The sequence below is a fragment of the Lonchura striata genome, chromosome 4 (assembly GCF_046129695.1).
Source record: "Lonchura striata isolate bLonStr1 chromosome 4, bLonStr1.mat, whole genome shotgun sequence".
NCBI classification, from domain to species: Eukaryota; Metazoa; Chordata; class Aves; order Passeriformes; family Estrildidae; genus Lonchura; species Lonchura striata.
This window is the reverse complement of record NC_134606.1, coordinates 2,188,348-2,411,451: the sequence shown is the minus strand read 5'-3', so window position 1 is coordinate 2,411,451 and position 223,104 is coordinate 2,188,348. Positions and strand designations below refer to the sequence as shown.

The window sequence follows — 223,104 nt, the reverse complement described above, 5'->3', positions numbered from 1 at the left end:
GCAGCTCCTGAGCAGGTTCCCTGCAGCGTTTCCCGGATATCCGATGGAGCAGTACCTCGCCGACCACTTCACTGTGCACTCTGTTTGTTGGCTCCAGGGGAAGGAAACAACAATGAGATCACTTGGAAAGATGTTTTTTTTTCCTTCAGATTTGGCTTGCCCAGTGGAAATCCAGGAGTGTGGTCAACAAACGGCGAGCAGAGATTCCCTTCGCCCTCTGCAGAAATTGAAATTAAACTCATTTTCACTCATCCATGAAAACAAAGGTGATGGTAATTACAACCAGCAGCACTCTATCCTCCTCTTCCATCCTGCCTCGCTCTAGAGGGAGGAAGGCTGAGCTCACAGCTTGGTGGAGGGGCTGTGGGAACCAGCAGGGACAAAACTGGGACAAAGCCAGCAGCCAGAGCACCGTGCCGGGCTCAGCTCCCAGGTTTTGTTCAGTGATGGATGGGGACGAACACATTGTGTCCCCCGGAGCCATTTAATCATGAATTTGATGCTCAGCATGGATCCTGGAGCTCTACCAGAGGCACACTGGGATGTTCTCAGCAAGGCCTCTCCGCGTGGCAGCATTCCGGGCTCGCGAGCCGCCGCATCCCTCCGCTACCAAGACAAATTAGGGGAGCACGTCTCATTTTATGGCTTGCTCTGAGCAGGTCAGCCTGGAGGCCACCACGAAAGGATCCTCTGCAAATCAAATATGCATTTGCAGAGATTTGGGAGGGAATGAACAGGGGGAAATGGTGCATTTGGTCCATTCTCTGCCTCTCGGTGTTTTCGCAGCTGCAGGCAAGGAAAACGAAGCAGCTCGTTGAACGAAGCCTTGGGAAGGAAAGCTGTGGAGAGCTTCCCCCTTCCCAGTTATCCTTGTGAAATACACAGCTTGGGAAAGCACACAGGCACAACCAGCTGTAAATCTGGGGTTAGTAATAAAATCTTCTCTCCCCATCTTGGACAGCTGGAAAGGGAAATGTTCCAACCTGTTGTTTAACATGCCGGGGAAATCGCCACTGAGAAACAGAGGATCCAAGAGAACTCCATTCCAGCGTTGGCCAGCAGCCTTTGCTGTGTTTCATGAGCTAAAAAATCTTCAGAGAACTTAAGGGAGATGTAGAAGTAAGACCCCACTGTGAAAAGCTTCCTGGGAAGTCACAGCAGGGTCATGGACAAATGCAGAGGCTCCTGTGAGCTCTTTTTTGGCTCCACATCTTAGGAAATGAGAGCCCAAAATCTGCTTTTTGTCTGCTCTCTGCTGTGGGACTGAGTGCTGAGTGTTGGAGGGATCAGCTTCGCTGGAGCTACTTCTCCATAACTCAAGAAACTTCAAATCTTGCCTCATCCCAGCCCCTTTCCGTGGCTCCTATCAGTTTTTTCCCCAAATTACTGCAGGGAGAGCCACTGGTCTGTTCTGTGGGACAAGCAGGAGGCACCTGGGAGGGGATGATTTCAGAGAATCAAATCATGGAATCACTGAAGCTGGAAAAGACCTCTAAAATCACCACCAAGTCCAAGAATTAACTCACCACCGTGTTCACCACTAAATCATATCCTCAAATGCCACATTCCTATGGCTTTTAAGTCCCTCCAAGGATGGTGATTCCACCCCCGCCCTGGGCAGCCTGTGCCAGGGATGGACAACCCTTTCCACGAGGAAATTTTCCCTAATATCCAATCTAACCCACCCTGGAGCAACCTGAGGCTGTTTCCTCTTATCCTGTCCCTTGTCACCTGAAATATTTCAGATTATTTCGCCTTTGCCCACCTCACCATGTTGGCACACTCTCTGGGCCAAATTCAAAGATCTTGGGCTCTTCACAAGGAAAAAAAAAATCCTGATTTTATAAGGACGGCATCCCTGATTTCTCATCCCTCGGGCACGGGCAGGAATTGGAGCACTCTAACCCGCAGCACAAAAGCCTTTGTGGGCTCTTTATTCTTCACACTAAACCAACACCAGTCTCTACAAGGCGGTGATTTACAACTCTCTATCTCCCCCAGGGCTATCCCAGCCGGCTCCACAGCGATTCCAGCAGGAATGGCTCTCCCAGCGGGTGTTGGCCAAGCGCTAAAGACTCAGCAGAGCAACATCTCAGCGGGGAATCCCATTGCCCTTAATTTATCGATTACCATTAGCAGTGATAATACTAATAACAGCAGCAGAGATTAAAATATTCTCTGCACAGGCACAGTGAACTTCCCAGAGTTCTGCCAGCTGGGAAAAGGCTGAGGGGACTTGCTGGGAAGTTGTTGGAACCCTTGGATGCTGAGAATTTTAGGCTTTCTGTGCTGACAGGCACTGACCCCCAGGAGAACTCTGCATTGACTTGAGGCTGTGGAGAAGCTTCCAAAATTGAATGATGGAACTGGGATTGTGGGTGTGGAGTTTGGATAGAAGCGTGTGATATCACAGGGTGGAAAACTTATTGTTTAAGGTTTTAGAATATAGTAATATATATAAAGCAAGATGGAGGTTTTAGGGCAATGGCTGGTGCTTCTTCTTCACGTTCTTCTCCATGGGTTTGGGTGGTTTTGTGTAATTGGATAAAAAAGTCCCCATTGCAGGCCACGGGTGGTTAAAAGTAAAAATAATTTAGGTGACATTTCTTAATTGGACAGTTTATCCTTAAAAGGCCTTGTAGAGAGAGATGGGGCTCCATTTTTAGTTTGTTAGAGTGAAATGCAATAGAACTCCTGGTTTGGCAAACTGCAACAGAGATAAGAAGTAACAAACATCTGAGTCCAAACAGGAAATACCATCTCACACATTTAACCCCAACCCCAGCAAAAAGAAGTTAAGACTGCACAGGAAGCGCTGATTTTTTGTGTTTCACCCCAAAGACAGCATCCACCTCCTGAAACCCCACGGAGGCTTGTGGCTGTCACCCGCTGTCACTCGCTGTGACTGTGACGGGCAGCGTGGGGATGCAGGCGGCCAATTTTCCTGTTCCCTGAGAAACTCAGTGCTTGAGCCAGCTGGGCAACCTCTTCCCAAAGGGTTTTCCCACCGCTGAGGCTCACACTTGCCAGCTTTCCTCGGGAAGGAGCCCTTTGCTGAGGTCCTGTGTGACACCGGTGGCAGCAGCTGGGTTATTTATGCGGAGCACAATGCACAAAGTGGTGCCTGGTAGCTGCTCCCAGAGGGGTGCAGGGCACACAAGCCAAACTGCAATCACGGCTTTCATTTCAGTCAAAGCTCTGCGTGCCTCTGAGTACCAGGAGGAGGGGGGAAAAAACCCTCTTTAAATAAATCACAGGCTTTTCTTCCCACCGTCTTCTGAACCTCCTTCCATGGGAGAGTGCAGGGAGTCAACTGGGGCTATTCTAATTTTTCCAAAAAATGTCCTTCCTGCAGATCTTGAAAATGAAAACACAAAATTAATGTGCCAGTCTCTTTTTGCTCACCATCCAATGCAGATGTATCTGATGTGCAAATTGCCAGCATGTGTGCACTGGCTGAAGCCTCCCAAAATAGGGAATGCAGCATTTATTAAAAGTTCTTCATTTCAACATGTTTTAGGATATGTCCAGGTGCTATAGGATCGTGGAATAACTTGGGTTGAAAAGAACTTGAAGACCATCTTGTTTGACCATATCAGATTTATCAGTGTGGCATTTGGTCTGCAAAAAATCAGGAAATTTCTGAGTGGAGGGGTGTGCTGGTGGCTCTTCCCTGACACCCTGGATGCTCTGGAAAGGTTCTTCAAAAGAAGGAACAGTTTGGGTATGGCGTGGAATCAGAGGGAAATTCAGGTTGGAGAGGACCTCAGGATGTCTCTACTCCAACCTCCTGCTCAAAGCAGGCTCACCCAGGAGGTCAGACCTCAGAGATATCCCCGGGATATCTGGGAAAGCACATTTTAGGCTTGGAGCTGCCTTTGCTTGTAGTGAACCTGGCAGGGAGATTTGTGGTGTCAGCTGGCCCAGAGAGGCTGTGGATTCCCCAGCCCTGGCAGTGTCCAAGGCCAGGTTGGACGAGGCTTGGAGCAGCCTGGGATGGTGGAAGGTGTCCCTGTCCATGGCAGGGGGGTGGAATGAGATATTCCAGTGTGCCAGGACCTCACCACCTTCACAGAGAAGAATTTCTCCCTACTATCAATCTATCCCTGCCCTCTGGCAGTGGGAGCCATTCCCTGGCTCCTGTCCCTCTGTCCCTTGTCCCCAGTCCCTCTCCAGCTCTCCTGGAGCCCCTTCAGGCCCTGCAAGGTGCTCTGAGGGTTTCCCTGGAGTTTTCCCTTCTCCAGGTGAACATTCCTAGCTCTCCCAGCCTGGCTGCAGAGCAGAGAGGCTCCATCCTTGGGAGCAGCTCTGTGGCCTCCTCTGGACTCTCTCCAGCAGCTCCAGCTCCTTCTGATGTTGGACCTGGGGCTGGAGCAGCTCTGCAGATGGGGTCTCACCTGAGCAGGACAGAGGAGCAGGATCCTCCCCTTCCCCTGCTGCCCACGCTGGGGGATCAGCTCAGCACAGGGGGATTCTGAAGCTCAGCATGGCTGGGGCATGTCCAGTCAAAAAGTCTCACATTTGGCATTCCCAAGAACCAAATCACCCACCTAGAAGCCCCAGGAGAGGCTGTGGATTCCCAACAGATGGATAAATATCTGTGTAAATCACTGTAGGTGTGATGATGCTGCTCCCTCCATCCCCAGCTACGACCACAACAAGGCTCAGCCACACTGGGAAATTTAAAGGCAAGAACTGGGGAACAGGGAGGTGATTTGGGACAAAGCTTTGCCAAATCCATGAAAAAAAAAAAAAAGTAATGAAATTGCACAAACTGATGTGCAGGTCCCTGTTTCTCATGAACCCCTGGTGAGCCAGGGGCGTGTGGCACCAGCATGGGTGGAAAGGCAACTTCCAGAATCCTTAACTGGGAAATAAATCCCTGGTGGGAGACATGGATGGAAAAGGAACCTCCAGAATCCTTAACTGGGAAATAAATCCTGGGTGGGAGACATGGATGGAAAAGGAACCTCCAGAATCCTTAACTGGGAAATAAATCCCTGGTGGGAGACATGGATGGAAAAGGAACCTCCAGAATCCTTAACTGGGAAATAAATCCCTGGTGGGAGACATGGATGGAAAAGGAACCTCCAGAATCCTTAACTGGGAAATAAATCCTGGGTGGGAGCCACAGATTGAAAAGGAACTTCCAGAATCCTTAACTGGGAAATAAATCCTGGGTGGGAGACATGGATGGAAAAGGAACTTCCAGAATCCTTAACTGGGAAATAAATCCTGAGTGGGAGACATGGATGGAAAAGGAATATCCAGTATCCTTAACTGGGAAATAAATCCCTGGTGGGTGTCTTGCCTCTGCTGCCCGGTTTTATATCTGGAACTAATTTCGTCGTCATTCTGATGAGTGAGGAGATAATTGCTGCAGCTGGGCTATTCAGCCTGCTCCAAAGAACCCCCTTTTTGCCATTAATTCAGGCAGTGATTACAGACCCCCGGCCAAATTTATTTCTGCTGCGTGTAACCCCATTAAAGGCAGCGCCTTCACCCTGGGGACGGGCTCAGCCCATCACGGCTCTCGCTGTTTAAATCGCGTGTTCACGTCTCTTTGTTCTGCGGGAGACAAAGGCAAAGCTATTATCCAAGATTACAATAAATAAATAAAGAAAGAATCAGGGAAATCTGCCGTCTCCCCTGGGCAAAAAAAAATGGACAATTAAGTCACAATCCCAGGTAATTAGAAATGATCCGGTCTTGCGCCATGTGAAAAATACATATTTTATGATCGGCTTTTCGCAAATATTAAATTGAATACTGTATGTACAATGTTATATTGATTAGAAGTGCTGTATTAGCATTTTAATAGTATGGTAAATGTAGTTTTGTAGTTAAAATAGAAACTATGTATGTGGGTTTTTTTTTTTTTTTTAAAGAATGAGATACTCGCTTTGAGATAACAGTCACAGAACACCTAAAATCTTCCAGAGAAGAGGAATTTATGGTTTGCTTATCAGAAGAAGCTAATTTCTTCAGGCCTTGCTCAGACTCGAAAACGCCGTGGGGATTAAAAGAAGGAGCTGACATATTCCAGAGAGAGTGTCTTACTTTAAACAGAATGTATGCATAACCATGAAGAATGTATGAATATGAAACAGGGTATGTTTTTTTTTTTTAAGGGTTATTCCTTTGTTCACAAAACATGCTTGTCGTGGCTTAAGCGCCCGAGAGCATCCGGATGTCTGTAATTGTTTGTTTTTTATTGTCTTGTAATTATCCAAACTCTAAATTTTTATTATTCTATTACTATTTTTATAATAATTTCATTATCATTCAACTTTTAACATTTTAAAAACCAAGCGATTGGCATTTTTTTTACAAGCCAGAGCCAAGAAAATGGCCCAATTGCTGCCAGCAAAATATCTGTGAAATATTCTCTGTTGTCTGAAAGAGGAGGAGCTGGGGACAACGATGCCAAACTCTTCTTTCCCGACCAGCTGGGAGAGGTTTGGAGTCGAGGAGGGCTTTGTGCAGAGGAGGACACTGCGAAAAAGAGCTAAAAAAGGAGGAGGGGGTGAAGCTGCCCCGGGAGAGCATCTGCAGGAACGTCCACAAAGCCCCTCGTGTTGATGCTCCCTTCATTTTTTTCCTGCTCCTCCACGTTGCGCTGGCAACACAAAATTGAACAAAGGAAGGGCTGGCGATGCGAAATGAGATTTGATGGCTGCTGCTTTTTGCTAAGTGTAAAATCATAACGTGAGGAAGAAGGGCTGAACATCGGGTTGGAACTATCTGCAAGCGGGGGGGTTTGTGTGGATGCGATTCCTATTCTTGCCAGCGCGATAATATTCCCCGTTTACCAGCTCAAATGAAGCTAAAATTAGGATATGAAATTGGGATATAAAAGAAATAAATTGCCCTATTGTCAAGAGAAGGGCGTGGGGAATCTCCCGTCTCTGCCCTTGACTTTGACCCCGTCTCTGCCTTCCTCCCTTGTGTCACCCCCAGATTTTTCATCTCGTCCTTTACCTTGCTCCATCCTTACACGGCCAACAACAGGAGCGGAGCTGGCGAGTTAAATGGCTGCTCCAAAGGGGAAGGATGCAAATCCTTGGAAAGGAAACACGGGAAATATCCTGTTTTAAATTGGTCAGAAGGGGTGTTTTCGCAATCAGAATCATGGAATCGTCGAATGGTTCGAAGAGGAGGGGACTTCAAAATAATAATAAAAAAATCCAACCTCTTCCCGTGGGTAGGGAGAACTTCCACTAGCCCAGGTTGCTCCAAACCCCATCCAACCTGGCCTTGGGCACTTCCAGGGATGTGGCAGCCACAGCTTCTTTGGGAATGCCTGTCCCAGGGTTTCACCACCCTCATCATAAAATATTTCTTCTATATATCTGTTCTTTCTAGTTCCCTGTTGGAAGATCTTGCAGGTAGGGAGCTCAGGCAAAGGAGTGAGGTGGAGAGGTTTGGGTTTCACTCCTGACATCGGATTTTGCTTATCCCATCATAAAAAGCAAGAAAGACCCACCAGCCCTGTTTGAGATGTTGATGCAGATGAGTTAAAACTGTCCAAGTTGGTAGAGTTGTAATTGCAATGTAAACCTTCCTGCAATCAGGCACAAAGAGAACACCAGGGAACTGAAAAGCAGTTAGAAAACTCTCATTGGACCTAAGCAAACAAAAAAAGAGACCCAACAAGAACAACAACAACAACAAAAAAATCAACCAGGAAAAATTATGTCCAAAAATGGACAAAAATATCAAGCAAAAACCCCACACCACTGGAGGATACACCTTTTAAATCAGGTTTAGAGCTGCTGATCAGTCATTTCTTGAGCATGGTTATGACCTGAAGAGGATTCAAAGCACAGGAAAGGGCAGATGAGAAGTCAGCAGGGAGAGAATCAAGTGCCCACTGCATGTGCAAAACCTTCACTTGTGCTGGGTCTATTTTCTCCTTAAATGATCGTGGTGGGTCCCTTCCAGCTCAGGATATTCTATGATTAAATATATCACATCATTATTGACTTAAATGACACTCAGAAATATTTACACACCTGAGAAAACTCTGCTCTACACACAAAACTCTCTGCCTCAGGAAGGTTTTTACCTCCCACTCTTGGAATTTATTAAAAACTCCTTTCTCTTCAGGTGCACCCGTCTGTGCAGAGGTAGGCAAGTTTCTAAAAGCATTGATGTCATGAATTTGCTATCAAATAACATGAAAATATTTGAGGCTTGATGCGTGTTCTGTCATGAGCTGAGGTTTCCATCCCACATGCCTTTGTTTCAGAACTGTGCTGCTCCAGCTCCTTGATCCACTGGCACCAGGAGAAATCGTGTTCTTAATTTTTCTTAAATATCATATTTTTTAAAATTCCCTAACAGGTTACCGAGTACTTGCATAGTCTCATAAGATTATTTTGCTATTTCAAATAACTTGCTTATATAAATAATCAGTTACAGCAAAATTTTAAATAAACAATGATTAGCGCATGTGAATTCTCATCCCTGAAAGCTCCATACCAAATGAAAGCAAAACGTGAGATAGATATACATCAAGTAAGTTAATATTCCTGTATTTAAAGCTTCACTGGCACCAGGAGGCATCAAAACCACAAAAAAGGTGCAAAACCAAAGGAAAAATATATTTAAAAATACATCCTGGCTGTTGCTTTGCCTCCTGTGGCTGTTGCTGAGCTGGGAAAATAATAAATATTACCAGCACGGTCCTGGTTTTAATTGCAGCAGGTTCTTCCTCTGGCTCTGCTGAGCTTTGCTGCTCTCGCTGTCCCCTTCCTCTGCATCCAGGCAAAACCTGGAATTTGCTTTCGGCTGCAGCCAGAGGCAGAAAGGAGCCCTGAGACCAGAGCAAAAGAGGCTCTGACCTGGGAGGGCTCCACAGGGATGTCCCACACCTGCAACAGGAATTCCAGGTCCAGCTGTTATCCCAGGATCTCTGGGAGTGACCACGATATTTGTGACAGGAGTCATGCCCAGCTGCTTGAAAACCGCAGGAGAAATGGAATTTCTGACCAAAATGGGGATCCACAAAGCTGGAGAAGATTTACGTGCAGTGTGTTGGTGACAAGGAGGCATTGCCAGGATCAACAGGAAGGGATGAAAACCAACGCCGATGACCCAAAACGATCAACCCAAGGGGTTATTTTACCTTCTGGAGGCTCTTGGTCAGGTTCTTTTTCTGCACAGGGATGCCCCTGGAAGCACTCAAGGCTGGGTTGGACGGGGCTTGGAGCCATCTGGGAAGGGAGGTTTGGAGAAAGGATTCCCAGAGTTGATTCCTCCTGCAGGCTCAATCAGTTTTTCTGCTGGGTTTTTGTCATCTGTCCACGCATTTCCCTCCTCCTCTGCTGCCAGGATCTGCACAGCAATTACACCCAGCCTGCTGCAGGCCACGCTCACCACGGCCACCAGCAGTGCAGGCCCCCTGCAGGAAAAAAAAACCATAAAAATTAATAACAACCTGCCAGGCACTCAGTACACAGGGAATCAGCATCGAAACTCACACCTAAAGGCTTGGAAGATGAAGAAAGGAGTTTCACAAAATTGTGTGTTCATGTCTGGATTTTAATTACATCCACGTGGAGACGGCATTTGTTATTTTATGAGCATTGCTCTTAAAGGCAGGAATTTGGGATAACTACAGAAAAAGGGAGGATTCAGCAAGTGAATCCATCCATCCATCCATCATCCATCCATCCATCCATCCATCCATCCATCCATCCATCATCCATCCATCCATCCATCATCCATCCATCATCCATCCATCCATCCATCCATCCATCCATCCATCCATCTATCCATCATCCATCCATCCATCCATCCATGATCCATCCATCCATCCATCCATCATCCATCCATCATCCATCCATCCATCCATCCATCCATCCATCCATCATCCATCATCCATCCATCATCCATCCATCCATCCATCCATCCATCATCCATCATCCATCCATCCATCCATCCATCTATCCATCCATCCATCATCCATCCATCCATCCATCCATCCATCCATCCATCCATCATCCATCCATCCATCCATCCATCATCCATCCATCCATCCATCCATCATCCATCCATCATCCATCCATCCATCCATCCATCCATCCATCCATCATCCATCCATCCATCATCCATCCACCCATCCATCCATCCATCCATCCATCCATCCATCATCCATCCATCCATCCATCTATCATCCATCCATCATCCATCCATCCATCCATCCATCCATCCATCATCCATCATCCATCCATCCATCCATCCATCCATCCATCCATCCATCCATCATCCATCCATCCATCCATCCATCATCCATCCATCATCCATCCATCATCCATCCATCCATCCATCCATCATCCATCCATCATCCATCCATCATCCATCCATCCATCCATCATCCATCCATCCATCCATCCATCATCCATCCATCATCCATCCATCATCCATCCATCCATCCATCCATCATCCATCCATCCATCCATCCATCCATCCATCATCCATCATCCATCCATCATCATGGAATATGTGAATTATTTGCACAAACACTGATCTGGCATAGGGGAGTTTCTGCTTATATTGATCCACAGGGTTGTTGCCCTGATTTTAAAAAATGTTAAGTTTTCTTTTATAGTTCTTTTGAAAGTTTTAAAGTTCTTTTAAAAGTTTTCCGTGCCTTCTTATGTTTACCTATTTCTACTGGAGTTCTCATGCACTGTTCACATAAATAATGATTATTTTGCATTCTTCTCTGAGGGAGGAGAGAATTGATGGACTGTTGGTTTGACCAGCATGGTTGGAGAGGTGGCAATTCCATCCTCCAATCCACTGCCACTTTGGGAACTCTTTATATTGTGAGGTCAGAAATAAAATTGTGTTTTTCCTCCTTTGAATTTACCAAGCTTCTGTGCACTCATTTTGTGTCCAATAGTGACACAGGGTGACCCTCACACCAGGCTCCGTGGGCTACATTGAAATCAGGAATGGGCTGCCTGCTTAATATCTTTATTTTCCTCTTTGTTTTCTTGTTCAATTCCTGCTTCCTCTAACAGGAAGAGCTGCACTTCCCAGTGTTTAAAGCAGGCCAGCTTAAATCCCGTGGTGGCATTCCATTATCTTCTCCAGGGACACGAAGCTTAGTGGGATCAGAGCTCCTCTGGGTTAGCCAGACACAAAAATGAGGGGGAAATCAAGGTTTAAATGTGAATTACCTGTGGCTGAACACAAAAGTGACACAAACTGTGGGAACCCAGGGCAGGGGGAATATCCCCCTGTCTGCCCTGGGTGCCCTGACTCCCAGAAAAACAGATTTTTACCCTCATTCATGGAGAAAACTTCCAAACCCTCAAAGTAAACTAGAGACCACAAAAGTGGGAAATAAATTGTAGAAATTGTACAGAGTAATTTAGTATGTCACATGGGTGAGAAATTTAAGTTTTAGGATTTTTAGTGTGTTGTAGATGGGTTCAAGACGGAGGATACAGGGTGTTGTCTCGAGTTCCTCTCTTCTCTCTTCTTCTTCCTCTTTCTTCATGGGTTTAGGTGGTATTAATTGGGCAGAAAAAATCCACATTGTGCATCTTTGGGGGGTTCAGTTATCAGCTTAGAAAGGAAAATAATTTAGGTGCCGCTTCTTAATTGGGTAGTTTAATTTTTGATTAGACTTAAAAGGCCTCGTAACAAGAGATTTGAGCCATTTTGGTGCTGTTTTCCAAGGTCTGGGCGCAGACAGCGTGCTGAAATTTTGATAAGCTAACAATAAACAGAAGCTGAAGATGGAAAAAGTCCTGAGTTTCTGCTTTTGCTGAGCCAGAACTGCTCCAGGAGGGTCTCCCCACCCAGGGGAGCCCCCGGGGGGTTGCCCAGCCGCGCTGTTCCATGAAATTCCCATTTCACTTCCCTTCCTTCCAGGCGGGTTCGATCCGTTCCATGAAATCGAATGGCGCTTAAAATTTTCTTTTCTTTCGCTCCGCAGAATTTCATTTCATGGAATTGCTTTTCACGCCACGAAAATAGCTTTTTCTTTCATTTACTTCCACAAAATAAAATGAATATTTCCTGTCACGAAATGAAAGTTTGAAATTCCATTTCGTTTCATTCCACGAAATTTCCTTGCCTTTCCTTTGGTTCCACGCAGTAAAATGAAATTTCCTTCCATGAAATGAAATTTCGTTTTATTTCGTTGCGTTGCACAAAGATTTTCGTACCATCCCAGGAAATTTCATTTTCATCCATTTAATTCCATTCGACAAAATTTCCTGCGACCCCCAACGCTGCTCCTTGAACAACACCCACACAAATTTCAAGGAAAAGGAAAGTTGGAGGAATTCTCCAAACTAAAGCTAAACCAGAGGTGACCCAGCAGAAATGCAAAGATTTCTCTTAAAAACAAGGGTGATTTTGGGGTGTTTTTTGGTTTTTTTTTAATATTTCGTTTTTTAAACCAAATTGCTCATGAACAAGCAGCAATTTCTGCTTCTTGGTCCTGGATTCTCAAACCAGCTCTTCATGGAGTCAGGTCTCAAGGATGCCCCATCGAGAGCATAAAGTTTAAAATCTTTATTTTAAAATCATCTTTAAAACACCTGCAAGTGCCCAGGAACCATAAATACTTCTGAATAAGACAGAGAAATACCTGGAAAATGAGGAATTTTGAGCAAAAACCCCATTGCTAACAGCATTTCAAACCTTATGAGTAATTTCAGCCCACATGCTCACAGGGATCTTGTAATTTAATTAATTCTTTTTTTGGTGGCCCCTTTAAAATAAAATATTTTCCTCAGCGCCAACCCTGCATAGGTCTTGTAGGATCTGAAAATCAAGATTTTAGATCCTTAGGGATTAGGAGCAGAAATTTGTTTTTTCCAGTGGAAAATGAGCTCAGAGTTCACCTGGAGATCCAAGACAGGGAACATCTTCCAAACCATTTTTTCACAGAACGCTTTTGGACAATTACAAATAAACAATATTTATATTTAATTTAAGAAGTTTGCTGTGGGAATTTATTCGAGGTGGAGCCCGAAGTTTCTTTTTTCTGAACTACAAAAAGAAGTTTTGGCCTTTTTTGGGTGCTTGAAGAAGTCACATGTGGGATCTGACATGCCAAGGACACGGCACAAGAGCAGAGGAGGGAGCTGGAGATGGCACAGACAGAGCAGCAGGGAAAGGAAAACGGGGGAAACCACCCCAAAAATCTTCAGGATTATAAACGGCTGTAAGATGACGAAATTGGTTATAAAAACTAAGTTCTCAAAAAATATAAATATATGCACAAAATATGTATTAGAAAAATACAATATAGAAACAGTAAACATTAAATATTAAACATCGAATATCAAACATTAAACATTAAATATTAAATATCAAATATTAAATATTAACTATGTAATAATAAATATTAAGTATTAATATTAAATATTAAATATTAAATATTAAATATTAAATATTAAATATTAAATATTAGATGTTAAATGTTACATTTTAGATTTTAAATATTAAATAGCAAATAGCAAATAGTAAAGATCAAATAGTAAATAGTAAACAGTAAATATTACTATATAATACTAACATAAAATATAGAAAGTGCAATACATTAACATACACTATACTGACATACAATATAGATAATATTACTATATAATAGTAACATGCAACATAGAAGATATATAATATATTATATATTGTATGTTATATAATATTATATTATATATTATTGTATTATTCTATAGTATACAATAGGGATTATATATTAATATAAAATGAAAAATAGTTAAAACAATATAAATATATATAATAAAAATAAAATACAATATAAAATATAAAATATAAAATATAAAATAATATAAAATAATATAAATATAAATATAAATATAAATATAAATATAAATATAAATATAAATATAAATATAAATATAAATACAAATATAAATATAAATATAAATATAAATGTAAATGTAAATGTAAATATAAATATAACTAATGATAACCTCAATTTTACCTCCAAAAATATAACCTATTAATCCCCTCAATTTCACGTCAAAATTTTCATTTTCTCCAGGGCAGATAATTCGGATTTTATTCCCGAAATGTTCATTTTTATCCCCAAAATGTTCATCTTATCCCCTAAAATCCGCAATAAACGGGACACAACGCCCGCATGCAGTACCAAATTTTCGCCACAAGGCGGAAGCACTGAGCAGAGAAAAATCCACTTCGTTTCGCTTTTGCTCCATCCTTGAATTACGGGCGGAACGGCGGTTTGGCTTTTTGGGGGGATTTCGGTGGGTTTGTGGTTTGGTTCGGTTCGGTTTTTGCTGGTTCGGGGGTTTTTTCTGTGGTTTTGGGGGTGGTTTTGTGTTGTCGCACAATTGAGTCATGGGGGGCTGCAGTTCCAAATTTTCACCACGTGGTGGCAGCAGCGACACGAGTAAAGCCGCCACCCCGGCTTGATATTTTATTAACTTTTATTATTTTAATGTATAAGTACAGAAGTTATATGTGCCCTTTCAAACCCTACAGTTCTATAGAAAGAGCTTTCTTGTATTCTAAATTCCTGTATAAAATACAGCAGACACGGCGTTTTGTCTATATTAATTTTGACAATATATAAAATATGTATTTGTCAATATATATTACCATATTATATTATATTATATTATATTATATTATATTATATTATATTATATTATATTATATTATATTATATTATATTATATTATATTATATTATATTATATTATATTATATTATATTATATTATATTATATTATATTATATTATATTATGTTATGTTATGTTATGTTATGTTATGTTATGTTATACTATGTTATATTATGTTATACTATGTTATACTATGTTATATTATGTTATATTATGTTATACTATGTATGTTATGTTATGTTATGTTATGTTATGTTATGTTATGTTATGTTTGTTATGTTATGTTATGTTATGTTATATTGTATTGAATTATATTGTAGTGTATTATATTATATTGTATTACATTGTACTATAGATATAATTATATATTCTAGATATCACATATCTAATTATATTATATATTTGTCAATATAGAAAATATATTTTTAGATGTTTCTTTTATAAATAGATATTTTTGGCCACATATAAAATACATATCAATGTATAAAGATGAGGAACTTTAAAAGCTGTAGCATTTACACACGCACGCACACTCCCTGTGGGTTTTCAGGCATTTTTGGGGCTGTAAACTTCTTTTTTTTGTGAGTAAAAATATTCCCTGGATTTCCTTTTGCATTCACTGAGCTGGCACAGCTGCCAAATGATGCCATTAAATTTTTATAAAAATACCATTCCAGGAGGGATTTTTGGGCTGTCTCACAGTGAGGAGTTTTTTAGTTCGGGTCGGGATTAAATGTGTGAGACGGCATTTCTTGTTTGGACTCAGATGTTTATTAGTTCTTATTTATATTACAGTCTCACAAACTCTGAGTTCTACTTTAACAAACTAAAAATGGAGCTGCATTTCTTTTCCTGCAAGGCTTTTTAAGGATAAACTGTTTAATTCAATTATTTTTATTTTTAACTTAATAACTAACTACTTGTGGCTCGCAATGTGGATTTTTTAATCGAATTACACAATACTACTGAAATCTATGAAGAAGGAGGTAAAGAAGGACTAGCTTCTGCCTGAAATTTTTCATTTTGTTCTATGTATATAACTATCTACTAAAATTTTAAACTTTAGGTTTTCTACTATGGGTTTTCTACTATGGGATATGACACACTTTTATTTAAACTATACGCTCATAATCTTAGTTTTATCATTTAATTTTGGAAGTTTTCTCTCTGGCTTTAAGTTAAAGGCAGAGTTCTCCTGGGGGTCAGTGTCTGCCAGCACAGAAAGTCTGAAATTCTCAATAACCAGGGTTCCAACATTTAATTATCTTTTCCTCAAACGAGAATTTTTCCAACTTTCCATCCCTTAATCCATTCTGCATCTCCTGGTCCCACCAGGCTCCTTGAAGTTCCATAAATTTCCAATCCCATATTTCCAATTTTCCAACTCGCTTCGGCTTTGAGGCTGGCCGGGGGGTTAATTTTGACAAAATCAACAATTCGGGTGATCGGGTGGTGAAAGTAAAAGCAATTAAATCGGCGCTGGATGCGCTGGGAGGGTCTCGAAATGCAGATTTTTGGGAAGGAGAAGCGATCCCGGCTCTCCCGAGCATCCCAAATTCGGGATTGCGGGGAGCGGCCGCTGCGCATGCGCGGGACCCCGCTCGCCCGGGATTAACCCGGGATTTACACGGGATTTACACGGGATTTTCACGGGATTTGGGCCAGGACCGGGAAAACCGCCCTGCCCAGGTGGGTGCGGGCCCGGGGGCGGCATTCCCGAGGGAACAGCCCCGGGATGAGGCGGGATCGGGAAGCGGCGGCGGCGGGCCCGGCCCGGCCCGGGGAAAGGAGCGGCGGGCCCGGATCCCGCTGGAAATTCCGCCACAAAACCCGCAGGGAAATTTATCCCAAAGCCCTCAGGGAAATTCCATCCCAAATCCCTCAGGGAAACTGAGCCCCAAATTCCTCAGGGAAATTGAGCCTCAAATTCCTCCGGGAAATTGAGCCTCAAATTCCTCATGGAAACTGAGCCCCAAATTCCTCATGGAAATTGAGCCTCAAATTCCTCATGGAAATTGAGCCCCAAATTCCTCCGGGAAATTGAGCCTCAAATTCCTCAGGAAAATTCCATCCCAAATTCCTCAGGGAAACTGAGCCTCAAATTCCTCAGGGAAATTCCGCCCCAAATCCCTCATGGAAATTGAGCCCCAAATCACTCGGGGAAACTCCATCACAAATCCCTCAGGGAAATTGAGCCCCAAAACCCCCGGGGAAATTCCGCCCCAGATCCCTCAGGGAAATCCATCAGGGAAATTCCAACCCAAATTCCTCAGGAAAATCCACCCCAAATCCCTCAGGAAAATTCCACTCCATATCCCCCACAATGAAACCCCATCCCAAATCCCTCAGGGAAATTTATCCCAAATCCCTCAGGGAAATTGAGCCCCAAATTCCTCAGGGAAATTTATCCCAAATCCCTCAGGGAAATTGAGCCCTAAATTCCTCCGGGAAATTTCTATCCCAAATCCCTCATGGAAATTGAGCCCCAAATTCCTCAGGGAAATTTATCCCAAATTCCTCATGGAAACTGAGACTCAAATTCCTCAGGGAAATTAATCCCAAATCCCTCAGGGAAATTGAGCCCCAAATCCCTCAGGGAAATTGAGCCCCAAATCCCTCAGGGAAACTCCATCACAAATCCCTCAGGAAAATGCCATCACAAATTCCTCAGGGAAATTGAGTGCCAAAACCCCCAGGAAAATTCCACTCCAGATCCCTTAGGGAAATCCCTCAATGAAACTCCTTCCCAAATTCCTCAGGAAAATCCACCCCAAATCCCTCAGGAAAATTCCACTCCAGATCCCTCTCAATGAAACCCCATCCCAAATCCCTCAGGGAAAATGAGCCCCGGATCCCTCAGGGAAATTGAGCCCCAAACCCCTCAGGGAAATCCGTCAGGGAAATTCCGGCCCAAATCCCTCAGGGAAATCTCTCAGGGAAATTCCATCCCAAATCCCTCATGGAAATTGAGCCCCAAATTCCTCATGGAAATTTATCCCAAATCCCTCAGGGAAATTGAGCCCCAAATCCCTCAGGGAAATCCCTCAGGGAAACTCCATCCCAAATCCCTCAGGGAAATTCCATCCCAAATCCCTCAGGGAAATTCCATCCACAAACCCATCAGGGAAATTCTATCCCAAATTCTTCAAGGAAATTGAGCCTCAAATCCCTCAGGGAACCTGAGCCCCAAATCCCTCAGGGAAATCCCTCAGGGAAACTCCATCCTTAATCCCTCAAGGAAAATGAGCCCCAAATTCCTCAGGAAAATTGAGCCCCAAATTCCTCAGGGAAAATCCATCACAAATCCCTCAGGGAAATCCCTCAGGGTAACTCAATCCCAAATCCCTCAGGGAAATTCCATCCCAAAGTCTTCAAGGAAATTGAGCCTCAAATCCCTCAGGGAACCTGAGCCCCAAATCCCTCAGGGAAATTCCTCAGCAAAATTCCATCCCAAATTCCTCAGGGAAATTCCATCCACAAACCCATCAGGGAAATTCCATCCCAAATTCTTCAAGGAAATTGAGCCCCAAATCCCTCAGGGAAATTCCTCAGGGAAACTCCATCCTAAATCCCTCAGGAAAAATGAACCCCAAATCCCTCAGGGAAATTCCATCCCAAATCCCTCAGGGAAATTCATCCCAAAATCTTCAGGGAAACTCCATCCCAAATTCCTCAGGGAAATTTCATCCCAAACCCCTCAGGGAAAGCCTTGTCCAGGGTATTTGGGAGCTTGGAGGTGGAAAACATCATCAACCTGTGCTCCCGTGGGAAGTTAATAATTAGTCCTTATTTCCTCTGCAAGTGCAATTAAGGCATCCAAGGGCAGCAGCCTCGGGCGCTGTTGGTGTGGAGCGAACTTGAAGGAAAATGTGGGAGAAAACCCAGTTCAGGGGTGGAAGGTGCACCTTGAAAAGCAGAGATCAGGCAGAGGAGATTATACCTGATTCTGGTTTAATTGTAGCACCAAAATGCCTCATCCAGATCCCAGCTGGGGGAAAAGCTGGACACGGTGCTTCCCTCCCCATCCATCCTTCCCACAGCATCCAGTGCCGGGAAAATGGATGGCAGCAAGGAGAAATGGCTGGGAAAGCAGGATGGGGTGTGAGGGAGCCCAGCAGAGCTGCTGGCTTGCCCTGACACCCCTTGGGGGCTTGGCCACCCTTCAGGCACACACAGCTCTCCTAATCCCAGTGCAGGTGTCCCAATCCCAGTACAGCCCAGTACAGGTGTCCCAATCCCAGTACAGCCCAGTACAGGTGTCCCAATCCCAGTACAGCCCAGTACAGATGTCCCAATCCCAGTACAGACCGGTACAGATGTCCCAGTCCCAGTACAGCCCAGTACAGCTGTCCCAATCCCAGTACAGCCTAGTACAGGTGTCCCAGTCCCAGTACAGCCCAGTACAGCTGTCCCAATCCCAGTACAGCCTAGTACAGGTGTCCCAATCCCAGTACAGATGTACCAATCCCAGTACAGCCCAGTACAGATGTACAGATGTACCAGTCCCAGTACAGCTGTTGTGACCCCTGTAGAGCTGTCCCAATCCCAGCATAACCCAGTACAGGTGCCCTGATCCCTGTCCAGCTGTCCCTGTCTCTGTACAACCCAGTAAAGATGTCCCTGTCCTTGTACAGCCCAGTACAGGTGTTCCTGTCCATGTCCAGCTTTCCCAGTTTCTATACAGCCCAGTACAGGTGTCCCAGTCCCAGTACAGCCCAGTACAAGTGTTTCAATCCCAGTACAATCCAGTATAATGTTACAGTACCTGTAGAGTCTGGTACAGGTGTCCCAGTCTCAGTACAGGTGTTCAGTCCCTGTAGAGCCTGGTACAGGTGTCCCAATCCCAGTACAGCCCAGTACAGGTGTCCCAGTCCCAGTACAGCCCAGTACAGCTGTCCCTGTCCCTGTCCATCTGTTCCAGTCCCAGTACAGTTTTCTCAGTCCCTGTCAAGCTTTCCCAATCCCAGTACAGCCCAGTACAGGTGTCCCAGTCCCAGTACAGCCCAGTACAGCTGTCCCTGTCCCTGTCCAGCTGTTCCAGTCCCAGTACAGTTTTCTCAGTCCCTGTCAAGCTTTCCCAATTCCAGTACAGCCCAGTACAGGTGTCCCAATCCCAGTACAGCCCTGTAGAGGTGTTCCTGTCCCTGTCCAACCCAGCAGTGTTCTCCCAGTCCCTCTCTCTTTTGAGAGACCTCAAAAGCCAGAGCCACCTCAGCACATCCTGCTGTTCCAGGTGGCACATGCCACAGGATTTCCTGTGGGACAAGTGCTGCCTTCCCTTGCTCCCAGGATCCAGCCACCAGTGAGGGAGTGTTGCTGCCTAAAGCTTTACCAAAAAAAAAAAAAAAAAAAAAACCAACCCAAAACAGTACAGGAAATATGAATATGAAAATGTCACAGTAAGATTGAAACTTCAGACTCTGAGGTCACATCCAGGGTAGAAGAGTTGAGGTTGCAGGAGCCATGGAGGACCTGGAGGACAATCCCAGCAGGTGGGTGTATCCCAGGATTTCCTGTGCAGCCTCAGTGGTGATTCCCTGCCTGCAGCACGCTCTGCCCATGAATTATGCAGGTTTTGATCAGGTTAGAGCGTGTGTGTTGACATGGTGTCATCCCGGATTCTTAATCAAGATGCCAGGGAAGATGGAGCAGCTGCCCCCTGAGGCTTCGTTAGCCGTGCCCATCATCTGATCACTGAGTTACTACAGTTCCTATAAAGCTGAATTTTGGGAATTCCAGCCTGTCACTCAAGCACCCTGATCGCCCAGCTCTCCTGGTGGGGTTTGAGTTGGCAGCACCTGGGAATGCTGCAGCAGTTTGTCCTTGCTCTGCTGCTGTCTTAAGGTTTCCTTATTTTTACTCATTTTTAGTGATTCAGGATTTAAAAGTGCCTTTTTCTATACTCACACAATATTACAGTTGCTATTCTTTTGAGAAAAAAAAAAAAAAACCAAACCAAGAACCTATAAATGTTATAACGAGTGATTTTAACATTAATATGAAGTGACAATTCTTGCTAAGGTTTGATGATTTTATGTCAATAAAAGCTCAAGCCTAAAGCCATTTATTTATGATTGATTATAGCACTGACGAATAGAGTAACACATAATATCTTCTATTATATAGGGTCTGGAATAATTTTGTTTTCAGTAGCTTGATTTTCTGCAAACTCTTTTGCTTTTATGTCTTTATTCTTCTGTTCATCCTGGCCTTTTTAAATAAATACTTTCCTTTCTAGGCTAGGTGGAAAAAACTGTTCACACCAGAGGCCATCCATACTGCACAGCCAATTTATTCTCTAGTAAGCCCACTCATTTATGCAGCTTGATTTGTTTTCCATATGAGAATATTCCTGTTTTCCCAGGGGTTTGAAGCTTACTCTGAAAATGGCACCTTTTAAAAGCAATTATCCTTAATCCTCTTTAACCAGTGGCTTTGGTGTTATGTCTTTTTAGACCTGGATATTATTTAATAATTTTTTTTTATATAGCAAGCTAAGCACAGAGGATGATGTGCAACTGCAGTCACAAATCACTCACTATAAAGAAATTTCCTTTCTGCCTCTTTCTAGTTCTGCACCATTTGTGTCTCCTTGCATTGAGCAAAATGCACATCACCAGCCCTGACACATGGAGAGTTCTGTTTTATTGAGCAATAACTTCATGTCAAATCAGCTGCCAGAGCTTGCAGTTTGCACAATTCTCATGGAATTGTGGAGGATCCCTCGGGGTGGGCTCTTGTCAGTCCACCCAATGCCTAAATGAAAATGTCATTTTACCACAGCAACCACTTCCACAGAATTCCTCCGTTCTCCAGCCTCACTAGAGCTATAAAAGAAGTCAAATACTGTCAAATATTGCACAGGGAGATGCATGTAAATGACATTAATATTAATAAGCAGAGATTAAGATACCACAATTATGAAGAAGTGAAATTCAGTTGGTAAGGAGCTGATGAGGGATCTATTGTAACAAAACCACTTTAAAATAAGCATATTCCTTAATAATCCACTACTTTAACCATGTTCCTAAGTGCCACATCCACACAGATTTTAAATACAGAGCTCTAAAAAGCTCTAAGAACAAATATTGTTCTCATTTAGGGCTTTGCACAGGAATAAATGTAGATGGAGAATGAGGAGCAGCTCTGCAGTAATAGTTTGGGAATACAAATAAGCAGTGCCAAGAATGAGAGAATTCATTCAAAATTAGGAAAACTGCTTCAGCATCAAAGCTCATTTTCCTCCCAGAAACCAATGCTAAGGCCCAACTCTTGTGGATTTCTGACAGGATGGGTTTTGTTTCTTGTTTGAGAAAGCTCTGGGGGCTTGCAGAGTTCAGTAGCACTGAAGCCTCATCAGAAAAAATTCAGACAGACAAGTCCATTCCCAGATTCAGTGATGTAATTGAGTAAAGTCTGCTGGAAATTGAAAAGCTTCAGGAGTGACACTGATTAAATGGATATATCTGGCAGCTTTTCATCTGACAATCAAATTACAGCAGAGGACTAATCAAAGCAAGATCCTTACATGATCTATATCTGTTTTTATAACATTTTCATCAGTTCTGAAGTGTTAATCCCAGTTTTGAAATTCAGGCTGTGATCACTCTTGTTTTGCCTGCACTGACGGCATCCTAAGGAATCCTAGAAATTCAGATTTTTTTTTTTTTTTCTGATGATTCTTCAGCCAGATAGAAATTCATTTCTTGCCCTTCCCAAGCCTTACAGAAATTCTTACTCCAGAGTGCTGGAGGCTGTAGGAAATGCAGTATCTTGTCTCCTTGGAGACCTTAAAAGAACTTTAAAAGAGCTGATTGTGTGAGCTGAACACAGCACACAAATGACAGGCCAGAGCCCAACTGTGCAAATCCTTCTTCAAACTTTTACTAATTCTGCTGGGAACAAAACTGCAGGAAGAAAAAAAATCATCCCAGTTCATAAAAAGATGTGTGCAGTTGTACCAACACTTTTATTTTTTGAAGGATTTCCTGTATCTTTAGAAACAGCACTGAATGTTTTACATGGATTTAGTGAAGAGAGTATTTTTAGAAAGGCTTTTTGCTCATGAAGCAGAAATACATTTTTGAACAAGAAAATGCTCTTGTGCTTTAAGGTTGAAGGGAGATAGGGGTGGAGAACAAATTTCATATTCAAGGCCTGTGGAGGAGCTCATCCCAGGTGTTTGACACGCTGGACAAAATTTGGTTCTTCACACCCACAAAGTAAAAATAAATTTAAAAAAAAAAACAAAACAAAACAAAGTAAAAAAAGTAAATATTACCCACAAAGGAAAATTCGTGGATATGCAGGATTATCTTTTGGCTTTTTCACCTGCTCCTGTGGATGAAGGCACAGGGCCTGTTTGGGTGCACCCTCCTGGCCAGTGCAGAATTAGGAGGAGGAGGAGTTCCCAGTTTTTATTTCCTGCACCAGAGGCAGGCTGGGTGATCACCTCATTCAGTTTTACAAACTGTGAGTTTTATAGTACTTTATGTTAACAAATTAAAAATGGAGCTGTATTTTTTTTTTCCTATAAGGATTTTTAAGGATAAACTGTTGAATTAAGAAATGACACTTAAATTATTTTTACTTCTAACTTAATAACTAACTACTTGTGGTTTGTAATGTGGATTTTTTTAATCTAATTACACAATATTTTTAAACTCATGAAGAAGAAGGGGAAGAAGAAGGTGAAGAAGAAGGACTAGTTTTTCTTCTAAAACTTCTATTTTGCTTTATATATATTATAAGATTTTAAACTAAGTATTTTACTATGTGAAATGGATTAAGAGGTTCACTGGAGGAACATCTACAGATTTTGTGCTCTGTGCTTTGCACTTGGGATTACTGAATCTCTGTGTCTAAGAAGGGACTTGTACATTAACTATACTTCAAAGAGACAAAACTTGGCCTTCTCCCTTGAAAGCTGAATGGGGATTTAATTTTTTTTTTAATGCATACAGTCTATCCTAAAGATATTTCTAAAGAGAGCAGCAGTGGCTGTGATTCCCACCACCCAGTTTTGGTCTGATTCTGAGAAAAGGAAACAAAAAATTCAACTTACTCTGCATAAATAAAAAAGCTTATGATGGAGGGAGAGAGAAATTGCAATCAGTTAAATATCTGAAGTGATATTATACACTTTTATTTAAACCACACACTTAAAATTTTAGTTTCATTATTTAATTTTGGAAGTTTCCTCTACAGCTTCAGGTCAGATGCAGTGTTCTTTTGGGGGTCAGTGCTTGTTAGCACAGAAAGTCAAAAATTCTCAGTAACCAGGGTTCTGACACTCATTGCTGTTCTTTATTTATTTATCCTGTTCAGATGCATCACCGTGCACGTCACACCCGCGTGCTGAAGCCATGAATTCCAGAAAATTACCCTCAGAACCACGGAGAATTTTCCCTGCTGCCAAAGCCCCCAGCCAGCAGCCATCCCACATCCTGGTGGTGGATGTCACCTCCCCTTCCTGGGCCAACACTTGCTCCGTGCTCTCCGAGGCTCTGGAGAACGTCCTGTGCCTGGCGTGTGGCCTGGCAGGGCCCTGCAGGGTGCCCCTGCTCAGCCTCTACGTGGTGCAGCTCCAGCAGGAGTGTCTGCTGCCCTTCACGGTATGCTCCAGGCTGTGCTGCTGCTCAGGGGACAAAAAAAAAAAAAAAATTAATTCTTTATATCTGAATTCATGTCTAAAAATCTGTACACAAATTTAAAAATAAGCCCGTCTCAGGAGGATCGTTTCGCGGGGAGGTGAATTTTATGAAAGGGTAAAGTTGAAAAGGAGGGGTATCCTTTTTGATCTCTGAATCTGATAAATTAGGTTTTGTGCTCTTCCTTCCTAAAACGTCTATTTTGGAGCATCTGTTGCACCTTTTGTGTGCTGCTTTGTGCTGTCCTGCTTCTCTGTCAGAATTATCACATACAGTCAAGCTGGACAAATATTACCAATGTGTGAGAGGTTCTAGGTATTGAAGGGGAAAGCTGCAGAGTTAAAATATAAAATATTAAATATCTGTGCTGAATTTGAGAAACATCCTGTGATTTCTCACATAATCATCTGGAAAAGTACTCTAAGACTAAATCAAATTCTAAACCCAGCACTGGCAAATCCACCACTTAACCATGTTCCTAAGTGCCACGTCCACACAGATTTTAAATACAGAGCTCTAAGTCAGTAAGAACAAATATTGCTCTCATTTAGGGCTCTGCACAGGAATAAATGTAGATGAAGAATGAGCAGCAGCTCTGCAATAATAGTTTGGGAACACAAATATGCATTTTAAAGTTCACAAGAATTTTTGAAGTCATCCTGTTAGAAATAATCATACAGCACCAGTGTAAACCCACAGGATTAACCCTTCCACTTTATACAGCAATGGTGGAAACATTCTGAAAAGTTTTGTCGAGTCTTCACATCTTGAGAAAAAAAAAAAACAGGTCGAGAGTAAATTAGCAGATGTGATCTGCAAGAAGACTCTGGCTAATGGTGGTGTTTGTTTTGTAGGAAAGGTTATAGATAATGTGACAAGGATAATCTTACGACTGCTGCTCCTGATCAGTTGTCTTTTTTATTTAAACAGCAATTCCTCATTTTGATAGTCACAGTTTTTAAAGGCAGAGGAGCCCTTAGATCACTGTTTTGTTCGTATCACAGGCTATTATATTTCACTAAAGTACCCCTATCTCATTAAACCTTCCTTCCAGAAAGCCATCTAGTCTTGATCTGAAGAAAAGATAGGTAATCAAGTACTTCTCTTGATAATTTCATCCAGTGGTTAATAATTGTCATTGTGAAACCTGGACCTGGTTCTTAATTTGCATGTATTTGCTTTATCCTCCTGAGACTTTTTAATATATTTACTCTTCGGGCTAGATTGAAGACCATGCTAGCATTTTTCTTTCTTCCTCTAAACAGGAGTCCCTTCTCTGTTCTGGTTGGTAAATCAAGAACAAGTTCTAAGTTTAACTGCAAAATATTTTTACAATTCTTTTAATAATTTCCAAGCCATACTTTGTATTCACTCTGCTGGCTTTTTGGGTGCTACATTCCACTAGCAGACATCAGCTGCTGTAGTGAAGCTGTTTTTCAGAGCTGTGTTAGACAAATCATGAAGTCAGGAAAGCCCCAGAGCTGAAAATAGAGATGGGGAGAGTACATGGGGAAGTGTCACACACACTTACCCTGGTTTTAACCTTTCCCCTGTGCTTGTTTATGGTCTCTGTTCCCACTGGTCTCCCCAGTAGGAGAGTCCATAAAGCCTCCCTGGAAAGGGCAAGGAGGGCAAAGAAAGAGAAGCCAGAATGAAAGCACATAACTGTGGGGAAAAGTAAATGGTGGCAAGATAAGAAATCAGCATTGAAACATCAAAAAATTTAATGTGGGACTGAGTAAGGACTGAGCAGAGCCTTTGTAGCTTCCCACTCAGTCCTGCTGAAAGCCCACCCTACAAACCAGGGCTCAGGGTTGCTTCAGTGACTCAGGCCTCCACACACCTGAAACAAGTCAAATGTTCACCTGCAGCCTCTTCAGTGGGGAAGGTGACCTCTGGCAGCAGTGTCTTGTATTGCTTTCAATAAATTTGGTAGAGTTCACTCAGTATCTTTCCTGTGGCCACAATTTACCAGTTTAGCTGCTGGGTCTGTCTCAGCTCTGAGTTCTTGGTGAGGTTCAGGTGAGCTGGCTTCTCTGTGACCACCAGCCTCCCTCCACATTATGAAGAGGTATTTCATGTTGCTTACCAGCTCTCTTGGATTGAAAAGACACGTGTCTGCTAAGAAAGGCAGGAGCCTTCCTTGAAATTGAAAATGTAAACCCCCTCCCTCTGAATTATTATAATTTTGCAATTAAGGGGCTCTCAGGTGAAGACATGGGAATAGGAATAACAGGAAAATTAAAACTATAAATTCAATAGTACAAAAAAAAAGAAAGTAAACCACTGACAGTCAGAGCAGGGCCTGGCAGGCTGTGGGTCAGGGAGGTGGCAGCAGCCCCATCCCAGGGGGCTCAGCCCTCCTGCAGTGCCAGCTGTGCTTCTGCTGGAGCAGGATCCTGCACAAGGGGGAGTTTTCCTCTGGAGCTCCAGGGCTGGAGGAGATGGGCCTGGGCTCCTCTGGGAATGCAGGGGGAAGAAAGCTGCTCCTCTGGGAATGCAGGGGAAAGAAAGCTGCTCCCCTGGGAATGCAGTGGGGAAGAAAGCTGCTCCTCTGGGAATGCAGGGGGGAAGAAAGCTGCTCCTCTGGGAATGCAGTGGGAAAAGGCTGCTGTGGTGTTCCAAAGTCAGATTGTATCCAGGTAGGAATGCTTGGTTCCTCCCCCTGGGTGGAGCCTCTCCCCATGGGATGATGGAATTTTCTCAGCCATGCAGGGACACTCAATGGCCCATTAACAGAAGATAATTAATAATTAATGGCCCATGAACAGCAGAGATCTCCTGGAGGGAGGATTGGTTGTGGAACAGATAAAGAAAGCTGCCCAATGAACAGCAAATGACTGCCCCACCTCTGACAGATGATAACAGAATGCAAACCCCCAGCTACATTTTGTAACCTAAGCCACCAGCCTTTCCTGCTCCTTGAACCCTGTTTTGCAGCAAGTGAAAGAAAACTTTGCCCGAATTCAAGCCTGCATTTCGGAGCTCCGCTCGCTCCCGGCTGAAGGCTGCTTCCCACAGGGGGGGAACGGAGTGCTGCAGGCTGTGCAGGATGGATTGCAGCAGTTCAAGCAGTACAGCAGGCACACAGCAGCAGGAGGCTCCACAAATAATTCTGTTGAGGTAAGAAAATGCTGAGGAGGGAGTGGGAGCCATCTATTCTTGCTTGAAAGCAAAAGCAGTGAGAGACTCCAAGTCAGAAATACAATTTATTCGGAAAAGGGAAAATAAACCAAACCAAAATACATGCAATAACACAAAAGAAAAAAACACAGACAGAGTCAGAATACAACCTGACACCCTTTTGGTCAGGGTGTTGGTAGCAGTCCCAATTGGAATGGCTGCAGTCCTCCTGGAGTGGCAGGTGTGGTTCTGTCAGAGCAGTGATCCTGTAGAAGGGTGTAGTCTTCCTCTGAAATCCAGTGATAAAACACAACTGTTCCTCTGGGAGCCCAGTGGAAAGGCTGAGTCTGGTGTCCCAGAAACTCAGATTATATCCAGGTAGGAATGCTTGGCTCCTCCCTCTGGGCAGAGCATCTCCCAGTGGGCTGCTGTAACTTTTATCAGTCCTGCAGTGACATTCAATATCTCATTAACAGCAGATGTTTCTCTGGGGGGACGATTGGTTTGTGCAAGAGATAAAGAAAACTGCCCAATGAACAGAAGAGACCTGCCCTACCTCCAGCAGATGGCAAATAGAAAACATTTTGCCTTGCAATCTAGGACACCATCCCACAACATTGTGCTTTATAAATGTGTATTTCATGTGCAGTGAACATGCAGAAAAATTTAGGTGTTCAGCACTCTGGATGTTTCAGAGATCCACAGAAGTCTTGAAGGAAGATATCAAGTCCCCAGATTCTTCTGGACAGATTCCTGTGGAAAATAGGACACATCTAGGGAAAGCTGCCCTGGTCCAGGATCTGATAGATTTTGGTGGACACACTTTTGGTGGATTTTCGTGGCTGTATTTTCAGCTCTAAATGTGTGTTTTTGCATAAAGGGGAGGGAAGCTGCTAATAACACATGAGAACAGATGTGTAAATGCAGAAAGCAGAGCAAGGTTCACAGGAGGAAGTATTTTTTTAATCAGTTTCAAATGACATGAAAGGACAGGGAGTTATTGAGGGGAAAGGACTCACACAGAAATGGTGTTTTCCTCTGGACAGCAGAAAATATCAGCTCCAAACAATCTTGCAGTTCAGACTTCCCTAGCTCAGGGTCCACCTGCCAGTGATAAAAAACCAAATTGAGATTCCCACAAGTGAAATTTGCCAAGGCTTTCTGCTTTGTTTAGGTCCTTAAACCCTTCCAGAGTCTCACAGAGTCACGGTGGGATCGGGCTGCATTGAGACTCACTCCCAGTGTCTGTCCAGGAAACTTTTCTACTGATTTTCTGCTTTTCTTGGGGCTTTAAGGGATTTTTCCTGACCATTTGAAAGGTGATTTGTGCTTTAAAGCTGGGGGATGGAACAACAGAGCATGCTTTGGGGACAAGACCTTTTTTGACACACAACAAAACCCAGGACTTTTTCTATACTTGCAGGAACAAGCTACATTAAAAATTAAGTTAATCCATGGATATAAGGAGTTTTCACTGCCATAAGCAGTCCTTCTAGATTAGTTCTAGATTATGCAATTATTCTAGTTCTTCTAGATTATGCAATTTTATTGTACTTCTCTTTGCAAGGGGATGTAAGACATGCTGCAGGGATAGGCTCTGGTCACTGATAGGCAGAAGGGAGTTTTACCCTTACAAAAGGCCAAAAAAAAAGTTTCAAAAAAAGGCCTCTTGTTGCTCCAGATACTTAAGTGATTGCAATTTCTCTCCCCCTTATCGCAAGCATTTTTTTTTATGCAGAGTAAGTTGAATTTTTTGTTTCCTTTTCTCAGAATCAGACCAAAACTGGGTGGTGGGAATCATAGCCACTGCTGCTCTCTTTGGAAATATCTTTAGGATAGACAGTATACATTAAAAAAAAATTAAATCCCCATTCAGTTTTCAAGGGAGAAGGCCAAGTTTAGTCTCTTTGAACTATAGTTAATGTACAAGTACCTTCTTACACACAGAGATTCAGTGATCCCAAGTGCAAAGCACAGAGCACAAAACCTGTAGATGTTCCTCCAGTGAACCTCTTAATCCATTTCATATTGCCTTAAATGTGAGCCAAAGCTCAAGAAAAAAATTTGCTTATAAATCTGCTTTTGAATAGATATTTCAGCAGGATTTTTCCCCTCTCCATAATGAGACCAATATTACTCAACATCTTCACCTCTTAAGAGAGAATTGGGGTAGAGGCAACGTCTTCATGCTCTGCTTTGTGTTTCAGATCACAATTTTGACCGGCCAGCCCAGCAGAGACATGGTGAAGCAGCTGGAAAAGAAATTACAAGACGTAGATCTGGTGAGCCTGCGAAGAATACAGGTCATTGAGGTTGTGAAGAGAGATTTCCTGGAGCCTGAGGACGTGGAGCAGTGTGTGCCAGCAGAGGAGCCCAGCAGTGGTGAGTGGAAGGCATTTTTAGGGAAGTTATGGCTTTGGGCAGCACGACAGTCCAACATCTGCCACTTCCCTTTGGGCCATTTAATGTCCCTTGGGTCAGTGGGAACTGCTGTGCCTGGAGGAAATTTGTACCACAGCATTTCTCTGGAGCTTGTAGAACTTACAGACCTCGTGTATTTTTGGAGTCCTGGATGCTGAGAATTTCAGACTTTCTGTGCTGGCAGGCACTGACCCCCAGGAGAACACTGCATTGACCTAAGGTCGTGGAGAAGATTTCCAAAATTGAATGATAGAACTGGGATTGTGGGTGTGGAGTTTGATTGGAAGTGTGTAATATCACTGGGTGGAAAACCTAGAGTTTAAGGTTTTAGAATATAGTAATATATATAAAGCAAAATGGAGGTTTTAGGACAGACACTGGTCCTTCTTCTTCACCTTCTTCTCCATGGGTTTGGGTGGTATTTTGTAATTGGACAGAAAAGTCTCCATTGTGGACTTTGAGTGATTAGTTATTGGGTTAAAAATGAAAATAATTTTGGTGTCATTTCTTAATTGGACATTTTAGCCTTAAAAGACCTTGTAGAGAGAGATATGGGGCCATTTTGTAGCTTGTTAGTGAAATGCTGCAGAACTCACTGCTTATGAGACTGTAACATAGATTAAAAAAATAAACATCTGAGTCTGAACACAAAATACCGTCTGGAGGGCTTCAATCCCGACCTTGACAGGAAAAAAAAGCCAAGAAATGGCAGTGTATTACTTCAGCTCATGGTGTTACTTAAAATTCATGTGTGACACAGCTTCACTGTGGAGGGTTAAAGAGAAAAAGGCATTGAGTTCTGGGGGTAACACACTCTGAGCATGAAAAAAGCAGCAGCAGTAAGCAGGACCTGTATCAAAGACAAAAAAAACCAGCTAATTAAGAGGCTTGGTCAGTGACAGTAACTGTTCCCAGCAATGTGCAGCCTGGCAGAGAGGATTATGTGGGGATCTTTGAAGTTTTGAATGAGTTACACACAGGATTTCTGAGCTTTTTAGATGATGTGTTGATTTTTCTTGTCTTCTACATGGGCAGGAAGGGTGAGTTAGGCCCACACCGTTACAGCATGGTTCAGAAGGCCATAAGACCTTTAGTTACAAGACTTTTTAAGGAGTTATTGACTACTAAAACACTGTTAACAAGGATATTTATGGTTTTGACCCAATCCCTAAATATTTTCTTTTATGGACCCATGCTACAGTGTAAGTTTTCCTAGCTAATCATTTTATGACACACAAACTCACGGTACTGCTTTCTAATTTCTTCATTTACCTTTGTAGCTACTTTAATTTTTTCTATATCTTAAACTCTAAAACTCTCAATTTTCTTTTACTTAGCTTATCATGTCTTTGTTTTAAACTATAAATCTACATTCTTGCTTCTAGCACTTAAGTTTGGAAGCTATTTCTAAACTCTCAGATCAAGTCTTGTGTTTAATTCTAAGCTTTGGCTTACAGGCCCAAAGTTCTGAGAATTCTTTGTATTTCAGATTTCAACAGAATTAAAAGGGGTTATTTCTGTTTTTTCCTGAGGGACAGACAGTGCTCTTTGTTTCTTGCTGTTCATTTTCTTTCGTGGTTACAGAAAATTTCTGGTCAATTGTCACAGTAGGGACTGAGAATTCTGCAGGGACTTCTTGGAAGGCTCAGCTCCACAGAGGAGGAGATGCTCTGTGCCTCTCTGTCACAGGGCTGCTTTAGGAAATGCAAAACCCCCACCCAAATTCTTTTTAAATTTGGATTTTTGTGTAGCCCTTTCACCCAGTAAATGGAATGAAAATATCAATGTGGACATAAAGGCCGTTGAAATGTCAAGGGATTAAATTCTAATTTTCTGAGTGGATGAACTATTTGGTCTTTAAGAAAAGTAATAGGGGATGAATAGGTCTGATAATTGGGAAAATGAGCCCAACTGGTTTATGATACCCATTGGAACTCCCTTCTCCTGTTTCAGAAAAAAAAAATCCATTTTACTCTAAAAAAATTACAGTAAACAGCATTGAATTTGCATGATCCAGTGTGCATGAAGTGCAAGATTGGTGTTGTGTTGAACTAGAAAATAAATATTGTGATGCAGCACTTAATCAAGAGCTTCATTTCACTGAGGCTATTTCTTCCATTAGTTGTTTTAGGGGTTATTTGAACTACTTAGATTTTTCATAGCCAGAGCAGGATCAGGATATCCCCTTCATAGGTTCATTCCCAGGTTAGTGCAGCTGCAAAAGACTTCAGTAGATTGAAAACCCCACGCTGGCAAATCTTAGAACAGCTTTGAACATGCTCAGGTCTCAGGATCTGAGCAAACTGATTTAACTGAACCCCATGGAGAGCAGGACATTTGAGGTGGGAATAATCTGGGGGAGTAACCAACAGGATGCCTGGCCTTTGGATGGACTGATCTTTAATAAATAATAATAATAATAATAATAATAATAATAATAATAATAATAATAATAATAATAATAATAATAATAATAATTTGTTATTATAATGTATGTTTTATTATATATTTATAATATATAATTTAAAATATATATTACATAATCTACTATATTATATTTATTTATTTAATATATAGTTAATATATTTCAATATATATTTATGAAATAAATATATTAAAATATAATAATATAATTTTTATATCACATATTATTATATTATATATTATATATGGCTTATAGTGTATATTTTATTATATATACATTATATATAATCTAGAATATTTATTACATAATATATATGATATATAGCGTAATATATATTATATATACTATGCATAATATATAATAGATAACATATATTTTAATTATATATAATATCTATAATATTAATGTACAATTTATTATTATTATTATTAATAATAATAATAAATAATAATAATAATAATAATAATAATAATAATAATAATAATAATAATAATAATAATTACTATTTCATTTCCCCTGCCTCATTACACTCCCTGAAAGCAGCTGAGCCCTGCCAGACCTTTTGCTAACAAAGGTTGATATTTGCATGTGCTGGGGATAACTGCTCCCAGCTGTTTCTGTTTGATAAAAACAAACAAGTCCTGCAGATGAAGCACTAATGCCTTTTTTATGACCACAGCTCATCTTCTGCAAGTCCCAGGGCTCTTTTCTCTGCCTGGGCTCTGCTCTCCAGGAAGTTTGAGACCCACTGCACAGAAGATATGGGCACCCCAACCTGTTTTTCCTAATAAATGCAGTGAATTTATTTTAAAATTGTCATGTCTTGTGCCAATTGCAGATGTGTAAGTAATTAAATATCTATTACAGAGGAAAAAAAAAATTAAAAAACTAAAAACCAGGGAAATATTTACTGAGGAAAGAACTAAAGCATTTACTAGCACCAAAAAACAAATCATTCCCCTTGTCACCTGTTTTTAGTTGTTTGTAAAATATCTGACAGTCAGAGAGGATAAGGAAAGGTTTTTAGTAGCAAGGGGCAGTGTGAAAGATCTGTTGTGAGTGGAAGTCGAGTCTGCTTTGCTGCAGACACAACATAATCTCTTCCTCAACGCTGGGAGGTAGGGACAGTCAAAAAGTGTGTCCTGCAGAGCTAGAAATTAATTAATTTCTTGGGATTTTTCTTTGGTTTGGGTTTTTTTTAATGCATACGTGTCACTTTTGCCAAATGGCATTAAAAATGCTAATGCACAAAGAAAAGATTTCTCAGTGTACATGGATGTAGGACTGTTTTTTAATCCCCCCGCTGGCCTGGTAAACACAAGGAGGGGAAAAAGGCTATTTCTGCTATTTATTCATCTTCTCAGAAAGCCTTTCCACATCCTGGCTGTATGGTAAAGCTATTAGTGCTACCACACTGTGTCTCCTGGGCTTACATGTGGTTATATTGCACATCTTATGCAATTTGAAAATAGAGTTTTTTTCCCTTCCCTTTATTTTATTTATCACATTTTTTTATTTTTCTGATGGACCTGAACCTAGCTTCTCATCTGGATGCACCTTTGAGGTATTATTTGTGGGTGGTTTTGTTTGGTTTTTTTTTCTGGATTTACATTGTTTATACCCTTCCTAACTCTGCTGTCTATCCTACATTTCATGCTTAAAAGCTGTTGCTACATCAAACCACATTTGTCTGCACCTCCAACAAAGGAGTTTAATAATTGCTGAAGGAATCTTTTCAACAGCTGAAAATTTTGGTGCTTGTTCACCTATTTTTTTTCCTTTTTCCTGCAGATGTGGCAATCCTGGGAATGGACATCGAGGTGCAAACTGTAGAGGACAATGTCATCAGCCTGGAGATGCTGTTTAAAACGTGGCTCCATGACCATGGCACAGAGAGGGAACAGCTCCATCTCCTCCTTCCCTCAGGAAGTTTTGGCCACGCTGCTGCACCCAAGAACACCATAAGTATTTCATTTTCTCTCCCCTCTGCTCCCCTTCAAGGAGCTCCTGAATCCCTCAGCCTTAAAGGTTACCCAGGATTGTCCTATGGACACCTTCCCTCCTATTTTGAGACCCAGGTGAGGTCTGTGGATAAGTTGCAAAATCATCAGTTTTACAAAGCTGCTCTTTGCTGCCACAGCTGCTGAGGCTGCAATCATTTCCATTCTGCAGCAAAAATGTGCCTGGAGGGGCATGTGAATTTACAGCCACGTGGCCAAGGTAAAAAGGAGCCTGGAGAATTGAACAGCCCTAAAAATTGTGTTCAAAACAGAGTCTGTGCCAGAGCTGCACTTAAATAAAGGCTGTCTTGCAGAGGGACTTGGGGACAGGTTGATGCCTTGTGTCAGGCTTAAGTATTTTCCTTCCTCCAATGGTTGCTAGAAAACATTAATTTTTAAGTGTTTTGAGCATGTCATGTTCTAAACATTGCCAACCCCAGCGACCTAAACCATTCTCCTTCTCCCAGTGTGCCTGAAGTGTGATTTGCAGGAGAGGCTGCTGGACCCAGCCCTGCTTTTGGGGACAGCTGATGGCCCTGGGAGAGCAGCAGATGCCAGTTCTCCCTGGCACATGGCAGCCTGGCCATCCACAGCTCTGCACAAACTCCGGGTGCTGAAGTGAGTGGTGCTCCTTGTCTTCCACTGGGTGACTGGGGGAGGGTGTAAGAAAAGCTTCATTTTCCTGTGCAACATCACCCTGGGGCCTGCTGACATCACCAGGAGGCTCTGGGGTGCTGATGAGCCAAATTCTGGTGTGAAAAAAACCCAGTTCCATCACTCTTCCTCTCATGGAACAACACAGCCCACGTGCAGACCACAGTCACTCCTGGTGTCACCACAGCACTCAGTGAGGGTGACACCACAAATGCCATTCCTGCAAAAGTTCTTTTGCCCCAGTGAAATGTCTTATTGCAGTAATTCTGCTCTCTTATTACCTAATGAGGCCACAGCAATTAATTGGATGTCAGAGCCTAAGCAAAGCCTCACAGTGCTGTGATTTCAGCTAAGAATTCACTTTCCTGGCAGCAGTTCATGACACAGGGCAGAGCACAGAGATGCTCTCCAGTGTCTTTTCTGAGACTTCTTTAGAAGAAAAAACAGGATCATTTCTAAGTTGTGCAGTTTCTTTTACAATGATGAGCACTAACATGAGCTGTATCCTGGCAGAGCTCTGAAGTCTGAAGGGGTCTGTGAGTCTGTACTCTATGGACTGCCCTTCATCATCAAGCCCACAAGCTGCTGGCAGCTGGACTGGGATGAACTGGAGACAAACCAGCACAGCTTCCATGCTTTGTGTCACAGTCTCCTGGTGAGTGTGGGAAAACTGCAGTGTGATGGGGAGGAATAGCCAGGGAAAGGAACAGTGGGTACACACCTTGTAACATCTGTCTGGCTGCACCAGGAAACATTTTAAAAGCTGCAACCTCATCTCATGGGCCAGAGTTGGGCTTGTAGATCCTTCCATCTGCTGGAAAGGATGCTACAGCTCATCAGACCTTATGGAAGACCCTCAAACCTACCAGAAATGAGTGTTTGGAGGTGTGAAGTGCAAATGCCAGGGTTAGAGTTAGACTTGATACTTTAACAGCAAGAATAATCGACCAAAGCTTGGAGTGTGGAGAACTGGCTGTTACTGACAAGCTGCAAACCAAAATTGGGTGGTTTTTTTAAGCACTGACTTGCTAAAAAACAAACCAAATGCCATACTGTCCTCAGCCCTGCTGCAGAATAGTTTCCCCTCCGTGATGTGTGAGTGTGCCTGCCCTGAGCCCTCGGTGGCAGCGCTGAAGGAAGTGGCTGTTGCTGTTGTTCACACCTGGATTTTGCCCTTTAGAAAAGGAAGTGGATGCTCTTGGCCAGGCACGAGCCCCAGAACATTGGACCAAACTGGAACGTGGTGGTGTATCCCTATTATGTCATCGTCCCCTCTGACTCTGCCACTCTCCTGCTGAAAGCAGTGGCCATCAGAGAGCTCCTGCTGCCTTCAGCCTTCCCAGCCCTCTTGGCTGAGCACCCCGAGCGAGTCAGGGGCCCCATCGAGGTGAGTCACTCATTATCAGCTCTGTTATCACCTCAGCAGATAACGAGAGAAGGAAATGGCAGTGACAATGTCTAGTGGCAATGTCTAGTGACAATGTCTAGTGATAGCTGGAGTGTGATGTTGCACTCCAGAACTCCTTCCCAGCAGACAGTTTTCTCCACGGACAAGTACCTGTCCTTTGGAGCAATGTTGTGTGTCTGTTGGGGGGAAGAGGCCTTGTGAAGCAAAGTCGAGGGTGACAGTGCCCAGAAAAGGAGTTCCAGCTTGTTGGCTGATTCTGGGCATGGGAAAGGGTAGCACTGCATCCTGCATGGGAATGTTTAAATCCATTAAGATCTGATTGGAGATGCCTCTTGCTCTATGCACAGTTAAGAGTGTTCCTTATGGTTTGCAGCACAGCCAAAAATCCCTTCACTTTTCACTGCAGGGTGGGTGGTTTGGCGTGTCGACAACACTGTCCCCGAGAAAGAAACCAAAAAAACCACAAACATGCAAACCCCACAACCTCCACCTGTCACATCCTGTAGCAAACTCAAGTTCTTTCTTCCAAGCAGAGCGCCCTGAACAACTTGGAAGTGGAAGTTGCTTACAACCCCTTGCACCTGAAGAGCAACCTCTACAAATACCTGAAGAGTTCCTTGTACAAACCTCCACACCGGCAGCAGCCCCAGCCCCGGGAGCAGCGCCCGGAGCGGCACCAGCCCAGGCAGGTGAGTCCCTGTGTGTGTGAGCAGCCTGCCGGGGGTCTGATGTCCCCTCCTGGCCAGATTCCAGCAGATTGTGCCCTGGCAAGATTCCAGCAGATTGTGCATCCCTGGCTAGATTCCTGCAGGGGGGCTGCAGGCAGCTCCCTGTGCTTTGCAATGTAAGGCACAGCCAGCACCTCTCCCCCAACATGGGCTTGTGTTTTGTCCCTGTCTTGCAGCCTCAGAGCAGAGCCAAAGCTGCAGTGGCTCCCCTGCTGATGGCTCCCTCTCCCCTCCAAACCAGACCAGCAGCAGCAGCAGCAGCAGCCAGGAGAGGCTCCTGTGAGGGCTCCCTGCTCCCCAAGGAGTACGAGGAGTTCTTGCAGTGAGCAGCAGGACCTGGCCCTGGGCAGCCACAGGTCCTGGCTCAGCAGCTGGCCGGATGTGGTCAGGCAAGACACTGAGCTTGGCCTTGGTGAGACAGGCACTTCCCATCGTTTGTTCCTCCTGGTTGTTGTTTCACGTTGTGTTTGTCACCGAGCTGGTTCTGCAGGAAGTTTGCTGCTCAGGGACCCTCTGTCCAGAGATCCAGCAGTCCCCTGCAGCAGCAGCAGCACCACGTATTTCCTGTTCTTGCCAGCACACGTCACCAGCCTGCCTCAAATTTGTGTTTCTGAGACTGGGCTAGCACAGGCCACAAATCACAGATTGCTGCCAGTGGGAGCTGAAGAGCTGCAGGCAGAGCAGGAAGGAAATCAGACAAGGCAGGCAGTCATGCTGAGCTGCCCTCATCCCACAGCAGCAGGTTCAGTGGGGTGGCTGAATAGGAATGAAAACAGGGCTCTTGGATTTAATCTTAAAGCCTGGAGTTCTGCTCTCCAGATGATTTGGTTGCTTCAAAGATTGGCCCTGCTGTCCAACGCCCCAGCTCATGAAGGGGGTTGTAGCAAATGCCAAGCCAGAGCAATTCCAGAGGATTCCTGCCCAGATGCCAGCCTGTTTTTCAGTGCAGGTGTAGGGTAGGTGTGAGCCAAGGGCAGCTTGACCAAGCCGAAGTGGGGTGGTGTCACTGAGACCCTGATGCCAAGCACCAGCAGAGTTTATGTTCTACTTACGTGATTCTAAAAAGCTGTTCAAAAATAAAGTTATCCTCCATGGAGTTCACTCTCTGCCTGTGGTTTCTCACATGTCCAGCACTGCTATCCCACCTGTGCTTCCTGGGAAACAGCTGCAGGTGAGCAAGGACATGAGGCAAGCACCACAATCCCATCAGAGCCATCTCTTTTCCCTGGGATCTGACAGCCCCAAAGGCATGGGCTGGCTCTTCCCATGCCCTGACTCCTCATCAGGCAGCTGCTGGGGCCAGACATCAATGGCAGGTACCATGGAAGACAGGGCAGGCACCCCTGCAGGCACAGGGATCATTGGGTGCAGGAATGAACACACAAATGGCCCAGCCTGGGGCCTGCAAACCAGTCAACAACATCAAATGAAAAAATCAGGTTTAGGGAGGGGCAGCAGGGAGCCAACAAAGTTTTTGGAACCACCTCGGCCTCCCTCAGATTTCCCAAAACCCATTAGACTTTTCCCCTTCTCCTGCAGCAAAACCCCAGTGGAGAAGAGGACCAACAGCCACAAATTGGTCCTGGCCACAGCTGAGCTGTATTTTTACAGGATTAAAGCTTCCCCCTGTAAGCTGGGCACCAATCAATGCTCAGAGTTCATCACCTTATCACCATCTCACCAGCCTGGGGACCTGAACCTCCAGACTTCCCCCAGTTTAGCTGAGCTGGGGCTGCAGAAATCGTGCTTAGCTCTCTGCACAGGTGCAGCACAGTGCTGCCTGTCACCTGCCTGTTCTGTCAGTACCAACAGGCTGCCAAACCTGCAGAAGTCACCAGCAGCCCCATCCAGACATGGGGACAGCCAGTGCCAGCATGCCTGGTGTGGTTCCACACAGAAAGGACAACCTGGTTTTCCCCTGGGTAGGCTTCTGCCCAAGTCTGGCCACGCAGCAATCACACAAACCCATCACAGATTTTGCTAATAAAGTCAATGGGATCCAGACTGGGCCCCTCCAGGCCTTCCAAAGCATCTGGGAGCTGCAGGGAATTCAGCAGTGGGATCAAGCTGGAGGAGGAGAGATCCTGTGACTCACCAACAGCCACTGAGCTGCAGCAGAGCTGGCGCCTATCCCTGTCCAGCCTTATGCCTGGAGGCCATCACATATCTGAGCCTGACTCTCATTTCCCTTAATGCCCTGGCATCAGGGCATCCAGCCACAGCTCAACCTGGCAGGCACCTTTCTTTGAGGCTCATTTTTAGCTCAGTAGCTCTGGCACAGACACAAAGGTGCACCTGCACCTCCCCATCCATGCCACAGGCAAACATGTCATTCTGAGACATACAGACTTTAATATTAAAATAACTTTGTATAAAAATACTTTTTGGAGACTGATAGCAAGCAGCCTTCCACACACCACAAAAGGCACCAGAGCCCTGCAGCCTGGTCAGACAGGAAGCCAGAGCAGAGCCAGAGCAGCAGGTACAGGAAAATACCAGCCTTCCTGCAGATCAGAAGGCACAGTGGAGCCAGCTCCAGAGCTGGAGAAACACATGGGGGCTTGCACCAGCCACAGCTCCCTCGCCGTTTCCCTCCAGAGAAAGACAGCCCCTCAGCACTGGTGAGTAAAGGGGCTTTGCCCGAGCCCAAACAGCCCCAAGTCATCCTGGGGAGGAGAAGCCCAGCTGGCACCGGGATGCCCAGTCCCTGCTGGGATACAGACACAGAGCAGCAGCAGCTTATATCTCCCCTAAGTCCTCATAGAGAGGCAACAAGCTGTACTCATCCACACACTGCTCCTTCTTCTGCAGCTGCTGGGGCTTCACCACCTGGCTGTACAGCACCTCCACATTGTTGTTGTTGCTGCTGTTGAGGCTGGGTTTGGTGAGCACCTTCTCAGGGGCAGAACCGCCCCATCGCCTGCCAGGGTCCTCCACCCTTTCTGCCCCTTTGGGGATAAAGACTGCCTGGGGCTTGGGGGCTGGCACTGGCTTGGGGCACTTGGCCTTGGCCGGGAAGGTCGGGACCGAGTAATCGTCAGTGCTGGGGTTGTAGGGGTACTCATAGCCCCCCTTGCCATCGTGGCCCTGGGTGCGCCAGGCCTCGCTCGTGGGCCGCGCCTCATCGTAGATGTAGGTGAAGGGATGCAGCGAGCGCGGAGCGCGGCCCTCGGGCTCGTCGTAGATGTGCTCCTTGCGCCCAGGGGCAGCCTGGCCACGAGCCTCGGCCCGGCCCTGCCCCTCGGGCCGGACCTGCCCCTCGGGCCGGACCTGCTCGTAGGCGCCCGAGTACGGCGGCACCGGCACCGGCAGCCGCGGCTTCGGCTCCTCCGCAGCCCCGCCGGGCGCCTTGGCCACGCTCATGGCCTTGCTGTCCACGGGGTCCGAGTAGAGCAGGTCCGGCCACGGCTGCAGGCCCTTCACCGAGTCCAGGGGCTCCGAGTACACGCTGGACGGGTCCTCGGCCGGCGGCACAGCACGGAGCGCCTTGGGCAGAGGGGAGCGTGGAGGGGTGCTGGACACCGTGGGCTTGGCCGGGGGCACGGGCAGCTCTGGCAGAGTCCGGCCCTTCAGCAGAGATGTGGCATCTCTCTCCTCTGCTGCTGCTGCACCCGCCCTGGGTGCCAGCCCTGCTTTGGGTGCCGGGGTGTCATCCCCCTCAGCGGGCAGCTCCAGGTTCAGGTTGTCAGCCAGGGCCTGGCGGATCTGCACCACGCCGGGGCTGTCGGCTTCCAGCGAGTCGCAGCTCTGCCGGTTCTCCTCCACCTGAGCCTTCTGCTCCTGGATGGAAGCTTCCACCAGGCGGAAGATCTCGTTGCCCTGCTTGGTCTCGAAGGTGAAGTTTCCAGGTCCTGAGTCACAGCGCCTGCCAGCCTCGAAGGAGAACATCACCTGAAGGGGAAGCAGAAGGGTCACGTCCTGCTCAGCACCCACTCACCCAGCGTGTTGTGCAGGCTGTGCTTCCCACCAAGTCCCTCCTGCAGGAGAGACTGCCCTGAAATCCTGCTCCTTCCACTCCCATAGCAAGGGCCACCCTGTGCCCGGCAGCTGGGCAGGGAAAGGCCACACGACAAGCTGTAGAACTGGAGCACACCTGAGGGGACATCACTGCAAGGGCCCCAGAGAGCTGCAGCTCCTGCTGGAGCCCCGCAGCCTTACATGAGTAATTCCAGCAGTTTCTACCACTGGCACCAGATAGTCTAAGAAATAACACTGAGGAAGGAGTAGGGTGAGAAGGTGAGTGACAGTTCAGCAGGGGAAGCTAGTATGGAATCTTAGGTAAGAAGGGAGTGATGTGGAAGCAAGAGATACAAGAGGAAGAACACAGCTTCCAACAGGAGAATGCTCAGCAGCAACAGTTCAGTTACCAAGAGTAAGCAAAGCATTGTCCTTCCAGCATTAATCAGTTCATGGTGAAAGGTCCCCTAAAGAGAAGTCTTGCTGTGCTTCCTCTGGCCTGAACACACTCTGGTGAGCAGGTTCCCACCAGCTGACACCCACACCCTTCCTGAGCCTCATTCCCTTAACCAGGGGAGATTTTCTGCCTCTCTTACAGGCAGCAGCAGCCCCTGCGGTTGCTACAAAGGTCTCTGGGGAGAAACTTCTTTTTGTGGGTCAGTGCTGCTGAACAGAAGCACAGTCAGCCCCTCTCTGCTCAGGTCCTTGTGGGTGCAGCTCCCCACACCCTGCAACTCTCCTCCTGCCCCCAGCACACACTCTGCAGATGAGCTGGACACCCCCACGAGGGCAGCTCAGTTTCCACCTGTGCTTTGGAAATGTGCACCATAAGCAGAGTGTGGCAAACATGGTCCCTGCTATAAACAGCCCCAGGACGACCACCTCCTCCCTGTCCAGCGTGGTCCATGCCCCTTGCACTCAGGGTAGCAGCAAGGCAGACTGGGGAATCACTGCACAAAGGCTCTGAAGAGGGGCAGAACTTCAAATGTCAGTGAGAATAAGAGCAGTTCCCTCCACAGAGTGAACAAATCCAGAGAAACTGGTGTCTCAAAGGCCCTTTGCTCTGGCCACCATCCTTAGGAGAGAGGGACTGAACCTGGGGCAGAGACAGGACTGCCAGGAGCCAAGGTTCCTGGAGCCTGGGGAGAGCATGGGTGAGTACTGAGGGATGTGCCCACTCACGGCACAAGCTGGGAAATGCTGGGATGGAGGAGGAGAGCAACAGAGACCTCAGTGAAAGTGGCACAACCACAGAGGGACAAGCGCCCTGCCAGCCCACGCTCCAGCGTGGTGGACACAGGCAGGAACTGAGGACAGTCAAGGTCACCAGGAGCTGCAGCAATCCTGGCATTTGGCAGGGCTGGCTGCAGGACATCAGCTCAGCCCTTCCACAAGGGAACAGCTACAGGGGAGCACCTGCAGCACACGGGGCTCCCATTCCCCACCTTGTCCCGGCCGTATCTCCGGAGCAGCCGGTAGGGCCAGACGTAGAGGATCTTGTCCGTCCGTGGGTCCTTCAGGACGAGGCTGTCACGCTCAGCCTTGAGCACGTAGGTGCCACGCAGCTCGCAGCGCTCCGCGGCCTCCGTCCTCTGCACCGTCACCCAGAAAGTGTTCACTGCGGGGACAGGGCTGCTCAGGGGACAGCCAGCCCCTCTGCGGGGACAGGGCTGCTCAGGGGACAGCCAGCCCCACTGCAGAGCTGCTCAGGGGACAGCCAGCCCCACTGCGGGGTTGCTCAGGGGACAGCCAGCCCCACTGCAGAGCTGCTCAGGGGACAGCCAGCCCCACTGTGGGGACAGAGCTGCTCAGGGGACAGCCAGCCCCACTGCAGAGCTGCTCAGGGGACAGCCAGCCCCACTGCAGAGCTGCTCAGGGGACAGCCAGCCCCACTGCGGGGCTGCTCAGGGGACAGCCAGCCCCACTGCGGGGCTGCTCAGGGGACAGCCAGCCCCACTGCAGGGTTGCTCAGGGGACAGCCAGCCCCACTGCGGGGTTGCTCAGGGGACAGCCAGCCCCTCTGCAGAGCTGCTCAGGGGACAGCCAGCCCCACTGCGGGGACAGGGCTGCTCAGAGCAGGGCAGAGGGACACAGGCACTGCCCAGCGTGGCCCCAATAATGGGGCAGCAGCAGGACAAGGCTCCGTGGAAGGTGGCCCCACATCAGGGCAGCAGCAGGTCCCACCTTCATCTCTGGAGTAGTAGATGGAGTTCACAGCCATCTCCAGGGCCGGTGACTCCCCGCTGCCCTCTCGGCCATACTGTGACACCACGCCATCGCTGGGGCCATTTCCCTGGCAAAGGAGAGCAGATCAGACCCAGAGTTCTCTCCCCACATCAGCCCCCAGGCCTGGGCCCCCACACAGCCTGGCTGTCCTGCACCCTGCCCACAGAATCCCCTGAGCCCACACGAACACGGGCAGGCAGCACAGGGGGGACTTCCCTGAGCTCCTGGCAGCGCCCTGTCCCCAGCTGGGCTCTGCGCCCGCACAGCTGCCCCCAAAGCATGGCACAACCCAAACACACCCTCCTGGCCATACCATGCCAAGCACTGATGGCCTGGTGACACGGGGGTCTGTGTCCTGTCCAGGAGGAGGGGGAGCCTGCAGAGGGGAAGCGAGCGCTTCTATTTTAGCACAAGCAGAACTGAAAACGCAACACACGCTGTCAGCAACTGTGTCCCAGCAGCAGGGCCCCCAAAGGGCCTGGGGCAGGACACAAACCCTCGGTGCTTTCAGAGATCCTCCTGCAGAAAAGCTGCTCACTAATGACAGCCCTGTGCAGCTGGCACAAGGGAAGCTCAGTGTGCGGAGCGCTTCCTTGGGGTTGCAGCAGAGGGTGCATCTCGCAGAAGGCAAGTGCCACAGCTTCAGTTTAAAACTCACACACATTAGCTTCTTAACAAGAAGCACAAACAAGGCCCAAGAAAAGGGCCATCAAGTGTTTGGGTCCTCAAACTTCATGTCCTGAGAGCTGATAGCAGTAGCTCCTCCCCAGCTAAAGCATCCAATGCAGCAGGGCTCCAGCCTGGGACTGGAAAGCCAAGGGCCACCAAATCTGCCAAAGCCTCTAAGTCTCCATTTGACTGCACTTCTCCTCATCTTCAAAAGGAAATTCAAAAATTTGTTCTGAACTCCAAATGACCTCTGGCTCCAGCTCCCAAGCTGCTGGACCCTGCATACCCTCTGGGCAGGAACATGACACAAAATCACATTCTCCATGCAGATGATCAGCAATCCCAGCTGAGGATCTCCAGCTCCGTGCAGAGAGGCCATGTGCAGCTCTTGTGCCTCCTGCTCCAGGTCAGGCCTTTTTAAAACACATGCCAGCCTTGCAGCCTTTTGCTCACAACCTCCCAAACTTCCAGCTTGCTTCTGGACCTCAGGCACACAAAATCACGGTTCCTGTGTGGGGGCTGGGAGCTCCAGGCAGGTGCTCCCTGGCCTGGCCACCACCCTGCCCCACTCCAAGGTTGTGTTGTGCCCCCAGCTCAGCCCCACAAGCCTCTTTCAAGGCAAAAGCTGCAACCCTGACTGCACCAGGCAGCACAGAGACATTTCCACCAGTGCCTCCCAGCCCTCCCAGCCCTGGCATTTGTTGCACAGACACACCTGGCTGGGCAGGAGACTGCAGGGAAACGTTCAAGGGACAAAGGTAAATCACACTCAGGGGAGATCCTGGGATCACCAGCTGTGCACCTCCTGCCAGGCAGCCCTGCCCAGCACTCCAAGCCTGGAATCAGCTGAAGCCAAACCCAGGCCTCTGCAAACACCTCCCAGGAGGGAGAGCCAGCGCTGTGGAGCTGGGCAGGCGTGGGCTGCTGTCCCAGAGGGCACAGAAAACCACACTTGTCAGGGTGTTTTGTTTTGCCAGGGTTCGTGGTCTGATCTTTTGTCCGTCTTGTGCACTTTGTTATTGGTATTGCTGTGGTTACATCCCATTGCTGTTTCTAGCACACTGCCCAAACAGCCCTGGCTGCTCACACTGCCTGGCCAGCAGCTCCAGGGGCTGCAGAGGACAGGGGGCTGGGCAGCTCTTCCAGAGCCCCAGCACAGATGGGGTGCCCACAGCAGCAGCCAGGAGCGAGCCCCAAGGCTGGGAAAGGGGGTTCCAGGTCCTGGAACCAGCCAGGTCCCGCAACGCTCTCGGGGCTCCGCTTCCGCCGCTGTGGCAGGAAAGGCAGCAATGGTTGGGCCAAGAGGAAACGCTCCTCGGCCATCAGCTGGCCTCCTGCCAGCTCTCTGCACCCGGCAAGAAGAGCCCGACTTGAAATTCGGAGCCACAACCTCGAATTATTGACAGCACGCCGAGAAAGTCCCACAAACCACAGCAGGAGCCATCGAGAGGGCACCGGAGTGCCAGGGCCGGGCACTGAGACCACAGGCGCTGCCTCAGGATGTCCTTCCCTGGGCTGCCAGGTGGGAAGGCGTCCCCCCCACAACACCGATGTCCTTGTGCCACCCTGCACGGCCCTCCCAGCCCGGGGCTCACCGGGAAGGCGATCTGGCACAGCTTCGCCACCCACTCCTCGCTCTGCTGCTTCTCGGCCGCGAAGAGGAAGCTGCGGTCGCGGGTCTCCAGGCGGAAGGTGGCGGTGCCGGCGCGGGGGCCGCCCTCGCCCACCGGGGCCACGCTGGTGCAGTCGCTGAGCCGCACCACGGTGCGGGCGAGCCGCCGGGTGCCCGCCCGCCCGGCCGCCGACGGCTCCTTGCAGTCGAACACCTCGAGGCGAGCCACGCCGTGCTGGCTGGCGGGGTAAAGCGCGGACCAGCCGCGCTTCCAGCGCTGCGGGCAGCGCGGTCACACCGCGCCCGGGCCGCTCCCCGCACGGGGCCCCGGAGCGCAGCCGGGCCCGGGGGAGGGGAGGAAGGGAAGAAGGGAAGGAAGAGGGAGAGGGAGGAAGGGATTCCAGGACCCACCTTGGTGCCGAACTTGTGGCTGTGCTGCACCAGCAGCGGCCCCTCCATGGCCGGCGGCTCCATCCCCGAGCGCTTCCGCCCGCGCCGCTGGGGCGGGGACCGGGGCGGGGACCGGGTGGGGACCGGGCGGGGACGAGCGTGTCAGGGGCGGGGTGTGCTGGCGTGTGTGCGTGTGAACATGTGTGTGAACGCGTGTGTGCGTGTGAACACGTGTGTGAACGCGTGTGTGCACGCCTGGGTGTGTGCACACACGTGTGGCACAGCCGTGTGCTCTCCATGGGGACGGGAAGACGCGCTCGGATGGGCTGAGGTTAAGCCAGGGCAATGTGGGGAGTGGACAGCGGAGAGGTGAGGTTTCACAGCACAGGGGAAAGGAGTGATGTCTTTGACAGGAGAGGAAATGAAGGGGAGGACTAGAGGCTGCTTACCTCAAGCACATAGTTCAGGAAAATCGTGGAATGGGCAGGTGCTCGCAGAGAGAGCAGAGAAGGCGAAGAATCACAGCAAACACCTGTGTATGCACAGCCGTGCACGATTTCATTCTCTGTCTTTGTGGATGGGGCAATGCTATCCATATCTCCCTGCCTCCAACCATGCCATGTGCCTGGGCACCAAAGCCACTCCAGGGGCACCAAGCTGCTCCCAGAACTGTCCCTGCCACTGCTGGCCACTCCAGTGTGCCCCAGAAGCCTCCTGCAGGGCCAGGCTTGAGTCCAGCATTCCCAGCTGCAGGTGGGACAGGTGCTGGCTGCGAGGCAAGGAACAAGGACAAGCACAGCCTGTGCTCAGCACACCCCAGCGTGGATGAACCAGCCTGGTGGCACTCTGATGGCACTGTGACCCTGCCAGGTCACTGCTGGTCAGACACTCTTGGGCTTCTTGCTGCTTTGATGGCCTAGGCATCATGACTCGGTTTCCTGACACAATATAAACCTGCAAAGGGAAGAGGGAGAAGCCACAGATCCTGGTTTTCCAGGCTCTGATCCCCATTTCTCCACCTGTGGTTTTGATGAAACGGCTGCAGGTGGGGAGAGCTGCTGAGGGGAGCTTTGCAGTGCCTGGATGGATGCAGGGGTGACCCTCTGCACTGTCCTGGCATCACCCTTCACATGTTCACGGTACCATAATTGTGCTGGCGTCCTGGTTTAGGAATGACATTCCCCAATTAAGTGCTCACATTGAAACATCCCAGACCAATTGCTCACAGCCCTACCCTCCCCCGAGGCAGGATGGAGAGGAGAATTGGAGGCACAAAAAGTAAAGATCACACAGGCTGAGATAAGAACAGTGTGCTAGAAACAGCAAGGGGATGTAACCACAGCAATACCAATAACAAAGTGCACAAGACAGACGAAAGATCAGACCGCAAACCCTGGCAAAACAATGACATCAGCAAACAGGCCCAGTGGTCTGAAAAAGAACAAGATTACTCGGCGGTGTCAAACAGCCCGGGCCGTGTGTGGGCAGAGCTCTGTGCTGTGCAGCTGCAGGACAGGGTGGCAGAGACAGCCACGAGCCAGACGAGCGTCAGCAGCTCAGAGCAGGGCGGCACAAGGCAAACAGCCCGGCACAGGCAGCAGCTGAGTCCCCTGCGAGGCACAAGGGCCGCCCGAGGGCACGGACCGACCTGCAGAGGCATGGCACCCTCGGCCTGGCATGAGGGTGTGGCCAGGGCAGGTGCCAGCTCGGTGGTGAACACAAGGATAATGACACCCCACCCCTCGGGAACAACTCTGCGGCTGTGGGGCTCCCGGGAAGCTTCAAAGCCGGGAGAAGGGATTGCTCCACCGGGAGGACCCCCGCAGTTGGGGACGTGGCGGACCGGAGCTGCCGTGGACACCGGAGGCGGCGGCGGCTGCAGCGCCGGGGGCTCCGGTCCGCGGGCTCCGAGACTGCGGCCGGAGCATCGCCTCGCAGGGGCTCCGCACGGATTTCGGGGACCCCCCCACCCCGCTCCGCCCCGCGGCCCGGCCCCACCCGCGGGGCCGCCCCCTGCGCTGCGGCGAGCGCGTCCCCGCCGGGGAGGGCGGGCGGTGGAGCCGCCCCTGCGCGGAGCCCTCCGCGCACCCTCCGTCCCCCGCAAACATTCCATCCCTCCGCGCATCCTTCCGTCCCCCTGCGCACCTGCCATCCCCTCCCGCGAACACCTCATCCCTCCCCGCGCACCCTCCATCCCCCCGCGCATCGCTCCGCGCTCCCTCCACCTCTGCGCGCCCTCCGTCCTTCCGCGCACTCCTCCATCCCTCCGCGCACTCCTCCATCCCCCGCGCATCTCTCCGCGCGTTCCTCCGCGCACTCCTCCATCCCTCCGCGCATCTCTCCCTCCACCTCTGCGCGCCCTCCGTCCTTCCGCGCACTCCTCCATCCCTCGGTGCATCTCTCCCCTCCATCCCTCCGCGCACTCCTCCATCCCCCCGCTCCCCCTCCATCCCTCCGCGCATCTCTCCCCTCGTTCCTCCGCGCATCTCTCCCCTCGTTCCTCCGCGCACTCCTCCATCCCCCCGCTCCCCCTCCATCCCCCCGCGCATCTCTCCCCTCGTTCCTCCGCGCACTCCTCCATCCCTCCGCGCATCTCTCCGTCCCCCCCCGCGCACCCTGCGGCCGGCGGGGCCGCTCCTGCGCGGGGATGGCGGAGCGGCCGCGCTTCCTCTGCGGCGTGGTGGAAGGTAAGTCCCTCCGGGGCCGCGACTGGGGCCGGTGCCCGACTCGCCCGGGCATTGCAGGGGCTGTTCCGACCCACCCGAAGTGAACCGGGCTCGGGAAGGGCCCCAGGCTGTGGGAGAGGTGGGAGTGGGGCCCCATCTCTGCCAGGGGCCTGGACCAGCACCTCTGGGATGCTCCCAGCTCTCCCCAGAGAGCCCTGCAGCCACCCCAGCAGAATCAAAGCCCCCAGAGGGACACAGGGACCCTCTGCTCGGCCTCCAGAGCTCTGCAAGGGGTTCTTGGCTGCCCTGGACTCGGGGCAGCTTCCCGGTGTGTCCCCCCTGCCCACCCTACCCGTGGGACAGCTGTGCAGGACCCGTGGCCAGAGCCGGCCAGGGAGAGCTCTGTGCTTCTCCCTCCCCACATCCCCAACTCCCTCTGGAGCTGAGCACCCACCAGGCAGAATCATCTGCCCTTCTGCTGGCAGCACTGTGAGGGGCACTGCCCTCTGCCTCACCTGAGAGGGTGCAGGAGCACCGTGCAAACAAATGTAAAATAAACAGGAAATGCAGGGGTGGAGAAGCTGACATGAGTCAGACGTGAATCATTGATATAGTAGAGCTGACCTGGGGAAGAGGGCAGGGATGATGCTGGCAAATCCATTCCAGGAGAACACTGCTGGCAGGGTGTGTGCAGCACTCAGAGGCCTCCTTGCCAGCCCACGCCAGCTCACAGCAACATGTGCTGTGAAAGTGTCACTTGCAGGGGCCATACAGGGACTCTGGGGACCTCGCTGGGATCTCAAAATAGCAAATTATTTACCACAGAAATAACTTTTTTTGAGGTGAAATGTTTGCTGGGATTCTCAAGTGGCCACAAATTTTGGCACAGTGGGGTGTGTGACCATAGCAAGGTGACCATATATTATTTCAAAGTACGTGGAATAACCATGTAGGTGTTCAGGCAGGTAGAAAATCTGTCTGCAGAGAGAAGACAGATGGAGAGTGGGTGTTGTTGTGGTGCAAGCCCCCTCACCATTGCCCAGGACCGGTGCTGGGGGTTGCAGGGTGGGCTCCTGCCAAAGGGAGCCAAGGGAATGGGGGCAGATGAGCTCTGGGACACTCAGACACTTTGGGAAATGCAGGTGACACTGGCCAGACATGGAGAGCTGGTCCTTTCTCCCAGCTTGATGGAGTCAGTGCAGCCTGCCCCTGTGCACCACCCAGTTTTGGGAATGCTGTCATTTCCCAAGTGTCTGCTCCCCTTGGCCCCGGCTGCTGGAAATTGCAGTGATTGACTCCAAAGTTGCCCATGATGCAGAGAGAAAGCAGGAAGACACCTTGATGTCCAATTGCCATCCTTGTCCAAGACATAATGGATTTTCTGTGAACCTTCACGTTGCATCTGGAAGAGAATTTAAGTAGCTGAAGGTTCTTCTCTTGCTGAATCTCATGTCTGTGCTGGGACTCTGGCAGGTTCCCTTTAACCTCCACTTTGAGGAGCTGTCAAATCTGCATCTCTCCAAACCCATTTATCAGCCTGTCCCAGGGGAAGGGGTCAGTGTTCCTCTGGATATCCTTTCTCCCCGGCTTTGCAGACAGCTCTGCACCTCCCAGATCTTCCTACATGCAGAAAAAGGAAGCAGTCCCAACAGCAGAATGGGTGCTGCATGTCTGGCAGTGCATCTCTGCACTTTCCAACAACTGCATTTTGCCTTTTTTTCTGTCCCTTTTGCAGGTTTCTACGGGAGACCATGGTCAATGGATCAGAGGAAACTTCTCTTTCAATGGCAAGTACCCTGAATTTTCCTCTCCAGAAGGTGCGGGGGTGGCAGCCAAGGGGGTCTCACGCTTCTGCAGTGTCCCCCTGCCCCAGCGCTCTCACGGTGGCGGGGCCGCGGGTGCTGCGGGACGGACGGACGGACGGACAGACGGACGGACGGACGGACACGGGGCCTCCCCGTGCCGGCAGGTGGTGCTGGGGCTCCGCACATCCCGCTGCCACCAGCAGGACACCAGGCGGGCAATCCCAGCCAGCCGGGGCTCGCTGGATGGGAACGGAGAACATCTCTCCATCCTGAGCAGGGGTGGCTGCTGTGTCCTCAGGCTGCCATCCCTGCCTGGTGTGGGTGGCCCTGCCGTGTCCCCATGCATGTCTGTGTCCCTGTGGCACAAGGATGTGCTCGGGGTGTGTCCCTGGGATGGGAGGTTTGTGTGCAGCTCTTCTCCAAGCGGCTGCTGCCCATGCACGGGGCATCAGGGGGATGAGCAGCGCTGACAGGACCTGCCACCAGTGACCTGGGGCTCTGCAGGGCCTCCCGTGGTGACAGTGTGGGCAGTGACGAGTGTAATTAAGGACCAGAGTGCAGAGAGCAGAGATACAGGTACAGAATGTGGAAGGAAAACAAGCTGTGATGTTTTAAAGTACCTCAGGAATGAGAAGGTCCTGTCTGGTGTTGGGCTGGGGTGTGTTCACGTGGTGACACATGAGGGTGACATGTCCATCAATATTTTTCTTACCTGGAAAGAAATAAAATAAGGGACTTGTATAATGTGATACGTTAAGTGCTTTCTACTCTGTTCACCATGGGAAAATGTAAAACATTGTCTGCTGAGGAGGATAAATAAAACTAAATTAATATATCCAATGGTTTCCATACAGAAGTGCCAAAAGAGGGAGGTGTCCACCCTCGCAGGGGGCACATCCTCACACCCTACTGGTGTCTGACACAAACCTTAGAGCTCAGCACTGGGATTCCTGGCTGAGATCTCTGTTTCCAAGAGCCCGTGAGGAGCCTGGCTGACTCTTTGCTCTCCCTGCACAGGCTGCAGCGCCGGGGGCTGAACTGCTACATGTACGCGCCCAAGGATGAGCTGAAGCACCGGCTGCTCTGGAGAGAGCCCTACACAGAGCATGAGGCAGGTAGCGGCTCTGCTGGGCCCCTCGGGGGGCTGCAGGCATCACAGGTCCCTGAGGGCAAAGCATGGGCCGTGTCCCAGCTCTTTCCACCCTGCCAGGACCTTGCCCATTGCAGGGAAGCCCCCAGACCTTGCCAAGGACTCCCAGACCGTGCCCATCATATGGAATTGCCTAAAGGACCCACCTAGCCTCCCATGTGGGTCTCAGGCAATGTGCTTGAGTATACCCAGGCACACAGACCCTTGTCAGAAGTCCTCTGTGTCTTAAGGGAGTGGAAATGGTCCTCCTGGAGCCTCTCCCCTCCCAATGACCTCAGCTCCTTCCTTTCACAGAGTTCACTCTCCCTCCATCCCTTGTCCTGTTTCATCCCCTGTTCCCTTTGTGCTGCTCCGTTCTTTGTTTCCTTCCATCCCTTGTGCCACTTCATCCCCTGTCCCCCTTCATCCCTTGTCCTGCTTGATCCTTTTTCTCCCTCCATCCCTTATTCCCCTCCACCCCTTGTCCCTCTCCATCCCTTGCACCCTCCATTCCTTGTCCTATTCCATCCCTTGATCCTGCTCCATCCTTTATCTCCCTCCATCCCTTATTCCCTCCATTCCCTGTCCCATTCCATTTCTTATCCTTCTCCATCCTTTATTCCCCTCCATCCCTTGTCCCCTCCATCCCTTGTCCCCTGCATCCCTTATTCCCCTCCACTCATTGTTCCATTCCATCTCTTGTCCTGCTCCATCCCTTATTCCCCTCCATCCCTTGTCCTGCTCCATCCCCTGTCCCCTCCATCCCTTGTCCCCTCCATCCCTCATCCCCCTCCATCCCTTATCCCCCTCCATCCCTTATTCCCTCCATTCCCTGTCCCATTCCATTTCTTATCCTTCTCCATCCTTTATTCCCCTCCATCCCTTGTCCCGCTCCATCCCCTGTCCCCCTCCATCCCTCGTCCCCTCCATCCCCTGTCCACCTCCATCCCCTGTCCCCCTCCATCCCCTGTCCCCTCCATCCCTCATCCCCTCCATCCCCTGTCCCCCTCCATCCCTCATCCCCCTCCATCCCCTGTCCCCTCCATCCCTCGTCCCGCCCCACGGCGCCTCCCAGCTCTCACAGGCCCGCTGTGCTCTGTCCCCAGCCCGCATGCGGTCTCTCATCGAAGCTGCCCAAGAGCAGGAGGTGGAGTTTATTTTCGCCATTTCTGCTGGCCAGGACATGGTGTTTTCCAGCGCTGGGGATCGGCTCCTGCTGCAGCAAAAACTCAGGCAGGTACCGTGGGCCGTTCCTTCATCCCACTGCTCCCAGGCAAGGGGCACATGTGGTTTTTTTGTGTGGTTCTTGTTCCCACCCCGTGGGCTGTTCCTTCATCCCACTGCTCCCAGGCAAGGGGCACATGTGGGTTTTTTGTGTGGTTCTTGTGCCCACCCCGTGGGCCGTTCCTTCATCCCACTGCTGCCAGGCAAGGGGCACATGTGGTTTTTTTGTGTGGTTCTTGTGCCCGCCCCGTGGGCTGTTCCTTCATCCCACTGCTCCCAGGCAAGGGGCACATGTGGGTTTTTTGTGTGGTCCCTGTGCCCACCCCGTGGGCTGGCGTGGGGGTGTAAACCCCTCCTGCTGCTGCACAGAGGCACCAGCTCTGGGCTGCCCAGTGGCCAATGTGCTGTCCCTGTGATGGTGACAGAGAGCTGAGGGCTCTCTGGGGCAGGAGAAGGATCAGCCAAGCCCCAGAACTTGCTGGGCAGCACCGAGGGATGGCAGAGGCTGGAGCAGAGCCACAGTTCCCCAGGGTGGGTGAAGAGCTGCTGGCATGGTGGGGTTGCTCCATGGGCAGCTGCTACTCCCTTGGCACTGCCCAGGCAGGAACTGCCCCACGCTGTGCCGTGCCCAGATGCCCCTGTCCAGCCCCCTGGGGCTCTCTGCTGCCCAGGGATCCCAGCAGCCCCTGTCTGTGCCCACAGGTGGCTGCCATGGGGTGCCGCTCCTTCGCGCTGCTCTTTGACGACATCGACCCCTGCATGTGCCAAGCTGACAGAGATGTCTTCCCCTCCCTGGCACAGGCTCAGGCCTCCGTGGCCAACGAGGTGTACCAGGAGCTGGGCCAGCCCTCCGTCTTCCTCTTCTGCCCTACAGGTATTGCCCACAGCCCTGCAGCCCCAGCTGCCCAAAGCGGGGAGCCCCCGGGGAGTGGGGTGCCCTTTGGCTGCACCCCTGGCCCTGCTGAGAGCTGAGTGCCCTGGCAGCCCCCACAGCTCTGCCTGGACTCCTCACCCTGCCAAGTGTTATAAATGGAAATTTATTCCACCAAATTAAAAACAAAAATAGTTTTATTAGCGGTCAAATTCTATCTAGCCAGCCACGAAAAAAAAAAACAGAGCCGAGCCCAGGGATCGACCCTGGGTGTGTGACAAGGAGTCAGCCTCAGCAGAGGTTTTCCCCTATGCTCACACCTCCATCCTGGCACAAGTGGTTTTTATAGGGAAAATTCCACCTGAGGCCAAGATTTCAGCAGCCAGTCTTCCATTCAGAGTCCATAGGTTAATAAGATTTTCTGTTTTGGTGATGAGGAAGAACAATTCAGTGTCAGGAGTTGTTGAATCCCTTGATGAAATTTACTGAACGCTGCATTCACATGGATCTGCCTGAGGATTTCCACGATGTCCATCTTGGGTGGTTTATTTGATGATCAGTGCCCCATCTCCCGGCAGTCACATCCTTTTACTTGTAAATCAGGTTTTGTTTTGCCTGTGAGGGTGGGGGGTGCTTCTAAAACGAGCATAATCTAACAAGTATCCAGTATTACACATTTCATACAAGGAATGGTGCAAATTATGTTTACTACACATAACACAGGGGAGCTCTGGCTGTCTCAGGACTAGACTAGGACTAGTCCATGATCCCAGCAGCCTCTCCTCTCCTGGTCCCCAGCTCTCAGGGGATGTTCTGTGCTCTCTCCCTAGAATATTGCAGCTCTCTCTGCTCTCCCAGCCCCAGCCAGTCCTGCTACCTGCAGACCATCGGCCAAGAGCTGCTCCCAGGCATCGGTGTCATCTGGACAGGTGAGCACCAAGACCAGCTCTGGGTGTGTGGCCGCGTGCAGTGTCTGCAAACCCTGCGGTCACAGGCTGTCCTGGGAGAGCCACCAGCGAGTGACCCCGCTGTGGTGCCCCACACTGGGGTGTGCAGTCCCCCAGGCAGGGCTCTGAGCTGGGGGTCTGCTGTCCTGACTGGGGAGCGTGGGTGGGGTGGCTGCAACCTCATCTCCGTGTCCGTGTGTCCCTGCTGTGTGTCTGTGATGGACCCTGTGGCCCACGTGTGTCCCTGCCCTGATGCCCCAGGCCCCAAGGTGGTGTCACAGGAGCTCTCAGCAGAGCTGCTGGAGGAGGTGGAGGCTGTCCTGAGGCGCCGCCCCGTCATCTGGGACAACCTCTACGCCAACGACTACGACTGCAGACGTGTCTTCCTGGGCCCCTACATGGGCCGTGCTCCTGGCCTCATGTCCAAGCTCCACGGGTTGCTCCTCAACCCCAACTGTGAGCTCCAGGCCAACTTCATCCCCATACACACGCTGGGCACCTGGTTTCAGAGCGAGCTGGGGAGCTGTGCCCACCCTGACCATGCAGGTACCTGTGCCCTCCCATCCGTGCCCAGCCCTGCACGGAGCCAGGGCTGCCCAGGCTGATGAGCTGCAGTTCCTCAGGAATGGAGGGAGCCCTGAAGGACAGCCAAGGTGCTCAGGATGGAAGCTACAGCCCCCAGGAAGCCTTGGAGCTGGCGCTGCGTGAGTGGGTGGCTGAGATAAACCAGCAGGCCTTGGAGCCAGGTAGGCAGTGCATTTGCACAAGCAGCAAATCATCATCCCTCAATCCCTGGAGTGCTGGAGTAGGGGTGAGGAAGCCCCACCCTGTCCATCTGGAGGGTCTCTGGGGCTGGTGTGGCAGCAGGGCCGTGCGTGCCACGCTGGGCACGTGTGGGTGTCCATCCTGCCGTGCTGCCCCGTGGGTGCTCCTACCATGGCTGCAGCCTGGAGAGGGTTTCCTTGGCTGGCAGAACCAGAGCCTGGGCCAGCTCTGGAAGAAGAGGTCAGCCAGGGGTGAGCTTGGTGTTTTGCAGTGTTTGCCTCAGCAAAGCCACAGCCTCACCAGCCCCAGGGGCCTGAACTTGAGCCCAGGGTCCTGGCAGCTCAGCCCCTGCCAGCTCAGGGATGGAGGTCCCTGGCACTGTCCTGCCCCATGGGCAGTGGCTTCCATGCAGGTGCCAAAGGAGCTTCCCTCTTGTTCCTTTCTGGCAGGAGGAAGGACCCCAGGACACCCCAGTGTGAGCCTCAAGGGAGGAGCAAAGCTGCAGCCTGGCACGGCGGGAGGACAGGAGGTCACTCCTGACCCTCAGCCCCACAAATCTGCTCCTGGGGCAGATCCTGAGCCCTGTGCACCAGAGGAGGGGTGCAGGGAGGTGACCTCAGAGCCTGACAGGGACAGTGGGAGCAGGACTCCTGCTGGCCATCAGCAGAGCCCTCCAAGGGCTGGGGACCAGCTCGCCACAGGGAGCTGTGAGCCCTCCTCTGCTCTGCCCAGCGTGGCTGGGAGTGCCCAATGTGGAGGAATCCCGGTGGCCACTGAGACCCTCCCCAGCCCAAGCCTCACCACGAGCTCCAGCAATGGGGCCAGCACCACTCAGAACATTTCCCTGCCCACCAGTGATGCCAGGCCAGGGGATGGCAGCCCTGTCCAGTCTCCCAGCAGCAGCCAGCCTGAGGCCATCAGGACTGATGTGCCCCAGACACCCCCAGGACCTGGGGCTGGTGCCAGCCCTGGTGCCCCAGCCCCGCTGACTGATGAGGTTGGTGCTAGCCCTGGTCCCATGGCACCAGTGACCCCAGAGGAGGCTGGGCCTGGCCCCATGGCACCACTGCCCCCCAAGGAAGCCATAACCAGCTCCCCAGCACAGGTGACCCCAGAGGAGCCCAGGACCAGCCCCGTGGCACCAGTGACCCCAGAGGAAGCTGGGCCTGGCCCTATGACCCCCAACAATGCTAGGACCAGCCCTACAGCAAAGATGACCCCAGAGGAGCTCAGGACCAGCCCCATGGCACCAGTGACCCCAGAGGAGGCTGGGCCTGGCCCCATGACCCCCAAGGAGGCCAGGACCAGCCCCACATCACAGGTTACCCCAGAGGAGGCTGAGTCTGGCCCCATGACCCCCAAGGAGGCCAGGACCAGCCCCACATCACAGGTTACCCCAGAGGAGGCTGAGTCTGGCCCCATGACCCCCAAGGAGGCCAGGACCAGCCTCACATCACAAGTGACCCCAGAGGAGACTGAATCTGGCCCCATGATCCCCAAGGAGGCCAGGACCAGCCCCACATCACAAGTGACCCCAGAAAAAGCCAGGCCAAGCCTCACAGCACCGATGACCCCAGAAGAGGCTGAGTCTGGCCTTATGGCACCGATGACCCCAAAGGAGGCCGGATCCAACCCCACGGCACCACTGAGCCCAGAGGAGGCCGTGTCCAGCCCTACAGCACCGCTGACCCTGGAGGAGGTGCGGATGCTGGTGGAGCTCTTCTACCTGCCCTACCACCACGGCGCTCTGGCACAGCAGCTCCTGGAGCATTTTCGGTGGCTGCGGGCAAACAGCCTCAGCGTGGGGGTACCGGCCACGGCGCCTGATGCCTGCGGGGTAAGACTGGTCCTGGGGTGGCTCGTGTGTCCCCAGGGTGGCTGACAGAGAGGCGGTGTGTCCCCAGTGATATGAACAGGGCCTTTATGAATGCCTTTATGAATGTTCAGCTCTTTGTTAAGAAGTCAGCTTGGCAGGGGGGTGTTGTAGCTTCTTCTGGTAGCCGAAGGGGGAGAAGGCTGCAGAGTCTGTCCCTGGAGTATCCGTGCAGGGTCTGTCCCTGGGGTCTGTGCAGGGTCTGTCCCTGGAGTGTCCGTGCAGGGTCTGTCCCTGGGGTCTGTGCAGGGTTTGTCCCTGGAGTCTCTGGGCAGGGTCTGTCCCTGGAGTGTCCGTGTAGGGTCTGTCCCTGGGGTCTCCGTGGCACACTGGTAGCCGGAGGTGCAGAGGTGTCCAGTCTGTACCTGAAATCCCGATCCCAGACCATCCTCTCTCCTTTCCTCCTGGCACACTGGTAGCAGAAGGGTGGGGGGATGTGCAGAGTCTGCTGCCGAGGTCCAGCAGCAGCTCTCCCTCTCCTTCCCTCCTGCTAACACCAGGAAGAGTGTCTGTTTTCCTTGTGCCTGCTTCCCACAGTCCAATCTGGTCCTCTGCAGGTTATGGTGACAGGTCAAACACAGACTAGGGATGGGATTCCCTTTTCCCCAACCAGCACACCCATCCCGCCCCCTCCACTGTGCCCCTCTTCTTCATTTCGGGGTGTTTTTCATCCCCAAAACCCCCTCCCATGATTCCACTGGATTATTTTACATCCCAGTCCTAATTCGGGTGGGGGTGTAGGTGATTCCCAGGAGCAATTAGGTGTCCCGGCCAGGCTGTTTTGTTCCTAACACGCAGGGCAGGCGGTGGCGAGGCCGGGCTCAGTCCTTCCAGCTGCTCTGCGCTCGGACGTGCCGCCTGCACAGCCGCCTGGTCAGCACCGCCGGCAGGGCGCTGCTCTACGACCTGCACCCCTACCTCTGGGACATCCGCAACATGCTGCTGGCCGCCAGCGCCTTCGTCCTCTGGCTGGGTACGTGAGAGCCCCGGCCTTATTCTGGAGTCCCATTTGCTGGTGAAACTCTTTTCTCCAACCTGTGCTTTTAAAGAAAAACTGCGCGGGTTTTCGCTGTTTGGTTTCAAGGCAGTTTATTGTTAGTTATCTAAAAGATTGTCTTCTCGGGCTGTGGCTGTTTGGTCAGTGGCCTGAGAAGAGGCTCACACACACCCTGACATCCTCTCTGTCTGTGTCTTCTTCTCTCCCCCCGCCCAGGGCTGCTGCTATCTTTTATATAATATATTATGTATTACATGTTTATAGTTTTCCCCCAATACCTACTACCTAAATTACAAAGTGCTTTTCTACTCTAAACCAATCTGTGAATGCCAACATCACTAAGAACATGGAGGCAAGGAAAAGGAAGGAGGAAGAACAGGGTCAGCCCGCTTTCCTCCATCTTAGAACTTCTGACCCCCATGTACAAAGTAAAAACCCCCCTATACAAGTGTTAAAACCTCCCTGTACAATACTAAAAAAATTTCCCCTCTACTTTGTAATTACTTTTACTACACTATCTAACCCTTTGTGACTGCTTATTCCACCTCTAAAGTTAGTAACTCATTCCATAGCTCAAACTCAAAATCACAGCTATTCTTCAGCTGCCTACCAGAGTCTAAAATGCTTCTGACTAAGGCCTAGAACCTCTAAAAATGTCTGAGAGACATTTTAAGTTCCCACACCAGCCCTGCCAGCTCCTGTCACACCTACCCAAACCCGGAGCGCCGGGATGCTGCAGCACCGGGGCACACCCAGTGCTTGTTCTCTTCCCCAAGGAGGAGGTGAAGGTGTCTGGGACCCACCGCAGAGATTTGGGGTTCTGGTGTGCAGCTGGCAGTGCCAGGGTCCCTCCTAGCTCACGTCCCCTTGGCACTTTTTCTGCTGCTGACTGAGCACCTCGCCTCCTTTGCAGATGGTCACCTCCTCTGCGACCCTGACCCCAAGGGCACCTGGGGGAGCTGCTTTGGCTGTAAGTACAGGCACTGCCCTGGCTCACCCACCTACCTGGGGAGGTCTGGCTGCTGCCCCCCATCACCTCCAGCCCCACAGCTGTCACCATCAGGCTGCCCTTCCTCAGGAATGGCCCTGGGAACGCTGCCAGGGAGGGAGCAGTCATCGGAGCAGATCTTCACCATTTATCTCACAGCCATTGCTAGGATATGGTTCCTCAGCCCTTTTATCCCAAAGATCCCTTAGCCTGTGTAGCAAAAGGGTTCTGGGAGCAGTAATGCCCTGGGTGAGAGGTGGGGCTGTTTTTTGAATGCCTGTGCATCACTTTGCACAGTTGTCCTCTGGTTTAGGGCTCCCTGGTTGCTCTGTGGGCCTTGTGAGCTCTCACAAACCAAGAACTGTTACCAGCTGATGACCTGGGCAGGTCTCCTGAGAAGGAGCTATGTGCCTTGAGCCTCTTCCTTAGGAAAGTAGCATGCAGGGCTGCGCATTCTCACCATCCTGGGCTGCCCAGCTGGGGAACAGCTCCTTGGAGCTGTGCCAGAGGCTGATCTCCCCCTGCCCAGCAGCTTTTTGTTCACCTCACACGTGTCTGTGTCCTGCTGCTTCCAGGGTGCCAGAGTATCACTGCCCCGATGCTGCTGGGGAGGGATGCCGAGCCCTGGGCGCGCCGTGGGGGCCTCTTTGGAGAGCTGCAGGTGAGAGTGTGTCCCTCCCTCGCTGTGGGGGCTGAAAGAGCCACTGGGCAGCCAGCATCCCAATCCTGCTGCTGAGCTGCTGCAAACTTGGGAAGGCAGAGCTGAAGGCCAAGCTGCACGCGGCCTCTGCGCCTCAGCTGTGGTTCCCGGCGTTTCAGGAGTCTCAGAGCTGCTGTCTCCAGGATGAGGTTTGGAGTCAGGATGAACTGATGGGCTCTGTCTCTTCCAGGCACTGCTGCCCGTGGGGAACAGCTGTGACCTCTTCTACCATCCACCCCCACTCTTCCCGTCCAGCCAGCTGTACCTGCTGCGCCCGCTGCTGCCCCTGGACAAGGTGGGAGCTGTGGCATGGAGGGGGGTCCTGCCAGAGCCTTTGCATGGCTTGTGCTGCCCAAAAAATGATGAATTGTAGGTTCATCTGCTGCTGGCCCCAGGCTGAGCTCCCAGTGTGGGGGTGACACAGGTGGGGAGGGTCCTTGTGTCCAGCTCTGCTCAGAGCCAGCTGGTCCAGGGCAACTCTTGGGGTGGAGAATGTGCTGTGGTCTCAGCAAACTCTCCTCTCTGTGACGGGGGCCTGGGCAGAGCAGGAGAGGGAACCCCCTCAGCCCTGGATAAACCAGCACCAGGGCAGGGTTGCCAAGTTGTGGATGATCTCCTGAGCAGACCCAGTGCTGATCTCCAGCACTGGCTGTGAGCAGATGTCAGGAAAAATCCAGAACAGGACATGTCTGGATGGCAACTTCTGCAGCCTTCACCAGCCTGCAGCTCTGGGTGCTGCCAGAGCTTGTGGGGATCCGTGTCCAAATCCCTTCTTCAAACTCTCATCCAGTTGATGAGGTGATTCCCTGCTGCAGAGCAGCAGTTTCTGTCAGCTGTGACCTGCTTGGTGCCAGCCCCCTGCCCTGACATCCCAGCAGCTTGATGGCATGGGAAGAGAAAGGGAGAATCTGCATATGGAGGGACAAAATGTTAAAAGTTTCCCATGTACCTGCAGCGAGCACCCCTGTCCCTCACCCTGCTCCTCTCCAGCTCAAGGAAAGGCTAACACTCCAAATCCAGCCACCACAAACACGAGCCCAGCTCGTCTGCTCAGGCTGAACCTCAACAACAACAATGCTGAGAGGAAGAGCCAGCTGAGCCCACTGGCCCGTTGCAGGAACAGGCACAGCAGGGCATGGTCCTGCCTCTGGTTTTGGGTGATCAGGGCAACCTCCCCTTTCAGGAACAAAGCTTTTATCAGAATGTTTGCAGCAGCAAACTCAACTGTGACCAAGACAGGACATTTGGGGATGTCCTGCTGTGCTCAGGCTCTCTGGAGATCTGAGTTTCAGGGTTGTTTCTGGTGCCATTCTGGCTGCTCTGAGTGTGCTCCAGCAGCTGCTCTCGGGATGCCTGACCAGAATGGCAATTTCTGTGCTGTGGCAATGAGCCCGAGGCCAGCAGAAGGTGGTGGCTGGCATTGTGGCACAGCAGGTACAGACAGGGCTGACATGGATCCGGGTCTTCCAGGGAGAACTTTATCGCATGTGCCGGGAGAGTTTGGACTGTGATCCCAAAGTGGCAGAGATCCTCGTGGCCCACCCGGATCTCCTCGGTGACAGGTGAGATGTGGCCCCTCTGAGGCTCCCTCCTGGACATGGTGCAGGGCTGGGGAGTGAGGAGATGACCTCTCTTGGCATCCCTGTGGGGACCAACGCTGCCCCATGGCCGGCAGTCGCCTCACTGGGAGGGACAAGGAGGGACATCCTTATGCTGATGTCCAGCAGGGACATGGCAGCCACCGTTGTGGATGTCCAGCCTGGATGCTGGAGGCTGCAATGGCTCCCTTTGGCTGAGGGGTCTCAGAGGGGTGGTCAGTGGGTGCTGAGGCACGAAGGAGGAGGCTGCTCTGAGGTTTCCCAGGAGCTCCAGGCTCAGCTCGGCCATGCTCCCGCTCTGCCTGGCAGGCTCCTGGGCAGCTTCCTCAGCCTGAGCCCCGAGTACACCTTTGTGCTGGAGGATGAGGATGGTCCCTGTGGCTACGCAGCCGGAGCTCTCCACGCCGAAGGCTTCCTGCAGCAGCGAGACAGCAGCTGGCTGCCAGCCATACGGCACAAGTACCCCCCAGACCTGGGCACAGGCGGCCCAGCTCTGGGACAGGTGAGGGCACACCTGGAGCAGAGGGGAGCGGAGATGGGAGAGGTAGAGGGGGTTCCCTCACTTGTGCTTGTCTCCCGCAGGATGCCCTGGAGGAAGCGGTGCTCTTCTTCCACGCAGAGCCACTGGCAGTGCCCCAGCCCGTGCTGAGGCGCTTTCCCTCCCTGGTACAGCTGGGCACAGCTCCCCGTGTGCTGGACGTGGGGGCCAGTCGCAGCCTGGCCCTCTGCCTGCTGAGTGCACTCAGGGCCAACGGTGAGCATGAGCTCCGAGTGCTGCCCTTCATCCAAGTGCTGCCTCACCCACCAGGGCCGGGAGCTGTCCCCTGCCAGTGCTCCCAGGCACTGTCCCCTCCCCTTGCCCTGGGGGACATGTGGGCCTGTGTCTCAGGGCATCACAGGGGCACTCTGTGACAAAGGGGCAGGGGAGAGATCGATCCCCTTATGGAGGCGGGGGGTCCCTGTCGCTGTGCCCCCAGTCCCAGCACTGGGGTCCCAGTGCCCTGAGCTCTCACCTCCCTTGCAGGGTCACGGGGAGTGTTCTGCCAGGTCAGCGACGCCGACCGGCAGCAGCTGAGCTTCTACAGCAAGCTGGGCTTTGTCGCCCTGCCCGTGGCCTGGGGCAGCTCTCCCGGCGCTCAGCTCCTGGGACGACTCCTCTGACTGTCCCAGGCCAGGCTGAACCCCCCCCCATCCCACACAGCATCGGCCTGAGCAAGCAGGAGCAGAGGGGCACCTCGAGCAGGCCAGGTACACACCAGAGGGGACATGGGGGCAAGCAGGATGTCACTGGGATGTGACAGGGCTGTGAGGTACCTGGGAAGCAGAGAGTTATTTCTGCTACTCACGGGATTTGGCCACCTCTGTGCCCACCCCAAGTGTTGCTGTTTGCTGGGTTCCCTCCACCTTTGCTGGGTCTGCAGACCCTCAGGCCTGCAGGAGCTCATTAGTAGTGTTTGGGTTGGTGGTCCTGGGGCACAGCACGGTCCTGGGAGTGTCCCTGTCACGCTGGCTGGGCTGCCCAGCTCTCTCCATCCCCCTGAGACTGTTGCCTGAGACTGGGCAGAGGGTGCCGGGGCTGGCTCTCGGCACTTAGAACCTGCTTGTGTGTATGGATTGATCTGGTATGGGATGTGGGGAGGCAGATTCTTTTTCTGTGCCTGGGGCCTGAGGGAAGCTCTGTCCTTGGCAATAAAGCGTTTGCTGGGCTCTCACCATGCCTCGTTTCTTGGGGGGAAAGTGTTGGGGTGCCAGCACATCCCTCTCACACCCTGACAGACTCTCGGGCATCTCACACTGGCTGTTGCTACAGTCGGTCCTGTGTTGCCTCCAACAAAGCAGCACCCCACATATCGCAGCTGCTCCCCAGCTTCACCCAGCTCTGCTCACGTTCCAAGCCCTGCAGGGCTTTCCTGCAGGATGAGACCCTCGGGATCGGGGGGTCCCATCCTGCCCAGGACAGGCAGGATGACCAAGGGCAGGGATCTGGAAAAGGGCAGCCAGGGCCGAACTCCTCCTGCCTGATTCTCTCTCTTGCCCTTCGGAGCTGGCTGCCCCGGCTCCGGGGTGAGGAGAGGGCTGGGTGGGGTCGGGACGGCCAAAACGCCGGCAGCGGGAGCTCGGCCGGCGGCTCCCCGCGGCCCCCGCCGCGGCCGGGCAGCTCCGTCCCGGCGCTGGAGCCGAGCCCGGCCGGGGCGGGGGCTGGGCCGGGCCCGTGCCGGTGGCGGGCCGGGGGCGCGGGCCGGTCCGGGCCGTGCCGGTGGCGGGGCCGGCGCCGCTCGGCGCGGGCCGGGGCGGCGGGGCGGCCCCGGACACGGCACGGCGCGGGGCGGGCCGGGGCGGAGCGCGGCGGCACGGACCGAAATTGCTCGGCACGGCACGGCACGGCACGGCACGGCACGGCGGGATACGATACAGCGCTGCACGGCTCGGCTCGGTACGGCACTGCAGAACTCGGTTCGGCTCGGCTCGGTACGGCACTGCGGAACTCGGTACGGCTCGGTTCGGCTCCGTGAGATACCGCGCGGGGCCCGGCTGTCCCGGGAGCGGCGGGGTCAGCGCCTTGCGGGGCCGGGGCGCCTCGGGGTGTCCCGGGTGCGGGGGTGGGTGCGGTGATGCCGCCCCACAGCCCGGTGGTGGGAACGCGGCCGTGCCGTGCCGTGCCGTGCCGTGGTGCGGGAGCCGCCGTGGGCCGTGCCCGTGGGCAGCGGGACCGGGGCGGGCAGCGCGGGTGTCCCGCGGGGAGCGGAGCCCGGCGGGGCTGTGGGTGCAGCTGCGGGGCTGTACCGCACCCCAAAGCCTGCGGGCTGCGGGTTACGCGGGGCGTGGAGACTCAGGATTTCCATGAAGACCGGACTTGCTGTAGCTCATGGAAGAGAGAGGATGGATGGATGGAAGGATGTGGGGCGGGAGGGCTGGCGGCGCTGGAAGGGATGATTCTTCTCGGCTGGCTTTTCGCCTTCCCATCTGCTCTCGGAGGAGCTCTCATCTGCTGAGCCGGTCCCGTCTCCAGCATGTCCAGGAAGATGGGCTGCCTGCTCCAGGGTGCCTGGGACACCAGCCCCACCACCAGCCCCACCACCAGCCCCGCTGCCCGCCCCTCTGCCCGTGGGGATGACCGATGTTTGCGCATTCCTCCGAGGTCTTTCCCTCCTCCCCGGGCTGCCTCTCCCGAGCCCGGGCAGCTCCGAGCAGAGCGGGCAGAGCTGAGGGCCCTGCTGTGTGCTGGGGAGGCTGGGTGGAGGTAGGAGCTGCCAGGAGCTGTGCTGTGACCTGGCCTGGCTTAGGGGGTGACAGCAGGACATGGGGACATCAGGTGGCCCAAAGGACCACGAGTTGTCAGAGGAAGTGCAGCCCCGGCCTCACACAATGTTTTGTTCCTGCTGACACCCCGAGTGTCTGCTCTGCAGCAGGGTCCCTGTCCTTGTCTGGGATGGGGACACACAGTGGGTGGCAGGGGTGGGCACACTCCCTTCAGGCAGTGAGCTTGCAGCCACAGGAGGTTGTAGTTTTGGGAGTGACACCAATCCTGCCAGGGAATCCAGATTCCTATGGTGACCCTGGGCTGCTTCCTGGCGCTCCTGCAACCGCTTTGTGGAACCACGTTCCCTCCTAGACCCTGGTGGTGCTTACCCCGGAGCTCTGACCCATGCCAGGTCCCCTCCTGAGCAGGGTGGGGGTGTCGGGGCTCCCCTGCTTCGTGCACATTTGCTCCCAGCACTCCAGGGCTGCCGGGAAGTGGGAAAAGCGGAGCAGGCCCGTCCAGGCGGCCGGATTGCGAAAGGGCCAGTGCTGGGCCGAGTGTGAGGGGGCCCCGGGGAGAAGGGGAGGGATGGAGCCCTGAAGCCATGGGATTCTCCAGACCTTCTCCTGCCCCGACTGCTCGGGACATGACCTCATGCTCTCAGGGATGTCCTGGCATGGGACATCGACAGAGAGTGACTGTGTCACCCCTTAACCTTCTCAAGGAAGGATAAACAGAGCGAGCTTCCTCTCCCTTGTGCTGGCGGGTTTCCCAGGTCTCTTGTGCTGCTCCTCTCTGAGTCCTCCCAGTTGTCAGTGCCTGGGATGCTCCATGTCCCCCGTGGGTGTGTCCAAGGCTGCTGCTGAGCCAGCATATCCCCCAGGGGCCTCTGTGGCCTGGCCCTTCCCTGCTGCTGTGGCTTGGGATGTCATCCCTGTGCTGCAGGGAATGCCCCGTGCTGATCAAACACACGGACTTACCCAAGGACCTGCCTCACCGGGAGCTGCCCCTTCCTGAGCTCTGTTGGTTGTTCACTGAGGTTTTGGTGGGGCAGTCTGATTGTCCTGCTCTATGCCCAGTCAGTGCTGAAGGACACACATGATTTGAACAGTCCTGGGCCTGGGGCACCCCCACCAGCACAGATGACACCTCTGGAAGAGGCAGCCCCTGTGCAAGATGCAGGGCAGTGATGGGGACAGTGCCTGGCCGTAAGTCACCTGCCAGGGTGACTCTGTCCTCTGATCCGTCACCCACTGGGACAAGCAGAGCCATGGGAGCAGTTTGAGCAGTGTCATGGCTCCTGCTGCCATGTGGGGCTGTCCCCTGCCCTCAAGGTCCTCTCACCCATGCCAACCTCAGCAGAGCTGGGCTGAGGCTGAGGCCTGGAGGAAGCCCCAGGATTTTGACTCCACAGTACTCTCAGACACCCCACCACCAGCGCCAGCTGCGCTGCAGGCTGGGATGTGGCTCAGGGCCTCGTGCACACCTGGCTGGGACATTCCTGAGGTTTCCTGGGCAGTGGCAAGAACCTGGGCTGCTTCCCGGCTCCCACGCCCAGCGCTCACTGCAGCCAGCCCGTCCTCCAGAGCCCTTTACCCTCACAGTGGAGTTCTGCTGAGCATCTGTGCCTGGGCATCACATCCAGAGTGGCACATCCAGAGTGGCACAAGCTCTGGTCCAAGAGGAGACTGTCCCAGGCTGAAGCTGTCAGCAGGGTGCTTGGGATGCTGAGGTGGGCTCCCCATCCAGAGCAGCAGGCAGGGTTGGAGCAAAGTCTGCGAGCAGAACGAGCAGCCGGGCAGCAGGAGAGGAGCAAACGCGCGGCTTGTGCCTCAGAGAACGGAAAAAGTGATGTGGACAATGAGAGCCCTGTTAGCCTGGCTGCCCGGGACATGGACGCGGGCACGGAGCGTGTTCGGAGAGGGAGGTGCTGCAGGAACGGGGAAGGAGCCGTGCTGTGCTGCAGGGAGCTCACATGGCAGCTGGCCTGGGCTGGGCATGGAAAAGGCTTTGGCCCCACAGAGCACAGCTGGGAATATCACTGGGAATATCACTGGGAAACTCTGAGGTGAGTGGCAGAGCTGAGGAGCCAGAGCAGAGGAAGGACAGCGGGGATGAGAGATGCTGGAGCAGAGCTGAAGCAGGACCCAGGAGCAGAGATTACAGACCCTGGAGGTCATGTTGCTGATCCTTGGAAGGGAATCGGTGATTTGCTGCACAAAGCCCAAGCACTTTTCAGGTGCCATGTTCTGGTCCTCTGTGTTTCTGAATGCACATATTTTAATTTTCCTTGTAGCCAAGGATGTAGGCTGCACAATGCTGATTTACCAGGCTGTCCCTATTCCCATCTCTGATTCCCCCCCATTTCTATCTCTGCAGTCTGTACCAGGAAGGTACTTTTTTCCTCTTCCTGGCACAGTTTTGCTTGGAAAATCATGTGATCCTCACCAGAAAGCCCACGGAGTGGTGACTTCCCCATGTAACCACATTTTAGTTCCAGCAGGTGACCAGTTTTAATCCACTTAGCAGAAGGTGCACTGATTTTGTTGAGTGCTAATTATTCCTTAAAAGGTGGTGCAAGATGAATCGAATGCCTTCCAGTCTCAGCCTGTTATATCAACACAGTTGCTCCAATTAACAGGACCTGTGATCTCATAAAAGGCCATTCCCACTTCCTGACACGGGTTATTTCTGCCGGACCGTGGAGATTGGCATTAATTGTGCTGCTGTCCTTTGGGGTTGTAGTGACCCCGTTGTGAAACTGCCCAGTTCCCCAGCAGAGCATCCTGCTCGCTCAGGAGCTCTGGGGAAGCTCCAATGCTAAGGAAACACACCCCAGGGTGTGTTGCAGTTAGCACTCAGGGGGTTCACATTTGTGTGTCAGGACAGCTCTGAGGGTTTACAGCCCTTCCTCTGGGCAGGGCAATGTCCCCTTGGTGACCCAGGGGTGGAATAAGAAGTTTTGTTACTCCTGTGAGATGGCAAACTCATCCCTTCTCTGTTCCCAGGCGGTGTGGAGATGAGGATGGAGAACTCCCATTCCAAGGCCAGAAATCCCCTTTCTTAAGCCACTGGCAGGGCTGAGGTGGCCCTTTGCACCCTCCCTTCCTTCCTGCTGGGTGGGTAAAAGGTTCAGCAAAGCATTTCCCTGCTGTCTGCCCACAAACACACATCCTGCTGAGCTCTGGCAGTGCCAGAGCAGGCAGCTGAGGCACCAGGAGCCCAGAGCTGCCTGGGCCACGTCCCCACCAGCTCTGTCTGTGTCCCCTGTCCCCCAGTTGTGATAGAGGAGAGAGCCAAGCCCACCCTGATGTGGTTGCTCCGAGGGAGGTGATGTGCTGCACAGAATTAAAGGGTTGGAAAAGACCTCCAGGGTCATGGAGTCCAACCTTTGACCAATCCCCACCTTGTCAGCCAGACCAGCGTAGTGACTGCCACATCCAGTCATTCCCACCACTGTGTCTGGCGTGGAACTTGTTACTCCTCACTCTCTTCCTGAGCATCTCTGCAGGCACCAGGCTCATCCCGAGGTTCTCACTGCTCCTGGTGGCACCTCCAATGTGACATGTGCCCAAAAAGGGCAGGCAGGCAGCAGGGCTGGGCCCTGTGGAGGCTTGTGTTGGTGTTGTGGGTGTGGAAAAGGGGCTGGCACTGGGCACCATCCTGGTTCATCCTTGCCTTGGCCCAGGAGGCATTCCCAAGAGGCTGGAGGGTGGGTCAGGTCCTCATCATCTGGAAAAGTGAACCAAGCAGGAATGGGGCTGATTCCTCTGTGAAAACCCTGCCCTGGAGGCTGGTGGGGAGGTGGAGCAGCTGTGCCAGCCCCCAGCTCTGCGTGGGGTTTGAATTTGTTTCCCTTTCTCTGTGACGCTGCAGCTAAATATGAGAATTTTAAATCACCCCGGGAAAGCCAACATTTGGGGTTTTTTTTTAATGTTTTCTAATGGCAAGCACGATCTGTGTGAGTGCAGCGGGGAGGATCTGTGCTCAGGGGGCACTTGGAGACAAAGACATCCTGTTGGGGGGCTGCCCTGGGGTGTTTTGGGGGAATGCTTTCCCACCATGGAAGGGACTGGCAGGGATGGTGGGCAGTGGTCAGTGAGGTGGGCATGGGCGAGCATCGGTCAGAGCTTGTCAACACCCCCCATGCAGAAATGCTGCTCCTGAACTACAGGATCCATGGGAATAGCACACTGGGAAGGGAGGGCAGCTCACAGAGAAGGGTTTTCACTATTGTTTGCCCAGTACAGGAATACCACATCTCCCTCAGGTATTCTGGGGAGCCACAAATGTTGTCAGAGGAATGGAGGAACGCGGCACAGAGGAATGTGAACGCTCCGGCTGCCTCGCTCCGAGCGTGGGCTGGAATCCCCTCAGCCAACAGCCGTTCCCTGCTCCTGCTGGATCGAGCTCCTGGCTGGTCCAGCCGGGCTTTCCCTGTGCCCTGAGCCTATTCCAGCTCTGGCAGCTCATCCCCCTCCTTCCATTCACCTCTCCTGGGCACACCCCTGTGCCCACCTGCCCTCGCTGCCCTTCAGATGTGACCAGGCAGCGCGGTGGGGGCTCAGTGGGGGCTGTTGGCAGAGGGGGACAGGGGCACTGGGCAGGTCCCTGACAGCCCCAGCAGGGACTGTGTGTTGGGGACACTCTGGCCAGGACGAGGCACGTGGCTGTGCTGGTGCTGGGCAGAGAGTTTAACCAGCACAGTTTTGTAAATGCAGGCAAACCCGATGGGAAGAAATGACGATGTCTGACTCAGTTCAGAAGGCTGAATTATTTCTTTATTATAACTATGCTGAAATATATTAATATAAAAGGAGGATATTAAAACTACATACTACTTTCTCTAACACAACTCGTGACCCTCTCTCAAGAGTCCAGCCCCAGGTGGGTTGGATTGGGTTGAATTGGGTTGGATTGGGTTGGATTGGATTGGATTGGATTGGATTGGATTGGATTGGATTGGATTGGATTGACCATCAGGCTCAAACAATCCTCACCAGAATCCAACCAAGCACTCACTCCAGGTAAACAATTCTCCAAACACATTCCACATGGCAAAAACAAGGAGCAGAAATAGAAATTATTTTCCCTTTCATTTCTCTCTGTGCGCCTCTATGAAAAATCCTGAGAGGGAGAGAAACATGCTTGCCACAGCACAGAGCTGGGCAGGGGGGGGCTGCATGGGGGTGCTGAACCCCAGCATGCCCTGACCCTGTCTGCCCCTGCAGGGCCACGCTGCCATGGGAGGCTGCAGCACGCAGGCACGGCTGGAGCTGCTGCTGCTGCTGCTGCTGCTGCTGGGCAGCGCCTGGCTGCGGGTGGGCAGTGCCCAGCCCACCCCCCCGGGCCCCACGCAGCCCCCCGGGCCCCAGCTGAGGTTCCGCCTGGCCGGTTACCCCCGCAAGCACAACGAGGGCCGCGTCGAGGTCTTCTACAACGAGGAGTGGGGCACCATCTGCGACGACGACTTCACGCTGGGCAACGCGCACGTGCTGTGCCGGCACCTCGGCTTCGTGGCTGCCACCGGCTGGGCCCACAGCGCCAAGTATGGCAAAGGAGTGGGTAAGAGAGGGCTGGTGGGCACAGCATCCCCCTGACAGGGTGCCCGGCAGTGATTGTGTGCTCGTGTGTGCACATGTGGGAGTTTTCCATATGTCAGAGCAGCCCCTTGAGGAGGTGGAGACTCCCCATCTGCAGATCCTCCCAGCCAGAATTTTATTCTTGGCCTCACCTTTGCGCTGCAGCTCCTGCTGTAAACCTGCCTGGTCCCTGCCATGCTCTGTGGGTACCTTCCCTGTTCCTAGGGGATGCTTGGCTCCCCCCTCACCCCTAGGCTGTGTCTGGCAGGGAGGATCTGGCTGGACAATGTGAACTGTGCTGGAAATGAGAAGAGCATCGGGGACTGCAAACACCGGGGCTGGGGGAACAGCGACTGCAGCCACGAGGAGGACGCGGGTGTCGTCTGCAAGGATGAACGCATTCCAGGCTTCAAGGACTCCAACGTCATCGAGGTGAGGAAGCTGCTGGCTAGAGTGGGCAGCAGGTGACATCCAGGATGCCACAGAGCACCCCAGGTGTGGGGCAGCCTGGGAACTCTCACTTTGGGTGCGGGAAAGCAGCACTAGATTTTTCTGGTTGTGCTCCATGGAGATGCACCTGGGAACCCAAGGGGACAAGAGGCACTGAGCTCTCTGGACGAGATTCAATCCTTGGCTGCCCAGGGCCATCAGATGTGGCCAGCAGGAATGCAGGAGTGGCTGTCCCTGTTCCCCACCTATGCCTGCGGACCCCTCTCCTTCATCCTTGGCGATTCCCTGGGGGTGGGCTGGCAGGAGGAGGGGTGATGGGATGGGATGTGATCTGGGGCTGACCTGACCCCCGCAGACCGAGCAGAGCCACGTGGAGGAGGTCAGGCTGCGGCCGGTGGTGGCCGGGGGCCGGCGGCAGCTGCCGGTGACGGAGGGCATCGTGGAGGTGCGCTACAAGGACAGCTGGGCACAGATCTGCGACCAGGGCTGGCACAGCCACAACAGCCGCGTTGTCTGTGGCATGATGGGCTTCCCGGCAGAGAAGAAAGTCAACAGGAACTTCTACAAGTGAGTGAGGCTGGCAGGGAGCCCACAGGGGTGGGGTGTCCAAGCAGGGCCAGGGGCACGGGGCTGGCCATGGGGTAGTGCTGGGGGGACAGCAGAGGCTGTGCTGTTGGGTGTTGTGGCTTCTAAAATCCCTCCCCACCCTGCTGCTTGCCAGTCTGGACAGTCTGGACACTTGCTAACCAAGCTGGGGAGCCGTGGGGTGGCTACCACACACACTACAGCAAAGGCCACTCTAAGAGGAACGCTTTTGCACCCTGGCAGTGCTGTCCCCATCCCAAGGGGAGGTTTGCTGGCATCAGGGGATGCTCCAGCCACACCGTGGCTTGAGCGAGGGGCACGGACACGCCGTGCCTGGCACTGTGAGTGCCCTGAGCAGGCAGCTCCAGTGTTGCCCCACAGGAGGCTGAAACGAGCAGCCAGGACGAAGGGCCACAGCCGGAGGCTGGGCAGCAGGTAAGGGGCCAGGGCGCCCCATCTGCTGAGCCGTGGCAGAGCTGGGCTGGCCGGCCCCACCAGTCTCTGCCGTCAGAATGGATCCAGGCACAAACGGATCTGGACGGAGCAGACTGAAGGCTTGGGCTGTGCTGGCCCAGTAGGACAAACCCCACCCCAGGGCACTTGCTTGTGCATGCTGGGGTACCCCATTCCCCACGAGAGATGGTCTCTCTCCCAAGCTGGTCATGCTCCAGGCAGAGCAGCCCTGTCCTGCACACCAGGCAGGAGTCCTGGCACCCTGGGAGGGGAGCAGGAGGCCTCGGAGCTGAGCTGTGTCTCCTGGCGGATGGGGAGGAAGAGCTGTGGAAATGGGCTGCTTTCTGCAGAAAGCAGCACTGGGGACGCTGGAAAGGCTGTGCACCCCTCCATTCCCTGCAGGATGGGCTGGCATGGGCACCAGAGCCTGTGCTCAGCAGTGCTGATGGGCACAGTGTGGCAGGTCCTGCCACAAGTGCCACATCTACTTGGGGTCCCTGGCATCCTCTGCCCACTCATTCTTGCTGCCTTTCTGCCAGGGGATGGTCTGGCTGCCTTTTCCCTCCATCCCTGAATCCTGCTGCTGGATTTGTTATTGGATACAGTGAGCCAGAGCCCATCCTGTCTGGGCTGGGGCATGGCACCTCTTTCCTGAGCGTGCTGCCACGATCGCCGCCCCCAGCACGGGGCCTTGCCACAGTCCCACCACCTTCCCTGGTGCTGAATGTGCCCTGCACCCACTGTGAGCTCTTCACTGTGACACTCCCTGTCCCCAGCAGTCATCCTTGCCAGCTCCTGCAGCTGGTGATGGGCATTCAGGCTCATGGGTTTCCTCAGGTCCCACCTGAAGGTGCTGGTTGCTCCAGTGTGCTGTTTCCTGGCTGCTTTGGTGCTGACTGCCCCTTTCTCAGTGAGCAGGTGTTTCCCCTGCAGCACGGGAGGAAATGTTTTGTGTCTCCATGAGGCTGCACCCCTGTTCATCTGCCCTGAGCAGGAACTGGCTCCTGAGAGCCACACTGTTTTGTAGGGGCTGATCAATTTGGGGCTGCACAGCCACAGTCATATGAAGGCACAGGCTAATCCAGGCTGGAAGGGACCTCTGGGAGTCCTGGTCCAATTCCCTGGGTGGAGCAGAGCCAGCTGTGGGTTAAACCCAGGACTTCATCCAGCTGGCTTTTGAAACCTTCCAAGGATGGAAATTCTGCAGCCCTGCGGTCTCTGCTCCAGTATGGCACAGCCCTCATGGGCAACAGGCTTTCCTTACCCTGAGCCTGAACCTTTTTTTGTTAGTCATGCCTCTTTCCTCTTGTGCTCTTCCTTCCCTGCTGGTAGAGCCAGGATCCTCACAGCTCCCACCTCAGCCATGGCTGGAACAGTCCCACACCCCCCATCCTCTCCACGCTGCTGTCTTGCTGCTCTCTCTCACACCACATTCATGACATCTTCATGATCCTGGGAGCCCAGACCCAGGTGCAGGATCCAGATGTGGTTTCCTGAGTGTGAATGGGCACTGATGCCCTCTGGCATCTGAATCCCAGCCCTGTGCTGCGTCCTGGGGCTCGCTGGGCTGTGCAGGCTGACACCAACCTGTGCTGGCCTGCAGGGACAGTGGCCAGGCTTGGTTCTGCCTGGTCCCTGGGGCTGTCAGCCCCCTGCCCTCCTTTGGGCCACTCTGCTCTTCACTCCTTGCAATCTCTGAAGTTTTGGCTCTGCTCAGCATCTTCCTCCCTGAGGGAAACAAGCATTTGGGGATGTTGGGATTGCACCTACACCTTCTGTGTGCTTGAACCTCATGGCTCAGCCTGTGCCAGGGCTGTTTCCCTCGCTGCCAGCCTGCTGCAAATCCCACCGTGCCCCATGGCACCAGGGCAAGCACCCTGGGGCTGCCTATGCTGCTTGCTTGGTGCTGCTTGCCAGGTGTCCTGCACCTTGGGGACACAGCACAGTGATGGCTTGGTATCTGGATGAGGACAAAGTCACTACCACACCTGACCGATCAAATGGTGGCTGCTGGTGTGTTTGATCTTTTGGTCTGTGACAAGGCAGAGCAGGAGGTGGCTGCATCCAGCAGTTTCCTGGTGGGATGCATGCAGGAAACTGCATCATTGCTGTGCAGTGTGGCACAGATGATGCTGTTGCACCCCTGTGTGACACAAGAGGGATGCACATGAGTTTTCCTGGTGGCCAAGGTGCCCAGTTCAGCCTCCAGTGAAGCCAGGGCAGGCTGTGCTCCCTGTGTCACTGCTGAGGGCAGAGGTGACAGCCTGAGACCCCGGGCTTTGTGATGATTGTTTTCTATTTTCCAGGCTGGCCTCCAAATCTCAGCCTAAACAAAAGCGCAGGGAGGACGTAGGGCTCAAGAAGAGGTAAATGGCTCCAGTGGAGAGCCAAAGACAGGAGCCCCGTGCAGTCCCACCAGAGCTGTGCGTGTCCCCACGTGCGTCCCTGTGCTGCTGGGGGTGTGGGACAGGCAGCTGGTGTTATGGTTTGACACTGGCACAATGCCAGTGCTCTCATGCAAATGTAATGTCTCAATTGAATGCTGTGAAATGCAACTGAGAACAGAGTAAAGCAGGCCCAAACTTAATAACAGAAAAAAAAAAAAAAACTTTATTAAGCTACTATTATAAAAGAAAAAAAGGAAGGAAAAAAAATACACATAAAGATTAAAATTAAAACCTTGCAAGGCATTTCTCCTCCCACCACCCAACTCCAACAAACCACAATGAGACACAATTCTGGACCTTAATTAGGTTTCCACCCTCCACCACTACACACCAACCGTAACCAAAGAGAGCGAGTTCTCCTGGGAATTGTCATTTTAACCCCTCTGTGTTCTCAGAGGTATGTCCACCTTCAATTGGTCAACATCCAAATTGACCTCTTCCTTCCCAGAAAATTCTTTTTCCGTGTCAAACCACAACAGCTGGCAAGGGGTGGCTGCCTGGCAGGCACCGTGTGTCACCCTGGGGACGGGAGAAGGGGCACAGCCAGCGCATGCAGCTGCAGGCAGGGTGGCTGGTGACACCTCCGCTGCAAGCGGCCACGCTGGCCATGGCTCAGGGCTCCCTTTTCCCTCACAGGCTCTTCACGGAGCGGCAGCAGCTCAACTACCGCCTGCACTCGGTGTCCTGCACGGGGACAGAGGTGCATCTGTCCCTGTGCTCCTTCGAGTTCTACCGGGGCAACTCCTCAGCAGCCTGCGGCTCCGGCATGCCCGCCGTGGTCAGCTGCGTGCCCGGGCCTCTCTTTGCCACTGGCAATGGCCACAAGAAGAAGCAGCGCCAGCAGCAGCAGCAGCAGGGCCAGGTGAGCCCCACAGGGGTGGGGATGAGTCCTGCGGTGACCCACAGCTGGGCAGTGCCCCACGGCCAGGCTCTGTCCCCTGGTGTGTGGGTGTCATGGTTTTTTCATGCCAGCGCCTTCATGCAAATGGAATCTCTCAATTGAATGCTGTGAAACGCGATCGAGAACAGAGCAAAGTAGGCTCAAGCTTAATAACAGGGAAAAAACTTTAAGTTATTATTATAAAAGGAAAAAAAAGAAAAAAATACACATAAAGATTAAAATTAAAACCTTGCAAAGTATTTTTCTTCTTACTACCCAACTTTAATATACTATAGCGAGACACAATCTGGACTCCAATCAGGTTTCCACCCTCCAAACAATTAATATTCAGTTTATTGAGGGAGAGAGGAGTCTTTCTTGTGCTACAGACCCCCCAAGAAATACAGCTGCTACATCCTGTGTTTCTATGCTACATCCTAAATTTCTCCACCCTTCTATCTACAAAAAGCCAATTCTAATCCCTTCACCCTTCATTTTACCTTAGTCAGGCCATGTGCCTTCCCCTTCCCCACCCAGCCACAAGCCAAACAAACAAGAATCTACATTACACACTAACCAAAACTAAAAAAACCAAGTTCTCTTAAAAATTATACTTTCAACCCCTCTATATTCTCAAAAACATGTCTACCTTTAATTAGTCAATATTTAAATGAACCTCTTCCTTCTAAAATAATTTTTTTTCCCATATCAAACCACAATAGTGGGTTGCTGGGTGACCGGCTCCGGAGCGGGAGGTGGGGACGTTGCCCTGTCCTGCACATCCCTGGGGTCGTGCCCAGCGCTGCGTGGTGCCGTGCCACGCTGTGCCACGCCTGTCCCTGCTCCCGCAGCCCCGGATCCGGCTGAAGGGCGGCGCGAGGGTCGGCGAGGGCCGCGTCGAGGTGCTCAGGAGCAGCGAGTGGGGCACCATCTGTGACGACCGCTGGAACCTGCAGTCGGCCAGCGTCGTGTGCCGCGAGCTGGGCTTCGGCAGCGCCAAGGAGGCCCTCACCGGGGCACGCATGGGGCAAGGTGAGGCTGCCGGGGCAGAGAGGCCAAGCGTCCCCTCCTGGAGCTGGGGGTGAGGCATTGTCCAGGCTTTGCTTGGCTGGGGTGTCCTGTGAGCACTGGGATGCACATGGAGCATCCCCATGGGATCACGGCCACTAAACCACGCTGCCCCGGCGTGGCAGCAGCTGTGGAGGCTGGAGGATCCAACTCGTTGTCACAGTGAGCTCATGGGCACTCTATTTCCCCTTCCCTGGGACCCTGTGACTCTGATCAAGATATCCCCAGACCCCTCCTTCCTGCCAGGGAAGCCCACCCTGTCCAAAATCTATACAGACCCCTGACATTTCCTGGTCGCTCTCTTTTGCCCCACTCTCCCCTTGGACACCACAGAATAAAGAGAGCTGAACCAACATATCGGGGGTAAGAGCCTCTTTTGGAAATCTTTGCCATCTCCTGATACTCCTCCCCCCACAGCCTGCTTACCTCTGAGCTAGCCTAGGATATTTTGGGGGGCTGTGCAGGGTAGGGAACATCACTCTCTGCCAAAAAAGAGAGGGCAGCCTTGGGGACGGGGTGGCTCTGAGCATCCCTGTGTCACAGGGCCCTGATTTCTGCTGTCCTCTGGCAGGGACAGGCCCCATCCACCTGAACGAGGTGCAGTGCCGGGGCACCGAGAAGTCCCTCTGGAACTGCCCCTCCAGGAACATCACACAGGAGGACTGCAAGCACACGGAGGACGCGGCCGTTCGCTGCAACATCCCCTACATGGGCTACGAGAACCTGGTGAGGACCACGGGGGGCTGCTGGCTCCACGGGGCTCCCAGCAGCACGGCCTCGGAGCAGGGTGCTGGGAAAGGCCCACGGGATCCATGGGTCCTCATCCCTCCTCCTCTGCACCCCACACATTTCCCTCTGTCCTGGGAGCTCAGGAATTTTGTGGGTGGGAACCCCCGTGAGGAAGGGGGTGGAGGGGAGGCTGTGGGGGCTCTGGGTGCTCTGTGGGTGCTGCTCTGTGAGGGGAGGTGTGGGGCAGCTGCTTCCTGCTGCTTTTCCTGCTGCCAGCCTGTGCCCATTCTCCAGCAGAAACGCCAGAAAAAAAATCACTGTGGGCCAACCAAGTGAGATTTTTTTTAAACTGTGATGAAACCAGCAAATGGAGCCGCTTGTTCCTGTTTGCCCTGGTCCATCGTTTCATCCACTTTGAGCTTTTTTAATGATCTTTAACTCTCTCACACCTGTCATTTCTGAAATGACGCCATTTCAAAATGAACTGTTTTCCCTGAGCTGGTGAGACAATTCCCAAACTCACAAGCGATTTGTTTGCGCCCAAATCCACCAGTTTTGGCGAGTTCCCTGCCAACTAAAGCTGTGCTTGGCTCTGCTCAGTTCCTGCCTTCCCCATCCCTCTGTGCAGGCACTGCAGCACGGGACAGGGGCTGGGGACAGTCCTGCAGCCCTGGGGAAGCATCACCTGTGAGGATGATGATGCTGCCACTGCTTTTCTCTGCAGATTCGGCTGAGCGGGGGCCGGAGCCGCTTCGAGGGGCGGGTCGAGGTGGCGGTGGGGGCTGGCGACGGGGACCAGCCCCGCTGGGGTCTGGTGTGCGGCGAAGGCTGGGGTACGCTCGAGGCCATGGTGGCCTGTCGCCAGCTGGGTCTGGGATTCGCTAACCACGGCTTACAAGTAGGTGCCAGCACCAGCTTGGCCAGGGCAGCAGCAGCCAGCCACCACCACTGCTCACAGGGCTGGGGACAGGGAGGGACAGGGACGGCGGCGGCGCAGGAGGTGGCACAGCGTGGAGTGCCTGCTCACGGCCCCAGGGCTTCCCCACAGATCCGCCTGGCCGGCGGGAGGACAGAGTTTGAGGGCCGCGTGGAGGTGAAGCGAGGCAGTAAGTGGGGCACGGTCTGCAGCGATGGCTGGACCACCAAGGAGGCCATGGTGGCCTGTCGTCAGCTCGGCCTGGGCTACTCCCTGCACGCTGTGACGGTAGGTGCCAGCGAGGAGGGCCCCGGTGATGCCCTGGCGAGCACTGCCCAAAAGACCGTGGGGACAGAGGGATGTGGATCCCTGTGGGCAGCTAGAGGCCTGGGCAGCTGTGGTGGGGGGCTTGGCTGCAGCCTGGCTATAAGTGATCCCGGGCAATCCAGCCACCAGCCCTGCCACCCACCCTGCCTCACCCCCTCACCAGGAGACCTGGTACTGGGACGCCAGCAACGTGACGGAGATGGTCATGAGCGGGGTGAAGTGCGCCGGCCACGAGATGTCCCTGAGCCACTGCCAGCACCACGGCGCCAGCCTGAGCTGCAGGAACACGGGCACGCGCTTCGCTGCGGGCGTCATCTGCTCCGAGAGTGAGCGGCCACGGGGCGGCGGGCAGTGGGAGCTGTGGGCAGTGGGAGCTGTGGGCAGTGGGGGCTGTGGGCAGTGGGGTCTGCGGGCAGTGGGAACTGTGGGCAGTGGGGGCTGTGGGCAGTGGGGTCTGCGGGCAGTGGGGGCAGCAGGGGACCCCATCGCTGGGTCTGGGATGTTGGGTCTGTGGGTGGGGGTTCTGCAGAGGGGGCTGTGGGTGGTTGGGTCTGTGGGCAGTGGGGTCTGTGGGCAGTGGGATCTGTGGGCAGTGGGGTTTGTGGGCATGGGGTCTGTGGGCAGTGGGGTCTGTGAGCAGTGGGGTCTGTGGGCAGTGGGATCTGCAGGCAGTTGGGTCTGTGAGCAGTGGGGTCTGGGGGCAGATCCCATCTTTGGGTGTGGGGTCTGTGGGCAGTGGGATCTTTGGGTGTGTGGTCTGTGGGCAGTGGGGTCTGCAGGCAATGGGCTCTGCGGGCAGTGGGCTCTGTAGACAACAGTGTTGTGGGGCCAAGAGCTGTGATCAGGGGGGTTTGCAGCTGGAGGTCAGTGGCCAATTCCCAGCCAATGCGGAGGGCACACGTCCCCCCCGGCTGGGCACTGCCAGCACTGGGCACTGCCCCATGCCCTCCACCCGCCCCATCCCTGCCGAGAGCAGGGCCCGTCCCTGAGCAGCCGCCTGTCCCCAGCTGCCTCGGACCTGCTGCTGCACGCCCCGCTGGTGCAGGAGACGGCGTACATCGAGGACCGGCCGCTGCACATGCTGTACTGCGCCGCCGAGGAAAACTGCCTGGCCAGCTCGGCCCGCCTGGCCAACTGGCCCTACGGCCACCGCCGCCTGCTCCGCTTCTCCTCGCAGATCCACAACCGCGGCCGCGCCGATTTCCGCCCCAAGGCCGGCCGCCACTCCTGGGTCTGGCACGAGTGCCACCGGTGCGTGCGGGGCACGGCTGGGAGGGGCGCGTGGGCAGGGGACAGACGGGGCTGGGGGTCACGGAGGGGAGAGGGTGGTGCTGCTGCAATGGGCTGGGTGAGAGCAATGCTGGGTGAGGAGGGTGCTGGGCAGGGGTGATGATGGAGAGTGACACCGTGCAAGTGTGGCACTGAGAGGGTGATGCTGGATGAGCGTGACACCGGGTGAAGGTGCATAGCCCCAGTCTGCTGCCCAGGGTCCAATGTTGAATGGTTTGGCTTAGGGCTGATCCTGGATGAGCAGTGTTGGGGACTCCAGGAGGCAGGGACAGGGCTGCAGGCTGTGCCCTACCTCCTGAGACAGTGTGCCAGCTGGCTGGGGACAGCTGTGTCCCCTTCCAGGGCAGGACACAGCTCTGCCCAACCTCACAGTGCTGCCACCTCAGAGCAGGGGCTGTGGGGACATTGCTGGTGGTGAGGGGCTGGGCAGGTGGCAGGGGGGCTGATGCAGGGCAGTCTGCAGCAGGTGCTGGCTCCCTCCCACAGGCACTACCACAGCATGGACATCTTCACCCACTACGACATCCTGACCCCCAACGGCACCAAGGTGGCCGAGGGACACAAGGCCAGCTTCTGCCTGGAGGACACCGAGTGCGAGGAAGGTGGGTGACATGGGGCCCTGCAGCACCTCCCTGCCTGTGTCCCCATCGTGGGGCCAGGCTGGGGGTCTCAGCAGGGACCAGCTGTGTCTCCTCCTGCCTGCAGACGTGGCCAAGAGGTACGAGTGTGCCAACTTTGGGGAGCAGGGCATCACCGTGGGCTGTTGGGACCTGTACCGGCACGACATTGACTGCCAGTGGATCGACATCACTGACGTCAAGCCAGGCAACTACATCCTGCAGGTGCTGCACCTGACCCTCTCCAGCCCCTCCTGCCACCCTCCCAACTTCTGTCCCTGCATCTCAGCCCCCCACACACTTCAGTCACCCATCCTTTTCTCCCACTGGAGCTCAGTGGGGCTGGCGGGTGTGGTGACATGGGACAGTGCCTGTCCTTGTGCTCACAGACGTGTAGGGCTGCTCAGACGTGCTGCCACATGGGTTTTCCATCTCTGAGCAGCACTGCTCATGGGCACATGGCGCACAGGGACAGGACCACCCCACCACATCAGCAGCCACTGGCTCCTTGGAGCTCTCCAGCACACCCACCACAGCTGGGGTGACGCATCCTCTGGGGCTGGGGCAGGGATCTCACTGTCCGTGTCCCACAGGTTGTGATCAACCCCAACTTTGAGGTGGCAGAAAGCGACTTCACCAACAATGCCATGAAATGCAACTGCAAGTACGACGGGCACCGCATCTGGGTGCACAGCTGCCACATCGGTAAGGGCACGGCGCAGGGGTGAGGGTGGAGGGCAGGGACAGGGCTGCAGGAAGCCATGAGGATGAGGATGGGCTGGGATGGTGGTGCTGGGGGCACCTGCAGTGGAACATGGTGGCAGGGGATGCCGTGCACCAGAGCTGGCAGCCCCTGCCCTCTGCCCGCAGGAGATGCGCTCAGCGAGGAGGCCAACAAGCGGTTTGAGCAGTACCCAGGTCAGCTCAACAACCAGATTTCATAGGGCTCCAGCCCTGGGGAGACAGGCATCTCCCTCCCTCACCCCACAGGGTGGGAGGAAGCCGCTGGGAGACTGGCAGGGAGGCCTGATGCCCAGTGCTGCTGCCACTGTGTCCTGCCGGGGACTGCCCAGGACTCGCCACCGGCTGCCCTTCCCCACCTCGGTGGGGGCTGGAGGCACCATCACCTGCACCTCCCAGCGTGGGGCTGCCACCCCAACCACTGGCCAGAAGACCGTGCCCACATCCCCTGGGCTGCGGCACACGGGTACAGCCCGGGAGGTCCTGCACCCCCCACCGCTCCATCCCTCCCATGCCAGCTGCACCCCAAAACTCCCACTGCCCGTTCCAGCCCTGGTTCCTCTCACCCCACAGCCCTCCCACAGCTCACCCCCTCAGCTGGCCCCAGGGCCCACCACCCACAAAGGGCCCCAGGAGCCCCGGGGATGGTGCAGGCGTCTCTGCCCACAGCACTGCCCAGGGGTGGCTCCTACCCCATCTCTCAGTTGTAATTTTATTTCCTCTATAAAGTTGTAAGTTCTATTTCCCAATGGTTGCTGGCACGTCTTTGGGCTGGGACGGGGAGCCTGGCAGGAGCAGGTGGCACGGATCATTCTTCAGGGCTAATCAGCACACTGGCACAGCGTGGGGGCATCCCCTGGCCCCTGCCATGCCTCATCCACACAGCCCTGGTCCCACACCAGCCCCCAGGACCCTTCTCAGCCACGGCTGGTCCTCTGGGAAGAGCCCAGGTGGGTGAGAGGAAGGGACCAGCAGCAGCCTGAGAGGTGGAACTGAGGAGCAGGGATGTGGGGAAGAGCCAGTTCCTCCTCACCAGATGCAGGGCAAATGTTATCGAGCAGAAATCCCCTCACCAGAGGCAGGGCAAATATTACCGAGCAGAAATCCCATCCTGCAGCTGTGACCCTTGAGGAGTGGGGTCCATAGCACTGTGACCCACAAGAACTGAGGTCTCACAGCAGACAGGGGTTGCCCCAATTTCTGTGGGAGCACAGCCCAGCCAAGCCTGTGGCCAAGATGCTGGGCAGGAACACTCGGATGTGACACGAGGGCTGAGTCCAGCCCAGCTCTTACCCCTCAGCTGAGTGCTCTGACCCCACCAAGGGCAGTCCAGCCCAGCTCTCACCCCTCAGCTGGGTGCTCTGACCCCACCAAGGGAGGTCCAGCCCAGATTTCACCCCTCAGCTGGGTGCTCTGACCCCACCAAGGGCGGTCCAGCCCAGCTCTCACCCCTCAGCTGGGCGCTCTGACCCCACCAAGGGAGGTCCAGCCCAGCTCTCACGCCTCAGCTGGGTGCTCTGACCCCACCAGAGGGATCCAGCCCAGCTCTCACCCCCCAGCTGGGCGCTCTGACCCCACCAAGGGAGGTCCAGCCCAGATTTCACCCCTCAGCTGGGCGCTCTGACCCCACCAAGGGAGGTCCAGCCCAGCTCTCACCCCTCAGCTGGGCGCTCTGACCCCACCAAGGGAGGTCCAGCCCAGCTCTCACCCCTCAGCTGGGTGCTCTGACCCCACCAGCCCCTTCCCCACGGCGGGGACCCCGGCTGCTGCCTGCAGCCTGGGAGGAGGAGGGGGCAGGAGGCCCTGGCTCAGCCCTGGCTCAGCCCTGGAACGCGCTGCGGTCGGCGCAGCCGGAGCAGCTATGCCAGACACGCCGCGATTTCCCCCGGGCCGGCGGCGCTGGCCGGGGCAGCGAATTCCTCCGGCGAGGCTGGGGCTGCTGAAAGGAGTGCTGTTCTCATGGCAGGGGCAGAGCCGCCCCTTGCCACAGCACCCTGAGGAACTGTGCTTCTTTCATGTCCCAAAAGCAGCAGGACCGGGCTCGGCAGTGCTGTCACGGCCCGACGGCTGCATTCCTCTGGGCTCCGGGCTGCCCTCGCCGCTGCTCCGCTCCAGCGCCGGCTCTTCCAGGAAGGAGAGGAACAGCCGGAGCTGCTCCTTCCCCGAAAGCCCTCGGCAGCCAGCTGTCCCCAGGGGCCGGGTGTGTGTGGGAGCAGAGCTCCAGCACCGACAGCGAGCCGGGGGTGGGACAGGCAGAGCCCCAGCCCCGGCTGTGGCTCCCATCCTCAGCCCTCTTGGACATCAGGGCCAGGAGATGCCGCCCCAGCCGTCACGAGTTTGGCATTGACACCAATTTACCAATTTACCATGGCCTGGCAAGCTGCTGCACGGGAGGGGATGTGGACACAGGGTGACAGGAGCAATCACAGATCTCCCAGCAGAAGGGATGTGACCAGATGGCCGTGGCACACCAGCACTGCTGCACTCCAGGGAGGTAATGCCGGTCCCAAAGGGGCCACACAATCAATCCATGGCACGACAGCTGCCTGCCAGGTACACAGAGGAGTCAGATCCCAGCCCAGGTGGGCTCCAAGCAGGTGGCAGAACACCAATGAACACTGATAAGGTCCCTGGAGGCACGGCGAGTTCCTCCCCAGCCGCGGGGTCTCATGCGGGGACTGACAGGAGGAGCAAGGTCCCACACAGCCCAGCCTCCACCAGGCAACTGCTGCTGCCAGGGGAAGGAGGTGACACGGCCGTGGGGGCCGCTAGAAAAGTGCTTTATTTGAACACAGAGAGGAACGGCTGCGCCACACGTCACCCAAGCACAGGCCCCTCTCCTGGCCCCTCTTGTCTCTGCCTGGCCAGCACAGCCACATCTCAGTCCTGCCCTCGGCTCTGGCTGGGTGCTCTCTGCTACTCGGTGACCTCGGGGATGACGCTGACCAGCAGGGTGTCGTAGCCGCGCCGCACCAGCAGCGCCAGGCTCTGCTGCGTCCGCACCGCCTCGTACACGTCCTCGGCGCGCCGCGACACCGTCCCGTTGATCTCCAGCACCACGTCCCCGGCCTTCAGCCCTGCCCTGCAGGGAGAACGCGGATCAAGCACGCAGAGGGTGAGGCAGACGCTTGGTGTTGTCCTCCAAGTGCAGCAGGAGCTGTGGCAGCAGAGGTTCTACAGCTGCACTTAGCCAGCAAGAATCTGGGAAAAGGTTCCCAGGTGGTTTCTGCTGTAGAGACCGAACCCTGCTGCTCTGGAGGAAAACGCATCCCACAGCTGCTCCCTCACCCAGCCCCAATCCCACGCTTACTGGTGTGCTGGGGAGCCGATGATCACCTTGTGGATCAGCACGCCGTAGGAGATGTCAGGAAAGGTGGGGTCACGCAGCTTCAGCTCTGCCAGGATGCTGCACAGTGAACATCAGCATCAGGGATGGAGCTGGAGGCAGAGCAGGGCTCTCACCCCACTCCCTGCAGCTGCACAGCCTTAGAGACCAGGCACAGAACCTCCCCTCTGGTGTCCCTGTACCCTGCTGAGCACGAGCCACAGTTGCCAGCCCCAAACATCGTCATCCTCCTGTCAAAACAAGAAGGATGAGAATCCCAAAGGCACCAGGGAGAGCTGGAAACCCCTGGAGCAGCTGCCAGCTGGATCAGAGCTGTGGTGATGCACATCCCCAAGTCACATCACCCTTCCCAGGGTCAGACCCACCCCTCCTCTGCTGCGGTTTCACTTCTCTGCCCTAGCTGGGCAGGATACACAACACAAGCTGAGTGTAGAGTCAAAACAATCCCAGTTGCTCATACTTTCCCACAGATTTTAGGATTTCTAAACCAAATCTTGAATGAAATCCAGAAGTGGATGCAACACTCCAGCTGGATGTCTCCAGAGTGACAGCATTCTTCCCTCAAACACTGCATCAGCTCTAATCCCTGCAGACCCACACACTCAGTCTCTGCCCAGCTCTGCTCCTGTCATGTCCCTGCTCAGCCAGTCAGGGCTCTCCACGTGGCTGTGGTCTGTGCTGAACTCAACCGTGCTGTCCCACAGCCCACTGCAAGCTGCCCTCCCTTCCCAATTTCACACAGCAGAGGTGGGAAGAGGCCTCTCAAGTTCATCTCACCCAACCCCCAGCAGGCTCAGTCAGGCCAGGCTGCTCTGGACTGTGTCCAGCTGGGTTTTGAGGATCTCCAAGAACCCTCCAGGCAACGTGTGCCAGGCTCTGAGCACCCTCCTCATAGTAAAAAACAGGATTTCTTGTGGACTCTGACACATCTCTGTGCCCACTGCCTCTTATCTGGCCTGGGCACCACACACAGAACAGGGTCTGAGCCTGAACCTGTGCCCAACATGGATCTTCTCCTTCCCGTGCCAGGGAAAGGTTTCCAGATGGAAAAGTTCAGGGTGTTCAGGGCAATCACCCGATTCCAAGGCGAGCAATCCCTTGTTGGGAGCCCTTCCTGTTGGGCACAAACAAGCCTGGCAGTCAGGTGCTTTCCCTGGACTGGCTCAGGGGCTGGAACCACATCCCCGGAGCCGTGTCCGAGGAATTTCACGCTGCCTTCTGACAGACTCGGTCGCTGCAAGCGTGGCCAGGGAAGCAGGAGGAGGCTGGGCCGGCCTCCCACATCCCTCGGGTTCTGCCGGCTGCCAGCACCATCTGCTGGGCACTGGGGAACTCGCCAGACCTTGAGGAGGGCAGAGCACAGCTCCAAAAAGGGTTTGCCCAGCATGGCACAGCAGCACCAGCCCCATGAGGCAGCTGAAGGTCTCTTAAATGTGGCTGCAAGAGCCAAAGAACCAGAGCAGGTGGTGACCTTCTCCCAGAGGTGAGAGCACAGGTCCTGCTTGCTCACATGGGCACTTCACAGAATTATTTGGGTTGGAAAAGACTTTTAGGATCAAGTCCAACCATTCCCCCAGCTCTGCCAAGGCCACGACTGACCATGTCCCCAGATGCCACATCCACAAAGCTGTTGAATCTCCCCCAGGGATGGAGATTCCAGCGTAGCCCCAGGCAGGTGTGCCAGGGCTGGACAGCCCTTTCCAAGAAGGAATATTCCCAATATCCAACTTCAACCTCCCCTCGCACAACCTGAGGCAGTTTGCTCTAGTCCTGTCCCTTGTTCCCTGGCAGCAGAGCCTGACCCCCACCTGGCTCCACCCTCCTGTGGAGAAGGAGAGCACTTTTTATCTGCTCACAGTCTGCCACCAGTGAAGAATCTTCCAAGTTTCCAATTTACCCATGAGCCAGCCTACATTCTAACCACAACACAAGCACAAAGATATTTGAGAGTGATAGCTTAATCCTCCCAAAACCAGGCATCCTCAGTTAGTTGGGAAGATCCCAACACATCCCTGCCCCAACAGGACCGGTCTGTTGGCCCCTGAGCTCAGGACAGGTACCTGGGAGTGAGGGTCAGCATCATCACCCCGATGTACCGGCGCTTCGACTCTGCATTGCCAAACCAGGAGCCTGTGGAAGGAAAGGACATGGAATGTCATGGCTGGAAAACACAGACCTGCTTAGAACAGTGCTGGGCTGAGCCCTCACAGCCCTCAGGGCAGGCAGCATCCAGAGCTATTCCAAATCCCTACAACAGCTCAGTCCAGTTCTCAGCACCAGCGGGAGCGTTCCAGGTGTCGCATTTTGCACTATGACTTGGCTTCCATGGTCTGTCAAAATTTTGACAGAGAATGTCCCTCCCCAGTGTCACAGAACCAGACAAAGCAAGGCAGCAGTTGCACAGATTTCCTGTGGCACCAGATGAGACCCCAAAGAGTTCTCCTGCTCTCCTTGCTTTTCTTGGGAAGAAGGGTCCAGAGCCCAGCTGTGCCAAAGTTTCCTTCTCTCACCCTTTTCCCCCAAACCCCGAGCAGGGAGGTCCCCACTCACTCTTGCGGTGCTCCTCCTTCTGCAGGAACTTCCGCAGCCGGTCCGAGGGGATGGCAAAGGAGATGCCCGACGTCACCTTCATGGTGTTCACGCCGATCACCTCGCCATCCTGCAGGGAAAGGGCACTGGGATCCCAATGCAGTGATCCAGTGATCCCAGCAGTGACCCAGCCTGGATCACTGTGGAGAGCAGGGGAACTACTGCACCAGCCTGGGGTCCTGCCTCTGTGCCCACCCCTCCCAGGCTGCTGGCCCTGTGTCCTGCCTCACCCTGCTGAGGCTGGGCAGGACCCAGGGGCTGAGTCTCCAGGATGAGTCCATGCAGTCCCTGGCTCTGCCCTGCCAGCTCCAGCCAGACCTCGTCTCCACCAAAGCCCATCAGCTCCAGATGCCTCAGATACTGCACAAAGCTCTCACGCCACGCTTAGACCTCCCTCTCCCTCCAGGAAACCTCCCAGCACCCACAAGCACTCCCAGAGAGGGGCACAGAGCAAGGGGCACACAGCACATCCCAGCCAGCAAGGGGACAAGCAGCAGAACTCACCAGGTTGACGAGGGGGCCCCCAGAGTTCCCAAACTGCAGCAGAGGAGAGAGAGTGTGAGCAGACCACAAAAGCCCCATCCCGAGGCCGATCCCAGGGCGACCGGCCAGAACCCCCATACGCTCCACGTGAACCCCCTCCACCCTCCCGTGCCCCCGTGCCCCTTACGTCGATGGCAGCGTCCGTCTGGATGTACTCCATGTCGGTGGCGGCCAGGCCCAGCTCGCGGCTGCCGCGCTGCGCCGAGCTGACGATGCCCGAGGTGATGGTGTTCTGCAGGGCGAAGGGGCTGCCCATGGCCACCACGAACTCGCCCTGCCTCACCTCGGCCGAGCGGCCCAGCGGCAGCGTGGGCAGCGGGTGCTGCGGGCAGCGAGACGGTCAGCGGGACAAAGCAGAACAAGAGGAACATCCCCCACCTCCCGGCGTCCCCCGCGGCCAGGACGCGCGCGCCCACCTTGGGCTTGATCTTGATGGTGGCGATGTCGGCCACCTGGTCCACGTCCTGCACCACGGCGTCGTACGTGTCGCCGCTGGCCAGCTTCACCCGCACGCGCCGCCGGTTGGCCACCACGTGCGCGTTGGTGACGATCAGCCCGTCCGGGGACACCACGAAGCCCGAACCGTTGGAGATGGGCACCTCCCGGCCCAGGAAGGGGTGTCTGCAAGGAGGGCACGGCTCAGGAGGGGTGGCAGGGACAGGGTTGATCGGGAGTAGCAAGGTGCACGGGCAGCGGAACCATGGAGGATTCCTTCCCTGTCCCAGCAGTTTGCAGAAATAGGGGAATCGGCACGAGTGCAACAGGAATCCAGAGCTGTGCACAGCCACGAAGGTACAATCCTGCCAGGAACAGAAGCACGTGGGAGCAAGGAGAGGCTGTGACCTGTGCAGGGACAAGGCCAAAAGACATTTACCCCAGCCTTGAAGCAGGTAACAAACACCTGAGAGGCAACAGGAACATTTCCTGAGAGCGGGAGCGGATTCACAACTCTGGGTCCTGGTCAATCACCCCAACCTCTGCTGCTAGTCAGGTGAAGGGAATGGAAAACGGGATGGACCAGCAAGGCCAAAGCCCAGCCGGTGGTGAATTATTGCCAATGTGGGTCAGGAACCCAGAGAAGGAGCAGCACCAGCTGCTGCCTCCTCGCACGGTGAGGCAGCAAAGGTGACACTGCACACCGGTGACACCAAGCTGGAAGCAGCAGCCACCCAGCTGGTGAGGGCAGAGCTGCTGCACAGAGGTGCTCCGAGGCCGGAGGCATTGCGTGGTGAGAACATTAGAGAGCACAAAGGGAAATAAATACCAAGTGCTGCCCCCAGGCAGCGTTAACGGGGCAGCCCGGGCGGCAGCTTCGCCAGACGGCCCCGCAGGACATGGAAGTGTCGGTGCCTCCCGAGGCGCTCACGGGAGCCCTCCGGGACGGTTCAGGAGAGGCCGGCGGAGGTCCCGAAGGTGCCGGGGCCGCACTGCACAGGGAGGAGGGAAACCCCTCCCGGGGACCTCCCGGTGCCGGTACCTGCCCACGATCTCCACGTAGACCAGCGCGGGCGCCGTTTTCTCCACCACGTCGGCGATGAAGTTGAAGGCGGCGCGGGGCGAGGTAGGCGGCGGGGCGGGCGGCGGGGCGGGCACGGCGGCGCTCAGCGGGGACCGGCGGCGCTCCCGGGCCCACAGCAGCACCAGCGCTGCCGCCCCGGCGCCCACCGCCGCCGCCAGAGACCGGCCCCAGGCGGACGGCGGCGGAGGATGGGAAGGAGGAGGAGGAGGGGGAGGAGGCGGCGGTGGCTCAGCTGTCCCCGTCAGCGCTCGGCACCAGCGCTGTACACCCGGTGGCACCGGGATGCACCGGAGCCGCACCCTCCGCGCCGCTGCCGCCATGCTGCCGAGCGGAAACCGCGCCCCGCCGGGGCGGTGCTGAGCCGCGGGGCACTACGGGAGTTGTAGTCCTGAGGCGGGGCCAGCCCAAATCTGTCCTCCACCGCAGAGCACGCCGGGAGTTGTAGTTCCGAGGAGGAGACTGCCGGAAAAGCGTTGTGCCGCGGGGCGCGCCGGGAGTTGTAGTCCCGCTGGGAGCTACGGTCCCGCCGTCAGCGAGATGCGCCGATAACCGGCGCGACAGCGGAGCGGGGCAGCCCCATTGTCAGAGCGGCTCACCGAGTCCGCCGGAGCCGCCGAGGGCCGCGACCGGGGCGAGAGTGCTGCGGCGGTGCCGTGCGGACCAGGAAGGGGGCGCGCTCCCAGCGTGCCCCGCGCGGGCCGGGCGCGCGGCCGCGGGCAAGATGGCGGCGGGAGCGGGGCGGCCGTGAGGCGCCGGCACGGCGGGGATGGAACCGCCCGCGGCCCCGGGCCCCGAGCGGCTCTTCGACTCGCACCGGTAAGCGCCCGCCCGGCGCGGACTCCTGGGGGAGCCGCGCCAGAACTGAGGGAACGCTGGGCGGGGGTCGCGGGGCCAGCGGAGGGCGGGGGTGTCCCACCAAAGCCCCGTGGGGAAGGTCGGGGTGACCCGTGAGGGGAAGCGGGGAGGGTCCGGGGTGGTCCCGAAGTGGGATGGGAGATTTGCTGGGGGGGACCGCGCGGAGCGGCGGCCGCGGGGCGGGACCAGGGTGGGGATCGTCCCGGCCACGCTCAGGCGGCCCCGGCCGCTCCGTGTCCCTGCAGGCTCCCGACCGATGGGTTCCTGCTGCTGGCCCTGCTGCTCTACGCCCCCGTGGGGCTCTGCTTGCTCGTCTTGCGCGTCTTCATCGGCGTCCACGTCTTCCTGGTCAGCTGCGCCCTGCCCGACAGCGTCGTGCGCCGGTGGGTGACCTCGGGGTGCTGCCCGGGGTGGGTGTGGGGTGGTGGCAGGGCCGCCCCAGCCCCTGGGTGTCCCCAGCTGTGCGGGCTTGGCTCAGGGAAAGATCTGTGCCTTCAGGACTCCTTGTCTGCAGGAGCCTGGGAGGTGCTTCTTCTGCCAAGCCCAGAGCTGGCAGCCACCTCTGGAGTGCTCAGGGACTGGTTTGGAGCACGTGGATCAGCCTGGTCTGCTGCTGAGAAGCTCTGAGGGCGCTTGCTGCCCTCATCCCAGTCCCAGCCCCACACCAATTCCTGCACCAGACGGGTCATTCCATTTGGTGCCAGTGTCGTTTGTCCAGCCACCAGAATTCCTGGGTCTTTGCCTGTTGGACGTGTCACCTAGCAGTGTTTTGGAGGGCAGGACTCGAGGAAGATCCTTGTTCCCCTGGCAGGTTCATTGTCCGTGTGATGTGCTCCGTGCTGGGGTTGCTGGTGCGTCAGAGCGACCCTCGGCTGCGCGGGGCCGGCACCAGGGTCTTCATTGCCAACCATGTCACCCCCTTCGACCACAACGTCGTCAGCCTGCTCACCTCCTGCAACACGGTGAGGGCACGGCCGGGGCTCCTCCCCGAGGGCGGGGCACGGGCAGCTCTGCTCCATTCGGGGTTGCCGTGGTGTCAGGGAAGGCAGCTTAAAGCCCGCTCGGTGCCACGCCCTGCCATGGGCAGGGACACCTTTTACCAGCCCAGGTGGCTCCAAGCCCTGTCCAGCCTGGCCTTGGACACTTTCAGGGTTTCAGGGGGTAGCCACAGCTTCTCTGGGCAACCTCACCACTCTCACACCCATAAAATTTCCTCCTAATATCCAGTCCTAATTTTTCCTCTCTCAGTTGTACCCATTAATCTTTGTCCTGTCACTCCAGTTTCTGGCGCAGATTCCCTCTAGGCTCTTTCAGATCCTGGAAACTTTCATCTCCAGATCTGATTTATTAACTCAGGGTGTTAATCTTGAGGTGTTTCCTGTGGCTCAGTGTCACTCTTGGGCTCTGCGTGGAAAAGTGGAACAGGGTGAGGAGCAGCAGGAGCTGTTACATGTGGGGGTTGATTTTGGTGGAAGAATGGACAGATCCCAGCAGCTGCTTCCTTCTCTGCCCTTTTGGATGAGGGGACAGGGCTGGTTGTGGGGTTTCCCCCAGCACTGGGTGGGCAGTTTTGGGAGGTGCATTGTCATGGTTTGACACTGGCACAATGCCAGTGCCCCCATGAAAATGTGATCCCTACCTTGAATGCTGTGAAGTGGAATCTAGAATAGAGCAAAGCAGGCCCAAGCTTAATAACAGGAAAAAAACTTTATTAAACTACTACTACTAAAGAAAAGAGAAAACTAAAGAAGGGGGGAAAAAATCCACACAAAGATCAAATGAAAACCTTGCAAAACATTCCTCCCCCCACCACCCAACTCCAACAAACCACAGTGAGACACAATCTGGACCCCAATCAGGTTTCCACCCTCCAAGCAATCGATACTCAGTCCATCGAGGGAACAGAGTCTCTCCTGTGCCACAGACCCCCCCAAGAAACACAGCTCCACATCCTGTGTTTCCATGTCACACATGGCACCGCCCGGAGAAAAAGTTTGCCATGGTGACCCTTCTCCTTTCCATGCACAGTGCTCTCACCACCAATGCATGGATGGTCAGACTGCCTTTAGGATTTTTCCTTTCAAGGATGCCCTGCCAAGAGGGGAGAAAACAACAGTTCAGTTTTTCATTGTTTGGGACCACAGTCCCCCCCATTTTCCCCTGGGGCCGAGGGCTCAAGAACAGAGATCTTCTTCTCTTCTCTTTCCTTTCCAGGGCAAGGGGGCGCCACCACAAACCCCCTAACCTTTTCTCTGTTCACTCCACTTTTGTCTTTTTCTCAGCTGAAGCAGGTCTCTTGACTCACTGGCATCCTCCCAAAACACAGTCCTTCTTGACGGAGAAGATTTGGTTCAGGTTGTGGCTAACACGGAAAAGTCCAGCCAAAAGCCACTCCTTGTCCCCCTCCCATCCAGAATTCCTCCTTCCAACATCCCATCCCAGGGTCCAAGGTGTCCCTCTTCCTCTCTTTCAAACCGAGGAGGGGAAAGGAAAATTCACAAAGCTTTCATTTTCTCAAGAAAGGGTTAAAAGTCCGAACTCCCAGGATGGCTCGATGCCCGGACATCCAGCAACTCCCACACAACTGGGCACCTTGCAGCAGCTCCCCCCGCTCCTCCTTCCTTGCGGCTTTCTCTCTCCCTCTCGGGAGAGGAACTCTGGGGGGGGAAATGGAGACATCCCAGATTTCTTCCACCCTTCCATCTGCAGGGGCCAGCCCGGTTCCAGTCCTTTCACCACCCTTGGGGCTTTCGGCCTACCTTTCTCAGGCCATGGGCTTCCCCTCCCCCACCCAGCTCGTGGCTGGGCGGGGGAAGGTCTGCACTGCACGCTGACCGGAACCAAAGAGAGCGAGTTCCCCTGGGAATTCTGCTTTCAACCCCTCTGTGTTCTCAGAGGCGTGTCTACTTTCAATTGGTCAATATCTAAATTGACCCCTTCCTTCCGGAAAAAATTATCTTTCCGTGTCAAACCACGACAGCATGGAGGGTGCTCAGGGAGCTGTGTGTTGGTGGTGCCTGGGTAGTTCTGGCCTGTCTCTGCTGTCCTGTAAAATTCTTTGTGTGTGGAGTTGGTGAGTCAGCAGGGTCTGGGTGGCTCCTGTGTCCTGCACAGCCATTGATTTACCCCTGGCCTGGAGAGGGGGGACTCCTGGGAGCAGAGTGTGTCCTGCCAAGTGTGTCAGGGACAGCTGGAGAAAACACTAGGGACACAGGCAGCTGGGAGTGCATGTGTCTGGCAGGCAGGGCACAGTCTGAATGATGATTTGGAATCCATTTCCTGTGGAATTGGGGCTGAGGCCTGGCAGTTCTCAGCCACCGGTGCTGCCAACACTCTCAGTCCCAGAGGGGTTTTTGCTAACGAGCAGGCACTTTGTCACCTCTGTCACCTGGGAAGGTTGGCCTGGGGGGGCAGGAGGGCATGGAAGGGTGAGCAGGGCGGCATTTCCTCCTCACTCCTGTTCTCCCTGCAGCCTGCCCTGAGTGGTGCCCCAGGGTTCATCTGCTGGTCCCGGGGATTCATGGAGCTGGGAGTGACAGGCAGCCGTGCAGAGCTGGTGGATTCCCTGAAGGAATACTCGGCCCACCAGAGGAACCCACCACTGCTGCTGTTCCCAGAGGAGGCAGCCACCAACGGCAGGGCCGGGCTGCTCCGCTTCAGGTGAGGGACTGGGAATTCCTCCAGCAGGGTGTCTGGGAATGGCTCTGCTGTATTGTGACAAAATGGCTTTGGGTGGCTCAGGGATCATTCACTGCAGAATTCCTCCCTTCCAGCTCCTGGCCTTTCTCCATCCTGGATGAGGTCCAGCCCGTTGCCCTGCAGGTCCGGAGGCCGTTGGTGGCTGTGGTGAGTGGTGGGCACAGGGGCAGGGTGTAGGGTGGGTACAGCTTTTCTTTCTGCTTTGGAGTCTGTGGTGTGGCCTGGCCTCATGTCCTGGCACTCTAGAAGCAGCTGCTCAGGGCTAACACAGTTCCCAGTGGCTTCCCTGAGAGTTTGGCCAGTCAGGACTCCCCTGGTTACATCTGTTTGGTGGCCCAGCTGGCTGTCCCTCTGCCTCTGGCTTCCATGGCCAGAGTGCAGTCTGCTTTGCTTTTGGTGAGTTCTGTGCTGTGAAAGACCAGCTGCAGGCAATCCTCATGCCAAAGGTCATGCAGGGCTCTGGAGGCCCTGGTGCCCCTGGCACAGATACAGGACAGTGGTGCAGGAGCAGCCCCACACTGGGATAAAGTCCATGAGGGCAATGGCAGCACTGCCAAAGGCATTGCAGGGAAACTGCTCTCGGTGAGGCTTTGTTGAATTTCTTGTTTTGATATTGATTTTTTAATGATCTGGTGACTACAGAAAGCTGCCAGTCATGACTGTCACTTGTGGTGTTTCTGTGGGACACAGCAAAGGAGCCCCTGGCAGGGTGAGGAGTCACCTGGATGGGAACTGCAGGAATATTTGGCAGAGCTTTGGTCACCCCTGGCAGGCCAGGGGTGCTGAGACAGAGTTAAGGCAGGTCACAAGTGTAGGTGAAGGTGCAGTTTTCTAGCAGTAAGTTAAATTTTGAATGACTCCTCCAGAGAAGTGAGGAAGTTCTTCTGTTCTGGACAGTCTATAAGGAATATCTTATGCTTTTATGGGTTTGGTTCATTTGAGAAATTCTGGGATGTGTCAAGCTGTGTGTCTTTGTGTCTCTGTATCTCTTCCCTCGTGCATGTTAGGGAGAACAGCAGGTCTATGTGGAGGTGCTGGTTACAGTCACTTCCTGGCTCAAATTTTACCTTCAGAGTCTGAGCAGGACTTTGTGCTTCCTGCACATTGGCTGAGTAAATCCTGGTGGATTTCTGGGGTGATTTTAAGCTGGAAGTATTGGAGATGTGATATTTTGAATAGATTGATTGGTGTTTTATAAAAAGTTTTCTTATATAATTGTGTAATGTATATTAGGCACTGGGTTGGGCCAAACATCAAATTTGGGGTTAAGAGAGAATTTGCTCCAGCTCCAGTTGCATGGAGGGTGTTGTTCTGTGGCACAGGCAGTGCAACTGAAATCTGGCTGTGGGCATCACTTCAGGCATTTTGTGTTTAGGGTTCTGAGGATTACTTTATCCAGATGAGGCTTCTCTGTTCATCTTGTTTCTGGGCTTTCAGGGCTTTTCTCATTTGCAGCTCCTCTTCCCAGGCTGTGGGATAAACCAGGCATGAGCCTGTCTGAGAATCACAGAATTGTTCAGGAAATCCCTCTGGGCCCATCAAATCCCACCATTCCACAATGCCAAGGCCACCACTGACCATGTCCCCAAGTGCCACATCCACAGGGCTGTTAAATCCCCCCCAGAGGTGGGGACTTCCCCCTGCCCTGGGCAGCTGTGCCAGAGCTGAACAGCCCTTTCAAGGAGGAATTTTCCCAATATCCAGCCTCCCCTAGCACAACCTGAGGCTGTTTTATCTTGTGCTGTTCCCTGGGAGAGCGTACAGGAGGTGGGACATCACAGAAAGGCTGTTGCCACCAGAATGAGGGAGGATTGTTCTTGGTTCTGAGGAAGCATTAAGTAGGTTTTCAGACATTTTTGTAGCTTTCTGAAGGGACAGACTGAGGATACTGAGGAAAAGTCTTGCTGCTGTCTTAGTGGGAGGAAAGTTTTCACTGGGAGCAGTGAAAACTGGTGATGACCACTGAGGGTGAAGCTGCCCTGGGGCTTGCCCTGCTCGCACTGGCTTTGCTGTTCCCCCTTTCCCAATCCTCCAGCCACAGCTCAGGTGTGCTCTGCCCACCTCCTTCCCCAGTGGAACCTCGACCACCTCCTGTTCCATGGGTGGGCTCTCACTGTGCTCTCTTCCCCAGAGTGTGGCTGACTCCTCCTGGATCACAGAGCTGCTCTGGACCTTCTTTGTTCCCTTCACAGTTTATCAAGTAAGGTACTACGTCTCTCTCTTCCGTTTGGGGCAGGGTTGAGGGTGGGCAGGACTGTGGTGTCACCGTGGCACTGAGAGCTCCCTCCCTGGGTGCCTCAGCAGGGCTGGGCTTGGCACATCTGGGCCTGGCCGTGTCCAGCTTCTAATGTGGAGGGGGTTCCTGTTGGGGAAGGAGAGGAGTCTCAGTCGTTCCAGGTGTTTAGTTCAAGTTTCCAGGTGTTCTGCAGTGATTCTCTCCAGGCCTGTTCAGCTCAGTGTCCCTGTCTCTCCCTACAATCCCCTGGGAGTGGGGTGGTCCAAAGCCTGGGTGAGCCCAAGCTGGCTGAGTAGCTTTGCTGTAACGAGGGCAGTGAAAGAGACTGGGAATCAAATGTAGGGCTTGGTGTATTTCAGCCTTTCCCTGGTTCTGTCTGCCTAAATTCTGGGTGACCCGTTTCCCACTTCCATGTAAATGGCCACGGATCCTCATTAAGGCCTTTCTGGGAACTGCAGATCCCTCGTGTTACACTTGAGCTCCAGTTCTGCCTTCTGCCATGTCCTGGATTCGGGAGTGGGTGTTGGGCTTTGTGGGGTGAGCAGGGAGGTGGGGATGGCATGGCTGCCCCTGGCAGGGTGTCCCCAGGGGCTGCTGCCAGCAGGGCTGGCTCCATGAGCTGTTGTCCCCACGCAGGTGGATGCCGTCTGTCCCCAGACGAGCGGACGAGCGGAGTGAGGACTTTGCGCTCCGAGTTCAGGAGGTAGGAGGGTGGTGTGGGAGAGGGGCGTGTGGGACTGCTGCACTTCAGGGGTGGGCACAGAGGAGAGCAGGGTGCAGGCAGAGTTGCAGAGGGCATTTCTGGATATCTGTGTGTGCTGGGAGCTCTGGTACGTTGTTGGTTTTTTTGGGGTTTTTTTTGTTAAGGTCGGGATTGAAAGTGTTCGAGGTGCTATTTTGTGTTTAGACTTATATTTTGTTTTTATAAGTAGTGAATTTTGTAGTATTTTATTAATAAGCTATAAAATGGTTATGTATTTATTTTTATAAGTTTTATTTTTATTTTTAACTTAATTATTAACTACATGTGTTTTGTAATGTGGATTTTTTTGTTTAAATATAAAATACTACTTAAACTTATGAATAAGGACTAGTTTTTGTTTTAAAACTTTTATTTTGTTATATATATTATTATATTCTAAAACCAAGTTTTTTTACTACGTGGTGTTACACACTTCTAATCAAACTACACACTCATAATCTTAGTTCTATTATTTAATTTTAAAACCTTTTTCTACAGCCTCAGGTCAAATGCAGGGTTCTCTCAGGGGTTAAAAAGCACAGAAAGTCTAAAATTCTCAGCATCTAGGACTCAAACATTTCATGTTTATTGCCTTTTGCAAGAACTCAGTTATTTCATGGCCTATTTGCCACCCCACTTTGAGCCTTTCTGCAGTTGTCAGGACTCTTCCCATTGAGTCCAGACCTTTCACTCCCTTTTTATAATGCCACAAATCATACAAAGCACTTGTTTCTCCACTCTGCCCATACGTGCTGGGTACTTCCCAGCTCCAGACATCTCCTATCTCCTTGTCAGCCCGTTTTGGCAGGATGATATCGCTATTCCTGCTCCTTCTCGGGCTCTGGAGAGATCAGTTCCCAGCCCTCTTGCCCTCACCATGGCTCCATGTACCCCTGCCACGTTCCCCAGCCTGGAGGAGCTGCCTGGGCTGTGTGTGTTGTGTTTTAATGCGTGACTCCTCTGCATTCCCCAGCTCTTGGCCATGGAGCTGGGTGTGGTATCCACACGGATCACCGCTGCCGACAGGACCGAGCACATGAAGAGGCTGAGGCACACGGCACGGCTGCCCTTTGCCCCAGGTGGGGATCCTGCCTATGGAGCCTCTGCTTTCTGGGGGGACTCTGTCTGCTCTCAGTGACAGACTGCCCACTTTCAATCCCTCACCCTGTGCCCGCTGTCCTTTCTCTGCAGCCTTGAGCCAGCACCCGGCAGCCCGGCCCAGGGTGCCCCCCAGCCTGCCCGTGGGTGCTCCCGAGGACGTGCGGGTCGTGGCCATGGCACAGCAGGTCAAGGAGGTGCTGCCTCACGTGCCCTTGGAGGTCATCAAGACAGACCTGGGTGAGCAGGGACTTGGGGTGGCAGCAGGGACGTGGGAGCACCTTCTGTGGTCTGAAAGAGGAAACCTTGTCCCCGCTGCACTGGCACACGCTGGCAGCCAGGATGGAGCGTCCTGATCTCCCTTTGTCCCCACAGTCCAAACCAACTGTGTGGACACCACCATTGCCAACTTGCTGGAGGGGAGAGTTCCCTTCTTCCCTGAGAGCAAAGAGGCTGGAGACCTGCCTGCCCCATCTACCTCCCAGGCTGCAGCTGCTTCTGGCATCCAGGGCTCTGTGGCTGCGCCTTCTTCCAAGGTATTTTGGGGTTGTGTCTCCCTGCTCTGGTGGCTCATGTTCAGGACTAGCCAAGGGCATGGAGCCTGGCATGCCAGGTCCTTGCAGGGCCACCAAGGAGGCCCCTGCTTCATCTGTCTCCTGATGGCTCCTGTGCTTTCTCTTCTAGCCGGCTACAAAGCAGTTTGCAAAGTCCCCCGTGGAGCGTCACCTGTCCTTGCAGGAGAGGAAACGAGCCTTGTACGACTATGCCAGGAGGTGAGAGCCCCCCACGCCTCCCCGTGCCAGGGCCACACAAAATTTCCCCCTGCCCAAGCCCCCAGATCCTGGCCCCAGCAGCACCCGAGGTGCCCCAGGCACTGGGCTTTCCATGTCTGGCTGATGGGAGCCCCCGTGGGACTGGGTTTCTCTGGGGTGCCACTGGTGTGAGCAGGACATTCCTGTTTGGCACCAGGGACAGCTCCATTAATCCTTCTTGGTGTGAGGGCACAGGGAGTGAGTTTGAACTCTGTGCAGGGTTTTCATGAGGCAAATCCTGGCACAAGAGGCCGGTTGTGGTGTGTGGGTCTTGGTTTAGAAAGATACAGAAAATTGAGGATGTGTTTGAGGGGAAGTTGAGTGTGGCTGGGCTTGTTGGGCTATGGATGGCTGAGGTGGTGCTGAGGGAACCATCCTGTTAGGAAACCCTGACTGGGACACCTGGCAGGGACACAGAGATCCTGTGTGTTTTCTTGGGGACCATGAGCTGCTATGGGCAGCCTGGCAGCCCCTCGCTGCCCTCGCTTGGTCCAGCAGGATTGTCCCCAGCAGGGACTTGTCCCCGTGCCCCTCCCAGAGCAGCTCCTACTGCCTTCACCCGTTCCCCTGGGCTCCAGGTGAGCCTGGAACGAAACGGATCCGAGGGAGCACCTGGCCCGGGGGTGCTGCAGGGAGCACCTGGCCCGGGGGTGCTGCAGTGTCCCCGTGTCCCGGTCCCTTGTCCCGGTCCCTCGGAGCTGTGTCCTGGCCAGACGGGCGATCCCCGGGTGGGTTCACGGGAGGCTCCTCGGCTGGTCCCAGCCCCGCCGTGTCTGAGGCCGCTCTCTCCCGCAGGCGCTTCGCTGAGAAGCACGGAGCGGCAAGGGCCGGCGGCAGCCCCTGACCGGGCCGGTGGCAACCCCTGACCGGGCCGGTGGCAGCCCCTGACCGGAGCTCCGGGCCGGTGGCAACCCCTGACCGGATCTCCGGGCCGGTGGCAACCCCTGACCGGATCTCCGGGCCGGTGGCAGCCCCTGACCGGATCTCCGGTCCGGTCCGGTGTCACCGGGAGCGCGCGGGCGGGACGGGCGGGGCGGAGGCGCCCCCTAGCGGCGGAAATAAACGGCGGCAGCGTCCGGCGCGGCTCGGGCTGTGCGGGCACCGGGACGGGGGGGCGGGGCCAGCGGGACGGGGGGGCGGGGCCGGGCCGGCTCCGTGCGGGTCTGCACGCGCCGCAGCCGACGCTTGCTGGCGCGCCGCACGTAGGCGCCGCTTAAAGGGGCAACGCGGCGGGGCCGGCGCGGCCGGGCGAGCTGCGGCTCGCGGGCCCCAGCGGGCGGAGCCGGCGCCGCTTTAAGAAGAGACCGGCGCCCGGTGGTTTTATTTACATGGGGGCTCGCGGGCGTCACGTGACCGCCGGCGGCGGGGGCTGCGCGCGGAGCACCCGCGGGGCCATGGCGGGAACCGGCGACGACGGTGCGGGGGGACCCGGGACAGCGGGGAACCGGGGGTTTCGGGGCACCCAGGGGGTTGGGACAATGGGAAGCCCGGGCGGGTCGGGGCACCGCGAGGTTCGGGACAGTGGGGAGCCCGGGGGTGGAGGGGTTGACGTGCACACGTGGGGGTCTGGGTCACCGGGAGCCCCCGGTGGTTGGTGGGGAGCGGGTCGGTGGGGAGCCCAGGCGGGGTTTCTGGTGGGCTGACGCAGGAGCGCGGGGATCCTGGGCAGGCTGACGTGCACCGGGGGTTGGGTCAGTGGGGGCACCGGGGGCTGATGAGCACCGGGGGGACAGAGGCAGATGCGGGTCCCGGGGGTGCACAGGGCGTCCTGAGTCAGGGACTGCAGGCAGGAGTGCGGAGTGTGCTGGGGAGGGCTCCCAGCTGGGATGGGATGGAGTGCAGGGGTGGGCTGACGTGGGAGCGCGGGGATCCTGGGCAGGCTGACGTGCACCGGGGGTTGGGTCAGTGGGGGCACCGGGGGCTGATGAGCACCGCGGGGGCAGAGGCGGATGCGGGTCCCGGGGGTGCACAGGGCGTCCCGGGTCAGGGACTGCAGGCAGGGGTGTGGGCTGTACCGGGGAGGGCTCCCGGCTGGGATGGGATGAAGTGCAGGGGTGGGCTGGGGGCAGCGCAGGGGCTGACAGCCCCCCCAGGCTCCTGGGTGGAGCTGCGGTGTGGCCCAGGCTGCCCAGAGCCCGAGCCGGCGCCTTCGCCGTTCTCCTGCCACGCCGACGTGGAGCGGATGCTGCTGGAGGCCCAGCTGGAGACAGAGAGCAGTGACGGGTGAGTCCTGAGAGGGAGCCAGGCTCCAGAGCCCTGCTGAGCTGTGGCTGGTGCTGGGGGCCACAGGCTGGGCTCAGTGACTGAAGGTTTCTCTTTTCAGGGCCCTGCTCGTGCTGGGCTCCCCAGCCTGGGATGATGACAGAGCCAGCCATGGGAGTGATCAGCCAGGGGAGAGTGAGGTGCTGCCTGCACACAGCCAGCCCCAGCTAGGCTGTCCTTACCCCCGGCAGGTGAGGGAGCTGCCCCTGCCACTCCCTGCTGTGCCCCCAGGCCCTGCTCTGACCTGCCCTGTGTCTCTTTCCAGCGGGATGTGCCAGAGGAAGCCAAGTGGAGGCAGCGACGCCTGACAGCGTCCCTGGGCTGGGCCTGTACCCGCTGCCCTCGGTACCTGTCCCCAGAGTAAGTCCTGTGTCCCACCAGCACATCCTGCTGATCCCCATCCTGCTGTCCCCGTGTCCCTGTTAACCATGAACTTTTCCCAGGGAATTTGCCTTTGTGTGCTCCCCCCAGCCAGTGCTGTGGAGCCTGCAGGGAGGTGCAGTGGGGAGGAAGAAGAGACTTTTCAGTTCAGAGCTGCTGCTGCTCTTCATCCCCTCACTCCTGCTCAGCCACCTGCTGACCTTGGGGCTGGGGTGAGTGTCTGTGGGTCTCACCATGGGGCTGGGGGAGGAGGGAACACCCCTGAATTTGTGCTGCTCATCCTTGGGTGCACCACAGCTCCCAGCAGCTGCAGTGGTCTTGCTGCCATCTCCCCTTGCTCCTGGCTTGCTGGAGCCCAGCACCCTGTACCAGTGCCTCACAGTCCCTCTCTCCAATGCAGGATCTACATTGGGAAGCGCCTGGCAGCCTCCTCGGCCAGCCCTCTGTGAGGAGCTGGGCAGGCAGCACCCGCTGCTCCGCTGGGAATGCGGGGAGAGCCCAGCCCCGGCGCCCCGTGCTCATGAGGCGCCTCCTCCCCGTGTCTGTCCCTCAGCCCTGCCTCGGGGGCTGATCCCGCTCTCCCTGTAGAACGGAACCTGCTGATGGCAGCTCCCAGCTGCAGGCAGCCCCTGCCCTCCCCAGCCCCCGGTTACGGGTCCAGGTCCCCCTGTAACAGACTGTAAATACAACCGAGCCCACGTGAATAAAGAGCCCTGTGCCAGCTCAGGGGTTGACCAGCGAGTCCCCTCCCTGTGTCCGGGAGCACAGCCTGGCTTGGGAAGTGACCATTGGGCTTCCCTGCTGCAGGAGGGTGAGTTCCTGTGCTTTGGGGTGGTGCCAGCCCTGGCTGTGCTGTGGGCAAGCAGGGCTGGGTGCTGGGGCTCACATGGGTGCTCAGCTGTAGGGAGCGCTGGGCTCCAGGATGGTTTAGGTGAATGGAGATGAGAGATCTCTGAAAGCTGCTGTTAGAATATCAGGTTTATTAGGGATGGAGAAAAGTCCTGCTTGGAGCTGCCAGATGCAGCAGGGTGAGGGGAGAGATAAGAGGATGCTCTAGGAGAGGGTGGAGGTCCTATGAGGGGGAAGTTCCAAGAGAGGGGAAGTTCAAAGGGGAGTGGAAGTTCCAAGAGGGCGTTTGGCCCCTCGGAGACCCCTTATCAGGGGGCTTCAAGGTGGGCTGGAACAAGACTTGGGCCAATGGGGTCACAGACACCTGATGTTTCAGGGGAGGGTTACAGGTGTGTGGTGAACTATACATTTTGGGGGGTGAGATGGAACAGTCCATTTGACTTTTGGACTTATCTGTAGGTAAGGGTATTGTCCAGTCAGTAGGGAGGATTGTTTTCATCCTGGCTGTATTATTATGAATAATTATATTTATCCATCCTTCCCAACACTCAGCCCCACGCAGGTGCTCATTTGATGTGTTTGCCCTTTATTAGCCATGGCTGCAGTGCAGAGGTGGGAGCTGAGCGTGGCATGGCCAGTCAGGGCAGTGACACCTGCCTGGTGCAGGTGGCAGGTGTGGGCAGGAGAGGTGGCACTGCAGAGCATGAGGCTGCCAGGGCCCTTGTACACACCTGGCTGGCTCCTGTGCAGTTCAGCTCAGGAATGGGTCCTGGTGCTGCAGGACGGGGTGGGCAGCCAAGGGATGGGAACAGGAATCACACAGGAATGCCACTGGGGAAGTCACTGGCTCCCTGGCATTGGCACAGACCATGGGCAGCTCAGGTGGAGGGAGGGATGTCCTCATGGCTGGGAGGTGCTGCATGTCTGGGGAGCTCAGCGTAGCTCCAGAGGCATAGGAAACATCCAGGGCCAGGTGGTTCCCAGCCCAGGAGGGGACACCAGGAGGGTGGCAATAGCCAGAGCTGGTGGGACACAGGGTGGCAGTGCCTGGTGCACACAGGGAGCCTGCTCTGGGTGGCAGTGCTGCAAGAGGTGCTCCAGCAGGTGAGAATCAAGCAGGGCTGTGAGTCCAGCAGCGGGCTGGGCACAGGGGCACTCTGGGCAGGGTGCAGACAGTGCAGCTGCATGTGGCAGCGGGTCAGAGCTGTGACAGTCGCTTGGACTTGGGTGGCGGCAGTGGCGGCGACTTGAGGCTTCTGTTCCCATCTGGGGACGGGGACGCCTGTGAGCCGAGAGGGACGTGAGGGGTGGTGGGACTGGGGACCAGCCAGTGCCTCCCCTCCAATTCCCCTTCTCCAGTACCTTCCCTGGGGCTGCAGCGTCGCTCTGCTCCAGGAACGTCTCGTACACCGCGGGGCTGAACTTGCGGGGCAGGGGTGGGAGCTTGCTGGCGCTTTTCACGCGGCCACCAAAGCCGGTGGGAGACGGGGACGAGCCTGTGCAGGCAGGAGAGGAGAGATGGAGGCTCAGCCAGCCTGAGGGTGCATAGGGCCCATCAGCGTCCCCAGGGCTGTCGGGGCCAGCGATTCTGCCTAGGGGAGTGTGGCAGTGCTGGGCAGAGGTGCCAGGGTATGTGAACCCAGCAACGAGCTGGCTCCCACCAGGAACAACTCCTGGCACCAAGTCCAGGATCAATGGCTGCAGCCCCACAGGGAGTGTTCAGCAGGGAACGTGCCTGTGCTCCCACTCTGTGCCACCACGAGGGGGTGAAGGGACCTGCCCTGGGGGCGGTGTGGGAGGGCACAGCCCTGCTCGTGGGGCTGTAGGGACTCTCAGCAAGGTGGCCTGGCAGGTTGTACCTGCAGCACTGGGCTGAGCACCAGCAGCAGATAGGCTTGGCGGGGGCTGTTTCCTCTCGGCACTCAGGGTGCTCTCGCTCACGTTGCAGGAGAGTCTCCACTTCTCATCCTGGGGCACAAAAGCAAGGTTCAGCACCTCAGAGGGGCCAGGCTGGATGGCAAACCCTGCCCCTCCAGCCCTCTGCCCTCCCTGCAGCAGGGGCTGCCACCAGCCTCTCGAGGGGTCCCATCCAGGCTGGGGGCTGGTGCTGCAGGCAGGGCCAGGGGCTCTGGGTGCAGCAGGATACCCAGGGAATGTGAGCAGGGCCCCAGGGCTGGTGCTGCAGGCAGGGCCAGGGGCTCTGGGTGCAGCAGGATACCCAGGGAATGTGAGCAGGGCCCCAGGGCTGTGCTGAGCATCACCTTAGGCTCTGGCAGCTCCGAGATGGACTGGCGGGAGTCCTGCCGCCGGGAGCTGAAGATGGAGCTGGCACGGTTCTCCCTGCGCTCGTTCCTGTGGTCCTCGCTCTCAGAGGGGCGACGGGCAGCCTTTGGGGTCGGGGGTGCCTCCGTGCTGTGGGGTGACTGGGACAGGTGAGGGGCAGCAGGGGGAAGAGGGGCAGGGCTATGCCATGGACCAGCTGGAGCATCACTGGGAGCGGCTGCACTCGCTCAGGCATCAGCACCAGCCACAGCAGAGCTCAGCAGGGGAGGTTTGGGGGACAAGAATGGATGGCTCAGGTGACAGCAGTGTCCAGGGGAGCCTCGGGGCTGCACATGGGGTGTCTCCTTGACCCCCACAGGGACAGGGCTGAGATGCACTTGGCTTAAAGGGAAAGTGGAAGGGCAGAGGACTGGGGAGGTGGAAGAAAAGCACCTGGGCCAGAGTGAGGAAGGCTCAGCTGAGGGGGATGAAAGGGGACAACCACCACTCCCCACTTGCCTGGCTCCAGCGTGGCTCAGCTGGTCCCAGTCGGGTACCCAGGCTATGGACCGGGGTCGGCCACTCCGCCGGTCCTCAAAGAACATCTGAGAGACAGCCAGGAGGGATGAGAGGGGAGACCCTCCCCAGTCCTTCCCTGGACTCAGCCAGGGCCATCAGTGCCCTCTGACCACTCCTGCTTCTGCGCCAGTGCCAGCCACCCCCCAGCAGTGCTGTGCCTCCTCCTGAGGCAGGCAGGGACCCTGAGGTCCCCCATGGCAATCTCCTCACCCTCTTCCCACTCCCTGCTGCCCCACATCTACATTGGCTTGTCCAGTGTCACCGCCACGGTGCCAGGCAGTGCCTGTGACCCCCCCAGCCGTGCCCACCCCATGCCCACCACCGTGGCACTCACCATCTCTCGCACCCCGTACTGACTCTCCACTTTGGCCCGCAGCTGCTCGAAGCACTGCTCCATGCGCTCGTGGAAGGGCCGCAGGTCCTCTGTCACCTTCTGCCCGTGGATCCGGATGCCCTCTGCCAGCAGCGGGATCTGGGGGACAACGGGGACTCGTGGGGCTCCCTGGCACGGGGAGGGACGGCGGACAAAGGGGGCAGCTGTCCCTGCCCGAGGGATGCTGCATTTGGTACCTGCCAGGCGATCAGGTCCTTCAGCTTCTCAATCTTCCCCGTGTCCTCAGGGTGCTCCTGCATGTAGAGCTCCTGGAAAAAAGCCTGCAACGACCCTCCTCAGTCCCACTGCCCGGCTGGCCCAGCCCCACACAGGCTGGGGATGGCAGAGCAGTGCCAGCCCTAGTGCTGGGTGTGCCCAGCTGTGCCCACTACAACCTCTGTGCATCCTCACCTTCTCATACTTGGTGAAGCCACCCATGACTGCGGGGTCCACGATGCCGTTGAGCAGCATGGAGAGAGGGTTGATGGGCAGGCTGGAGTCGTTCTGGTGCCGGTTGATCTCACTCATGATTTTCTCGTTGGTTTTCATCATGGTCTCAATGGCGTTTTCCAGCGGGGAGATGATGATCTGTGTGTGCAGGGAGGGGTCAGTGCTGCCCTTCCTCGTTAAGGCTGGCAGGGTGGGCTCTCCCCAGCCTGGCAGGAGGGACCCCTGGGGGCTGCACATCTCACCCCATGAAGCCCCTCAGACCCCTGGCACAGTGTGCCTGGGGCTGAGTGAGAGCTCCTGGGGATGTTCTGGCCATGCTGGTCCCTGCTCCCAGCACAGAGTCAATCCCATGGGCACAGGAGACCTGGGTAACCACTGGTGTCGCTTTGGGGGTGCAGCTGTGCCGCAGCGGGGTGCACAGCCTGAACACCATGGCAGACACACGTGCAGCACTCATGCAGCTGTACGTCCTTGTGCCTGCAGCATCCTGTGACAACCCACCAGGGCACATCACATCTCCACTGCCGTGGCTCCTGAGACTCCCTGCGTGCTGGCCAAGCACCCACCTCTGACAAAGGAGCAAAGCCCACACACAGAGCAGTGGCAGAAGTTGCTGACACCCCTCCAGTGCCTCTGCTGCTCCTCACACGCTGTCCCTGCTGCCCACGGAGCATGGCACAGGCAGGACACGTTTCCCCATCCTCAGCTCGAGCTCCTGGCAAGGCTGGAGCATCCACCAGGATCCTGAGAGGGCCCTGCTGTCCCCCAGCCCCCTCCTCACCGTTTCAGTGGAGGTGACAACGAACCAGCGCAGGATGCCAGGCAGGGGATAGGCTGTCCTGAAGGTTGTCCGCTCAATCCACATGTTCTGGGGGAAGAGCAGCAGTCACTCCCCGCCCTTCTCCCATCACCCTGCGTCACCCCTGGCTGCCCCATGGCATGGGGGGCTCCCACCTCCATGGGCACAGGACTACCACCTTCCCCATCCCAGGAGCAGGGATTCCCCCATCTCTCCTTGCAGGACCCCCCAAGCTGAGGGTCCTGGCAGCTCCTCCCAGCACTCACTGCAAATTCATTGTCGGGGTCGTTCGGGCCCCTCTTGAAAGGCCGTGAGTAGCTGAACCTCTGGACGTGATTGGCTTTGTAGAAGCTGTGGGGAGGGAAAGGGCAGAAATGGGAGAGGATCCCCACTGTGTCCCAGCCACCCACACCCACAGGGAGCAGAACAGGGCCTCCCTGTGCTGGACACTCACTTGGTGATCTGCTCCGGGATGCTCCGGCCCTTGAGCCGCACCTTGGCTTCCTCTGCCGGCTGCACGGTGAAGCACTGGATGTCTGTGGGAGTGAAGGAGCCACGGGCACACACTGGGAAAGGGGCTCCAGAGCCCTGAAAGGTGAACCCCAGGGGTACAGAGAGGCATTTAAGGAATTCCCACATGGAGAGTGATAGACAGAGTCCAAGCCACGCTCCCAGCCCTGTCCCTGTGCACACGGAGGATACACTGCCCTGGGGAGTGGGTGATGTCCTGGCCAGGGGGAGATGTGCTCTTCAGCTTCTCAGCATTGGGGAAGGGGCTCAGCAGCTGCATCTCGAAGTCCTCACGCCGCTCGTACTCCTTGCCCCGGTAGATGAAGACCTTGTTCTGCAGGGTAGGAAGGTGACAGCTCATCCCTGTGCCACAGAGCAGGGCCAGCGTGTCCCAGAGCACTGGGGTGCTGGTGCTGATAAGGCTGAGCCCCCTGCCAAGCAGGAGACACCTGCATCCAGAAAAATACACCTGCATCCAGAAAAATACACCTGCATCCAGAAACAATACACCTCCATCCAGAAAAGTACACCTCCATCCAGAAAAATACACCTCCATCCAGAAAAAAATTTCTCCTTAAATCCAGCAACTAGAGGAAAAAAGAAGGTGGCACATGGAGAATCAGGACTGGTGCCAGCGAAGCAACATCACTGAGGACAACTCCTGTGTGACAAATTTGGTGGCTTCTAAAAGGGTGTGGCAGCGTGGGTGGATGGGGGGAGAGTGACTGGACTTGTGCAAACCATCTGACCTTGGGATGTCCCCTGGCTGGGACAGATGCTGGGTAAGGAACAGGCTGGATGATGACACTCAGAGAGAGCTGTGATCCACACCTCCACATCCAGGTGGAGACCGGTGAGGGGTGGGGCTCCTTAGGAATCGAGGTGGCAGCTGTGGGGCTGCTCCTGGTCCTGCTTACCCGGAGGAAGGTGGGGAAGCCCTGCCCGTAATATCCCACGGCAAAGTAGTCCGGGCTGGGCCGCAGCACCTTCAGGATCTTCTCATAGAACTTGGCTTCTCGTTGCTGCAGAGGAGAGGGGCAGGATGAGGACATGATGGAGCCTTGCGGACCCCCCTATCCCCCCCAACTCATCCTGCCCTGCCAGCAGCACCCCCAGCCCAGCCGGGCACCCACCAGGATGTCGCTCAGCATCTCGTAGTCGAACACGTGGTTCTCGTACTGCTCCGCCAGCTCCTTGCAGATGTGGATGGCTTCCTCCCACATCTGGAGGAGAGAAGGGCCAGGACAGACCCCCCCCAGTACAGGGTGAACTGGGGAAGGGGGCACCAGGGACTTTGTGGGGGCACCTGCACCCCTTCCCCCTGTAGGAGGGGGAGAGGGCTCTCCCGTGGGGACTGGTGGTCCAGTGGGCAGCAGAAGAACTTGGCTTCCCCCCCCATCTCCAGCCCTGGAGCCCCCCAGGTGACCCCACCAAGCCTTTGTCCAGAGACGTCCAAGCTGTCAGCCCCTGGCAGTACAAGGACTGGGCTGGGATGTGATGGGACAGGAATTGGATAGGAATGGGGTGAGGGACAGTGGCTGTGGGATGAACCATCCAACCCAGGCTCACTGCAGGGCAGCTCCAACCCTTCTGCAGCAGTGGGGAATCAGGGGCTGTGCTAAGAATGGGATCTGGGAGCTTGAAATAGGGGACAGCGAAGGCAAGGGGGCCAGGCTTGCCCTAAGCCAGCCCAGCTCCCTCCAGTAGCCTCCAGAGGCTGCAGGGTCTGCAAGGACAGGTGGCCACACTCACCTTGCCCTGGTCGAAGTATTCGATGATCTGGTTGTACAGAGCCTCCTTCAGCTGGCGTTGGGTGTGCAAGTGGAGGCCGTGGGGGCCTGGCACGGGGGCTGCATTTGACTCCTCTGACCACTGCAGAAGGGAGCAGGGACCTGTCACACCCAGCCAACAGGGCTGCCCGCTCCTGCCAGCCCCCTCGAGCCCCCCGTGCCCACCGTGAGCAGCCGGGCGTGCAGCAGCAGCGTGTAGGCTCCCTCCGTGTAGTTCTCGTAGCTGATGTGCAGGTCCTTCAGCTTGTACAGGTACCTGGGAGTGACAGAGCCGTGGGTGGGGAGTGACAATCTCACGTGTGGGGCACGACACTTAGCAGAGCTTGGGCACAGAGCAGCATCACCCTGCCCCTCAGGCCACTCTGCCAAGCCCATCCCGCTGGGGGTGCTCAGGACCCCCCGCCCCAGGTGCTGCCAGCATTCCCAGGGCTGTGCTCACCTGATGTACATGGCCTGGCGGTCAATCTCCTTGTAGAAGTTCTGTGGAAAGGCAGACCAGGCTGTTGGAGTGGCCCCAGGAGTGGCACATGGCACAGCCCCCCACGCTGCCACCCTCCGGGTCGTGGTGCTGCCAGGACTGTCCCCACACGGGGCTGGGGTTGGCCCTGCAGAGCTGCACGGTGTCTCCCGAGAGATGCCAGCTCTGGCACCATGTGGCTCTGCTGTGCCAGGAGGAGATGCAGGGCCAAGCCCTGCCAGCCCTGGGGACCTGGGGAAGCATGGGAACAAGCCCTGGTTGTCCCAGGGAGATGGGGACACGCGGATGAGCCCTGCCAGCCTCAGGGAGGTGGACAAAGCTCAAGTGCTCACCAGGAGGTTGACGGTGCAGCTCATGCTGTAAGTCTTGTTCTCGTCATTCATGACAGCCCGGTAGTCCAGGAGCCTCTCCAGGAGCTCGCTCACCAGCCTCACAAAGTCCTCTCCAGGCTTGGCCAGCTCGGGGTGGCTCTGGCAGCAGCTCAGCAGGCTGGGGAAGAGAGGGGAGACCACAGGTCCCAGTGCACAGCCAGCTCTGCAGTGCTCCCAACACTGCCCTGCTCAGCACCAAAGGGCAGCGACAAAGCCTGGGAGGAGCAGGGGCATCACCTGGGACAGAGGCAATTCCTGGGGCAGGGGCATCACCTGAGGCCGGGGCATCCCCTGAGACAGGGGCAATTCCTGGGGCAGAGAAAACCCCTGAGGCAGGGGCATCACCTGGGGCAGGGGCAATTCTCGGGGCAGAAATAACACCTGGGGTAGGGGCATCACCTGAGGCAGGGGCAATTCCTGGGGTAGAAATAACACCTGAGGCAGAGATAACACCTGGGGCAGAGATAACATCTGGGGCATGGGTAATTCCTAGGACTGGGGTAATTCCTGGGGCAGGGGCATCACCTGAGGCATAGGGTAGTTCCGGGGACCCGGGTGTCACCAGGGACAGGAGCATGACCTGCAGCAGAGGTAACGCCTGGGGCAGGGGCATCACCTGAGGCAGGGGCAATTCCTGGGGCAGGGATAACACTTGGGGCAGAGATAACACCTGGGGCAGAGGCATCACCTGAGGCAGGGGCAATTCCTGGGGCAGGGGCATCACCTGAGGCATAGAATAGTTCCGGGGACAGGGGTGTCACCAGGGGCAGGAGCATCACCTGCAGCAGAGGTAACGCCTGGGGCTGGCTGGGGCAGCAGAGATGCGCAGGGGCACACGATGGTGCTCAGGCACCAGCCTTCCTCCTCGCTGCTCCCTTTCCCCCGTGGCACACTCTGGCCGAGCGTGAGGAGGAGTGGGATGGCAAGGGAATGGTGACAGCAAAGGGTCGTGTCCCCGGCGGAAAGGTGGCAGGGGCACACTCTGCACACTCACATGCTCTTGAAAAGCTGCATGTACTGCTCGTCCCCCCGGCCGCCCTCCACCTCGCTGTCCAGCCTGCGCAGGATCTCATCCTCAAACTGCAGAGGGGATGAAGGTGGGCTGAGCTTGGAGCAGCCCCTCCCCAGAGACCATCCTAAAGAGACGGTTCCCGTCCCCGCTCCCAGGACACGCCACTCCCCTGCTGTGGGTGGTTCCCACAACATCCCACAACATCCCCCACACCCCCAGGAGCAGCCTCGGCCCTCACCCGGCTGAAGCTCCCGGTGAGCCGGTGCTCGCAGAGCATCATGTCGAAGAAGATGGGGATGGTGGACTTGCGCAGCTCCAGCTCCGGCACCAGCGTCATCTCCAGGATGGGACCCACCATCCCCGGGATAAACTCGATCTTGCGCTGGCCTGGGAGGACAGGGAGGGCTGGGGGGCAGATCCACACCCATGCAGGCTCCCATGCCCAAACCAGCAAAACCCTGCTCCCCACACCCACTCTGGGGATGGTGCTGATGGACATGAGCCCACAGAGACCCAAAAATCTCGGCACACCGTGGCTCACCGAGGTTGTACCACATATCCCGGATGGACGCTCCGATCGTGGCTCTCATGTCCCCATACCTGCCGGGACACAGGGCAGTCAGCAGCGCTCTGCAGCCCCGGGTGTGCACAGCCCAGCTGGCTCATCCCAAAATCCCTGACCTCGGGGCACGGAAATGAGGCGTGGCTGCCCGGGCGGGGTGGGGACTCACTTGGCCAGGATAGCGTTGCGTTTGGCCGGGGAGAAATTCTCCAGCTGCAGGGAGTCCTGGGTGAGGAAAGCCACGGCCAGGTGGAAATAGTTGTTCCAAAGCTGCAGCGGAAGCACAGGGATGAGTGCCAGGCTGGGGACCCACCTGGCCTGAAGCAGGACTGAGGCAGTGCCCACCCACCTGCAGCTCGAAGTCGCTGTCGCTCAGGAACATCTCGGTTAAGGTCGTGGCGAACTGGTTGATGGCACGTAGGAACTCCCTGGGGCGAGTGAGCACGGCCACTGAGTGAGGGCGGCACTGCCCAGCCTGGTGTGCCCACCTTGCTGCCCACCTCAGTGCAGCCAGACACTGTCCAGCACATCACTCCTGCATGTCACACCCACCCCAGCCTCCCCCCGTGGTCCCTCACCGGTTCTGCACCATGTTCATCACCACCCAGTCACCGGGATACACCGTCTTCCCAATCAGGTCCTTGAAAAGGATGAAAGTCTCCATGAGGAAGTCCTGCAAGGGAGGGAGAGATGTCAGTGCCCTCCGGGGGATGCTGTGAGGGAGGTGCTGGTGCCCCGTGTTGCCGCGGGGCAGCACTCACCATCAGCTCAGGCCGGGAGGGGAAGGCCTGGATGTAGGTGCTGTAGTGGTCCTTGTCCATCTGGCTCAGGATGGTGGCCATGCAGGCTACGTAGTGGCTCTGGGGGACAGGAGCTGCTCAGGCCCTGCTGGGTCCTGCAGCTGCACCATGGAACAGGACACTGGCCTTGTTCCGCGGTTCATAACCCAGAACCCAAACTTGCCTTGAGGTCTGTTCACTCCCACCCTCCCTTGTCCCTTCTTCTCCAGCTCCCCAGACCTCCTGGCCCCTTCATGTGCAGCTCCCAGACTCTGTATCCCACACCAGGGATGGGATGGCTCCTGCATCCACCAGGATGCCAGGGGGATGCATGTTTATTTACAGAGGGGCACTGAAGCACTTCTGCCATTTTTGAGACAATTTAAGGCCAACTGTGGATATAAGACATTTTGAAAATGGCAAGCAGGCTCCTTCTGGAGTCTCTCCGGTGAAGAGTCCCAAACGGAGCCCTTAGCTCCACTCCAGGAGGCTCCAAGCTTTGTAGCAAGACAAGTGGAATGTGCACAAGCAGGACGCTGCCCCAAAGCTGTTCCAGAGACACATCCGAGGCTGAATGCTGCCCAAAAGCTGTCCCAGAGACACATCCGAGGCTGCGAACTGCGGGAAAGTGCAGCTCTTCCTGGGGTAAGAGCATCTCCTGGCATGCTCAGGAGGAGTGACGGCCCTGCCGCGGCTCGGTGACACTGATGGAGCTTCGTGGGTGGCTTCAGGTGCCAACCCATCCTCAGAGACTGCCGTGCCGTGAGCCCTGTGAGGGCAGCACCGGGCGCTGGGCACCGCTGCCCACCCCGGGTGCCCCTGGCACCTTCCAGCCCTGGCAGGTCCGGCGCTGCCGGAGCTCCCTCCCGGATTCCGGCGCAGACGGAGCCCCGCTGCAGCCTCAGGAAAAACTCTGCCAACCACACGCAGACCAAAGCGGACTGGCCGGGGAGGGATGTGACTGCCGCTGGTGACCGAGGGCTCAGCTTCGCACCACCGGGAGCTCCTCGGGATGGGGCGTAGCAACGAGCGCCCACGGCCAGCCCTGGCTACGAAGGGTTTTCTGGCTCTGCGAGGGAATTTCAGGGAATTCTCCTGAGCAAAGCAAACGGATCAAACCCCAGCAGCTCCCGCTCCTTCGGGAATCCACGTGGTCCCGCGGCCGCCCCGCCGAGCGCTGCCCCGCGCAGCAGCAGCGGCACCGGGGCGCGCAGACATCGCCCTCCCGGTGCCGGGACCGCGGCTCCTCCCGGGCTCCGCGGCTCGGCTCCCGGGCGCGCAGCCCATGGCGGGGCTCCGCCCCCCGCCCCGCTCCGCCCCCGCCGGCTCCGCCCCGGTACCGGCGGGCGCGCGCCGCCCCGCCCCGCCCCGCCGAGCCCCGCGCCCGCCGCTGCCGGACCCGCGCCGCCGCCGCCGCCGCCGCCGAGCACCAGGTACCGGGCGGGATGGGGAGCAGGCTCGGCCGGGGAGCGGGGCGGCGGCCGGACCGGTGCCGCGGGCATCGGCCCTGTGGCGCCGGCCGGTACCGGGACCCCGGGCGGCCCCGCGGCCGGGGCGTGGGAACCCCGGGGCCAGGAGCGGCGACACGCTGCGGGGAGCCCCGAAACCGGGACTGCGCGGCGGTGCTGAGAGCCCCGGGGGCGCGGCAGCGGTGCGGGTACCCTCGGCCCGCGGGATGCGCGGGGGCCGGCGGGACCGGGGCGAGGAGCCGAGCTGGGCTGGCGAGGGGGATCCTCGGTGTCCCCGGATCCCCGGGAGTCGCGGCACCTCCCTGTGCTCCACTCCTTTACTCCTGGCCAGCAGAAGCTGCCCGGGGAACGGCGGGAGGCACGGGGACGGTGGCACCGAGCATCCTACGGCAGGCACCGTGCACCGGGCACCCCGCACCGAGCTCCCTGCGCCGGGCATCCCGCACCGAGGTGGCCACCGGCTACCGTGACGGGGGTCTCTGGGGGATACAACCGTGCCGGAGCGGTGGCACGGTGTGTAGCCTGCGGAGGTGCATCTATGGTGGGAGCTGCTGTGTCAGGGGGACCGGAGACCCCCACGCCGTGCCGCGGTGCCGCAGCCTCGCCCTGTCCGCCCCGGCCCCCGCCGCTCGCTGGGTCGCTGCGTGCCGGAGCCGCTCCGGGGAGCGGCCAGGCGGGCTCCTCTCCGCTCCCCCTCGTTAGGAACGCGTCCGCCAGCCGGGGCTGTGCCGGGTGACACACGCACACGCAGATCCAGGGATGTCACTTTGGGTACCGTGACGCCGGCCGGGGCTGGAGAAATTCAGCCCGCGTTGCTCCCGGCAGCTCCCGGCGCCGCGCTCCGCGCCCGAGGCCTTGCGTCCGCCGGCGGGGCTCCGGGATGCGGGAGCGAGCCCCACGCAGTCCCGCGGAATGGGGGTGCGCCGGTGCCTCCCGGGGTGCTCCGGTCCCGATCCTCCCCGCGGGAGCGCACGCAAACCCCGGCAGCGGCGCGGGAGAGGGGCCGAGGTCTCCGCGGAGCCGGTTTCGTGTTGGGAGCACGAGGTGGACACGTATGAGTAACCAGCGGGCCCGGCTGTGCCAGCACGGGGACATACGGGGACATCGGTGTCAGCTGCTCGCTCCGAGGGGCACGCCGTGCTCAGCGCCAGCAGCGGCTCGCGGCTCTGCTCCTCCCGGGGCTACGGGAACGAGCCCCTCGGCACAGCCGCGGCCGCCGGGGACGCGGGGAGCTCCGGCTGAGCTCCCTCCCGGCGGTGCTGCCCGAGGAGCGGTGCCGGGAGCAGCCCGGGGCACCCTCGGGCGGAGCGGGGTTGAGGATGGCACCTCCGGCCCTTCCCTGTGTCCCCTCTCCGCAGGGAGCGTTCGTCCTCCCGGCACGCTCGGAGGAGCGGGCTGCATTTCGTCGCGGAAGCTCCTTTGGACTGAGGTTGTCTTCTTTACAAATGATAATTCTCGTAATTACTTAATAGCATGGTGGCATCCAGAGGCCACAGATAATGAGTGGGTCTATTCCTGTCCCTGCTAACAACGCTGCTCCAATCCTAACCAGCGCCGCGGGCAGAGCCTGCCTCGCGTGTTTGCGGAGTTGCTCCGCGTGGTCTGGACTGTTTGGTGGTGGGGAAACTGAGGCACGAGGCGGAGGCAAACACTCGCTAATTCCCAAATTCCCCCGGTAGCCAGCGTTGTCTAAAGCACACGGAGATAAAGGTGGGGGCAGGCTGCTCGATGGCGTTGAGAATGCACTTAAAGGCAGGAATTTGTATTCTGGAAGGACGTTCTCAGCGCTGGGAGCCGCAGCTGCAGAGGCTGAGCCGCTGGCTGCCGGCACCGTGGCCGCTGGGTGCTGGTGGGACGGGGGCTGCCCCAGGGGGTCCCTGCTGCACCCAGCACCGAGCCTGGATCGGTGTGGGCAGGGGCAGCTGGGGCAGTGCAGGAGCTGCTGGGCGGTGAAGCCTTTCCAGCTTTATCCTGAAGTGTGCTCTGGGGACAGTTGGTGGCTTTCTGATGCCATTTCTGGCTTGTGAGGGAGCCCACAGAGCCTTTGTCACCCAGGGTCCCCTGGCCCAGGCAGCTGCTTTGCACACTGGGGCAGGTGGGCTCTAGATGGGTGCCCAACCCCTTCTCCAGAGTGGAGACATCCTCCTCAGAGAGCGCAGGGCCGTGGGGGTCTGCAGATGAGCTGGGTCTCCTGTGGCCAAAAATCTCTGGGCCGTGTCCCACTTCCCTTGTCCTGTCACTGCTGCAGGATCAGCCCGTGCTGGAGATGCCAGCAGAGCCCTGAGGTTTGGTGCTGGGCACCAGCCGAGCTCTCTGGGCTGGATCTCCATCCAAAGCATTTTCCCAGGTCCGTGTAGCCACACAGGGCATCCCCAGGAGGAGGATGGTGTTGCCCATACCCCATTCACTGGGAAGGAAGCAGCCGAGCAGGATGTTCTCCCTCCCGGGGTGGTCTCTCCTGCAGCCCTGGGGGTGGCACTGAACCACGGTGCCAGCAGCAGCTCCAGGGACGCTCGCCTGCTCCTGCACGGATGAGAGCAGGGAAGCCTCAGGACATGGAACAAACTCCTCCTGAGCTGCTCCCGCTCCACACGCGCTGCCTGCTCCCCCAGGCAGGTCACTCCACTCTTCACGTCTCATTAAAAGAGCGATAGCAAAGCTCCTCTGCCTGGCAGAGAGGTGGGAACGCCAGCAGGTAGCACAGTGAACAGAGACACCACAGCCATGACAGCCGTATTAGCATCCACGGGAGACAGAGGGATAATTTGGCTTCTGCAGCTTCTGAAGGCTCGTGCGGAGGCTTTGTACTCCCGTCTCCCTGACCGTGTGCGGCTCCATCTGCAGCAGCAGCGCATCCGCAGTCGGAGGGGAGCGATGGAAGCGGAGCCGGTGACCCCGGCGTGCCGGGAGGATCTCGCTCCTCATTCCCCGGCCCCATCCCTTCCGTGGGCACGAGCAGTGGGCACGTGTGGCCCGGCCAGCCGGGAGCCTCGGCGGCCCCAGAGAGGAGCCCGTGGGGGTGGTCGTGGGTGCTGGTGCCGTGGGGAGGTGGGTGGAGGTGCCAGAGCCTTCTCCTGGGCCCTGTGGCTGGGAGAGTGACTAATGTTCCCTCAGAGCACTTCAGCCATGACCTACATAGGGATGAGAGCGGATCCCTCGGCTCTGGGAGCCGCCGCTCGCACCGGGACCCGCCCGGCGGTGCCACTCCCGGAACCCCTGGGCGATGCTCGATGGGGGACTGAGGGGCACGGCCACCCCGGGCACAGCCCTGGTGGCAGGGACAGCTCCTGTGTCCTCGGCCGGGCCAGCTCAGCCGTCCTGGGGGAGCCGCAGTGGTGTTGGAGCTGAGAGGGAGGGGGTCAGGCACTGCCAGGTCCATCAGGGACATGGGGAGCTGGCCTTGGGGACAGGAGCCGAGCTGGATTCGTGGAACGCTGGGAATGTGGCTCGAGAAGGAGCTTCTCCTTGCTGGGGACTGCGAGGGCTGAGCACCGAGGAGGGAGAAGAGCTGCCTGAGAGCGTTCCATTGGCACGAGTACAGTCGGATATAAACGGGCCGTGATTAAGAGCCTGCAGGAAATGAGAAGGTCTGGGAGGCTCCCAGCAAGCCGGGTTCTGGAAGAGCCTCCAAGAGAAGCATGAGGGCAGGGCATGAGCTGGCTTCGTGCTGGAGCTTCCTCAGCGAGGAAGCAGATTTCGGGTGTGCAAGCTGCCCGAGGAGCTGCTCCAAGTCCTCCATCCTCAAGTCCCACACATGCTCTGATCTGAGAACAAACGCCTCGAGTCCTCCCAAAGCCAAGGCGGGATTCGGCTCTGCTGTGGAGCGATGTGCCATGAGCCTGGTTCCTGCCCCTCCAGCGCCTCATCCTCCAGTGCTGCCCCGCTCCACAGCCGGCAACACCTCTGTCCCCTCTGCAGATCAGGAAAATCAGACGTGGTGCCCCACAAAGGCACTCCGGGTCATTCACGTCTCTCCTCTGCGGTTCCAGGAGAACCTGACTTCCTCCCTCATAAATCTCATCTCCCAGCTTCCTGTGTCCTGAGGAGAAGATTTATGTGTCTGCTCCGTTTTTCCCCTTTTCCATGGTATTACTGGCACGGGTGAGGGAGAGGATAGGTGGAGAAAGGGCTGAAGCTGGCAGGTAATGTTCCAGACAGGGCAGTGTGAAGCAGGGCTCTGACCTCTGAGGTCAGCCCTGCACCATCAGAGATGTGTCCCAGGAAGCAAACCCAGCAGGTTTAGTGTCTATTATTCACAAAATTCACCACCCATCAGCGCTGGCCAGAGAAACCCAGTACTGGGGCTGGCTAAGGGGTGTCCATGAGAAGAGATTCCTGATGCTTCCTCAGCTCCTGGGGTCACTCAGTGGAGGAGAGATCATTCCCAACTGTGCGAGCATCCAGCAGAACCCAGTGCTGCAGAACTCATGGCATGTCACATTGGGGTCACCTGCTTTCACCTCTACATCACCCATGTGATCCTACTGTCTCACCTTATCCATGTGCCTGGAATTCCCATAGGAATCAGAGGAGAAAAACACTCAGACCTTAAAAAATCGCTGGGATGGAGGGTCCACCACTGTGCAAAACCTTTCCAAGCTGCTCCTCTGCCAGCTGGCCTCACTTTTTAAGGAAGTTGTTTCTCTGACCTGCCAACATGCATTTCCAGCTGCCATGAATGGAGCTTGGAGCTGCCACTCAGAGCCCCATCCTGCACAGCCTCTGCTCCATGCCTTTGCCTTCCCCTGAACCGGCCTTTTTCCTTCCTTGCTCTTCATTTTCTCCCCTTTCCTCAGTTTCCCTTGGTGGTCAGGGCCGCGGGACGGTTCCGAGCAGAGACGTGCCGGTTTGCTGGTTTTAATCCATTTTGCTTTTGGGATCATCCTGCTTTCTTTGTTGAAATGTCAAATGCCTCACAGGGATCCGAGCCTGCTCCGCCGAGGCTTTTACCTCCACTGACCAAACTTGGAACCTCATCAAGCCCGGCAGCAAATGGGGTTGATGAGCCGTGTTCTCCGCGGCCCCGCGCTGACTGGCCTGGCTGCTTCTTGCTGCCCTCCTTCAGAGGGGATCAGCCAAGCACCAAACGCATCCCCTGGGCGGTTCCAGCCCACCTGCATCCCCCAGATTGCCACGCAAGGCTCTGTGACTCCTGTCCCACCCACTGGGCTCTCCTGAGGTCGCTGGCCAATGACCACTCCAAGGATGACCCCAATGTCCAGCAGGGCACATCAGCGTGGAGCTGCTTTGGCCTCGAGGGGTTTGCACAGGTCTCTCCTGGAGGGAGGAGTGACCACAGCCTTGGGGTCCTGTTGGAGTAGACCCTGGAAGGGGCTGTGGTGGGTTCAGGAACTCGGAGGGGCTCCAGCAGCCTCAGGATTGGGGTGCTGAGCACCATTGCCCAGTAAATGTGCTTGAAGAGTGGCTGGGTGCCAGATGCATCTGAGATGTCCTTTGGAGCCACCAGCAGAGAGGGTTCCTCAGGCTCAGGGACAATCCAGGAGAGTCCATCAGACCTTAGGTGGCACCATCCTGCTCCTGCCCCACAACGGGACTCATTCCCCACGCTCGGAGCTGCCGGCGTGCTGCAAACGGCGCCCGAGCACGGCCCTAAACCCAACCACAGCGCGGAGAAAACGCAGGGATGCGCGGGAGGGTCCTGGCGTGGCTGTTTGACATCCTCAGAACCGTTCCCAAGCCGAGTTGCTCCATGCATCATTTATAGGCTTCCCTTTGTCCTTGGGGCTCGTCTCTGATCTCCCGGCCGTTCGGGGAAGGCCGAGGGAGCTCCGGCGGGGCCCCGCTGGGCGTGGGCAGGGGAACGGCCTCGTCCCACGCTGCGGCAGCCACGGCTCGGCCAGAGCCCCCTGCAGCATCACGGAGCTGCTCCTGCTCTCAGGCCGTGCCAGCGGAGCTCCTGCCCCGTGCCCGGCCCTCACAGCCCTTCCCAGCACCCCACACCCCCATGAAGGATCCCTCCGGAGCAGCCTGGCACACGCAGGCTCCTCTGGGATGTAGCCAGCAGGTCCCTCTGCCCTCGGCGCTTTGCCCTCCCCGGCACGGCCGCAGCCGAGGATGCTGCCGGGGACACCAAGCTCTGGTGGCACGAGGAGAGAGGTGACCCCATGCCTGTGACGGGGCCGCAGGGGTGGCTGAGGATATCACGGATACCCCGGCAGGCTGTGCCCAGGCCAGCGTGGGTGCCCGTGCCCCGGGCCAGGAGGGATGTGGCGATGCAGGAAGCGAGGACCTGTGCCTCTGGCTGCAGCCCCAGCCAGCTCGCTCCTCCGCCTGTTGCTGTCCATACTAACGAGGAGCCCCATGCCATCCCTCGTCTCGTCCTGCCTCGCAGACATCTCCGGGTGTCTGGGCACGGCTCCAAGCTCGGGCAGGGAAGCGCCGGGCGGCTGGGCGGCGCGTGGAGCAGCATCCCGAGCACACGGAGCGGGGTGTGCGGGGCCGGCGTGGGCACAGGGAGGGCAGTGAGAGCCTCCGGTTCCGCTGGCTCAGTGCTCGCTGCCGGCCTGGGCGGGCACGGGGCACCGGCACGCAGCGCTGGAAGTTTGGCTGTGCCGGCACTGGGGACTCCGGGCTGCTGGGCTGAGTCAGCGCTTCGTGCCAGCAGGAACAAGGCAAGACAGGGAGGGGGGCCGGAGGTGTCTGAACCGTCTGTCCGTCCGCAGTGAGGGCAGGAGGGCTGCGGAGCCGGCGAGGCTCCCGCCTCGGCGTGCGGAGAGGGTGCGGGGACGCTGCGGGAGCACCGGGCTGTGGTCTGGGGCGGGGACCGCGGGGATGTGGGACACGGGACACGGTGTGGTGTGCGACAAAGCCGAGCCGCCGCTCGCTGCGGCTGGAATCTCTGGTTTTGGCTGCGTCCCAAACGAGCCGACGGCCTCCCCTGCACTCCGGGACGTCCCAGCAGGGCTCCCGGTGTGCCCCGTGCTCCTGGTGGCCGGGCAGTGCGATGGGCTGGGGCAGCCGCCAGCGGCACAGTGGGCACGGGGTGCTGCGGGTACGTCCGGGACAGGGCAGCGGAGTGAGTCGCCTTGCAGGTGTGGGGAGGAGGAGCCTGCAGAGCCATGCGGGAACGATGGCAGGGACGGGGACAACGGCAGGGAGCGGGACGATGGCAGGAATGGGGATACAGCTGGGTGCAATCCCCCCTGTGAGCCCGGGTCCTGTCCCTGTGAAGTGCTGCTGGTGACAGTGACATCCCCCGGCCTTACTGAAGCTTCTCCCTCCTGCTCGCTGCCATGTGTCTGAAGTGACTCCGTGTCCCCAAGCCACCGTCTCGCCGCTGCTCACAGAGCTGGTCCCCCATGCCTGCAGCCCAACCAGCGCCTCTGGTGCCCAGTCCGGCCACAACCACCCGTGACATGTCCCCTGTGTCACTCTGGCCATGCCCTCGGCGGGACGGATCCCATGCCCACCCCTCCGTGTCCCGTTCTGGGTGGGTGCCCCACGCCTTGCCCATGCCCCGCAGAGCTGGTGCCCGTGCCCGGCGGGTGTCCCACGTGCGGGGGTGTCCCGTGTCCGTCCGTCCGTCCCTCAGGGGAGCCCCCGGTCCTGGCCCCTGCCCTGCCCGCGCCCCGCACACGAGGCACCAGCCCCGGCGAGGCAGAGCTATTTTTAACAGCTGCTTCTGCTTGATTTGAGCTGTGAACTCGGAACGTGTTTATGCTAAAGGGCTTTCTTTTCCCTTCTCCCTTTGTGCTGAGGAGGCAGCGCCGCAGATCAAAGCCTGTCTCTTCGCGTTTGGTGATGGTGGGCTGGGAGGGAGCCGAGCTGGGAGAGGCCGGCAGTTCCACGGGGACACTTGTGTCCTCGGGGGCCGCGCTGGCGTGGCCGGCTCTGACGCACCCTCTCTTTGTCCCCGCAGGTCCGGGAGCCATGGGCGGGCACGGCCGGCACCGGGCGGCCCGCAGCGGGCGGCCCTGAGCCCGGGCGGCTGCGGCGGGACGATGGGCTGCGGGCGCCGGCGGGGAGCCGCCGTACCGGGCACGGCTGGCGGGGCGGCGTGCCGGGGGCTGTAGGGGCGGGCGGCGGGCAGCATGCCCGGCGGCCCCTCGCCCACCTCCCGCCCAGCATCCCCTGTCCGTGGCGGCGCGGGATGAGGCTGCCCGCCGCCCCAGCAGCTCCGGGGACGGCCGCAGCCCAGGGCTCCGGCCGCCGGCGCTCGGCCCCCCGCGCCCCGCCGCAGCACCCCGGCCCCGCGGCCCCGAGCCATGGTCAGCCGTGAGCCCGTGCCCGGCCCGGCCCCCGCCGGCGAGGGCAGCCAGGAGAAAGCCATGACGGTGCGCTCGGTGCTGCTCAACCGCGACTCGCCCGACATCGAGAGCCGCCTCAAGCGCCGGCGCAACCGCACGCAGCAGGTCCGCTTCAAGGACCTGGTGGAGGCCGGCGCGGGGCGGGCGGACAGCCCCCCGCCCGGGCCCGCCGCCGGCCCCGGCCACAACACCGCACGTGCCTCGCCGCCCCCCAGGGACCCCCCTGAGCCGGCGGCTCTCCGTGCCTCCCGGCGCAGCTGGCCCCAGGCGCAGCCGGGCTCGCTGACGCTGCCCATGCCCAGGAAGGCGTGCATGAGCACCGCCATCCAGACCTCGCCCAGCCTCCAGAAACCCTTCCCGGCCCCCCAGCCCCGCAGCAAGAGCGTCTGCGATGTGGCGGAGGATGCGCTACTGCCCGCCCTGGCGAGCGCCCGGTGCCCGGGAGCGGCCGTGCCCCCGCGGACCCCCGGCAGCCTCCCCACCCGCGACAGCCCCGCGGTCGTCGCCCAGCACGCCAAGGTGCGCCGCACACCACCGCCGCCACCACCCAGGGACCCCCCTCCCCCTTACCAGGGCACGGCCGGGTGCCCCGCTGCCCGCTGCGCCCCTCCGGTGCAAAGCTGCACCCCCGAGCCCTGCCCGCCACCCCCGGCCCGTGCCCAGCTCCGCGGGAGCCCTCGGGGCAACCACGGGGTCGCTCCCCGCCCGGCCTCCGTGCCCTGCGGCCAGCCCCGGCCGCCGGGCGAGCGGCGGGGGCTCGGCCGGAGCGGCTCGGAGCGGACCCTGCCGCCGAGCCAGCCCTCGCCGCACCGCCGGCAGCCCGTCCCCGCCACGGACAGCCACGGCCTCCTCAGGGGGCAGCCACCTCAGGGCAACCCCCCGCGGGACCCCCCGCCACCCCAGCACCAGCTCTGCGCCGCGTTCTGGGGGGGGCCCTGCTGCTCCTCGCCAGCCCCCGTGCCACCAGCGCCGGGCACGCCGGACAGAACACCAGCCGCCCTCGGCACCCGCAGCCGCCTCCGCGCCGCCGGACCCGGGCACGGCCGGGCGGGAGCCGAGCGGCCCAAGGAGCCGCTGCCCACAGCCCCGCAGGGCCCCGGCGTGGGGACACGAGCGGCCGGGTGGGCAGCGGACACCCCCCGGCACGGACAGCCCCGCCGAGCCGCCGAGGAGCCCCACGAGCTGCACCGCGTCCAGGACCTTCTGCAGCTGGTGGTGGTGGCCAAGGGGCCGGTGGGAGCACCAGCGAGGGATGAGGACGCCCGGACATCTCAGGGAGAGGGCCCCCGGGGGCCCGGGGAGCAGGGGGACCTGCATTCCCAGCTGCAGTCCCTGGAAGGGGTGCTGGAGACCAGCCAGCAAACCATCCGCGTGCTGCTGGACGTCATCCAGGACCTGGAGAAGAAGGAGGCGCAGCGGGATGGGTGAGTAGGAGGGGACAGAGTGGGGAGCTGTGGGGATGTACCCGAGGGCTGGGGATGTAGGATGAGAGACCCTGACAGAGATTTGGATGCTGCTGCCTCCCTCCTTAGGGTGTTTCCCTCTGAGAAACTCAGAGCTGCTGTCCACATTCACGTGGTTCCGTGTTTTGGTGCGAGGTCTCACGTGCCCACGGTGCCTTGCCCGTGCCCAGGGGTGCAGGTCTGGGATGTGAGGGGGTGCTGGGTTCCTGCCCGGCTCTGCTGCAGCTGATTTCTCCATTGGTCACCGGGAGCAGGGATCTAGAACGTCACATCCCAATGGCAGGCTTAGCCAGGCCCCACATCCCTGCCCCATCCGTGGAGGCACCTCTGGCACAAATCCAGCGGCTGGTGCCCCCTTGATGGGTTTGGCTGCATCCCGGGGAGGTGCCCAGCACCCCCATCCTGCCCTGTCTCCAAGGGGCAGGGAGTTCCCCAGGCCAGCATTCCTTGGCCTCCAGGCAGATCTGCCAAATTGAGGAAGGTGTTCTAGGTCAGCCCACAATGGCCTTAGACTGAAATGCTCCAAACTCATCTCACACGAGGGCAACCAACAAACCCCCAGGAGGTGCTGGGCCTGGCATCCTCCTGTAAAATCTCTGGGGCTTGTTCCCGATGCCCAAGATTGCTGTGATCCAACTGTTAAATCTTTTTAAGCTTTGGCTGTGAGTGAAGCACAGGGAATACTGCCCCTGTGCCACCCCCGGAGCACTGTCAGTGGGGAGGGACACCTTAATTAAGACCTCAACTCTGTTTACTATTACAAATAAGCAAAAAAAAGATGCCCAGAGATAGAAAATCACATCAAACACTCTCCTGGTGCCCTTATGCTGCAGAACAGCAGAGCCTCATTTGCCACAGGTCACATCCCAGGTGCCCACTGCACACCAGGGCAGGGCCACCAGCCCTGAGACATCCTGGCACCGATCACCAGCAACATCCCACAAAAATTTATATATGTAAAACATGAAAGACTATCCCAGGATGAGCTCTCCCAGCAGAGGGGGGTTGTTGTACAACGCCACAGCCACAGGCACATACACATTTACCTACCACATATATATATATATGTCTGCATAAAGGGCCTCATGATCTAATTCAGGTGTTGGCAGAGTAAATCCCCACTGCAATGTGTAATTTGGTGCATTAACAGACCCAGTTTCCGAGGGCTGAGAACAACCGTGGTCAAGGTCGAGTAACGGGAGGAAGATTTCACCGGGGAAATGTGAAGTGCAGTGGGACATGTTCTTTCAGCTGTGCCCCCAAAATCCCCAGCCCTGAAGGGGTCCCAAAGGGACCAACAGTATTCACAGGGCTCCTTTTGGGCAGAGCAGAATGAGCAGGGATCAGCAGTGCTGGGGTGCAGAGGACCCCAGTACAGCCCTTGGGATCAGGGTGTCTCAGGGTTGGGGTCTGGCACCATCAGCAGAGAAATGTGGGGTGAAGACACAAAAGGGAGGAGGATGCAGCAACATGAGCTGAGCCTGGGCAGGAATCAGCTTAATCCAAGTCCTGTGCACCTTCCCGGAGGAGGAGAAGGATGCTCTGGTACAAAAACATCCAAAAGATAAATTCCGAGTCTGGCGTAGGCTGGAGATTAGTCTGGAGCATCTCCCCGTGCCCATCTGCCAGGGCACTGCCGTGCCAGGGCAGCGCCGTGAGCCTTGTGCTGCCTCCGTGGCACCACGCGTGGGGAGATGTGTGGTGACCTGGGGGCTGCAGGCGTGGGGACCCTTGGGATGAGGATTGGGAGGGGGATGGGAGGGGAGGACACAGCGGGAAGGGTTTGGAGATGCCACCGTGCCCAGCGTTGGCATGCCCCCATCAGAGAAGCAGCTGGCTTGGTATTAATTGGGATCACATGGGGGGAGAGGGGCTGGCATCCAGGGAGGAGAGGGGCTGGCATCCCAGAGAGGAAAGGGGCTGGCATCCAGGGAGGAAAGGGGCTGGCATCCAGGGAGGAGATGGATCCCAGACAGCAAAGGGGGTGGGATCCAGGGAGGAGAGGAAATGGATCACAGAGAGGAAAGGGGGTAGGATTCAAGAAATACAGGGACAAGAGGGTGTGAATCCCAGGGAGAAAAGGAGCTGGGACCCAGGGAGGAGAGGAAATGGATCCCCAAAAGGAAGAGGAGCTGGGATTCAGGGAGGAGATGAATCCCAGTGAGGAAGAGGAGCTGGGATTCAGAAGATACAGGGATAAGAGGGGCTGAATCCCAAGGAGAAAAGGAGCTGAGATCCAGGGAGGAGATGGGTGGGATCCAGGGAGGAGAGGAGATGGATCCCAGAGGAAGAGAACCTGGGATCCTGGGAGGAGAGGAAATGGTTCCCAGAGAGGAAGAGGAGCTGGGATCCAGGGAGGAGATGGATCCCAGGAGGAAGAGCAGCCAGGATTCAAGAAATACAGGGACAAGAGGGTGTGAATCCCAAGAAGAAAAGGAGCTGGAATCCAGGGAGAAGAGGAGATGGATCCCAGAGAGAAAAGGAGCTGGGATCCAGGGAGGAAATGAATCCCAGAGAGGAAGAGGAGCTGGGATCCAGGAGGAGAGGAGATGGATCCCAGAGAGGAAGAGGAGCTGGGATTCAGAAGACAAGAGGGACAAGAGGGTGTGAATCCCAGGGAGAAAAGAAGCTGGGATCCAGGGAGGAGAAGAGATGGATCCCAGAGAGGAAAGGAGCTGGGATCCAGGGAGGAGAAGAGATGGATCCCAGAGAGGAAAGGGGGTGGGATCCAGGGAGGAGATGGGTCCCAGAGAGGAAGAGAAGCTGGGATCCAGGGAGGAGAGGAAATGGATCCCAAGGAGAAAAGGAGCTGGGATCCAGGGAGGAGATTGATCCCAGAGAGGAAGAGAAGCTGGGATCCAGGGAGGAGAGGAAATGGATCCCAGAGAGGAAAGCGGGTGGGATCCAGGGAGGAGATTGATCCCAGAGAGGAAAGGATCTGGGATCCAGGGAGGAGATTGATCCCAGAGAGGAAAGGAGCTGGGATCCAGGGAGGAGATTGATCCCAGAGAGGAAAACGGGTGGGATCCAGGGAGGAGATTGATCCCAGAGAGGAAAACGGGTGGGATCCAGGGAGGAGATGGATCCCAGAGAGGAAAGGGGTTGGGATCCAGGGAGGACAGCCCTGCTCCTGCCTGCTGGGGTGGGCGCGGGGGCAGCAGAGGACGCAGACAGACCCAGAGCAGGTGTCCAGGCTCACGGCACACCTCTGTCACAGGCGACACTCGTACCGCACCGGGCAGGACATCGCCAACTGCGGGACCTGCCGGGACTGCGCCTGCATCATCTACAGGTGAGGGCCCGCCCCGGCTCCAGCATCCCGCGGGTTCTGCCCCGCACTCCCAGACTTCTCCACGGGCTGTGAGGCAGGAGGGAGGGTGACAAGTGCCCGTGTTGGGGACACCACACGCAGAGCATTTTCGGGTAGCTGGGCTGTCGCTTGGGCTGGATCTGTGCCTCCCTCCTCGCAGATCGGGATCAGCCAGGGTGATCTGCATGGAGGAGCAGCATCTGGAAGGGGGCTGCTCTGGCACGGCGGCAGAGCATTTATCTCCTGTACCAGCAATCTATCGGGGAAGCCTCGCTGGAGGCTGCTGCGTGGGCTCGCTCCAAATCCAGGCTGCATCCTGTTGTCCCCGTGCCAGCTCTGCACAGATGCTGCAGATGGGTTCCTGCCCCTCGCTGTGCTTTGGGAACTCGGGGGCTGGGCTCTGGGCCAGGCTGTGGAAGCCCCTTCCTCTGCTGCATTCTCCCCACATCCCATTTGGGGTGTAGGAAAAGACATCTCGTGCCCCTTCCTCTGTTTCATTCTCCTCAGATCCCATTTGGGGTGTAGGAAAAGACATCTCGTGCCCCTTCCTCTGCTGCATTCTGCCCAGATCCCATCTGGGGTGTGGGAAAAGGCATCTCGTGCCCCTTCCTCTGCTGCATTCTGCCCAGATCCCATCTGGGGTGTAGGAAAAGACATCTCGTGCCCCTTCCTCTGCTGCAATCTCCTCAGATCCCATTTGGGGTGTGGGAAAAGGCATCTCGTGCCCCTTCCTCTGCTGCATTCTCCCCAGATCCCATTTGGGGTGTGGGAAAAGGCATCTCGTGCCCTCCCAGCATCATCTTAGGGGGAACTGGGAGGATTGCAGTTTTGCTAAAGCTTTCTGCCCTTCCAGGCACCCCTGGGTGTCCTTCTGTCCCTCTGGCCGTCCCCTCTGCAGTGCAGGTGGCTGGCCAGGTGTGTTCCCGTTTTGCTGCTAGTTAGGCTGATGCTGTTGTAGGACATGGTGAGCTGGTCCCAAGCCACGCTCTGTGGTGCCTGATCACCACGGTGCAACGTGTGCCACTGCCCTGCCATCCCCTGTGAGCACTGTGCCCCCTCCTTGGGGCACCTCAGGCCGGGGGTGCCCGGCTGGGGTCCCCTCGTGTCCCTGTGCTGGGTGGCGGTGCTGCTCCCCACACACACTCGCTCCACGTTCCCCCGCTGTAGCTCTTGGGTGGATTTCAGTCTAATTAGTAGCTCTTGGGGGATTTCAGTCTAATTAGGCCTGACGAGCTTGTCTCCAGGCAGCGTGGCAGCGGCGCAGATGTCACATCTGGGGGAGGTGGCTCCCCGGCACGGCCAGGCTCCCGCTGGGGACTCGCCGTGGCTTTCGCTGCCACCCGTGGGATGAGGAGAGGCTCTGGAGGGACGCAGGGTGAGGGAGAAGGGGCAGCACCCCCAGCACCAGACCCCAGGGAGGGGATCAGACCTGCCTGTGCCATCCCACAGCGGTGCCAACCCTTCCCTGTGTCACTGCAGGGGAGTTGAGGTCCCTCCCTGCGCTGCCCCCCTCATTATCATCCGCACCCCTCACCCTTTCCTCAAGAAACGCCTGGGACACTCCTTGTCCCCGCGAGGGGAGGTGACAGGAGGTGACAGGAGGTGTCAGCACGGGCGCTCCCCGTGTGCGGGGTGGCCGCGCCACGTGCGTGTTCACCCCGGGCACACGCGGTGGCACCTCGCTGATCCGATGGGACGTGGCCGCTTGTCGGGAGATTGAGGCGATTTCCGTGCCAGGGAACATCGCAGCACGGGGCTGCCAGCAGCCAGCCCGCACCGCGGGGTGCTGCGGGGACACCGGGGCTGTGGGGACATCGGGGGCTGCGGGGACACCGGGGCTGTGGGGACATCGGGGGCTGCGGGGACACCGGGGGCTGCGGGGACACCGGGGCTGTGGGGACATCGGGGGCTGCGGGGACGCTGAGGGATGCAGGGACATCAAAGCTTCAGGGACACCGGGGGATGCAGGGACACTGATGGATGCAGGGACACCAGGGGTTGTAGGGACACCGGGGGCTGCAGGGACACCGGGGGCTGCGGGGACATCAAAGCTTCAGGGACACCGGGGGCTGCGGGGACACCGGGGGCTTCAGGGACACCAGGGGCTGTTTTGGGGACACTCAGCTCCCCGGGGGCTGTTTTGGGGACACGGAGCTCCCCGGGGGCTGTTTTGGGGACACTCAGCTCCCCAGGGGCTGTTTTGGGGACACGGAGCCCCCCGGGGGCTGTTTTGGGGACACGGAGCTCCCCGGGGGCTGTTTTGGGGACACGGAGCCCCCCGGGGGCTGTTTGGGGACACGGAGCTCCCCGAGGGCTGTTTTGGGACACTGATCTCCTCGGGGGCTGTTTTGGGGACACAGATCTCCCCCGGGCTGTTTTGGGGACACGGAGCTCCCCGGGGCCGGTGTTTGGGGTGCCAGGGGCTGCGGCAGATGGGGGTCTCTGGCAGGGGGGGGTGCTGTGGCAGTCGGGGGGCTGCGACAAGGGGATGCCACCCTGTCCCCTGACGCGGTGCCCTCGCCCCCGGTGCCGCAGCGTGGAGCACGATTTCCGACAGCAGGAAGGTCGTTTCCAGCGGGTGCTGAGCCACATCCAGGGCGACACGGGGCCCAGCTCCCCCCCGGCGGCGCTGGGGGTGACAGGGACGGCGGCGGGGACCCCCTCACCGCCCACGCAGGAGCCGTCACCCGTGGGCAGGCTGCCGGCAAAGCTGGACGTGAAGAAATCCCGGCGCAAATGCTTCTGGTTCCTGTGAGCCCGGGGGCACCGTGCCAGCACTGACCCCCCCTGCCCACCTCTCCTCCCTGCCACCGTAGGGTTTGGGTAGCACCAGCTTTTCTATTTTGAAGCATTCCGTCGAACGCGGGGGAGCTCGGGGGTGGAAAAGGCGAGGGGAGCGGCGGTTGTATTTAAGGAGAATTCAATAAATTCCAAGGAGACGCTATTTTTGTTACACCCTCTCCCGCCTGTGCGCTTCTGTTCTGGAGGAGGATGAGAATGAGGAGGGGGCAGCGGTTCTTTCCTTGGGTTTCCCTCTGGTTTAGGTGCCCCAGCCCACCCCAGACTCAAATCGGTGCCCGTCCCTGCACCCCACAGCGGGCACTGCCCACCAATCCCTCCCCTTGCTTCCTGCAGATTAACTGGGAACACCGAGGATTTCCACAGCGGGGAATGATCTCTGTGGGACTGTGGCCTGGAGAGAGGAGACCTGTCCCCAAAACCCCCGGCTGGAAGGGTGGGCAGGGGTCTCATGGGTGGGATGTGTCCCAGCATGGCTCCTTCAAGGGCTGGTGGCACTTGGGCGGTGACACGGGAATGGAGCCTGATCCAGAGCTGGAGTCAGAGCAATGTGCTCCTGCATAAATATGGGATTTGGGATCTCTGTTGAAGGGAATGAGGAGCTCAAATATCCCAGACTCTGCGCGGCTGCCACGGGAGGGGAAACTCGGCATCAGGATCCCAAAAGCAGCAGCGGGACACCCTGAGGAGCGGCGGGAGCAGCCACAGCGGTGCCAGCAGGGCCACCACTTCTTCAGGAAGAAAGGAGGACATCACCCATCCTCCCCCAAAAACACCGCCCACGGCGAGGGGGCAGCTTCGGCCGCAGAGGGGAACGGAGGGTGGGCAGCTTCGGCCGCAGCTCCCCGGCTGGTGGCCACAGTGTTAAATTTCAACCCCGTCCCGTGTGCCAGGGACACCCCTGGGGACACCCCTGGGGACACCCCTGGGGACACCTCGGGGGCTGCAGCTGGGACGGTGGCCCAGGGGCACCACTCCCTTGTCGCCCAGCAGCGCCGGGATGGATGGAGGGACGCTTATCCCGCTGCGGGCGCGGCGATTTTTGGTTCTCCCAACCCATCCCAGGGGCTGGAGGGTCTGGGACCCCCGGCTGAGGGCAGGGGCAGCGGCACGGGCACCACGGGCGGTGCGGGGAGAGCTGCCAGGGGGCACCTGAGGAGCCACGAGCGAGCAGAAATCCCTCTTGGAGCATCACCCTCATCCCCCCCTCGCCTCCATCGCTGCCCGCCGCTGGCGGCCCTGAGTCACAGAGGCTGGGAAGGAGGGAGAAAAGCAGGATGGAGCCCAGCGCGACCCCGCATGCATCTCCTGCCTGAGTCACGGCTGAATCACAGCCCGGCGCCGGGATCGCGGCGCGGCTCCGGTTGCCCGCAGCGCCCCGGGCACGGCACGGCACGGCACGGCACGGCAATTCCCCGCTCCGAGCTTCCACCACGCGCACCAAACACGGCTCATCGCCCACCCTAAGACGCAGTGCGGCTCCTGGGTTTGTCACCGCGTCCCCAAGGAAGAGCCCGAGCCCCCGCTGGCCGCGGCTCCGTCCCCTCCCATCGCTGCCCCGCCTCCCTTCGCGTGTGCCCGGCGTGCTGCTCACGCGTTTTTGGCGTGGAAAACCGCGACGCTTCACATGGTTCAGCTGCTTGTTTTCCAAATAATGCGGCTCAAACCCTTCACGGATCCCCAAACCAGTTTTTCTACACCTCTGCCCCCCCACCCACTCACCCCGACTCTCCGGCTGCTCCAGCCCTGCTCCCAGCCCGGCTCCTGCTGCTCCCTGCATCCCACCGGGCACATCCCCGGCATCCATCCCCATCCTGCTGGGTTCTGGCAGCAGAGCCAGCGAGGAGCAGAGCCAGTCACACACACCCAGCCCCCCCAAAGCAGGGACAGCCCTCCCGTGTGACCCGAAGGGAAGCGGCGCGGCGGGACTCACCCTCAGCGGGTTCTCCCGGTCCAGCACGATCACCCTGCGGTTGACCGTGTGGAGCAGCTGCTCCAGAACCACCTGGATGTGCTTCTTCACCCGGGCCTGCAAGGTAAGAGGTGGCAGGGCCGTGGCAGGGCACGTCCCAGCTGTGGGATGTGTCCCAGCGTGGCTCCTTCAAGGGCTGGTGGCACTGGGGTGGTGACACGGGAATGGAGCCTGATCCAGAGCAGGGCAATGTGCTCCTGCATAAATATGGGATTTGGGATCTCTGTACGCCTCTCTGGCACAGTGGCCACCTGGCTGGGGACAATGGGGACAGCCAAGGATGGCTGAGGATGATGGGGATGGCACTGGGCAGGTAGAGGTGGGTTCAACTCTCATGGGGTTGAAGCAGGAGCAGAATCCTCCCCCCAGAACACCCCACCACGCTCTCCGTAAAGGCTACTCCAGGTTTAAAAGTTAACGAGACATTTCTCCACAATTTCTGAGCTTTCCATCCCATTCCTGGGCTTCCTGGTGCTGTGGGGATTAAAGAACCACCTCACCCTCCCAGGACACCGTGTCCAGCTCAGCTCCCCCAGCGCCGGGCACTGCACTGCAGGTGGGACCCCTGAACCTCCCAAAGCCCCCAGAAGGGACCCCTGAGCATCCAGGAAGGGCAGGAACAGGGAGGAAGGCTCCTGAAAAGCCCTGTGCGTTCCCAAAATGTTGTGCTGCTGCAGGGACACTCACCAGCTCCACGTCCCCGCGGTCCTTGTGGCGCGCTCGCAGCTTTTCTGCGCTCTGCAATCACCAGAAACAGAGATGAGACCCCCAGGAATGGCCCCAGCCCATCCCAGACTGGTCACATTTGGGTGGGTGGGTGCCCACCATGTCCCTGCCTCGTGTTTGGAGCCGTCACTCTTCCTTTTGGAGTGTGATACTGCCCAGGGGCTGACTGGCAATCAGTGCCCAGCAGGATTTCATATGAGGTATAAGGCCATTGAAATTTTAATTATTCTTGGCCTGTCCCAAAATAGAATTGGGAAAAGACAAAAAGAAAAAGTGCCTTGAATCAGAAAGGAAACCAAAGAAAAATGTTAAACTAAATCAGATATCATACTTGTGCCTTATTACTTTGTTGTTTGCCTTAAGTAACGTGATCCTGCCCGTGAGTCGAACCAAAAACCAATGTTTGAGTGACCTTGGCCAATGCATCAGGCTTGGACAACATTTCTTTGACTTATTCAAATCTAGAAAAGCCATTCTCAAGCTGCTTGGCCAGTTTGCCAGTAGACAATTGGCCAATACCACAAAATGTCTCTCCAGATCTTCCACGATTCGTTATCGATGTGCCCTCACCTTCCTCCCTCCCTCCACCTTCCTCCCAGCCCTGCAGAGCTGGTGATGTCCCCACCACCCTCAGGTCAGTGTCACCCCTGAGCTTGGAAGCCCCTTCCCCACTCATGTGGACGTTGGACAACCCACCAGAAACTCGCTGAGGTGGAAATCACAAGCTTTGTGTCCCACCCTGCTGGGATGGTGACACCCACAGGCTGAACTCCAGCGAAATCCTGAGCAGGAACTGGTGCTTAACCCCACTGAGAGGGGTTTGGTCAGGTCACAGATTCCTGATTTACCTTCTGGGCCTGGTCCAGCACTTCCAGGATGCTGCTGAGCAGCTCGATGCAGGCGTCCTCCTCCTCCCCTGCCTGGATCAGCTCCTGCAGGATGGGCAGGGCCGCCTGCAGCACCAGCTCCCGGCACTCTGGGTGGGCACAGGGGGGCACGGCCGTGAGGGAATTGTCCCCAAATGGTGGGTGGGGTGATGCCACCCCGGCCATAAGGCAGAGGAGGGGGTCCCTGCTCAGGGGATCACCCTCAGCCTGTGCCACGGCCTCTGGGTGAGCTCGGCGTTGGCAGTGCCCCCAGGACCCCTCTCACCGTGGCACTGGAAGGCTCTGCTGCTGGCAATGCCCCTCAGGGACTGCAGCTTCTGCTTCAGCAGCCGCTGGGGCAGCAGGTTCCCCACGAAGTCCCTCAGAATGGCCCTGCCATCAGGACAGCAGTTAAAGCAGGTTCTGCTCAGGATGGGGCTGATGGGGGGGGGGACACCCCTGGATGGGGCAGGACAATCCCACAGCACAGCTGTGCCCACCACAGGCAGCCAGCACACAAAACCTGCCCAAATTCCCAAAATGAAGCCAGCTGGGGCTGAGTTCTCAGGCTCAGCCCTGCCCAAGCACAGGCAGCTGCTAAAACTGAGCAGAACTCTGCCATTTTTGCACCGGGAAGGGATCAGGAGGTGATGCCAGACCCCCCTGCCTGCCCTCGCCCTCAGGCCTGTGCTGGATGCAGGGACAGGGGTGGCTGGGCAGGACACAGGATGGGGACACAGGGACCCTACCCCAGAGTGGAGGAGTCAAAGATCCCAACCACGTCCTCGAGGATGGAGGGCAGATATTTCAGAGCTGCTCCCTGCAGAGACACCACCGTGCTGCCTTCAGACAGGGCTCCCAGAGCACCAGCCCCATCCCAGCCTGCACAGCTCTGCTCCCCTCTGTGCCAGCCCGGCCCCAAAATGCTGGGAATGAGGCCAGGCCAGATCCAGGATGGGGACAATCCCCAGGAACTTTTCCCCAGATTCTTCCTTTTTTTTTTCCAGATTTTCCAGAGTTTAGCACGTGGGTGGGCAGGACAGCTGCTGACCCAGATCCATGCCTCAGCCCCCAGGCAGCGAGGGGCTGGGGGTCTCAGGGTGCACAAGGGGGGACCCTGGGGACAAAAACTCTGGGGACAGGGGCTTGGGGACCCTGGGGACAAGAAACTCTGGGGACAGGGGCTGGGGGTCTCAGGGTGAGTGAGGAGGGACCCTGGGGACAAAAACTCTGGGGACAGGGGCTTGGGAACCCTGGGGACAAGAAACTCTGGGGACAGGGACTGGGGGTCTCAGGATGAGCGAGGAGGACCCTGGGGACAAAAAACTCTGGGGACAGGGGCTGGGGAACCCTGGGGACAAAAAACTCTGGGGACAGGGGACTCTGGGGACAGGGGCTGGGGGTCTCAGGGTGCACGAGGGGGGACCCTGGGGACAAGAAACACTGGGGACAGGGGTTTGGGGGTCTCAGGGTGCACGAGGGGGACCCTGGGCACAGCGAGGCAGCGCAGGGGGTGGCAGCTCCTCCCGAGCTCTGCACACAGGATGGACAGGGTCACCCCCAAACCGAGCACAGACACAGTGGTACAGTGTCACCCCAGCTTGGGGACAGCCAGTGCCTGGCCTGGGCACCCTCCCTGCCATGGCACAGCAGAGCTGAGCCCTCCCATCCCCACCTGGGACAGCAGCGTGGGACCCTCCAGCGGGGACTCCATCAGCTGGGTCAGGGCGAGGAAGAATCTGTGCAGGGAGCGCTGGAACTCGGCCACCTCCTTCCCCTCGTAGAGCCTGCAGTGGCCAGAGTCACCGTGCTGTCACCACGCTGTCACCATGCCACACACCTTCCCTGGCATCCCCATTCACTCCACTCATCCATCAGCATTTGGATCTAGGGGGGAGCCCTGCCCTGGCACTACCCCACCATGTCCACAGAGAAAAAATCTCGTTTTTTCTTTTTAAAAAAATCTTATTTTCCGTGATTCTACAACCCAAAAACCATCTCTAAGCAGCTCAGCCCCATCCCACTTGAGCAGGAAGCTCCTGAGCCCTCTAGCCCCCCTCAGCAGCTGGAGAACAGCGAACCGAAGGAGGGAATTTTAACCATGGGATGTGCAAAGCTGCAGGAAAAACTGCAAAGCTGAGGTGTGAGCACAGGAATGGTCACTGCTTGAGGTAATTCTCCTATCACTGGCACTGAGCAGCGGCAGGAAAAATTATCCAGCCAGCAGCTAGGAAAAAAAATCCTGGAATTTGGGCTGGGAGAGCCCTTGAAGCTCATTCAGTCCCAACCTTTGCCATGGGTTGCTCCAAGCCCTGTCCAACCTGGCCTGAAAATCTGAAAATCCAGGGGGTGCAACGAGCACTGGCAGGGAAAGTTTTGTCACCCTCGGTGGTGGCTAAAAAGGAGAAGCAGGCAGAGGAAGCAGCAAGGAGGAAGCAGCGAGGGACAGACAGATGTCACCACGGTGCCACTGGGGCGCAGAGGGGACACGGGGAGGTGGCCCAAGGGGGAGGACAGGGCTCAAGCATCCTCACAGCTCCAGCAGCAGCACAGGCAATCCCAGAGGCAGGACTCTTAATTACAACGCGATTCCTGTCGATTAGAGCCCGTACAAATTGCAGCACTTAGAGGATCTGAGGAGCCCCGCGCTGAGATAAAGGGAAGCTCCATCAAATCGCTAAATGCCCTCGGGGATGCTTCTGCTCCAGGCAAACTCATCCACGGGGGGCCACTTGCAAACAAGCTGGGTGATGGATTTCTCCTGCCAGCAGCACTCTGAGCTGGGAATCTGCTCACAGAGGAGGGAGAGACTGGCTGGGATGCTCTGGAGCACCTGGAGCCACGGGTGGGAGAGGCAAGGACAGACAGACTCAGATCTCGCTGTGAATAGAGTGGGGCAAAGCGAGGTGTGACAGTCCTGGGGGCAACACATCCTGGGTTTGGGGTGGTGGAGGAGGAAAAACCCTCATCCCCCCCAAAACCAGCTGTCTGCTGAACCGCAGTGCTTGGAACGGGGCGATCCCACTGCTCCTGGTGCCAGCCAGCACCCACCCCGTGCCATGTGTGTTGGGGGGGTCCCTCCCTGCCCACCTCGCTGCTCCCTCAGGACACTTCAGCTTTTGGTGGAACGAAAGAGGAACGTCTGGTAATGTCAGAGCTCCTGATTTCCTCCTCTCTCCCACGCCAGCTCGGAGGAGGGGTGTTTGTCCATCACCCCCACTGGGATGTGAAGGGGAACAAGTGAAACTTGGGGGGGCTCTGGAGGGACCTGGGGGCACCTTGACCTTGGAGATGTGGAGGAACCCAGCCCTTTCCTCTGCTCACAGCAGGATCACAGCAGGGCTGGGCTTGGAAGGCACCTCCAGCTCCAGCCACGGCACCCACCGGGCTCCAGGAAACCTTCCCAGCACTGTGCCAGCCTGGCACGGGCACAGAGTGCCCAGCACATTCGGTCACCTCCGTGGGATGGGGGGGATGCCACCTCTGTGGGAGGATTTTAGGAACTCATTGGAAACTTCCTGTCAGGGGTCACTGGGGTGAGGTCACTGTGGGTGAGGTCACTGTGGGACATTTGGGGTGGCTGGAGAGCTCTCCCACCCTGAGGTGGACAGCCCTGCCCACCCCCACAGTGGACCACCATTGTCCCGCAGCATCCAGAGGATGGCACAAAGCTGAAAACTTCCAAAATCCTCAAGGAGAGGATCCACAGCGATGGAAAAACCACTCTGGGGACCAGCCACGGCAGCAGCACGGCCGGGAGTGGTGGGTGCCACGCTGGGTGCCCCAGCAGCACTGGGAGCACTGGGAGCACTGGGAGCACTGGGAGGCACTGGGAACACTGGGAGCACTGGGAGCACTGGAAAGCACTGGCAGCACTGGGAGGCACTGGGAGGCACTGGGAGGCACTGGGAGCACTTACTGGGCGAAGAGGTGCCGGGAGCGGACGATGAATTTGAAGATGTACTCCAGGGCCTTGAAAGTGCCCGGGAGGGACTCACAGGGCTCCCCCCGGCCCGCCTGCTCCACGTACTGAGTCAGCACCGCCAGCAGCTTCCTGCGGGGAGGGGTGTCCGGGGTGTCCCAGCCCTGTCCCTCCCTGTCCCAGCCCCATCCCGGCTGTCCCAGCCCTGTCCCTCCCTGTCCCCACTGTCCCTCCTTGTTCCAGCCCCATCCTGGCTGTCCCAGCCCCATCCCAGCTGTCCCAGCCCTGTATCTCCCTGTCCCCACTGTCCCAGCCCCATTCCAGATGTCCTAGCCCTGTCCCTCCCTGTCCCCACTGTCCCTGTCCCATTCTGGCTGTTCCAGCCCCATTCCAGATGTCCCAGCACTGTCCCTCCCTGTCCCCACTGTCCCTCCTTGTTCCAGCCCCATCCTGGTTGTCCCAGCCCCATCCCAGCTGTCACAGCCCTGTATCTCCCTGTCCCCACTGTCCCTCCCTGTCCCAGCCCCATTCCAGATGTCCTAGCCCTGTCCCTCCCTGTCCCCACTGTCCCTGTCCCATTCTGGCTGTCCCAGCCCCATTCCAGATGTCCCAGTAATGTCCCTGTCTGTACCCATTGTCCCTTCCCTGTCCCAGCACTGTCCCTGTCCCAGCACTGTCCCAGCCCCATCCCAGCTGTCCCAGCCCCATCCCAGCTGTCCCAGCACTGTCCCTTCCCTGTCCCCACTGTCCCAGCCCCATCCCAGCTGTCCCAGCCCCATTCTGGCTGTCCCCACTGTCCCTCCCGGTGCCGTAGCCCAAGGAACGCACTTGTAGGCGAGCGTGGCGCTGAAGTGCTGGCGGATGTAGGCCTCCAGGACCGTGTTGAAGTGCTGGAACTTTCTGTCAGCCACCAACCTCACAATGAAAACCTGAGGGCAGCAGGCAGGGACGCAGCTCAGCCACCGTGAGCCCACCCTGCCCTGCTCCCATCACCGGGATCACTCTTGTGGTGGTGTGGGAAAAACCCTTTGAACAATGCTGGGATCGTCCCCCAGAGGGGCAGCGTCCCCCAGAACCCAGCCCTGCCCTGTGCTGGCTCCCTCAGACCAGCAAACCCCATTGCCCCAGTCCAACCAGTGCCCACCCTGCACTGGGTGGGGGGCTCAGACCCACACAGGCTCTGCTCACCAGGGCGTCAAACACGAGGGTGTCATAGACGTCGGTGTCCGAGTGCTCCATCATGATGGAGAAGAGGGCATCCAGCGTGTCCTGCAGGAACTGGGGGGACATGGGGGCTGTGAGGGCTCGAGGGCTGACCCCAGCACGGCCCACGACCCAGCTTCTGGGCACGGGGAACAAGGAGAGAGGTGGGTGTTGGGAAGGATGGATAAATAGAATCGCCTGGCAAAAGATTTATGATAGTACAGCCAGGATGAAAACAATCCTCCCTACTGGCTGGACAATACCCTTACCTACAGATAAGTCCAAAAGTCAAATGGAGTGTTCTATCTCATCCCCAAAATGTATGGTTCACCCCACACCTGTAACCCTCCCCTAAAACATCAAGTGTCTGTGACCCCATTGGCCCAAGTCTTGTTCCAGTCCACCTTGAAGCCCCCTGATAAGGGGTAGACATTCTCTTGGAACTTCTCCTCTCTTGGATCTTCCCCCTCTTAGGACTTCCACCCTCTCCTAGAACATCCTCTTGTCTCTCCTCTCCTCCATCCCCTCAAGCCTCACCACGAGCTGCATCTGGCAGCTCCAAGCAGGACTTTTCTCCATCCCTAATAAACCTGATATTCTAAGAGCAGCCTTCAGAGATCTCTCATCTCCATCCATCCAAACCATCCTGGAGCCCAGCGTTCCCTGCAGGTGGAGGAGCAAATCCTGGCTGTACCTTGATGACCTCCCCTCCATCCACGTTCATCAGCTTCTGGAGGTTGCCACGGAGCAGGCTGGGCTTGGAGCGCCACTTCAGCAACCCCAGCAGGTTCACTGGGCAGAGGAACAGGGTGCTCAGCACCGAGCATTCGTGTCAGAGTGTCACCAACCCCCAGCTCCCCCAGGCCACCCTCGCTGCCCAGGAGTGTTAGGGGTCAGAAACATAATCATGGGATGTGATTATCTGCAGGAGCTTTTATTAACAGCTCTGGGAATCAGGAGTACAGACCCAAATCTGACTCCAACGTGGCTTTCAAGCTGAACGTATTTTATATTCTATCATTATATAACTCCCATATTCATTATTAAACTTTTATTGTATACATTGACATGAGTTTCTCGTGATCTTTCTTAGGCCCCTGACCACAGTTTCTCATGGCTATTCTTATGATAAAACAGCAATTATATTTAATTACTAAACAATCATCACATCTAACAATTCTATCCATTATCATGTACTACCTACACAGTGCAGTTCTAGCAAGTACAAGTTCTCCATGTGCTTAGGGTGTTTATTTTTCCAGGGCTTACTAAGCTGATTTTTCCTTTTAACCCTTCATCCCCATGATTTTAAAACCCTTTTACTATCATGAGCAGCCAGAACCCCCTCACACAGTGCTCAGCCCCCCCGATGCCAGGACCATACAGCACAAACTTTAAATTTGTCGTGGCTGTGGCGGCCGAAACTGGGCTGCAGCGAGGGAATTCATGGAGCAGCCTCATCCCTGAGCCCTCCACACCAAACCACGGTGGCCTGGACCCTGTGTCCACTGTGTCACCGTGTGTCACATCCCCACAGCACCAGGCCACGTCCCCCGAGCCCCCTGCACTTCAACCAGAGCAGGATGAGCCATTCCCACCTTCCAGCCTCACAGCAGTGGGAGGAGAGCCCAGCATTCCCCTTCCCCTGGCAAGGGGGGATGTGTCAGGGCCGAGGGGGCACCGATGCCCTCAGCAGCCCTGACCTGGGCTGGAAACTGCCCTGAGCTAAGCCAGGGATGGGGGTTAAACCACAGAGCCCCAATTCCCACCTCAGTTTGGAAGGGAGGTCACAGAATCTCCGGCAGCCACACTCGAGTGGGAATTCCACTCGCTGCTGCTCCTCTCCAGTGGATGGCAGCCCTCCCAAAATGCCCACATGGAGCTGATGTCCCCCAGGAACAGCCTTGGCCAAAGAGTGACTGAGCACTCGCTGCTCCCACTGCCCTCAGCTCTCTGTCCCAGTGGGAGGGACACCGGACTCCAAATATCACAATGTGGTCCAGCGGGGAGGGGACACAGCCCCACCTCCCCCGGCGTGGGGAACCAGGACTCACCATTCTGGGTCAGCTTGGTGGAGCAGATGAGTGTGGAGATTTGGAAGCTGTCCCGGCTGGACACGGCTAAAGGCGCCGTGGCCCCGCTGACACGGAAGGAGGAGCCAGAGAGGAGCTTGGATTCCGACAGGTTCCTCTCCGAGGGCAGGGACAGGTAGGTGCTGGCATCCTCCAGCTTCTTGCTGTCACCCTGCAGGGCACACGGCGGGGAGGTCACACCCCACGGTGACAGGGTTAGCCCCCCTGTGTGCCCAGGAGCTCAGTTCTGAGCCCATGGCTGGTGGATGCCACCACGCAGCACCCTCATCCCACCCCTGGGTACCCCCTGGCTCCCCAACATTGATCCCTGAGGGAGCCACCAAAGCCCAGCCCGTGTCCCACAATGGGGACAGGACAGGCAGGAGGAGCAGAGGGACCAGGAGGAGTCTGAGGCTGGAAATTCAACACTGCTGCAGGGATGGACATGCAGCAGGACACCAACACGGGGCAGGACACCACCCAAGTGTGCAGGATGGACCCACGTCGCTGTCACCCTGCATCTCCCACCTCTATGGGCAGCCTCTTGCCGTGTTCCCTGCTGTAAGCTGGAAATGTTCCATGCAGGAGGGCTCACTGGGGTGACTCTGAGTGGCTTTCCCTGCTCGTTGGCCAGCCTGGGATGTGACCAGAGCCAGGCAGACAGGCTGCAGCTCACAGACATCCATCCTTCCCTGCCTGCAGCCTGGCAGGGTGAAGGTGAAGGTGCTGAAGGTGGGACGGAGGTGACAGAGCTGTTTTGCTGTTGGATTTTCCCTTCCAGGACACATCTGGAGCCTGTGCTCCTTCCCAGGGCTGAGCCTACGTGGGGAAAACTGTCTGGAGCTCAGAGCAGCTGGAGATCAAGAGGTCTGAGCAGCTAAAAGCCCTTCACTCACATTCCTCTGGCAAGCAGAGACAAAAAGATGAAATAGCTTCTGACTGCCAGAGTCCAGCCCCCGCTGTCTGCCGGGAAGAGCCGGAGTCAGGCAGGGAGAGGATGGAGCAGCTCAGGACGTGGAGGCTCACGAGGGCAGGGACAGCTCTCCGAGGGGAGCACGGACCCAAAAGAGAGGTTTGGGGGGTTTGTTCTCCTAGCAGAGAGGTGTAGGAGGTTTGATCTCCCTGCCAAAGCCAGCACTGGCACGTCCCAAAGGTGCTGCTGCTGTGGAGGGGACAGTCTCCAAAGAGGCAGGGACCGCAGCCAGCGCCGAGGGCCATGGCAGCAGTTAAAGAATTTGGGTCTTTTACCCAAAAATAAAGCGGGGTGGAGGGACTTAATAATGATTTCAAATGTGCAGGAGCCTCAGGGAGGAACAGCGTGGTCTGCCCCTGTCTTGGGCTGCCACGGCAGGCAGGAGCAGGTCGGCTCATCCCAAAAAAAAGGCAGATTCAGGGAGGGACGTGGCTCTGCCTGGAGAAATTGGGGTCACGTTGCCAAAATCAGAGACACTCCCATGCAGCAGCCCAGGGGCAGGGGAGCAGGTGACCCCTCCAGGGACACTGGAGCTCCATGACCCCAGAAGGGACCCCAAAAAGTGTCAACACACACAGGGAAGAGTCCAGAGCTCGCCCTGGCAGCGGGGAGCAACTCGTGTCTCCCGTTCCTCCGGTCACAGCGATCCCAGTCTGGGGAGGGGACACCAGGTAAGGGGGCAGCACCTTCAGGGGACCTTCAAATTAAAGCTGACAGCATTTTTTTTCCCAAATAAGCAGCGATATTGCCTCCCCTCCACTCTCTGGGAGCAAACCCAAGCAGTGCCAGGGCTGGTGAAATCAGGTGAAGCGCAGCCACGCCACGGGGACGTTCCCTGCCCGTCACGAACGCTTAAATCACCTCCTCCCAAACAAAACTTGTCATTCCAAAGGAGCAGCGTGGGGCTTGGAGACGCTGTGTGCAGGCAGCCCCTGCCACCAAGGACAGCGAGGACAGCGGGGAGGCACCACAAACCCTCAGGGACTTCGGGTACGTGCCACCAGCATGGACTGGGACCCCGGCCCCACAAGTGCTGCTGTCCCACAGCCCTCCCAACCTATTTTAGGGGGGCTCCGTGGCTCCCCCCCCATACCTTGTAGAGCAGGAGGTCGTGCTCCCCATCCCGCAGCGTGGTGCCATCGGGGCGCATCAGCCTCACAAAGGCCATGGAGAAAATCCTCTCGCTGCGGTCCTTGGCTGGGGGGACACACGGGGGGGAGGTGAGGGGGAGCTGCAGGGGACAAGGGACAAGTCTACAGGCAGGGACAGGACAGGGAGGAAGGCCTGGAGCAAGGGACACTCACAGTCACTGGAGGAGCGGTGGCGGAAGGTGAACCTCAGGTGGGTCCTGTGCACGTCCTCGATGGGAACAGCAATCTGGGGTGGGAACGTGTGCCAGGGTGAGGGCAGGGGGTGGGGGATGAGCCCTCACCTGGGCAATGCCCCTGTGTGCCCAGGCAGGGGCTGTGCCAGGCTGTCACTGCTGTAAACCAACCCCACAGCCTTCCCAGGCCACCAGTGAGGCTGAACTGGGGGCACTGGGATGGGGACAGGGCTGCAGTGCCCATCCCCAGGACTACCCTCCCCAGAGCTGGGTGTCCATGCTGTGACCCCGGCAGCACCTCCATCATCCCTGATGTTGGAACTCAAAATGTCCCTCAGACATTTTTAGAGGTTCCAGGCCTTGGTCAGGAGCATTTGAGACCCTGGCAGGCAGCTGGAAACAGCTGTGATTTTGAGTTTGAGCCATGGGATGAGTTACCAACTTTGGAGGTGGAACAGTCACAAAGGGTTTGGTAGTATAGTAGAAGTAGTTACAAAGCAGAGGGGAATTTTTTTTAGTATTGTACAGGGGGGTTTAACACTTGTACAGGGGGTTTTTATTTTGTACATAGGGGTCAGAAGTTCCAAGATGGAGGAAAGTGGGCTGATCCTGTTCTTCCTCCTTCTTCTTCCTTGCCTCCATGTTCTTGGTGATGTTGGCACTTATGGATTGATTTAGAGTAGAAAAGCACTTTGTAATATAGGTAGTAGGGAAAATTGTAAGCATATAATACATAATATATCATATAAAAGATAGCAGCAGCCCTGGGCAGTGGGAGAGAAAAAGACACAGTCAGAGAGGATGTCAGGGTGTGTGTGTGCCTCTGCCTGAGCTCTGAGCAAACCACAGCAGCCCGAGAAGAAAATCTTTTAGATAACTCACAATAAACTGCCTTGAGACCGAACAACAAGAGCCTGCTGAGTTTTCTTTGGAAGCACGGATGGAGGAGAGACCCCAGAGCAAACCCGGGGTTCTCACCCCCTGAGATGGGACCAAGGACTTCTCCCCAAAAAAGGGACCCCCCTAGAGCAGCAGGAGGAGTGAGGGGCACAGCCTGGGGGGGCTGCAGCCCTGTCCCACCCCAGCCCCCGTGCCCGGGGCTCCCCAGACCTTCAGGGTCTCCATCCAGCGTTGGTGCCTCTGCTGGTAGTAGACAACGGAGCGGTGGTGGCTGCTGGGGCTGTCCCCTGCTCCCGCGTGGATCGCGTTCTGCCGGGAGGAGAACCTCGGGATGAGCCCAAATCACCTCCCAGGGAGGGACAATTCCCCCCGGCCACGCCCCAAACTCCCCTCTGTCACCCTGATTCTTAAGATTTTTTAAAGCCTTCTCATTTTCTATAAGCAACATTTTGTTTTCCATCCCTTCGGGGGGGTGGAGGAAATTCATGTATTAGTAATTTGTCCAATTTAGAAAGGTAACCCGTTCACGCTCCAATCCACTGTCGCCTTTTAAAAAATATAAAAGTTAAAGTCAAAAAAAGAAACGTTCTTCTTTTTTACCTTGCCAAGGGGCTCCTCCAGCCCGTTTTGGTACTGGAGCTGCTGGCACTACCCGAGGAGAGGTGACACAGGGGACACCAGCCATAACTTAGGTGAGGTGACACGGGGGACACCTGCCATACCCGAGGTGACACAGGGGACACCAAGGTGAGGTGACACGGGGGACACCTGCCATTCCCAAGGTGAGGTGACATGGGGGACACCAAGGTGAGGTGACAGAGGTGACACCAGCCATACCTGCAGCACATTTCCTGCCTCATCACAGACACACACGGTCACCTCCACGTTCTTCGGCGTCTTCTTGTTGCCCTTGTCGAACTCACCCTGCACCAGGGTCAGGTAGATGTCGTTCCTGACGTCACCTGGAGGGGACAGCCAGGTGATCACACTGGGTCCTGCCACCACGCTGCCATCCCCAGGGTCCCCCCGGGTTTGTCCCCCCACCCCGACACTTGCCTGGCATAATGACCTCGGGGTAGCCCAGCTTGCGAGCCACTGCCGTGCTGCGATCCACCAGGTGCGGGTGGTCCTTCCTCACCTGGCTCAGGTCTCCCCACAGCATCTTCAGGGACACCCAGAGCCCTGCGGGGACCACCGTGACAGGAGCCACCAGGGGCCACAGCAAGTCCTCGACCCCTGGTGTGACAAGCAGATGGAATCTCATGGGCCCAGGGGACACAGGGTCACTACCTTGTCCCTTGTGGTTGATGTCCTTCCCCTCCACCGCCTTCCGGATCATGTTGTGAAGGAAATCGCCATCAGCAGCCACCCTGGAAATGCCACATTTAGGAGAAAAAAACCTTTTCTCTTTGGTCCTTGTCCCTCTTGTCCCCTGGCAGCTGGTGTCCCCATGCCAGCCGGGCCCTGGGGTGCTGCTCCCTATCCCCCCAGCACTCCCCCCACCCTCGGGGCTCACAGGTGGACGGGGATGAAGTGCTGCTTGTCCTCGTCGCTGTCACACGTCCCCTTGGTGATGTCGCTGATGTCCATCACTGCAGTGACACAGACGTGGCACCGTGGCAGGGGTGGCACTCCCAGCCAGCGATCCACGCCCAGAACAGGATCGTGGGGGGAGGCGAAGGCAGGGGTCCCCTGTGCCAGGACGGGGTGGGCAGGGACAGCACAGAGGGGACAGTGTGGGGACAGCCACGCAGAGAGCAAGGAAAAGGGACAGCAGGGGACAGCCCAGGGACACAGCAGAGCCTGGTGTGGTGGCTGGGTGCGGTGCCAGGGTGGTGGCACGGGAGTCCCCGGGGGTCTCCGTGGAGGCCAGCCCCACCTGAGATGCCGAAGGGCCGGCGCAGCCCCGTGCTGAGCTTGCGGCTGTGGCTGTCCCGCAGGTCCATGCGCCCCACCCGGATGATCTGGCACACCAGGAACAGCCGCTCCCGCTTCAGGTCGCTGCTGCCCAGGTCCTGGGGGACAGACAGGGGCCGTGTCACCCCGGCAGCACTTCAGGGGACATGCCAGCGCCAGCGCCCGGTGATCTCGGCGTGCCCAGGGTGGGCACAGAGCTCCCCCGCTGCCCCGCACTGCGGGGACAGTGGCACGCAGCCCCGCTGCTCTGGGGGACTCTGTGCACCCCAGGAGTCCCCAAACCCCGCGGTGGGGACAATGCCAGGACCCACGGGCCCGACAGGTCACCCTAGAGTAGGCAGCTGGGCAAGCGGGGGGCAACCTGGCATGGTGTAAGGATGTCAGGGTGGCCCTGTACCCCAGCTCCGGCGACACTGGAGAGGGGATCGGGTCCCTCGGGTGCTGCCCCTGCGCCAAAACCTTCCAGCGGCGCGAAGGACAAGGGATGGGGACACGCCACAATGCGAGGGGACACGCGGGGACATCAGCAGCGAGCAGAGCAGAGTGGGGAGATGGGCGAGAGCCCGAGGGCGGCAGCGGAGCCGAAGTGCTGATGCCGCTCATTAACATTGATATTTTTTCTCGCCTCATTTGCATATCACTGGCTCCGCAGCGTCCCGGGGGTCAGCGATGCGCTGCAGCCAAAGCGCTGAGTCAGCAGCAGCTGCCGAGGGGCGTGGGACGAGCGGGAACGGGGCACCCCGAGACCCCCGGCACCGGGAGGGCACCCCGAGACCCCCGGCACCGGGAGGAGACCCCCAGCACCGGGAGGAGACCCCGAGACCCCCAGCACCGGGAGGGCACCCCGAGACCCCCAGCACCGGGAGGGCACAACGAGACCCCCAGCACCGGGAGGGCACCCCGAGAACCCCAGCACCGGGAGGGCACCCCGAGACCCCCAGCACCAGGAGGAGACCCCGAGACCCCCGGTACCGGGAGGGCACCCCGAGACCCCCAGCACCGGGAGGGCACCCCGAGACCCCCAGCACCGGGAGGGCACAACGAGACCCCCAGCACCAGGAGGACACGAGACCCCCAGCACCGGGAGGCCACAACGAGACCCCCGGCACCGGGAGGAGACCCCCAGCACCGGGAGGAGACCCCGAGACCCCCCAGCACCGGGAGGGGACCCCGAGGGGCAGCGCCGCGGCGGGTGCCACGTCCGGGATCTGCGAAGGGGATGGGGGTACACGAGCAGGGGAACCAATGCGGGACGAGGGGGGGACACGGGGCACCCGAAATGTTCTGCGCTCACCGTGAACACGACCTTGAGGTTGTTGAGCAGCTCGATGTCCTGGGGGACGCCGGTGCTGGCCCAGCGGATCACGTAATTCTCGCTGCGGGGCGGGTGATGCTTGAGGTGGGCACCGGGATGGCAGAGCCCCCGCCGGCTCCCACCCCACGGACCCCACAGCCCACTGGTGTCCCCTGTCACCGCACTGGTGACTTCACCTGGGGCAGGACGAGGGGCTGTCCCATGGGGTGACCAAGCCTCCTGCTCTGTGGGAAGGGACATGCCCCCTCCCCCTGGGACACCCGCTGGGTCCTTCTGGGCTGGGGAACGGCCACAGGGGACAGCAGGACAAGCATCCAGCAGAGCAGGGGTCTGTCCTGAGCCCCCCGGGACCCCACCTGATGATGCGCTGCTCGCCGGGGTCGTAGAGGGCCATGAAGAGCTGCGCCTCCTCGCCGACGTGGCACACGAAGTTCCGGACGCAGAGGTAGAGGTTGTGGGAGGGCGAAGCAGCCCCGTGGGTGCCACGGCCGGCTGCCCTCTGCTGCGAGCTCTGAGGGGGGCACGAGGTGGCTCAGCCCCACGGCTCAGCCCCTGGCACGTCCCCTGGCACAGGGCGCAGGGCTGGCAGCGGCCTCACCGTCTCCTCCTGGATGCGCTGGGTGAGGGTCTGCGCCGCTCTCCTGTGAGCCTGGAAGAGGCTGATGACGCTGGTCCTGTCGGGGTCCAGGATGTTCTCGTCCTCATCGCGCACCACCAGGTCCAGCGCGAGGATCCTGCAGGGCCCGGCAAGGGGTGAGGTAGGAGTGGGGGCCCAGGGGCCTGTGTGTCCACCCAGGACTCACTTGGCCTTGCACCTCCTGTCCCCTCAGATGCCACCGGGAAAGGGGACAGGAGTTGGCAACGCCAGGAACATTCTTGGCCCAGCCATAACCCTCGGCCGGGTGGCTTCAGCAGCTGGTGGCACCTTACTGTCCCCAGCTGTGGGAATGCAGAGCTTCCCTCTGGCTGCCCTGGGACCCTGGCAGGGGTCAGGAACCCCCCTGGACAGAGCCCCCAGAGACACTGGCTGTGATCTCTGCCCATGGAAAAGAGTTTGCAATCTTACAGGATCAATTACCAGCTCTGAGTGTTTGATATAAATAATAATTAAGTGTGGCACGGGTGCAAAAGTAAAATTTTAGGATTCTAGATTAGGGGTCCAAAGGGGACAAGATGGAGGAAATTGGGTGTGCCTTGTCCTTTTTCTCCTTCTTCATGCCCTCCATGTTCCACTGTGGTGTTGGCATTTTTCTGTTGGTTCAGGCTGGGGACACGCTGTCCAACGTAGGTGACAGATATTGGCACGTTATTGTAAATGCAGCCCAGGGAGTTTCTGGTATTTAATGTTTGTCACATCCCACTGAGGGCAGAGCCCCACACGCTGCCCTGCAGGACAGAGCTGGGCAGGGCAGCAGAACATGTGAGAGATAAACAGAATAAACAACCTGGAAACCAGCACAGACCAATTATGGCTTCTGCTTTGGCAGCGGGGCAGAAAGACAGAGACTTTCTACAACCTCAGAATCATCAATACCACGGATTCCCACACTCAGCCACCACGGGCCAGCCAGCTGGGATGCTGGGCACACCTGGGCACCGCAGAGCCCGTGCCAGAGGCAGATTTGAGGTCACGGTGCCCCGTGCCCGCTCTCACTTGTTGCCGTAGTCCATCCTGCCCGTCACCTCCTTCCTGAGCCGCAGGAGCTGGTCCTTGGGCAGCGTCCCCGAGAGCAGCTGCGAGCGCTGCTCCATCAGCTCCTGCATCATCCTCTTCACCTGCCTGTAGCGCTCCGTCTGCCCGGCCTGCAGCAGCAGCAGGGGTCACCGGGGGTCCCCCCAAAACCGCTCCCAGATCCCCCCACCCCGATGCCCAGACCCTCACCACGTAGAGCTGCTTCCAGATGGCGGCCCACTCCCTCAGCGTGGTGGTGATCTCCTGCACCATGGGCATCTCGGAGGGCACCACGCTCTCCTCCACCCTGGGGGGAAGGCACGGGGAGCCCTGGAGCGCCCCAGAAGCGCGGGGACCCCCGCACGGGGCAGGAGCCCACCCCCCCCTGCCCCTCCCCTGTACCTACCCCCGCTGCTGCTCCACCACGGCGCCCTTCAGCCGGATCAGCGAGGCCGGGAAGATGCCCTGAAGGAGCCGGAGCCATCAGCACCCCCAGGCTGGGAGATTTCCCTCGGGGGGGGCACAGCTGGGGGGTCCCAAAGTTATGAACAAAACAGCCTGGCTGGGACACTTGGCTCGAACTAAGTACTGACAGTGAAATGTTAATTACCTAATTGCTCCTGGGAATCACCTACCACCACCCAAACTAGGGCTGGGATGCAAAATAATCCAGTGGAATAATGGGAGGGGGTTTTGGGGATGAAAAACACCCCGAAATGAAGAAGAGGGGCACAGTGGAGGGGGCGGGATGGGTGTGCTGGTTGGGGAAAAGGGAACCCCATCCCTAGTCTGTGTTTAACCTGTGACCATAACATGCAGAGGACCCGATTGGACTGTGGGAAGCAGGCACAAGGAAAACACACACTCTTCCTGGTGTTACCAGGAGGGAAAGTTAGGGAGAGTTGCTGCTGGACCTCGGCAACATCCCCCCCGCCCTTCGGCTACCAATGTGCCAGGAGAAAAGGAGAGAGGACGGTCTGGAATCGGGATTTCAGATACAGACTGGACACCTCTGCACCTCTGGCTACCAGTGTGCCACAGAGACCCCAGGGACAGACCCTGCACAGACCCCAGGGGCAGATTCTGCACGGAGACCCCAGGGACAGACCCTTTGCCCACCCCCCCAGACGCCCAGCAGGGACAGAATGCCACCAGCAGTGCCCCTGCTGCCCCCAAAAGCCCGGCACCCCCTCACCTACCCGGGCAGCCCTGTTCCGCAGCGAGTACCCGCAGTACCAGCCTGCGAGGGGAGGGGACATCGTCAGCCAGGCTGGGGGTCCTGGCCCCATTTTGGGGACAAAGGAGGGTGCAGGACCCCACGTTGGGGTGCACCCAGGGGTGCCCTTACCCTCGGAGGCCTGCAGGATGTGCACCATCTCCCCGATCTGCAGCGGGAGGTGATGCTCCTGGGTGCGCGGGAAGTTCCACACGGCTGCGGGGAGAGGGGCTGGGATTTGGGATCCCTGCCTGGAGCCCCTCACCAGCCCCCGAGCCCTGGGCACCTGCACCCCAAAACCAGCCCCCCATGGGTGCCCCCTGTTCAGCCCTACAAAAAACGTGAGACCCCCGAGCAAGCTCACCCCACACCCCAGGAGAGCCACGGCACTGCCAGCACAGTGTCGGGCACAGCAGAAGCCCCCAGCCCCTTTTTGGCACCCAGGGGTCCCTTATGGGACCCCTCTGCCTGCCACCCACACCCTGGGTGCCAGTGGTCCTGCTCCTGGCACAAGCAGTGCGGGGAGGCAAGTGCCAGCTGAGCCCCTGCCCTGGGCTGGTGGCCCTGGGACAGGTCTGGTGGCCCAAGGACAGGGTCTGGTGGCCCAAGGACAGGGTCTGGTGGCCCAGGGACAGGTCTGGGGACAGCGGAGCTGGTGGGAGGGAAGGGGGGCGGTGCTCTTAGTGACCAGCAGCTTCCTGCCCGGCTGTGCTGTGGTTGTCCTTGTCGCTATTTCTGGCCCCAGGGACAGCTTTGGGGCAGACAAGCCTGGTTTGGTCCCCAGATTGGGGGACAGTCCCTGCACCCCGGGGGTCCCTTCCAGCACCATTCCCGTGCCCACCCTGAGCTCAGGAGGTGCCCAGGACCCTGCAGCAGTTCAGGGGGTGCCCAGCACCCTGCAGCAGCTCAGCCTTTGCTCCAGCACTGCAGAGAATGCAAGGGAAGGGTGCAGGAAACGGCCCCACAAGAAACGGGAAGAAGAACAGGGCTGCCAGAACCAGCAGAAACTGGGGGTGCTGCAGAGAGTGGGGGTGCCCAGGGGTGCTGCAGGGCACGGGGAGCTCAAGCTGGGGGTGCTGCAAGGAATGGGGGTGCCCAGGGCTTTGCAACCACCAACACCGAGGCTGCTGCAAAGCCCCAGCTGGGACTTGAGGAAAATTATTGGGGTGTCTCAAGGCTCCCCAAGAGCCTCAGCAGCCGGGCTGAGCCCAGCCCCAGAGCCTGGAGGGAAGCCAAGCCCCCACCCCAGAACTTCCCACCCCCACCAGCAGCAGCTCTGGAGCTTCCTGGTGCGTGGGTCCTGCTGGCACCCGGCCCCGTTCCCTGAGCCTTCTGTCAGCAGCCCTGCAGCCCCTGCTTGTTCCTGCCAGCACGGCAGGGACCTGCTCCCCTCCTGGCATCACCTCACAGTGGCACCAGCACGGCGCCACTGCCATCACCCACCTGCCACCACCGCGCCCACGGGGGTCCCGTGGATGTCACCTCAACCCTGCGCCCCTCCAGCCGAGTGGAAACCACCCAGAGCCCCACAGCCCCCACTCACCCACGCCCAGCTTCTTGGTGGGCAGCCAGGGCGCCATGGCCACCGGGGCCCACGGGTGGTTCCTCCTGCCACGCTGCCCGCGTGACGTGTAACCCCGGCTTGTGAAACCTCCGCTTCCTCAGCGCGCTCTGACGCGGGGGTCCCACCCCACCGTCCTGCCCCCGCCACGGGCAGCGTGCTGGGCATGGAGCCCCCGGGACCCCCATGCCACCCAGACAAAGCTCTGGCCTCAGGGATCACTGGCAAACAGTTGTGGTGGTCGCTGGGATGGGTCGTGGTGGCACGGGGACCCCTTTGAGTGGCCAAGAGTGGGACACGGAGCTCCCCACGGAGCCACGAGGAGCCGTGAGGCTCCTTGCTGGCACAAGGTTTCTGCCAGCGTGGCTGCCTCTGCCTTGCCCACATCTCCATCCCTGGCTGCACCAGGCCCGGCTGTGCCAGCGCTGGCTCCGTGCCCTGTCCAGCCCTCGGCTCCTGGAGCTCAGCACCAGCCACTTCCATCCTCCCGCTTGCCTGTCCGGCTCCACGGGGCTGGGGGCTCGGCCAGACCCTCACCCCCACCCGGCCACGCTGCCCCGGGACCCTCTGAGCACCCCAAATGCAGCTGCTGCCCCCACAGATTGGCACGAGTCCCTCTCCATCAGCGCTTGGAGCCAGCCCTCGGCTCCTCACCTGCAACCCCAAACCGCCCCCGCCACCTCAACCTGCTCTGGGGTCACCCCTGGGTGCAGCCCCCCCGCTCCACGGGTCACCCCCGGGTGCAGCCCCCCGCCCCACGGGTCACCCCCGGTGCAGCCCCCCGCCCCACGGGTCACCCCTGGGTGCAGCCCCCAGCCCCACGGGTCACCCCCGGTGCAGCCCCCCGCCCCACGGGTCACCCCTGGGTGCAGCCCCCCGCCCCACGGGTCACCCCCGGTGCAGCCCCCCGCCCCACGGGTCACCCCCGGGTGCAGCCCCCCGCCCCAAGGGTCACCCCCGGTGCAGCCCCCTGCCCCACGGGTCACCCCCGGTGCAGCCCCCCGCCCCACGGGTCACCCCCGGGGTGCAGCCCCCCGCCCCACGGGTCACCCCTGGGTGCAGCCCCGGCTGGGTGCGGGATCAGGCAAAACCGGGCAGAACGCGCCGCCGCTCCGGTGGCACCGTCCGCCCCGAGGTGCGAGGGCTGCGAGCAGCCACCGGAGCCGCCACCCCGCCCGGTAAAGCCCCCGTGCAGGCAGATCCCCGCCGCTGCACCGGGACTGAGCAGAAGGAAATGTGGCACGGGCACCGGCGCGGCACGGGCACCGGCGTGCGGGGGCTCGCGGAGAGCAGGAACCGCAGGCGTGGCACTGCCCGCAGCCACCGAGGTTCCCGTTCCCGGTTCCCGCGGTCCCGGGGCAGGCAGGCACCGCTCGGTCCCAGCCGGCGCTGCCCGGTGTGCGGCTCTGCCCGGTGTGCGGTCCCTGCCCGGTGTGCGATCCCTGCCCGGTGTGCGGCTCTGCCCGGTGTGCGGTCCCTGCCCGGTGTGCGATCCCTGCCCGGTGAGCGGTCCCTGCCCGGTGTGCGGTCCCTGCCCGGTGTGCGATCCCTGCCCGGTGAGCGGTCCCTGCCCGGTGTGCGGTCCCTGCCCGGTGAGCGGTCCCTGCCCGGTGCGCGGTCCCTGCCCGGTGAGCGGTCCCTGCCCGGTGTGCGGTCCCTGCCCGGTGTGCGGTCTTTGCCCGGTGCGCGGTCCTTGCCCGGTGCGCGGCTTTGCCCCGCGGCCCCGGCGGGAGCTCAGGCCGGGCTCAGACCGTTCGCCGGTCAGGGAGCTCCACCTTCCGGTCCCACCGGGAGCCGCCGCGACCGGCGGAGCTGCTTCGGGTGCGAGGCACCGGTACGGGATGCCCGGCATCAGGATGCCTTTCCCCGATACACCCCCGCTGGTACGGGATACCCCGCTCCGGCAGCGGGATGCCAAGCACCGGTATGGCGAGCACCATCACGGGATGCTCCGGTACAGAACGACCGGCACCGGTACAGGATGCCCGGCTCCGGTACACCCGACAACAGTACAGGATGTCCCGCATGGGAATGCCCGGCACTGCTATGGGATACGCCAGCACAAGATGTCCTGCTGTGGTACGCCCGGTCCCGCACCAGCACCGGGAAGACCGGTACCGGGAAGCCCGGTGCGAATAGGGGCTGCGGGCGGGCTCGGGCTGCAGGCACGCCCGGCTGGGAGGCGCACAGCGGAGCTGGCGGCAGAGGGCGGAGGCGGGAGCGCTGCCGGGGGTCCCGGCGGCCCCGCCCGCTCCGGTCCCGCCGCCACATCCGGGCCCCGCCCATCGCGGCCGCTGATTGGCTGCCGCGGGACACGTGACCGCGCCGCCAGGCGGGGCCCGCGGTGGCGCGCGCAGGTGAGCGGCGGGACCGGAACCGGAACCGGAACCGGGGCCGGAACCGGGGCCGGAACCGGGGTCGGAACCGGGCCCGCGGCCCGGAGGGGGTGCGGGGGACCTGCCCCTGACCCGCCCGCCCCCGACCCGCTGAGATCCGCACCGGGCACCTGAGCACCGGCACCGGGCCGGACCGTCCCGTACAGGTGCTCCGCCGACCCGGTCCGGCCCGTGCCGTTCGGGACCGACCCTCGCAAGGTGTCCGCCCTGTCCCGCAACCCCCGTGCGCTGCCTCGCTGCGGTCCCCACGCACAGCCCTGTCCGCTCTCCGCGCTCCGCTCGATCCTGCGGGGCTCCCCCGGTGCCCCATCCCCTTTCCCGGTTCCCTGCCCGTTCTCCCGGTCCCCCCCCCCCCCCCCGCCACACTCCGGTTCTGTTCCTGATCTCCGCACCCATCCGTGCCGCTGTGCCCGCATCCCCCGCCCGTCCCCGGTATCGGCGGGACGGGACGTGGCACTGGGCTGCACCGGGCGCCTTCCCGGGACGTAGGCGGGGGTGGGTCAGCACCGGTCCCGCTCCACCCCCGCCCGCCCTCGCAGCTCCGGTGTCCCCGCCATGGCCGGTCCCGCGGCCCCGGGTCCCCTGCCCGGGCCGAGCGGCCCCGGCTCCGCGCTGGAAGAGGAGGAGGAGGAGGAGGAGGAGGAGGATGAAGATCCGTCCCTGGGCTGCGACGGCGACCTGGAGGTGAACCCCTACGACGGGCTGCCCTTCTCCTCCCGGTACTACGAGCTGCTGCGGCAGCGCCGGGAGCTGCCGGTGTGGACCACCAAGTACAGTTTCATGGAGCACCTGGAGGGCAACAGCGGCATCGTGCTGGTGTCCGGAGCCCCCGGTACCGGCAAGAGCACGCAGGTGAGGGCCAGCCTCCCACGGCCCCGGGATCGCTGCACGGAGCCCGGCGGGCTGGGCGGGCACCGGGAGCTCCGGGCAGAGCGGCGGGGAGCGGCCGGCACGGGAGGTGGCAGCGGGAGCGGGGAACGGGCGCTCCCGGAGCCGGGCAGGGCGGCGGTGCCAGATCCCTCCCGCCGGCCCGGGGAGCCGGTCCCAGCTGCTGGTGACACTCGGGGACGGCGCCTGGCAGACTTTGACCGGGGAAGGGATTGCGGGAGCGGTGGCCGAATGGGCTGGGTGGCCTCAGGCTATCGGGGTGTTGGCCCCGGGCTCCGGGTGCTCAACCGAATCGGTTCCCTGGGTGTGACCCGCTGGGCTGGGCTGCCACTGCTGGATTTGGGGACTTAAGCTCCTGTGCGGGCCCCAGGGCCAGTGGTTTTGGGTGCAGCACCCTGCCCTGCACGGTCCTGGGGACACTGAGGCACAGCTCATGGGGGCAAAGAGGTGACAGGAGGAAGCAGGACTCGGGTCCCTGGTGTCAAAGGGACGTCTGCGTGGCCTTGGCACTGTCCCACACTGTCAGGCCGGGCACTTGGCCAGCAGCTGCTCCCTTCCCTCTCTGTGGTGTTTCCCAGGCCATTGTCCCATGGTCCTTGGTGGTGTGGTGTCCCACACCCGGGCAGGAAGCTGCAGGTGTGGGGCCACAGGGCTCCTGTTACAGGCTGTGGGGCTCAGAGCTGACACGAGTGGGAAGATCCAGCCCCTGAGCCTGGAGTTCCTGCAGCCAGATCCATGGGGAGGATCTTTGTGCCCTTTGGAGGGGCACAGCAAGGAGGGGACAGTGCTGAAACCACGCTGCCCCATGCCGTGTGCCCACAGATCCCTCAGTGGTGCGCCGAGTACGCCCTGTCCATGTCATTCGCCCACGGGCTGGTGGCCTGCACCCAGCCCCACAGCCTGGCCGCCCTCAGCCTCTCGCTGCGCGTGGCCGACGAGATGGACCTGAACCTGGGCCACGAGGTGGGCTACTGCGTGCCACACGAGGACTGCTGCACCGCCGACACCATCCTCAGGTGCGGCAGGGACGGCGGGGCCTGCGCTGGGAGCACGGCGCCCTAATCCCGCTGAGCTCCATGTAAATCCCTTAATCCGGCCTGGCAGAGCGGCACGGGCTGCAGCAGGGAGGGGCTGTCCTGGGGAGGGGGCTGCCCTGGGGAGGGTGCTGCCGTGGGGAGGGGGCTGCCATAGGGAGGGGTCTGCCATAGGGAGGGTGCTGCCCTGGGGAAGGGGCTGCCGTGGGGAGGGGGTTGCTGTGGGGAAAGGGCTGCCTTGGGGAGGGTGCTGCCATGGGGAGTGGGGAGAGGGCTGCCCTGGGGAGCGGGGAGGGGGCTGCACTGGGGAAGGGTCTGCCGTGGGGAGGGGGCTGGTGCAGGGAGGGGGCTGCCCTGGGGAGGTGCTGCCCTGCGGAAAGAGCTGCCCTGGGGAGGTGCTGCCGTGGGGAGGGTGTGAAGCATTTCCACGCTGACGGGGTGCTGACAGGTTCTGCTCGGACGAGATGCTGCTGCGGGAGATGACGTCGGACCCACTGCTGCGGCAGTACGGGGTGGTGGTGCTGGACGAGGCGCAGGAGCGCACGGTGCCCACGGACGCTCTGCTGGGGCTGCTCAAGGACGTGCTGCGCCAGCGCCCGGCCCTGCGCCTCGTGGTGCTCACCTCGCCCGGCCTGGAGCCCCGGCTGCGCGCCTTCTGCGGGGATCCGCCCGTGGTGCGGGTCCCGGCGCACGGCTCCCCGCCCCAGCTGCTCTACCGGGAAACGCCGGCCCGCGGGAGCGTGGCCGCTGCCTGTCAGGCCGTGCTGGACATCCACCGGCGCCAGGAGCCTGGCCACGTCCTCGTCTTCCTGGCCAGCGAGCAGGTGGGCTGATGGAGGAGCGGGGCGGGGGAGGTTTGGGGTGTTCCTCTCCCAAGAATGGCAGGGGCAGCTGGGGTGAAACTGGGGGAGGCACCCTGAGCTGGGAATGGGGACACCGTGGGTGTCAGCGGGTGTCAGCTGTGCCCCGTTGTCCTCGCCCAGGAGATCTCCGAGTGCTGCGCCGCCATCCAGGCGGAGGCCGTGGCGCTGAGCCCGGCGCTGGGCCCGCTGCTGGTGCTGCCGCTGCACCCCGGCGTGGGCCGGGCCGCGCAGCGGCTCTACGAGACGCCCGAGGAGAGCCGGGAGCGGCGCGTCATCGTCACCCACTGGCTCGGGGACTCGTCCTTCTCGCTGGGCACCGTGCGCTTCGTCATCGACTCAGGGCTGGAGCTGCGCAGCGTGAGTGGGAAGGGGTGGGCAGGGGTCTGGCTCTGCGCTGGGGCGCAGTGGGCTGGGAGGAGGGGTCTGCCCCAGGGAGGTGGCAGCGGTGGCTCTGCAGTGGCAGGTGAGGGGATGGCAGGGGTGCCCCGCAGTGTCGCACTCACAGCCTCCCGCAGGTGTACAACCCCCGCATCCGCGCCGAGTCGCAGGTGCTGCGGCCCATCAGCCGGAGCCAGGCCGAGTCACGCATGCAGCGAGCCGCTGGCAGCCCCCCAGGTGAGACCCCTGCTCCGGTGTCCCCCCGCTCAGGACCGCCAGCAGCCCCTGGCCCGGCGCCTGTCCCCACGCTGTCCCTGTCCCAGCTCGTGGCCTCTCTCCGTCAGGCACCTGCCTGCGCCTGTACTCGGAGGCCTTTGAGCAGCGCCTGCCCCCCAGCCCCGCGCCCCACGTCAGTGAGACCAGCCTGAGCCGCCTCGTGCTGCTGCTGAAGCGCTTGGACATCGCCGACATGGGCCAGTGTGACTTCCTCGACCGGCCAGGTAGAGCCAGGCATGGCGTGGGGAGCTGGAGCGGAGTGGGACAATGGAGCAGCCATGGCCATCACTGCGGCCTGGGTTGTCTCTGGGGAGGGACTGGGGGCCTGGAAGGTGCAGGACAGAGTGAGCAAAGCTGCCTGATGTCCCACCCCAGCCCCCGAGTCGCTGATGCAAGCGCTGGAGGACCTGGACTACCTGGCAGCCCTGGATGATGACGGGAATCTGTCGGAGGTGGGCATCATCATGTCGGAGTTCCCGCTGGACCCGCAGCTGGCCAAGGCCCTCATCGCCTCCTGCGAGTTCGACTGCGTGGAGGAGATGGTCAGCCTGGCTGCCATGCTCACAGGTACCGTGCTGGGGGCATGGGGCTGCCCTCAGGAGCCAGCACTGCCACGGAGGTGCTGCGGGCACACAGTGATGCCCCTGCCCACCCCCAGCATCCCCCTGCTTCGTGCCCCTGTCCACGCACCTGGAGGAGGCCGTGGCCCTGCGCCGGCGGGCGCTGCTGCACCCCAGCGGGGACCACTTCACCCTCATCAACATCTTCAATGCCTTCCAGCAGCGTGAGTGTGGGCAGGGCCTGGCGGTGGGGAGCTTGCACCCCTGTGGGCATCCCACAGACCCCTTCATGTCCCTTGTGTCCCTCGTTCCTCCTGGCGTCCCACACCCCCTCATGTGTCCCCTGCCCTGGAGCTACATTCCTGACCCCATCCTGGTGCCCAGCCTGGCTGGGGAAGGATCTGGGGGTCCCAGCTCTAGCCTGGGGGCTGTGCCCTGTGCACTTCACTGTGTGAAGGGGTCACAGTCAGGGGAAGCAGCAGTGCTTTTGTGTTCCCCAAGCTCCCAGCCCAGCGGGCTCTGCTCGCCTGTCCCCATCCCCATGACACCACATCATGGCCCACTGTGCCACCCCTGTCCCCACATCGCTGACCCCACTGTGCCAACCCTGTCCCCACATCATGGCCCCCACTGTGCCATCCCTGTCCCCATGTCACTGACTCCACTATCCCATCCCTGTCCCCACCTCGCTGACCCCTCTGTCCCACCCCTGTCCCCACATCAATGACTCCACTATCCCATCCCTGTCCCCACGTTGCTGACCCCGCTGTCCCTCCCCTGTCCTCCGATCATGACCCCCACTACCCCACCCCTGTCCCCACCTCGCTGACCCCGCTGTCTCACCCCTGTCCCCTCATTATGACCCCCAATGTCCCACCCCTGTCCCCCCATCATGACCCCACTGTCCCACCCCTGTCCCCACATCGCTGACCCCACTGTGCCATTCCTGTCCCCATGTCACTGACTCCACTATCCCATCTCTGTACCCACAGCACTGACCCCACTATTCCCCCCCTGTGCACACCTCGCTGACCCCACTATCCCGCCCCTGTCTCCACATCACTGACCCCATTGTCCCGCCCCTGTCCCCACCTCACTGACCCCTCTGTCCCACCCCTGCCCCCACCTTGCTGACCCCTCTGTCCCATCCCTGTCCCTACCTCACTGACCCCACTGTCCCGCCCCTGTGCCCACCTCGCTGACCCCACTCTCCCGCCCCTGTCTCCACATCACTGACCCCACTATCCCGCCCCTGTCTCCACATCACTGACCCCACTATCCCGCCCCTGTCCCCACCTCACTGACCCCTCTGTCCCACCCCTGCCCCCACCTTGCTGACCCCTCTGTCCCATCCCTGTCCCTACCTCACTGACCCCACTGTCCCGCCCCTGTGCCCACCTCGCTGACCCCACTCTCCCGCCCCTGTCTCCACATCACTGACCCCACTATCCCGCCCCTGTCCCCACCTCACTGACCCCGCTGTCCCGCCCCTGTCCCACCTCACTGACCCCGCTGCCTCCCGCAGACGCGGGGGACGAGGGCTGGTGCCGGAAGCACGGCGTGTGCGCCGAGGCGCTGCGCCTGGCGGGCACCGTGCGCGCCGAGCTGCTGGAGGTCATGCGCCGCATCGAGCTCCCGGTCTCGCCGCCCGCCTTCGGCTCCGACGCCAACGCCCTCAACATCCAGCGGGCCCTCATCTCCGGGTACTTCCTCAAGGTGGGCCCAGGAGGCTGTGGGGAGCTGTGGGGGAGATGTGGGGGTGTGCCAGCCGCCCCACTCCCTCCTGCTCCCTCCCAGGTCGCCCGAGACATCGACGGCTCCGGCAACTACGTGATGCTGACGCACAAGCACGTGGCGCACCTGGCGCCCGCCTGCGGGTACCTGCTGCGGTCGCCCCCGCGCCGCCTGCCCCCCTGGGTGCTCTACCACGAGTTCACCATCTCTCAGGACAACTGCCTGCGCGTGGTCTCGGAGATCCAGCCCCAGATGTGAGGGCACGGGGAGGGACGGGGAGGGATGGGTCCTTTCTTACAGAGCGTCCCTGTAGCTGGCTGAGCCCCACGCTGTCCTCACAGGCTGGTGGAGCTGGCCCCGCAGTACTACCTGAGCAACCTGCCGCCCAGCGAGGGCCGGGACCTGCTGATGGAGCTGCGGGAGAAGGTGGCGGCGGCAGAGGAGGCGCCGGCAGAGCCGGAGCTGGCGCAGGCGGCCGGACACGAGGATGAGCACGGGGACGTCTGCGTCCTGCAGTGAGCCGCAGCACCGGAGCCCCGCGGTGGGGCTGCCTGGGCTTGGCCGTGACCCTGGGGACAGGGGAGGTCCCAGAGGGGCCGTGTGGCCGCAGGGGCTGTCCCAGGGAGGCGCGGGCACGGCCTGGCGCTGCCTTGGCGCTGCGCCGCGGTCAGTCGTGGGCCAGCGGCCGTGGGACCGCCCCGGCACCTCAGAGCGTGGATTGGGGAGTGCTGGCCCCAGCTGGGGCAGTGTTGTGGGCCCTCCCCACTGGGTTCCTTCACCCCGTCTTTCCCCGGGGTGCTGTGGGGCTGGAGGCATCGCCTGTCCCACTGCCCCCCACACCCGGGGCTAAGGGGCCACGCACGGGTCCCTCGTCCTGTATAAAGTTTTGTGACCTTTGCTCCTGGCTTCGTGTCCATGACTGCAGCAAGGGGTTTGGTTAGGGTGGGGTCCATCCTGCGGTGAGACATCACCACAGAGGGATCTGGCCAGGCTGGGCTCTGTCCCTGCTCCTCCCATCTGCCCGGGATGGTTTCTGTCTGTGAGGCCTCTCTCACCTCCCACCCTTGTTTCGAGTGCCAGCCACGCCGAGGTGCTGAGGGCATCCCTGGCCTTTGCATCAGGAATTCCCCTCCCTGGTTGTGGTTCTTCTGCAAAAGCAAGAGGAAGCTGCGGTTGGCGAGGTGGGGGCGAGCAGGCCCCCCAAACCATCTGCCAGAGCCTTCTTCCCCCAGACAGAGCCGGGCACGGGTGCACCCCCGGGCAAGGCGCCCCATCCCTGCCTCCCTCCCCTGCTGGGATACCCCACAGTGCTGCAGCCAAGGGCTGAGCTGCTGCGTGGGGCCTGGGGCTCCAGGTTCTCCCTCCCCACCCCACAGCCCACGCACGGGGCCTTGGCTCTGCTCAGGGAGGAGCCTTGGAGGTCCCAGTGCCCTATCCTCGTGTCCACAGTGCTTCAAAAGGTGAGAGCTGGGCTCCCCCAGCCTCCCACAGGCCCGCTTCCCCTTTGCTTTCTAGGAACTCCAGAAAGTACATGAAAGTGCACAGCAGTCACCGCCCCCCAAACCCGGGTGGGGTCTGCTACATGCCCCCGACACGGGCTGGCATCAGTGGGGTGGCAAAGGGGCAGCTGGTGACCATGATGTTCTTCATCCCTACGTCCTCATCTCTGCGCAGCATCCCGTGGGACACGCAGCGGCCCGAGGAGGGGAGGGAAGGGGTGTGCCAACGTGAGCCTCTGTGGAAACCCTCCCCTCTCCTCGGGGACCCACCCAGAGGTGCCCAGCCCTGAGCTGCCCCTCTCCAGACCCCCGGCACAGGTGCTGATAGACCTCAGAGGTCCCCCCGCCCCATAGCAGGTCACTGTGGGGGCTCTGTGCAGCACACGGTGATGTGCAGCCCCTCAGGCAGTGCAGGGGCTCGGGACCCCTCTGAGAGAGCTGGGACCACCCAAAACCATCCCAGGTGCCCAGCGCTGCCCTTTTCCTGGGTGTTCCCAGGGGGACCCATCCTCTGGCATTCCAGGGCAGGGTGTGTCCGCTGCCCCCTGCCCCGGGAAGTACCAGCGGTGTGGGTGGGAGGCGAGGGGCTGAGTCTCCCATTCTCCACTTCTGAGAACTGTGATGCTGCTGTGACTGCACCTTGGGGCAGCCCCGTGGAGTCCAGCCCACTATAAGACCACAGCCCCCGGCTCTGCCGAGCCCACCAGAGAGGCACACGCAGAGGTAGGCACAGACCGGGAGGGTTGGGGGGGGGTCTCAGGGGGATCCTGCTTCGGGGATGCTGCTCCCAGGGCTGGGGGCTCTGCCCTGGCTGTGCCACTCTGCTGGGTTATGTCCAGCCCTTCCCTGCCCTTTCCCTTCCCAGATGCTGGTGCTGGTGGGACTGGCGCTGTTCCTTGTGCCTGCAGAACCCCTGACTGCCTTCCCCCCGAAGTGTGAGTGCTGCTCCCAGGGCACAGGGGAGGCCTTGGGTGGGGGGAGCTTCTGGCTGGGGCAGCTGCAGGCACTGCAGAGGAAGCAGAGGAGTGGGGGACATCCCAAACCCACATTCCTCTGAGGGGCTGCCACAGCTCTGCTGGGAGATCAGAGGATGGGCATGAGGGTAATGTATGGGGTGAGGGAGTGGGGGGATGGATGTGGAGTGCAGCAGCAGGGTGAGGACCAAGGGACAAGGTTGTGAGGCCAAGGGACACCCAGTCCCATGGTGGTTTTGGGGGACAATCTTCCCCTACCACAGCCCACATCTGACCACAGGCTCTGCCTCTCACCTCCAGTCCAGGTGGGGAAGCTCAACCAGGACGTGGTGGTGAGATGTGACACTTCAGAGCAGCACATCTACTGGACACTGAACGGGGAGGAGGAACCTATGGCTGAACTGGTGCCTGAGGGCCAGAAGCTCACCATTGTCGGCTTGGACCTGCCAGCCACGGGCAACTACAGCTGCTGGGCTGGCCCTGGTCACCTGCTGGACACCACCTACGTGGTGGTCAGCAACACCCGTACGGAGGGGCCTGGCCGGGGGTGATGGGGTGCAGGGGGTGGAGGGCTGAGGACAAAGAGATTCTCATGCCCAGCTCATGGCCATGAGAAGCAGGAGATTCTCATGCCCAGCCCATGGCCATGAGGAGCAGGAGATTCTCATGCCCATCCATGAGGAGCAGGAGATTCTCATGCCCATGGCCATGAGAAGCAGGAGATTCTCATGCCCAGCCCATGGCCATGAGGAGCAGGAGATTCTCATGCCCAGCCCGTGGCCATGAGGGCTGGGGGGCCAAGGAGAGCCCCACCAGTGCCATGCAGGGAGGGGGCACTGCTCCTGGCCTCCTGCAGCCCCTGACCAGCCACCCCTCAACCCCTCAGGCGAGGAGGAGATCAACGTGTCCTGCCAGGCCGAGTCCTACAACGGCTCCTTCCACTGCTCCTGGCCCGGGCCCCCCTCTGCCGTCTTCCGTGCCCGCCTCATACGCAGGTGGGTGCCCCGGGACCCCAAAAACTCACAGCAGCACCCCTGCCACCCTGCCTTAAGGTTGCTCACACCTCCCTCCCCACAGCGATGGCTCCGTGGGGCCGTGGGTACCGGTGGCCAGTGCCCAGGGCCTGTTCAACACCAGTCTGGCAGACGCCTTGTTCTGCCCCTTCGGAGAGGAGCTGCACCCACTCCAGCTGCACCTGGAGGGGCTCTCGGACACCTCCTACCTCAACCTCTCCAAGCACTTCTTCCTCCGCGACATTGGTGAGCTCAGGGCAGGAGCGGTGGGGTGGGGGTGTCCAGGAGGTACTGGAGGTTCTGGGTGGAGGGGTCTCATCCCCTGTTCTGAGCCCTCTCTGTCCACAGTGCGTCCTGATCCGCCCCAGAAGCTGATCCTGCAGCAGCGAGGGGAGCAGCTGCACCTGGCCTGGGCTCCCCCGGCCTCCTGGCCGCTCCCCAAGTCCTACTTTGCACTGCTCTACCATCTAGAGTACGAGCTCCACAACGGCACCCAGGTAACAGGGAGGATCTCTGCCCAGGGGGACCCTGCACAGGCTACCCCATGTGCCCACCCTGCCCCGTGCCCACCCTGCCCCGTGCCCACCCTGCCCCATCCCCGGCTCCTCCCTGTGACTGGGAAGATGCTCAGCCATGGCCCCTCCTCACTCTGCTGCTTCCCTTCCTGGGGTGCTGAGTTGTCACCCCCGGCTGTCACCTCTGCTCCCCGCGGCGCTGCCAGGCTCAGGGGGTGCTGGTGTCCCCCTCCCCGAGGGTCTCCCTAGACCACACCCTGCCCCCTTTGCAGGTTGAGCAGTTCGTGGAGGGCACGGAGGAGACGCTGGTGCCGGCGGGAGCGGGGTGGGTGCGGATCAGCTGCCGGGACCCCTACACCCCCCCGGCCTGGAGCCCCTGGAGCGCCTGGATGGGCCTCGACGCACCCCAATGACAGCGGTTTTGAGGGTGCTGACCCCACAAACGGGCTCCTGCTTTCCCCACAACCCCCATGCCTTAACAGCTTGGAAAAGATCTTTTTTTTTCCCCCGATTAAAATCCTGGGACTGGCTTTGCCACCACAAACCCTGCTCGGTGTCTGTGTGGGAAGGGAGGTGCTGGGCTCCCACAGCTCTCCGAGGGGCTCCAGCTGGCACAAAGCTCAGCCCTGGGGTCCATCTGCATGGCTGGCACAGGCTCCACCCGTGCTCCAGCCCAGCTCAGGGACAGGCTGGGTAGAGAGTCCTGCCCAGCTTCCCTGAATTCCCTCAAAAACCCACCCAGCTCTGCCTCCTTTCTGGGGTCTGAGGTGGGACAACGTCCCCAGACACAGGAGCAGCACCCCGCGGCCACACCCCGGGGAGCAGGATCCCATCCTGACCCTAAAGCGCCGCTGACATTGGGGGGGATCAGCGACCACCCCTCACCACGGGGAGGGCTCAGTTTCTACCGAAGCTGTGACCCCACAATGCGTCCCCTCAGTGTCCCTGTGCCGTGCCCAGCTCGGGGGTGAGGGGCTGCACCCTCAGGCAGGAGGGACCCCACACCCCTCCATGAGCCCCCCACAGACCCCTGGAGCACAGCCGGGGGTGCTGCCCACCCCCCTCCAGCCGGGCCGGCTCCGGGTGATGCCACGGGGCTTTATTGAGGTGCTTCCACACGGGTCTGGGCCGGGACCCCCACCCCGGAGAGGCTGGTGAGTGTGTGTCCCCCCCGGCGCTGCCCTCCCGGGATCCCGGGGCCGGCGGGCACGCACAAGTCCGGGAGACCCGTGGAACGGGGGGGCAGAAGGACCGGGGCTCCGTGAGTCCAGAGAGGTCCAGAGGGTCCCGGGGAATCGTGACCCGGGCCGCAGGACTCGGGGGTCTGGGGTCCGGCGGAGGAACCGGGCTCCGGTGGTGGGGCTGAGGATCCGCTCCCGGGACCGTGGGTCCAGTGGTAACGGCAGGGACGGGGTCCGGTGGTGGCACCGGGGCTCCGGGGGTCCGGTCACGGCGGGACCAAGCCGCCCAGGCGGAGCTCCTCGCTCTCCAGCATCTCCCTGGAAAAGAAGAGCCGGGCTAAGCCCCTCGCCCCCCGTGCCCCCCGCGCCCCCCTCGCGTACCGGTACGCGGCGATCTCCGCCTCCAGCGCCATCCGCAGCCGCAGCAGTGCCGGGTACTCCCGCAGGCACCGGGCCATCTCCGCCTCCGCCGCCCCGATCTCCCGCTCCAGCTCCGCCACCCGCTCCTGAGCCGGGCCGTCAGCAGCGCCGGGGCCGCGGGGCGACCCCCGGCATCCCCCCGCACACGGGGACCCCCGCCCGCACCCCGACCCCTCCCCAGAGCCCCGGCCCGACCCCCGATCCCCTCGAACCCCGCCTAGACAGACTCCCGGCATCCCTGACCCGACCCATGGAACTCCGCACCCCGCACGGATCCCCGGGGAGACCCCCGCCCTACATGGACCCCTAAGCCCCCACCCCACAGGGACCCACGGGATCCCCAGCTCCGCACCCACAGCCACCCACAGGGACACCCGATGGCCCGACCCACACAAACCCCACCTCCAATCCCACCTGAACTCCCCCATCGCACCCCGCTGCCGCTCCCGCTGCCTCCCGGGGCCCCCCACCTCCATCCGGACCCCTGACCCCCGCCCCTCCCCATCCCCACCCCGCCTTCTCCCCATCCCTCCGGGCATCCAGCTCCAGCACCGCCCCCTCCCCAAAAACATCCACCCCCCTCCTCCCATCCCAGCCCCCAGCCCCGCTCCCTCCCAGCCCCCCAGGCGCCCCCCGGCCCCCCCATCCCGCACCTGGTACTTGGCCAGCTCCCCGCTCCGCCGGTCCCGCAGCCCCTCCAGCTGCCGGTGTAACGCGCCCACCGCGCCCCGCAACGCCTCCACCTCGGCGGCTCGGGCTCGCAGCAGCCTCCGGTAACCGGCGGCCTCAGCACGGGCACGGAGCACCGCCTCGCCGCCGCCGCCGCCGCCGCCCCAGCGGCACCGGGGCCGGCCCTCGGCCGCGCTCATCCCGGTGGTGATGCGGTTCCACCCCTCCGCGTCACGGAACCGTAGCCAATCCCGCCGGTACCGGCTGTCCGACTCCTCCCGACAGCAACGGAGAGGGGGAGCCCGCAGAAGCCTGTCCCCCCAAAAGTGGGGTGAGGGGCTGCAGCATCGCCGATAGCAGTGGGGTGGGGGGCAAGGTCGAGTTCAGGGTCAAGGTCATCGTTGTTATCTCCCCACACCCTTCATTCCCTCCATCATCATCATCATCATCATCAACAGAGGCTGGAGTCGGGCTGGATGCTCCTGGCAGGGGGAAGCCCCACTTAGGGGGTCACTGGGGAGGGGTGCAGAGATGTGCCAGAAGAAGGGGGGGTTCAGCCCCTCTGCACCCCACGAGTGTCCTGTGGGTCACACCGAGGCTCAGTCTGTGGGAGGTGGTGGCAGTCCCGGGGGGCGACAGGGACCGGTGCGATCCTTCGGCATGGGGGGCACGCCGAGCCCACGGCGGGGGGCTGCAAGGGCACGTCCGGGCCCAGGGAGCTGCCAGACCATTGGGTGGGGGTCCGGGGGCCCAGATCTTCAGTCTGTCCCACCACGGGCTGGGGCCGGGGTGGTCAAGTCCTTCGTCCACAGATGGAAGCCGGAGGTGGCAAACTCCTCCCGGGGTAAGGCAAGTGGTGCGGGGGGTCAGACCCCGCTGGCAGGGTGGGGGGCTTCCAGCACCAGGAATGGGAGGTCCACGCCCTGCCCTGCTCCAGGTGGGCTCAAAGGGAGCCAGCGTGACCCATGGAGCTGCTGGTGGGGGGAGCTGCAGAACCCTGCCAGGTGTGGGGGAGCCATGCTTGGGCTCCCAGGGGTCCAGGCAGGGAGCTGCAGGTGTCCATGGGGTGTAGATGCCCAGCCCTTGGCTCCCACAGGTCTGAGCAGGGTGCTACAGACATCTGTGGGGTGCAGAGGCCCAGCCCTGGGCTCCTGGGGGTCCAGGCAGGGGGCTGCAGAGGTCCATAGGGCATGGGAGCCCACCCCTGGGTTCCTGGGGGTCCGGGTGGGGGGCTGCCCACAGCAGTGCTCCAGGTGGGCTTCGGTGAAGCTTTGAGTCCAACCACAGGGGCACGGCCTCACTCCTGGATGGTCCTGGGGGGCTCTCCATGGCGGGGAGGGGGCTGCCAGTGCGGGGCTCTCAGGAAGGCTGCAGCCCCTTCCCCGCCACGGTCCAGGCTCAGAGCCCAGCGGGCTCCCGGTGCCACCTCCTGGCACATCAGCGGCACCCAGGGGCCCCTCACACCACAGAGGCCACCCCGGAGACCGACGTCACCTTGTTGTCCTCGGCCCAGGGCTGGAGGTTCTGCAGGGCGTAGAGCGAGGAGTTGTGCATGCAGAGCGGGTCCTGCGGCAGCGGCTGCGCCAGGCTCTTCTGGAAAGCCTCCTGCTGCAGGTGCAGCATCAGCCGGTTGGCCTGCTGCCGCTCCGCCTCGCGCTCCTCCGCCGTCTGCCGCCTGCGGACAGCCGCCGTGGGCACGGGCTGAGCTGGCACTGCCACCTGCCCGCCGCCCCACAGCGCCGTCCCTCGTCCCCTTACTGCTGCCACTGCCACGTGCCCGTTGCCACACAGCGCTGTCCCTCGTCCCCTTACTGCTGCCACTGCCACATGCCCGTTGCCACACAGCGCTGTCCCTCGTCCCCTTACTGCTGGCACATCCCACAGCTGGCACTGCCACGTGTGTGGGTCTCAGATTCAGTCAAAGAAAGAAACTAAGAGTTTCTATCCAGGCAGAAGCCTGGGAAAGAGCTGGGAAAGAATGTAAATAATCTTTTATCTCTCTTGTTGTTCACATTGTTTATAGTTAAGTTCTATCACTGCGCGTCAAGCACTGTACACCAATGCTTTGAATTGTTTTCACTTCAGGACCAATGGATTTGGTCCTTACAAAGCTCTGTATAAAAGAGCAGGGTATTTTGAATAAATCGGAGTTTTACTCTCACAGCCTTCTGAGTCAAGTCTCTTCATTCCCGTCCTGCCTTGACAGCGACACACGTGCCCGCCACCCCACAGCGCTGTCCCTCGAACCCTTACTGCTGGCACTGCCACCTGCCCACCGCCCCACAGCGCTGTCCCTCATCCCCTTACTGCTGCCACGTCCCACACCACCACCAGAGCTCAGCCAGCAGTGCACGGGGAGGCCACGGTGATGGGCAGCCCATGCCATCCATCTCTGGTCCATCCCAGTGCCAGCCTCGGGGCCCCAGAATGCGGGGCTCGCTGCTGGAGGGATGTGGGGTTTGGGGCTGCCAGAGGGATATCGGGGTGTCTGTCAGAGGGATATTGGGGTGTCTGTCAGAGGAATACATTGGGGTGTCTGTCAGAGGGACACATTGAGGTGTCTGCCAGAGGGACACACTGGGGTGTCTGCCAGAAGGATATTGGGGTGTCTGCCAGAGGGATATTGGGATGACAGAGGGATATTGGGGTGTCTGCCAGAGGAACACATTGGGGTGGCTGCCAGAGGGACACACTGGGGTGTCTGCCAGAAGGATATTGGGGTGTCTGCCAGAGGGATATTGGGATGGCAGAGGGATATTGGGGTGTCTGCCAGAGGAACTCATTGGGGTGTCTGCCAGAGGGACACACTGGGGTGTCTGCCAGAGGGATATTGGGGTGTCTGCCAGAGGGGTGTGAGCATCATGGCTGTGGCGGCTACCCCAGGGCAGTCCCCTTTACCTCCACTTGGTGCGCCGGTTCTGGAACCAGGTCTTGACCTGGGCATCCGTCATCTTGAGGGCCTTGGCCAGGGTGGCCCGCTCGGCCGAGGCCAGGTACTTCTGCCGGTGGAAGCGCTTCTCCAGCTCGCAGATCTGCACCCGGGAGAAGGACGTCCGCGGCTTCTTGCGCTTGGGCGGTGTCCGGTTCTGGTACGGGTGCCCGATGCGCCGCGTCACCGCGAAGGGCGACAGCGCGGCTGGGGGGACAGCGGGGTGAGAGGGGCTCGGGGTGACATTGGCAAAGCACAGCAGAGTGGGACCCTGGGGGGATGCCAGGGGGCTCGGGGCCATGGGGATTGGGAGCTCCAGGGGAGCCACCAGTGCTGCCTGCAAGGGTAGCAGAGGGGGACACCCAGAGCTGTTCCCACCTGGCAAGAGGGAGGACCCATCCCCTGTCCTACCCCGCGGCACAGTCGCTCCCCGAGCCGCGTGGCACCGGAATGTCGGGGTGGATGGGCTGGCCTGGTCACAGGACTGACGCAGGACCATCCAGCTCGGCTGCACAAACCCACCCTCCCCTCACACCGAGCCCTGCCGCCGCCCCCGAGGAGCCTCTGCCACCCTGCAGGAGCTGCCCAGCCCTGCCCGTGACGGGATGGGGCCACAGAAGCTGTTGGCAGGCAGAGTCTCTTTCCATGGGCCAGCAATTCCTGGGCTGGCCACTGCCAGGGGCTTGGAAGGGGATGTCCCTGCCCAGCTGAGGTGTGAGCCAGCCCTGGTGAGACCAACGTGCCACATCCCAGCCCCAGAAGCTGCCAGAGCTGCAGGGAGCGTCAGAACAGCGAAGCAGCATGGAGGAAACTGAAGGTTTGGCAGGGTCAGCCCTCAACGCCTGTGTCCCTCCTACTCTGGCAGCGCCTCGGCCAAGCCATGACCCTACGGCACCACGTCCCATGGCGCCATGGCACCGCGGCCACCACCAGGGCCAGCACCGCGTGGGCAAGGACCGTGGTTGGCCATGGAGCCACAGGCCCCCGTGGCACAGGGATGTGGGTGCAGCCCACGGCACCCCAGGGGGCCCCTGGCACCCACAGAGCCTGCCTCCCACCCGCGCCCAGGAGGCCGCCTGGCCGCCGGCAGGGGCGGACACGGTTGACGCAGGTGGAGCCGTGCAGCCGGGGGGGACGGAGGCCCCCGTTCCCCCTCCCCGCACGGGGCGGCCCCTCGCCGGGACCAGATGCCTCCTGCCCGCAGCCCACCCCAAGGCCGGGGGTGCTGAGTGATGGCTGCGGCTGGGAGAGCCCGTGCTGGGGAGGGGCTGCCCCATCCACCCAACGCTGGCGCCAGGCAGGAGACGAGGACGTCACCCGCCACCCCTGCGCGGGGACGGTGCTTCGTCACCGCCGCGATGGCGGGGTGGGCCGGGAGGAGAACACGGTTCTGCTGGCGCCCGGGTGGGACCCCCAGGGTCCCCAACCTCTCGGCCCACACCGCCCCATCGCCCACATGGCTGGGACTTGGCCACCAGCCCCGCATGGCCTCCAGCCTTGTCCCTGCATGCAGCCACACCACTGGGGACGTGGCAGTGCCGCCATCTTGGGTGGGAGCAGAGCTGAGCCAGGCCGGGGGTCCCCAGCACCCACGACCCCAACCTCAGCACCCCTCCCGCTCCTCGGGTGCTGCAACCAACACCCCCACCCCAGCACTGCTGCTCAGCCCCCCACCAGGGCACTCAGCAGTATATCTCAACCCCTCGCTGCCTCCACAACACCCGCATGGCTGCCCCGGCCTCTCCCACACCACTGGCACTGTGTTCCGCACCGATCCCTGCACGTTCAGATCCGGGATCCCATCCCAGCCACCCCACAGGTAGCCCTCCACCACCGTCCCCATCCTCTGGGCTTCACAAGGCGTGGGACACCTGCTCTGTGCATGGATGAGCTCTGTCCTCAGTCCCACGGTGGTCCCCCCACCCTGCACCGTGTCCCCACAGAGCCCCCACATCACATCTCACACCCTGCAGAGCCCCCACCCCACTTTTCGTTCCAAGGGGGCCCCCAGAGAGCTCCCACTCCACACCCCGGCTCCCCACAGCCTCCCTGTTTCGGTGGCACAGGGTCACCACCGGCACCTCCAAACCAGGGAAGGACCAGACACGGAGTAGAGCTCGAGACCGGAGCCCGCCGGGACCCCCGGGCTCCACCCGCAGCCGCCGGACCCTGCCCGGTGCCGCGGTGGAGCCGCCGGTAGCCGCGTCCACCCCGACCCTTTTCCGCAGGCCCCGACGGCGGCGGGCGAGGACCGGGCGCTGCGGGAACCTGTGGAGCGCACGGTGCCCGCCATCCCCGTCCGATCCCCGTATCCGCCTCGCACCGCGCAATGCCCCGACGGAACGGCGGGAGCGGCCGGTGCCGCCCGAGTCCCCGGAGCCGTCAACAGCCGCCGGTAGCCCCCAGCAGCCGTCCCGCCCGCTCACCTGAGAGCCGGTCTTTGGCGATGCGGCGGGTGGTCTCCATCCAGGGGAAGGTGAGCCCCGGCAGCGCAGGCCCCGGCGGCGGCGCGGCGGGCGCGGCGGGCGGCGCGGCGGGCGCGGGCCGGTGCGCCGGGACGCGGATGACTCCGGCGGGCGGCGCGGCGGGCGCGGGGGTCACGTTCACGCTCACGTTCATGCTCATGTTGAGGTTGTAGGAGCCGAGCGGACCGCTGGGGCCGTAGCCGCTCCCGTAGAGCCCGTAGTCGGGCTCTGCCGCCGCCCGGTGCGGCCCCGTGGGCTCGGGGCCGCCCAGGATCTGGTCGATGCCGAAGCTGATGGGCTCGTGGGGCGCGGGGGGCCCCGGGCCGCCGCCCTCCCGCTCCATCCCGGCCGCGCTCAGAGCCGGTGGGACGCGGGCATGGCCGGGGGGCGGCGGGGGGCGGCGGCGGCGACGGGCGCGGAACGCCCGGTGCGGGGCAGGACGCGGTGCAAGGTGCGGGTGCGGGCCCGGAGCAAGGTGCGGGGCAGGTGCCGGGTGCGGGTGCGAGCCCGGGGCAGGGTGCGGGGCATGGCTCGCCGCCGCTGGCGGCCCCGGGGCGGGAGCGCGGGTGGGCTGCGGGCCCTGGCGGGACGCGCTTTTCTGCCCCGCTCCATCCGGACCGGCCGAACTCCCACCGCCTGCGCCCTGATTGGCGGCCGCGCCCCGTGATTGACAGCCCGGGGCCCCGCCCCTGCCCCGGGACCCCCCCCTCCTTGCCGCTCCAGGCCCCCGCCCCGGCTCCGGGACCGGCGGACGGGCCCGTCGAGTCCCGAGCGCCCGTGCCCCGCACGGCCCCCGACGTCCCCCGCGCACCGACGGGCTCCGTACCCGTTCTCCCCCGCCGGGGCGTCCGCCCGACCGCCTACCCGGTCCAGCGGAGCCGCTGTCGCATCGGGCAGCAGCGCTGCGCCTTTTCGCGTCCCCGCTCCGTCCGCAGCCCCGTCGGCGCTTCCAGCCGCCCTTCCCGGGGCGCACGAAGCGGCCTCTGCCCCGGCGCCGTTATCGCGGGGCGCACGGACCAGAGCCCGAGGTGCGCAGGCTTCGCACCGAGCCCGGTTCCCGCCGAGCCCGTCCATACGGGAGCGAATGGATCCGGAGGCCCGGGAGCCCGGTGCGGGGACCCGGGGGTTGTTCCAACCCGCCGTTCACAGAACACGGACACACCCCGGGACATGGATCCCAATCTCCTCGAGCCGCCATTGCCGGTAGTTCCCAGGAAACCGCCTTTCCCGGGGCACCGACCCCACGCCGACCCTCAGTTCCCGGGCCATGAACCCCCCCTTCCCCGGGGCCTGCCGTTCCCGATATCATGGACTCCGTTTTCCACGGACCAGACTGTGCAGGGGGATGAAGTCCGACACCCCCCCGGTCCCGCCATTCCCGGAGATAGACCCCGGTTCCCGACCCCGCCGTTCCCTGGGATGGACCCCTGCTCCCCGCCCCGCCTTTCCCGGTCACAGAGCCCAGCCCGGTAACGGCCGCAGAGAGCGGCACTGGCTGGGTCGGGTCTTCCGACGACTATCGCGACAGCGACACGGCGGCCCCGCGGGTGGGTTCCCGGCGGCTCCCGAGCGGGTCACGGCCCCGGGACAGGGGCTGGCGGGGCGGAGGCGGCTGGCGCCACCGGTCTGGGGCAAATGACATTACCGAGGCCTGCGCCTGTAAATCACGGCAGCACCGGGGGCTGCAGCTGCCGCCCCGGGGGCACTGCACACCCCGGGGCACCTCGCATCCCAGGGGCACCGCAGGCACCGGGGGGCACCGGGGAGCACCGGATGGTCCGAGGCTCGCCGCAGTGTGGAGAACCCGTCCCTGCAGCCGCGGCTCTGCGGGAACCGGGACTGCACTGGCACACACGCCTGTGCCACCCTCGGCCGTGCCCACAGCCCACCACGGCACCGGGAACGGCCGAGCTGCTCCTCTCCACACCGGGGCACCGACGGAGCCTCGTGTGCCCAGAAGGGGAGGGGGACGCAACACCGGGACCCTGCCCTGCAAAGCGCCACGGCTTTCTGGCTTTTCGTGCTCGCAACCCCGCAGGTGCCGGGATAAATCCCAGCGCTCCCACTGTGGCTTTTCCACCTGGAAAGATCCACCGGCTCCGGGTCTGCTGCGGCAGAGGGACCCGCAGTGACCCCGTGGGGTGCAGCCATGGCGGCGACAGTGGCGGTGACAGCGGTGACAGCGGCGGCAGTGGTGGTGACAGTGGCAGTGGGAGGAAATGGCGGGTGCCGGAGGAGGAGGCGGCAGCAGGTTAATTGAACCCGGAGCAGGAGGCAGATGTTGCCGTGCCCAGGGGCTGGAATCTGCCGGGCTGGGAGATGGATTGGGGGGCTGGGACGGGGCCCGGGGCAATGCGGGCTCTCCCGGTGTCTGCTTGCGCCAGGGCCCGCCCCACGCCCACGGGGGTCTGCAGGCAGCACCCCCGGCCGGAGCAGCCCCCCTGCCCAGGGCTGCCCTGGAAGGGTGTAGGAAGAACTGAGGGTGCTCAAGGAGTCCTAAGCCCCTTCCCACCCTGGCTGTGGGTGTAGGGTGTTTCCCACCCAGGGACCCCGCTAGCCAAAGTCCCCTCACTGTCACCACCTTGTGCCACTGGTTCTGTCTTCCCCGTGATCCTTGGGCCACCTGGAAGGAGGCCGTGTCCCTGTGCCTGCCCCAGGGTCCCCTGAGCCACCGTGGGGACCAGGCAGGGTCCCTGTACCCGGAACCCCTCAGTGGGCCAGTAAAGACCCTTCCTCATTTCTCAACTATAGCAGGGACTTCCGTGTCCTCGGTGTGTGCCCGCTCGTATCCTATGGGGCTGGGTCTGACAGTTCTTGTGGGTGGCAGTGACAGCTGGAGGGGATGGGGCAGAAAAAAGGGCATTTACCCAGTTCCAGGAAGGAATCAGCCTTCAGCCAGCGCAGCACCAGGCCCTGCCACCGCCAGAGCCGCACCAGCATCTCCCCGCCCCGCGCCCTCCACGCCGCTCTGCCCCTGAGAGCAGGGGGTCACACATGGGGTCTGTGGGGTCTGGCCTCTGCCCGCCTCACCCGGAGGTGCTGCCCGAAGCTGCCGGGACTCCTTGCCCCGTCCCCCACCGTGGCCCTGGAGCTGCCGGTGCAGCTGCGCGGCTTCGTGGTGCTACGTCCCCGGTGCCGGCCGTGCCGGTGCTCCCGCTCCCTACGGGGAAGCCGCGGGCTCGGGAGCTGCTGCCGGGGCGGGGGTCACTGGGACGGGTCCCTGCCTGTCCCCGGTGCCGCCGGCGGCCGGCCCGGTGCCCCGGCCATCACGGCGATGGAGCGGCGGGGATCTGGCAGGGCCCCACGTTCCCACCGGCCAGAGGCTGCCGCACGCCCGCTCCCGCCCGCTCCCCCCCGTAATCTCATTACCGCTGGACGTCCCCTTCTTCCTCCCGCTTCCCCCCAAACCCGCTGGCAAACTGGAGGGACAGTCAGCTCCTCTCTGGCTGCTGGGTTAATTCTGGGCTAATTAGATGAACCAGCCCAGATTGGATTACTTTAGCCTGCATTTGGTCCTCCAGTCCTTGGCTTGCGGCTCCCGGGGGAGCTGCTGGCGCCTCCTGCCTCAATCAGACACTTCTTAACCGCATGAAACACTCCCGGTGCCCCCCGCCGCCCGCCCGCCGCGGGCGCCGGCACCCGGACGGGGTGCGCGGGGTGAGGCGGCAGCAGCCGGTGGGCGCAGTGCCCACCCCGACCCGGCTGGCACGCCGGGAGGGCTGGGATGAGGATGGATGGGGATCGGGACGGGATGGGGTCGGGATGGAGTGGGGATGGAACCGGGATAGAGCCGGGACGGGACCGGCGTGGAGTTGGGTCCCTGCGGCCACGGGACTCCCGCGGACCCGACGGCCGAGTCGCCCGCTCGGACGTCACGGTGGCCCTCGGCGTCTGCGCGGCGTCCTCGGGGAGGAGCCGGGTGCCACCCGGGTGCGTGGGCGGCTGCACGGTGACGCCGACACCCGGCGGCTGGGGGGCTGATCCCCCCCGGGCACCGCCAGGCTGCAGCCCCCGGGGCGGGGGACACTGGGTTCTGGGGTCCCGGATTGGGGGTGCAGCACGGGTCACCCCCTCAAACCCTCCGGGGGCCCCAGCTCCGCGGTCAGAAGGGCTGGGGGGGGTGGCACGGTCGGGGCTGGGGGGCTGCAGATGTGATGGATGCCAGCGGAGCGGGAGCTGAGAGCCCCCGGGCTTTCGGTGGGGTGAGGGATGGAGCAGGGAGCAGGAGGGAGCGCTGTGGGAGTGGGGGGCACACAGAGCCCCCCCGCTCCTGCTGCTGGCTGGGCACACCGGTCCCCTCTCCCACCCATGGGTGCCCTCAGGGTGCCCGCGTACCCCAACCCCATCTCCCCAGGGTCCGACAGCAGCCGGGCTGTTGTGGGGTCTGCCCGGCCTGGGGGCTGCAGGTGCCAGCGCTGCCCGTCCTGGTGGGCTGCTGCCCGTCGGGGGACCACAGCGTGCCGGTGGCTGGTGGCCGCTGACAGCCGCGTCGCTCAGGGCCTCGTTATCGAAGGTTAATTGGATTCTGCAGATGTACTCGGTGCATTAGGCAAGAGCTCAGTCCATGAGCACCCAGCCCCCGCTGCCCTATAGGGACCCCTGCCCACCTCAGAGGGATTAATAGGGGACCCCTATCCGCCCTGGGAGACCCCTGCCGCATCTAACAGGGACCCCTGCCCAACCTGGGGATCCCCTGCCTTCCTTCCTTGGGGGATCCCTATTCACCTGAGGGGGTTGAGGGGGAGTTAACGCTGCTGCCCTGCACCACTTGCGGTCATGAGTGCGTCCAGCTCAGCCCAGCCTCGCTCAGCCCCAGCGAGGGGTCCGGCCGGGAAAGCGCCCGGCAGCGCTTCCCAGAAGGAGCCGCCCCGGCCCTGCCGCGGAAATGGAGCTGAATATCTGAGCAGGGCTGGGCTAAAAGCTTCGGCCTCGGAGCCCCGCGCAGCCCCGGCGGCTCTCGCCATCAATTATTAACGGCGAGATGGATCCGCGGCCTCGCCCGTGCGCGCCTGGCGGGGGAGGCTCCGGGAGTACCGGCTGCCGGGACCCCAGCCCCGGGACGGGCTCTCCGCCCTCGGTCCCCAAGCCAGAGCCACCCACAGAGCCCGCTCCTCGCCCGGCCGGGACTCGCGGTGCCGATGCCGTTGCCGGGTGCGGTGCCGGTGCCGTTGCCGGGTGCGGTGCCGGTGCCGATTCTCCTCACGGCGGCGGCAGAAAGCGATGCTGCCCCGCCGCGGGGCCGCGCTGGCCCCGCTGTGACCCCCGCCCCTCCCCGGATGGCTCCTGGCAGGTACAGATGGGACCGGACCCTCCCCAGCCGGGGGTCACCGGCCCCCGCCGCGCTCTCGCCTCCCCGGAGGCGCGGGCAGGGGGCGGGCGGGCGGCGGGGCCGGGGCTGGTCCGGAGCCTCTGCCCGCCGGCGCCCCCGGCACCGGGAGGGGCTCGTGTTGCTCCCGGTGCGGTCCCGGGGCTCGGCCACACACCGTGCGCCTCCCGGGACGAGGGGCTGGCACCGGGGTGACCGGGGCTCGGCCGGTGATGCACGGTGCCAAGCACAGACGCTCCGGTCGGGCAGGGGGGACAGCGCGGCTGGACTGGGCACACTGATGGAGCTGAGCGGTGGAGTAAGTGCTGTGACCCGTATCCCGGACCGGGACCAGGACCGGGATCATGACCAGGACCATAACAATGACCGGGACGCATCGAGGAGCTCCAAACCCGAACAGTCCCGGCCGTGGCAGCCCGTGCGGAGCCGGTGCCGGAGCAGGGCTGGCAGCGCGGCTGCGTGCCAGGAGCTCCATGCTGGGGTGGTGGGTGCCAGCCCCTGCTCGGGGGTCTCGCCGTGTTCCTCTGCCCGTTCCCACTCCCTGGCATGTACCAGCCTCCCCCGCCGTCCGGTCTGGGGTCCGGGGGTGTTGCACAGTCGGTGAGGAGCCGTGGGGAACTGTGAGGGACCGTGGGGATCTCGGCTCGGCTCCGCATTAGCGCGGCCGCTGCTTCCCCTGAGCCAAACCTTCATTAGCGTGGCTCCGGCTGCGCCGGGTGGGGCCGCGGGCTGCTCCGCTGGCACCCCAAACTGGCGGCACCATGGCACCCCAAACTGGCGGCACCCCAAACTGGCAGCACCCCGGCACCCCAAACTGGCGGCACCATGGCACCCCAAACTGGCGGCACCCCAAACTGGAAGCACCCCGGCACCCCAAACTGGCGGCACCCCAAACTGGCAGCACCCCGGCACCCCAAACTGGCAGCACCATGGCACCCCAAACTGACGGCACCCCGGCACCCCAAACTGGCGGGACACTGGCACCCCAAACTGGCGGCACCCCAAACTGGCAGCACCCCGGCACCCCAAACTGGCGGCACATCGGCACCCCAAACTGGCAGCACCCCAGCACCCGACACCCCGAACTGCCAGCACTTCAACCCTGCCAGCACCCGACACCCCAAATGTCAGCACCAACAGCAGTGCGACCCCCAAAACCGTCAGCACGCTGGTACCCCAGCGACACCTCAGCACCCCAACCCTGCCTGAACCCCGACCTGCGAGCACCCTGGCACCCCGAAGTGCCGGGGCACACACCCCGACCCTGCACTCGCCGCCGCCGTTCACCCTGTGGCCCCGCCGGGACACCCCGGTGTCCCCTCCCGAACCCTCTCAGACCCCCGGAGCCCCCCCACATCTCCCGCACCTCACGGTCCCCGCTAACACCGAGTTCCCCGCATGTATCCCGCGCCCCACCCAGACTCCTCGTCCCCTTCGTGCCCCTTCGTAGCCTCCAGAACCCCTCAGACCCCCTCAGACCCCCTCAGACCCCCTCAGAACCCCTCAGAACCCCTCAGACCCCCCTCAAACCCCCTCAGACCCCCTCAGAACCCCTCAGACCCCCTCAAACCCCCTCAAACCCCCCAAACCCCCTCAGAACCCCTCAGACCCCCTCAGACCCCCTCAGACCCCCCAAACCCCCTCAGAACCCCTCAAAGCCCCTCAGACCCCCTCAGACCCCCTCAGACCCCCTCAAACACCCTCAGAACCCCTCAAACCCCCTCAGAACCCCTCAGACCCCCGACCCCCCCGTTCCCCCGGTTCCCTCCCGCGCCCCCCCCGCCCCTCCCGTTCCCCCGCGTTGCTCTGCTGCCCCCTGGCGGCCTCCTGCAGCACCACGCGCACGCAGAGCCCTCTCTGATTGGTGGCCGCTGCTGTTCGTCAAGAGCGCGCCCTCTCGCTATTGGCCGGCGCCGGGAACACCCGCCCCTAAACACGGCGGGTCCGGTGGCGGCGGCTCCCGGCGGTTCCCCCTCACGGACGAGGGTGGGGGCTCGCGGGATCCCGGGCCTCTCCCGGTGGGTTGTGAGGAAGGATCAGCACAGGGCCGAGCTTGCGCTGCCCGCCGCGGCTGGAGACACGCGGGGCACGCTAGGAGTTGTAGTCCCGCCGCTCGCTGCGGCCCCGCCCCGAACACGGAAGTGCGCGAGGCCACAGGCGGAGGCGGCTCTAAGATGGCGTCGCCTCCTCAGGGGGGCCCGATGGCCATCGCCATGCGGCTGCGGAACCAGCTCCAGGCCGTCTACAAGATGGACCCGCTGCGGAACGAGGCGAGCGGCCGTACCGGGAGGGCGGGAGGCAGCGGGAGGAGCCGGTGGCGGCGACACCGGGGGCCAGCGCGGGAGGGGACGGGAGGTGCCGCGGTGGCGCCGCTGGGGGGCGCTGTGAGACCGAGGGGCGGTGCGGGAAGGCGGGGCCAGGGGAGGGGGCGGGGCCATGGGGAAAGGGGCGTGGTCATGTGGGAGGGGCGTGGCCAAGGCTCGGGCCAGGCGCTGGGCTGGGGGTGTCCCCGCACCCCCAAAATCCCATTTTCTGGTAGAATAAGGAAAAACAGGGTATCCAGCGCTCTTCAAATCTAGTTTTCTAGCGTCATAATGGAGTACAGAGTGCTCAGTCCTGTTTGCTGGTATGTTAAGGCGATACAGGGGGTGCAGCGTTCCAAAATCCCGTGTTCTGCCGTAATAATGGAAAGCAGGAGGCACAGCCTCTCCAAAGCCTGTTTTCTGGCATAATAAGAGAAACAGGAGGCGTGGCTCCCCGGAATCCCATTTTCTGTCATTTTCCCATTAAAATGAGACAGTGAGGCCAGCCTCTCAAAATCCCATTTTCTGGTATAATAAAGGAAGACATGGGGCAATCCCTACAAAGCCCCATTTTCTCACATATCTTAGCAGGACGGGGGTGGCCAACCCCCCAGAATCTGTTTTCTGGCACATTAAAGCAAAACATGGGGTGCAACTCCCCAGAATCCAATTTTTTTAGCATGTTAAGGGAATGGCAGGAGAAGATCCTTGGGCTAAGGGGTTCCAGGTGAAGGACGAGAGGGGTCTCGGGGGTCCCCATGGTGGTCTGGGATGCTCCAGGTGACAGTGAGGTGTCCCCGCAGGAGGAGGTGAAGGTGAAGATGAAGGAGCTGAACGAGCACATCGTGTGTTTCCTGTGCGCCGGGTACTTCATCGATGCCACCACCATCACCGAGTGCCTGCACACCTGTGAGCATCCCCACCTGGGTGGGGAGCTGTGAGGCCCACGGGGGTGTGGTCCCACCCCTCCTACACCTGCCCATGTCCCTTCACACTTGTCCTTGTCCCCAGTCTGCAAGAGCTGCATCGTGAAGTACCTGCAGACCAGCAAGTACTGCCCCATGTGCAACACCAAGATCCACGAGACGCAGCCGCTGCTCAACCTCAAACTGGACAGGGTCATGCAGGACATCGTCTACAAGCTGGTGCCAGGCCTGCAGCACAGTATGATGGACATGGGGGGCTCTGGGGACATGGGGGGCTCGGGGGACATGGGGGGGCTCAGGGGACATGGGGGACATGGAGAGCTCGGGGGACATGGTGGGGCTCAGGGACATGGGGGACATGGGGGGGCTCAGGGGACATGGGGGACATGGCATGCAGAACAGTACGGGGGACATGGGGGACATGGAGAGCTCAGGGGACATGGGGGACATGGGGGGGCTCAGGAACATGGGGGGGCTCAGGGAATGGGGGACATGGAGAGCTCAGGGGACATGGGAAACCTGGGGGGGCTCAGGGGACTTGGGGGACATGGAGGGCTCGGGGGACATGGCATGCAGCACAGTACAGGGGGCATGAGGGACAGCCAGGGACTGCCCTCAGGGACAGGTGGCCCCAGGTGTGTCCCTGAGCCACCTGTCCCTTGCAGGTGAGGAGAAGCGGATCCGGGAGTTCTACCAGTCCCGTGGCCTCGACCGGGTGACGCAGCCCAGCGGTGACGGTGGGCCAGGGGGGCACGGGGGGCGGTGCTGGGGGGGTGTCGGCGGCACAGGGGGCTGACGATGCCACCTGTGTCCCCAGACACGGTGGGGGGTGACCCCATGGGGCTCCCCTACAGCACCTTTGACCACTCGCGCGCGCACTATTTCCGCTACGACGAGCACGTCTCGCTCTGCCTGGAGAAACTGAGGTGAGCCCAGGGACTGCAGCCCCTCAGTGGGGTGGGGAGGGGACACAGGGGACACTGGGCATGACCCCCAACCCGTGAGACCCTGGACACATGTCCTTTTATCTTCCCACCATAGCTCCAGCAAGGACAAGAGCAAGGCCATGCTGCAGGTGAGTGGGGATCCCTGCAGTCCCCTGGCAGGGGTGTGTGGGGTCCCTGGAGGCCCCCACAGCCCCCCAACCCTCTGTGCCACTCACAGCAGAAATACGTGAGGTGCTCGGTGCGGGCACAGATCCGACACCTGCGGAGGGTCCTGTGCCACCGGCTGGGGCTGTCCCTGCAGCACGTGAGTGGGGGTCCGGGGAGGGGGTCCCAGCCCCCAGGGGTGTCCTGGCCCCCCTGATGCAGCCTCCCCGTGCAGGTGCAGATCCTGTTTGACAACGAGCCCCTCCCCGACCACATGACAATGAAGCAGCTTTGGCTCTCACGCTGGTTTGGCAAGGTGTGCAGCCATCATAAGAGATGGCAGCCTCTGATTTTGGGGTTCACCCTGCTGGGGGAGTGGTGGGGACACCCTCTGGGGGTGGTTTGGGACATTATGGCATTGAGGGATTGAGGATCGTTAATGTCAGTGGCTGCAGTGGTGATTTGGGGGGTTCCTGGCCCTTGCATGGGTCAGGAAATGGGGGGTTCCCAAAGGGGTTGGCCAAGTTTATGGTGCAGCCCCAGGGGAGTCCCTGGGCTGGGATTGGGGTCCCTGTACCAGGGGACTTCCGGGCTGGGGTTTGGGGTCTCTGCCCCAAGGGGATCTTGGGCTGGGGTTTTTGGTCGTGGACTGGGAGTGGGGTGTCTGTGGATTGAGGTTTGGGATCCCTGCCCTAGGAGGGAGTCCTGGGCTGGGGTTTGGGGTCATGGGCTGGGATTGGGGGGGGGTTCTCTGTCTTGGGGGGTTCCCTGGGCTGAGGCTTGGAGCCCCTACCCCGGGGGCACTCCCTGGGCTGGGATCTGGGGTCTCTACCCCAAGGGGGGGTCCTTGGCTGGAATCCCCCAGCTCTGACCCCCCGCCTTGCCCCACAGCCTGCACCCCTCCTGCTGCACTACAGCATCAAGGACAAGAGGAGGTAGGGGCAGGGGGTGGGCACTGCCCCCCCAGCACAGCCCTGCTCCCGCCCCCCCACCCCCCATAACTTATACCCTTCTTCGAATTTATTTTTGGAATAAAACCGTGGAAAAGCCACAACCGAGTCCCTGCTTTGTCTGAGGGGAGCTGGGGGCTGCTGTGGAGACCCCTGGATGGGCTGCACCCATGGGCGCTGAGTCGTGGGGTGCCGGGGGTGCACTGTGTGCAGCAGGGCTGTGCAGCCCCCTGGTCCCCATTCCCCCGCAGCCCCGCTCAGCCGTGCGGGCACTCCCCACAGCGATCCCGTCACGGCTGCCGGGCGCTTGTCCGGCCCCCCGCCCCACATAATGAGCCTTAATGAAGTCATCGGCCCTTTGATTGCCGGGGGAAGGGGAGAACCTCGCAGCCCCCCCGCCCCGCGCGGCCCTAATTAGCCCGGGACAATATTCCGCCATCTGGATCCTCGGGCACAGCTGCGGGCGGGCGGTCCCGGGGGCGCGGGTGTCCCCGGGGTGGGGCTGGGACCCACGGCTGCGGGAGGAACAGGTGCCGGATCCCGGTGATCCCGGTGATCCCGGTGATCCCGGGAACGCGGCTCCGGTGAGGCCCTGGCTGCGACACGGGGCTCGAAGCCCCCCGGTGCTGACCCCGCTCTGCGGTGCCGGTGCCGGGCTGTGCCGGGCGGCTGTCGGGGATCACCCCTCCATCCTCGCCTGCCGAACGGTGGTGGGCACGGTCCAGGAGCCACCGGGTGCGCCGTGACCCATCCTTCATCCCCGGCCCCGCACTCAGCTCGGTGCCCCGCGCCGCCGCCGCTGCCGGGGGATCCGGTTACGGCCCGGCCCGGCCCAGCTGTCGGCCATCGCTCACCGGGCGGGGGCGGCCGGGCTCGCCCGCCCAAAACCCTCACAGGGACGAAGGGAAACCCGGGGGCTGCGAGGCCATCCGGGTATGGGGGTCCCAATTGGGGCTGGAGGGGTGGGCGGGCAGAAGGGGGGTTCCAAATGAGGCTGGAGCGGTGGGGTGCAGGATTAGGGTCCCAGCCGGAGAGGGAAGGGTGGGGTTGTGGAATGGGGGTCCCAAATAGGATTGGAGGAGCAAGATGGGGGGCTCAAAAGGGCTGGAGGGCTTGGGGAGTCTCCAGCAGGGACAGAGGGTTTGGGGCATGTCCCAGACAGGGCTGGAGGTGTGGGGGAGCAGGATGGGTGTTCTAAACAGGGCCACAGGGATTGGGGTGTAAGACTGGGGTCCCAGCCGAGGATGGACAGGTGGGAGTGCAGGATGGGGGTCCCAAATGGGATCAGAAGGATGGGTGGGGTATCCTAAATCAGGATGCAGGGCTGGAGGTGTGCGACAGAGATCCCAGCTGGCACCAGGGGGCTGTGGGTGCAGTGTGGGAGTGCCAGCCAAGGCTGGAGGAGTGGAGGAGCAGGATGAGGATCCCAAACAGCGCTGGAGGGCTGGGGGTGCAGGACGGGGGTCCAAACGGGGGGCTGCCTGTGGGGCAGCGGGCGTGTAGGTGGACGGATGGACGGAGGGACAGATGGATGGATGGACGGATGGCAGGGGTAGCGAGGCGGGGGCTGTCCCTGTGTCTGTCAGCAGCGGCTCTGGCAGCCAGCTACAGACGGCAGAGCAGGAAGCCCCCCGGAGCCCCCCACGCCCCCCCCCAGCCCTGCACCCCCTCCCTTATCAGCGCCAGCCCCGGAGGAGCCTAATTCAAACCAACTGCGGGGCTGACGTTGGTAAATGAGCCCCCCGCCCACGGCCTGGCCCCAGCGCCCACGGGGGCTGCCCCGGAGAGGGGGGGGAGATGAGGCTTGGGGGATCCAGCGGGGCAGGGGCAGGTACTGGGGGGATGTTCCCGTACCCCCGAGGCGCGGTCAAGCTGAAGGCGCTTTGATGTCCCCCCGGCCCGTCATGCTCCGAGGGGGCTAATGGCCCCCGGCTCCAGCCGGGCAGAGAGGGAAACCTGAGCCCCCCGTCCCCCTGTCCTTAACCTGGGGGGCTGTCGGGGGGTCCCGAGAGGATCTGGGCATGGACCCATGTGACCAGGGCGACAGGACCCTTAAGAGCTCCTTGGCTATGTGGGACCCCCAGGGACCCACTGGGGATGGTGGCACCCCCAACCTGGAGGGTCCCAGGGCTCGGATATGGGGTGAGAGGTGAAGGGATCCACTCACGGTGTCACAGGGATGTGCCAGGGGGCTGCAGGTCCCGTACTGGGTGGGGGGTGTCTGTGGGAGGGACCCCACAGAGAGACCCCTCAAGTCCCCACCCTCCACAGCCCGGCAGCTCTTGTGCCTTGTGGGGGGCACTGGGGGCACAGCACAGCCCGGGGAGGAAGGCAGGGCATCACCCGTGCCTTTTATGCCAATGCTCCCAAGCACTGCCCCCTCCTACTCCACATCCCCCACCCCTCCCCTGGCTCATCCCAAACCCCTTCCAAAACCCCAGAAATCCCACCAGCCCCACGGACTCCCACTCTGGGGGTCCCGCTCATCCCCCAGCCGCTGCCCTGACCTGGGGATGGGCACAGGGGGTGGACCCGGGGCTGCTGAGCCCCCCGGCAATGCAGAACTCCCTCCAGGCTGCACCGTCCCCGCCATGCTCCGGCAGCACCGGCTCCTCGCAGCCGTGACAGAGACAGATGAACCCCCGGCACCCTCACACCGCACTGCCGGGTGAGGGGCCATGCCCGGCCTCCTGAACGTGGTGGGCACCGGGATGGGCTGGGTGGGCACCGAAATGGGCTGGGTGGGCACCAGTATTGCCCCACATCCTGACCTCCCACCACCCCACGACACCCACTGGGATGGGATGGGATGGGATGGGATGGGATGGGATGGGATGGGATGGGATGGGCACCATCCATCCCTGTGGTGCCCACCCCATCCCCTCCGTGTCCTGCAGCACGGGCACGCTGCTGTCACGACGGGAATGAGCTGTCGCGACAGGAATGAGCCGCCGCCGCATGCCCAAGCGCGGGGACGTTCCCTGTTTTAACGAAGCGTCGTGATGAAGCCGATGAGAAAATCCAAACGCAATTTAATTCCTGTCACCGCCTGAGCGACTCCAAATGCTGCCGGGGGTTTCTGACGGGCCCACGCTGATCCCTCCCTAGCCCACCCCACCCTGTGCCCTCCTCACCCCCGGGCCCGTGTTTCCTGCCCGTTTCCTGAGGATGTGGGCACCGGCATTGGCACCGGGATGCCCGCCGGCCTGGGAAGGGGGGGCACCTTCCTGCGGACAGAGGGGTCATGGCAGGGCCTGGGAAAGTGCCGCCCCCGGGACCCCACCGGCCCTGCCGGCACCTGGGGGTACCCCGGGATCGCTCGGAGCATCGTGCTGCTGATGGGAGCACTCGTGGCACCGAGCCGCCCCTGCCACCGGCATTCCCGGACTGCCCGGGAGCCCGGAGGCGCGGTCCCAGCTGCTCGGTGCTGACAGGGCGAGTGGCACCGGCGACAGAGCCACCGAGCACCGGCAGCCCCTGTCGGCACCGGTGCGAGCCGGGTCAAGGCAGCCCTTCACATCTCCCGGGTTCTTTTGGCCGCCGGAGCTTCCTCCGAGCCTTTGTCCGGTGGCTGCGGTCCCCCCGCGCCCCCGGGCGTGCCCGCAGCGGCGGCGGATGAGCCGCGGGAGCACCGGCCCGGCACGGCCCACCGGCACCGGCGGCGGATGAGCCGCGGGAGCACCGGCCCGGCACGGCCCACCGGCACCGGCGGCGTGGGGAGGCGGGGAGGAGGCGCCGGTGCCCGTGGGTCCGCCACGTGCGCGGGTGGGACATGGGACGGGATATGGGATATGGGACGGGATATGGGATATGGGATATGGGACATGGGATATGGGAAATGGGATATGGGATATGGGATATGGGAAATGGGATATGGGATATGGGATATGGGAAATGGGATGGGATATGGGACGGGACATGGGATATGGGACATGGGATATGGGACATGGGATATGGGATATGGGATATGGGATATGGGATATGGGATGGGATATGGGACGGGACATGGGATATGGGACATGGGATATGGGACATGGGATATGGGATGGGATGGGATGGGACATGGCATGGGACATGGGATGGGATATAGGATGGGACATGGGACGGGACATGGGATGGGATATGGGACGGGATCTGGGATGGGATCTGGGATGGGGTATGGGATGGGACATGGGATGGGACATGGGATGGGATATGGGACAGGATATGGGACGGGACACGGGATATGGGACATGGGATATGGGATATGGGATATGGGATGGGATGGGACATGGCATGGGACATGGCATGGGACATGGGATGGGATATGGGACAGGATATGGGATGGGACATGGGATGGGACATGGGATGGGATATGGGACATGGGACGGGACATGGGACAGGATATGGGATGGGACATGAGATATCACATGGAGTGCACAGGGGACGCACACATGGGGCACAGATGGGCACAGAGGGCAGGTGTGGGTGCTCTTGGGGGGTGCCAGCTGGTTTGGGTTTGGGCGCTGCTGCCCCGACGTGGATGCCAATGCCGTGGTGTGGGTGCCACAGCAAGGGTGCTGTGGTGCCAGCGCCGCTGTGTGAGTCCTGGTGCTGTGCCATGGCTCCCAGTGCTGTGGTGTGTGGGTCCTGAAGCCATGACGTGTGTCCCAATGCCATGTGGGTCCCAGTGCCATGACGTGGATTCCAGTGCCACAGTGTGGGTCCTGGTGCCACAAAGTGGATGTCAGTGCCATGGTGTGGGTGTCAGTGCTGTGGGATGGGTGCCAGTACCACGATGTGAGTCTCGGTGCCACGGTGTGGGTGTCAGAGCCACGGTGTGGGTGTCAATGCCACGGCGTGGGTGTCAGTGCCACACTGTGGGTGTCAGTGCCACGGTGTGGGTGCCAGTACCACGGTGTGGGTGTCAGTGCCACGGTGTGGGTGTCAGTACCACAGTGTAGGTGTCAATGCCACGGTGTGGGTGTCAGTGCCACGGTGTGAGTCTCAGTGCCACGGTGTGAGTGCCAGTGCTATGGGTGGGTGCCAGTACTACACTGTGGGTTTCAGTGTCATGGTGTGGGTGTCAGTGCCACAGTGTGGGTGCCAGTGCCAAGGTGTGAGTGTCAGTGCCACGATGAGGGTGTCAATGCCAAGGTGTGAGTGTCAGTGCCATGGCGTGGGTGCCAGTACCACGGTGTGGGTGTCAATGCCATGGTGTGAGTCTCAGTGCCACGGTGTGGGTGTCAGTACCACGGTGTGGGTGTCAGTGCCACGGTGTGGGTGTCAGTGCCACCGCAGAGGCCCCAGTGCCCTGTGAGTCCCAGTGCAGTGCCACTCTCCATCCCGCCATTGTTCCATCCTTTGAAGTCGGTGTTTCCTGGCGGGTTTGTCCCGGCCCGTCTGCGCCGCTGCTTCCCAGCCATAAATCACCCGGCACGGAGCTTCGATACCCACGTGCCCACGGCCACAGCCTGGCAAGGGGCTCCCACCGAGCCCACCTTCCCTTGGAACCTGCCAGGGCAGGGCAAGGACTCACTGGAGCTCCGTGGTGCTGTCAGGATGGACATCACAGTGATCCCTTCCCCACGGACCTCCCATCCCCCCTGACTCCCGATGGTAGAACGGGATGTGGATAACCCCGGGGTGAGGATCTGGGGCAAATCACAACAAGATTGGAAGTGCCCGTGACAGCCCAGCCGATGTGCCAGGGCTTAGGACGGTCCCTCCACTGCTTCTGGCTGCCCCCAGCGCCCCGAGGCTTCCTGCCGGGCCCAGCGCTGACGGCACGGCCGTTCCCTCCGCTATTCCCAGCATTTCCTGGGGTTTATTGTCTTTCCCTCGCTGTCCCACCTTCCTCGCAGGAAACCCTTTCGTCCCACGGGGCCGGCGGCTCCGTTACCAGCAGGACGGCGCTCCCGGCCCCCTCCCCATGGGCAGGGGTACAGCCGGCGCCCCGGGAGCTGCTCGAGCCCCCAAACCCTGCTCAGACCCCGGTCCCGGGGGTCCCGGCTGTACCACGCAGGTCCGAGCCCCTGGCACGGCCGTGCCGGTGTCGATACCGGGGTCCCACGGCGGAGAAGAGGCTGGGGATTGTCCCCAGAGCCCGTCTCCAACCGGGGGGAAGGACGTGTTCTGCCACGGCTGTCGCCCACCAGTCCCCTGATCCCTAAAACAATTTGGGTGCGTTATTGCAACGCCGCGTCTCCGTCTGCCGGATAATTAAATGTGATCCCCACGGCAGGGTGGGGCCGTGCCGCCATCATCCCGCGGCTCCCGCGGCGGCACCGGGCTCCCGGAGAGAAGTGCGGGAGCCCAGCACGACAAGGGGGTGCTCCTGGAGGGGTGAAGCGGGGTCTGCTCCCTCCCCATCCCCGTCTCATCCCATCTCCATCCCCATCCCCATCGCCATTCCCGTGTCCGTTCCATCCCCATTGCATCCCCATCCTCATCCTCATCCATCCTCCCGCTCTTCCTACACCCCCCCGGACCCCCACACCTCCCCCGGGGCCTCGGGCGGCAAATTCCAAAGGGCACCCGGGAAGATTAATGGCGGGGCCGGGGCCGGGGCCGGGGCTGGGCCGGCCGGTAACCGGATCGCCCCGCGGGAGCAGGAATGCGCCGCTGACCCCGCCGTGCCCGCCTCGCCGCGAGGGTCCCGCCACGCGGGGTCACCACGGGCTCAGCCACCGCGGGCACCGTGCAGCCCCTGCCCCAGCCAGGGTCATCCCACAGTCCCCAAACCCGGTGGGGCTCTGTCCCCGGATCCCCCAAAACCCAGAGACACGTCCTGGGGACCCAGGGACAGGCAGTGGCCCCGAGGTGCCTGGGATGGGGGTGACACGGTCACCACACTTCCCTTTCTGGCGTGGGTGCCACTTGCCATCTCCTCCGCCCCACAGCAAGACGGGCACCAGGGGCTCCATCTCCCTCATCCTCAGGGGAGCACAGACCCCTCCGCACCCCCCCGGGAACGGGGACACGCGGTGCTGCCGTGCCGTGCCGTGGGCCGTGTGGCGTGGGGGCCGCGGGGCCGGTGGGGGCTGCAGGCGGGCGGCGCGGAGCAGCTGTCGGGTCTAAAGTTACGGCGGGCGGCTGGGGGCGGGGAGCGAGACCCAGAGAGGAACGGGGGTCCCCGTGGGGGTGTCCTCGCTTGGGGACCCCCCCGTTGTCCCACCCCGAAGCTCCCGCGGGGCGCAGGGCCGGACCCCGCCGGGCGGGGAGGATGCAGGACAGACCGGGGCTAAGAATAGCGCTGGGGTGGGAGGAGGAGGAAGGATGGGGCTTCCTCTGCGACGCCTCTTCTTCCTCCTACCCGGCTCTGCCAGGCAGCACGTGTGACACGGGGACACTCCGAGTGCCACCTGCCCCCCTCGCTGTCCCGCGGCCCCGTTCCCGGTGGGACAGCCCCTGCTGCCGGCTGCAAATCGGCACCGTGCCCTGGAGCGCCCACCGTGCCCGCAGCCCGTACGAGTGCCACCCCCAGCGTTCGCTGCCGCTGTCACCCCCCGCTGCTGTCAGGCCCCATCACCGCTGTCACCCCCCGCCGCCGCCGCGTTTCGTTGCACTTCACTTTTTAATTAACCTCGGGGCGCTGCCTCGCCGGGGTTAATGGCAGCGGTGACCCGCGCGGCCATCGATCCCCCGAGCCCTGCGCCGTGCTCGCGGCGACGGACGGGCCCCCTCGGGCTCCTGCGGGATGACAGGGGCGTGTGCCCCCCCCTCCCCTTCAATCCTACGCATGGCAGAGTCCCCTAAGACCCCCGCGGTGCCCCCACTCTGCTGCCACCGCCGTGGCGGCCCGGGGCTGCGGGCACACATCGCTCGAGGTGTCCCCAGCCAGGTTTAGGGGTGATCCCGTAGTGGCCCTGCTGCCACGTCCCGCTCCCCACTGGAGACCCCCTCTCGGCTATTCACTGCCCCGTGGCAGTGCCAAAGGGGGGGTCCCGCCCCTCCTGCAGCCGCCCCAGCCCCCTCCCTGCTCAGGTGCCCCTGTCACCCCTCCGCGCTTTAATCCGGGGGTCGTTCATCTTGGGCGGGGGCCGGGCTGTCAACGCCCAGACGGGCCATTTCCGAGCCGAGTCCCCCGCGCTCAGCCCTAATTGAATCCTCATGGCCCCGCCGCCGCCTCGGCCCCGCCGCGGCACCCGCCACCGTCCCGCTGCCCGCAGCCGGTCTCCCACGGGTGCCGGTGCCACGGGCACGCTGCGGGTTCCCCACGCCAGGCACCAGCGGGAGGCACTCGGAACCCCCCAACCCTCTCCAGCCGCCCCATCCCGGTTGTTGCACCCCCTCTCCCCTGGCACAGAGACCCCCGCTCGGTGGGCAGCGGGTACGCGGCCCCACGCCACGGCTCTGCCCCACGGCGGGATGGGGATCCCACGGCCCAACAGCTCAGCCTGCCCCCGCTCCCCAAAGCCGCACGTCAACTCTGGACGGACCCCGACCCCAAGGGGGTCCCAGCGGGTCCCTGTGCTGGGGCAGGGCACGGGGAGTCCCCCCCATCCTGGCAGTGCCGTGCGGGGGTCAGGGGGCGTGGGCGGCCCGGAGCCCGGCGGGGGGGCAGCGGCGTTTGCTGCAGCCGGAGCCTTTGAAATGCAACCCCCCCTCCGCCCACGGCCCATTTGGCTGGAGTTTGGCCCAGGCACAAATGGAGGCCCCGGAGCGAGCAGGGGATTCCGGGGGGGTGCGGCAGCTGGGGCCGGGGCTGGCGGGACCCGCTGACCCCGGCCGGTCCTTGGCACTCTGGTACTCGTGGCTCCACGCGTGTGTGTGTGTGTGTGTGTGCTCCCGCACACGCGTGTGCGGCTCTGGATGTGTGAGCTGGTGTGTCCGTGAGCCCTCCGTGCACACCTGGACACACCTGCACACAGCACACACGGCGGCGAGGAGCCTGCTGCGGTGGTCGCGGCCACGCAGACACGCGGGTGTGGGAGCCGTGGGAGGCATGTGCAAAGCCCCGTGTGTCCCTAGTCCTGCGCTGTCCCCATATCCCCATCCCCATCCCCATCCCCATCCCATTCCCCCGCTCCCCCCGTGCCGTGCCTGCGCTCAGACCCCCGGTGCGCGGGGGGCGATGCCGCTCCCGTTAATGAATCGATGATTTGCCAACAGCCCCGGGGAGGGATCCCCGTCTCCCCAGGCTCCCCCGACTCCCGACACATCCATCCCCATGCACCGGAGCCAGGTGTAATCCCATTATTCCCGGCTCCGCTGAGGTCCCAGCCCACCACAGGGTCAGGATTTATTGCCAGTAATTGCTGGGGTCCCGTCCCCCGGCGCGGGGGGGCTCCCGGCGCCCCCCCGGCGCTGCCGCCGCTCCTTACACTTTAATTCCGCACCGAGCTGTTCCCTTATTAAAGGAAAATTCATTTGCCAGCGATTTCCATGTGCCGGGGCCGCGCGGGGCCGAGGCCCTAATCGCGTTACAGAGCGCTGCGGCGCAATATTGGGATGGAGCCGATAAATAATGGATCAGGGCGGCGCGGGGCGGGGGAAGCGCGTTACGGGGGAGCCGCACCCCGATTTGTGTTACCCCCGGTGCTCTGCTGGCACCCCAGCACCCCGCTCCCGGCAGCTCTCCGGGGTGCGCGGCCCCGGGTGGGGAATACCGGGAGCTGCCGGTGCTTGGAGCCACGGCAGCCCCCGGGATGGGGGATGCTGGGTGGGGGGACACGGCAGCACCCCCAGCTCCAGCACGAACACCCCCTCGGTGCCCTCTTATACGCGGATCGAGTGCGCACAGAGCCCCCCTCACGTGTGCACACTCGTGAACACACACACACACAAACACGCGCGTGTGTCCCGGTGTGGCTCATGGCAGGGATGGGGCATAAGGGGCTGGGAGATGGTTGGGATCCAAGGTCCCAGAACTCCAGGACCCCCCCAGAGACCCCCAGGGACACCCCCAGGGTGGAGGAGTGGGACAAAGGCGGAGGCTGTTAGTGCCACACCGGGGGTAGTGCCCTGGGGTGCCCTCAGCCGCACGCCGTGGACGTGCCCGTTACCCCCGTTACCGTCCCCTCGGGCCACGGGCCAGCGCCGGGCACTCTCCCGGCTCCGCAGGAAGCTCCCGTGTTCCTGCAAAACCCCCGAGGGCTCGTTTGGTTCCCACCCTGTGGCCTGGTTTGGGGTGAAAAGCGTTTCCCATCCTGTGTTCCCGGCAGCTGGAGCCAGCACTTCCCACATCGAGGGGAAACCGGAGGGGTCGGGCAGGGTGGTGGGGGGCTCAGCCCACCCCAGAAATGCCTCACCGGCCGCCTCGGGGTACGAGTGGGGGGAAGGAGGTGCCAGCACCATGATCTGGGAGCACCCCTGGGCGCAGGGATTCACCGCAAGAGCAACGTGGGTGATAATGGGGGGTTGCTGAGAGGGGGCGATGGGGTGAGGGTGACATCGCATCCATCAGGGTGAGCACCACCGCTGGAGATCCGGCGGGTTCCTGCACATTCCTGCTCCCACACCCCCAGCCCGGGGCTCGGCTGCCGAGGTCCCGCTGGCCCCGGAGGAGCCGGAGCGTTCCAGCGGGGTTTGCTCAGCGCAATTCCCCATCAACACGAGAACACGGCATCACCCCGAGAAGCGATTTCCCAGAGCGTTAAACCAGGACTGAAACCCCCATGGGGTTGGAGTCCCCGGGAAGGGTCGGGACCCCTGGCAAGGGCTGCGACCCCCGTTCCCTGCTCACCGGGCACCCAAGGCCTTGTAGCCGGCACGGTGGCCTCATTCCAGCGGTGCTGCTGGAAGGGACTGGGCTCCCAGCGGTCCATCCGAGTGCGGGACCGCTGGCAGCTCCGCTGGAGGGGTGGGAATGGGGGGTCCCAGCTCGGGACGGGCTCCGTCCCCCGGTGAGAGCCGGCGGCACGTGCGGCAGCGGCAGCTCCGCCATCTCCCCGCGCCCTGCGGAGAGGACAAAAGCCGCGTGCGAGGAATCCGTGCAAACGCCGCTGTGCCCGGCACGCCGCCGTGCGAGGGGCCCCCGTGTCCCTCTCCCAAACCGAGCCCCCTCCCCACCCTCCCCCCCCCCCCACACACACACTCGCCGGCCTTTAATTGCTCCGGCTGCTGGGAAATTTCAAGGTTGAATTTGTCAAACTCCGATTTCCAGCCGGGAGATCGCGTTCTGCCTTTGTCAGCAAGATTGGAAAAATCCCCCCACCCCACCCTCCCTCCCGCCCCCTCCCCACTTCCATAATCCTGGCATCGGCGCTGCCGGATCCCCCTGCACCTGCTCCCCCAAGCCGGCTCCGTGTGCTCCCACCGGCCCCCCCCCCGCACCGGCCGCAGGTTCATTACCGCCGTGACCCCGGTGACCTCGCCGTGTCCCCGATCCCAGCGACACATCCACGGGGACACCCGACGGGATTTGGCCCGAAGGGTACCGAACCGCCTCTCCGGAGAAGCGATTCGGCATCCCCCGGCCCCAAAGCCGCCGGATAATCCGGACGCGGCGTCGCCAGCCGGGCCTCACCTGCGTGTGCGGCATCCCGGGATTTTTACGAGCGGCCGAAATCCCGGAGCTATTTGTACCGGGAAAGGGCAGCGGGAATGTGGCGGGGAGGGGTGGGGGGGGGGGGCGGAATTTATGGCTCTGAAACCCAAAACCCACCCAAAAGGGTTTAATCACTCCCAGCCGCGGCCCCGATGCTTTTATGGGGCATTTTAGAGCAAAAGAGCCAATAAATTTTTGGGTGAGGGTAAGAGCCGCGGTGAGGATGAGGAGGGAGCAGAGGAGGAGGGGGGACCCTCTGGGGTAGGTTAAAATGGGGGAGACAACAGGGGGGAGGCGCGGGGCTGCGCCCCGGTAGTGGCGGAGAGGGGTCGGTCCCCCCCCCACCTCGACAGGGGGGGCGTCGGTGGCTCCTCCTCCTCCTCCTCCCGGTATCCCGGGGCTTTAAGGCGGTGGAACGGGAATCGCGGGGCTGGGGGGGGGGGGCGGAGGCGGCGGGTCCCGGTCCCGGCGCGGGTCCCGGTCCCGGCATGACCTCGGCGGGGGAGGCGGCCGGTTCCCCCCCGCTGCCCGCCGCGGTCGGCGGCCACCGGCGGAGCCCCCTGGACCGGCTCCCGCCCCCCGCCAACACCACAAAACCGCTGACCCCCTTCGGCATCGAGGACATCCTTGGACGTCCCCGCGGCGGGAGCCCCCCCGGGACCGGGACCGGTCCCGCCGCCCCCCCCGCCCCGACAGGGCCCCGCGGCGGCGGCGGCGGCTGCGCCCCGGCCTCGCCGCTCTGGGCGCTGGAGGAACTCGCCAGTAAAACCTTCCAGGGGCTGGAGCTGGGAATGCTGCAGGCGGCCGGAGGTACCGGGGCCGGGGGGCTGCCGGGGCGGGGCAGGAGCACCGGGAACCGGGCACCGGGAACTGGGCACCGGGCACCGGGCAGGTGGCGGGGCTGGAGGGCGGTGGGGAGGCCGTGGCGAGGCCAGGGACGCCCCTCGTCCCCCGTCCCGGGAAGTTTCCTCCTTGTCCCAGAGGGGCGAGCGGGGCTGGGAGGCCCGAGAAGCCGCCGGTGCTCCGCCGGGACACCGGGGACTCGCGGCAGCCTCAGTCCGAAGGGAGGGACAAGTCCCGGGGCCGGACACAGGGAACCGGAGCGAGCCCCAGCCCCGGTGAGCCGCCACAGGCACCGGAGCTCCGGGAGAACCGCTCGCGCCGGGGCCGGCAGCTTTACCGGGAGCCGTGGGACCGGGCGGTGGATCGGCGCCGCCGAGCCGTGACCGTGACCGTGACCGAGCGCGGGGGCCAAGTGGCGGATCGGACCCTCCGGCAACGGAAACCCGGTACCGGGCCCGAGCCTCAGGGGGACGGTGGCTCCGTCCGGGGCTTGGCCCGCTGGAGCACCTCCTGTACCGGCGGGGGTCCGACGGCCGCTCACGGACGGGGACAAACCGGCCCCACATCTCCCGGGCCCGGCCGAACCGGGAGGACGGGCGGAAACCGACAGCCAGCACGGCGCCTCCGGGAATGAAAAAATCCGTTGCTGGGTTGGAGAGACGGACACAGACGGACAGATCGAGTCTCCGGGATTAACGGGAAATCCCTCGCACGGAGAGACACACGGACAAGCAAAGCACGGCGTCGCCGGGAAGGAATAAAACCGTTACCGGGACAGCCAGATCGACGCGGACAGACCGAAAAAGGCTCCGGTAATTAAAGCAGAAAAACAATTACCGTCCCTTACTGTGGCGGACAGAGAGAGTCTCCGTGATTAACGTGGAAAAAAAAATATATTACCGGGACGGACAGAACGACAGTCACGGCAGAGCAGCGTGCCGGTAATTAATGGATACGATTGTGCACAACGCGACTCACGCCGGTAACGAAAAACCCTTCGGACAGACGGACACGGACCGCTAGATCAGCCGTCCCGTGAGTAACCGAACCTTCGTTACCGACCGGAGAGATGAACGAAAATGGAGACAGACTCCGGTGATTAACGGGGAAAAAAATTCCCTAATTACGGAGAGGCGCTCCGGTAATTAAGGAACCATAGCGGGCAGAGAGACGGACAGAGAGAGCAGCGATCCTGGGATTAACGAATAAACTAATTCGTTAACAGGCGGACAGACGAACAGAACGAGGACGTCTCGGCCTCCCGGTTTTAAGGTAAAAACCCTCGCTGTCTGCCTCGTTATCACGGCAAGGAACGAAATAAGTGAGCGAAAATATTCCGTTCCCGGGTGGACAGACGGACAGGAACGGGGGCGAAAAAATCCTTTTTCCGGGACGGACAGACGGGCAAAAACGGGGCCGATCGGAGCTCACGGAATTAAAGTAAAAAGGCCCGTTACCGGACGGACATATCGACAGAAAATGGATTAAAAAACTCTACTAAACCCCGGAATAAACCGGGTGATCAGACAGACAAAAATGGGAACGATAGAGGCTCCCGGGGCGGAGGTAAATTCCCGTTACCGGCCAGACGGAAGGACAGACACGGGACTAATAAAAATGAACGAAAAAAACCCAAAACCGCTGCCGGCTGGTCAAGCACGGGAGCGATCGGGGTTCCCGGAGCGGACGTGAAGCTCCGGTACCGGCCGGACAGATGGACACGGCCGAGCGGGGATCTCGGAATTAACAAAACCCGGTCGCGAACCGGCCGCGGGTAACGGCGGAACGAGCCGGGACCGGCGGACAGATGGAGGTGCCGGTAATTCAGGTAAAACCTCGTCACCGGGACGGACCCACCGACACAGCGGGACAGCCCGGGGCTTCCGTGATGAACGAAAACGCCTCTTCGCCGCGACGGAAGGACGGACTGACCACGGAGACATCAGCGCTCCCAGAGCGGGGGTAAATCCCCGTTACCGGGATGGACGGACGGATAGAAACGGGGCCAATCGGGGCTCCGGGACTGGAGGGGAAGCCCCGTTACTGACAGACGGACACATCGATCGGGTTTTCGCGACCTCGGTAAAGCCGTGCTACCGGGACGGACCCACGGACTCGGCCGGGACCACCGGGGACTCTTCTACCGAACAAGGAGTCCGAGCTGCGGGAGAGCCCGGGAGCCACCGTTGTTACTGGGGGACGCACGGCCGCGTTACCGAGAGGCGGCTCGGTGCCACCGGCAGCGGCGGGGCTGGAACGGACCGGGAAAGAGATCGGGACAGCGATCGGGATCCCACCGGCGGCGTGGAGCCGTGCCCGGGGTGGCGATCCGCGTCTCGCCGGGGGTTCTCTGGCTCGCTAGGGGCAGCAGCGACCGCACCGGGGCCGGGAGAGGCGACGGGAACGAATCTGGGGACCAGCACGGCCTCGGTTCTCCTGGAATCGTAGAGAAGGAGGATCCCGGTTCTCTACCGAGACTCTCGGCTTCGCTCCTGGCTGCTGGAACCGCCGCCGGCGGGACACGGGTGTCTCAGCCCCGGTCGTAACGGGGGCGACTCCGACACTCCGCGGCCGCTGTAGAACGGTGACTCCCGGCTTCCAGCTTCCGGTTTGCTCGGTTCGCTTGGGCACGACTCGGTTTGGTACGGTTCGTCTGCGCTGGGTTCGATGTGGAGCGGTTCGTCTCCGTTCGACCGGGAGTCGGCGGGGCCGATGCGGCTGCAGTTACCGGTGCCCCGGCACTGCCGTGCCCTCAGGTCGGGACCCGCAGTGCTCGGGGTGGGTCCCGGTACGCGTACCGGTGTCGCTGACCTGACGCCGCTGGCCCCGCAGGTCGAGGCCCGCGGTGCTCTGCGGTGCCGGTGCTGTCCGGGTCCCCGTGCCGGTAGCCTGCCCCACAAGCCCTCCCCCACCGGGCATCCCGGTGCTGCTTGCGGTTCCCGGTGCCGTTCCCGGTGCGATGCCCTGCACCCGCAGGCACTTCACAGCCGGGCTCCCGGGGGCCGCTCCCCGGTGCTGCTCCCCGGTGCTGCTCCCCGGTCTCCGTGCCCTAACCCCGCTGTCTCCCGCAGGTCCGTCCCCGCCGGGCACCTCGGGCCCGCGGCCTCCCTGCAGGAAGCGTCGCAAGTCCCGGACCGCGTTCACGGCGCAGCAGCTGCGGGAGCTGGAGCAGCGATTCCGGCGGCAGCGCTACCTCTCCCCGGTGGACCGGGACGCGCTGGCGGCGCGGCTGGCGCTCTCCGCCGCCCAGGTCATCACCTGGTTCCAGAACCGCCGCGCCAAGCTCAAGCGGGACCTGGAGGAGCTGCGGGCGGACGTGGCCTCGCTGCAAGCGCTGCCCCCCGCCGCCCTGCAGCAGCTGGCGGGGCTGCCCGAGCCGCCGGGGGCTCCCGGTACCGGCGGCGGGAGCACAGAGCCCGCCGAGCTGTCGGAGGAGGAGATCGACGTGGCGGACTGAGCCGAGCGCGCTCGGCTCCGTTCGGATCCACGCGGCTCCGCTCGGGCCGGTTCGGCTGAGTTCGGATTCACTCGGGTCGCTCCCGACCGAGACTGCTCCGTTCGGGTCCCGTTCGGCTCCGTTCGGGTCCCGTTCGGCTCCGTTCGGAGGGTTCCGAAAGGAGCCGAGCCCAGCCCCGCCCCCTCAGTGCACCCTTTTGCGGCTTTTTTTTTGTTCGTCTTTTCATTGTTTTTTTAATTTTTTTTTTTTTTTTAAATTTTATTTTCTATCAGCCCCGGTGTAAATATTTGCAATAAAGGCAACACCTTAATATGGACCCTAGAGACCCCCCACTTTTTTTTTTCCGGGCGAGCACCTCCCACCGCGGGCATTAATTTGTTTTAACCGGTGATTAATTACCGGCTGCGGCAGCCCCTGCCCCCCCTCCATTTGCATATTAATCAAATTGTATTTGATCTCACGCCTGTCACACCCCCCCCCCCCCAAGCTCCTGTCACCAGTGGCATTAAGGGGGGGGTAGAGACCCCGCTTGCTGTCCCCCGGGGCTGGAGTGACAGGGGGACAGAGGGGGACACGAGGAAGAGGGGTGGCAGAGAGGCCGAGGGACACCAACCCAAAACAAGGCCAGACAGAAAAAGAAAGCTCAGCTTTATTAAAAAAACACAAACTGGTACAAATCCCTGAGGAGCCACGGGGAACAGCCCAAGCCCAACCCCTCAGACAAGGGGCTGCAGGGTGGGCCCTGGACCCCCAGCACCCCCCAAGGCACGAGAGGGAGACATTCCCACCCCTGGCAGTGGGGGGACAAGGCACAGGCAGGTACAGGCAGGTGAAGGGGGGGCTGCCAGGGACCCCCCCAACAGAGCAGGGTCAACTGAGCAGCCCCCCGGGGGTGGCCTTGCCCTTGGCACGGGGCACGGGCGCCGGCGTGGCGTGGGCCGGGTGCTTGAGCTGCAGCAACAGCTTGCTGCCCTCCAAGGTGGCACCCTGGGGACAGAAGGAGCTGGCAGCTGGCACTGGGATAAGTCCTCTGGGGGGGGACAGGGGGTCCCAGGGCCACCCGAGGGGGGGAAGGGGGTGCCACGAGTTCCCCCAGCTCACCTGCATGGCCCTGAAGGCCTCCTCGGCCTCTGATTTCCCGCTGAAGTTGATGAAGGCACAGTGGCGCCCCGGGAGCAGCCGCATGGAGCGGATCTCCCCAAACCTGGGGGGCACAGAACCCCCAAATGTTGGGGGGGGAGCAACAGTTAGATTCCTAAATGGGGAGGTGGAGGGTTAGAGACTTCTAAAACCTGCAGGGTGGGAGGGTCAGAGACTCTCAAACATGCAAAGCAGGTTTGGCAACCCCCCAGCAGCTGGGGAAGGGTGAAAGACTCTCAAAGATGGGAAACTGAGGCACCCCCAAGCCTCCAGAATGGGGAAACTGAGACTCTCAAACCTGAGAAGGAACAGTTAAAGACACCCCAAGCTGTGGGATAGAGACCCCCAAACCTGAAAGGTGGTTTGTGAGTCAAACATTACTCCCCAAACAGCCCTTGGAGGTCAAAACCACCGGAGAACAAGGAAGGGGACAGAGCTGGGCAGCCTGGGGGTCAGCAGGGCCATGCCAGGGGCTTGGGGTCCTGGAGGAGGAGAGGTCCTGGGGGTCACTCACCGGCCAAAGGCACGACGCAGCACCTTCTCGTTGATGTGGGAGGTGACATTGCCCACCCAGAGCGGGAAGCAGTCCCTGCCAAAAGCCATCCTGGTGTCCCCCAGAGCCAGCATTGCCCCACTCTGGGCCCCCCCTCCCAAATCACCAGAGCCCCGTACCTGGCAGGGTGGCTCGGTGGCAGTGTTGGGTAGCTGCTGGCCACAGCAGGTGCCCGTTCTGGGTCTTTTTTGGGGGTCCTGGCACTGCCTCCCATTACACTTTTGTCACCTGTGTCCTGGCAGCTCCTGGTTGGCCATCCTGCTGCCAAGGGGGCCAAAGGAGTCCAGCACCCACCGGGGACACAGGGATACTCCCAGGGTCCCCCAAGCCCACCCACCCCTGTCCCTTACCAGGGAGAGACAGCGGCTCCTTAGCCTTGAGCAGGAAAGGGGACACGGGGACACCCCCGGGGCGGCTGCTCTGCTGTGAGGGGACAGGGGTGAGGCGTGGGGGGCACAGCAGGACAGGGGGCAGGGGGTGTGGGGTTTGGGAAAGAGGCTCTGACCTGCAGCAGGGCCCGGCAGTCCTCCAGCTGCGCGGCTGCCTCAGCACAGGCCCCGTCCTGCAGCAGCAGCTCCTCGAAGGCGTGCGCGGCCTCGGCGTAGCGCTGGGGGCCGGAGGGCACCTGCGACCCCCTGCCAACCCCACGGGCACCCCGCACCCCCTACCCAGCCCAAAGGGCACCTCCAAGCCTCACTGCAATCCCCCCCAGCACAGCAGCCCTACCCCACCCCGCTAACACCCTGCTGCACCCCCAGTCCTCCCACAGCCCCTCAGCCACAGCATCCGGCTCCCCACAACCCCCACCCAGACCCCCTTGCACCCCTCAGCCCACCAGCACTCCAAAACCCCCAGTTTGTCTTCAACAACACCCCACAGCACCCTTCAGCCACTCCAAAAGCCCCACCCTCGCTCCTAGAGCCCAGCAGCCTCTCACCAGCCATGGCATCCATCTCCTGCAACTCCCCCCACGACTCCAGCCCCCTGCACGGTCCCTGGAGCCCCCCCAGGTACCTGAAGCCCCCTGAGGGCCTTGCCCTTGCGGAAGGAGCCCTTGGGCCAGCCCGGCCGCAGCACCAGCGCTGCCTCCGCATCCGCCAGCGCCTCCTCGTACCGGCCCAGCTTCTCCAGGCAGTAGGAGCGGTTCCCCAGGAAGCTGTGGGGATGGGGGTGTCCCTGAGACCTTGGCCCTGCCACCCCAGCAGCCCCGGCTCACCCCGAGCCCCTCTGCTCACCGGTGCTCCCGGGGGTTCAGCTCCAGGGCGACAGTGAAGGCCCAGACGGCCTCAGTGTGTTGGCCCATCTGGGCTGCCTCGATGCCGTGGCCTGGGGAGGTGACACGGGGCGGGCGGTGAGGACACGGGGAGGGACAGCTCCCCTAGCACAGCCCTTCTGAGCTGGGGAGAAGCAGGGAGAGCCCCCAGTGCCCTCCTCCCCTCGCTTCTCTGGGGGTCCCTGCACTGACCTGCAAGCGCCAGGCTCTGCTCTACCGTGCTGGGGCTGGGTGGCCTGGGCTGGAGGGGCTGGGGGGACACAGGTCTCCCCACAGGCTCCCCACTCGCCTTCTCTGGCACTTTCCTGCTTGGCTCCACGTTCTGTGTCCTGGGGGACTGGTCAGTGACAGGGGGAGGCAGCCTGACCCCCGCCTTCTCCCGTGCTTTGCAGACAAAAGTGCAGCTCAGGTCCAGCTCCTCCTGGGGAAGCAGGGAGGGATGGGCAGGCAGAGCCCTGGGAACCCCCATACCCACATGGTCCCCCTGGGGACACTGTCCCTCACCTCTGTCCCCGCTGTGTCCTCTGGCCCAGGCTCCCCTGAGGGGACTGTGGAGTCCCCAGGGCAGGAGGAGGGCTCTGGGCTGCACCCCTCATCCTCAGCACCACTTGAGGAAAGCCCGGTGCCTGCAGGGCCACTTGGGGGGCTCTGCAAGGAGAGGGAGGGGGTGAGGTGACAGGGCTAGGGGGTGCTGGCTGGCCCCCACCTCGGGGCACCCCCAGAACAGCACAAGGGGTCTAGACTGGTCACTCACTGGGTCAGTGTTCTCTTTGTCCTTCTGCCCTTGACCCAGTTTCTCCCGTTTCTTTCGGTCTTTTTGTTTCTGGAAAGGCAAGATGTAGACTCACGAGCAGGTGCCAGGCAGAAAAATGCCCCCAGCCACGCGATCCCCGAGCTCAGGGACCTGCTGGCAGCACCCCAAGAAGAGGCAGTGCCCCCAGTCCCCAGCAGCTGGCTGCGACCTCGCCCACCTTCTTCTTCAGCTTCTTCTTCTCTGCCTTCCTCTTCGCCCGCTCCTCCTCTGCCACCAGCTCCTGGGCGTTCTTCTCAGCTTCCTGCAGGAGGGATGCCCCGAGTCACGACATCCCCGGGGCCCGAATTGGGACCCCCCAGTCCCAGGGATGAGGGCGGGGGGACAGCAGAGGGACTCCCCCCACCTCTGCCGTGAGCCGGGTGCGGCGGGGCGTGGGCAGCCGGCCCAGCCGCGCGTCCAGGGCGGTGGGAGAGGTGCGGGGGAGCTGCGGGGGCGGCGCCGAGCACAGGAAGGACTTGCGGAAGCCGCAGTAGCTGTAGGGAACGGCTCCCTCCGCCACGGCAACGTCCAAGAACGGCAAACCCGCGGCCAGCTCCTCCTCGTCGTAATCGTCGTTGCCATCGTCGTCCAGCGGGTAGTAATCCACCGCGGGGCCTGGCAGGAGAGCGGGGTGACACTCCCATCCCTCTCAGCCCCCCCGAACCGCCAGGCTAGCCCAGATATACGGGGCCTTAGGGGAAGGTGTGTCAGGAGCTGGGCAGAGATTCAAAAGAGGCTCCAGTTCCCCGATGTAGTTGTCCAGCTGTGTTATCCCGTGAGATGAAGGGGAAAAGAGAGCCAAGAAGACGGGACATGGCCTTATCCAGGCTCTGGTTCTGCGAATCCCATCGGGGCAGGAAGGAGGGGACCACACTTAACTAATCCCAGCCACTGGGCTCTCTGGAAATGGGGGAAAGCATAGCCCGAGCGCAATTTAACAGTGTGTGAGGTGTCAGGCACCGGATCCCGGCAGTCCCCGCCCCGTTCCCCCTCCGCTGGCAATTCCCGAGACCCCCGGTAGCCCCCGCCGCACTCACCATCGTCCCAGAGCAGACAAACCTCCTCCGGCTTGTACTCAATCACCGGGCCCTGCGCCGGCACCGGCAGGTCGGCCAAGCTGGACATACGGTGCCGGGGGCAGAAGGGCGCTGCGAGAAGCAGAAACACCCGTGAGGCGGCGGAACCGAAACCGAGACCGGGGCTCTGCGCTCCCACCCCCGTGCCCCGTACCGCCGCTCCAGCCGGCGGGGCCGAGCGTGCAGCCCCAGGGGCAGGCGGCGGCAGCAGGCCCGAAGCCGCCGCCGCCCGCTCCGGGCCCGTCCTCCTCCCGCGGCCCGCCCGAGCCCCGCATCGCCGCCCGCCGCCGCGCCTCAGCACGGCACCACGGGCGCACCGGAAGTACGTCACGGCGCCGCCTGAGGCCGCGGCCGCCATGTTGCGTGCGGGCAGGACGGCGGCCCGCAGGGCCCGCACGGAGCGGCACCGGCGCTCCGCATCCGCTCCCGCCGTCCCCGCCTGCCCCGAGGCCCTGCGCTCCGCCGACCCCCGGCTCTCATCCCGCCCCTCCACGCCGGGCCCGTTCTGGCCGCCAGCTCGGCCCAGCCCCGCGGATTAGCGAGGGCGCGGCCTAAGCCTCTTTGCTGCCGCCGCCGCCCCCGGGATGGCAGGGCATGGACGCCGGCGACGCTGAGCGGCGCGGCGAAGAGCTGTGCCTGCAGGTGAGGCCGCTCGGGGTAGAGGGGGGCTCGGACACCCCTCACGGGGCAGCGGCGGGGCCGGGCCGGTAAAGGGGCGGGCAGGGGGGCACCGGGCCCGGGCGGCGCTGCGTCGCCATGGCAACGGCGCGGGGGCGGGGCCAAACGTGCGGGCGCCGACGGGGGCGTGGCCATAGCGGGGCTGAGCTATGGGGGTGACACGGGGGCGTGGTCAGAGGGACAGTGGGCGTGGTCAGCGCTGGCCCCGATCGTCGCCCCGGGCCGGGGTCCTGAGCCCCCCGTTCCCCTCCAGGTGGGCGACGCCGGTCTTGGCGGCCTCATCTTGCTGCTGCTGACGGCCCGGCCTGGACCGGGCGATGGGGCTGCCCGCGGAGAGCCCCCCGAGCCCGGTGAGACCCCCGGGGGCTGCGGGGTGTGGTGTTCTGGGGGGCTGCGGGGATGCTGGTGGGGTGAGCGGTCCTGGGGAGAGGGTGAAGGACTCTAATGGGGTGTAGGGTCCTTGGGGGGGTGTTGAAGGGCTGTGGGGTCTTGGGGGACCTGTGGGGAATGGAACAGAGTCCTGGGGGTCTCAGGGATAGCGTGGCCGTGGGGCAGGGATGTGGCAATGCAGGTGCTGCCACACAGCATGGTTCTACAAACTGGGGGTCCCTGCCCCATCCTGAGGGTGCCGTGCCCCCCAGGAGGGTCGCGGGGACCCCTGGCACGCTCCTTGCAGCGGGCAGAGGCCATGCTGCGCAGCGTCACCCCGGGGCTGCGCCGCCTGCTGTCCCCGCGGTCGAGCCGGCGTGGCGATGGCGGCGAGGACGACGACGAGGACGACGAGGACGACGAGGACGAAGCAGCGTCCATCGTGGTCCCGCTGGAGCAAAGCTTCCCGGGGCTGCGCCGCTGCCTGTGCGTCTGGGAGGACCCTCGCACCGAGACTTTCCTGGGCTACGTGCGGCCCCACGCCGGCGGCGCCGGCGACTTTTCCGCGGACGCCGTCCGGCAGCGCGTGGCGGAGCGCGGCGCCGCGCTGCACGCGCTGCTGCAGCACCGCCACCAGCTCCGCCTGGCCCGCGACTTCGCGCGACGCCTCAAGGCCTCCTCGGAATTCCTGCGGCGGCTGCTGGCGCTGCCAGGGCCCGGAGAGCCCGGAGAAGCCCGGCCGGCGCTGCGGGAGCTGTGCCAGGAGCTGCGGGCGCACGCCGGGCACTGGGCCGCGCTGCTGCGGCGGCTGCGGACGGACGCGTGGCTGCGGGCGCTGCCGCGGCGCCGCGGTGGCGAGGCCGTGCCACACATGCGGCGGGCGCTGCTGCTGCCCGCGCTGACGGCCGCGCGTCTGGCCGGGCGGCACGTCGAGGGGCGGCTGCGGCAGCTCGGCCGCCCCGGCAACCCCATCCCGGCCTCTGAGTGCCTGGCTGACCTCTTCCAGGGGCTGGAGATCTACAACGGCGTCGCGCGGGGGCTGCTGGAGGAGCTGGGCCCCGAGGTGACGGCGCCCGGCGCCTTCACCCTGGGTGGGGTGCTGCGGCTGCTGGCGGCCGAGCGGGGCCGGGCCGTGGCCCAGAGGCTCCGGCCTCTCCTGTGGCCCCGGAGTGGGACCATCAGGGACGGACAGATCCGCTGGGAGGACGTGGCGGTGCCGCGGCCACCGGGGAACGACGCGGCGGAGGTGGGCACAGAACCTTCCGGAGCAGAGGCGCCGGCAGCGCTGGCGGCCGAGCTGCAGGCGCTGTGCCAGGAGGACGAGGAGCTGATGGGACGCGTTTTTGGGGCGCTGGTGGCCTCAGCGGACAGCCTGTGGCAACCAGTGCTGTCGGAGAGCCCCGAGCCGCCGGGGCCGCGGCCGGGCAGCACAGGTGGCTGGAAGGCCGTGCGCTGGCTGGACGCCGCCCGCGGCCCCGTGGCCGCCACGCTGAGCGCCCGGTACCGCCGGCTGCTCTGGGAGGCCGTGGGCACCGTGCTGGCAGACGGGCCGGGCACCCCTCCCGCCACCCCCAGCGCCACCATCGCCGCGGCATGGGAGCTGAGCCGTGCGCTGGCTGTTGGTACGTGGGGGTCTGGGGGATTTGGGGTTCCCTCAGGGTGTCCCCGCCCTGCCCTGAGCCCCGCTGTGTCCCCGCAGCCCGTGTGCCCGCCGAGTGCCAGGAGGAGCTGGGGGGGCTCTGCCTGCGCCTGCTGTGCCGCAGCGTCCTCTGCAGCTGGGACACGGGTACGGGGGGCTGGGGGGCCACGGGGAGGGGTTTAGGGGGTGCAGGGTGGGGGACAGGGTGGGGGGCACTTGGTGGATATGGGGTGAGGCAGTGGGGTGTGCTGAGAAGGGTTGTATTTGGTGTGTGGGGTGAGGGAGTGGGGTGTGCTGAGAAGGCTTGGATTTGGTGTGTGGGGTGAATCTGGGGATGTTGGAGCTTTCTGACTCTTTCTCCTCCAGATTTTACCCGTGCTCTGGGCTCAGGGCTGTCAGACAAGTGCTTGGAAGCCCCAGGAGGTTCCCCAGGGCCGGGCTGCAGCCGCACAGCTCAGCAGCTCCGGCGTCTCTTCCCAGCCCTGGCACTGGCCCTGCGCTGCCTGCGCCTGCTGCCCCCCCGCCCGCACGGTGAGAGGGGTCTGGGGTTGGGGCAGGTGGGTCTGGGGATCCTCTCCCGTGCTGACCCCCACCCGCAGCCCCTCCCGGGGGTCTCTGCCCGCGGCTGCAGGTGCTGGGCCGGTGCCTGGCGGCGGTGGCGGCCGCCCACGCGTGGCTGACGGGCCGGGCCGGGCGGTACCTGGCGGCCTGGGCGCTGCCTCAGTTCCTGCTGCTCACCCAGGGAGACCTGCAGGTACGGGGGGCACAGCGGGCACGGGGGTCTGGGGGTGGGCACAGCAGGGCTGGACTCGCTCCTTCTGCTCTCCTCCAGGTGCTGAAGGCAGAGGTGGAGCAGCTGATGCTGCAGGTGAGCGGGACCTTCCCGGAGCCGGGGGACATTGCTGGGGACAGCCACCCTGAGTCCCCTTCCCCGTGGGAGCTCCAGCTGTGCCAGCAGATCCGTGACGTGGCCAACAGCATCCAGGTATGGCGGGACTGTGGGAGGGTGGTCCTGAGCATGCCCGTGTCACCCCGTGTCACCCCGTGTCACCCCGTGTCACCGTTAGCGTTCACAAACACATAATCATGGGATATGATTATCTGCACATGCTTTTATTAAGAGCTCTGGGAATCAGGGGTACAGCCCCAAATCTGACTCCGACACGGCTTTCAAGCTGAATATATTTTATATTCTATCCTTATGTAACTCATATATTAATTATTAAACTTACATTGTTCTATTGTATACATTGACATGAGTTTCTCGTGATCTTTCTTAAGTTGCTGACCACAGTTTCTCATGATTATTCTTATGATTAAACAGTAATTATATTTAATTAGATTTATTTTATTTTATTTATATTTATATTTTATTTAATAGATATTAATTTTAACATATATTAAATATAATTATATTTAACTAACTAAACAATCATCACATCTAACAATTCTATCAATTATCATGCACTACCTACACAGTGCAGTTCTAGCAAGTACGAGTTCTCCATGTGCTTAGGGTGTTTATTTTTCTAGGGCCTACTAAGCTGATTTTTCCTTTTAACCCTTCATCCCCATGATTTTAAAACCCTTTTACTATCAACCCCACGTCCCAGCTCTTCTCGGGGGACGTGCTCTGGATGTTCTCCACCAGCTGCAAGCGGCTCTCGGCCGAGATCTTCGACCAGACGATGCCGCTGGGCCGGCACTGGCGGCTCGGGCCCCGTGCCGGTGGGTTTTGGGGCTGGGGGGGGGTTTTGGGGGGGATTGAGGGGCTCGCTGATCTGTGTCCCTGTGTCCCCCAGAGCTTCCCAGCTCCCCCAGCGCCTACGCGGCGGCCGCGGTGCAGGCGGTGCTGGGGCAGGTGCTGCAGGGGGCCCAGGCCCTGCCCCAGGATGCCCAAGTGCCCACCTTGGCACGGGTCACCACGGCCTTCCTGGAGGCCTGGATGGATCACATCCTGACCCGCCGGATCAAGTTCAGGTACTGGGAATTGGGGGGCCACAGCCTGTGGGCAGTGCCAGGGGTCCCCGTGGGGTCCTGGGGGTCCCAGTGGCAGTTCCAGGGGTCCCAGTGGGTTCCTGAGGGTCCCAGTGGGGCCCTGGGGGTCACAACGGGAATTTGAGAGGTCCTAGTGGCAGTGCTCGGGTTCCCAGTAGTAGTTTCAGTGGTCCCAGTGATGTCCTGGGGGTCCCAGTGATGTCCTGGGGGTCCCAGTGCAGTCCTGGGGGTCCCAGTGGAGTCCTGGGGGGCCAGTGGCAGTTTCAGGAGTCCCAGTGATGTCCTGGGGGTCCCAGTAGCAGTTCCAGGTGTCCCAGTGATGCCCTGAGGGTCCCAGTGGCAATTCCAGGTGTCCCAGTAGCAGTTCCAGGGGTCCCAGTGATGTCCTGTGGGTCCAAGTGGGGTCCTGGGGGTCCCAGTGGCAGTTCTGGGGTCCCAGTGGCACTTCCAGAGGTCCCATTGGCAATTCCAGAGGTCCCAGTGGCAGTTCCAGGGGTCCCAGTGGGGTCCTGGGGATCCTGGTGGCAGTTCCAGGAGTCACAGTGAAGTCCTGGGGGTCCCGGTGGTGGTTCTGGGGATCCCGGTGGCGATTCCGGGGGTCCCACGCCCACCGTGCCCCTGTGCCAGCCTGCAGGGTGCCCTGCAGCTGCGGCAGGACTTCCAGGCCGTGCGGGACCTGGTGTGCTCGGAGCGCTCCGGGCTGGCTCCCGAGGCCCGGCGGGCGCTGCGGGCGCTCGGCGTCTTCCGGCACACGGACGCGGCCGTGCGGTGCCTCCTGCAGCAGCCGGGGGGGCCGCGGGGAGCCCCCCGGGGCTGGGGCGGCCTGCGGCGCTGCTGTGAGAGCGGGGAGGGAGCGGGTGGGGAGGGGATTGGGATGGGATGGGGATGGGGATGGGATTGGGGTGGGATGGGATCCATGGGATGGGATGGGATGGGATGGGATGGGATGGGATGGGATGGGATGGGATGGGATGGGATGGGATGGGATGGGATGGGATGGGATGGGATGGGATGGGATGGGATGGGATTGGGATGAGATGGGACTGGGGATGGGATGGGATGGGAACGGGATGGGATTGGGATGGGATGGGATCAATGGGATGGGATGGGAACAGGGTGGGATGGGAACAGGGTGGGATGGGATTGGGATGGGGATGGGAATGGGATGGGGACGGGATGAGACGGATGGGACGGGATGGGATGGGGTGGGATGGTAATTGTCTGGGATGGGATGGGATGGGAATGGGATGAGGTGGAGTTGGGATAACACAGGGTGGGACAGGGATCAGGAGACTGGGACAAAGATGGATGGGGACAGCGAGAGGGACAAGGATTGGAACGGAGCTGGAGATGGGGATAGGAACCCCCATCAGAAGCAGGACCTGATCTACCAACCCCCATCCATCTAGCCAACCTCTCCATCCCTTCCCAGGCTCAGATGAAGGCGCCCACCCCCTGGAACAATCCGTGGATCCTCTCCCTGACCCGGACCCTCTGGAGGGGCCAGGCCCGATCCCAGGGCCGCCCCCGGAGGCCGCGGAGGCTGATCCCCCGTCCCGGCCCGAGTCCCCGTTCCCGGGCAGCCAGCAGCAGTGGCTGGCGCTGCGGCTGCACCGCGCTCGCCGCTGGCGCGTGCCAGGCCTACCGTGTGTCGGGAACAGCCCCGAGGGCTGAGCCAGAATAAACCTGGAAATGGCACGGCCGTGGCTGTGTCTGCGGGGTGGGATATTGGGGTACGGGGCTCTGGCATCCCTGTTGCTGGTGGGCACAATCGAACTGGAATTTTTACGGGGCTAGGGGGTCCTGGAGGGGCTGGGGGTGCAGGGTGGGATTCCCCTGGGGGTCCGGGGGGATATTGCAGGTGGATAGCTGGAGTTCCAGAGAGGTGCTAGGGAAAGCTGGGGCTCCTTTGGGTACCCCCAGAGAGGCTGGGGAGGAGATTAACAGACACGACAAAGTGGGCATCAGGTGTGGGAATCCAGGGATTCCCTCTGGCTGCCCTGGCACCCTGGCAGGGGTCAGGAACCCCCCTGGACAGAGCCCCCAGAGACACTGGCTGTGATCTCTGGCCATGGAAAAGAGTTTGCAATCTTACAGGATCAATTACCAGCTCTGAGTGTTTGATATCAGTAATAATTAAGTATGGCACGGGTGCAAAAGTAAAATTTTAGGATTCTAGATGGGGGGTCCAAAGGGGACAAGATGGAGGAAATTGGGTGTGCCTTGTCCTTTTTCCTCCTTCTTCATGCCCTCCATGTCTCACTGTGGTGTTGGCATTTTTCTGTTGGTTCAGGCTGGGGACACACTGTCCAACGTAGGTGACAGATATTGGCACGTTATTGTAAATCCAGCCCAGGGAGTTTCTGGTATTTAATGTTTGTCACATCCCACTGAGGGCAGAGCCCCACACGCTGCCCTGCAGGACAGAGCTGGGCAGGGCAGCAGAACATGTGAGAGATCAACAGAATAAACAACCTGGAAACCAGCACAGACCAATGATGGCTTCTGCTTTGGCAGCGGGGCTGACAGACAGAGACTTTCTACAACCTCAGAATCATCAATACCACGGATTCCCACAGTGAGGAGCGGGGCCGGTCGGGCCACCCCGCGGTGTCGTTGTCCCGTTGTCCCCTCGGGGTCTCCTGGAGGACCGAGCCTGCGCGTGGTCCTCCCGCCCGCCAGGGGGCGCTGTGCGACGGGCCCGGCCGCCGCCGGCGCAGCGGTGACGTCATCGGCGCGACAGCCCTGATGGCGGGCGAGCGGCGGCGGCGCGGCGGGGATGGACCGCGGGAACGGCCCCGGGAGCGGCTCCGGGACCGCGACGCCAAACTGCGGCCACACCAAAAGACGCCGCGAGGCTCCGGCCGGGGCCGGATGCTGCCGGCGCTCGCAGCGGCAGCGCTGGCGCTGGGTCTGGCAGCGGCGGCGGCGGCCGGGTGGAACCGGTGGAGCGAAGCCTCCCGCCTCGTCACCCCGCACCCCGCGCCCCCCGCAGTCCCCCCCGGCTCCACCGGGCCTCTCGCGTCGCCCACCTATTTCTGGGGCACGTACCGGCCTCACGTCTACTTCGGGATGAAGACGCGGAGCCCGCGCGCTGTCGTGACCGGTGAGGGGCGCGGGGGGCTCCGCCCCGCCCTGGGGCTCGTCCGGGCCCGCTGCCGCCTCCGGGACCGCCCGTGACACCTCCCCGCCCCTCCAGGGCTGATGTGGCTCCGACACGGCGGCAGCTTGCGGCACACGAGCGAGCAGAACGACGGCGTGTCGCGCTACGGGTGGCTGATGCACGACGGGGAGAATTTCGGCGTGCAGGAGATCCGCGACGAGGGGCTGGTGCTGCGAACCGAGTTCGTGAAGCAGCCGGGGGGAGAGCACGGCGGCGACTGGAGCTGGCGGATCACGGTGAAGACGGAGGTGAGGGGGCGAGAGCGGGAGAGGGGTTGGGATGCTGGGGAGCTTTCATCACCCTCCTCTTCCTCCTCCCCAGGGCAACGGCCCGGCCCCTCTCCTGTCCCTCTTCTTCTACGTGGCCACGGACGGGCAGGGGACGCTGCGGCCGGTGCTGGAGAACGGGACACGGCTGGCGGCCGTGGCGGGGACGGCGGAGGAGCTCGGGGACTTCACCCTCACCTTCCTGCCCCCCACCGGGGAGGCCGGGGAGGGACCCAAGTATGCCAGGTGAGTGTCGGGGCTGTGGCCCCAAAATCCCTTCCGTCCGCCGCCGTGTCCTCCAGCCCTGACTGTTCCCTCCCCCCCCAGTTACAACTTCCTGGCCGCGGGCGTGCCGGGGCTGCACCGCCTCACCGACCTGGTCCGGCACAGCCTCCGCGACGGCTCCGTGTTCTCCCCGCCGGGCCGTCCCCGCCGCCGCTATTTCGGGGTGTCCGGCACCGGGGGGCTGCCCGGGGAGCCCCCGCGGGGGCAGCTGCTGCTGCACCAGGTGACACTGGAGCCGCCGGCGACGCTGGAGGCGGCGCTGGAGTCGGGCAGCGCGGCGGCGGAGCGGCGCGGGAGGCTGGCGGGGCCGGCGCTGAGCGCGGCGCTGGCCCGGCACGCGGCCGCCTTCGAGCGGCGCTTCGAGGACACCTTCGGGCTGGGGGCGCGCGGGGCGTCCCTCCCGCAGCGCCGCTTCGCCCAGGCCGCGCTCAGCGAGATGCTGGGCGGCGTCGGCTTCTTCCACGGCCGCTCCCTGCTGCGCTCGGAGCGCCGGGAAGAGCCGGTGCCCGGCGCGGAGGCCGCGCTGTTCACGGCCGTGCCCTCGCGCTCCTGCTTCCCGCGGGGCTTCCTGTGGGACGAGGGCTTCCACCTGCTGCTGCTGGGCCGCTGGGACCCCGCGCTGGCCCGCGACATCCTCGCCCACTGGCTGGACCTCCTCAACGCCGACGGCTGGATCCCGCGGGAGCAGATCCTGGGGGAAGAGGCGCGGTCCCGTGTGCCCCCCGAGTTCGTGGTGCAGCACAGCGAGACCGCCAACCCCCCGACGCTGCTGCTGGCGCTGGAGCGGCTGCTGCCCGACGCGCCCCTGCCCTACCTGCGCCGCCTCTTCCCGCGCTTGCACGCCTGGTTCCAGTGGCTGAACCGCACCCAGGCCGGCCCCGAGCCCTTCACCTTCCGCTGGCGTGGCCGCGACACCGACCCCGAGCGCTTCCTGAACCCCAAGACTCTGTCGTCGGGGCTGGACGATTACCCCCGCGCCTCGCACCCGTCCGCCCAGGAGCGGCACTTGGACCTGCGCTGCTGGATGGCGCTGGGCGCCCGCGTGCTGGCGGCGCTGGCCGAGCGCCTGGGCGAGCCGGCCGCGCCCTACCGCGCCACGGCCACCGCCCTGAGCGACAACGACCTGCTGGACCGCCTGCACTGGGCGCCCGAGCTGGGCACCTTCGCCGACTTCGGCAACCACAGCGCGGCCGTGGCCCTGCGCTGGCACCGCCCGCCCGGCGGGCCCCCGCCGTCCCCGCGGCTGCGGCGGGAGGTGCGGGAGGCGCCGCGGCCGCGCTTCGTGGACGCCCTGGGCTACGTCAGCCTGTTCCCGCTGCTGCTGCAGCTGCTGCGGGCCGACTCGCCGCGGCTGCCGGCGCTGCTGGGAGCCATGCGGGGCGAGCGGCAGCTCTGGACGCCCTTCGGGCTGCGCTCGCTGGCCCGCGACAGCCCCTTGTACCTGCGGCGCAACACCGAGCACGACCCGCCCTACTGGCGCGGCTCCGTCTGGGTCAACATCAACTTCCTGGCGCTGCGGGCGCTGCGCGGCTACGCGGCCGCGGCGGGGCCGCACCGGGAGCGCGCGGCGCAGCTCTACCGGGAGCTGCGGCAAAACCTGGTGGCCAACGTGTTCCGGCAGTACGAGGCCACCGGATTCCTGTGGGAGCACTATCGGGACAGCGACGGCGCCGGGCAGGGCTGTCGCCCTTTCGCCGGCTGGTCCGCGCTCGTCGTGCTGGCCATGGCTGAGGACTATTGATGTGGGGGTGTCCCTGTGCCCCCGGCGTGCTCAGGGCCAGGGGAGGTGGTGGGGGGCTGTGGCGGAGCCCCCCCATTGCCTCCCCTGCAATAAACCCCCACGAATGTCGCCTCTCGCCGCCCGTGTCAGGGTGTCACAGTGTCGCCTTTGTTTTGCCCCTTCCTGTGCTGTTGGAGGTCGCCCCCCAGCCCAGTGCAGCCATCACAGGGGTCGGTGGTACTTCCACATCTCTTTAATGGTGGGAGAAGGTGCCGGGACCACCCACCCCCACGGTGTCGGGCACCCCCCAGGCAGCAGCACCGGGATCGCAGGGGAGGCCCCAGGAGCAGTTTGGAGGGGAGCGGGTTCCAGCAGGACCCCGCCACACTGCCAGGTGGGTGTCAGTCTAGGTGAAGGGCCCCCAGGGGCTCCGTGATGAGTCCAGACCCCACTTGGGGGTCTTGGTGGGGGGCTCAGACGGGCAGCATGGGTGAGCCAGGCCCCCCGCCACCCCCTGCTCCCCCACAGCCCTCAGCCTCGCCCTCCTCCTCCTCTAGGCCCCGGCCCACCTCGATGCCCGAATCCCCTGTGAGCCGCCGGTGCCGCCCGGGGCATCCCCCTGGCACCGCTCTGCTCCCCCCGTCCTCGCCCCCCTGGGTGATGGAGCAGGGGTGGCCCTCGGCCTCACACAAGTCCGGGGGCACTTGTTTGGGGAGGCCCCCGCGGGCCGGCAGCTCCTCGGGCAGGGGCAGGTCCCAGCTGGCACCGGTGCCGGTGCTGCTGGAGCCGTAGTCACGGCCGGTACTGCCACCCCCCGTGCCCGGGCCCGGCTCTGGGTCCGTCTCGTCGGTGCCCGGCGCCGAGAGCGAGGAGCTGCTGGGGGAGGAGGCGCAGGAGCAGCCGCAGGAGCAGGAGCTGCAGCCCCTGGAGGAGCCGGGCGACAGCGAGGGGCTCCCGGGGCTGTAGGGCGGCGGCGGCGTCCCGGGGCGCTGCGCCACTTCCTCGTACGCCGGCAGCTTGAAGGAGGCCAGCAGCCCTGGGAGGGGGGGACAGCATGGGTCAGGGGGACACCGGGGACACGGGCAGACAGCGGGAAAAACCCCCGAGAGGATGGAGATGGAGGGCACAGCTTGGGGCATGCGGGGGATGTGGGGTACAGACAGGGCATCCAGGACTTTGGGGGGTGCTGATTCAGAGGTCCCCCGTGAAGATGGTACAAGGGGCTGGGGGCGACACGTGGGGTGCTGAGGGTCCCGATTCACCGAGTCCCCACCACCCAGGGGCTGGGATTGGGGGGAGAAATCCCGGAGCCCGTCACTCACGGAGGTCCCCCGAGGAGGGCGGGTACTGGCAGGCACCGTGGTAGGCGATGAGGTTGATCTCCCGCTGCCGCTGCTGCTGCTGCAGGCGCAGCTTGGCCCGGCGGTGCCGGAAGGCGCAGCAGCAGCTCAGCAGGATCAGGATGGTCCAGAGCAGCCAGAACCCTGCGGGAAACCGGGGAGGACGCGGGGCGGGGGGATCACCTTCACACGGAACCCCCGTTCCACCGGCGGTCCGGCCGCAAAGCCCCGAAGCCTCAGTCCCCCCCAGGGGCTCAGCTCCTCCGCAGCGCTCAGCCCCGAGCCGCAGGAGCCTCCCGCCATCCCCTCCGCCCGCTCCGTTCCGCCCGGTTCCCCCGCACTCACACCACAGCTCGTAGTAGTAGGTGCAGCAGCCGCTCTCCCCGCAGCAGTGCCCGGTCTCGCACACGTAGGGCCGGTTGTTCACCCCCGGGCAGAACTCCCGGGCCTGCGGGCACGGCCGCACCGTCACCGCAGCCCCGCGCGCGGCCCCCCCGCCCCGGCCCGCCCGGTACCTGCGGGTGCTGCCGGCCCAGCAGCGCGGCCCAGGCCCCCTCGCCGCTGCCGGGCCGCTCCATGGCGCCGCCGCCGCCGCCGCCGCCTAAAGCCCGCCGCGGCCCCGCGCCCGCCCGGCCGCTGCCCCCGCCGCCCGCAGCAGCCGCCGCCGCCCCGACACCGCCGCCGCCGCCGCCGCCATCGCGGCCCCCGCGGCCGCCGCCGCCGCCCGGGCCGGGGCCGTCGCCGCCGCCATCACGCCCGGCCCGAAATCCCGCCCCCTCGGCCAGCGGAGACCAATCAGCAAACGCTCCGCAGTCGACAGCCAATCGGCGCTGGCGCCGCCGCCCGGCGGCAGCCAATCGCGCGCCGTCTGCCTGAGTCTCACGCCCAACAACAGAGACAAAGAAGCCGAGCACCGCCTCCGAGCAATGATTGGCGGCCGCGGCGGCCAATCGAGGAAGGAGCACCGCCCCCGTGCCGTGACGGACAGCGGCGCTCGCCAATAGCAGCCCAGCCCCGAACTCGATGGAGGGCGCGGCCTCCCAACCCGCCCCGGGGCGGGCGCTCGGCACAGCGCGGCCAATTGGAGAGCACGCAGCCTTTCCACCGTCTGATTGGCAGCGCGTCTGACCAATCAGCGTCGCCGTTCTACTCTGGGCGAGTCTCCAGCCAATGGGCGCTGCCGTCCTCCCGGGCCCGCGGGACGGACCATATCGCACTGGGGGGGGATTGGAGTTGGGCTGTTCCACTCCCGGGGGGACCGTACCATGGTGATCTTGGGGGTGTCGGACTGTACCACCGCGGCCCCGGGGGGGAGTTCCTCCCCATCCAACAGGCTCACACACGCTCCTTCAACAGCAGCTTTAATCAGCTCCATCACACCAGGACCCACCTCAGGACCACCCTCAGGCGCCCCCAACCTCCTGGAGCCCTCTGCAGCTCCAATCCCGGCTCTCCGTATCCACCTGGAGCAGCCAGACCTCCCCGTGTCCCTGAGGAACCGCCGCTCTCTGGGCCCCTCGTGTCCTCCACGTCCACGCCAGAGGCTTTGAAACCCCGTTCTGCCCTCGGGATCCACGGGGAATGTCTGGAGCTGCTCGCAGTGGAGATCTCCAGGTCTCTCTGCACCCACGGGGACAATCCAGGAACCTCTTGTATCCACACGGCCGGGGTGATCTGGCCACGCGTCCATGGCAAAGCAGCCACAGCCCCCGGAGAAGAACTGGAGCCCACGCCAAGGGTCCATAGCCCCTGCAGAGGGTCTGTAGCCCCAGAGAAGATCCGTAGCCCACGCCGAGGGTCCATAGCCCCAGCAGAGGGTCTGTAGCCCCAGAGAAGATCCGTAGCCCACGCTGAGGGTCCATAACCCCAGCAGAGGGTCTGTAGCCCCAGAGAAGATCCGTAGCCCACGCTGAGGGTCCATAGCCCCAGCAGAGGGTCCGTAGCCCACACCAAGGGTCTGTAGCCCACACCAAGGGTCCGTAGTCCATGCCGAGGGTCCCTAGCCCACGCCGCGGGTCCGTAGCCCTTGGAGAAGATCCCTAGGCCACGCCGAGGGTCCGTAGCCCATGCCGAGGGTCTGTAGCCCATGCCGAGGGTCTGTAGCCCATGCCGAGGGTCCCTAGCCCCAGCAGAAGGTCCGTAGCCCCAGCAGAGGGTCCGTAGCCCACGCCGAGGGTCTGTAGCCCCAGAGAAGATCCATAGCCCATGCTGAAGGTCCCTAGCCCTTGGAGAAGATCCATAGCCCACGCCGAGGATCTGCAGCCCATGCTGAGGGTCCGTAACCCACGCCGAGGGTCCGTACCCCCCCGAGCGGGCTCACCCCGCGCTCTGCAGCAGCTGCAGGTTGCGGCGGTAGCAGCCCAGGCTGCAGAGGGGCCGGCCGGTGCGGGCGCAGCTGTAGCGCCGGGCGTTCGTGCAGCCGGGCACGGCGCAGGGCCGGGCGGGCGGCGGCGGCGGCGCGGCGGCGGCGGGCAGCGGCGGCGGCAGCCCGGCGGGGAAGGAGACGGTGACGCCGTCGGCGGCGCTGCGGTAGCGCACGGCGGGGCGGGCGGCGGGGCGGGCGCGGCGCTCGCGCAGGGCCCGCACCTTGGCCTTGTGCGTGCGCGTCAGGCGCTCGATGGTCTGGTTCTTGCTCTCCTCGGCCTTGCGGGCCGCCTGCAGCCGCCGCCGCCGCGCCCGCTCCTCCCGCTTCTCCCGCATCTCCTCCGTCACCTCCTTGGCCTTGGCGCCCATGGGCAGCTGCAGCAGGGGTTGGCTCTGCTGCTTGTGCAGCAGCGCGCGCTGTGGGGACGCGGCGTCAGCGGGGCAAAGGTGGGGGGGGATCCCGCGGGGTCCCCCCGGCAGCTCCGGCGAGCCCCAAAGGTCCCGGCTCGGCCCCACAGCCCACCCAGATCCCCTCAGTCCTGCCTCAGGGGCTGTGGGGATCCCCAGTCCCACCTCAGCCCGGCTCCCTGAGCACCCCAAACCCTCCCCAGCCCCCTGAACCCAGCTCCCTGAGCACCCCAAACCCTCCCCAGCACCCCCAGCCCAGCTCCCTGAGCACCCCAACCCCCCGAAACCCTCCCCAGCCCCCTTAGCCCAGCTCCCTCAGCACCCCAAACCCTCCCCAGCACCCCCAGCCCAGCTCCCTGAGCACCCCAACCCCCCCAAACCCTCCCCAGCCCCCTTAGCCCAGCTCCCTGAGCACCCCAAACCCTCCCCAGCCCCCCCAGCCCAGCCCCCTGAGTACCCCAGCCCCCCCCAAACCCCTCCCCAGTCCCCCCAGCCCCTCCCCCCCAGTCCCCCTGTGCCCCCCGACCTGCCGGGCCGTCAGGAGGGACTCGTCCACCTCCCTCTTGATGTCGCCGTTGTCGTCCAGCTCCCCCCTCTCGAGGGCCGCCAGCCAGCGCCGCTCCTCCTCCTCCTCTTCCTCGTCCTCCTCCTCCTCCTCGCCCTCCTCGCGGGGCGGGAAGCAGCCCTCGGGGTCCAGCTCGGGCAGCGGGGAGGGGGCCAGGTTGCTGTCCTCATCTGACGGGGGTGGCGTGGGGGGTCACACTGCCCTCAGGGGTCCGTGCACCCCCTTCCCGCCCAGCCCCGACCCTCAGCCCCCCCATTTCCCCCCGGGACCCCCCCCCTGCTCACCCAGCCAGGCCCGGTACTGCTCGATGGGAACGCTGGGCTCCTCCTCGTCCCCTGCCAGCAGAGGGGAGGGGGACGGCGAGCGCGGCCTTTCGGGGACCACCGTGAACGTGGGGACGCTGCAGGGCAAGAGACAGAGGAGATTTGGGGGGCGCTGGGGTGGGGGGACACATGGAATCACACCCTGCCTCCCCCCCTTCCTCCTCCTCCTCCTCCTCCCCCATTTTGGTGCTTGGGATCTGCCCCCAGCTCCCTCCTCACCTCTTGGTGCCCAGGATCTGCCCTCCCAGCTTAATGCGGAGCCGCAGCCGCGGCTGCCGAGGGGGTTCGGGCCCCGGGGCCGGCCCCACCTCGTGGTGGTGCCGTTTCTTGTGCTTCTTCTTGTGCTTCTTGTGCTTCTTCTTGTGGCCGCCATGGCCGCCCGCCTCGGCCTCCTGCCCTGTGAGGGGGAACGCAGGGTCAGCGAGGGGTCCCCGCGGGTTCCGTCCCGCCGTGGAGCGATCCCGCAGCGCCCCCCGGGCCCCGCCCGGCCCCGCGCTCCCCTCACCGTGACCACCGGCCTCCATCGCGCCGCGCCGCCAGGCCCTGCGCATCCGCCTCAGGGGGACCCAACTCGCGACGGACCCACTTCCTCCCGAGCGCGCTTCCGCCCGGACTATCCCATCCGTTGTTCGGGAGCGGGGCGACGCTGCCTCCGCCATGTTTGAAGCGGGCACATTGTTCGCCGCTCCGGCGGGAAAGCGGTGCCGCGTGCTGTGGGGCCGGGCGGGGCGGGCGTGCGGGCTCAGGTGAGGCCGAAGGCGCGGGGCGAACCCCGGGCTGCGGCCTCAGGTGGGAGCTCTGCCCTCCCGGGGGGCTGCTCCTGCCCTGGCCCCTCCTGCGGGCGGAGGAATGCCCGGGGACAGCGGGGAGGGCAGTGCCAGCATGGCCGGGGCGCTGCCGCTGTGGCCTGCCCAGGTGAGGCGCACCTGGGGCGGGGGGCGGCTCCGTTTGGGGTCCGCAGCGCTGCCCTGGCTGAGGGGGCTGCCTCTGGTTCGGGCAGTGGGAGAGGCCGGCTGAAGACCCTCACTCGTTTCTCTGCCGATCGCCACGAGAAGGAAAACCCCCCCAGCTGCAGTTTGGGCTTGGAGGAGGCAAAGGTGCAGGGGCAGCCGCTGCACGTCACGGCAGCTGTGCCCAGCGAGGCCTGGCAAGGAGTTGGCAATGACTTGGGCAGAACTTGGCAAGAACTTAGCCAGGAGTTGGTAAGGAGCTGGCCAGAACTTGGCAAGAACTTGGCCAGGACTTGGCAAAGAGTTGGCCAGAACCTGGCAAGGACTTGGTCAGGACTTGGAAAGAACTTGGTTAGGACTTGGCAAGAACTTGAAAAGGATTTGGCCAGGACTTGGCAAAGAGTTGGCCAGAACCTGGCAAGAACCTGGCAAGGACTTGGCCAGGACTTGGTTAGGACTTGGCCAGGACTTGGCAAGAACTTGAAAAGGATTTGGCCAGGACTTGGCAAAGAGTTGGCCAGAATCTGGCAAGGACTTGGCCAGGACTTGGTTAGGACTTGGCCAGGACTTGGCAAGGAGTTGGCCCGAACTTGGCAAGAACCTGGCAAGGACTTGGCCAGGAGTTGGAAGGAGTTGGCAAGAACTTGGCCAGGACTTGGCAATGACTTGGGGAGAACTTGGCAAGGACTTGGCAAGAACTTGGCCAGAACTTGGAAGAACTTGGCAAGGACTTGGCCAGAACATGGCAAGAACTTGGCCAGGACTTGGTAAAGAGTTGGTCAAGAGTTGGCCAGGACTTGGCAAGAACTTGGCCAGGACTTGGCAAGAACTTGGCCAGGACTTGGCAAGAACTTGGCCAGGAGCTGGAAAGGAGCTGGAAAGGAGTTGGAAGGAGATGAACAAATTTAGAAAATCTTTCTTGGGAGTGCTGGGTCTGGATTGTTTTGGGCACTGGCAGTGGCTGTTGTAGGATACAAAGTGCAGCTTTTTGGTGGTTTTTGGTGTTTTTTGGTGTTTTCTGGTGTTTCTAGGTCCCGCTCCAGAGCAGGTTGGATGGCATTGAAGAAAAGGAAATAATTACTAAACTAACTAGGAAACAAAGGCAAAAGTAGAAGTAAGCAAAGCAAGCAAGTAAAGCAAGTCTGGTAAGTAAATTAAATTAAAATTGGCCGGCACCGGCCTCTTTTAGGCAAAACAAACTTTTATTTTTCCCACACAGATCATAGTCAAATTTTAGGGACTGTACCAAAGCCATCCCCTGAACCTAAAGAAATAATGATAAAAAACAATCTAAACATTATTGGCATGCCCAGGATTTTCAAATAAAAGAGTTAGGCTTTAAAGCTCCAACACAGTTAGCAAATATTCCCTAAAATTATAGAATTATAAAAAGAAAAAAAACTAAAAAATCTTGCAAGTGAACCTGATTCTGCAGCATTCATTAACTGTGATCAGTCAGTTCTGAAAGCACAGAACAGAACAGCTGTGTTGGCAGCTGTTCCCATCCCCCTTCTCTCTCTGTCTCTCATTTTTATTTTATTGTATTTTATTTTATTTTTATGTTATTTTTATTTTATTTTTAATTTAATTTTTATTTTATTTATTTTATTTTTTAATTTTATTTTTTATTTTTATTTTCATTTTTAATTTTATTTTATTTTATTTTTTTTTATTTATTTTTAATTTTATTTTATATTTTATTTTTATTTTATTTTTTCTGGCCCCGCTATTGCATTTATTGCTCCTAATAAAGGTGCATTTGCAGTGATTAATCTGATATTGCCCTGCTGTTTGTCTTTGGCACTTTGGGATTGGCTAAGGAGCCGTCACTCAAATATCCAAAATACCCACCCAAATATCCAAAATATGCACACAAACCCCTCGAATTCCCACCAAAATATCCCAAATATCCACCCAAATATCTCAAATATCCACATAAACCCCTGAAATACCCACCCAAATATCACAAATACCCACATAAACCCATCAAATTCCCACCTAAATATCCCAAATATCCACATAAACCCCCCAAATATCCCAAATATCCACCCAAACCCCTCGAATTCCCACCAAAATATCCCAAATATCCACACAAACCCATCAAATAAAACCCAAATATCATTAATATCCACCAAAATATCCCAAATATCCACCCAAACCCCTCAAATACCCACCCAAATACCCACCCAAATATCCCAAATATTCACTCAAAACTCTCAAATACCCACTCAAATATCCCAAATACCCACCCAAATATCCCAAATATCAACATAAACCTCTCAAATATCCATTCAAATATCCCAAATATCCACACAAAACCCTCAAACACCTGCCTAAATATCCCAAATATCCACATAAACCCCCAAAATACCCATTCAAATATCCAAAATACCCACCCAAATATCCCAAATAACCACATAAACCCCTCGAATTATCATCCAAATATCCACCCAAACCCCTCAAATACCCACCCAAATATCCCAAATATCAACATAAACCCCCCCAAATATCCACCCAAATATTTCCAAACATCCACACAAATCCCCCAAATGCCCACCCAAATATCCACACAAACCCCCCAAATTCCCACTCAAATATCCCAAATATCCACCCAAACCCCTCAAATTCCCACTCAAATATCCCAAATATCCACACAAACCCCTCAAATACCCACCCAAATATCCCAAATACCCACTCAAAACCCTCTGAAACCTGCCCAAATATCCCAAATACCCACATAAACCCCCCAAATACCCACCCAAATATTCCCAAATATCCACACAAACCCTCCAAGTACCCACCCAAATATCTAAAATATCCACCCAAACTGCTCAAATACCCACCCAAAATATCCCAAATACCCACCCAAATACCCCAAATACCCACTCAAATACCCACATAAACCCCCCAAATACCCACCCAAATACCCCAAATACCCACGCAAATACCCCAAATATCCACCCAAATCTCTCATCTGACTGTGCATCCCACCCACCCAAAATCCTCATCCAGCTCCCAAATCTCTGCCCGGGGGTGCCAGGATGGTGCCCAGGGCAGGACGAGGAATTTTGGCCTGGCACCGGGCACCCGCCGTGTGCCCCCCCCGCGGGTGGCACCGCGACATCCCCGGGGGGCTTTGCCACCTCCCCGCTGCGGGATTTGGGGGATTCCCCGCGGGGACACGCGTGGGGCAGCCCCGCGGGGATGTGACACGCTCGCAGATGTCACGCTGACCCCCCCCCGGTGTCCCCCGGGCCATTGTGCCACCCGTGCCAGGAGCCGCCGGCACCGAGCGCCGCCGCAGCCCGGAGCTGCGCGGCACCGGGAGGAGCCGCCCCCGGTGTGTCCCCCCACCCCGTGCGTCCATCCCGGTGTCCCGCACCGGGAGAGCTCCGGGGAAACGCTCGGGACACCGGGAGTCCCTTGTCATCCACTCCCGGAGCACCGGGAGCTCCGGAATCCCGGGATTGCCGCGACCTCGGGAACTCCCGGGAAGTCCGGGACACCGGGGAAACCGGGACCCCCACAAATCTCCAGCGCGCCGAGACTCCGGGACCCCCCGGGACCCCTCGGGAGAGTCCGGACCCCGGAATCCCCCAAGACCCCCGGGAGCACCGGGACCCCCGGGACCTCCGGGACTCCCGGGACCTCCGGGACTACCGGGACCCCCGGGACCTCCGGGACTCCCGGGACCTCCGGGACTACCGGGACCCCCCGGACCCCCGGGACCCCCAGGACCACCGGGACCCCCGGGACCTCCGGGACTCCCGGGACCTCCGGGACTACCGGGACCCCCCGGACCCCCGGGACCCCCAGGACCACCGGGACCCCCGGGACCACCGGGACCTTAGGACCGCCGGGACCCCCGAGACCGCCGGGACCACCGGGACCTTAGGACCACCGGGACACCCGGGACCTTAGGACCGCCGGGACCACCGGGACCACCGGGACCACCAGGACCACCGGGACCACCGGGACCACCGGGACCCCCGGCCATGTTCCGTCGGGACGAGGTGGCGCGGGGGTCAGCGCTGGACATGGAATTGCGCCGGGGCTGCTGCTGCCCCCCGGTCCCGGCCGCGCAGGTACGGGAGCACCGGGAGGAGTACGGGGAGTACCGGGAGCACCGGGAGGAGTACCGGGAGCACCGGGAGGAGCCCGGGCGGGCACCGGGCACCGAGCCACGGGGGCGGTCACGGCCTCTCCCTGCCCCCCGGGCCACCCCCGGCCCGTCCCGTCCCGCTGCCCCGGCCCAGCCGGGAATTCCGGTGGGATCCGGTACAGCGGGAAGCGCCCGCGCCCCCGGCACCCCGCGGGGATGGGGGGGACTGGGAGCGACTGGGAGCGACTGGGAGCGACTGGGGGGGTCGGGGAGGGGACAGGAGGATGGGGGCGCCCCGCACGTGGCGATGGCACAGGGGGGCGTTTCGGGGGTCCCGGTTCACTTGGGGGGTCCCGGTTCACCCCAAAACCGCTGCACTGGGATTTTGGGGGGTGGTTGGGGTGGGGGGGGCTCAGAGCGTGTGGGTGGGGTCCTGGCAGCTTTATGGGGGTCCCAGTGTCCGCTTGAGGGGGGGGTCTTGGTGCCCAGTTCACCCAGTTCACCCCCTGCGTTTTGGGGGTCCCTGTAGGAGGGGTTGGTGAATTCGGGGGTCCCCCCAGTCCCACTGAGGGGTCCCGGCGTACTGGGGGGGGGTCCCAGCCACACTCGGGGGGCTCCGGTGGATATTGGGGGGGATCTCCGTGAATTTTTCGGGGGGTTCGGTACATCCTGGGGTGGATCTGGCGCATTTTGGGGCGATTTGGCGACTTGGGGGGGGGGATGGGGGGTCCCCGTCTTTCAACACCGATCCGGTTTCACTTGGGGGGGGGCTCCCGGTTCGCTCGGGGCTGTCTGGGCGCACTCTGAGGGGTCTCGGTGCCCCCGGAGGATCGTCCCGGGCCATTCCAAAGCATCCCGGTGCTCCCGGCGGAGCTCCCGGTGCATCCCGCGGAGTCTCGGTTCACTCGGGGGATGTTGGTGCCCGAAGTGGGGGGGGTCCCAGCCCCCCGGTACCGGCTCCCCACGGGGGCTCCGGTGGGGTCGGGGCGGTGCCGGTGCCCCCCGGGGGTGTCCCGGCGGGTTTTTCCCCCCAGCAGGGGGCGCCCCCCGCCGTTCCCGGTATCCCGGAGCCCCGCGGGGGGGGCGGGGGGGACACGGAGGCGGCTCCTGGGAGAAGCGGGGGGGGACGACACGGGGAACGGGGGACACGGGGCGGGCCCCGGGGCGGGGGCGGCCGCCGCTTCCTGTGCGCGATCGCGGCCGAGCGGGAGCGGCCCGAGGTACCGGGAACGGTGCGGCGGGGGCAGCGCTCTACCGGGGAGGGGGGAGAAGGGGTGCCGGTGTCCGTCCCTACCGGGATTCCGT

General features: G+C 60.3%; 18 protein-coding genes, 1 long non-coding RNA gene and 1 pseudogene across 22 annotated transcripts; 12 read left to right on the top strand and 8 right to left on the bottom strand.

Annotated features, from left to right (window-relative positions):
* Positions 1-16,242: 16,242 nt before the first annotated feature.
* Positions 16,243-38,144, top strand: M1AP (meiosis 1 associated protein). The gene is made up of 10 exons (XM_021526811.2): positions 16,243-16,328; positions 23,967-24,253; positions 27,230-27,412; positions 29,620-29,794; positions 34,050-34,223; positions 34,726-34,876; positions 35,426-35,567; positions 36,093-36,299; positions 36,854-37,009; positions 37,225-38,144. The coding sequence occupies exons 2-10, from the start codon at positions 24,005-24,007 to the stop codon at positions 37,372-37,374; spliced, it is 1,587 nt and encodes a 528-aa protein (XP_021382486.2). The 5' UTR covers positions 16,243-16,328; positions 23,967-24,004; the 3' UTR covers positions 37,375-38,144.
* On the bottom strand, positions 27,485-28,546 carry LOC144246203 (uncharacterized). The gene is made up of 2 exons (XR_013339864.1): positions 28,432-28,546; positions 27,485-28,165 (listed from the first exon to the last, which is right to left on the bottom strand). It is a non-coding gene; the product is annotated as an uncharacterized LOC144246203 (long non-coding RNA).
* A 1,236-nt stretch (positions 38,145-39,380) lies between the features above and the next one.
* DOK1 (docking protein 1) lies at positions 39,381-45,986 on the bottom strand. Its single transcript, XM_021526836.3, has 5 exons — positions 45,924-45,986; positions 45,496-45,789; positions 43,190-43,298; positions 42,451-42,623; positions 39,381-40,939 (listed from the first exon to the last, which is right to left on the bottom strand). The coding sequence occupies exons 1-5, from the start codon at positions 45,984-45,986 to the stop codon at positions 39,788-39,790; spliced, it is 1,791 nt and encodes a 596-aa protein (XP_021382511.2). The 3' UTR covers positions 39,381-39,787.
* A 1,930-nt stretch (positions 45,987-47,916) lies between these two features.
* Positions 47,917-63,177, top strand: LOC110468741 (protein O-GlcNAcase-like). Its single transcript, XM_031504600.2, has 17 exons — positions 47,917-48,589; positions 50,304-50,355; positions 51,391-51,488; positions 52,609-52,739; positions 53,429-53,600; positions 54,428-54,526; positions 54,806-55,090; positions 55,168-55,290; positions 55,759-57,146; positions 57,981-58,155; positions 59,093-59,149; positions 59,743-59,828; positions 60,058-60,162; positions 61,338-61,429; positions 61,775-61,967; positions 62,048-62,219; positions 62,490-63,177. The coding sequence occupies exons 1-17, from the start codon at positions 48,550-48,552 to the stop codon at positions 62,624-62,626; spliced, it is 3,405 nt and encodes a 1,134-aa protein (XP_031360460.1). The 5' UTR covers positions 47,917-48,549; the 3' UTR covers positions 62,627-63,177.
* Positions 63,178-69,949: 6,772 nt separating this feature from the next.
* On the top strand, positions 69,950-71,309 carry LOC144246104 (lysyl oxidase homolog 3B pseudogene; annotated as a pseudogene). Its single transcript, XR_013339785.1, has 3 exons — positions 69,950-70,271; positions 70,557-70,720; positions 71,094-71,309. The product of XR_013339785.1 is annotated as a lysyl oxidase homolog 3B pseudogene (transcript).
* A 3,414-nt stretch (positions 71,310-74,723) lies between these two features.
* Positions 74,724-81,540, top strand: LOXL3 (lysyl oxidase like 3). Of its 2 annotated transcripts, XM_077782685.1 has the most exons (10): positions 74,724-75,085; positions 75,955-76,135; positions 76,743-76,897; positions 77,949-78,104; positions 78,307-78,469; positions 79,151-79,394; positions 79,920-80,035; positions 80,139-80,275; positions 80,644-80,755; positions 80,921-81,540. In XM_077782685.1, exons 1-10 carry the CDS (start codon positions 74,774-74,776, stop codon positions 80,992-80,994), a joined length of 1,650 nt encoding a protein of 549 aa, XP_077638811.1. In that variant the 5' UTR covers positions 74,724-74,773; the 3' UTR covers positions 80,995-81,540. The 2 variants fall into 2 exon arrangements, with proteins under 2 accessions (XP_077638811.1, XP_077638812.1); XM_077782686.1 differs by lacking the exons at positions 74,724-75,085; positions 75,955-76,135; positions 76,743-76,897; positions 77,949-78,104 and adding an exon at positions 77,676-77,798.
* Positions 81,541-83,555: 2,015 nt separating this feature from the next.
* HTRA2 (HtrA serine peptidase 2) lies at positions 83,556-89,190 on the bottom strand. Its single transcript, XM_021526810.2, has 8 exons — positions 88,747-89,190; positions 87,686-87,890; positions 87,397-87,591; positions 87,231-87,263; positions 86,688-86,796; positions 86,198-86,267; positions 84,102-84,197; positions 83,556-83,873 (listed from the first exon to the last, which is right to left on the bottom strand). The coding sequence occupies exons 1-8, from the start codon at positions 89,106-89,108 to the stop codon at positions 83,708-83,710; spliced, it is 1,236 nt and encodes a 411-aa protein (XP_021382485.1). The 5' UTR covers positions 89,109-89,190; the 3' UTR covers positions 83,556-83,707.
* Positions 89,191-89,491: 301 nt separating this feature from the next.
* AUP1 (AUP1 lipid droplet regulating VLDL assembly factor) lies at positions 89,492-101,599 on the top strand. Of its 2 annotated transcripts, XM_077782684.1 has the most exons (15): positions 89,492-89,604; positions 89,889-90,026; positions 90,455-90,605; positions 93,116-93,303; positions 93,417-93,489; positions 95,474-95,547; positions 96,215-96,281; positions 97,294-97,399; positions 97,512-97,658; positions 97,794-97,954; positions 98,103-98,191; positions 100,554-100,683; positions 100,758-100,852; positions 100,936-101,085; positions 101,274-101,599. In XM_077782684.1, exons 1-15 carry the CDS (start codon positions 89,555-89,557, stop codon positions 101,320-101,322), a joined length of 1,668 nt encoding a protein of 555 aa, XP_077638810.1. In that variant the 5' UTR covers positions 89,492-89,554; the 3' UTR covers positions 101,323-101,599. The 2 variants fall into 2 exon arrangements, with proteins under 2 accessions (XP_077638810.1, XP_021382484.1); XM_021526809.1 differs by lacking the exons at positions 100,554-100,683; positions 100,758-100,852; positions 100,936-101,085; positions 101,274-101,599 and adding an exon at positions 99,026-99,306.
* A 234-nt stretch (positions 101,600-101,833) lies between these two features.
* LOC110468737 (dedicator of cytokinesis protein 2) lies at positions 101,834-150,653 on the bottom strand. The gene is made up of 53 exons (XM_077782552.1): positions 150,617-150,653; positions 149,206-149,289; positions 149,057-149,097; positions 148,264-148,322; positions 148,068-148,164; positions 147,840-147,988; positions 146,784-146,919; positions 146,542-146,696; positions 146,165-146,246; positions 144,833-144,968; positions 144,470-144,545; positions 144,244-144,323; positions 144,010-144,135; positions 143,791-143,915; positions 143,164-143,262; positions 142,034-142,106; positions 141,823-141,926; positions 139,739-139,928; positions 138,379-138,476; positions 137,670-137,759; positions 137,310-137,410; positions 136,479-136,613; positions 134,235-134,346; positions 133,309-133,379; positions 132,846-132,952; positions 132,542-132,669; positions 131,655-131,705; positions 130,929-131,024; positions 111,670-111,768; positions 111,487-111,581; positions 111,258-111,336; positions 111,078-111,178; positions 110,888-110,946; positions 110,585-110,733; positions 110,329-110,414; positions 109,296-109,452; positions 108,925-108,965; positions 108,651-108,741; positions 108,448-108,567; positions 107,829-107,918; positions 107,613-107,717; positions 106,888-107,029; positions 106,640-106,721; positions 106,452-106,536; positions 106,168-106,254; positions 105,348-105,524; positions 105,134-105,217; positions 104,898-105,035; positions 104,504-104,589; positions 103,984-104,134; positions 103,582-103,690; positions 103,085-103,218; positions 101,834-103,004 (listed from the first exon to the last, which is right to left on the bottom strand). The coding sequence occupies exons 1-53, from the start codon at positions 150,651-150,653 to the stop codon at positions 102,921-102,923; spliced, it is 5,469 nt and encodes a 1,822-aa protein (XP_077638678.1). The 3' UTR covers positions 101,834-102,920.
* Positions 121,382-129,140, top strand: LOC116183545 (uncharacterized). The gene is made up of 3 exons (XM_031504601.2): positions 121,382-122,847; positions 126,104-126,178; positions 128,732-129,140. The coding sequence occupies exons 1-3, from the start codon at positions 121,382-121,384 to the stop codon at positions 128,949-128,951; spliced, it is 1,761 nt and encodes a 586-aa protein (XP_031360461.2). The 3' UTR covers positions 128,952-129,140.
* Positions 150,654-153,550: 2,897 nt separating the features above from the next.
* DQX1 (DEAQ-box RNA dependent ATPase 1) lies at positions 153,551-159,661 on the top strand. The gene is made up of 11 exons (XM_021526833.2): positions 153,551-153,882; positions 154,741-154,934; positions 155,401-155,776; positions 155,936-156,172; positions 156,331-156,430; positions 156,538-156,693; positions 156,845-157,036; positions 157,128-157,253; positions 158,555-158,745; positions 158,827-159,017; positions 159,105-159,661. Exons 1-11 carry the CDS (start codon positions 153,586-153,588, stop codon positions 159,280-159,282), a joined length of 2,238 nt encoding a protein of 745 aa, XP_021382508.2. The 5' UTR covers positions 153,551-153,585; the 3' UTR covers positions 159,283-159,661.
* Positions 159,662-161,127: 1,466 nt separating this feature from the next.
* On the top strand, positions 161,128-163,177 carry LOC110468736 (interleukin-12 subunit beta-like). Its single transcript, XM_077782551.1, has 6 exons — positions 161,128-161,197; positions 161,537-161,761; positions 162,123-162,231; positions 162,314-162,495; positions 162,598-162,746; positions 163,037-163,177. Exons 1-6 carry the CDS (start codon positions 161,128-161,130, stop codon positions 163,175-163,177), a joined length of 876 nt encoding a protein of 291 aa, XP_077638677.1.
* A 665-nt stretch (positions 163,178-163,842) lies between these two features.
* Positions 163,843-165,241, bottom strand: LOC110468735 (alpha-internexin-like). The gene is made up of 3 exons (XM_031504598.2): positions 165,019-165,241; positions 164,327-164,451; positions 163,843-164,263 (listed from the first exon to the last, which is right to left on the bottom strand). Exons 1-3 carry the CDS (start codon positions 165,232-165,234, stop codon positions 164,212-164,214), a joined length of 393 nt encoding a protein of 130 aa, XP_031360458.1. The 5' UTR covers positions 165,235-165,241; the 3' UTR covers positions 163,843-164,211.
* Positions 165,242-166,400: 1,159 nt separating this feature from the next.
* TLX2 (T cell leukemia homeobox 2) lies at positions 166,401-170,771 on the bottom strand. The gene is made up of 3 exons (XM_031504637.2): positions 170,390-170,771; positions 167,933-168,170; positions 166,401-166,709 (listed from the first exon to the last, which is right to left on the bottom strand). Exons 1-3 carry the CDS (start codon positions 170,769-170,771, stop codon positions 166,493-166,495), a joined length of 837 nt encoding a protein of 278 aa, XP_031360497.1. The 3' UTR covers positions 166,401-166,492.
* A 6,926-nt stretch (positions 170,772-177,697) lies between these two features.
* On the top strand, positions 177,698-181,122 carry PCGF1 (polycomb group ring finger 1). Its single transcript, XM_021526831.3, has 9 exons — positions 177,698-178,024; positions 178,861-178,966; positions 179,069-179,221; positions 179,649-179,720; positions 179,801-179,909; positions 180,025-180,058; positions 180,148-180,234; positions 180,310-180,390; positions 180,966-181,122. Exons 1-9 carry the CDS (start codon positions 177,929-177,931, stop codon positions 181,011-181,013), a joined length of 786 nt encoding a protein of 261 aa, XP_021382506.1. The 5' UTR covers positions 177,698-177,928; the 3' UTR covers positions 181,014-181,122.
* Positions 181,123-192,982: 11,860 nt separating this feature from the next.
* Positions 192,983-196,794, top strand: LBX2 (ladybird homeobox 2). The gene is made up of 2 exons (XM_021526830.2): positions 192,983-193,304; positions 196,409-196,794. The coding sequence occupies exons 1-2, from the start codon at positions 192,983-192,985 to the stop codon at positions 196,792-196,794; spliced, it is 708 nt and encodes a 235-aa protein (XP_021382505.1).
* A 631-nt stretch (positions 196,795-197,425) lies between these two features.
* TTC31 (tetratricopeptide repeat domain 31) lies at positions 197,426-201,979 on the bottom strand. Its single transcript, XM_077782565.1, has 15 exons — positions 201,784-201,979; positions 201,591-201,701; positions 200,918-201,168; positions 200,732-200,815; positions 200,515-200,583; positions 200,265-200,408; positions 199,953-200,181; positions 199,723-199,813; positions 199,502-199,643; positions 198,993-199,094; positions 198,838-198,910; positions 198,607-198,748; positions 198,449-198,523; positions 197,896-197,998; positions 197,426-197,781 (listed from the first exon to the last, which is right to left on the bottom strand). Exons 1-15 carry the CDS (start codon positions 201,902-201,904, stop codon positions 197,665-197,667), a joined length of 1,854 nt encoding a protein of 617 aa, XP_077638691.1. The 5' UTR covers positions 201,905-201,979; the 3' UTR covers positions 197,426-197,664.
* A 1,016-nt stretch (positions 201,980-202,995) lies between these two features.
* Positions 202,996-208,011, top strand: CCDC142 (coiled-coil domain containing 142). Its single transcript, XM_077782550.1, has 9 exons — positions 202,996-204,298; positions 204,376-204,462; positions 204,682-204,846; positions 204,915-205,069; positions 205,148-205,300; positions 205,929-206,043; positions 206,118-206,295; positions 206,941-207,149; positions 207,746-208,011. Exons 1-9 carry the CDS (start codon positions 202,996-202,998, stop codon positions 207,985-207,987), a joined length of 2,607 nt encoding a protein of 868 aa, XP_077638676.1. The 3' UTR covers positions 207,988-208,011.
* Positions 208,012-209,304: 1,293 nt separating this feature from the next.
* MOGS (mannosyl-oligosaccharide glucosidase) lies at positions 209,305-211,893 on the top strand. Its single transcript, XM_021526828.3, has 4 exons — positions 209,305-209,419; positions 209,513-209,724; positions 209,798-209,988; positions 210,070-211,893. The coding sequence occupies exons 1-4, from the start codon at positions 209,386-209,388 to the stop codon at positions 211,766-211,768; spliced, it is 2,136 nt and encodes a 711-aa protein (XP_021382503.2). The 5' UTR covers positions 209,305-209,385; the 3' UTR covers positions 211,769-211,893.
* A 2,538-nt stretch (positions 211,894-214,431) lies between these two features.
* INO80B (INO80 complex subunit B) lies at positions 214,432-217,322 on the bottom strand. The gene is made up of 5 exons (XM_077782564.1): positions 217,253-217,322; positions 216,967-217,144; positions 216,709-216,824; positions 216,386-216,594; positions 214,432-215,868 (listed from the first exon to the last, which is right to left on the bottom strand). The coding sequence occupies exons 1-5, from the start codon at positions 217,296-217,298 to the stop codon at positions 215,404-215,406; spliced, it is 1,014 nt and encodes a 337-aa protein (XP_077638690.1). The 5' UTR covers positions 217,299-217,322; the 3' UTR covers positions 214,432-215,403.
* Positions 217,323-223,104: the final 5,782 nt, after the last annotated feature.

Coding starts and splice junctions, on each gene's coding strand:
- M1AP (XM_021526811.2), top strand. CDS start 24,005: ATGAATTCCAGAAAATTACCCTCAGAACCACGGAGAATTTTCCCTGCT. Junction 24,254..27,229: donor AGTGTCTGCTGCCCTTCACG/GTATGCTCCAGG, acceptor CCTGTTTTGCAG/CAAGTGAAAGAAAACTTTGC. Junction 27,413..29,619: donor CCACAAATAATTCTGTTGAG/GTAAGAAAATGC, acceptor TTTGTGTTTCAG/ATCACAATTTTGACCGGCCA.
- DOK1 (XM_021526836.3), bottom strand. CDS start 45,986: ATGGAGCCGCCGGCCATGGAGGGGCCGCTGCTGGTGCAGCACAGCCAC. Junction 43,299..45,495: donor TGTGCCAGATCGCCTTCCCG/GTGAGCCCCGGG, acceptor CTCCTTTGCCAG/GGAAATGGCCCCAGCGATGG. Junction 42,624..43,189: donor CTACTACTCCAGAGATGAAG/GTGGGACCTGCT, acceptor CTGTCCCCGCAG/TGAACACTTTCTGGGTGACG.
- LOC110468741 (XM_031504600.2), top strand. CDS start 48,550: ATGGCGGAGCGGCCGCGCTTCCTCTGCGGCGTGGTGGAAG. Junction 48,590..50,303: donor CCTCTGCGGCGTGGTGGAAG/GTAAGTCCCTCC, acceptor TCCCTTTTGCAG/GTTTCTACGGGAGACCATGG. Junction 62,220..62,489: donor GAGTGCACTCAGGGCCAACG/GTGAGCATGAGC, acceptor CCTCCCTTGCAG/GGTCACGGGGAGTGTTCTGC.
- LOXL3 (XM_077782685.1), top strand. CDS start 74,774: ATGCAGCTGCAGGCAGGGTGGCTGGTGACACCTCCGCTGCAAGCGGCC. Junction 76,136..76,742: donor CGGGGCACGCATGGGGCAAG/GTGAGGCTGCCG, acceptor GTCCTCTGGCAG/GGACAGGCCCCATCCACCTG. Junction 78,470..79,150: donor GGGCGTCATCTGCTCCGAGA/GTGAGCGGCCAC, acceptor GCCTGTCCCCAG/CTGCCTCGGACCTGCTGCTG.
- HTRA2 (XM_021526810.2), bottom strand. CDS start 89,108: ATGGCGGCAGCGGCGCGGAGGGTGCGGCTCCGGTGCATCCCGGTGCCA. Junction 87,592..87,685: donor CCATCAAGATCAAGCCCAAG/GTGGGCGCGCGC, acceptor CGCTGCCCGCAG/CACCCGCTGCCCACGCTGCC. Junction 83,874..84,101: donor ATCGGCTCCCCAGCACACCA/GTAAGCGTGGGA, acceptor TTCTCCCTGCAG/GGCAGGGCTGAAGGCCGGGG.
- AUP1 (XM_077782684.1), top strand. CDS start 89,555: ATGGAACCGCCCGCGGCCCCGGGCCCCGAGCGGCTCTTCGACTCGCAC. Junction 96,282..97,293: donor TTGCGCTCCGAGTTCAGGAG/GTAGGAGGGTGG, acceptor TGCATTCCCCAG/CTCTTGGCCATGGAGCTGGG. Junction 98,192..100,553: donor TTGTACGACTATGCCAGGAG/GTGAGAGCCCCC, acceptor TTCTCTTTTCAG/GGCCCTGCTCGTGCTGGGCT.
- LOC116183545 (XM_031504601.2), top strand. CDS start 121,382: ATGGTCAGCCGTGAGCCCGTGCCCGGCCCGGCCCCCGCCGGCGAGGGC. Junction 122,848..126,103: donor AAGGAGGCGCAGCGGGATGG/GTGAGTAGGAGG, acceptor CCTCTGTCACAG/GCGACACTCGTACCGCACCG. Junction 126,179..128,731: donor TGCGCCTGCATCATCTACAG/GTGAGGGCCCGC, acceptor CCGGTGCCGCAG/CGTGGAGCACGATTTCCGAC.
- LOC110468737 (XM_077782552.1), bottom strand. CDS start 150,653: ATGGCGCCCTGGCTGCCCACCAAGAAGCTGGGCGTGG. Junction 148,165..148,263: donor GTGGTGGAGCAGCAGCGGGG/GTAGGTACAGGG, acceptor CCTTCCCCCCAG/GGTGGAGGAGAGCGTGGTGC. Junction 108,568..108,650: donor TGCACGCCCGGCTGCTCACG/GTGGGCACGGGG, acceptor TCCCTTCTGCAG/TGGTCAGAGGAGTCAAATGC.
- DQX1 (XM_021526833.2), top strand. CDS start 153,586: ATGGCCGGTCCCGCGGCCCCGGGTCCCCTGCCCGGGCCGAGCGGCCCC. Junction 154,935..155,400: donor ACCGCCGACACCATCCTCAG/GTGCGGCAGGGA, acceptor GGGTGCTGACAG/GTTCTGCTCGGACGAGATGC. Junction 156,431..156,537: donor AGCCGCTGGCAGCCCCCCAG/GTGAGACCCCTG, acceptor TCTCTCCGTCAG/GCACCTGCCTGCGCCTGTAC.
- LOC110468736 (XM_077782551.1), top strand. CDS start 161,128: ATGCTGGTGCTGGTGGGACTGGCGCTGTTCCTTGTGCCTGCAGAACCC. Junction 161,762..162,122: donor CGTGGTGGTCAGCAACACCC/GTACGGAGGGGC, acceptor TCAACCCCTCAG/GCGAGGAGGAGATCAACGTG. Junction 162,232..162,313: donor CGTGCCCGCCTCATACGCAG/GTGGGTGCCCCG, acceptor CCCTCCCCACAG/CGATGGCTCCGTGGGGCCGT.
- LOC110468735 (XM_031504598.2), bottom strand. CDS start 165,234: ATGAGCGCGGCCGAGGGCCGGCCCCGGTGCCGCTGGGGCGGCGGCGGC. Junction 164,452..165,018: donor GGGAGCTGGCCAAGTACCAG/GTGCGGGATGGG, acceptor GGCCCGGCTCAG/GAGCGGGTGGCGGAGCTGGA. Junction 164,264..164,326: donor GCGGAGATCGCCGCGTACCG/GTACGCGAGGGG, acceptor CTTCTTTTCCAG/GGAGATGCTGGAGAGCGAGG.
- TLX2 (XM_031504637.2), bottom strand. CDS start 170,771: ATGGAGCGGGAGGGCGGCGGCCCGGGGCCCCCCGCGCCCCACGAGCCC. Junction 168,171..170,389: donor CGCCAAAGACCGGCTCTCAG/GTGAGCGGGCGG, acceptor CTGTCCCCCCAG/CCGCGCTGTCGCCCTTCGCG. Junction 166,710..167,932: donor AACCGGCGCACCAAGTGGAG/GTAAAGGGGACT, acceptor GGCTGTCCGCAG/GCGGCAGACGGCGGAGGAGC.
- PCGF1 (XM_021526831.3), top strand. CDS start 177,929: ATGGCGTCGCCTCCTCAGGGGGGCCCGATGGCCATCGCCATGCGGCTG. Junction 180,059..180,147: donor AGAGCAAGGCCATGCTGCAG/GTGAGTGGGGAT, acceptor TGCCACTCACAG/CAGAAATACGTGAGGTGCTC. Junction 180,391..180,965: donor TCTCACGCTGGTTTGGCAAG/GTGTGCAGCCAT, acceptor CTTGCCCCACAG/CCTGCACCCCTCCTGCTGCA.
- LBX2 (XM_021526830.2), top strand. CDS start 192,983: ATGACCTCGGCGGGGGAGGCGGCCGGTTCCCCCCCGCTGCCCGCCGCG. Junction 193,305..196,408: donor AATGCTGCAGGCGGCCGGAG/GTACCGGGGCCG, acceptor TGTCTCCCGCAG/GTCCGTCCCCGCCGGGCACC.
- TTC31 (XM_077782565.1), bottom strand. CDS start 201,904: ATGCGGGGCTCGGGCGGGCCGCGGGAGGAGGACGGGCCCGGAGCGGGC. Junction 200,182..200,264: donor AGGACACAGCGGGGACAGAG/GTGAGGGACAGT, acceptor CTGCTTCCCCAG/GAGGAGCTGGACCTGAGCTG. Junction 197,999..198,448: donor CTGCGTCGTGCCTTTGGCCG/GTGAGTGACCCC, acceptor TGTGCCCCCCAG/GTTTGGGGAGATCCGCTCCA.
- CCDC142 (XM_077782550.1), top strand. CDS start 202,996: ATGCTGCGCAGCGTCACCCCGGGGCTGCGCCGCCTGCTGTCCCCGCGG. Junction 206,044..206,117: donor GCGGCTCGGGCCCCGTGCCG/GTGGGTTTTGGG, acceptor TGTGTCCCCCAG/AGCTTCCCAGCTCCCCCAGC. Junction 206,296..206,940: donor ACCCGCCGGATCAAGTTCAG/GTACTGGGAATT, acceptor CCCCTGTGCCAG/CCTGCAGGGTGCCCTGCAGC.
- MOGS (XM_021526828.3), top strand. CDS start 209,386: ATGAAGACGCGGAGCCCGCGCGCTGTCGTGACCG. Junction 209,420..209,512: donor CCCGCGCGCTGTCGTGACCG/GTGAGGGGCGCG, acceptor CCGCCCCTCCAG/GGCTGATGTGGCTCCGACAC. Junction 209,725..209,797: donor GGATCACGGTGAAGACGGAG/GTGAGGGGGCGA, acceptor CCTCCTCCCCAG/GGCAACGGCCCGGCCCCTCT.
- INO80B (XM_077782564.1), bottom strand. CDS start 217,298: ATGCGCAGGGCCTGGCGGCGCGGCGCGATGGAGGCCGGTGGTCACG. Junction 216,825..216,966: donor CAGATCCTGGGCACCAAGAG/GTGAGGAGGGAG, acceptor CTTGCCCTGCAG/CGTCCCCACGTTCACGGTGG. Junction 215,869..216,385: donor CCCTCCTGACGGCCCGGCAG/GTCGGGGGGCAC, acceptor GCGTCCCCACAG/CGCGCGCTGCTGCACAAGCA.